General features: G+C 46.2%; 2 protein-coding genes across 2 annotated transcripts; both read left to right on the top strand.

The window, feature by feature from the left end:
- The first annotated feature begins 26391 nt into the window (after positions 1–26391).
- Positions 26392–149451, top strand: VPS51 (VPS51 subunit of GARP complex). Its single transcript, XM_086938506.1, has 10 exons — positions 26392–26630; positions 48855–48984; positions 71125–71271; positions 82980–83199; positions 83657–84443; positions 87135–87350; positions 99329–99547; positions 100277–100398; positions 145027–145114; positions 148653–149451. The coding sequence occupies exons 1-10, from the start codon at positions 26451–26453 to the stop codon at positions 148911–148913; spliced, it is 2370 nt and encodes a 789-aa protein (XP_086794632.1). The 5' UTR covers positions 26392–26450; the 3' UTR covers positions 148914–149451.
- Positions 149452–232519: 83068 nt separating this feature from the next.
- On the top strand, positions 232520–253906 carry LOC147692250 (toll-like receptor 5). The gene is made up of 2 exons (XM_086938505.1): positions 232520–232696; positions 249150–253906. The coding sequence occupies exons 1-2, from the start codon at positions 232663–232665 to the stop codon at positions 251108–251110; spliced, it is 1995 nt and encodes a 664-aa protein (XP_086794631.1). The 5' UTR covers positions 232520–232662; the 3' UTR covers positions 251111–253906.
- Positions 253907–268342: the final 14436 nt, after the last annotated feature.

Here is a 268342-nt window from a genome sequence, read left to right as displayed (position 1 = left end):
CCCGAACTTTGAGATTCAACTATGTTGTTATTGCCCCTGTTGGAGCTATTGTGTGTCTAAGTGCTATAACTGCATCTTTGGGAGGGTGCAATTTGATTTGTTTATATTGAATTTTTTGGGTCAATTTGGTCTTCTATTATTCAAGTAGATATTAGCTATTTTTCTAAACTTGTGTCGAGTACTTTGTGGTGTTTTTACTGTTTTGCTGTGTGTGTCTGTGTGTGTGTGTGTGTGTGTGAACATGTATACAAATGCTTTACACATTTCCTCAGATGATAAGCCTGACTGCTCTTGCTAAGCTATGAAGTGGATGAGCACTGGTTATTCAGAGGGAGTAACTTACTTGCCCTGACTAGAGTGAAGGTCCCTGCTTAGACAGACTGTGAACCACAGCCAACCAGAGATCCCATTTCTAACATTGGTATTCAGCAATGAGGATAAGACTTGAATTTATATGTTACATACAGTGATTGGTGTACATCACTTCCATATCGCAGATCGTTACACCCCAGCATAATCTTTTGGTTTTTCTCTCTTCGTAAGCTTTGAGTTTTTGCCACAATCATGTCTCAGTCTGGACATCCTTCAGCTGTACCTACAGATTTGGTGTTTGAGCGGGATAGTTTGGAAACCTATACAGTGCCTCAGCGTAAGGAATTATGTAGGGATTTCAAATGTTCTTTTAAATGCCTCACTTGAAAGGAGGAGCTGCAAAAGGTGCTAAGGGCCTCGTTGGCAGCCAGGGAGGCTGTGGAGCACCCAGAGGTTGAGGTTGCTTGCTGTTTCTGTCTTAGAAGTGAGAGGACTGGCCCTTGCTCTCCACATCCTGCTTTCAAAGTTTTCTCAAGAGCTTGAATTCAGCTTGCCTCCTGTTGGAAGTCTCAGGGTCATCAAAGACTTCAACTGCAGAATTTGGTGCCAAATCTAGATCCTGGGCACTTGGTAGTGAGCTTGCTGTGTTCAACAAGGTAGAAACCAGCACATCGACTTTGAGTGTGACTTTGGAGCCGGCACCGCTGTCTGACACAGCACCGCTGCCTGCACAGGAGCTGTGGTTTCTGCTCAATGCAACAACTACGAGTTGCAATTCAGGCCCCGATGCTGCTGCAGCACCTCCAAAGAACCACCACAGAGGGATTCCCAATTACCGCATTTTACAAGTCCATGGCGCCCAACTCCGACTCAGCCGCTGGACCAGTGGCCCCATGGTGTGACATCAACACTGAAAATTGACCCTGCGTGGCTTGACTCTCAACACTTCATCAACCCTGAACCGCCAATGGAACAGATGCCTCACCAACAATACCGTATCACCTCCCCTGGACCTTGCACCGTCCTGACTACTGATGTCCCCACGACCTGCACTGACAGTCAGGAACCAACGCCGTGCTGGCACCTTTGACACCTCACCTCCCTGGTGCCTCGCAACGTCTTTTTTGGCATAGTTTCCAAGGTACTGTAACTAGGGCTGTACGGCTCCATTGCCGGCCCCTGCGCCATTGTGGTTGGCTCCGAACTTTGAGATTCAACTCCGTCAAGCAAGTCGTTATAGCCCTGGTTGGAGCAATTGTGTTTGTAAGTACTGTAACTGCATTTAATCTTTGAGAGGGCGTAATTTGATTTGTGTATGTTGGATTTTTTTCATGTCATTTTTGTCTTGTTTTTTTCAGATAAATATTAGCTATTTTTCTAAACTGGTGTGTAATACTTTTGTGGTGTTTTCACAGTAGTACTATATGTGTGTACAAATACTTTACATATTTCCTCTGAGGATAAGCCTGGCTGTTCTTGTCAAGCTACTAAGGAGGTGAGCACTGGTTATTTTGAGTGTGTAACTTACTTGCCCTGACTAGAATGAGGGTCCCTGCTTGGACAGTGTGTGAACCACTGCCAACAAGAGACCCCATTTCTAACAGAGCCCTACTTCTAATTTTGAATTCTAACTTCTTCATCTTTTTCTCATTCACCATCTGCTCCCAAAGATTTAAAGTCTCAAATTGTGTAGACTCAACTTTAATTCATAAATGTTTCTTCTTAGATTCTCTATTCATGGGATGTGGAAGGCTCCACTCAGAGGAAATCGTATTTCCCCATCTTGCGCTGTATATTTGTGCCATTGCGTATGCCAAATGTACGTATGTAACCCTTACTTCGCTACCATTTCCCTGGCTGGGGTACCTTCTGGAGGAAACTTCTCCTTATTTATGTCTCGTGTTGACAGGATTCCCCATTATAATTTAGATTGGATGTACTTCTAATTCAAACTTACAACCTTTCCACACTAACAGCGTCAGTAACTCGTCCAGCAGTCCCAGCATGTCTTTGTCAAAGGTCGTCACACAATCACAGCACGGTATCACTACACACTGGACAATCACAGTGAGGCACAGCATCAACGCAACTCTCCAATCGCTACAATCACAGTGCGTCACAGCAATGACGCAATACCTCAATCGCTTCTATGTCTCCCAACTTTATTCCGTTTGCTTGCTCCGTCTACACAAAGTTTTCTATGAAGGAAGATTTTCTACTTGCTCTCACACTAAAGTGACCTCTTGACCAGAAAAAATCATAACTCGGCGTGCCCACACGTTGCGCACTCAGGAGCAAATCACTACATAGCTCTGTTAGTACACAAGAAAAAATATACTTCCAATTTGTTTTGACTGATAGCGCCTCATAGTACACCTCTTCTAACAGGCAAGGTTACCAATCAAATTCTAACTTGTGGTACATCGCGTCTAAAATTCTGATCTTGTTGCCCACTATCTGTCCGCAAATACAACACGCCAAGATTAAGAACACATTCAACCTCCTCGCTTCTTTTTCCAACCATCCCTCCCACAGGGGGTCTCTGCTCCATTGTAAGAGAAATGTTCACAGCACTAGGAGGAGCAATATTTGTCCTTCACTTAGTACATTTAGGAAGGGTTTTCTGCGCATTTATCGCAGAAAACGCAAAATCCTTAAAGTCTATTTTAGAAGCACAATCAATAATAATATCTCGTGACATAGGATGACGTCAAAACAAGATGGCAGACGATATAAACACGGTTCTGTATTAGCAGTAGCTCAAATATAGCATGCTAGTTTAATAATGGAAAATTAGCGCTCACTTGTCTGTGAAAGTTTGGGTTTGAAGGTGGGTGTTATTATAACGGGGTACTATTGAGAGCTAAGGAGTTCAGGCCGTAGGCAGAGCGAATTTCTCACAGAATCCATCAGTGAGTCATAAATGGGATCAGAATACATGGACATCTAATTATTTGCCTCTCAGCATTGCATACATAGCAATCAACAATTGTAATTCTATGCAAAAACATGTTTGCCATCTGACTGTTTTTTTATTTTGACAAGAATGGCCAGGTTCTTAATGCCATTGCTGGTACAATGTACAAAGTAAGCTAAATGACTTAAAGTTGGTCTTTGACTTTTTTCCCCTAATCAGTACATGCTTAAAACAGTAAATATAGGAAGAAATCACTTTAAATGTTATTCTAGAGTTGTCCTAATGACCCTCGACTGAAACAAAGATAAACGTGAACAATGGCCGCTATTTCTTCTTGGGAAAGATGGCAACCCTATGCAAAAGTGTGTAAAGGAGGTTCACATCTGTTGAAATATTGGCAGAGGGAAAGTTAAAAGAAAATGTATTGCTTACAGGTGAATGGATGCGTTGTGTCGGACTGGGAACCAAAACTGGCCCTGGCAAAGAGCTCGGCTGGCCCCACTGGGAGTGGCCGAGCTGTTTGCCAGGGCCGGTTTCAGCCGATTTTGTTACAGGGGTCGATTTTGCAGCTATGCTGCAAACACGGCCATGTAACAAAAACGGCCCCCAGGGGCCCAAAATTGTCCCCCACCCTAGCGGCCCACCGGGGAAACGCCCAGTGCCTGCTACGGCCAGTCCGGCCCTGTGTGTGATGATAATGAAGTGAAGGAAATGCAAGGAAACACTTTCAGGAGAGGTTCTACAATAGTGACGCCTAGATGTTTTTGTTTCCCTTGTTGAGAGGCACCATAAATTCCAAATACTCTCTGGCCCTTCTGTATTTACAGCCCCCACCCCTCACCCTCACCCCTTACCCTAAGGTCTGTCTCGGTGAGGTTACTTTCTTTAAACATGCTTAGTGCCAATATCGGCAACACTCCTCAGTTCTCATACAGCAACATACATAAATAAACCACAAGACACCTTGTTAGTGGTGAAGGACTGGGTTTATTTAGAACCCAGCGGTGCCAGGGCACAACACCTGAAACCTTCGTGGGTAACCTGCTCCGGCGTACGAATCACAGAGACACGGGACACTTCCTTCGGCGTCAAAGATTCAAGGTTTATTTACTGCAGGGAAACACAGAAATCACGGAAGTACAACCAGTGTAGTTCAGAGTGACTGCTTCAAATTGGTTCTGCGGATCACTCCTTTTATACATGGTTTTCCCATAGAGTTACATTGAACACAAAAGTTTATGACCCGGTTCCCACAATTATCCCCCAGAGGGGTCGCTTTGGTCACTTTAATACATACAAGGCCTGGAACATAAGTGCGGAAACATTTGGCGGTTCCCAACTGTAAAAACCCATCTTCCCAACATTAGTGCATTCCAATCGGCAATAAAACAGATCAGAATAGGAACAAGAACAGGTGTAGAGGAAGACGGAGACAGTGGGGAGATCGGAAAGGGGGTAAAAGGGAGGTATCGAGAAACACGAGATACAGGCATCAAAGGGACGTGCCTAATGAGATGCACGGCTAAGACAATAAACCGGCACGGCGAGATGAGCCTCGAGCGGGGCCATCTGCCTTACAGTATCATCCCCCTCATCATAAAGACACTTACAAAGGACATGTATCTTCCGCAAATATCTTGCGAGTCCCAGGGTCGCAAAGCGGACAGCGTCCGTTCGCTGGCTACTTGAGGGCAAGAGACAAAATGGATGCCGTATCTAAGATGGAACCCAAGGGTACAGATAGAAATACCCACGTAACAAACGAACGGTTTAGGTTAGCGCAGCGAAACTGCGTACACCCACTAAACTCGTCATTTGCGGTTCATAGATACCAGACTCGACCATATTCGTGCGAGTCGAAAACACCACTTACAATTGTCACGGAACCTCAGTGGAGAAAATTGCTACAGGTTTATTTGCATAACAAATATGCCAACATGGTGGGTTATCTTACGGGCGATCCAAGGGCAGGCCAGCCCCTATGCCGCCTGCCCGCCTGATGAGCCAAATTACATTGTGGCCGTCTCCAATCGGTGGTTACCAATTTTGGGAGGGGCCACCCCTCCCATCAGTGGACCGCCAGTCCACGCACTTACTCAAGCCCCAAGAAGGGGGCGGAGCGTTCCAGGCCGCCCCAGGTGCTCAGGCCTACAACCGCCCATAGGACTAACGGGGCGCCATCGTACTTCCAGGGGACACGCTAAGACATCCCTGGGTATCCTTGGCTTAGCACCCTTAATGTGTTGCTGCATGTAGTACCCTTCTGTACCTTGCAGACTCTGGAACTCCTCCTGCAACACAAAACAATAAGTTAGATTCTTCCCCTCCCCTTACCACCCTCTGGCCGTCTGCAGGGTAAGCGATAGGGCGGGAAACAGCGAGACGGGCAGCAGACAAGAGGCTGCACCGTGGGCGGGGCAAGGTATTTGTACCCTTGTCCTCCCCCACCATGGCCGGAAGTGACGTGGCCGACTGACCCCCTGGTCCCTAGACAGGGGGCACTAGTGTGCAGACCTGTGTGCTTTTCTGTGGCACTAAGGCGGCCGCCCTGTTGGAGGGTCCCCTGCGTGTCCCCCGGGCAGCCTTGGCATAGTGCCAATATCAGCAACACTCCTCAGTTCTCATACAGCAACATACATAATTAAACCACAAGACACCTTGTTAGTGGAGAAAATTGCTGCAGGCGTATTTGCATAACAAATATGCCAACATGGTGGGTTATCTTACGGGCGATCCAAGGGCAGGCCTGCCCCTATGCTGCCTGCCCGCCTGATGAGCCAAATTACACCGTGGCCAATCAGTGGTTACCCATTTTGGGAGGGGCTACCCCTCCCATCAGTGGCACGCCAGTCCACGCACTTACTCACCCTCCCATAAGGGGTGCGGAGCGTTCCAGGCAGCCCCCGGTTGCTCAGGCACACAACCGCCCGTAGGACTAACGGGGCGCCATCGAACTTCTAGGCGACACGCTAAGACATCCCTGGGTATCCTTGGCTTAGCACCCTTAATGTGCTGCTGCATGTAGTACCATTCTGTACCTTGCAGACTCTGGATCACCCTGTAACACCTCCACAGCCCTGGGGGTGGCTACCGTCACTACCAGGGCACCCCACCAAGGTAGGCATCTTTACCTACATCCTGATGATTACTGGGCCTCTCCCAGGTCCAGCCAAAACAAATCCAAACCCATACCGGACCGGAGACCAGCATGCCCCTTCTGGACAGGTGCCCCCATCCTTTCCAAACTCCCTGTGGACTTTAGACTGATAAAACCAAAACCCCTCTGTTCAGGGATGGATGCATAACTTACACCAGGAGGGAATTCAATTCTGGCAGCAGGACCCTCCTACCCTGGAAAGTCACATCATTGCTTCCTAGCTGTCAGACCCCAGTGGTGAGAAGGGAGACACACCACCCCCTGCCTGGGCCGCTGCTTCTACAGAAGCTGTTCCAGTGCCTGCACAATTACACCACCCCTCCCAGGGTGGCTTACGGCCAGCAGTCCCCTTAAATGCCTTGGGATTCCCATCGCCCCACCTGTTAGCATGTCCTGTTGAGTCTGCAACTGGGTGGGGGACCCAGTATCCGTGGTACTCGCATCGCCCAGCCCTTCATGTATATGTGCCCAGGGTGACCTAAAACCAAAAGTTTGATGTTGGTTCAATGTTAACATTGCCTGGCTGAAGAGCAATACCTGTAACAAGCCACTCCTGACAAGAAGTGGCAAGAGTTAACAAGCCTGCCTTACTTCCTCTTTCACCCAGTTATCTGTGTATAGCACTTGTCGGAGTATGTCCATCGCATTTAGCCAGTCACCACCCTGGGTGACGACTTCCCCTCCCAAAATTCTGCTAGTATACCAGGAAGCAGACAGGACAGTATGAACCAGAGGGGAACCATAAGTATAAATACCTGCCCTTTATTGAATACTGGGATGCCAAGTGTTCTTTAATACTTTGCAGCCCATTTGTGCATACCTAGGGGTTTCTCCAATCTTATGGCCCATAGCACACTCGTTGGATGACCATTTCCACTACCGTTTGGCTGCCAGCCAAGGCTAAATAACAGGAGAATTTTCACATGTTATTGTTACTCAACTAAATGGTACTCGTTTCATTGACCTCAAAAGGATGAACTGCTACGTGGACCTACCAGGATCTGAACCTGTGACCAGCGGTTGAACCCAAGCCCCTTTCAGTTTCGCTGCTCCACCTGCCTGTGAACTTGTATCCCAGGGCAGACTTCAGGCACCATAACCAATACTTGGACCTACCTGAGCTAGAAACACACATCTAAAAGGCCTGCCAACCGGCTAACCACTCAAATTGCAGTCCGAATGTTCGCTGACAACTCCCAGGGTAAATTCGCTTAACTGAAGCAACTGGTGACATGCCAACAATATAATCAATTTAACCTTAACTATGACTGCAAAATGTGTGCTCTGGTAGTTGTCCGTATAAGTGCTTCATCCCCTCCATATCAGCATTAACAAGGCAACTCGCACTCTCATGGGACTGGCAGTCACACCTCAGCTGACAGAAAGGGCCTATTCATGTGTAGCCCATGACCTTACATTTATCAATAATGGTATACTAGGATTATGTTGAAAATTAGCTGGTTCTACAGCTTAGTGCCCATTGCGCCATCACAGGTATGTCTTTTCCTAATCAGTTTCTGGCTGCAAAGTTTGATGACAGTGCCTGCTCCCATACCAGGTGAAATAAAAGTAAGCTTTACTGCTACATATGTAAGCCACTGCTGGTGCTAATGATGGTACAAAGGGCACCGCTAAACTAGATGCTGTGCTATCACATTAGAGGGTCTTTGCCGCACTTATTAAAGTCCATTGCTAACCTACTCACAATATGGCAGAGACCAGAGAGGCTGTAAATTTAAAGCCCATTAAGATGATCTTTAGATAAGCCCAACAGGGAGTGATCCTGAGAAAAGAGGTAGGGACCACCACCACCATACCCTGCATGTGAATCAGTCTAGGTTTACTTTGCCATGTGCAGTAGTGCAGCCACAATTTGCCGGCATCTAACCTGTGCAGTGTCCTGTTCTGTGCAGTCCCCCCATGCTTCCACTGGGCACCTCTGCCTGATGTGTGTGACCTAGGTACATGGTCCTCTTGCATGGCGGCTTGCCAGTGACATAATACATCACATGCCCCATAAGTACCACTCACTGCCTTTGCTTGAATCTTGCCTGTCATTCCTTCCTGCCCAGATATACCAAGCGAAATTGGCTGTACTCGGTCAATTGACCGGACCAAACATCAAACCCACTGAGACAAGATGCGGCCAGTTAACCTGTCCCAAACTTTGGGGAAACAACAAATAAGCAGGATCTGACATAAATGAGGGGATCCCCAGTTATACTTTAAAATGATGGTACTGCCCAACCCGATGTGCCCCTTGGAAAGATACCCAGCACAACCTTTCATCCTGGAAATCCCTCCGGGGGTTGTGCCTTCGCTCCTTGGCCTGAATACTAGCCAGGTTAACATAATGGATGGTGTAGAATGACCCATCCCTCTGCAACTGCTTGCATCCTTTCCACGCATCACCATAGTCAGTGCAAACATCTGCAGGGAGCATGTCAAGTAAGTCGTCCCCATTTGCTGGCCAAGGTCCCCACCCTAACTTGGAGTAGCCCAGGGCCAGACTCCAGCTGCCGTATCCAGGCAGCAGGCCTATGTGTAGAAAAGCTACTGCAGTGGAGCGAACCATACAAGCAGTAGCCTGCCCTTACAACCAATGGGAATGCCTAATCTCCAATAACTTGTAGCCTTTGCTCTTTGTGCTGCAGCCCTCCCTGTGCCAGTCTCCTCTCCCCTGCTCGAATAGCAAGCACCCACCACTGATTTCCCCCTGGGGGCTTCAATAGTGGGAGATGGTGAAAATGTCCAGCTAGCTTGGCCATAACATGCTGGCTAGCCCCTAGCTTTGGTAAGTACAACTCTGGATGCTCAGTGATGACCATGTGCGGTCCCAAGAGATTCCCAAGCTTTGGGAGTTCAAACTGCTAATCGTATACTGCCCTAGCAGTGGAAGGTTACCTGCTCCTTCTAATTAGAAGCCTGTGTGTACTATACTACCAGATACAACTTCCTGCCAACCTACGGAGTATAGGAGGTCACTGGAGGATGCGAGAAATTCCTTAGGTCATGTGCTGTGCTGTGCCTTAATTAAGCACGCATTAACACCCTGCGCTGAATACAGCAAGGAGCTCTGGCCATGTAACTGCTCACCTGCTTGGAGTCCCGTGCAGGAAAGGACATATGACATGCTGCAATGTTATGTTATAATGGATTTATACCACGCACAAATACTCATGAGTGTCCTGTCCTATCTTGACCTTGCTCCTGCCGTGCTGCATCAATTAACCACTCCGCTGCTGACCTTGACACTTGGCAACTAAGTGCCAGGACTAAAGTCAGGCGGCCACCTCAGTGTGTACCCCACATTGCTCCTGCAGTACTGCTAGCCATCGTAACATCACAACTGCGAACCCTGGCACGTGCTAGAGTGCACATCTGGCTGTTCGAGGCCCCCAAAGCTATGAGAATGGCTTGGGCAGCCGGTAATAGTAATTTCAAGTATGCTAGATAAGCAATGCTTGTTGTGGACATCTGCACACTGGACAGGACAAGTAAAGTGAGAAACACTGACTTTTGATGACAGGGTTGAAAATGTTAGTCTTTCCCCCTGTACTATTCAATATACAATATCATCACTTATACTAATCTGCAGATGGATGCAGAAATAGGCATATTGTACCTCACAATGTAATCCCTTTCCCGGACAGGCGACCAAGGTTGCATTGTATACCTTTAAATCCCTCTGAAATTTGTTTGGTCTTTCCTAAGTGTGTTACTTCACTACCCACCTTTGTGCGGACACCGACGTCAAAGTGGTTTAGGTTCTGCTCAGTTTACTACTCTATGTCAACTGTGGAAATATGACGTCATTGAATTTTGAAATTAGTGAACTCAGTGCATGAAGTAAGGCACTTGGACAGAATTGGGGCGTCTGTGGTAGGGAAGGGGACATCAGACAAAACCTACCCAGCCTATCAACTGCACACCACATAACGCACATACATATGTGTGTAGTATCCTCAGGTTGTACATATGTTCCTTTACCTCTCTGCATCTAACTGCTCAGCCAGAGTGAGTGTTTTGGTTAGAATGTCAGTGTGAGTGGAATGCGTGGGTGCCTGGTGTATGAGTGTTGTTAGTTGAGGATGGGCTGAGCAGCTAGGAGGCTGCCCTACCAGGAGCATTTATAGCAACGATCTACATGGGATTTTTCCCCAACTCAACGTGCAGAGTAACAAGAGTCAAGATAAAGCTGTTGGGACCAAGGAGCAAGGAATTTGAAACATGTAACATGAAATTCAAGTACAAGAAAACGGTCAAGCATGTATGTCTGCCCAACCAGTGTCCACTACACTGGACAGCCCAGTCAAGGCGTGCTGTGTCTTCATCATGGCATCTTATTACCTCTTCAAATACGTTAAGAAAAGCTACCTACAGCTTTCAGAGGGCCCTGTGCCACAAGATTCAACTACAGTGACAACAACTGTCGACTGTCTGAAGAAGCAAGGTAACCTTTCTCTGTCCAAGATGCTGCAAAGATCCTATGCTTCTACTAATGGCTACAGGCTGATTTGCATATAGCCAGGTTCTGAGCTGGGATGGTGCAGTGAGATAAATAACGGTGATGGATCAAGCCCTGATCTTTGGACTGGGTAAGAGTGGTCTGCTTTATTCAGACACTCTGTTCATCACCACCCCCTTTTCTGAATCGTTTTTGGCCACTATAGGTGTGGCAGAGTATACTCAGACATGAGTCCCTTTCTCACTGCACCATCAGGATTCAAGCAAGCCGGGCCGATGACGGCTGAAATGCCAGAAACCGGTCCCCGGTAGCTTGTCTCCTTTCTGGCGAAGAATTGGCTTGGTAGTTTAGTCTGCCCTGTTCCCATGATGCACTGGGCCAGGGACAGACTGATTTGCATATAGCCAGGTTCTGAGCTGGGATGGTGCAGTGAGATAAATAACGGTGAAGGATCAAGCCCTGATCTTTGGACTGGGTAAGAGTGGTCTGCTTTATTCAGACACTCTGTTCATCACCACCCCCTTTTCTGAATCGTCTACTAATGGCTACAGCACAACATCAGACGTCTACAACTCCACAACAAGAGTATACAACGCATCTACAGTGCCTCTTCAAGTAAGGTTATATGTGGCTGCCTGTTTTCTAGCTACAGTGAAGCTGACTGCACTGTGTCTGACTGTTTTGTGGATGTCATCTCATCACTAAGGGTGCCTATGTATAGCAGAAAACCCCACTCCAATTCCTAGGAAGAGATAAAAGGTGGGAATAAAACCCCCTTTGAACTGAGTGAATGGGAAAACACTGCTGCAAGTTTCTTTGATCCACTGCCAAGTGCATTGATTTGCAGTCTATTATGGCTTGTAAAAACCCCAGTTGATGGACAGACTGTAGAACAATGTCATACATTCACCCCAGTACAGAGATCTGGGCCTAAATCCATCGTTTTTTTGCACTCCACACCACCCCAGTTCAGACATGGCCATATGCAAATCAGTCTGACCCTGTGCCTCATGGGAACAGTCCAGCACGAACTGCCAAGCCATGCCTTCCCTGGACTGGAAACAAGCTTCCGAGGACCGGTTTCTGGCATGTATCCATGAGTTGTCACGTATTGTTCCACGCCTGTCTATTATTTTGGTGACAGGCACACATTCGTCAGTTCTCATCCAGCTTGATATATTGTTTTACAGTACATTTATAATGTTTGTATTTCAGCACATTCAGAAATTGCTTATTATTCTTTATTCATGTTATGTTTACGCTTTGTATTGATTTCTAATGCTGGTGTATTCACTCTCACAATTGTATTTTGGTGATGTTTTTCACTTATTTTATCTTAATTACAGATATTGTATCTCTGTTTAAGGGATGGGAGTGGGTTTTACTCCCATGTCCTCTTGTTTCAGATATTTTTATCCCTGCCTAAAGGATAGGAGTGGGCTTTAGTCCCATTTCTTTTTCAGATATTTTATCCCTGTCTAGGGATGGGAGTGGGTTTCTAGTCCCATTACCCCACGTTCACATTTGGGTGTTTTCCTATTTACTCAGTTCAAAGGGGGTTTTATTCTATTCCTGTGAGAAGTTAACCTGGCATATGATGTTCACTAGTTCTAGTGGGCACCTTGCACCAGGCTACTCGACCCTTATTGATGGTGGTTGTAAAGTCAACCTTATAGAAAGCTATCCTAGGGTTAGCTGTGATGAGCAGTCTTCAGGCTAAGACTTCAGAGAGCGAATTAAGCTAGTTGTTTTACCAATTATAATCTCTTTAGTACCAAATGAAAGCACACCACACAAGGTATATATCAAATATATATGTATTTATTTTTCAAGTCAAGTCAAAAGCACTTTATTCGATTAATACAAATCATAAAAGTATACTATACAATAATAAATAATGCCAAATTTACATCAGTTTCAGTTTACAATAAAAACAAGTTAAAAAAATGAATACCACGTTAAAATCATCAATTCATTTTTACATAAAAAAACTATAAACTATGACTTGACTTATATGTATTTATTCTAAACACAACCCCTCTGGACTATTTATGAGGTCAGAGGTAAAAATACAGTACAAGGAACCTAATTAGCATACGATAAGTTGCACAGTATACATTTTTCCCTAGGAGCCTCACAAACCATATACTAAAATAGTGGTAAAAGAACCACGTCTGAGATAGAAAGCAGGCCTAGGGTCTAGGGAATCGCAGGGGCTTCTAGGAACAACCAAGGGTTAGGAGGTAGGAGGCCCACGGGAGACGTGTGCAGTGTCTAAACACAGCCGCGGGTTACCTTCGACTTTCTATGGGAAACAAACAAGTTGTAAATTTACAATTTAAGGACACTTCTAAATGAACTACGATGAAACCCTTTTAGACTTAGACACTAGGAGGGCCAATACCCTTGAAACTACCAGAGTACTCGTGTTACCTCACCCACTGAAGCCGGGTGCATAGGTGTCTTTTGGTGTCGGGTTTCGTCATCGATATCAATGGAGAACTGCAAAGAAGTGCTGCATGCGTCCAGAGGAAAAGTGTCTGGGTGGATCCAAGGGTGGATCAAAGATCTGAAGAACCTGAAAGCAGAAGGGACAGAGTCTGGGTCACTTGCCAGTGACCAGGATGGCGATGGAAAGCGGCCAGCCAATGTTGGGTGATTTCAGGAGAAAAGTTGAAGTTTGTTTCTTCAGCCACAAGGTCCAGGAGGCATTGACGACAACCAGGAGCTAGATTCGAGCTATCCCACAAAGGATCTAGTTGACTGTGGTGTCGGTATCCGGATTGGACCCAACAAGCCTTGGCAAATGCAATCCACGCAAGATGTTGAGATCGGCTTCGGTGCAGACCAGCAAGGTCTGTTGAACTTCTCTTTTGGGTAGAAGTTGGAGAAAGCCTGGAGCAACCAGGAAAGCAAAGAAGTTCGAAAGGAAAGTCTTCAGGGGGCTCACTAGCCAACGGACTTGGAACCGCAAAGATGGTTCAAGCTGAAATGCAAAAGTGGGGCCCACAGGACACTAGTAAAGTGGGGGCCTCTGAGCTTCGGTGGAAATGGTGCTCATGGCTGGGGCTTCAAATTCCCCAATGCACAACTTCGTGATACCTCGGGAAGTCAGTGCAGGTAGCAATATGCAGGACGTCCAGGAGTTCCGGTCCCACGTCTCCCGTGTCGGCCACGGGTCTCAGCTTTGCTGTGAGCGAAGTTCAGGGTCAGACATGTCTGGAAGTTTGTGTCCTGTGTCGCAGATTCTTCGGGATCAGGTGGGAACTTTGAAAATGCAGACCGGCAAAGATGCTGTTGGTGCCTGTTTCAACAGGGTGGTCACTCCTTGACCACAAGGCAGATGTCTTCCGTCTTCCAGTCGAAATGGAATGTTGAAGGTCCAGGATTTCTGTTTCAGAGTTTCGTTCAGGGTAATCTAAAGTCCTAGGGACTAGGATCCTATACTTATACTAAGTTTAGGGGTTGGACTAACTTTAAGGTCCCTCCTATGGGTAGACCTGGGGAGGGGGTTTTGTCCAGTTTCGCGCCAGAGCTGGGGTAGAGTGCACCAGCAACCGGTTTGAACTGGGAAATGCATGGAGCACCTAGTGTGCCCGAGGCAGTGTCTGGAAAGCATTCACTGAATGCAGCCCTCCCTGCCCCAATACACAAAAGCCTGTCTGGGGAGGTGCCAGCACCTCTGTGGACGGGAAACCTATTGTCCAGGCCTCCCCTGCCGGAGTAGCAGCAGGAGGGCAGACTCGTGTCTGTGGCAGCAGCATCCATTTTGTGATGCTGAGGCTCTGTTTAACTTTAACCGGGTTTACCAGTAACTACATGTCTTCTCCCTCTAGAAGGGTGGGATGCTATCCCCACCGCCAGGACTGGCGGAAGGGGGGTAGTATTCCAAAGTGTTTGACACCTTACATGACATGTTTTGATAAAGCCAAACCAAAGTTAGCATTAACCGCGAGGATTACAATGCACTTAAGAGTATATGGTATGGCTATATCATAGGACAGCTATATGGAGATGGTTCCAAAAGCTGCAGAGGGGATCAGCTCATGCTAGGGCACCCTCTCACATAAAACCAAGCACTCTGCCTCCAGGATTGTCAAGGCCTGCCATAGGAGTTACTTATAGGTGTATATGTATCTATATAGGTACATAGATATAGGCATACTATATCTAAGTAAGGGATGATTACACCACCTTACCCAGGCTGTATGAACATATCTGTGGTGTCACTTTGGAAGGCAAAGCAGGGGTGGCACAATACATGTTGCAGCCCCTGGTAGGCCTAGGGTGCACCTATGCCCTGGGTACCTAGGGTAAACTATACAGGGGCTCACACGGGTGACCCAGTAACCAATCTGGTATGTACCTAAAGTACATGGTATCAATTTAGAGAGAGAACAGCTAGGCTGTGGGCCTGATTAGCAGGGCTACAGACAGACTAAAGTCGAAAAACCAGAGAATCACAGCAAAAAGTGGGGGTGACCATAGGAAGCAGACCCTACTCTCCTACACAAACTCTCCCCCCCCCCCCCAACGCAGGGACATTAAACTAACCTTGACCAGCTGAGTCTTCATGTTCTAAGTGGAGATATCTGGAGAGTCCATCTACATTGGCATGGTTATTCCCAGGTCTATGTTCCACTCTAAAGTCCATCCCCTGTAGGCAAATGGACCACCTGGGCAGTTTGGGATGTTCACCCTTCATCTGTATTAGCCACAAGAGGGGCTTTTGGTCTGTCTGAACTTTGAAGTGAGTACCAAACAAGTATGGTCTCCGCTTCTTCAGGGCCCAAACCACAGCAAAGGCCTCCCTCTCAATAGCTGACCAGCGTTTCTCCCTTGGGGTCAGCCTGCTGCTAATAAAAGCTACTTGCTGGTCTGGCCATCTTTATTCATTTGTGATAGCACAGCCCCTACCCCCAACTCAAAAGCATTTGTTTGAACAATGAATTCTTTAGAGTAGTCTGGACTTTGCAGAAATTGGTGCAGTGCACATGGCCTGCTTCAGATCATCAAATGCCTTTTGACAGCTGACTGTCAACTGAACTTTCTTAGGCATTCTTTTGGAAGTTAAGTCATTAAGGGGTGTCACAATGGAACCATACCTCTTGACAAATTTCCTGTTGTACCCAGTCAGGCCCAATAAAGCTCTGACCTGAGTCTGGGTGGTTGGAGCAGTCCAGTCCATTATGGTCTGGATTTTGCTTTGCAATGGTTGAACCTGGCCTCCACCTACAAGTGGCCCAGGTATACAACCTGACTCTGCCCTATCTGGCACTTGGTAGTCTTGATAGTTATGCCTGCCTTCTACAGGGCCTCCAAAACATTTTTCAGGTGGATCAGGTGATCTTTCCAGGTGGAGCTAAAGAGAGCAATATCGTCTAGATAAGCTGCACAGTAGTCATCCAGGCCTGAGAGGACTTGGTCCACCAACATTCGAAATGTGGCAGGTGCATTTTTCTGACCAAAGGGCATTACCACAAATTGATAATGTCCACCAGGGGTTGAAAATGCTGTATTTGGCTTTGCATCATCAGCTAGTCTGATCTGCCAGTAGCCAGCTGTCAGGTCAAATGTGCTCAGAAATTTGGCAGATGCCAACCTATCTATGAGCTTATCTGCCCTGGGTATTGGATGGGCATCTGTCCTAGTGACAGCATTAAGACCTCAGTAGTCCACACACAACCTCATCTCTCTCTTACCACCCTGGGTGTGAGGTTTAGGCACAAGGACTACTGGACTGGCCCAAGGGCTCTCTGAGGGTTCAATGACTCCCAATTCCAACATTTTCTGGACTTCTGTCCTGATACAGTCCCTGACATGATCAGGTTGCCTGTAAATCTTAATTTTAACGAGCAGACTGTCCCCAGTGTTCACTTCATGAGTTCACCAGGTAGTCTGACTTGGAGCCAGTGAAAACATATGTCTGTATGCTTGCAGAACTTGTCTGCAGCCATTCTGCTATTGGTCAGTGAGGCTGCATGCCAAGGCTACACCATCAACTGACCCATCATCAGGGTTCTGAGAGAGCAGGTCTGGGAGAGGGTCACTCTCTTCCTCCTGTCCTTCATCAGTAGCCATGAGCAAGCCCATGTCTGCCCTGTCAACATATGGTTTAAGTCTGTTGACATGAAGCACACTGTTGGGGCTCCTGGGAGTTCCAAGATCAACCAGATAGGTGACTTCTCCCTTCAGTTCAACAATAGTGTGGGGTCCACTCCACTTGTCCTGGAGAGCTCCTGGGGCCACAGGCTCCAACACCCATATTTGCTGTCCTGGCTGGTAAACAGTCAGTACAGCCTTTTGGTCATGCCAAGCCTTTTGCAATTCCTGACTAGCCTCAAGGTTTTTGAATGCCTTTTTCATGTACTCTGCCATGCGGGAGCGGAGACCAAGTACATAGTCCACAATGTCTTGTTTGGGAAGTTTGAGAGGTAACTCCCATCCTTCCTTCACCAGACAAAGGGGTCCTCTTACAGGATGCCCAAACAAAAGTTCAAAAGGGCTGTAGCCAACCCACTTTTGTGTGACCTCTCTGTAGGCAAATAAAAGGCAGGGCATTAGTATGTCCCATCTCCGCCTGAGCTTTTCAGGGAGCCCCTTAATCATGCCCTTTAAGGTCTTGTTGAATCTTTCAACTGGACCATTGTATTGTGGGTGATAGGTTGTGGTGAACTTATAGTTCACTCCACACTCCTTCCACATTGCAGTCAAGTAACTAGACATGAAGTTTGCACCTCTTTCTGATACAACCTCCTTAGGGAAACCCACTCTTGAGAAAACTCCCAAGAGGACTCTTGCCACAACAGGTGCTGTAGTGGTCCTAAGGGGAATAGCTTCTGGATATCTGGTGGCATGATCCACTACTACCAGAATAAACCTGTGCCCAGAGGGTGTTTGGGGATCCATTGGTCCAACAATGTCAATCCTCACTCTTTCAAAGGGAACTCCCACCACAGGTAGTGGTATAAGGGGGCCTTTGTAGTACTGCCTGCTTTGCCACTGGCTTAGCAGGTAACACAGAAGCAACAAAACTCCTTGGTGTCTTCTGACATATGGAGCCAGTGAAAGTGAGGGACATGCCTGTCCCAAGTTTTGTACTGGCCAAGATGACCTGCTAAGGGAATATCATGGGCTAGTGTTAAAAGGAAGCTCCTGAATGCCAAAGGTATGACCAACCTCTTGGAAGCACCAGACTTGGGGTCTCTAGCCTCTGAATACAGGAGCCCTTCATCCCAATAAACGTTATGGGTTCCACTAGCATTCCCTGCAGCCTCAACAGCAGCTTGCTGTCTGAGGGGTTGAAGAGAAGGGCAGTCCAACTGGGCCTGTCTCAGATCTGCCCTGGAAGGCCCCCCTATCCCAAGAAACTCAACCTAATCAGGCTCAAGTTAATCTAGTACAGTTCCTTCGTCAGGCTCACAATCAGCTTCCTCAGAAGGCTGATCCTCATCCCGAGGCAGGGGGGAAGGCACAGCCTTAACCCTACTGCTTCTTTTCCTGGTAGGCAACTGGTCCATTATTCCAGAATCCAGTGTCTGTTCAGTGTTGCAATTTTTGACCAGTGACCTAGTCACAGCAAGCACATGTGCTGAGATGCCTAACATTTCTGCATGTGTCCTGAACTCCACTTCAGACCAGGCTGAAGGCTCTAGGTCATTGCCAAGCAAACATTCTACAGGGAGGTCTAAACTAACAACAACCTTCTTAAGGCCAGTTACCCCTCCCCAGGAGAAATTAACAACTGCCAAATCACGTGTGGTAGTGACATTGCTAGCATTGGTCACTAGGTAGGTTTCACCTAGTATGATCTGTCCAGGGTCCACAAAGTCAGGTATCACCATGGTGACACTAGCCCTTGTGTCCCTGTAGGCCTGAGCCTCTTTCTTATTGACTAAAAGAGTTTGTCTGTACTTGCCCAAGTTATTGGGACTCACAGGGAAGGACATATCCATGCCTCCATCACAGATCAAAACAGCTTGAGTTGGTACTCTGACTAGGCCAGAGTCAATCTCAGTTCCCAGGGTTGACCCTACTACACCCTTCTGTTGAGAACCACCACTTGGAGCTGAACTAGGGGGAACAGTTGCCTTAGGGGCAATGGTGGTTGGAGCTGTCTCCTTCTTGGTACAATCACTGGTCCAGTGAGTATTTACTTTACAAATCTTGCACCAAGGTTTCTTTGGACCTTCTGTCTTTTTGGATTGTTTGGAACCCCCACCATTAGAAGCTTTTTGGGGACACCCTGGTTCTGAACCATTTGTCTGCCTCTTACCCAATTCTTGGGGAGAGGTCAAATCAGAGTCAACCAAGTGCTGATGCAATAACTGGTTCTGACAATTATTAAGAATCTGTTCTCTCATGATAAGGTTATACAATCCTGTATAGTCCCTTACTTTACTGCCCAGTAACCAGCCTTCCAGAGCCTTAGTAGCACAATCTACAAAGTCTGTCCAGTCCTGAGTCTGTGTCTTCTGGGTGTCTCTGAACATCAACCTGTACTGCTCAGTGGTTAGGTCAAACCCATCTATCAGAGCACTCTTCAGGACAGTGTAGTTGTCAGCATCCTCTACTCTAACTGTGAGGAGCTTGACTCTAACTTTGTCTGCAATGGAGAGCCACAAGATTGCTGCCCACTGACTCTGGGGAACCTGCTGTACTATGCTGGCCCTCTCCAAAGCAGTTATCCACTTGTGGATGTCATCTCCAATCTGATAGGGAGGGACAATCTTGTTCAGGTTTCTATGGACATGAGACCTTTTCCTACCACTAGGGCTGTTGTTGCCACCAGTGGGCTCTAGCCCACATACTTTTCTCTCTCTTTCAAGAGCCAGGGTCTCTTTGGCAAGGGCAATGTCTTGCCTCTTGAGCCTAAGCTTGACTTCTTTCATTCTAGCTTTATGCTCTCTTCTCTGAGGGGAAGTCATTCTCCTTTGAGCTGAGGCAGAGGACCCTACTGATCAGTCAGAATGTCCAGATTCATCTGAAAGAGATATGTGTCTTCTTGGCACATCATTAGGCCTACGTGGAGGGATAGATGGAGGCCTTATTATGCCCTCTCCACCCTCAGGTAGTCCTGTGTTTTCCATGTCAGGTTCATTACCCTCATCCTGGTCTACAGCCTCATCATCATCATCATCCTGGTTGGGAACACCACTAGGATCCTCTTCTGATGAAGGATGGCCGCCCTCCCTGCTACCATGTGCCTCTGGGTCTGATGCTATTTCCAAGTCATCTGTCACTAAAAGATTTACCAGGTGCTGGGTGGTCGGACTCTGTCCTTGCTTTAATTTTTTTATGACACACAACCCTCTTAACTCCTGGAAAGTGAAGGTGTCATATTTAGATGTTTGCTCTTTGCTGACATCTGGCAGAGAGGCACTAGCCTTAAAGCCATGACTAGTGTGGTGTGGTGTGCGCACCTACCTACACTACTTGTTTCCTACTAGAACCTCTCTAGAAGTTGTAGTCAAGGTGTGCTAAGCCCTTACCACCTACACCTGCTAAGTTCAGTAGAACTTATGTATTATAAAACTTGATTCATATGTGCCTACAGGTACCTTGATGTGATTATTCAAATGATATTCTCAAGATTATTTGGTAAAAGAATGCAAGCTCTTATCCCATCCGCTGCACACCAATGTGAGAAGTTAGCCTGGCATATGATGTCCACTAGTTCTAGTGGGCACCTTGCACCAGTCTAATCAACCCTTATTGATGGTGGTTGTAAAGTCAACCTTATAGAAAGCTATCCTAGGAGTAGCTGTGACGAGCAGTCCTCAGGCTAAGACTTCAGAGAGTGAATTAAGCTAGTTGTTTTACCAAATATAATCCCTGGAGTACCAAATTAAAGCACACCACACAAGGTATATATCAAATATATATGTATTTATTGTAAACACAACCCCTCTGGACTCTTTATGAGGTCAGAGGTAAAAGTAGAATACAAGGAACTTAATTAGCATACGATAAGTTGCACAGTATACATTTTGCCCTAGGGGCCTCACAAACCATATACTAAAATAGTGGTATAAGAACCACGTCTGAGATAGAAAGCAGGCCGAGGGCCTAGGGAATCGCTGGGACTTCTAGGAACAACCAAGGGTTAGGAAGTAGGAGGCCAACGGGAGACACGTGCAGTGTCTAAACACAGCTGCGGGTAACCATTGACTTTCTATGGGAAACAAACAAGTTGCAAATTTACAATTTAAGGACACTTCTAAATGAACTACGATGGAACCCTTTTAGACTTAGACACTAGGAGGACCAATACCCTTGAGACTACCAGAGTACTCGTGTTACCTCACCTACGGAAGCCGGTCTTTTGGTGTCGGGTTTCGTCGTCAATTTCAATGGAGAGCTGCAAAGAAGTGCTGCATGCATCCAGAGGAAAAGTGTCCGGGTGGATCCAAGGGTGGATCGAAGATCTGAAGAACCTGAAAGCAGAAGGGACAGTGTCTGGGTCACTTGCCAGTGACCAGGATGGCGATGGAAAGCTGTCAGCCAATGTCGGGTGATTTCAGGAGAAAAGGTGAAGTTTGTCTCTTCAGCCACGTGGTCCAGGAGGCGTCGACGACAACCAGGAGCTGGATTCAAACTGACCCATAAAGGATCTAGTTGACTGTGGTGTCAGTATCCGGATTAGACCCAACAAGTTTTGGCAAAGCAATCCACGCAAGATGTCATGATCGGCTTCGGTGCAGACCAGCAAGGTCTGTGGAACTTCTCTTTTGGGTAGAAGTTGTAGCAAGCCTGGAGCAACCATGAAAGCAAAGTAGTTTCAAAGGAAAGTCTTCGGAGGGCTCACTAGCCAATGGACTAGGAACCGCAAAGATGCGCCAAGCTGAAATGCAAAAGCGGGGCCCACAGGACACTCGTGGAGTGGGGGCCTCTGAGCTTCAATGCAAATGGTGCTCAGGCTGGGGCTTTAAATACCCCAATGCACAACTTCAGAAGACCTCGGGAAGTTGGTGCAGGTAGCAAAATGCAGGATGTCCAGGAGTTCTGGTCCCATGTCTCTCGTGTCCGCCACGGGTCTCAGATTTACTGTGAGCGAACGTCAGGGTCAGAGATGTCTGGAAGTCTATGTCCTGTGTCACAGATTCTTCGGGATCCGGCGGGAGCCTTGAAAATGCCGACCGGAAAAGATGCTGTTGGTGCCTGTTTGAACAGGATGGTCACTCCTTGACCACAAGGGAGATGTCTTCTGTCTTCCAGTCGAAATGGAATGTGGAAGGTCCAGGATTTATGTTTCAGAGTTTCGTCCAGGGTAATCTAAAGTCCTAGGGACTGGGATCCTATATTTATACTAAGTTTCGGGGTTGAACTAACTTAAACGTCCCTCCTATGGGAGGACCTGGGGAGGGGGTGGCTACACCCCTTTCCCTTTGTCCAGTTTCGCGCCAGAGCTATAGCAGAGTGCCCCAGCAACCGGTTTGAACTGGGAAATGCATGGAGCACCTTGTGTGCCCCAGGCAGTGTTTGGAAAGCATTCACTGAATGCAGCCCACATTGCCCCAATACACAAAATCCTGTCTGGGAAGGTGCCAGCACCTCCCTGGACAGGAAACCTACTGTCCAGGCCCCCCTGCCGGAGTTTCGTCCAGCAGCAGGAGGGCAGACTCATGTCTGTGGCAGCAGCATCCATTTTGTGATGCTGAGGCTCTGTTTAACTTTAACTGGGTTTACAGTAACTACATGTCTTCTCCCCCTAGAAGGGTGGAATGCTACCCCCGCCGCCAGGACTGGCGGGGGTGGGGGTAGCATTTCAAAGTGTTTGACACCTTACACAAAATGTTTTGATAAAGCCAAATCAAAGTTAGCATTAACCGCGAGGATTATAATGCACTTAAGAGTATATGGTATGGCTATATCATAGAACAGCTATAAGGAGATGGTTCTGAAAGCTGCAGAGGGGCTCAGCTCATACTAGGGCACCCTCTCACATAAAACCAAGCACTCTGCATCCAGGATTGTCAAGGCCTGCCATAGGAGTGACTTATAGGTTACTATGTGTCTATATATAAGGTAGCTATAGATATACTATATCTAAGTAAGGGGTGATTACACCACCTTACCCAGGTTGTAAGAAAAGACCTGTGGTGTCAGTTTGGAAGGCTAACCAGGGGTGGCACAATACATGCTGCAGCTCATGGTAGGCCTAGGGTGCACCTATGCCCTGGGTACACTATATAGGGGTTCACAAGGGTGACCCAGTAACAAATCTGGTATGTACCTAAAGTACATGGTATCAATTTAGAGAGAGAACAGCTAGGCTGTGGGCCTGATTAGCAGGGCCACAGCCACACTAAAGTCGAAAAACCAGAGAATCACAGCAAAATGTGGGGGTATCCATAGGAAGCAGACCCTACTCTCCTACAATTCCCACCTTTTATCTCTTCCTAGAGATGGGAGTGGGTTTTTTGTCCCATGATCCCCACGTTCACACTTGCTTACATTTGAGATGGGTTTCTGTGTTCCCATTTACTCAGTAAAGGGGTGTTAGTCCCACCTTTGTTTTCTTGGTGTTGGGTGTTAGTCCCTTCCCTGTGTTATAAGTTGTCATGTGTGTGGGCATTTATCTTTTGATGCCATACTCTGTGCTGCATTCTGTTTGTCACGCTGCACAAGTCCTTGGGTTTCAGTCCCATGCGAGGCATTCTATATTTGGGTGTCAGTCCCAAATTATTTATTTTTTTTCACTTGGGTTTTAGTCCCATAGTGCCATAGTGTCCCTTACATGAGGGGTGGCGTATTAGGTTTTCGCCACAGTCTTCTCACGTGAGAAGTACTTCCTTGGGTGTCGTTTCACCAATTGTATTCTAGTCTGGGGTTATGTTTTCCCCTCACTTCTATCATGTTTGTCTTGCTCACTAGTAGTATGTGGGCTCTTCATTCACTATTTACTTATTTTTTTGGTTCATTATTAAAGGAGGAGGATAGTGTTAGCGTGTTTCTATCTATATCGCTTTCTTCCTTCTTTCTTTTCTTGGTTGTCTGTTTTCCCTCTCGCCATGTGATTTCACCCTCATCCCTGGGTTTACAGATTTCTTGCTACGATTGTATATTTTGACTGTGTATAGTTTTTCTCTTCATTGTTATTTTCTCTTTTGTTTTTCATTTTGAGAGGAAGAGGATAATGTGGTATACTCAGGTTGTACATATGTTCCTTTACCTCTCTGCATCTAGTTGCTCAGCCAGTGGAGAAGTGTGGCTCAATGGTTAGAGCGGCAGACCCTGATGCAGAGGTCTTTGCTGGGACCAGGGTTCAATTCATCGCCTCGGCAGGTTTAGGGCTCAAAATTCCACGGACTTGATAATTTTCGCCGCGGTGCCTATTCCAATCATGGAGTCCCATGCTGCAACTCTGGGCAATAGCTTGCTTAATCTCCACAACGGCCCCCACAATGCTAAGGATGCCTGGCCTCCACCTTGGGGGTGCCCAGGAGTGGACGCCTCACAGGGAAAGCCAGGATGGGTTCCACAGCGGTATTCATACAAGCGCCTTGAGACCCTTGCGGGTGAGTAGTGCGCTATACAAGTATCAATTTACATTTTTTTACATTTACAGTGTTCCAGTTAGAATGTCAGTGTGAGTGGAATGCTTAGGTGCCTGGTGTATGAGTGTTGTCAGTTGAGGATGGGCTGAGCAGCTAGGAGGCTGCTCCTGGTGGGGCTTATTGTATCTACATCTAAGAACTTAAGAAACTACATCTACTTCTACCTGGCCACGTCTACAGCGTCTACTTGTGACTCCTGAACATGTGGGATCAGCCCACTACATTTTGCTTTATTAAATATAGCTGTAAAGCAGAGACACGTGTAGCGACAGTACCCAAGGATGAAATATACCAGTAAATAAGATCTTGACGACCCCCCCCCCGCTTGGCCTTGAACCCTGGCTTGGAGGGACTAGTCACACCAAATGCTGTAGACCTTGCCTCTGAGGCATGGTTGCTTATTACTCTAAACAGGCACAAACTGCTGCAATTTGTTAAGCCGGGTAACAGGAATACTTCCATATTGCAACAATCAACGTTTGAAAGAACACCACAGTAAAGCAGGTCCTTTGCCATCATGATGCTACTTGTCCCACCGTGCTGTATGTCTTGTGCACAATACTGTCTGTTAGTTAGGCCCCAAGTCATAATGAGATCATTGAATTGACTGTGTATCCCACCGCTTCAGTCAAATATGCCCCGTCGCTCAGCAACGTAGGAGGTATGAGAAACTATTCCCGACCTGCTTACGTGGAAATGTAGTCAATTATCACAGTAACGCTGGAGATGTTTTTACCACCATGCAGGGGATGACTAACACACGTATTTCATCATTTAACCGCAAGTGTGCAATGCTCTCACAAAATTGTGCTGTAAGTGTAACCCAGTACAAATAAAAGCAAGAAAGGTTTGGGTGCAAAGCAAATGCCCATCATTGGCCACATAAATGTAAGTGCGGTTTGAATTGCAGAATGGCAGGCCCGTCCCCAGGGACTGTAGAAATAGATTTGAGCTGCAATAAACATGCCCCAGCTCAAGCAGAGGTAAGTCACATACGGGCAAAAACATAACACCTACTAGGAGTAACAGAAATTTATAAATGGTGCCACCCTGACATCCCCTACGGCCTGAATCCAAGGATATCGCACGATATATGATATCATGGCATTACCAATGCATGCAGACAGCAGATCAGCATACTAAAACAAATCTGCGAACTAGGCATTTGAAATGTATGCACTAAGCATAGCATAATTATCATAATTAATCATGAATAGCACAGACAATATGCTAACCTCCTGGCATTACAACTATCTCAAAATGACACTGACGACACTATTGGAGAGCGCTTTGATTCTCTGTACAGTATCTGTGTGATGGAATTGTGCTTTTATGGTTTATCGTCTTAAATCAAAATAAAGTTGATGATGACGAAATTTGTAGGAGAGTGAAAAGAGTGTGGTGAAGAGGAAGGATGAAGTGTTAGTTATTTAGAATGAGGGTTTTAGAAAGATATCAGGAGGAAAGGGCATACATGTCTAACCGATAAACTGCAGAAGAAAGCTGTGTGAGGAGAACAGGAGTGACTGAGGCACTCTGAAGACCACAACCCACTCCACAGTTAATTTGCAATCTGCTTAAAATGTTTAAATTACTTTGTATGTATGTGTGTCGGTGTATATGTATACAGATCGATATGTGTACGTATATACTTACTTATTAGACACGTGACAATTTTCTGATAGCACGTTTTTGGAGGCTCCACCAGTTTTATCTGGGGCCCTCGTGCCTCCATAAAAATCTCTTAAGACACTCTATCGCGGTAATTGCAGATGAATGCCAGAGTGACATTGCCATTGTCGATGCGTGTTTCCATTTCCCAGCTCGGTTTACTGTGTGCAGTGCTGCTATCCCCAAACTTGTGAAGGAAAACGTTCTGTATTGTAACAGTTCGCCAGCCTTTGTGGGCAGGAGTTGTTTCAAATTGTTTTTGACAGAAAATTGCGCTTGTTTCCTGAGCAGCTCCTGGTACCACGGTGCAGATCCCGGAAGTAACCGCCCCCTTGCTGTCGCCAGGTGTAAGAGTGCACCGCCGGGATGGCATCGCCCGAAAGCCCACCAGGACCAGAAATGGACCCAGAAACGATTCGCCGGCGGAAAGCTCACGGGATGCTGAAGCTGTACTACGGGCTTCCGGAGGATGGGAGTGGCAGAGACCCTTTAGACCCCACTGACATCGACGGAGCGCACTTCAGCCCCGAGAGCTTCTTGGGGAAGGTGTGGTAACATATTGGGGCTGACAGGGTTGTGTCGCACTGACTGGAATGTTAAAGTAGTGTAAAAAGGGATGTACAGTATTACAAAGATATCATGAAAGCGTCCCCGGCTAGACTAGGAAACCACAGCAGCCCTGGTACAATGTGTCAGACCAGCCTGCGAGCCTGACCACTACAGGGGGTGCGGTAATGGCAGTGCCGTCGTCCCCCCCCCCACCCCAAGGAAATTTGAGAAAACCTGGTGCATTCTACTGCACAGATTTCACTATATATTCAATTGCAATCGTTTTTAAAGCACAACAGTGCCTCTCATCCCTCCATAACCCCTATCTCACAGCATTTCATTTGTCTTATAGCACCTCTCATAACAGTTTAGTGTGACAGGACATTTTATATCACTCACACATACTGAGAAAACGTCAACGTGTGTAAATCGGTGTATAGACAATTTTACATAAGACAAAGGGGACTACAAAGGTGTAGAATTCACCTGTCATCAGGGTCGGATTGGGATCACAATTCGGCCCGGGCACTGACGAAAAAAGTGGGCCACATTCAAGAGGCGTGGCCCATATTTAAGGGGCGTGGCCCACATTCAAGGGGCGTGGCCCACATTCAAGGGGCGTGGCCCACATTCAAGGGGCGTGCCCTTTCTTGAAACACCATTTGCACAGACAAGGAATGAAAGTGGGAGGATACTGTTCTTGCACACAATACAGGGCCAAGGTGACAATGGCCTACATGCTGAGCAACTAAAAAAAATAGCAAGGCCCCTTTTTGTCACAAAATTATTCCAGCCCTCCAGCACAGGAGCACCTGAAAAGCAGCAAAGCCCCTGCTAATACTAACCTACTCAGCCCTCCCCAGCCCTTCCCAGCCCTTCAGCTCAGGAGCACATGAACAGAGGTAAGGCCCCTGCAATTAGTAAATTAATCAACCCTCCAGGCCTTGGGAAAATGTCCTGGCAGGGGAGCACAAAACACAGCTTTCTGGGGTCATCCAAGGTAGCCAGGTAGCCAGGTAGCCAGGGGGGAGGCTGAGGTGAAGCTGGTTCATGGGAAGTGCCTTCCCAGTGTGTTCTGGTAGTTTGAGTATTTACCATTTACTGTAGTATTACCTTTGTACCTGTGTATGGTACCCCTTTGTAACTTGCACAAGTCACTTTTCTCTTGTAACACACTGTTTGCTACCTCTCACTTTTGTTTGCTTTAGATACTTGCAAAAGTGCCACCATTGCCTATGTAACGTTTTTTCTTGTGCTGGAGTGTCTGCCATTAATTGCAGTATTATACCTCTACTTGTATTTTGTACGCTTTTGTAACCTGCACACATATCTCTTTTTCCTCCTGTAATGTATCGTTTGGTCCTCTTGTATTTTGGTTGCTCACTATTGTCACTTTTGATTCATGTAACTTAACGTTTGCTTTTGTAATTTGTCCACTTATAATTTTCTCCTCATGTATTATTGCTGTTCCTAGTGTGAAGTGCTCTGACACCTTCGGTTAAAGTCCACGCTATATAAAATCGCATAAATAAATAAAACAAAAAAAATTCCAAACATCACCAGGCCCCCACAGTAAGACCCATTCTTCCTCGCCCACTATGCCCTGAATGTGCAGGGCTGTGGGCGAGGTGTTAAGACTAACACCGTTTCTGGGCTGCATGGGCGCCAGGGGGCCGAGGTGCAAATGGCTCAAAGGCCTGAGAAACACCTGGCCCCCAGGGAGGCCGATTATTGCAAACAATCACCCCTCCCCAGCCCAGCCTCAGCTTGATTGCTTGGCAGGGTAGGGGTGAAGGAGAGCCCACAGCTGACAATCGCTGTCTGGCTGCACAGCGAGGCTGCTTGCATTTTCTCAGTCTCTGTCTCCGTGCACTCTGTGGGCCGTTTTTTTTTTTTATCCCCTTTCCTAGTCCACTCTCTGTGGACTGGGACAGGGGAGAAAAAAAACGGCCCACAGAGGGCACTGAGGCACCGGCCCTTCGGCCCATTCCCGAATGCCCGCCTTGCCAATCCACCCCTGCCTGTCATCCATACTGGTGGGCATTATTTAAGATTTCTTGATCTAGGGAAGAACAAACACTGTATTCAGAACGTAACACAGTGATTAGGGTTGACTTTACTAATACGAATTTATTTCTCCCCAAGCAAACTTTTTTTTAGCAAAATTAGGATAATGAAAGACTGGATGGAAAAAAACATAACTTTCTAACCTAGGTTACGATTGTAACTTCTGAACTGCACAGTAACAAAAGGGTCTCCATGACAAGCTATGCACTTAAAATACTTGTTTGTGTTCCGCATAGGACACGCTGTTTGCAGCAGGCATGTTAACCCGCTATGTTACTGTAGATAAGTCAAAACTGATGTTCTTCTTTTTGATAATCGAATCTTGCGGAACAGTTTAAGTTTAATTAAAAACTGCCACTAGACAAAACTCCGATCTCTCTCCAAGAGGTACATTAATCACCAGCGTTATCTAGGCACTGTAGGATATGTAAGGAACACTGCAGTGCTTTTAAAACTGCTGCTCTGCTACGAAACCGTCCCCTAACAAAAGCAGCCCGACACTTCTATCCTCCCAAGGAAACCCCTGATACACGGTACGGCGAGTCAGACCTTGAAAGCCTCTGATAAGAGGGAGGGTGTAGGAAAAGAGAATGGGTCGTAGAAAGACAGGTGGTCAATAAGCGGGTTGCCAGGAGAGTGAGGGGCGAAGAGAAAGACAACGCGCTGGTCAAGTGCAAGCTGGTGGCAGCGGAAAGCTTGTGCTAGGACAGAGACGGGAGTGCTTAAAAGAAGCTTGGAAAAAAGGGACCTGGATGAGATTGGGCGAGGGGTAGCGTAACAACCAACGCAGGGAGATACAGGGTTCAGCGATGGTGGGAAATAGCGGTCAATGAATGAAGAATCAAGAGAAAATATGGTGCACTGAAGTTGATGAGTTAATGGGAACGCAACGGTGCAGAGAAAGATGTGTGAATTAATTGCCTTACAATATCATGCAATTGCAACTTTGCCTAGGCTCTCTCCATGTTTGGCAATTAAGGACATTGTGGTTTAGGTAGGTGATTTGCTCAGGGTCATATACTTTGGTTATGCAGGACAAACAGACTGCAGTTTCCAACTACCACACATTCTCCCTCACTATTTGAATGCTGGTAGGAAGACGAGGAAGATGGGGGCAGGGTTGTTAACGAAATTTGGGAGGTGGACGAGGTAATCCGAATATGGGGTGAGTGTATAAGGAAGGACCTCTATAGTCGGACCCACTGAATTTATGCAATGTTTCCTCATAATTATGAATTTACCCCATAACCTTCCATCTGATGCATCATTTGAAGATTTTAACAAACCAACATTGTTTCTAGCTCAAGTGGACCAAAGGGTACGAATAAATGCAGCAACATGTGTTGATGTCCTGCTCAAATATGAACTTATCTTGAAAAAAGACAAGCAGCGTTTGGCAAAGCAGGAACAATTGGTTTAATTAAACGCAGTGGCTGGGAGAACAGGTAACGGAGTGGGGTCTTAAGACTGTTTTAAAGCATGTTGCTTTCGGCCGCCTTTTTATACATCGTAAATAAATTTGTACATTCCTGTGGAAACAGAAGTCTGGGCCTAGTCATGGGGCCATAAATATTGTCATTTGATAAGAAGTGCAGGTGGGTCTCGACCGTAAGTGGACACAATGCGGGGCCAGTGGGTATGTGTCCAGATGTCCACCATGGGGAGCGCATGATTACTGTGTGTAGTGTGCATGCTGTGTTCTGATTGGCTGAGTGTTCCAAACTTGGTGTGGCATCTGACCTTATGGTATTTTGGAAATGCGCGCTCCTATGGCCAAAGGTGTTTTATTGGGGCCAATTTCCTAAGACCATTGTTATGTTGCTGACTATCTGTGGGATCGATCTGGGTTTTCCTGTTTGTGCGTTTGTCGAAGTGTTACATGTCCCCCACCAGTGATCTGTCCATCAGTTGCTTCAGGCCTATGTCGCCTGGCCTGCCTGACCACGTTTTTCTGACTCTGGGTTGATGGGGAGGTCATATCGGATGGATCCGACAACAACAATGCCAGTTCGTTGTTATACGTGCATATATCATGGCTTGCATTAATATCTTATTTATCAATATTAACATTCCCCCTCTAGTTGAATATTCAACTACATCAATTGCCCCACAGTTCATGAAAGTCACATTATTTGAGGTTTGGTGTGTTTCTGCTGTGTCTGTTACTACCTCCCTAGTTAGTTGCATTCTACCTAATTCGAGGACTGCGTTTTTACAGCAGGAAAACCCCACTAGTAGGAAACCTCACAAAACAGCTAAAAAATGCAATTGGGAGCAATGACGTGCACAGTCTGATCACCCACCGGGGAGCCAGGAAAACAAATCGATAAACCAGTCCTGCACAGGGTAACCTTCTTCCTTGTCAGCTTGTAGACGATGCAGCGCTTGGATGGCAAGAGTTAGCATTCTGTTGTCCATGTCATTTCCTGGGATATAAAATTACAGCACGAAGCACCAATCTTGGCACACACCCCACCCTCCATTGGGGTCATAGAGGCCAACACATACAGATGTTGCATCACCATGAGGAGGATGGCTCTTAGTTTTTTAGGTCTCGGCTATAACGCGCTGAAAGCGCGTTCTCGCCAGAGAACTATTGTCAGCGTCTCAGCAGTCTGAGAAGGCCGAAGTGAGACAAGACCTGGCCGCGTGCAGCGTTTTCCCATAGGATAACGTTGTGCGTGCGGCCAGGTCTTGTCTCCACTGCATTCCAGGGCTGACCGGATCGCGTCGCGCGCCTCTCTGGAATGCAGAGGGAGTCTGCAGAGGGGCGCGCGGCTGACAGGAGATAAGAAACGTGCGAGTCACGCATCGGAATCCGACACCGCTCACACAACGGCTCCCATGGACCCTTCATGCCCCTATCACGCCTCTTCTCTCATAACTTGATCAACCCCTTGCCCTCCGTCAGCTTCTGTCACATATTGGAAGGCGGGAATGTCGTTAGAAACCTCTGACCTGCCTTCTTTAGGCCTAAGGAACTGTTCCATGGCATCTTGTCATCTGCGTGTATTGATCATTTGAAAAGGCCTTGACATCTGATCAGGAGACTAATATAAGAAAAAAGTGTCCAGGAGCAGGCGCTCACCCATGTCTGAGAAGCACGATAAGCATGATTGGCAAACGATAAGAAAAAAATTGTGTCTCATTGCGGGGGCGTCTGCTGCTCCCGTTTCTGTGAGGTTGGCCTGAGAGCTCCCGGGAGGCCTGCGAATGGCCCTCTAATGGCCATCTTCAGTAATTTTATTCTGAGGTAGGGGTTCGTGCTGCAGTCACTGTGGCACGGGGGAGGGACCGGAGTCTTTCAGGGAGAGGGGGTTGCTCGTATCCTTGAATTTTGCTTATCCAAATACCTGTATATTATACTGGACCCCAAGCGAGCTGCTTCACTTATCTGTAAGAATGAATAGAAACCGGCAAAAAGCTGATCGAGAAAGCAAGTGTGATATGAGAAAACAGGCAAAAAATGTCAGAAGCTGAGAGAGCAGATGGAGCAAAGTGGGAGTGAAAGGGTGAGAGCGAAAGGAGAAGACCACAGGCAGAGGAGAGAGACCAGAGTGGCGGCCGGGAGCCTCATTGCAGTTTCACAGCAGAGTAGGTTAGAAAGAAGGGCCTGGTCGGTACAGTAAAGCAGGAAGACTTGATTCGATTCAAAATCTTTATTCGGATTGCAAGAAATCCATAAAAGCACAGTTCAAATACAATTCAACATATTTACAATTACAGTTACAGTAAATGCAATAAATGTTATAAAGTGCATATCAGTACAATTACAGAGTAACACATTTCCATTGTATAAAGTGCAAAGGAGGTCAATCATGAGGAGTGCAAATAAATCAAGGGCATTCCATAGTTTTACGTACATTAAAAATAACTTTTAAGAAAGTGCTTGTGCGGAATATAAGTTCATCATCCTCTAATTTTAGGAGCATTAAATAGGACTGATTCAAGGAGAGCGGTCTATGCTTTTTAAAATATGGGGCTAAAAACCATTTAATATATTTCATATAAAACTTACAGATAAAAAAGAAATGTAGATCATTTTGTTTACTGATTCCGTCACAAGGACACGGAATATTTCCAACTATGCTGTGTCCCAGAGGAAAACAGAGTGAAAACTTAATCGTTCCTGCTCTCATTCTGAAAAGTAAGGATCTTTCCCAATTACACATTGGCAGTATCAAATACAATGGGAGTTGTTGAATTGATGAGCCATTGTTAATATAGGACACAACAGTTTGTTTTCGCATCTCTTCTGACAGTCTTTTTCCATTATAGGTGGCATATAATTCAAGTTGGACTTCCTTTTTATCGTTACTCTTAATGTGAGATGGATTATCAAAGAGGTCACCTCTGTCTATGCTAGACAAACTTTCTTGTATACCACGAAGCCATGGGATCTTGTTCCATTTATCACAGGCTAAGCACTCCCTCAGGATGTCCTGTGTTAGGCTAGCATAGTCATTTGCCCAAATAGCCAACCAAAATAGTGCGGGCCTTGCAGCAATAAAATCACTGATATAAGGTATATTCATCTCGGAGTGGCAAATGTACCCCGATGATGAAATGGGAACCCCCAGTAGTTTCCTACAGAGCCGATTCTCTTTTTTTTGTAGTATGGGGGTTTTTACTGACCCCCAAATTTCGGCGCCGTAGGTTGCCACAGGAGTACATTGTAGCCTGTATATCTTTAGGATTGCCTTAGTTGCTCCAATTTGCTCGGTCTGGGAAGGGATAAAATTGAGTTTATAGCCTTTGAGAACTTGCCTGTGGCGTGGGCAATATGCCCACTCCACAGGTCGTTCGCAGCAAAGACTATACCTAAGTATGGGAACGTTTTAGTTGAGAGCAGCTTATCAGCTCCTATTGTAATAGAATTTAGTTGCCTGGCACCCGGCCCACAGGACATAATGAATGATTTTTTTAAATTTACTTTAAGATCCAAATTCCCCATATAGAATGAAAAATCCCTGACTAGTGCACGTAGGGCATTAGGTGTTAATCCCATGAGCACAGCGTCATCCGCATACAAAAGACAAGGTAGTGGGCCTCCTTTAATTTTGGGAACATCTGAGGTAGCCTTCTTGAGAGGGTTATTCAGGCCATTTATATAGATAATGAATAACAGGGGTGCTAAAACGCACCCCTGTCTCACACCTCTTTCAACATTAATTGGCCCGGAGACTGTACCCTCCATGTCAATCCGTACTTGTGCCTTTGTATCCTTGTGCAGGTAGGCGAGGAAATGTACCAGGGGGGGATCTAGGCCGTACGACAAAAGAGTCGACCACAATTTTGACCTATTTACCAGGCCAAATGCGGACTATAAATCCATGAATGCAAGGTAGATGGGTGATGCCTTGGCTATATTATATTTACTTATTAAAAGATTTAGATTTAGGCATTGTTCGATGGTCCCAACCTTGCATCTAAAACCCATTTGACAACGGTCTAGCAGGGAGACTCAATTTCAAAACATAGGGGTATCGATAAGCGATTCAGTTCAGATTAGGTGCTGATTCCGATAGGATTTAATAGACTGTAATGTAGATCCAGATATAATCATATATACACGCTTTAATGACTTACTCATTGTATTTGTTAGCAGATTACTTTTTCCGTAATCATTTTAAGGGTAAAGTTTAGAGAGAGCGACTTTTAAGGAATATTGGTCACCGTAGAGATTTAATATATACACCACATATATGACGTCGCAAGTTAAAATTTACAAACTGTTTCACTTTTAAATGGTCTTGTCATTTTTTGGTGCATGTTGTCTGTGGCAAGGTTGACATTGTGTTTTTCTGTGGCTCTCTTCGTACTGTGGCTCTTGGAGTGAAGCCAGGTCTGTGGCTCGACTCTGGCTCGCCCTAATAATTATAAAACCAAAGCAAGCGATTCATTGCAAGTATGCGAGCTCATGGGATCAGACAAGGCAACTCTCCTGTAGCTGTAAATCTCGGGAACCGTGGCGAGCTGCTCTACATATCGGTACATCACACGTGCCCCCTCGTCTGTCAGTGGACGCCAACGCAGTAATTTGCCATTCTTTAGAAAGGTGGGCTGCTGCTTTCATTACTGTTGCATCGGACTGGCCTTCGTAGTGTGTTAGGGTATACCAGCGAGGGGCACTATACACTTCTTCAGAACGGTGTTCTGCTGTACAGCGCATAGATGCACGTAATGCCCCACCACAGGTACCAACAAGCAGGAAAAGAAGCATTTGCAATGCAATAGGTGTCGCATTATTAAAGTTTGAGCTATTGGCAATGCTAAATAATGCAACACCAATAGCTTTTGTTGCAGTTGGTGTTGCAATATTTAGTAATGCCAATAGCTCAAACTTAATTAACCCGAGACCTATTGCATTGCAAATGCTTGTTCTTGATAGCAGTTAAGCTGAGCTCAGTATTGTTGACATTTTCAGCAATTCCCATCTGGTTATTTGAATCCAGCGGGCATTTGCCTTTGCAGATTGATGCAAATGCTTGTTCTTGATAGCAGTTAAGCTCAGCTCAGTATTGTTGACATTTTCAGCAATTCCCATCTGGTTATTTGAAACCAACGGGCATTTGCCTTTGCAGATTGATAAAGGGTACGGCCCCTCCCACGTTTATTTGAGTGTTAGAAAACAGTCAAAATTCTTCCTGAATGTCAATATAGTTCTTTTGCCTCTGAAACACAAGGAATACAGTGTAAGTTTCCATGCAAATAGGGGTTGCCCCTTCACTTCTAGCCATGTGCACCTCTCTATCTCAGTGTCCCAGATTTCCTGACATCGGGTATCCGTGTTGGCATTCTAACCTTCTGTTGTAGAATTATTTCCCCATGTATCATCGAGGTGGATGGCTCTACCCCGGGACTCCATGCCTGGGGTCTGTTAGTTTAAAGAAGACTGCCCCAGACACTCTAGGGGCCACCCTGGGACCACAACAGAGGCTGGAGCGGACATGTTTGTGCATTGGTGCAGTGGTTTTGCTACCTCCAGGAACCGCTTTTCTGGAAAATGTCTGGGCCAAACAGTGTCCTCCACAATGGTGCTCCCGGTGCATCCTGTCTAGCTCAGTTTGAATATTGCATGGCTTGGTGAGAAGGTACAGTGTGGTGGGGTTGCTCTCATACAGGGTGACATTTACTAGTACTCTATGTGGTTCTACTCTACTAGGTTGTATCTTGGCCATAATCTTACACAGGTACATGTGGATGAGACATTTTGTATTTTTGAGAGCTATTGCTGGGGATAAGTAAAGTCTGTCCGCGCACACGGTATGGAGAATCAGCGAGCCAACATAGCACAACCAAGCTGATGTCTGGGCGCCAACAGTGGTCATATGCTGATACCATGGGTTGTGAAGAGTGTGCTGTGTAGTGTGTGTGGAATACTAGTGTTCAGTTCAGTGTAAGTGTCTGGGAGGTGGCAGAGGTCCCTACGCAGGCTCTGTAGAAATGTCAAGGTAGGCTCAATGTGACTAGGCATATTTCTCGCTACGGATGGATGCGGCCACACCGATGCTAAGCAGATTGTGTACAAAGGTGCAATAATACATATGTTTTGGGACATTGCAGATCTTGGGATGGTGTCTGGAGGGGTCGTCTGCAGCTTTCTGGCATACAGGTGTGCCTTTGCTTGGCACAGTTTAGGGTGTCTTTTTGTAAAAAAAATTCCGTAAAAATTAGTCGATGGTCTTTTTTGGTTTGAACCCTTGGGCCTCCTTAGGACTTCAAAGGTTGCTACTGAAGGGGTGGCAGGCCCCAGTAAAGGTGGTGCACGTAAGACTCGATTGCAGACCTGTTGGATAAGAGCTGTGGGCTGCAGGTTAGCTTTATAACAATATACACCATTATTTGGTCTCAGAAATACTGGTGCCTGTCCTTTTCGGGCATTCTGTGCATCCATTTTGCACAATCTTTAGCAAGGTACTGGATGGAGGGCACCATTTTGGGCGTCATTTTAGGAGTCTGTGAGTTTTTGGTCACTGGGGGCCGGAGTTTTTTATTCTGTGGGTCCTTTGGACCTAACCCTTGCTGTAACAGAGGTAAGTGTTTTAGTGGGGTGATCGTCATGGGTATGTGGATGACTCTTTTTACTTAACTATTGTTTTATGAGCATTGCCGACCCTCTAAAACTCTAATTTCCCTAGCGGTGGAGTTTTATCGGTGCAGATGGTACCTCTTGACTTGCACATGCGTAATGCTCCGTGAAAGGAAGGGAGAGTGTCGCAATTTTGGGTTTGTAGGTAATTGCAACATGTCCTGAGGACACAAGTAGGCCCCTCTAGTCCCTACACGTGGTGTGTAACAAAGTTTTCTCTAATGGAGTTGGGTGTTTTGACTATATCCTTTTTCTGGAAGCCTCATTTTTGGGCTGCTTCCTGCAGGTCATTGGGCACCTTCCTAAGGTCTTATGTAGTGTTGGTTTTATTGTGGTATAGCATGGACGTTGAGAAGCTGATCTGTGACCCGTGTGATTTGAATGTTGCAAAGACTGGGATCGGGCCTATTGCTCCCTCGGACAATATTCGTGAGGTCCTGTGTTATTTGGTTCGAGAAGCCTGGTGCGATGGCGAGTGTATCTGTGCAACTTATTTGGGGACTGCAACAGTCCTCTACAGAGCTCCTTTCCCTCCCGGCGCCCCTCTCTCCCTTGGATACAGAATGCTTAGGGTGTGCCGCCCTTATTGGAGTCGGGCCTTCTTATCCTGTGAAACACTACTCCAGTGGTTTTGGAGGGACATGATCTGATGAGCAGACTTTGGATGTTTGGAAGCATTAGGGCAGAGGAGGAGGCAAAATATCTTGCTTGAGACGAGAGTCAGGTGGGCGTCTCTTATACCGGAGACTCTTTAGTTTTTTAGAAACGTATTTCGACTTGTTTTAATATATATGACTTTTACCAATGTGAATTTTTGTAATCATTTTAACTAATCAAAAACAATAAAAAAATTACTTATTTACTTACTAGGTGTGCGTCTGGGACCTGTACTGCAAGTAACGAACTGAGATTGTGATTGCCTTGGTGAATTTCTCTACTAAATTGTTGCTTATTACTGGGTGGTCTACTAATTTCTATGGGGGACACCATTATCCCAAGTGCGTGGAAAACCTGGCTTCCGGCATTGGAGTGTCGCCTCGTTTTGGAACTGAATGGGGGCTTCCATAACTGACGGCCTATATGGGGTCCTTTAGATCTCGTAATTGGAACCGTCCCAGTTGGACTTGGATGAAGGGACCTGTGTGCCATCTTTTATGCACTGGTTTGGGGCTGCCCTTCCCCTTCATCAGACTGTCCTCCACCTGGGGCATGGCGAGCCAACCCCTCCCAGGGGGGCTAGCAGCAGTGTGGGGCACCCAAATGGCATATTTTAGCGCTGATTCCCGATTGACTAAACATACGGCAGCCCTGAGTTTTTCCTGAAAGAAAGTGAAGGCTTGAGTTTTCTCCTAATGCTGCGTCACTTATCTTTATTGTTGTGGTTAATTTTCTTAAGTTAGAGTCAAACTGGGTTTCTTGGATTTATTGCGTATTTGGATTGGGGGATTGTGTAAAGGCATTGCCTCCCCAGACGGTCACCCCTCCCTGCCTTGGCTGTGGCCCTGGTGTTTGCTAGGCTAGGTTCCCTGCCTGCTGCTGTTGCCATGTGTTTGGCCAACCACCTGGTCCTTGTTGCGGGAGTGTGTTTCCTGACTGATTTCCTTATGGCTGAATAAGCTGTGCGCTTAGGTTGATCTGGGCTTGGTTTTGTGTATGGGGATTTTGCAGGGTCTGCCCCAGGCCTATCGATCCTTGCTCATGGTACACCTTCAGGCAGCAGTGGTCGGCCAAGTGGCCCATCCTGATGCAGTAGAAACATTCTCTAGGGTCTGGCTGCTGCTGGCCTTCCTGACCTGCTACCATAACCCTCTGGGTGCTGTGGTGGATTCCCTTTCAAGACTGGTGCCATGTGTACAATTGTGACCACTACAGCCTGTTTGGGATTGTTTTACTCAGTTTGTGGGGGCCCGGCTTAGTGGAGCTTTTCTGGGTTTGCACCTGGTTTTGGCCTTTTCTAGTAGGCCGTTGCGTAGGGTGTGCATGTGGTGGCCAGCCCCTCTCTGGCTCTGTGATTCTCCCCATGTGGCCAGTGGGGGCACTACCTTGGGGTGGTGTAAAATTTGCTGGGTGTGCTGAGTTCCCTCCAATGGTCACTCGCGTTGGCACCACATTCAGCAGCAGGTAGGGGGCTTCGGACACGGGGGACCTATCGCATAGTGCCAGGTAACCTTGTCTGCGCCACTTCCTCACTCAGGGAGGTGCCAGAGCGGCAACAGAGGCTGAGCTAGGTAATCCCGGGGATACGCACTGTCAGTTTGTCACCGCCATTGACCATATGCACATTGGGCTTCTCCCCACCTAGTTTTGGGAGACTCAGAAGGCATGCACAAGTTCAGGTCCTGGATCTCTTTCTCCTTGTATACTTTTCTGGCTAACAACGATTTTGTCTTTTTGGAAGTCTCTGCTAAGAGGTGGTGTGCACGGCATGCTCACTGCTAAGCTAATTCGTATAGATTGAGATTTCCCGTATACTCCAGGACCGTCCCCGTGAACGGGTTCCGACTGGCCGAGGCCACACTGGCTGGCGTCCATGTGGCTATTGAGTGTATTGCCGGTTGATGCCCTATAGGGGGGAACTCCAGGGGAGGAGCAGGCTATAGTCTCGTCCTCAGAAACCTGTATTGACATTTTCTGTTTGGTCATTAGTTCCCGACCCAAGGTATTAGTCAGGGAAGAGGGAAAGTACAGCATCTGTTCCCTCACTCTTTCCACCCTTATTTCCAACTGGAGGTGTTCTGTGAACCTGAGACCCCTTGTATGGTTGCAGTGCTTTTTGATAGGGTGACTGTGTCCCCTCCTGTAGGCACAACCTCGTGGCCCCCGTCTCCAGTAGAAAGTGGTAAGGTGTCCTGTTTACCAACATCATGACCACGGGGTCCTCCTCAGGGCAGATTGGGGCAAACAGTAGTGCATGTGTCTGTATGTGTGTGTCTTTGGGTGTCCTGTTGGTTTCTGGTGAGACTATTCCTGCATCTTCACCCTCGCTGTCGGATCCTGAGGAACTGGTGTCCTCTTCCTTGCTCTCCCTCGGCGTGTTACTGTTTATACCCCCTATGGGGTTTCCGGCTGTTCGTGGAGTGTATGTTTTTTGGGCTAAACGTGGCAGACGGGAGTTTGAGCTTCCGGGGATTCTAGCACCAAACCGGGGTGAGGCCGGAATTGTATGGTTTGCTGATCCGTCAACCCCCTGCCCTAATTTAGGGTATGCTGCCCAGTGGAGGGCTCTGCCCCCCTCGACTGGCGGATTGAGAGTACCTCTCTACCTGTGTTTGTTGCTGGGGGTGCGAACGTCTTGCTTGTGGGTTCGGTGCAGAATTGTAAGTCGGGCCACCTCGAAGTGGCTCACGGTTCAAACAGTGCCTCTCTGCTAGCCTGCTTCTGCCCTACGTACTTGGTCCAAATGTGTGCCCTCCTGTGTTCTGTAAAGTTGATGTTGAAGGTTCCCCCCTCTGGCAGGTGAACGCATGCGTCTTAGTGTGTGCGTGCAATTCACAGCAGAATTTATCTAGCTTTTTAGCCTGCGTGTGGAATCTAGTTTGCTTGTATTTTAAAGGGAACTCTTTAAGAGATTTAGTGCACTTTAAACCTCTCAAGGCTTTTTAGATAATCCTAAATTCTACTCTGGTCGTGGGTAAACTATGTACAATGGAATATGCCGGCAGCTCAGCTTTAGGACAAAAATGCATCAAACAAGCTTTCACAATACATAAAACAATGCATATCATCACCGTCATCATTCATGTGTACATTTGTAATTAAGATATGAACGCTATGAATGCTTTTTAGCTCTGGCTTGACATATCAACTGTTGTGTACCTTATGTGATCAATAGAAAAATAGCTTTAAGCAATACAACTTAGAGAGGGATTTTGTCTTTATCCACATGTTCATAACCCTGAGTACAACATTTGAATGGACAGAAGTTGTGTGCTTCCAATGAAAATAAGTGCTCATTTTGCAATGTTTGTCTTGTGGAAAGCTTGTGCAGAATACAATATGATTGCTTTTTTATCGTAAAATGCCAGTTTCTCAAACCTATAAATATGATATGTTTACTATGAAAAGTTATAACAAAAGTCAGAGGGCCTGACTTATTTATTGTGGAAAGCATATGTTAAAGCGATTAGGCTTTTAAGGGGGGTGTTATTAGACTATGTTGAGGCCAGTAGACAAGCATTCTGTTAGGTGCAATCTCACAGATTGCTGACCTAGATAATAGTTTTGTTATTGGACATCTGACTAAACCTGGTGGTTGGAGATATGCACTTTGACATTCCTTGTTAAGCCCTCTTACGTGAGGTTGTATATAGTTTTACCAACTCTAATTGTGTACATATTTGCAATTCTATGACCACAATACAGTAGGTTTTTAAGTTATACTAACAAGTCAATGATTAAAGCTGTAGCCCTGATTACTGCATTGGTTATGTCAGATGCCTTCGGTCTCAACTGCTTATTATGAAAAGTTAGGGCGAAGACATGATTGACCTATTATTGTGAAAAACATGTTAAAGCCAATAGGCGTTTTAAAAAAAAATTTCTTTATTAGATGTTTCAAGTATCATACCATTTTATAGCAAAGGCTATGAGTGTTTGCAGTCAGCAATATACAAGCATTTCCCATTCTCTTTTCTTTTTTTACTTCACCCAACTGTATAACTTACAAACCGAAACAATTCCTAAGATGACCTGTGTGCCTAATGATAACATTTCAAGTACATCCATTTAAACAATTTGATAAGAATGGCCCAACATTAACACTACTTTTCTTAGTCCACTAATTGGCTTGTGTTTTCTTACCGTGGATTAATTTATCCCTCCATATTCCCATTTTGTAATGTCGGCTAAAAACCCAAGGCAAAAAAAACCTTTTTTTATGAAACCTCTATAAAATTAGCTGGACATTTTTGTGTAGGGTCCTCATGGTAACAGTTCAACTGACTTGTTCGATTGGGCCAGTATAATGGTATCCCTGTTATTGCTGGCCGTACCCTTGCCGCATTGCCTTTGCATCCATAGCCTACTGAACTGGCATGATGGTCAAAAAAACAATAGGTGGATTGCTACCCGAGCTAGTGCCAGTGGTTAGGCTTATTGCAGGAATTCTTCCTTTCACTTTTTGTGTGTTTGATGTACTGCCATAAGTGGCAAGAGAATGCCCGGGGATGGGTCCCTTGCTCACTCTGCCACTGGATCCAAGCTACACCTGACTGACAAGCCGCAATCAGGGTGAAACAGGTCTTGAGTTGCTTTTGTTCTGGTCCAGGTAACACCTGGCCTGGCAGTTTAGACTTTACTGTTCCTATTAGAGCAGGGTCAAGCCTGATTTGCATATTGCTCTGTCCAAACTGAGGATGCATAGTCGCCAAAGAACGATGGGTTGGAATGCTACCCGGAGCATTTGCAATTGGTTAGACTTTTTGCAAGCATTCCTCCATTGCTTCTTGTGTATTTGAGGTTTAGTTGTATACAGGAACCTGCATTGAAAAAGGTCATGAAAATACACACACACACACACACACACACACACACACACATATATATATATATATATATATCACCTTAGCTTCTTCTCCTACAAGTTCGTAGATAAAGACACAGCACAGCAACAGTTGATTTTCCTCACAGTTTTATTTACACACCATGTGCAAAAGAAAGTGCATCAAATGGACGGTCTACGCGTTTCGGCTCCTGCCTTCAACTGGACCATAGAGTCTCTTGGTCTAGACCTTACTTATATATGGTGATATGTGAAAGTACCCTCTACTGTTTCCATGGTCATCTAGACCTCCAACCCTGCATAGTGAACGTATGGCCAGTACATACTCGTAGTCATTTTACGTGGGTATTTACAATTTCCGTGAAGTACAAATTTAACCCTATATCCTAAATAAAGTATTTACAATCAGATCAAGTCTTTTCTATATACAGTGAGTAAATGTCAAATCATTTTTTGAAATCATCTCAGTGAAGTACTCTCATTAAACTGTATAACGAAAATAAGACAATTTACGTAAAGTACAAATTTTAACTCTGTATCCTAAATGAAGTATTTACAATCAAATCAAGTCTCTTCTATATACAGTGACTAAATGTCATTTTTTGACTGTCATTTTTTGAGATCATTTCAGTGAAGTACTCCCACTAAACTGTATAACGAAAACAAGACAGAAGAGGGAAAGAGAGACTAATTACAATCATGTTTACCAAAATAATTTATTAGGCTTCTGCATTTTAAATCACTACTAAAGGGGAATGGTCATGGCCACGATTTAAAGTATAAGGTATAAAACACGGTGAAAATCTATTCTAGGTAGATGTATAATATATCAATTTACAATCGGTCTGTAGCCTGATATTTACAATTATATACATTTCTAGTTCATTCATCGCCATTTCCAACCATTCTATTCCCACTTATAGTATTAGAGACACCTGTTACTGTAAAGTACTTTGTATTAACAAGTCCTCTTAAATTAATGTTCTTTTGATATTTCTTAATTTGTTACTACTCATCTTGCTCAACCATTCTATGTGGTCCATTCACAAGTTTTTTGCTACTATGATCTGATTGAATTTCTATAGTTTACTGATTTCGTAATCGTTTCGGGTATGTATTCAGTCCAACATTTTATATTCCATGATGTACATATTATCACTCAATTCCATGTGCTGTTCTGGATATTGTCTATATACTTTTATAAACTCTTATAAATGTACATGTAACTCAGCATCCAAATTATGGCCAAATGGTACCTCTGTTCCCATGCTCAAAATCATTCTGGATTCCAGACGTCTCAGTTGTACCAATTGATCTCCACCCCGTTCCGGAACTTTACTCATCTTGATCCCTGAATATTTTAGAATGGTGGGGTTGCTCTGATGATATTGAGCGAAATGTGTGGCCATCGGGTAGCAAGGGTCCTTGTTTTTTATGGCCCTTAGATCTTGAAGTATCCGCAGTTTTAATTTGTTCACTGTGCTCCCGATGTAATACTTTCCACAAGGGCATTGTAGTCTGTAGACCACACATTTTGAGTCACAGGTGATGTGGTCTTGTATAGTTTCCATTCTGCCATTTTGTAATCTGTAGCTTTTGATGTTCACTCCATGCTCACAGGCCTTACATTTGTGGCATTTCCAGAAGCCTGGTGTTGTTAGCCATGTCTGTTTTTGTTTTTTCTCCTCCCGTAGTACCAGGTGGCTCTGCGTTAGTATGTCCCTCAGGGAGGAGGTTTTTCGATATGTGATGCTCGGATTCTTTGTCAAGGTTTCTCTTAAGGTGTTATCTAGGCGGAGGACTTGCCAGTGTTTTTGAAAGGCTTTCTTGATGTTCATGCTTTGATTGTTGAAGTCCACTATGAGTCTGGTTATCTCACCCCCTTGACTTTTCTCATGTTCCTGGTTGATTTTTGCTCTCTTGGTTTTTGGGGTTAGTAGATCTTCTCTCTTTTTCAGATGCATCCTATTCTGTGCAGTAGATATCACTTCCAATGGGTATCCTCTTTCAAGGAATCGGGCACTCATTTTTTCTATTTCCTCTGTTAGGTCTTTCTGTTCGGAACAATTCCTTTTCGCTCTTAACATTTGTCCATAAGGAATACTCCATTTTAGTCTAATGGGATGTCCACTGTTTGCATGTAGAATGCTATTACATGCAGTTGGCTTCCTATGGATTTTCGAACAAACTTTGTTATTTTTCACAAAAATTTCCACATCCAGGAAGATCAAAGAGTGGGAGCTGATCGTCGATGTGAACTTTAAATTGTATTTGTTGTTATTTAGAGATCCGATGAATTTTTCCAATGAGTTTTGGTTTCCGTCCCATATGACAAACAAGTCGTCTATGAAACGACACCAGAGCTTGATTTTTGGCCCCTCGGGATTCTCTTGATCTTTTTGTATCACATCGCTCTCCCAAGCCCCCATTAGGAGATTTGCATATGTGGGTGCAAATGATGTCCCCATAGCGGTCCCCTGCTTCTGGAGATATGTTCCCCCCAGAAACAGGAAAGCATTATGGGTCAAACAGTATCGGAGCATTTCCAGTAACATGTTTGAATGTTCCAAAAAATTCACAGATCGTGCTTTCAGTACTTCCTTCACTACTTCAATGCCATCCTCGTGGCGAATTGAAGTATAGAGTGATGCAACATCAATTGTTGCCATTTGATAAGATGGATTCCATTCACATGTGGTGATTTTTTGTAAAAAGTCCATTGTATCTCATAGAAAAGAGGGTAGTTTTGTCACATAATTCATAAGAAAAATGTCTATGAATCTTGATGTAGACTCCAGGAGGGATCCAATCGAACTCACAATTGGTCTCCCTGGTGGACATTCTAGTGACTTATGAATTTTCGGTAGAAAATATATAGTTGCCATGATCGGATTGTCTGTCTGTTTTTAAGTAACTATATTCGTCAAAATCTAATAGACCTCTATTTTTCCAATTTAACAGCATAGAGTGGTATTCGCTTGTCCATATTTCCATTGGATTTGTGGTAAGTTTTTCATAATGTTCTTGGACTTCCAGCTGTCTGTTTGCTTCCTCAATGTAATTTGAAACATTTTGTATAACGAGGTTACCCCCTTTATCCGAGGATTTAATGATTATTGACGCATCATTTTTCAAATCCATCATGGCCTTATGTTCTTCAGGAGAGAGATTTTGTTTCCTCATTTGTCCATTTTTTGTTGATTTGTCTGAGATTATTGTGATTTCTTCGACCATAAGCTTTTGGAATAGATCTACTTTGTTGCCTGGAGGGAGTTGTGGACAGAATTTTGAGTTTCTTTTGAGTCCGCTATTACCTCCTTGGTTTGTGGCTATTCCAATGTTTTTGCAAAAGTTGATTTCCATTTCAGGAGTGATCGTATTATCCTCTTGGCTGGTAGAGGGGGTTTCTTTGATTGATGCTAGAGTTATCATCTCTGTTAGATCTTTTTGTGCGACCGTTGATGTAATTTCATTAGTTCTTGAGACAATTGGTTTTTTGTTGTTTTGATTTTTCTCAGCGAAATGTTTTTTTAGTTTCACTTTCCTGCAAAATTTGTAAAGGTCAATGCGTGCGTTGGGTGCATTTATAGTTTTTGTTGGGCAAAAGGAGAGACCTCTATTTAAAAGTTTCAAATGAGTATCCGATAGTTGTTTACTCGATAAGTTTATCACTATGTTGTTGGATATAGATGTTCTCTTCTTTAAAGCTATTTTTGCTTTCCTTTGCCTCGCTTTGCTTTTACTTCTTTTTCCACCCCTTCTGGTTTTTGGTTTGTCGGGGGTTTCTTTGGTGGACGTTGTTCCCTTCCCCACGTATTGGATCTGCCTCTTCCTCTTTGTCGCGTGATCATGTGTGCTAGCTTGATCTCCCCCCGAAAATCCAATGGAGTTGCACTTGATTCTCCTTCAACAGAGCTCACTTCTGAACTGTCTACATCTTCTGTCAGTTCATTGGTCCTATCCATAGTCTTATCCATGGCAACATGATTTCTTAGAGTGTCGTATTTTCGTGCGAATGTGTAAATTCGTCCGTTCATATAGTCTAATCTATCCCTAGTGAACTTATTGGCCTTTCTCTTCTCCACCTCCATTTCATGTTTTGCCACCTTCTTTTCCATGTTTTCAATTGCCTCTTTACTTTCATCAGATGTTGGGATGTCGGCAAGTTCTGATTCTAAAGCCGTTATTGTGCTCGTGATTTTTTCCAATTTCCTCTCTGCATGGATGATTAGGGTCCTCATTAACTTGAAGGAGCATTCATTTGTATCTGTCTGCCATAATTTTATCAAATCCGTATCCAAGTCATTTAAGGTCGGCATGATTAGGATCCTCAAACCTCGCGGGACCCTTTTGAATTCAATATATTTTTCCAAAGATGTTTTTTCCAATTTCCTCTCTGCATGGATGATTAGGGTCCTCATTAACTTGAAGGAGCATTCATTTGTATCTGTCTGCCATAATTTTATCAAATCCGTATCCAAGTCATTTAAGGTCGGCATGATTAGGATCCTCAAACCTCGCGGGACCCTTTTGAATTCAATATATTTTTCCAAAGATGTTTTTCCCCACCATTTATTAACTTCTTGGATTCGCTGAATTTGTAGTTCTCGTACTATGGTGACAATTGTTCTTTCCTTTGTTTTTTCTCCTCCATCCCCTTTAGCATCAGAGGTCATTGTAGGTGGACTGTCGTCATTCAGAAGCTCGCTCGCCCTCAATTGGCGATTCCTTGTTTTATCCGCCATTCTATGAACTATGCAGGGTTGGTTATTAAATTCTTGTTGATACACAATTTCAATGGCCTGGTGTGTATTGTGTTTCGTAATCTTATTGAGGACAACCAGCTCCCTTATTCCTAAGGTATGCTGGACCCCAAAGAAACATATTTGTTGCTCCCTGTTGAACACCCTGTGTTCACTCGGTTTCCAGAAATGCTGCACGGCCCCTTTACGGATTACTTAGTTTCGCCGATGACGTACTCTCTTGGCTTCCTCTCCGGGTGACTTGCTAAATCTTCTTCTTGATTCGGGTGTGGCCAGACTTTGTACACAAAGGTGAGCGTTTTTTCATATATATAATTAGGACTTGAGTCTCCTATGTTTTATTTCTTATATATAAGCTACACCCCGGCTTCCCTTGCAGGGGTTTGTTTGCCGATACGCGACTGCCCCTCACCCCACCCGAACGCAGCCTCCGCCGCGCTACGGAGTTAGGCGAAACTGACATACACCATAGCGGTTCACTCACCCCCGCTCCGGTTACCTTCGTATTCTCCCGATGATGTTTTCTTGCGTCGGATTTCCCTGCAGCGTTTTTCCACGGGAGCGTCTGGTTAGCAGCAGAGGCGTTGGTCGTTTTTGTCTCTTCACACAAGGTTGCTGGATTACGATCTCCCGATCATTCACGACCGCTTCACCTCGTCCTGGAGTGCCTGTGTTGCGCGTTCCAGTGTACACGCCAAATTTCACCTTAGCTTCTTCTCCTACGAGTTCGTAGATAAAGACACGGCACAGCAACAGTTGATTTTCCTCACAGTTTTATTTACACACCATGTGCAAAAGAAAGTGCATCAAATGGACGGTCTACGCGTTTCGGCTCCTGCCTACAACTGGACCATAGAGTCTCTTGGTCTAGACCTTACTTATATATGGTGATATGTGATACCCTCTACTGTTTCCATGGTCATCTAGACCTCCAACCCTGCATAGTGAACGTATGGCCAGTACATACTCGTAGTCATTTTACGTGGGTATTTACAATTTCCGTGAAGTACAAATTTAACCCTATATCCTAAATAAAGTATTTACAATCAAATCAAGTCTTTTCTATATACAGTGAGTAAATGTCAAATCATTTTTTGAAATCATCTCAGTGAAGTACTCTCATTAAACTGTATAACGAAAATAAGACCATTTACGTAAAGTACAAATTTTAACTGTATCCTAAATGAAGTATTTACAATCAAATCAAGTCTCTTCTATATACAGTGAGTAAATGTCATTTTTTGACTGTCATTTATATATATATATATATATATATATATATATATATATATATATATATATATATATATATATATATATACATGCATCCTAATACGTACATGAAGGGCTATAGAGTTCGCCCACTTTGGTCTGTTCGAGTGTCGTTACAATTCTGCTTCTCCTCTTGACAGCATTAAGCATTGTGTGTGTACGCCCATTTCAGCCATTGGCTTTGTGCTGGATGATTGCATTTTGCCTGATAACATACATATTGCTTTTAAATGAGTGTTTGAACGCACGACTAAATGCGCAGATTTGTCCAACGGGCCTTAGGTGTAAGTGAAGGGTGAAAATGCATGCTGACCCTGCTATGATAGGGGCTGTGAGAACAGAGTTGCAGCAGACACCCCTCAGAGCAAGGAAGCTGCTCGTCTGCAGATTGGATATGCATTAGGAAACTCATTCGTTTGATATGGTAGATTGAAATGTGTCCATAGAGGTGGAAAAGTGACCAACTGGTGGGGCGGTAGTGTCTGTAAAGCCATGCACACTCATTCCTCATTCTTCCTATTTTGCAGCTGCGTAAGGAGCTTTCACTGTCTCAATTGATGGATTGTGAAACTGATATGGTGAAGCAGATCCGAGCCTTGGACAGCGATATGCAGACACTCGTATATGAAAACTACAACAAGTTTATCTCCGCCACAGGTAACATTGCAGTGTTTGGTTTTCCAAGTCTTGATTCTTACTGGGTGTTTGATCGATGTAGTTGGGCCTAAGCAGAGCTCATGAATATTTTATTTATTTATTATGTTATTAATTAAGCACACACGTAGCTGCTAGCAACATCAGTGTGTTGCCTGCTAATTAAATTTGTTTTGCAGCTGGAGAATCTCAAACACCGTGTAATGCACCTAGGACACTATACATGAGTAGAGCTCATTTGAAACCAGGTTACACCACTCAAAATGTGATGGGAAGGAGATGCAAGGAAGCAAATGGGTAATTTGAACTCCGCTAAATAGTTGCTCTTTACAACACTCATTTTTACACATACAAATGGACGTTTTGATATTACACTTCTTCTCAATGCATAATTATTTCTAAATTGCAGAAGTATGGAATAGAACACAAATTTCTGGGATGAAAGGAAAAATACACAGTATTTGCTTGTTAATCCTACAAGTTTAATTGTCGGAATATTCACTGAATTTGTAAATATTGACAATCTTTGTACAGAATCTCGGAACAAGAGAAAAATACTTTTTATGTATAAATACTTGGCAATCTAGAGTCACTTTTCTTTTATTAAATATCCAAATACACCTTTAAAAACCCTCAAGATCTTACTATTCCTTTTAATTCCAGATTGGTAGTTCGTGTTTGCACGACATACTGTTACCAATATGGGGACACGATATAGCCTTACGGCTAGAGCAGTGGACCTCGAAGCTGGGGAACTGGGTTTGAGTCTTGGCAATGATGCTGAACATCCTGTGATTCTGGGCAAATAACTTAATCTCCCGGTGCCTAACAAAAATGAATGTGTCCTTCTGTGACCAAACTGGTGCTCATGTAAAGCGCTCTGATACCCGATTTCTCAGGTCTAGTTTGCACCACATAAAACTCTAAAAAAAAAAAAAAAATAATTTCAAATGTATATAGAAGGAGTTTGGGCCCAGAAGAGTATCCTTTCTCTCCTCATGCTGTTGGTTTGGTATCATTCTTTCTCCTCTGGGGTGTTTCCTTTGTAATAAAGGGGAATTATTTTACATCTCAAAGGTACACTAAATCATAACACATTAGATTTTTTATTTCACAGAAGCGCTGTATTAAAAAGTAATCTTTTTTTATTTTGTATTTTTTCACTGTATTAGGCTTTTAGTTCGTACTCAAAATGCAAGCCAGAACTAATGCCTTATTAATGCTTGATTTCTAAAGGGAAACATGAAAAAGTGAGCACATCTTGACAGAATGAAAATCTGCACTCTCTCTTTAGGCCAGACAGGCTGACCCTCAATCTTCTAGGTAACTGTTTTAGCAGTTAAAAGGCAGCTCATTCTGAAAAGGTCTCGCTGAGTTGACCTTATAAGTGTTTAGCCATGCAGTAGAATAGGGTTGGGTGGTTTTAGCTTTCAGCAATGTTGCACCATTAAAGAAAAGTGGTAATCGGCTTAATAAAATTCCTTATGTGAGATATGACAGGCAGCACAAAACAGAAGCTTCTTGTACTCTTGATTATTAAGCGCTTCATGTGCCTCCACCAATGCAACACTAAAACGTGCAGGAAAAAAGTGAGGAGAATGGGCAGTGGGACTGTGAAACCATTTCAGAAAAACCTAAATATGTACATTCCTATAACCACCGAGAAGTATTGGAGATTCCTTGGTTGGAAGTGGGCGAAGCAAACAAAAAAAAAAAAATAGACGTGTGCACATTTGAGCGCGACTTACAAATATTTGAAAGAGTTATTTGCAACATAGAACAATGTCTGTGTTTAATAAAATTAATCAATTGTCAATTGCGCCCCCCCCGGCTGGGAGAGGATATCCTCCCCTAGAAAGTAATAAATAAATGTTGGCGGAATAAACACAACCAGCAACACAGGGTAAGTATTCGTGATTGTATTGTATTGTATTGTATATTGGATTTATATAGCGCTTATCACCCAGGGGTCTCTAAGCGCTTGCCTTGGGAACCCGTCCTGGCTTTTCCCTGTGAGATAGCCCCTACCGGGCATCCCCAAGGTGAAAGCCAGGCATCCCGCCGCGGGGGGCCGTTGTGAAGATTAAGCAAGCTTAATGCCCAGAGTTGCAGAGTGTGAACCCATGATTAGGTCAGGCACCGAAGCGAGAATTATCGAGTCCGTGGACATTTGAGCTCAAGACCCTGCCGCGTCGGGAATTGAACCCTGGTCCCGGGTCTGAACCTCTGCTTCAATTAAATTGATTAAAGTGAACTGGGTGTTTCGATGATTTAAAAATGTATGCCTATGACGTGCAGACTAGTGGTACAACCTGGTGAAGTTTAATGGATTCCAAAAGGATGAGTAAAAGCGGAGGGTGAACAAGTGAATGAAAAGTAAACAAATTAGATGTGCATCGGTCACAGCATAAAAGTTGTAACTTTAAGTAAAGAAACAAGACAATGTCTTTTCCCCAAGCGCGCAAGTGCATTGCGACAGGTAAACTGACGTAAATTACGTGAAAATATTGTATAGTAAGCACAAGCGCAACAATGAAGAGAAACTAATACATGCAGCAGCTAGTGAAATGTGTGAACTTATCAAGCTCCAAGTGTCCACATAGAAATCTGGATCTTAATCTTAGCAAAGTGAACCAGTCGTATTCCCATTTACAATGACGAGTAGACCCTGGTGACAAGCTCTCTTGTTTTCAGTGCCCTGCTCAAATAAACGGCGTGACAGTGTAATCCTTCTTACTGCACATCTTGTTAATTTTTCATGAGCAACCTGTAGTGATGGGGAAAGAATGTCTAGACAGCCATAGAGTGTAAAACAAAATGTAACTTCTTCACTACTAGGCCTCCCCCTGAGCCAATCCTTTTTTGGCTATTTGGGGTAGTTCGCGCTTAGGCCCCTGTAACGTTTTGACCACATAAGGTATCCACTCCAAATTTGCCTCCTTTTCTTCCAACATCATGGGGATTCTAAAGGTACCCAGGGTTTGTGGATTCCCCTTGAGGGGACCCAGAGATTAGCCAGAATGCAGCTAAATCTTTTTTGGGGGGGGGGGGGGAATGGGAAAAAGTGCTGCAAATGGTATCAACAAAGGGTTTGTGGGGCTGAAATCACCATTTCCCCAGCTTTAAGGGACAAGCAGACTTTTGTCAGAAAACCACCACTTGTTGCACAGTTTTGGCATTTTACTGGGACGTAGCCTATTTTTGCTGTTTTTTGTGCTTTCAACCTTCTTCCAGGTAATGTTAGAAATGGGTATGAAAGCAATAATGGATCCTGGAAAGCTATACATTTTAGAAAGGTAGACACAATTCAGAATTCAGCAAGGGGACATTTGTGTAGCTGCTTCAAGATTTCTTTATAGAAATTAACAGTTGAATATAGGAAAAATTGAAAATTAGTTGAAAAAAAACAGCTATGTGTGCCAACATTTTCACCTGTAACTTCTTCTAATTATGACAACTGTTTGAAAGCAATGTACTGTTACATCAACTGGACCTTTCTGGTTGTGGGGATATATAGGACTTGTAGGTTCACCAAGAACCATAAAACCCAGAGCCAATAACTGAGCAGCGTCTTGCAATGGTTTTTTATTATGTACCGGGTATGTAGCAATTAATTTGGGAAAATATATACCTGGAAAAATCGGTATGAAAGACACCTATGTCTTTATGAAATTGGAACAAAATATGGAGTTTAGAAACAGTAGATATTTGCACATTTCCGAAATTGTGAGTACCCATATTAGCATGAGAATTATAGGACATTTTTCAAAGTGACGTCCTTTTTACACATTGTCTTTCGTTTGGAAGGCAGAAATGCATCGAAAGTCAATATGTAATAACAGTTGTTCTATAAATCTGTGTTACCCTAAGTCTCCCGATCCAAATTGTAGGTCACTTGTGTGGGTAGACCTAGGGCCTACGACAGGAAATGGCTCAAAACGCAACGCGGACACACCACATTTTCACAGTGAAAACAGACCCTTTTTTTGCAAAGTGCCTAGCTGTAGATTTTGATCCCTAGCTCTGCCGGCACCTAGGGAAACCTAGCAAACCTATACATTGTTGAAAACAAGACACCCAGGGGAATCCAGGATGGGGTGACTTGTCTGGCTCTCACCAGGTTCTGTTACCCAGAATCCCTTGCAAACCTCAAACTTTGTCAAAAAACTACATTTTCCTCACATTTCTGTGGTGGAAAGTTCTGGAATCGACGTGGATCCACAAAATTCCACACACCCTGCATTCCCCAAAGTCTTCCGAGAAAAATGGTACCTCACTTGTGTGGGTAGACCTAGTACCCGTGACAGGCAAAGCCCCAAAATCTATTGAGGCGACATCAAAATTACCTATAACAAAACAACCTAGTTTTGCTTAGGGGGTCCTATGAGTTTTTGGCACCGGGCTCGGCGACCATCTAAGGAAACCTACCAAACCGACACATTTCTGAAAACTAGACACCCTGGGGAGTCCAATGAGGTATGGCTTATGTGGATCCCCCAACGTTTCCCTACCCAGAATCTCCTGCAAACCTCAAATTTAGCTGAAAGAAACTAATTTTCCACATATTTTTGTATGGAATCACCGTGCCAGCACAAATCTCCTACCCCACAGCGTTTTACTTAGTGTCCCGAGTAAAATGAAACCTCACTTGTGTGGGTGTTCAATGCAGAATTGGCTAAAAATGTATTTTATTTTATTAAAACAAATTTTATTTGTCTAGTTTCACATATACTTGCAGGGCTCTGCACTCAAGAGACAACTGCACATATCAAGCATTCATTGATAATTCCTTTGACTTTTTTACTGGTATTAGCTAATCATATTGTAACAAATCCCCCCCCAGCTCCCCCCCCCCCGATCGCGCCTAAGCCACCTAAATCTGCCCATCACATAATATCGCAACAGGAAATACTAGTCCCTCCGTTCCTCCCCATCCCCACAGACCAACAAAGTGCATGTGAGTTATTCCGGCAAGGGTGTCTTGACTTTCTGTGGCGGGTCCAGTAATATACCCCGATAGTCTGCCCACCGCTTCCATATCTTATAGTGTTTGCGCGGACACCCTCTAGCAAGGAAAACAGGTTTTTCTAACCCCATACAACAGTCCAGCCCATTTTTCCATGCAGCCACCGGTGGGGCCCTAGGTGCCTTCCAGGCCCTGGCTATATCCCTTTTTGCTAGTGTAAGGCCTAGTTGTAAGAGATGGCGTTTATAAATATTACCCCCTGTTGGACCCAGGGTCACCGGTCCACCTAGGGTAGCTTGGCACAAGCGGGAAGGCCTAACTCCAAGGCAATTGTGTTATACTTGCGTCACACTCAACTCAGCAACACAGCATACCTCCACTAGAAAAATGACCCCACACCGTTTTTTTAGAAAAAAGTGGAAAAGCTTTATCTTTTCTGTTTAAAATTTGATTTCAGTTGCGTTTACCTTAACAACTTATCACTCTAGATTTAATGTTCTTGACTCTGTGGATATGACACAGCAATAAATCATTTAATGCTAGTGAATCTTACTTAGCCATAGAATTAATCAATAGAATAGATGCAAAACAGATTCCATTTCAAGTACTGACTCATTTAAATATAATACTGACTAAAGAAAGGTCTTTAGATAATCAATATTACCACACATTGACAAAAATCAAGCAGTGCATTAATCATCAAGCAAAGTAATGCCTAAATTGGAGAAAGAAGCTAGTTTCCGTTAAAGCGCATCAACTTAACTTCAGTTACCAATTATTTTCACCTTGTGCAGCCTACACATACATTAGATTAGATAAGAATTTCAGATCATGCATTAAAACAGGCGAGGTCCACTTCTGACCTCATGAATAAACCTGCCTGCAGTCGATTATTCCACAATAACTTGGATAGCTGTGGAAAATTCAGCAGCTGTTCCTTAGTTCGCTGAACTCTTTTAAGGAAAAGGAAATCTCCCCGTACATTTCTGCCGATTACAGCTCCTCAGCCCAACCATACATTTCTTTCATGGGAAGGAAGTCGCGATAATCACCAGGCCCCACAGAGGGATTTGCAAGTCGTATTTCCTCCCCCAGCCCCCTCAGCCCAAATCTCTGCTTACTTTAATTCTGGGCGTTGTTTCGGCCGAACCGGCCAATGTCAGCCGGCCGAGGGGCCAAGGATTTCCTCTTGGCAATCTTAGATGTTGTTTATGTCCCAAATAAATGAAGGTAGGCCCCCGGAGGAAGGACCCACACCAGAGGCAATTCGCTCCTCAATTAGAGTTTCCTCCACTGCCTCCGCGTTACTTCCCCACACGTCCACAAGGAGGGTGAACTCCTCCCTCAGCCTCCTCTAGTCCCGCCTCACTCTTCCCGGGCGCTCTTCTCGTCAGCACCGGGGCGGGGCGGGGCTTTACTCAGTCTCCCTCCGCTTCGCGGCTATCTTCCTGATGCGGGACACCCTCGGACAACGCTGCTTCCCCCCAGGCTCTCCTACCAGGAACCGGCCCTCAAACGGGACCCGTATGTAAAGGGGGGTTTTACCCAAACATAGACACTGGGACCTGGGTCAATTAAGTACTGAGAGGGAGGGGTCCCAGCGTGAGTGTAGCAAAATATATACAATTCAAAGAAATTAATTAAAGAAACAATGTATGTGTCCACACTGTTTTATTCACAACGGGACTTGGTATATTAAATATACTAAACATTGATTGCATATCATAATTGGTTGTATAGTGCCCCAGGAGGAGAAGGAGGTGATTAAGTGAGGATATTGTGATGGAAGGGAATTAAGTGACCGTAAAATCAACCAATTTTCAAAAATGAGTTGGTCTTATTGATTTGAATGATATGAAATGATTTCAATATAGCCGGATAGAAACGCCATACCAATGTCATTTAATCCCATTTTGATAAATAATACATTCTGCTTCATTATCTGAATCTATAACGATCTCGAATTTTTTTCCCCCACATGTAATAATAATTCTTAGTTGTCACACCGATGGTTTTTTTTAGAATTATGTCGGTTCGATAAAAGTATTCTTTAATTCGAAATCAACTGATATGTTCGACATGTACACCAGGGTCTTTCATTTATGCTCATACACCGGCCCTGAATCACGTGGTGCGGTTACTATAGCAATGGTGTAACCAGGAAGCTCGGTTCGCCATTGCAAACACGAGCGGCGTTCATCGCTAGATTGACTAAGCCTACGGTGAGTTTCTCTCTGTTATCTCAGTTGCAGACAACTCGCTATATCAATTGGCACTCACGAACTTCCTCCGTGTTAATTTACAGACATCACAGATTGATTTTCTTAAAGAATATAACTGCTGACCTGACGATTATCTAAAAATACCATCCACACCGGGTAAGCTTTTTCAAATCGGCCCACTACGTGGAGCTATTGGCCATAGATAAGTTATCTTACTCACGGTCCCAATTCTGTTAGAAATGACTGGATCTCCATGTTCTTTTGCAGATACTGCCATCTGTTTTGTGCAATCATTATAACTATCGGACCTTGAGCCTATGCAATCTCCATTTCGGGTAAGCCTGTTTAAATTCTAGCTTTCTACCCCTTTAGCGTAACAAGTCCGTTTTTCATTTACAACCAGCTTTACGTGTTTCTTCACAGACACCGTGAAGTGATCCTTTGTGTCTACAAGATTTTCTGACCCAGTCCTAATCTGATTGTCGCCTCGGGTAAACTATGTCAAATTACAAGCTACGTAATATGTAGTAATCCCTCGTGGTTTAATAAATTAAATCATCTTAGGTCTAGTTTCTGCCCCGGGCCTGTTCCAAGCTTCTTCCGCTCGACATAATAACCTCACTCTTATTTGCTCATGTACATCATGATGCCAATAATTTGGAATACCATAATGGTTTGTTCTTCTCGGACCATTCGGTCCTTATTAATCCCAATGAATCTCTCTTTCCTCATTACTAACGAATCAAACAATTATACGGAGACGCTAGTCCTGTTTTTTACTTACAACACGAGCATTAACCAGTACGGTATGCTCTTTATCAATTGTTCTGTGTGCTCCGTGTGCTCTCAATTAAAATGTGATTCATCTTCACGATCAATTAATACTAATTTCCTTTATTCTATATATATTAATCAGGTTGCCTGCCCCGTACCCCGTCCTCATGAAGACCCCATAGCAAGGTCATCACTAATTCCTGCGAAGGTTCGAGGGTCGAAACGTCGACAATAGTCTTTTCTTGTTGTCAACTTCACGCCAATATTTTGACATTTAATGTATTCAGTGAAGTATGATATTTGTGTATTCATGCATTGAACCAATGGTCTTATGTTTGTGTATAATTAATTTACCAATGCATTTTTGAAAATTGGTTGATTTTACTGTCACTAAATTCCCTTCCATCACAATATCCTCACTTAATCACGTCCTTCTCCTCCTGGGGCACTATACAACCAATTATGATATGCAATCAATGTTTAGTATATTTAATATACCAAGTCCCGTTGTGAATAAAACAGTGTGGACACATACATTGTTTCTTTAATTAATTTATTTGAATTGTATATATTTTGCTACACTCACGCTGGGACCCTTCCCTCACAGTACTCAAACGGGACCCGACACCCACTCCCGCCTCCTGGTAAAGTAACCGGGGACCCGACACGAGGGCGCGGCTGGCTCCGATCTACGAACGCAGCGCCCCCGCCTACCACAGGAGTTCCCACGGACCAGCGGCGGCGAGGCCACACCAGCGCAGGGAGTTCAGGATGCCCCGGAGTCTGCGGCGGTGATTTGGTAAGTTCCTTGTCGCAGTAGGCAGACTCAGGCGGGACACATCAGGACAGCCAGGAGATTGCTTGCGCCGAGGCAAGGGGTGACAGCAAGGACAGGGGCCTTCTCTGGAAGGGTCTTGGCTTTATACAGGAGGCAGCCTCAGAGGCCCTCACCTGCCAATCTCCCACAGTCCACGACCTGACCGCCCCATCTGAGGTAGTCACACACTCCTTCCACATTAGTGGTATTGGATATAAATGTTCTTGCCAGGCCGCCAGGTCAACGGGTGAGGGATAGCATCAGTAGTAGGGATAGCAGCCCCAAGAGGCAATCAAACCCCTCACAGTGCGCCAACCTCCTCGCCCCACAGCCTGCACTCCAGCTTGGACACACTCCTCCAACAACCCTCCACACAAAATGGCTGCCCAACATTCTACCTTTTATAGCCTGTGCCCAGAGTGTCCTGAGTGGGCCAGAAGGTTCTAGCACCCCTCATGTTACCCTATGGCACCAGACTATGAGGTAAAACTTGACAGTTGGCAGGCCACCATTTTGTAAATGAACTCCTACTCTTCCTCCATTTTAAAGGAGCATCTGCGCCTTATTGTTAATTAGTAACAATGGGGTGCCCAGAGATCTAAGGTCAACACCCAAAAAAAATGTAGTGGACACAAAAAAATAGGAGGCAAAAAAAATATATATATATGGAGGGACCACCCAAAGGGCTGACAGGTCTAACATGCGTCCCCCCAGCTGAAAGTGTGGAGAGCTACCCAACCCCTTGGGAGTTCTCATCACTAAGGCGAAAGTACCTCGAGAGACCGTCTGCATTGGCGTGGTCCACTCCAGGTCAATGTTCCACCCGGAAGTCCATTCCCTGTAGGGAGATGGACCACCTTAGCAGCTTGGGATTCTCGCCCCTCATTTGCATCAGCCAACGGAGGGGCCGGTGGTCAGTTTGAACAAGGAAGAGTGAGCCAAACAAGTATGGCCGCAACTTCTTCAGAGCTCATACCACCGCAAAAGCTTCCCGTTCAATCGCACTCCACCTCTGTTCTCGGAGGAGCAGTCTCCTAGAAAGGAAAACCACAGCTTGGTCCAGACCCTCCTCATTGAGTTGCGATAGCACTGCCCCAATGCCATGCTCCGATGGGTCTGTTTGGACGATAAACTCCTTGGAGAAGTCAGGGGTCCTTAGGACAGGAGCCGCGCACATAGCTTGTTTTAGGGTGTCAAAGGCTCGTTGACACGCCTCAGTCCAGACTACCCGTCGAGGGTGTTTCTTAGATGTAAGCTCAGTCAGGGGAGCCACAAGTGTGCCATATCCCTTGACAAAGCGACGGTAGTATCCTGTGAGGCCCAGAAAAGCTCGGACCTCAGTTTGGGTCTTGGGTGGTTCCCAGGCCATGATAGTCTCAATTTTAGCCTGGAGGGGCTGCACCTTACGCCGGCCCACCAAGTGGCCTAGGTACACTACCGACCCCTGTCCGATCTGGCATTTGCTAGCCTTGATCGTCAAGCCAGCCTGCTTCAGGGCTTGTAGGACAGCCTGAAGGTGACACAAATGGTCCTCCCAGCTGCTGCTGAAGACAGCGATGTCATCAAGATAGGCAGCAGAGAAGGCCTCCATACCGGAGAGGACCTGATTCACCAACCGCTAAAAAGTGGCAGGGGCGTTCTTGAGCCCAAAGGGCATCACACAGAACTGGTAGTGGCCCTCAGGAGTGGAGAAGGCTGACCTTTCCTTTGCTCCATCTGTAAGGGAGATCTGCCAGTACCCAGATGTGAGGTCGAAGGTACTCAGATATTGGGCAGCTCCCAGCCGGTCAATGAGCTCATCCGCCCTAGGGATAGGATGGGCATCAGTCTTTGTCACAGAGTTCAGTCCCCTGTAATCCACACAGAACCTGAGTTCTGGAGTGGTGCCCGGCGGGGCACCTTTTGGTACCAGAACCACCGGACTGGACCAGGGGCTACTTGAAGGTTAAATCACTCCCAGCTCCAGCATCTTAGTGACTTCACTGTGGATGCTGGCCTTCACCTTATCTGACAGCCGGTAGGACTTGGACTTCACAGGTGGGCTGTCCCCTGTGTCCACATCATGGGTACACAGGTGGGTCCTTCCCGGGATAAGGGTGAACAGCGAGGAATACTGCTCCAGGACTTGACGGCAGTCTCTCCGCTGTTCGGGAGTCAGGGATGGTGAGAGGATCACCCCCTCTACCGACCCATCCTTCTCTTGGGACGCAAAGAGATCAGGGAGAGGCTCACTTTCCTCTTCCTCTGTCCCATCGGTCACCATCATCAAGATGACCTCGGGCCTCTCATGGTGGGGTTTGAGGCGGTTGACATGAAGCACCCGATGGGGCTGCCTGAGGGTCTTAAGATCCACCAAAAAGGTTACCTTGCCTTTCTTTTCAACCACTTCAAAGGGGCCTATTCAGCGATCCTGGAGGGCACTAAGCTCTCCAGGCTTCATGACCCACACCTTCTGTCCAGGCTCCAACTCCACTGGGTGAGCATTGTGGTTGTACCACTCCTTCATGACAGCCTGGCTGGCTTCAAGGTTGTCAGAAGCTTGCTTCCACAACTTAGCCATTTGGCTACGGAAAGCCAGCATGTAGCTCACCACATCCTGGGGAAGCTTCCTGGGAGTCTTTAACCATCCATCTTTCACCAGGCTGAGAGGTCCTCTAACAGTGTGCTCATACAGAAGCCCAAAGGGGCTAAAGCCCACTCCTTTCTGTGGCACCTCCCTGTATGAGAACAACAAACAGGGTAGGAGGATGTCCCATTTCCTCCGCAGGCTTTCAGGCAGACTCCTGATCATGCCCTTTAAGGTTTTATTAAACCTTTCTACCAGACCATTGGTCTGGGGGTGGTAAGGAGTGGAGAACCTAATATGTTGGACCCTGGGTCACCGGTCCACCTAGGGTAGCTTGGCACAAGTGGGAAGGCCTAACTCCAAGGCAATTGTGTTATACTTGCGTCACACTCAACTCAGCAACACAGCGTACCTCCACTAGAAATGACACCACACCGTTTTTTTAGAAAAAAGTGGAAAAACTTTATATTTTCTGTTTAAAATTTGATTTCAGTTGCGTTTATATTAACAACTTATTACTCTACATTTAATGTTCTTGACTGTGGATATGACACAGCAATAAATCATTTAATGCTAGTGAATCTTACTTAGCCATAGAATTAATCAATAGAATAGATGCAAAACAGATTCCATTTGAAGAACTGACTCATTTAAATATAATACTGACTAAAGAAAGGTCTTGAGATAATCAATAATACGACACATTGGCAAAAATCAAGCAGGGCATTAATCCTCAAGCAAAGTAATGCCTACATTGGAGAAAGAAGCTAGTTTCCGTTAGGCACATCAACTTAACTTCAGTTACCAATTATTTTCACCTTGTGCAGCCTACACATACATTAGATAAGATAAGAATTTCAGATTGTGCATTAAAACAGGCGAGGTCCACTTCTGACCTCATGAATAAACCTGCCTTCAGTCGATTATCCACAATAACCTGGATTTGCGAGTCGTATTCCCTCCCCAGCCCCCTCAGCCCAAATCTCTGCTTACTTTAATTCTGGGCGTTGTTTCGTCCGAACCGGCCAATGTCAGCTGGCCGAGGGGCCAAGGATTTCCACTCTGGGATCTTAGATGTTGTTTATGGCCCAAATCAATGAAGGTAGGCCCCCGGAGGCAGGACCCACACCAGAGGCAATTCGCTCCTCACTTACAGTTTCCTCCACTGCCTCCGTGTTACTTCCCCACACGCCCACAGGGAGGGTGAACCCTTCCCTCAGCCTCCTCCAGTCCCGCCTCACTCTTCCCGGGCGCTCTTCTTGTCAGCACTGGGGCGGGGCTTTACCCAGGCTTCCTTCGCTTCGCGGCTATCTTCCTGATGCGGACACCCTCGGACAACGCTGCTTCCACCCAGGCTCTCCTACCAGGAACCGGCCCTCAAACGGGGCCCAACACCCACTCCCGCCTCCTGGTAAAGTAACCGGGGACCCGATACGAGGGCGCGGGTGGCTCCGATCTATGAGCGCAGCGCCCCCGCCCACCACAGGATTTCCCACGGACCAGCGGCGGCGAGGCCACACTAGCGCAGGGAGTTCAGGATGATCTGGAGTCTGCGGCGGTGATTTGGTAAGTTCCTTGTCACAGTAGGCAGACTCAGGCGGGACACATCAGGACAGCCGGGAGATTGCTTGCGCCGAGGCAAGTGGTGACAGCAAGGGCAGGGGCCTCCTCCGCAAGGGTCTTGGCTTTATACAGGAGGCAGCCTCAGACGCCCTCACCTGTCAATCTCCCACAGTCCACGACCTGACCGCCCCACCTTAGGTAGTCACACGCTCCTTCCACGCTAGTGGTATTGGATATAAATGTTCTTGCTAGGCCAGGTCAACGGGTGAGGGATAGCATCAGTAGTAGGGATAGCAGCCTCTAGGGGCAATGAAACCCCTCACAGTGCGCTAACCTCCTCGCCCCACAGCCTGCACTCCAGCTTGGACACACTCCTCCAACAACCCTCCACACAAAATGGCCGACCTACATTCTATCTTTTATAGCCTGGGCCCAGAGTGTCTACAGTGGACCAGAAGGTTCTGGAACCCCTCATGTTACCCTATGGCACCAGACTATGAGGTAAAACTTGACAGGTGGCCGGCCACCATTTTGTAAATGAACTCCTACACTTCCTCCATTTTAAAGGAGCATCGGCGCCTTATTGTTAATTAGTAACAATGGGGCGCCCAGAGATCTAAGGTCAACACCAAAAAAAAATGTAGTGGACACAAAGAAATAGGAGGCAAAAAAAAAAAAATACGGAGGGACCACCCAAAGGGCTGACAGGTCTAACACCCCCCACTCCCTCCATTACGTGCAACAGGGCCAGCTGCGGCGTGCAGGGGAGCTCCCATCCAAATACCTCCGAGAGGCAGGAGCACACCCCACTCCAAAAGCGATTCAATGCTAGGCAGCTCCCGACCGTGTGTATAAGTGTGCCGCCTTCCTGGTTACAACGAAGGCACACGGGAGAGGTGATCAGTCCTCCACAGACGCACTCTGGTAAAGTACACCCTATGTAAGTACTTGAACTGCACCAGCCATAGGCGCATTGCTATCGCCGCGGCGCCGCTAGGGCCTCAGCCCAGTCCTCCTCCTCCAATGCACCCACGTCTTCCTCCCAAGCACTCCTAAGCCTCTGTAGTGAGGGGAGCAGAGAATGACCAGCGACTGGTATATTCTGGAAATGTTGCGATCTAGGAGATCCCCCATGAAGACCTTCGCCTCTATGAGACTAAATTCGGGTAGTGACTCCAGTCCAACTAAGCTAGGGGATAGGGCGTTCCTGAATTGTTGGTAGCGGTAAAACTGGGAGTGCGGCATCGAATATTCCTCCTGCAGGTCCTGAAAGGATTTAAGCGTCAGGTCCCTCATGACATCCCCAAGAACTGAGATGCCTATCGCATCCCATCCCCGGAAGCCCTGTAGTGCTGCCAGGTGAGGTAAAAGCCTGTTTTCCCATAGAGGGGTCTCACAGGTCAAAGTGTTCCACCATCCCATCCGGCGCAGCGCCTGCCTCCAAAATAGAAACACCACCGGCGTGATCGATGGCAACGACCTCCGGAGTGACGCTGAATATAGTATCATATGTAAGGAATGGTGCCCCATAAGCTGCTGCTCGACGGCAAATGCCGGGTCTCTCCTGTCACCGTACCACCACTCATCAAGGACTAGTAAGTGCGAAGCTTGATAGTATGAGAGGACCTCTGAGGATGCAAACCCCCACAGTAGGTGGACAGGAAGCAGGTGCACAAGGCCAACCTCACCTTCCCCCCCCTCCCGAAACTGACCCAGCACTGCATTTACTTGCCTAAACCATCGGGGTGAGATCTGGTATGGATAATTCTGCAATTGGTAGAGGAGCCGGGGAAGCGCCACCATCTTGAAAATCGCTGATGTACTGTATAGGCACAGGGGCAGGCGGGACCATGTCTTAAGATCTTACCGGGTACGTTCCCCCACCTGGGCCAGGTTGCGGTCCCATGACACTGCTGGTATATCCGACGGGAATACATCCAGATATTTTAACCCTCGCACCACCAGCTAAACCGAGGATGCCCACCCTCCCACTCTCGCCCGACCCGCCCCAGAGCCCATAGTGTAGATTTACGTGGGTTCATATATATTCCCGAGGTTTCCCCAAAGATCTGTAGGATACGCATCAGCTATCTTGTCTATAGCTGTGAGAAAGAAGAGGACATCGTCCGCATATAGTGCTAGTCTATCAGATAGGCCCGGTGCCCACTCAAATCCCCGAATCTGAGCATCAATGCGCACCCAAGCCGCCAGTGGCTTCTTGGCGAGCGCAAATAGATACGGGGAAAGGGGGAAGCCCTGCCGCGTTCCACGCTGAATAGAAAAAGGCCTAGAGAGTGCTCCCGCCACCCCCACCGATGCCGTCAGGTCTGTGTATAGCAGCATTAGGTCGGAAAGAAAGCGCAGGCCGAAGTTTAGTCTCCGCAGCAAGGCAAAGAGACACACCCAGCTCAGGGAGTCGAACGCCATGTCGGCCAACAGTAGCGCAGCCGGTTCCCCCAATTGTCCGCTGGCCGCCACGCCACGTGTGCACGCCTGATATGTCTGGTCACCCTCTTAGGCATGAACCCAGCCTGGTCGGGGTGTACCAGAGCGGAAATGTGTGGTAGAAGCCAGTTGGCCAGCGCCTTGGCCAAGGCCTTAGCCTCCATGTTCAGGAGGGAGATGGGATGGTACGACGCATGCTGCTCTGGAGGCCTGCCAGGTTTGAGGAACACCACCACCTCCGCGTGCCTCCAGTCCAGTGGCAGCGAGCCGCACTCCCACGCCTCCTCCCCCACCGGCCTAAAGTGTCGGACCAGTTGTATAAAGATTTTTTTTTTTAATTCGCTGGGGAATCCGTTTGGTCCCGGAACCTTCCCGGGATTCAGTTCCCCAAGTGCAGTGCCCAGCTCCTCATTTGTCAGCAGCTGCTCCAGTTGGTCCTGCACCTCATCCGACACGGCCTTAGGCGGTAAGTCATTAATGAATTTTTCAATTACGTCGGCTTCGAGGCATTGTTTCAGAGCGTAGAGATCTGCATAGTATACAGCAAAGCTTTCGGCGATAGCCTGGGGCTCAATAAGCAGTGCCCCTGCCAAGCCCAGGACTCCGGTAGGGCTTGGGAAAGAAAGGCACCCTGGCATAGTCGATGCATCATCTTACTGGATGTCCCCCCATTGATACACCCTGCTAAGCGTTGCCAGTTATGCTTGGTGGGCTTCGTCCATTAATAGGGCCACATAGTTTTGCTGTGCCAATATTAATCGCCTTCTGACTGGGCCGCTTTTCTGCCTCCCGGCTCCTACGCTCCAGCGCCTCCATTTCTGCCTCTCCTCGCAATAGTTCCTTCTTGCGCTCCCTACGCGCCGCCACACACCAGGAAATGTCCGCCCCTCTCAGTGTGGGTTTTAGTGCCTCCCACAGTGTCACAGCAGAGGAAAAGGACCCCACATTAACTGCCAGATAATGATCTATAGCATCAGTCAGACACTCCCTGTTGTCATCTTTCTGCAAATGCCACACAGACATACGCCATCTAAGCGGCTGCCGCCCTCGACCAATCTGAAGCGTAAGGGCCACAGGTGAATGATCTGACAAACCCCGGGGCAGAATATCAGCCGACGCCACCCTATGCACTATCACCCTGGGGACAAAAAGGTAGTCGAGTCTCGAGAACGAATCGTGTATTGTGATCAGATAAGTGTATTCTCGACGAGGTCCATTAAGGTACCTCCAAACATCTACCCAATCAAGTCCCATCACTAGGGAGTGTAACTTCGTGTGAAGTCCATTCTCTAATACGCCCCTACTCCTCCATCTATCCCGACCCCGTTCCATGATGTCATTCCTGTCCCCGCCTACACCTGAGATCGTCTCTGGCATGTCCGCCCAGACGTTCATGAGCCTCTCCGACAGATTCCATTGCAGAGGTGGGGGAGCATAGACACAACTCAATATCAAAGTATCATCCCCAGCCTTGAATAAAAATGTATCGCCCCTGTGTGTCTGACCAGTGTTTCTCATGTGTATATTGGACCCTGCGGTCAACCAATATTGCTACACCCCGCAAACCCCTTGTGAAGCCAGAGTGAAAAAAGAATTGGAACCTGTATCTCTGTAGACATAGGGCCTTAGTTCCCATTAAGTGTGTTTCCTGTAGCAGGAGCACATCGGCCCCCACCCGCTCAGCTTTGAAGAGTATGGCCCAGTGTTTGATCTTGTCCAGAGCCCCACAAACATTCCAGCTAACAATGCGCAGGGTACCAGGGGTCACCCGCATCCCATGCGATGTATCTGACATTATGAGAAGCATTTATCACCTTGACGGGTATGGGATCTCCTCGGCGTGTGTGCTAACCTGTGTGGACCCAATTGTGGACGTGCAATCTAACAACAGAAACAAACCCTTCTTCCTGCAACAAACCCCCCACCCCATACCTCAAGAACGCTGAAGTATCTGTCGCCGCCAGGCAGGAACTAAATCCCCAACCGGGGGACAGGAACCACACCACCCAATGGATCCCCAACTTACAACCCATGCCCCCCAGGCATCTCCCTCCGGGCCGTCTCGCTCGATGACGAATCCGATTCCCTACCAGGTGGTGTATGGACTCGCACCCGCACTGTCTCGTCTGTCCATTTGAAAACCTCCTCCGGGTATTGAAGAAGTGTGTACGAGAGCTGTACACCACTCTCAGGCGGGCAGGAAACAATAGGGCAGGGGGCAGTTTGAGGTCTCGCAGGCGGGCCTTCGCCGCAAGAAATGATTTTTGCTGCTGCTGCACCAATCGTGTGGAATCCGGGAATATAAGGATGCGTGCATTGTTATAGATAAGGGTTTCCTTGGCTCGAGCCTGCTTCAGGATGGTGTCACTGTCCAAGTAGTTTAGGAGTTTTGCTATGATTGGTCGCGGGCAAGCCCCTTGTGGGGGCTTCTGTATGAGTGCCCTGTGGGCCCGCACCACAACAAAGCAGCAGGAGAGTACATCCGGGGGGAGCCAGCCCTCCAGCCACTGTGTCAGGAATTGTTCCTCGCAACCCTCAGGGAATCCAACGAAGCGGAGGTTGTTGCGCCGGCACGCCCTTCGGCATCCTCCACCCGCATCGCCAGTCGCTTCTGAACTGTTTCCATGGCAGCAACTTTCTTCTTCAGTGTTGTGACATCGTCTTCAACTCCGCAGATGCGGGTTGCAATCTCTGTAATGCGTGCTACCGCATTACGCAGATCTTGTCTCAGCAGCATGACATCCGAGCTGACCGGACCAATTTTGGCGTTGAGCATATCCCTGGACTGGGCGATAGCTGCCAGGAGTGTTGCATTGTCCGGCGCCATCTCCTGCTGTCCCGATGCGCCAGCCGCCGCTCCCGCACCAGTGAATTTGTCAATAGGGCCCTGTTTGGTCTGGCCCCCACTGCCCTTATCTCACGTCATGCCTGCCAACAGGGCTCTCCACACAGGCAAAAGACGACGTCAGATGAGATGCACAAGAGCAGGCAATTGCAGTCAGAGCTCCCCGCCGCACAGCTTACACCCAGGAAAGGTCTCCCACCCCCCTCCGGCCCGACACAACCGCCGAACCCCCAACCTGCACCAGCCTTTATCGAGTGAAAAAGGGGGGGAGGGATATTTTGTGTAATGTTGCCAGGCGCCCCACACCTGCGTGGGCACACTGGCCCCCATGTCCACTCCAGGTATCTGTAGCACCCCCAGCACTACTGGGAGTCTCACTCGTGTCTGGGACCGGTAGGCTCACCTCCAACGTCGCTGCAGCCACCCAATATGGTGGCCCGCAACCCTAGCAATGTTCCACCTTCAGATCCAGCAGCCACTCGCCGACCGCTCTGTCCCTTCTAACAAGCCCCAGGAGCCTCGCCCTTATCAAAGCGGGCCCCCAGCTGCTCCTGCACTCCAGGGCACCTCCCCCCCAGCCCCCTCCCCCACGGCCCGACACAAACCTGGTTTTGCAAGGGTGGTCACCTGGGTTTTTAGCCCTGGGCTCGGCGACCATCTTGGGAAATCTACCATACCCACATACTTCTGAAAACTAGACACCCGGGGGAGTCCAGCGAGGTATGGCTTGCGTGGGTCCTTTAACGTTTTCCTACCCAAAATCCCCTGCAAACCTCAAATTTAGCTGAAAAAAAATCACTTTTTCTCACATTTCTGTGTGGGAAAGTTCTGGAAAATATGTGGATCCACAAATTTCCTACCACCCAGCATTCCCCCAGGTCTCCCGAAAAAAATGGTACCTCACTCGCGTGGATGAGTCAAGTAACCGCGACGGGCAAGGGCCCAAAACATATTGAGGAGACATCAAAATTACCAATCACAAAACAACCTGGTTTTGCAAGGGGGGTCACCTGGGTTTTAGGCCCCGGGCTTGGCGGCCATCTTGGGAAACCTACCAAATCCACACATTTCTGAAAAGTATACACCCAAGGGGGTCTAGCGAGGTATGGATGGCTTGGATCCCTCAATGTTTTCCTACCCAAAATCCCCTGCAAACCTCCAATTTAGCTGAAAAAATCACTTTTTTCTCAAATTTCTGTGTGGGAAAGTTCTGGAATCTACGTGGATCTACAAATTTCTTCACGACCAGCATTCCCCTGGTTTCTCAATAAAAATGATACCTCACTCGCGTGGGTGGATCAAGTACCCCCGACAGACAAGGGCCCAAAACGTATTGCGGAGACATCAAAATAACCTATCACAAAACAACCTGGTTTTGCAAGGGGGGGTCACCTGGGTTTTTGGCCCTGGGCTCAGTGGCCATCTTGGGAAACTACCAAACCCACACATTTCTGAAAATGAGACCTAGGGGGAGTCCGGCGAGGTATGGCTTGCCTGGGTCCCCCAACGTTTTCCTACCCAGAATCCCCTACAAACCTCACATTTAGTTGAAAAAAAAGCACCTTTTTCTCAAATTTCTATGTGGAAAAGTTCTGCAATTTGCGTGGATGCACAAATTTCCTACCACTCCGCGATCCCCCAGGTATCCCGATAAAAATGGTACCTCACTTGCGTGGGTGGGTCAAGTAACCGCGACAGGCAAGGACCCAAAACGTATGGAGGAGACATCAAAATTACCTATCACAAAACAACCTGGGTTTGCAAGGGGGCGTCACCTGGCTTTTTGGCCCCGGGCTCGGCCGCCATCTTGGGAAAGTACCAAACCCACACACTTCTGGAAACTAGACACCCGGGGGAGTCCAGCGAGGTATGGCTTGCGTAGATCCCCCAATGTTTTCCTACCAAGAATGCTCTGCAAATCTCAAATTTTGCTGAAAAAACACATTTTAGTTGTTTGCCCCTGATCTGCCCCCCGGGGGGTTGGGGCAGAGAGACTGGAATTTCTCGGGGGGGGGGTGTATTTTCATGCCCCCACCCCTACATGAATACAAAAAAACAAAAAAATCCCTGATTTCTAATGGGCTTTCAGCATCGGCATGCCCGTTTTGGGCAGCCCCCACCCCTAAATCAAATAGGCAAAAGAAATCCCTGGCGTCTAGTGGGCTTTCTGCAGATTGTACCTATATGACTGATATATGCTCTGAATTAACTACAACCTCTGATTCATCCTGTGGAGGAGCTCCAGGTAGGAAAAGTTATCGGAATCCTCGCTCTCACTACTGGGGCTTGCAAATGGTGAGGAATCCTTCTCATAAAACTTATCTGATGAAAACATGAACTCATCAGAGTTAACCCGTTCTTCCAAAAGCAACTGCTTATTGATATCGAATTTTAGCTTTATGTCATCAGGACTGAATGTGATATTCTAGACTGGCCTGCTCACAAAGTAGTTCCATCGTCTTGTTGGCTCTGAGCTTGGAAAGGTTCTGCTCATTCAAGCTTGGATGGCTGATAAATAGGATTGGAGAGTATGCTCAAACTTAGGTAGAGGTGTTCAAAGCGTAAGATCAGTCAGGTATCACAAGTATACAGTACTGGCTCCATGCCCAAAGAACTTATAAAACCATCCAGCGGTGCAAATAAATGTTAAAAAGAATTTGGCAGAGGGAAGACCCCAATGAAACTCCACACATAACATGCATTGTCTTTGACTGGAAAGAAGGATATACCAAAAGGCTGGCTTTGTACAGGTAGGAAGGAGGAGAACCAGTAGAGTTTTGCTCTTTACTGTGTAACCACCACCAAATGGTAGATTGGGATAGAATGGTTGACAGTATCGAAGGTGTGGAGAGATCTAGAGCTTTAAGGCCAGCAGGGTGCCCACTATCAATGTCTATCCTGAGATCTTCCAAAACAGTTACCATAGCGGTTTCCTTTTCCATCCCTGGAGTTATAGTAATTTGATGGACGTCTAGAATATCCCATGTATCTAGGTGGTTCAAGAGTCTGTGCCAATTAGGTTTCCCTAATACCCATATGGGGCTATAGCTGGATTTTACGACTGTGTGTGAGATAGCCTTCAGAGCAGAGAATGGGCAGAAGTTATCAGGGACCTTTCACTTAAGATAGGACAGCCAGGATTGAATCTTGCTTTCATTAAAACACTTAAAGCTTTTCTGGATGTCCACCCGTCTTCTAGTCAGAAAATCACAAGGATATTCGGTGAAACAATACTTTACTTCTTTACAATCATATCAGTAGCATTTTCTCTGAGAAGTGAGAAGGGGTGTCTCCACAACCATTGAGAAGGAAGGCTAGAACTATCACACAACCATTGTGAAAGAGGGCTAGGACTGTCAGGGCTGCAGGAGTGAATACAATCCCTAACCAGCCGAAACAATGTCTTAGCAGAGTTGGAGGCCTGAGTCTTCATTCAGATATTAGCGTCTCTTTCCATCAAGTGAATCTCATCGGCTCAAAAAGAGGGTACCTCATGGATGGGAGATTTGTAAATATTTCCTTTTTTTAAGCATCATACTTCAGACCAGTCGGCATAACCCACGATGTAGGAAGGATAGAAATACCATGTCACAAGCCACTGCACTGTTCCTGAGTTATAGGAAAAAGTAGGTCACCATGACCACTTCCCTTAACTTTGCTTTTCTTTCCATGGAGAGATCTGCAAACCAGGGCTCAATCATATCCCTGCATAAGTTCAGTGGAATTCGGGGTCTCTGAATATATATTTTAGGTAGTTGATGTATCATGAACATTGATCCTCATAGTGGAGGTTTTGCTGAGACAAACTGCTCTTTCTAGAACAGTGTGTAGGTCAAAGTTGGCGTATTTAAATTTTGAGTTATGGAGTAAAGCGATTTGCCTAAAACCTATGATTCTAAAGGGGCAATCTTTCTCCTAATTTGTCACCGCTTTGCTGTTTCACAGACACCATCCGCAAAATGAAGAATGACTTTAAGAAGATGGAGGATGAAATGGACTGCTTGGCCAATAATATGGCATCTATCACAGAATTCAGTGGACGTATCAGCAGCACCCTGCAGGACCAACACGAGCAGATCACCAAGTTGTCTGGTAAGGATACCTATGATGAAGATTCCTGGGTATAGAAGCCTCTGATAAGCACCCTAGTTGGGTCATTCAGGTGATTGCTTTCACTCTGCATCAGCACTTGCCATGGGCAGTCTCACTGTGCAAGGCACCTTCAGTACAAGCTTTCACTCAGACACTGAAAGTTCATAATGCTTCCCCCGCATCTGAATGGCATTCTGTTATCATGTTGGGAGGTGAGGCAGTCTTGTAGCCCTATTTCACAGCACAGACATATCATTAAAGCATAGCTCCCCAGTTCCCTTATCTGTTAAAAATAGTAACATTTAAAAACGTAAATACTCAATTAATGTCATACTGCTAGACCAGCTGCATTTCGTTCCCTCCATATGTTTTGACCCCATTCTTTATCACTAGATATGTATGTGTGCTCAATAAATTGAGAATTTGACAACTATGCTTTATATGCGCCACAGTTGCTAGTATCCAGTTACACAATGTTAGAGATCAGTCTCCGCCTCCTGTGTCACAATTCAAAATGTATCCTTAACACACGTGTCATGGTTGTTATATTAGTCTGTAAGGTGCCATCCACTACACAGCTCGTCCCCAACAATGTTATTAGCTTTGCGACACAAACTTTGCAGTCTTTTGCATCACAATTCCACTTATTTTTAACTGCATGAGGCAGAAGAGCTATAAGCTAGCTACAGAGCCCAACTGAAATCCCTCATCTTATTTTTAACCCCTTCGATGCGGCCGCGATTCCCCTGGTGTGCTGTAAACAGCACGAACAGGGGCGGGCCGTGACGAACCCCAGCCGGCATCAGCACACGAGCACCGTAGTGCATGACGGCTGGGGTTCGTCATCAGCATGGAAGGGGTTAAGGTTATTCATAGCCACCTTCTCCATGTTTTGCTATTATTTCACATCCTGCCCCTCTGAGTCAATGTTCATTGGTTTCGTTCATTGTTCAGCTAGCACCTCCAGAATGTCCTGAACCCTATCTGTGCTCCATCTCGCTTTCATTCACTCAGCCTTTTCAGCCCACCAGTGAAAGCCCTCCCTTCAGTCTTTGAGAAATGTTCACACTATTCAAAATGCTTCTGAAACCATACCTTCTCATTGTTGACATCCACACATGCTGCTGTGTGTTCCAGTTGAGTTAGAATCCGGAGCTAGGATTTACTCCTTATATTTGGTTAAAACCAGCCTTAGTGGCATGTTTTTCCAGTGTCACCCCTATCAAGGAAATAAGAGTTGGTTTGGGCTTCTCAACTTTCTTATAATTCGACTAGATAAGATTCAAGGTGTTCTTTAGGTAGGGGGTTTTGCCTGAGCCCAGCCTCTTTCTAATGCATGGCTCTGTACAACTTCTCATTTTCACCATAGTTTGCAATTTTGGTTGACTCTCTGCTGGGTCTTGTGCTTTTTTGGGGGATTGTGTTTTGGGCTCTTGATTGTTAAACTTACATGTTAGTCTTCCCTTCCCCGGTGCATGCCTGCTACTTTCCATTTTTGAACTCTTTGTCATTTAGAGTTCCTTTTTTTACTTGTACTTTTATATTTCTGTATTTTCTGTCCTTTCTATCTCCATATCTCTTTACCTTTTCTGGCGGGTGGCTGTTTGTTTGTTTTCATTTTCATTGTTCCCTCCTAAGCTTCTATGATTGAGAGTGTTCCATTTTCTTTACCTGAATGGGAGCAGTAAAAGACTGAACCTTTGCTGTCAGTGGGACATATTGCTTTGTGCTATCTGTTGTGCTTTTCCATCACCAACATGCTTTTGCCATAACTATCATGCGTTAGTCAATCAGAGATGACACTTGTTGGTGCCATCTCTGTATCACCAGGGTGATTTCATTGTTCACAATTATTTCAAGGCACTCTCATTGTTTGTGCATACCCACTTCTGTTACCTGCGCCATGCATTTGCTGTTTCCTTCAAGTTTTCTTAGCCGATGTAGCTATTTTAGCTCTCATGCACACACTTATCTTCTGCTCGGGTCAGATGTCTATAACGTGTAGCTATTTTAGCTCTCATGCACAAACTTTTCTTCTGCTCGGATCAGATGTCTATAACGTGGCTTATTTGAATGGTATCGCTTCTCCAGACCTCCTTTCTCCATTCCAAACCTTGATACTGTGTCTTCCATCCCAGTACACAATGCATTGACTGCTTCTAGCTGCTACACTAGGGCTCTGCATTCTGTGGCTGGACTAGTCACCCACACACCAGTGCCATTTTGTTTTCTTAAACTCTTAAGGAAGTAGGACGACAATCAGTGATCCAACTTCTGGCACATTTTGGGGTTTGTTCAAGGGATGACTTCCGCCAAGAAAGTGGGGCAGTGTTCCACAGAAGTTCCCTGATCTCATCACACCTCTGGCTCTTATAGGAAGTGTAGTTGTCGGTAGTACCACTGAGCACGTTCCTTTGAACAGGATAGGAGCTTCATGGAGAATGGCTTACTCAGTCACCCTATTAGCTGCAACTCCCTACCCCCAAATACTTGTTTGAGTGTGCACATATCACTTGTGTATTGAAGAACTGTAGGAAGCTGGCTTTTTTAATGTAGTGTACCAAAATGAGGTACACGATGTAGAAAGTCCAAATGCCCCTTATTGGCTGACAGGCCATAAACTAATAATCCCAAATGTTCTCCTTGTGGTAGTGTGGGCGAGCAGTTTAGACTTAGAGGGCAGTGTTAAGCATTTGTTAAACTCGCAGAGTTTAATAAATGAGACGCGCACACTCAAGGAGAAACTCAAGACCAATTTGGAAAAAAATAATTTTACAAACATTTTTTACACCAAGATTATCTGAATCAGCTGTCAGATTGGAGGCATGAGCCTCAAAATCTGTAATGTTATTTTATAGGAGAAACATTCACTGCAAGGGTACACTTACAGACGACTTGCAGGACTGTTCTTCCGGACTTAAGGTAAATAGGGGCCAGGGGCCAAGGTCCAACACTGCAACAAGAGTTCAAGTTTACCTGCCCTAGGGGGGGTCTCGCAGGAAGATATGCTTTCAGCCAAGGTAGCCTCGAATGCTACATGCTAAAGTCAATGGGGAAAAGCACCTGTAAGAAAAGGCTGCAAGGGAGGACTGCGGGACCAGTCCGGCAGAGCCCAGGAGGGTCGGGGGTTGCACAGTCTGTTTCCCCTGAGCCCGGGCTGGGGAGCTCGGGTGCAGAAGTTTTTTTCCAGCGGTTCGCAGGAGTAAGAGGCTCTTGCGGTTCTTGGGAGACCTGTAGAGAGGAAGAAAGCAGGGCCTCTCTTAATGAAACCCTTGTGGATCCTAAAGTCCCTCGTCAGTAGGTTGGTGGAGTCTGGACTGGACCCGCAACATGCATTGGCTGCTGCAAATGCTCCGATACAGAGGGTGTTGGTGCTGGGCGGCTCATGGAAGTCCTGGCACCTCCAAATTTGGTAGGGAAACCGATATGACCTCCTAGAGTAAGGAAGACTTCTTTCTGGAGTGCTGCTCCCACAGAGGGCTGAATGGCCAGCAACACGGTGGACAGGGCCTATGCTGGTCGGTGCCTGCCACTACAGGGGTATGGCTCCTCCACCCCAAGGGAGATGCTAACTGGTTGTCGAAGTGCTGGGCATCCTCCAAGCACTGGAGAGGGGGGCACAACTTTTAGACGAGCTGGGTCTTTGCAATTATCTAGGTTTCAGAAGTTAGGCTGCTTTTTGCTTCAAGTTCGTGATTAGTCCTCAGTTCTTATATTGACATCTCTTCTTTTATCCTCTTCAGTTCCTTGGAGTCAAATATGAATTCCTGGTGTCAGGGGCCACCTGAATAATACATTTAGGGGCGTTAAGGGGAGAGAAGGATAGAAGCTGATGGGCTACTTACCCTTGAGGTCACTACACCTCATATATGACCACTTCTTGTGGGAACTGGGCATAACTCTGTCACACAATTTTTAATTCCACCAAAAACAAGATGGTGTAACCCTTCTTTTGTGGAGCACATCAGATAGCCCACCTTAGGGGTGTGACTAGCGTGGTGGTGCAACACGCCTTCTTACATAGCTCATTTCCTGGCTGTCCTGGTGCAAAATGTCCCTAAGCAAAGGGAGTGACATCTCCCTGGTCTGGGGAAGGCCAGGGTTGCATATCAAAGGCAGCAGGGGCTGTTATGCCTCTGGCCCTGGAATGCTTAATCAATAGGCTTCCTGCTGGGGAAGATTTTAACACCTTTCTCTGGAATAGGCATTGTTTCTGGTCTCAGATAGCGAGGGCTCTTACCTGCAGGGTGTCATAAATGTGTCTGTGGTGGCAGGCTGGTTGATACCAGTCAGCCAGCAAACTAGTTACTAGTAGGTTTTTTAAAGGGCACCTCTAAGCTGCATGTCATAATAAATCAAGTACTGACAACAGAATAGATTTACAAAAGACACACAAATGATGGATGGAATTTGAAACAAATCAAACATTCACCCCCTGTCAAGAAATCCGGGTTAAATTCATTGTTCTTTTGCTCACTATGCCACCCCAGTTTAGAGCCAGCCATATGCAAATCAGTCGTGACCCTGCTACTCATGGAAACAGTCCATCCTGAACTGCCAAACCAGGTACTCCCTGGACCAGAAACCAGCATCCCAGAACCAGTTTCGGGGTATCACTTGCACTTAGGGCTAGAAAGCAAAGGCACACAAATGATGGGCGAAATGCGGAAAAAATCAAGCATTCAGCCCCAGTCATGAGATCTGGGTTAAATTCATTGCTCTTTTGCTCCCCAGGATTTATTGAGACATGGTGTTTGATACCAAGCACCATAGGTTTCAGTAAAGCCATCATGTAGTTGGGGAACTCGTAATGACCTGTACATATACTTAAGATGACTTCCCTGTTCACTTGTACCTTCTAGTAATTGAACTAGACACCACAGGGGCATAGCTACTCATGCAGATTTGCCCTCTCATGTAAAATAATGCACCATGCCTTAGGGCTACAAGGCCTGCTGTAGAAATGACTTGCATATATTACATGCAGTGACTTTGACACAGCACACAGTGAGTGTGCCATGTCGTGTTTTCAAACATGGTTTGTACCATGACACACGGTCTGCTATGGCAGACTGCATGCAATTTTTATAGGAGTCCCTTAGTGTGGCATAATACATACTACAGCCCTTAGGGACCATCTTTAGTACCAATGCCTAGATACCAGGGGTACCACTTACTAGGGACATACAGAGGTGCTAACCTGTGTGCCAATTGTGTTACAATTGGACCATAGTATTTTATTTTAGGGAAGGAGCACTTGCACTGAGGCCTTGTTAGCAGGCTTCATAGCACTGCCAAAGTCGAACACCAGCACCTCGTAGTTGTAATGGGGCCAAAAGTGGGGGAACAACTGCAACAAAATTCCAGTTTCCTACAGGAACCTTGCAGGACAGTATGGCAAAGCAAACAAAAAGTCGCTCAACTGGATTTTTATACTGCAAACTCATACTGCCCAAGTAAATAAATGTTCCCTGCTTGTAATCCTAGTTCGTTATCATCATTTAATTCAGAACACTACCTGTATATTGGATCAATGCTTTCAAGAAAGCAAAAAGTGTGATGTCATCTCAGGGTTCACAGAGAGACTTTACCCACTTGATTTTATTTGTGAAATGTCTTCATTATTTATCTACTCTCTGGTCAGAATCCAGACTGTAGTGCCTGGCAACAGTATTGACTGGTTTCCATGTGGCAGCTCTGCAACTTTCAATAATTGTCAGGGGGAGTGGCTTCTTTACCAATTAATTGTTGTACATTGTTCTTGTGAATCACTTAACATCCATGCACATGTTCTTCTATAATGCACAATTAAAGGCTTCATTCTAGTACGGTGCTTAATACAAAATGCTTCCAAGTGGTGAATATTAATTAAACAGAACCTCGTTACAAATGCATGGCCAGGGAGTGCAGGAATGCCCCTGAAAGACCCAGCTCAGAGAAGTGTGTTGTAAAAAACACGACATGACCGATCAGGGGCTTCCTTCTGTGGCACTGAGGTCTTTGAAGTCCGTGAAGAAGGTTGAAATACCAGAGTGTGACAGCAATAAAGAAGAAGGAGACTGTGTTGCCTTGCCTATCCTTTCATGTAAAGCCTAACTAAAAAGCAAGATGGGCTAGTAAATGACTTGTAAGACGCTTCCTCTGAGAACTAGTGGGTTGCCTGGGTATGGGTTTAACTGCAGCAGTCGGAGAAAATCTTGAAAAGGACATCTTTATCCATGAGATTAGAATTGAAAAGCGTTGTAAAGAGACAGCATTAGGAAGATGAATTTCTGATGCAGTGTAGATGGTACGGTCTCTGCTAGCTGTATGGTACGATCAGAGCACTTGTAGAACTGCAGTACTCCTGTCAAGCGCTTGCCACAGAGCAGTAAGTAATCTGTATAGTTAATGTGAAGTTCCCTGAAGGCAAGATGTATGTATTTACGATGAATGTGGATGAAAATTATTTTTCATCTACCCATGATTGGGGAGGGTGCTGGGCAGAAAAGCAAAAGGATATGAGACAACAAGAAGGGTTGGAGTTGGAAGGGAGGGGTTCATGCGGAAGAAGATGAGGGAGACAACTCTGTGCCAGTGCTTTTGGCTTTGCCGGTATGCTTAACTATGTTTTAAACCAGCGTGGCTAATGTTCAGAATCTCTTACCTCTTTTTCAGCCCAGTCATCCGCTCACAGTTACAACCCTTGTACGCCTCCTAGGTATGATGGCCTCCTGCATTGCTGTAGTACTCCATGCCTCGCACTGCATGCATGTACTGCAAGAATGTCATTCAGCTCTATGGTCACAAGTGTGGGGTTAATAGAATGATCTAGTGTTGGTAAAGGCCAGCACACATCGGTCTCTGTAATGATAGAACAGCAACTCAAAGCCTGCCTTCCACTCATTTGAGGCAACGTAGTCCGAATCAGAACAGGCAACATGACTTCCATGCATTATTTAAAAAAACAAGGCGGCACTCTTGCTTTTCCGATATCAGCACTAGCACAGCAGACCTTGGCATTCGGCAATCTGCCACAGCACACACCTTCAAGCACAGTACCTTCCAGGGATAGACAAAAGCTTGGCAGACCTACTCAACAGGACGCATCAAGGAGTTCACGAGTGAGAACTTCACCCACAATTCCTACTCCAGTATTTCCATCGGTATGGCACACCATACTCCTTCCCTACATGGTGTGACAAAATGCGGCAGACATCCCAAACCCTGATCCTGGAAACCCCCATGTGGGTCAGACCGCCTTGTTATTCAACCGTTCTCGAGATGTCCTTCAGCCCTCCACAAGTAGCTCCCTAGCAGAGCAAACCTTCTCAAACACAACAACGGTCAAATTAAACACCCAGACCCCAGGCAATTGAATCTAGTGAACTGGCACCTGAAGTCTTGAAGTATAGCTACCTACACCTTCCATGGGAATGTGTGGACAACTTATGTGAATACTGCAGGCCTACCACACAAATCTGCTACACAGCAAAATGGAAGAGATTTGTCCATTACTGCATCTCTAAACACTTGGACCCCCTTAAACCTACTGTCCAAAATATTTTCAGTTGCCTTCTACATTTATGAAGATCAGCCCTTCATAAACTTCTATTCTCCTTCATTTAGCAGACAAATCTGCTTTCACACAAGACCGGCAACGCTCTTCCCTCTTTGATATCCTTGTATTAAAGGTCTTCAATAGAGGGCCTCAAAAGGATCATCCCTCAGAGAATCCTTTCTTTCTAGAATCTCAGTGTGGCCCTTACCAGATTCATGGGACCCACCATGGATCCTCTGCACCTGCACTCTCTCCTGTTCCACTCCTGGAAAGTAGCTTTCCTCAAAACCATAACATATACTAACACACATCATTAAGTTGCAGACCTCGCAATACAAGAACCTGTGATCCAAGTCCTCAAGAACAGGGCCGTTTTTAGAACCAACCCAAAGTTCCTCCCCAAGGTTGCCTCCCCTTTTCACCTCCATCAAATAGATCTCAGAGTCTTCTGCCTCAGGAACTGTAGCAGAGAGAGTCCTCCACACCCTGAATGTGAAATGGACTTTCATGTATTACATTGACAGGCCCAAGCCCTTATGCAAAGCTCACCATTGTTTGTAGCTTTTGTCAAACCCAACAAGGGCCAGCCTATTTTTAAGGCCGTAATTGCTAGGTGAATTTTCAAGTGCATCAAGACTTGCTATCATAAAGCCAAAAGAGCCATCCCTATTACCCCCATGGCGCACACTTCATGCAAGAAAGAAGCCATCATGGCCTTCCTGGGCGTAATCACTCTAGCTGACATATGTAAAGCAGCCACTTTCACTAAGCACTATTGTGTGGATATCGTAGATCGCCAACATGTCATGGATTGTCAAACAGTCCTAAGGCCTTTAATTCACATATATGCATAATGCCACCACTTGTAGGGGAGTACTGCTTTATAGTCCATGCAGAGCATGCGTATCTACAGCAATACATGCTATGAAAGGAAAATGTTGCTTATCCTAAAAGCGTCTTTTCATGCTGTGTAGTTTTGTAGATTCACATGCAGTGGCGGCTGATGACTTTTGAAAGTGGTGCGACTGAAAATTTGTGGTGGTACAAAAGGGGGTGGTGATGGATGGAGCATCTGAATCAATCAAACACTCACACCCAGTCAAAAGATCTGGGTTTAATCCATCACCGTTCTTTAGCCCACAGTGTGGCAGGGTATGCTCAGACTTGAGTCCCTTGCTCACTTTGCCACTGGATTCAAGCAAGCCAGGCTGAAGACGGCTGGAATGCCAGAAACCGGTCCTCGGAAGCTTGTTTCCGGTCCAGGGAAGACATGGCTTGGCAGTTAGGGCTGGGCTGTTCCCATGAGGCACAGGGTCAGACTGATTTGCATATAGCCATGTCTGAACTGGAGTGGCAGAGTGGGCTAAAGAACGGTGATGGATTAAACCCAGATCTTTTGACTGGGTATGAGTGTTTGATTGATTCAGATGCTCCGTCCATCACCACCCCCTTTTGTACCGCTGAAAATTTGTGGTGGCATGCACTGTGGCGAGCAAGCTAAGGGGAATTTGGGGCGTTCTCCCTCCACGAAAAATTTGAAAAAAGAGTGGGCAAATGATGCTATTTCAAGCAATTTGAAAAAGCAAGAAGGTTGATAAAGCAATTGTGAAAGTGCAGTTATTACATTGAAAAAGAGATGTCGTATAATAACATAGGTAGCTAGCTGCTTATTCTGTATAACCAGAGAGCCTTCATTCAAGAAATTCTTTGAAGCCAGCAGAGGAACCACATTTCAACAAGGCGAGACCCCCTATCCACGGCATCCCATCCATGGCCATCCAATCCAGAGGATTCAAAAGAAATATGTTTCAGCAAACATCACTGCACCTTACTGCACTGCCTACATGCTTGAAGCAGGCATCTGATTTGCAGCTTCTTCCGCGTGGCTAAAGGAGCTAGAAGGACGCTGAAGCACTATAAGCCGGTGGAAGGCGCATGTGATGACAGTGACGTGTTTCAGTTCATAAGTATACTTTTCGTTCTTCCAGACAAGAACATGTCAGCCCCTAATACTTAAGAGTTTTAGAACGAGCCTGTCCATGATGAAGGGACAAAATCAAGGACAAACGTTCCATTTTTATTCGGAAAGTTTATTAATGGTTGAGCTCAGCTAGAATGGAGAGAACATGGTAATAGGGCTATTTATTTTTAAAGGAGGGGCATGGTGACGGCGTCATTGTGTGATCCACAAGCTCATATCCACCAGAACAATTATGACCTATTTAACTTCTGTCAGTCACACAGTAACAAATTACTGGAAAACGAGATCAAAGATGAGGCATGAAATTTAGATTATTATGCTGCCTTGCTTCACTGTGTTCCAATTTAGGGGAGGGACGGGGTGATATGGTGCTGCTGTAGGTGTTCTCATCGTTTGGATACGTGTAATGATAACAATAAAAAATGTAATTATTAATGTCCGCATTGTGTTCTGTGTTACCGAGTTAAAAGGAGGAATGTAATATTTTTTTTGTCGTAGAACTCTATCTAGACCGGTGGTCTTCACTTATATTGACGTCATGGCATGCACCGCTGAGAAGCATACACGCTGTCTACTGCCAATGCTTCTCTGAGGTACGTGCCAGCAGGGCCTAGCTTCTCAAACATTTATGTCTGCTTTCTGCGTTCCCGCTATATAAACACTCACACTCTTTTAAGTGCTGTAACTCTGCACTTCAAAGTGCGTGAGGGTTTATATGGCGGGAACGCAACCCGAAGGTATTATAGTGCAGCTTTTCATGAGCACATGCCAGTTAGTTACACTACACAAGGAGGAAATCCATCCCACAAGTTTTTTTGTTAAGCACCACAGGGAGATGAAGTGATTTGCACAGGATGTTGAGTCGACGCCGCCAATACTCGAACCTGGTTCCCCCAGGTGAACAGGTTCCAGTATCAGTGTAGATGACTCAACACCCCTTTGAAATTCGCCAGCTCTACTCTGCCCATTACGGCCATTACTACACATGTCGCACGATACAACTAGTTAGCCTAGAAGGCCAATATAAGCCACGCCAGTACTCCGCGGCGGCTGGCATGCTCGAGGGGGGGATCGCGGGTGGGGAATAAAACCAATCCCAATTAAAATAAAACATACCCGAGTGCCGGGATACCGCTCCGGCCTGTACTGGTGGGTCCACGTGTTCCTGCTGCAGGAAGCAGCCAGCTTCCCTCCCCTACGCATTGCAAGCGCAGCCAATCACAATTCTGGTAGGCGCAGCAGGCGAGCGCCCCAGCGGGACATTTTCTCTGCATACAAAAAAAGGGAGAGTGGGCGGTCCTGCTCGAGGGCAGGGGGGAGTGGCTTGTCCACTGTTGCGGGTACTGACTGCTTGGTCGGCTCCAGTGCCACTCCGCCCCCCCCCCCTCCCCCCCACCCCCCCCCCCCACCACCAACCTGCCCTTGAGCAGGACCGCCAACCCTCCCTCCCCGAACCAGGCACTTCTGCTTTCTCTCAATGCCAGAAGGCTGAAACATAAATGGGCGTTTTTACCGTTTATGTTTCTGCCTTCTCGCACCGCGAGAAAGCAGTGGGGCAACGCCCCCACACCCCAGTGGGGGAGCCTCCACTGTTCTCATGCATCCCCCCCTCGACTGAAGTGTGTCTCCACTGTCAGATCTCTTCCTTTTTAATTAAATTCCTTTCATAATCACCTGTGCATGTGTTGTTAAAAATCTAACATTGCGTCGGTGCCCATGCACATTGCCTACAAAGAGAGGAGTCAGAGTGCAGTCTTTGACTCAAAAGCCTTTAATTGAAGAAAAACTATTTGAAAACGTCCCAGCACAGCTCTAGATGGCAGGAGAATTCGCAGCAAGTTAATCTACAGCACTTCATGCAATAAACCGAAGCTTAGAGGGTAAGTAACATTTTCCTTTTCCTCTAATCTCTCAAGTTTTTTAAGAGAATATTTGCATTCTTAAGGTTGTCTTAGAGTCACAACTTGACTGCTTTCAAATTGTGTTTAGTAATGGTAGTGGTTTGTTTATCATGAAAATAAGATGCATGTCACCAGCCTGGGCAATAGCCATGCAGCCACTATTTGAAAGGAGGAAATCTTTGATGCTGCAAAGGATGTAAACATTTGAAGTGCATTTAACTACAAAGCAGAGTTCTAATCTGGCCTATGACTTGCTCACTCTTTCATTCTCCCTCTGCACTTCCAGGTGTCCACACTCTACTGCGGAAGTTACAGTTCCTCTTCGAACTGCCTGCCCGCCTGAACAAATGCATTGAGATGGAGGCATATGCTCAGGCAGTGCGATACCATGGCAAGGCGCGTTCCATTCTGCACCAGTATCAACACATGCCCTCCTTTCAGGGAATCCAGAACGACTGCCAGAAGATAATGGGCGAGTTGGCGCAAAAGCTGCGCGAAAAGTTCAGGTACTTGCATCTTCCCAGATCTTTAGATTAATTCCTCCATAATAAGCTCACATCCCTTTATAGAACGTCACCTGAGGTGCTTCTTTCCCAGAATTCCTCACAAATGTGACGGATATCCCGTCCGCTGTCTTACCAGTACCATAAGATATAATGCACTTGGATGATAGTATACAGGATACCGGTCACATTTGTGACGAAATATCCCATCTGCCAAAGTCCAAATCAGCCCTAAGTAGCCAACCTTTCCTGCTACTTCTGTCCTCCAACCCCAAATCCCCACTTTACTTTTTTTCTATGTTGCTTGGTGTCACCTCGTACATAAACTACTAATTTACATCTGGTTGTTACACTTGTTATTCATAGAATTATTAATTTGAAATGTCACCTACATTCCTGCCTTTTATTTCTTACCCACATTTCTTCTGCATTCATGATTTTCCACTGTATTTCTTTGCAGGGATGGTGGCACCAGTGCACATGACTTAGCAGAGTGTGTTGAGCTACTGCTGCAGCTGGATGAGCCAGCTGAGGAACTGTGTGACGAGTTTCTGTCTCATGCAGAGTCCCGACTGGCTGATGATCTGAAAAGTCTGCAGGCTGATCTGGGACTGCCTAGCTCACCCTCTGGAGCCTCTGCCGCCACTGCAGCAGCCCAGCTTGGTGACATCTTGGAGTTTGTTGACCAAGGATGTAACAGTTTTGTGAGCAACATTTGTCTGGTGATTGCTTCTTATCAAGAACTTTTTATCAACCGACTGTCCCAGGGTGGAGAGGCTAACAAGAGCATTTCTGTCATGGCCCAGGTGAAGCTGGTGTCCTTCGTGAACCAGCTCATGGGTCGTTATTTTGCTGTTGTGGACTGCCGGATCCAGCTGGAGAAAGGCATTGGCGACAACTCTCTCCTTGTCCGTGCCCTAGACCGATTTCACCGCCGGCTCCAGGCTGTGGCAAAGCTCCTTCCTGCCTCCAGTGTTGCTACAGAAGGAACAGAGATTGTTGTGAGGGCTGCCAAGGAGCGCATCTGGCAGTACCTTTTGGCACTACAGAGTTTTTTTCTGGATTGCCTGACAGACGTGCGGCAGTCATTGGCTGCCCCACGCTTGATGGGCAAGGACCACTCCAACCTGGCAGAGCTTCTGGGCAACATCTCAGCCTCCATCTTAAACCAGATCAAGTCAGTCCTGGCCTATGTCCACCTGTTTACCGCCAAGGATATCACCTTCTCCAACAAGCCCTACTTCAAGGTATTTGTATTACAGAGCTCCAGTCTTAAGAGTAGATCGTCATTAATTTACATTTGTGCTTATCCAAGGCATGCCACTGTATCATCTTAAATGTATACAGCTCTCCTTTAAATAAAATTGCTTGCTCTCAAATTACAGACCCTAAGCTGCGAGAGTTTGGTGAAAGCAGCACTTTATTATATGAACAAATGGATACTTTCTCTGCAATTACCATTTGTAAATACCACACACTGTTAAGGTAACTAGACTGATTGGGGGCAAATTAACACAGACTGCATATTTGTACACAAGGCCGTCCCTGTTCACTACATTCCAAGACAGACCATTCACCCAGTATATGAAAGTTAATTAACTGTTCACCCTTTGCTACTTTCAGAGCTCCCTTTGACATAAACAACAACAAATGGTTAGTAGAGTGACTGGTTTTGTAGGGGTGGGCAACCTTTCATCTAATCATACATTCTATTTTAAATCTCTCCTTGTCTCGACTGTCCAACATCAAGTGCCAGACTGGAATGCCTTCTTTGGCTTCCAATATCTGCAAGCATCCAATTTAATGCTTTATGCACCACCAACAAGGTAATCTGGAATGAACGCCTTATAAATAAACCTATTTCATGCTGTCAAAAGTGCTGATTAGAAAGTATTCTAAGATGCAGTCATGATAATGTCTTCTCCACTCCCCGCTAATAAATACAAAACTTAAAGGTAAATTGATGTGCTTGACCCAGGTTTCTTGAATAACCTACGTCTGCCATCAAAACCATTCATCCTACTTTCAGGAAGGCGATGATGGATCCTACTATTTTAACAGCACATCTCCGCCAAAAAATTAAACCTCTTCACATGTAAGAAAGATGTGCCTCCCTGAGGCACCTCTCATTTTGTCCTCCGTACCTCCTTCTTTTGCCCACCTGTTGTCTACCTCATCCAGTGCATTCGGATACTTGTAGTGCAATAAATAAAAGCAGTACTCGCATACATACAAATGGAGACCTCGCTTGAACATTCTTGTCACTTAATATTCTGTTTGCTGTATTCAGGACCATCTAGAAGTGGCAAATTATTTTTACCTACAAAACAATCAAAAGACAAATACAATAATCAAGTCTAGAATTAGTGATAGTGTGATGTGGACAATTCCTAATGGGGCGAAATGATTTCCCTTTGTTCACAGTGCTCCTGTTAAGGTCAAACAATTGGAATTCCATGTTGTAAAACTAGATAGTCTATACATGTCGAACAGGAGTAGGAAGCCGTTCTCTACAGTATATGTCTGAAGCTGCTTGCACAGAGCACACTCACAAACATGCATGACCCACCACTGCAACAGCACCTCACCAGCACATCAGATGCCTACAGGTTTGTGAGTGTAATATTCTATATATGTATATCAACATTTAAATCCAGACAGTCAAATGCACTGGCTCACATATGTTTTACCCCATACGTCTGCCCATGTACAGAGTAAACATTCATGTCTGTATGACATCCTATTGCACGTCCACGTACCTATGACTTCCAGTCTTGCTCGGGTATGTCCCTTCTCTTTTCTGCTGCAGTTTTCAGACTTTCTTCGAATTTCAGGGGTCACTCATGTTTTTTATAAAGTTTAGACTTTTTAAACAATCAAATATATTTTTTTATGACGTGACACAGACTGCACTTGTAAATGGTTTTAGGTAATCATACTATAAAGAATATTAAAAAAATTAAATATGTACTGAATCTCTAACAAAGAGCATCTCATAATGTCTATTCCTGATCACTGGGAGAACTGAAATACATTAGTTCAATTAAGAAAAACACCCATTGAGGGTTATTGTTAGTATGAACTGCTGCAACCGTTACTGGTAAGACGAGAGTAAAGTATTTAGCTACAGTTAGAACACTGAAAAACCTAAAACTTATCGTTTCTATGAGAGAAGGGTTAGGCTGTTTCATTTAAAGAAATCCGTATATTCACTAATAGATTGTTGGAAAAAAGTGAAGTCAAAGTTTTTATTAGGGTATAGCAAGGATGTTTACCCTGGACAGCTAGAAGGAGGGGGCAATGGAGTGATACGTCTAGGTACTGCAATGTGGAAAAAGACTACTTAATAATGGAGCTCAGCGCAGCTATTAGGTGAGTTTAGGTCTTAAACTGAAAGCGCGGGTTGTTAAATTTGGCTATGGCAGAAGTGTTCGTAAGCGTTTCACCATCATATCCAATGCCATCAGAGCTGCTGAAGAATCGCAGCAGAGGTCTTAGCTGGCATGGACAGTGGTACCCCGAGCTATCACGACCATCTCGATGCCCACTTTTGCAAACTCGTAGTAGATTACTGAAGTCACTGTTATTCTTCATTCATTCACAACATTCACAGGAGCCCTCATGTGTTGCAATTAGTTTTTCATCCTTTATGCAAAATCTTGTCATCTTCATCTAATCTTAGTATTTCTTCAAATAATTTATTTGACCCAGCTACGCTCTGTGTTTTTAAGGAAAAAAACATATTTGCTTCCTGGCATTGGGCAGTCGGAAAAGTGGTATACCTGTAGCAACATAGCTAATGAAACCTACTTATTTGTAACAATTATTTTTCACAGCAAATTTGAACTGTCCAGCGATTGCTCTCAAAATTGTCACTGTGTTATTTTCTTTCATCTGCGGCCTTAATTTCACCCCTCTGATTCTTTATTTATTCTAAGGGTGAGTTCTGCAGCCAGGGCGTGCGTGAGGGCCTCATTGTTGGCTTTATCAAATACATTTGCCTGACAGCCCGTCAGTTCTGCGAGACGACTGGCGACAAGGGCGGCTTCACCCCGCCAACTCTGCTTCTGCTCCTCTCCCGCCTCTGCCTAGACTACGAGACGTCCACCATCAGCTACATCCTGACTCTGACAGACGAGCAGTTCTTGGTTCAGGTAATGAGCCTGTGTAGCTGTTTGTGTGATAACACGGACCTGCTTATTGAGCACATATTGTGCTACAAAAAACTATTTTCATTGAATAATATTTCAACTCTATGTACACATTTCAGTTTGTTTGTTGGAAATGGTTTTATGTTTAAAATGTATTTGAGCAGCGAAATCAGTAGACGGATATTCCCCATAATACCTTCTCCATTGTCTGCAAATCACCCTAACAACTGCAAGCAGTCTAAATCAGGGTCCTTTAGAGTGAAGGCAAACGTTTTTAAGAGTTGTTCTCCAGCATGAGTTAAAATAGTAATGTGCAGTGACACTACAGAGTATGTCACCAGTCCCAGTTCCTACACTATGTGCATCAGTGATCAAAAATGCTTTGCATTAGGGAACGGTACAAAAGGGGGTGGTGATGGACGGAGCATCTGAATCAATCAAACACTCACACCCAGTCAAAAGATCTGGGTTTAATGTTAATGTTATGGGATCTTATATAGCGCGTGGCTGCCCCAGCCAAGGGGCGTCCCGGCGCTTGCAGAAAAGAAGGGGAGTAGGCAACAGCGGACGGAGAACATGGAATGCAGACCTAGAAAAATGTAGCAGAAAAGGGGGGTTTATGGCCTTTCTGAATGACAGTAAGTCGTTGAGTCCGCGAATTTGAGAAGGTAGAGCTATCCAGAGCCTGGCTGCGATGTGCCGGAAGGAGCGGCCACCCATTCGGGCCAGCTTAAAACGGGGAACAACTGCCAAATTTTGGCCTTCCAAACGGAGGGCACGACGGGGTGAGTATGCTGTTAATAGAGGGCTCAGCATAGGTGTCGATGTAGTTTTCAAGACCTTGAATGCGAGGCATAAGGTTTTAAAATGGATCCTCTTCTCCACCGGGAGCCAGTGAAGTTTAATGAGTGTGGTACTCACCGATTTGCAACGAGGGAGGCCTGTCAGTGCTCTAGCCGCTGCATTTTGAACTTGTTGAAGTCTGGATTTTTCGGCATGGTTCGCTCCTACAAGAAGAGAGTTGGCGTAGTCCAGTCGTGAAAGGATAGCTGACTGGACTACTAGCTGACGTGTCTGGGGGTCGAAAATTTGAGTATAGGCTTAAGGTTCCGAAGGATCCCATAGCACGTTGCCTTCACCTGGCTTTTAGGCTCTGGCAAGTTACCAAGTGCTTCGGGCCACCATCTGTCATCCCAGGCCGCCGTCTCTTTTCCCACCAGTAAGACCTCGGTTTTGCCAGCATTGAGCTGTAAAACGTTTGAGGTCATCCAGTTTGTAATGTCAGTAAGACCTTGTTTAAAATTCTGTGCACTCAGTCCATCATCCTTACTCAATGTTACCACTAGCTGGGTGTCGTCAGCATAAGATACTAGCGACAGCCCCCATTTCTTGGCCACCTCAGCCAGTGGTTGAACATAAACGTTGAATAAGGTCGGACTGAGTGCAGAACCCTGCGGTACTCCTTGGCTGATAAGGCGCTCTTTCGACAGGAACGGGGGAGTGGAAACCCGAAATGACCTGTCTGATAGAAATGCCTTAAACCAGTTTAGGGCTTGTCCCAATACTCCTGCCTCCTCCAGCCGGAATAAGAGCACGTCGTGAGACACCGTGTCGAAGGCAGCACTGAGATCTAAAAGTATCAGTGCTGCCGTCTTACCAGAATCCAAAATGGACCGGAGATGTTCTGTGACGCTCAGAAGTGCCGTCTCGGTGCTATGTCCTGCACGGAAGCCATGTTGGGAGTTATCTAAGATGGAATTAGATATAAGGAATTTAGTCAGAATGGTGTTGACATGGGATTCGGCTACATTGGCTGGCCAGGGGAGCAGCGAGATGGGTCTAAAGTTCTCGGGCAAAGAGGGGTCTAATGTGGGTTTTTTAATGATGGGGGATACCCAGGCTTGCTTCCATCTGGTGGGTATGATGGCAGTGGAAAAGGATAGATTTATAATGTCTTGGAGAGGACTGAGAATAGTCCAGTCCTTTGCTCTGAAAAGGTCAGGTTTTAGGGGGTCTGCAGGTGAACCTGTTTTAATCTTGTCACAGAGTTTGAGGAGGTCCTCTTGGTTCAATGGAGGAATCTCAGTGAGTTTGTGGGTAGCCCTGGTGGCTAAGGCTTTGAGACATGGCCTAGCTGGAAAGGCATTATATATCTTCTGGATCTTATCAATAAAGAAGGATGCCAGGTTTTCACAGTGTGTCGAGGGAGTATTTAGTTCCTCTGCCTTTTTTTTATACTTAGCTCCTTTAATATTTTAAAAATTGTTTAAGAGGGGTATTGGCTACAACTAATCTCCCTCGCATAGTACGAGGCTCGAGTTCTGCAAATAGTTCTATGGTAATTTTTTTGCAGCAGGACATATTGTGACTTAAGCATGGGGTCGTAAGCCTTTCTCCATTTGCGTTCGGCAATTTTACAGTTTTTTCTAAGGGAGGCAAGTTCTTCAATGTACCACGGACTTGACTCCTGGGAGCGTGCCCTGGTCCAGTTGGCTGGTATAAGGGCGTCTAGCGCCTGGGTGATCCATTTACATAAGTCTTCGTAAGCCTAATTCAACGTCTTCGTTGGTTTTAAGGGGGTCGGTTTTGAGGAGTGTGTGAAATTCTTCAAGGCGAAGTTTTCTCCAAGGTCGTTTTAGCACTCTCTGGGCAGGTTTCGACTTGGATGTGCCCCTGACAGGTACGGTCATGATCGCCAACAGGTGGTCTGTCCATGTCATAGGGATAGGAGCCTCTACTGTCACATCTTCCAAATTAGAGAAGATGGGGTCCAGGAGATGGCCACCAATGTGCGTAGAGCCACTGACTAATTGGCAGAGCTGAAACGCGGCCAGGTCTGCAAGCAGACTGCCAATCTTCTTATCTGTGGTGCGATCCAAATGTATGTTTAAGGGGGGGCGTGGCTTAACGAGCGTTGATGGCGGACGTAGCTTTCTAGAGCTCCTGCCGGCCCGATAATTATCCGACTGATCATCCTGGCCCCCGGACCCGAACAGCACACTGCTTGTGGGACAATTGTGGCGGACGGTGTTGGGAGTCATCCGGTGCTGGAGGCGGCGCTCCGGGACCGTCCAGAGCGCCGGAACCGGCCGGAGCAGCAGGCGGCCTAGTCCCGGACAGCAAAGCCGGGGCCTCAATTTTGGCACACCCGGGCCGGAGAGCTCGCGCGAGGGCCGGCAGCGCAATCCTTCTGTCCGAACCGGGGGCTGCCTGGTACCAGCGGCGCAGCGAGGGGGCCCCCTGACCGACTCTGCTGTGGCGGCGGAAGAGACTGGTGCCCAGAGGACGCCGGTGAGGAGCAGCGGCCTACCTGGCCTTGGGGGAGCCGGGGCCTCGAGTTTGGTGGTCCCCGCCCGGTGAAACCGACATCTGTTCTCGTACAGGAGTGCAGACGCAGTGGGACCCAAGGAGCAGAGGGGTCGGATATGCGTCTAGACTAGATCGCTGGGAACATCACAGCTGTGCTCACTGGGGCAGTGGACTGGAGGCCTGTCGAACGGACCGGAGTGGCTCGTGTCCGTGCCTGGAGAGGCGTGCCTTCTGGCCTGGTGTGGACCTGGGGCTGACCCTGCGGAGGTAGACGACGAACAGTGAGTGCCTCCCCCGGGGGGCCCCCCCCACATTGGTGTGATTGCTCGAGGGGTGAAGGGGAACGGTGGGACCGGCTTAACTCAAGCTGTGGTCCTGAGCACGCTGCCGGACCTGAATGCGGGCCTGGGGTACCCCTGGACGGCCGTGGAGGACCACAAGGCGGGCGCGTGCAGTCTGAAGCGGTGGAACCCATAGGGAGAGGTGTCCCTGGTGGATCTTACTCACGCTGGGGCTCGACCTGCAGGGATCTGCGGGAGCACGGCGGGAGCCTCCCCCCCCCCCCCCCCTGGAGCAGACGACGGCGGTGTGTATGAGGCGTGTGCCGGCAGTTGGGGTATCTGGCCAGTGAACTACCCTTGGCAGCTGTTGGAGGTGTGGATTGCCCCGCCAAGAGGATCCGCTGACGTTTTGAGGGCAGTGGTACCGGAGTAAGCCTTGCCCATGACCAGAGGGGGGGGTGGGCCCGCTAAGCAAGGGCCCATCGACAAGTTTACGGAACCGAGTGGCGGTCCCGGAGCACAAGGTGGCCAGGGGTCGGGGCCGGACAACGCGGCGCTAATGGCGGCGATAACCCAATCAAGGGATATGCTGGACGCCAAAATTGGGGCTGTTGGGGCAGACGTGACCCTCCTGAGACAGGATCTGCGCCCGCTGTGGCGCGAATTACGGAGGCAGAGTATAGGATTTCGGTGGTGGAAGACGATGTTGGGACCCTGAAGCAGAAAATGGCGGCGATGGAGAATATTCAAAAGGGTCTGGCGCTTCGTGTGGAGGATGCCGAAGGACGGGCGCGCAGAAACAACCTTCGCTTTGTAGGTTTTCCGGAGGGCTGTGAAAAGGGCAACATGGAACAATTTCTGTCCCAATGGCTGGAGAGCTGGCTCCCCCCGGATGTCTTGTCCCGCTGCTTTGTGATTGAGCGCGCCCACCGGGCCCTGACACAGAAGCTGCCGGTAGGAGAGCGGCCCAGGCCGGTGATCGCTAGAATCCTGAACTTTCATGACAGAGACACTATACTGCGGGAGGCGAGGGCCAAGGCCTCCCTTCTCTTTGAAAACCAAAAGATCATGATCTTCCCCGACTACACCAGAATTGTACAGCAACAGCGGCACTCCTTTCTGGCCGCCAAGGCGAAACTTCGGGGCCTGAAGATTCAATATTCCTTGCTCTACCCGGCCCGCCTACGAGTGGTCTTTCAATCCCGGACTCACTTTTTTGATACGCCAGAGGACGTCTTCAGGTGGACGGATGAAACGGTGAGAATCAGGCCCCATGCTCAACCGGGCCTTGATCCGGGACACACGAGTGATTCGTCGCAGAACCGAGGCGACCAGAACGCCCGAAGCAAAAAGAATAGGAAGTCCAGGTCTCGAAAGCGCACTGCCTCTTGCAGTGGGTCCTGGTCTGCTGCGCCTACTGACTCAGACCACTCAGGAAGAGGTAGCTGAGGGACTATGGGGGGCCATGCCCACCTACGGATACCAGATGCTCCTGCTGAGGGGAGTAGTCCACCTGTGTTCTGCTTTACAGACGACTGAACGCTGAGTAGATTGCCATGATTAATTGGTTATTCTAACGATTGATGGGGCTGTAAGAAGGGTTCGGGGTGCTCCAATATAGGGGCTACCTGCCTCCTACGTGAGTGGGAGATGTTAGGGGGAAGGGGGGAGTTCTTAGTTTAGTGGGTATTTGGGATCCATTGGTATGGTTGGCCTTGGGCGCTCTGTTTTGGGCCCGAGGTTGCCCATGCTGCAACAGATACTTCAGTGTTCTATGAGGTATTGGGGGGGGGGGGGAGTAGGAAGTTGAGGGGTATGATTGGGGGGCAGGTGGGTGTTGCTGGGTGGGGTGGGTGGTGGGGGAGGGGGAGGAGGGCGGTGGGGGGGTAGATAAGTTTGACACAGTGTCTGCGCTACTTCGGCAATTGAAATGTATGTGTGTGTGGCTCCGAGAGCCCATGCTTTTGCTTTTTCTCCCCATTGACAATGGTTGACGCCCAGAGACCAGGCCTCCCGCGGGCGTTGTTACGAGTGGTGAGTTGGAATGTCCGGGGGATGCTGGATAAAATAAAACGTGGGGCGGTGCTGCGGCTAGGGAAAAGGGAAAGGGCTGACGTCCTCCTCCTACAGGAGACACACCTCTAGGGCACCAAGACCCTCAGTTTGCAGAGGTATGGCTATCAACGATTGTTTCATGCGGGCTTTGTGAGGGGGTCCCGAGGGATGGCGGTCCTGGTACATCGCAGGCTCTCTTTTGTACACGAGACGCAATGGATTGATGCCCATGGTAGATTTGTGTTTGTTAAGAGTATGGTTGGGGATGAGCTGATGGTCTTTGGCAGTGTGTATGCCCCGCCCCCGTTGCAAGAAGCGCTCATTGAGAAGCTATTTGAGGTGTGGGCCGATATCCCGGATGTGCTGGCGATTGTGGGAGGAGACTGGAATGACGTGATGGATGGACGGATGGATCGATATAGGCCCGGAAGGGAACTCCCGGCGGCAGCACCAACGAAACTTAGTGGCCTGGCACAGGGCATGGGTTGGATTGACTCCCGGCGTCACCAGCACGCTCTGAGCCGCGAATACTCCTATGTTTCTGCAGTGCACAAGTCCTTCTCCAGATTAGATTACCTGTTCGTGCCGCTCCCCTGGCTGGCGAGGGTTACTTCTACGGCTGTGCTTCCTCGTGGTATCTCGGACCACTCCCCTGTGTCCCTAGACCTTTCGTTAGACAAGAGGCGACAGCCCTTCCGATAGCGCCAGTCTACGTGGCACCTGCAACGGGATCGCTATCGATCACATCTTCGTGAAGCCATTTCTAATTACTGGGAGGAGAACGATAGGCCTGAGGTAGACGCCGCCACCCAGTGGGAGGCACTGAAGCCGGTGCTCCGGGGGGTGGACATCGCTTGGTGTGCAGGGGCCCGCAGGACCCGTCAGAGAGAGGTGGAGGAGGCAGCGGGGTGGGTACGGGACCTGGAGAGAGAATGCAATATGGGCGACACAGACGAGGCAGTGGGGCAGCTCCTGTTGGCACAGCAATCATACACATCCCTGTTACTCAATGAGGCGCGCCAGCTGTGGCTGGCCACACAGAGCAGAATCTATCAATGAGGGGGATAAATCCAGCACCATGCTCTACAGACTGTGCCATCACACCTTCCAGGCTCAGTCTCTGCCGGGTATTCGGGATGAGCGGGGGGACCCGATGTCGGCCCCTGAGGACATAGCGGCCAGCTTCGCACAGTACTATGCGGATCTATATGCCCCCCGGGAGGTCCTCCCTGCGGAGGACGTTGACAAATTCTTGGCGGATCTCCCGCCGCGTGCGCTCTCGGATGAGGGCCGCGATCGGCTGGAACTCCACCTGTCCTTGGAGGAGCTGGGCACGGCACTGGGGGAGTTGAACTCTGGCAAAGCCCCGGGACCTAACGGGTTCCTGTGTGAATTCATGAAAACCTTTCATCTCCAACTGGGGGGGCGATATAGGTTGGCGTTGGAGGCAGCCAGGGAGTGTGGTCGCCTCCCTGCGGATTGACGACATGCCGAAATTGTTGTGTTCTGTAAACCCGGGAGGCCCCCCGAACACCACTCCTCATACAGGCCGATTTCCCTTTTAAACTTTGAGGCGAAGATATTGGCTAAGGCCCTAGCCAATCGCCTCCTCCCATATATCACCGACCTAGTTCACCCTGATCAGGCGGGGTTTATGCCCCATAGGGCGACGAGACACAATATTCGCCGCGCGCAGGTGGTGGTGGAGACAGCCCAAGCCGCTGGGATCCCGGCGGCGCTCCTTCTAGCCGACATAGATAGGGCATTCGATTCTCTCAGCTGGGTGTACCTTCGGGCGCTTCTGTCCCGCCTCAATCTTGGGACTGGCTTCCTCTCATACCTGCGCCTGCTTTATACGGACCTGACCGCGTCTGTGAGAGTGGCGGGGCGGTGTCAAAACCCTTTCCCATCGGACGGGGCACCAGACAGGGTTGCCCTCTCTCACCCTATTTATTCGCATTGGCTATGGAACCCTTGGCGGCGTGGGTGCGGATGGACGCGCAGCTATGGGGGCTAGAGTGGGAGATGAGTCCGTCCGATCGCATTGCACTGTACGCCGATGACGTCCTCTTCTTCCTTACGGCCATTAATAGATCCGGGCCCAGAGTCCTGGAGATAATGCGAATCTTCGGGGAAGTATCGGGCTTGCACTTAAACGTGCGAAATTCTAAGCTGTGGGTGCTGGAGGGTAGTGAGAGACTGGGTCCATGGGCATCAATGCTGCAGACGGCGGCAGGCGGACTTAAATACCTGGGCGTCTTCCTTACAGACGCTCCAAATGTGGCATGGGAGCGCAATGTGGTGCCCGTTTGGGATAGAGTACGGTCGGACATGAAAACTTGGTCCAGAATGCCCTTGAATATCTACGGCCGATCGGCGATCTTTAAAATGGTGGCCCTCCCGCGCCTCCTATACCGACTGCAAAACCACCCATGCCCCATAGCGCCGCAGTGGTTTCGTCAGGTGAACGCTGCGCTGAGTCAGTTTCTTTGGGTCGGGGGAGTGGCGAGGGTGGCTTTTCGCACTTGCTTCCTGTCCACGTACTGCGGGGGCCTGGCCACCTCCGACATTTTGTCATACTATCAGGCGTCACACTTACTGGTGCTTAATGACTGGTGGTACGGGAACCGGAGTGACCCGACCTATGCCCTTGAACGGTACTTGATGGATCCGGACACGGTGCATACCATTCTGTATTCGGCGACTATCAGGAAGAGGTTCCCCATGGTTACCCAGGTGGTCTTCCGAGTGTGGCGTGCAGCTCTGCGCCGCATGGGGTGGTGGAATAAGTTGACGAGGAAGACCCCGCTGTGGCGGAACGGGCGACTGCCGGCACTGGCATCCCTACAGGGGTTCAGGGGCTGGGACGACATAGGCATCTCAACACTAGGCCATGTCATGAAGGGCACTACCCTCAAGTCTTTCCAGACCTTGAGTGAGGAATATGCTATGCCCAAAACCCAATTCTTTCAATACTTGCAACTGCAACATGCATTGTCCCCCTCTCTGGTGGGCTTAGAGTCCCTGCCCGAGTTCAGCCCCCTAGAGGCTAAGGTGTTTATGGGGTAATTGGAGGAATTTTTTTTTTTTTAACATATATCAGACCCTAGTCACACACTGCTCCTCCTCCCTTGATGGGCTACGCTCCGTGTGGATAGGGAGATGTAGGAGCTCTCGAAGAGGAAGACTGGAGGGAAGCCCTGGAGGCCCGAGGGGGGCGGCCATTGCGATGCATTTACGCTTTATCCAATTTAAATACTTACATAGAGCCTACTTTACCAGAGAACGACTGTGGAGGGCAGGTTTGATTGCCTCCCCTGAGTGCTTGAGGTGCGAACGGGCGGTGGGGACGTTTATCCACACTGTGTGGTCATGTGCGAAACTGGCGAGGTACTGGATGGGTGTATGGGACTGCTTGTCTGAGGTTTTGGGATGGGACCTTCCCCGATTACCGCAGCTCGGCCTGCTGCATGTAATGGAACAGGTGGGGGGCAACATATACAAACGTCATTTATTGGTTTTGGGCCTCACTGTGGCCAAACGAGATATAGCTCGGGCCTGGAAGGACCCCAGGGCCCCCTTGCTGGAAGTGTGGAGACGGGGATTGGACTTTTGCATGGGGCTGGAGCGTCCAGTCTTTGAGGCCAGGGGCTGCCCCCGGAAACATTTTAAGATATGGAAAAGATGGGCGGACTATAGAGGGTTGTGGCTGGAGCAACCTGTGCCCCAGGACGCTGGAGAAGAACTTTAACTATTGGACCCTGGGCGACGGGGAGCACGCACTTTTCGTACTTTCTTGCTTTGTGCCTTGAGACTTTGCAGACACTGTGTGGGGGAATGGGTGGGACCCGGGGGGGGATGGTAGGGAGTTGGGGGTTGGGGGGGGGCGGGTGTATAACCTATTACTGCTTGTGCTGACTACACATCTTCTTTCATAATATGCTCGCTAGTCCTGCGATGTAATATGGGACGGTGTCCCCTTTGTATTTTGTCGGTACTGCAATAAAATTTTGTTCTGAAAAAAAAAATGTATGTTTAAGTCGCCAAAAATGTTGAAATTGGCTGTCTTAGTTACCAGGGAACTCACGGTTTCAATCCATCACCGTTCTTTAGCCCACTCTGCCACCCCAGTTCAGACATGGCTATATGCAAATCAGTCTGACCCTGTGCCTCTTGGGAACAGTCCAGTCCGAACTGCCAAGCCATGTCTTCCCTGGACCGGAAACAAGCTTCCGAGGACCGGTTTCTGGCATTCCAGCCGTCTTCAGCCCGTTTTGCTTGAATCCAGTGGCAAAGTGAGCAAGGGACTCACGTCTGAGCATACCCTGCCACACTTATGGTGGCCAAAAGCGGTACAAAAGGGGGTGGTGATGGACGGAGCATCTGAATCAATCAAACACTTGCACCCAGTCAAAAGATCTGGGTTTAATCCATCACCGTTCTTTAGCCCACTCTGCCACCCCAGTTCAGACATGGCTATATGCAAATCAGTCTGACCCTGTGCCTCATGGGAACAGTCCAACCCAAACTGCCAAGCCATGTCTTCCCTGCCACACTTATGGCGGCCAAAAGCGGTACAAAAGGGGGTGTTTGATTGATTCAGATGCTCCGTCCATCACCACCCCCTTTTGTACCGCTTTTGGCCATGTGAGTCCCTTGCATGTCTATCCTCCAAGAAGTACTCAAGCCCACTACTCACACCTGCTATGCTGCCAAGTTGAAAAGGTTTGTCCACAACTGCATTCCTAATAATATAGAACTGCTCAACTCTTCAGTACAAGAATTCATTTGTTACCTTCTTCACTAATAAAAATCATGCCTTGTTATACATCCATACACCTACACCTGGCTGCTATTGCCTTCTACATGCAAAATAGGGAACATGCTTCCTTATTAAAGATAACTGTGGTCAAGGCCTTTATAGAGGTTTTCAAACGGGTTATTCCACCCAGACTTGCCCCCACCCCAATATGGAATCCTAATATTGTCCTTACCTATGGGTCCACCCTTTGAGCCTCTACATTCATGCTTCTTACATTTCCTCCCCTTGAAAGTGGCATTCCTTGTTGCTGTCACATCTTTAAGACATGTTAGTGAATTTCATGGCTTCACTCAAGAGGGGCCTTTCTTTCAGGTTCACAAGGGCAGAGTTGTCCTTAGAACCAATACCAAATTTCTTCCAAAGTGGTAGCTCAAAACCATTGAGCTGCCAGTGTTCTCCCCACAACTTGACCCTATTGCAAAGAGGGCACTTCTCACTTTTGATGTATAGCATGCACCTGTGTACTATGTAAATTGAACAAAACCTTTTCACAAAACTTAGCGGGTATTTATCCTCTTATTCAAATCTTACGAAAGATCTTCTCTTTCATAGGCAGATATAGCTAGATGGTTTGTCAAGTGCATCCAAATTTGCGATGCCATAGCTAAAAAGAAATCTGTTTGACACTTTCCAGGATTTGCGATGCCATAGCTAAAAAGAAATCTGTTTGACACTTTCCAGGAAAGGAGCCTCTAAGGCGTTCCTAGGAAAAAACTGGTATTTGTAAAGCACCTAACTAGTGCACCCTGCGCCCATTCACTAAACACTAATGTGTGGATGTCTTGGCACGCCAAGAAGCACAAGTGTGCCAAGCTGTCTTTCGCAGCTTTCTGCAACATCCTCTGGCTAGCCACCTCTTAGAGGAGGACTTATATATAGTCTATGTAGAACATATGTATTTACAGCCATGCATACCTCAAACGGAATATGTTACCTTGGAAGCATCTGTTTGTGGCATGTAGTGCTGTAGAGTCACCTGTGCTCACCAACCTCCTAGGAAGCCTTTGGCAGTTGTAGATTCACACCGTTTTTTCTCACACTTTTATTCTCTTACCTCATGCATCGTCACTATCCTTTATACAGGACGCTCCATGTTCCTACATATCCTCTCTGCGGAAACAATCTAACGATGGAGATGGTGCCCATGCGCATTACCAAACGAAGGAGGAGTCACTACTTTGTGACTCGAAAGGCTTCTTTGACCATAAACAATTTGCACACATCTGAGCTCAACACTAGATGACATGAGTATGCAGAGCATGTGTATCTACTACACTACAAGCCACGAAGAGATTCTCACAAGGTAAGTAACATATTCCTTTTGTTACATGTTTTTAAAACACTTTATTTAAAAGTACAAATTGAAACTGAGCACACTATTCCTCTTTTTCACCTTCTAACTAACACCTCTTGTCCTACCTTCTCACCCTAAATAAAAAATGTGGGGCTGCTGAGACGCACCTTTTCAGTCCATTGTAATAAATCCGAATATAAACAATCATTTATCCTGGCAGGATCATTCGCCCGTGACTGCAGTAACCAGCCTGTGTACTGAGGCGCGGGAGGCAGCCCAGAAGTTGCTCAACCACTATGTGAAGGTGCAGGGATTGATCATCTCTCAGATGCTGCGCAAGAGCGTGGAGACCCGGGACTGGGTTAACACCATCGAACCTCGTAACGTCCGGGCAGTCATGAAGCGGGTGGTGGAAGATACCACTTCCATTGATGTGCAGGTAAACGTATATGTAAAGATGATGAGGCTTGAGGGCTGTCCTTTTCTTATGTTCACACCTCTCCCTACACTGCTGCTTCCACAAGCACATCTCTTTGGATAACTTTGATTGGATTTGAGGTAATTGTGGATCGCTGGGTGTGGGAGGTGGAGGAGGTTGTTGTTAAAGAGGGGTGAAGAGGGTTGGCTAGTGTGAAAGTAGGCGTTGCAACTGTTAAAGTATTTTGCTTTCTATTTGGAAGCATGAATCAATGGGGCTTCGGGGTGATATGGCTGATTGTTCATGCATATGATGACTTTAAGCTATTATCTGGAGAGTAGTTTCTTGCCATTTACCTTTTTCAGATCTTTCCCACGTGAACTATGCTGCCCTTATCTTCCAGCAATTTGATTGATTATCCGAATTGTGCTACCAAATGTTCATTCGTATTTCTGTACATTAGTCTGACCCATGTTATTAACAGGAGAACATTTTTTAGAGAATCAGGAGAAAAGTGTCCAGTTGGCTTCTTCATCACATGCTTGCAATCAAGAAATAACAGTGTGTCAGTAACAGGTACTTGCTTTTTGTGAAGACCCAACTAAGGTATAAACAAACTGGCTTCCAAATTCTGTTGTCGGGATGTAGTAAAGCAGAAAATGCTCACAATAGTCCTCTTTAATGTGGTGAAAGGATGTATGGGAATGTTATGTTATTTTAAAAAACATCTTTCTATTGTTTCTGCTGCAGGTTGGGCTTCTGTATGAGGAGGGTGTGCGCAAGGCACACAGCAGCGACTCCAGTAAGAGAACATTTTCTGTCTACAGCAGCTCTCGACTTCAGACCCGCTATGCCCCGAGCTACACCCCCAGGTAACATAGAATCTATCAAACCTACTCACAATGCAAGAGTTAAATAATTGCTAGTAGAAATTAATTAGCTGAGCTATCACAATGTCTCCTATCTGGAAGTTTGTTGAGAGGCAAGCCAGAACACCTTGAAATTCCTTTTGTCTCACCAGCAGTAGTGTACGCCGAGCTCAAAGGCTTTTATTCATCAGAGTTGTTGTTGGGTATGTGCAGTAATCACTGAGCATAATTTTAAATTATTAATATCAGCACTTAAGGGTATTACAGGTGTGTTTATAACTGACTTGGCAAAGCTAATCGGTCTTACTTTTGGGATCTGTTGGCTTTGCTAATACCTTTTGGCTATGCTATGCATCATAGCCAAATGTTTATAAAAAAAAGAAGGAAAGGCGAAATGATGCAGCCGTGTAATTTTGTATGAGCACACATGCTCCATTACCAGGAGGTAGGCAGGGAAAGTAAAAAGCAGCTAGTGAGGGAGAGCAACTCATTGGCAGGGGAGAAACTTATGGGCTAGAAAGCTACATGACCCATCCAGGAGGCAGGGAGGTTCATAGGGGGATCAGTAGATGAGAGAGAGCTTATTACACAAATGAGACCGCAACAGGGAACATGGGGTGGGAATTTGGCAGGGGAGAAGCAGGTAAAGATCTGGCAAACACATGCACCCTCATGGAGAGCTTAAGCAAAAAGAAACAAGCATTGGCATAGCCAATAGATCTCGCCTTTGGGACCTTATAAGTGTTTAGCCATGCAGCACATTATCCTGGGTATTGTGGGATTGAAGAGATATCAATTACTATACGCTGGGTCATGCAGTCTGATTCAAGAATACATCCTTGCCTCAGGAAACATTCATGGGAGCGGCGGGTCTGAGAGACAGAGAAGGGCAAGAAAGGTGGGACAGTGAAAGGGAGGGAGTTTGGGAAGACCAAAAGGTGAGAAAAAGGAAGTCGCAGTGGTGTAACGGAGGAGCCTAAAACACCTGCACAGGGGAGAGAAGCGGTGCACATCCTTCTGTTGGTAAAACTGTTTAGCCTAGGGCCTAATTACTCTCCAAGATACACGAGTCTCGGGGGGGACTCGCCACACTCTGCAGGTAGCCCATCATTTTGCAGGACACCACTGCAGAGTGGTTGTGAGGAGAGGTGAGACGGAAAGCTGGGGCAGGCATGTGGGAGAAGTTTTTGTCGGAGACAGGCAGGTGGGCGAGCCAGAAGAGAGGTAGAGAGCCACAGTGAAAGGAAAGAGATGTGTGGTAGAGCAGAAAATAGACTTTAAGAATGCGGAGGAAAAAAGTGGTGAGATTGAAAGAGGGAAGGGAAGTCACAGGGAGAAATGTGGAAGAGTCAGCAAAATAATTCAAGGGAGAAAATAGCCGACTGAGGAAGAAAGCTTGGAGCAAGGGGAAGAGACGGGTGGGAGACAATCCAGTGAGAGAGAGAGAGTCAATTCATGGGGAGGGGAAGACTGAGGAAGAGAGAAAGGTAGAGAAAAACAGAAAGGAAGAGAGAGAGAGAGTTTGTGGGGGAAGGATAGTCTCAAGTGGGAGAGATGAGATTGAAAGGTGATAAGTAATCCATAATGTGTGGCAACACTAATCCGGCCTGACTTTCTCCAAACACCGCTTTACAGTCTGGGACGTGTAGTCCCACTAATACACAGGGAGGTTTGCAACTACAAACCAGTCAATACAAAATTATGACAAATTAAAAAAACAAACAGGATTGGATCAGGAGTAAGTCATTGCATGGAGCCCTGGGCAGCCCCAAAGAAAGTGTTGGCAGGCTTTCTAGTTTATGGGCTGCCCTTTCTGTATTTATACTTTGGTCTTTTGCTTGGTTGATCCGACAGGGCCTGCAGCTGCCCTTTGCCTGGACTCTCACGCCAATACCACCCCAAGCTTCCGCCAGACAGCATGTGTATGCCAAGGTGGTACAGTTACAACGGTGCCAGGGTCTACTTTCAACAAGCATAATAAATACGGACTAAACATAGTTAAACTTGTGACCTCTCCTTACACACAGAATTCTGCGTTCAGCACATTAACCCTGTGCCCTGAGATACTTTACTAGAGCAGGCCCACGTGACTTCAATTTTCACACAGATTTCTGCATCGGACACTATAACCACCTTAGCCACGTTACAGGGAGTGCACCCTGCAGCAGGAAAATTACATAAACATACATGGCAATATTTTACAACAGAAAAGTGGCAGATTAAAAAAAAAAATCAGGGTCCCCATTGACTTCTATTTCAGGCTGGGGAGAGCTAAAACAAAGCCTGGTTTGCTTACAAAAATCGGGAGTCACCTGCCTAAATCGGTCTAGTGGCATATAGACACAAGAAAGAGACATAAGTGCCCAGAAACTCTTCTGGAAAAAATTAGCAGCAAACAAAACAAGCCATGACTGAGGAGGGGTGGACACGGTGGAGCATGGGTGAAGAAGCAGCGAGAGAGGGCGTGAAGATGTAAACAGCAGGGCATGGCAGCCACTGCAGTTGTGGACTGACTACAATTTAAAGTCCCTGAAATTGCTTTGGTGAGAAGCAGGCGTGTTTATTTATTTATTTCATTTGTATAGCGCAACAGCTACCCAACAAAGGGTTTCCCGGCGCTAAAGATCCAGTGATAGGTTTCGGGGCAAGGCATTTCAGATGTTGAACAGCCATGTTTTTAAGGCTTTCCTGAATTTCATATAACTCGTCTCATTACATAGTGCGTGTGGCAAAGCGTTCCAAAGTGAGGGTCCAAGAAACGAGAAGGATTTACCGCCCATGCGCGACAGTTTTATTTTGGGGATCACAAAGTGATTAGCTGTTGCTGATCGCAGGGTCCGGGAGGCATGATAGGGACGTACTAGATTTTGCAAGTACTTTGGGGCATTCTTAGTGGAGATCTTATGCATAAAGCAAAGGGATTTAAATTTGATCCGATTCTCAATTCTCAACCAATGCAACTCTCGGATATATTTGGACGTTGATGTGTTAATGGGGATTTTCCACAACAGTCTAGCTGCTGCATTTTGCACCGTCTGCAATCTGCGGATCGTGGCCTTTTTTGCCCCTAAGTATAAAACGTTGCCATAATCAAGCCTAGATGTTATTAAGGCGTTGATGACTGTTTTCTTAGTGTGTTCCGGCAGCATCCAGCATATCTTTTTGAGCCATTTTAGTATTGCGAAGCAGGTGGCCGAAGTCTTCACAACTTGCTGGTGCATATTCAGGGAATCATCAACAATGACACCCAAATTACGAGCCTGCGTGGCCGGAACCGGAAGAGTGCCCATTTCAGATGGCCAATGTTGGGGTCCCCAAAGCTCTTTATTTTTCCCCAGGACAATTAACTCGGTCTTATCACCGTTCAGTTTAAGAAAGTTTTCTTGCATCCACTCTGCAATCTTACTCAGTCCTAATTTTAAGGAGGAAGGATTGTCACGTTCCGCAGAGGAAAGAGAGAAGAGAAGCCGAGAATCATCAGCATAGGAAAACATTTGCAATCCAGTCTCTTCTACTACTTTAGCAAGTGGGCTCATGTATATGTTGAAGAGCAGCGGGCTCAGAGTGGAGCCCTGCGGTACTCCGTGTTTGAAAGTCAGGGTGTCTGAGCAAGCAGATTGTGAGAGAACTTGAAATGTACGATTTTCCAGCAGTGAATTAATCCAGTTGATGGCTGTACCACGTATGCCTATAGAGTGAAGTGTCCGCATGAGTACCGCATGAGACACCGTATCAAATGCTGCACTAAGGTCGAGCAGCACAAGGGCCACTGTTTCTCCTCTATCCAACATGGAACGGATGTTCTCTGTTACACCCAGCAAAGTCGTCTCAGTAGAGAAGCTTGACCGAAATCCTGATTGATGGGAGGGCAACAGGTCATGTGTAGTTATAAAGTCTGTAAGGGACCGATGAACATGTTTCTCTAATATTTTTGCAAAAATGGGCAAGAGGGAAATAGTGAACAACAAAATGGTGTACAGAGTTCCCCCGGGAGAGCTCAAGCAGTCTGGCTCAACCTGTAATTCTCTCTCGTGATATCTAGACAAGGGGTGAAGAAAGGGTCTCAAGTGTGCAGTGTAGACCCATATTCCAGAATGAAAAGGTACCTCACACAGGCTATCAACAGGACCACAACTGTAGCCCCAGTCGATAGTTGTCCAGCCTCATCATCGGTACCTTGCTCCTTCGGCAGGCTGGCTGGTGCAATGCCCGTCGGGCAGCGATGAAAGCTGCACTTTTAGTGGAGATCTTTAATTCTGGGCCAGCGGGTGTGTGCGTGTGAGGGGCCAAAGGGAGTGTAATAGTGAGCGTGGTGGTGAAGTTAAAAGAAGTCAGGGAAGTCCTGTTGGTGAACAATTTATTGGTCAGGCTTCCTGCTTCAGTAAAAAAGAAAGGGGTACTAAGGGGTGGCAAGTAATGGAACCAACCCGTATTCAACCCTTTGTGTGCAAGAAGTGGTCAACATGTTTCACGCCCTAAGGGCGATTCATCAGGACCTGGGTGCTCATAAATTACTTGGTTCCTTAAAAATTAGTCAGGACACCAGTATACGACCTGAAGTAGTGTCGTATCGTAATGGTTCCACAGAGGGGACCTTCTGGAACTGAAAAAGAAAAGAGAAACAACAGTATAAACACAGATAATGGCTCCTTGACTGTCAATTACAAGTGACTTATTTTCTGTGTTTTTTATGTGCGTGCTATCCAAAGCATGCGTGCCCAGTGAGTGGCTTTGTCTAGATAATAGAAGCAGCAGGTTTTTTTGTGCGGTGGAGAGAGAGAAAATCAGAATTTACTTAATTCTGATCGGTGCGTGGAAGGTGCTCGCACTAAATAGTGGTTGCGTGCTACTTTTGCAGTGAACCATGTCTTAAAAATGAACGCTACCGCCTGTATCAGGTGACCAGGCGTATGTACAATCAAACCCCTCGAGGAGATGCGGTGGTGAGTAACAATGGTCAACCAACCGTGGGAGGTTCGAATCTTAATGCTCAAAATGAGCGAGCCACACAGTGAAGACCGAAGACGAACGCGGTTTGACACTCTGTAAAGAAAAGTTGATCTGTACGCCAATCAGCGCGCTCACCCCTAATGTTTCTTCCTAGAAACCTCACGGGCCATCCAAGTGGGGCCAGCAGCGAGATGAGGGAGCCCTATGGGGGAAGAAGACAACAAGGTAAGTGCCCAGTGCGAAAGGGTATGAAAGCCGATTGAGGTTGTTGCGGATATGCAAAGCGGTCGGCAAACCGTCAAGGCAACCAGCCGATAGGGAAATAGGCCGGAAATTAGAGGACAAATTAGGGTCAGCACCCGCTTTCTTTAACAGCGGATGGATCATTGCATGCTTCCATTCATCAGGCACGTCATTTTCCTGAAGTGATGCATTTAGAAGGTCGGTGATAATGGCCATAGCGCCTCTGCTGAGTTGTTTTAGAACTGAGCATGGTACAGGATCTTTGGGCGAACCTGATTTAATAGTGTCAAGTAGCTCTCAAACGATGTCTGTACTGAGTCTAGGCCAGTTATCTAATACACCGGGAGGTGTCTCAGAGGGAGCAATCAGATCTAGTATGTCAGTATAATTGCTCGGTTTGGCAGATGGAATATTTGGCAAGGAAATATTTGCCTGATTTTGTTCATATTGTGCCTTTTCTATGCCTTGATATATTTTATCAACTTTATTGACAAAGAAGGTAGCCAGTAGATCACACTGTGTCTTATTAAGGTCTGGCGAAGGTTGTGTCGTATTTGAACCAGCCAACTCTTTAACTATTTTGAAGAGTGTTTTAGATTGATCCAGGGCCTCTGTAATTTTTGTACATACGAATTCTGCTTTGGCTTTTCCACATAACTTTTGATAGTTTGTTAGTTTTATTTTATAGTCCTTCTTTGCTTCAGAAGAATAGGTCTTCCTCCATTGACGCTCTGCGTTTTTACAGCTGGTTTTTTCCTGCTTTAGTATCTCGTTAAACCACGGAGCAGGGGGGCGATGATTATTGAGTTTTAACTTCGTTTTGGGCAAAGAAGAGTCAACGGCTGCCATGAGCCAATTTTGAACTGATGTCGAAAAATGTTGTACCGTTGACTCTGTGCAGGGAAGATGTCCTTCCAAAAAAGAGTTAAGACTATCAATATCAAGTTTTTTCCATTTCCTAACAAATTGGGTAGGTGCTGGTACTCTGTCTCTATTTGACAATTCTACCTGGAGTGAAAATTTGACAAGAAAATGGTCTGACCAGGGCAGGGGTGGGGCGGGATACGTAATGATGTCATTTATGTTGGAAAAGATAGGATCCAACAGATGACCGGCGTTATGAGGCGATCCCGAGTTCTTCAAGGTCAGATTAAGGGATGCTAAGTCTGCTAAAAGTTCCTTGGCAGTTGTGCATTCCTCTTTTTCCAAATGCAGGTTCATATCTCCAATGATCGTGAAATTAGCAGTTTTCATTACTAAAGGGCCAATGAGTTCTGACATGTTTGTCAGCCAATTTGATGCCGCCCCCGGCGGTCTATAGATAAGCGCTCCTGAGAAGGTGTAATTCGGTGCAAGTGTAAGTTTAAAAATAGCGCCTTCACAGCCAGTGCATGGGAGTCTGTTAAATTCAGTTATACAATTTTTTAAAAATAATTGCTATTCCTCCCCCTAGCTTCTTTCCGCGGTCAAGTCTTACAATGGCATATGAGTCTGGGAGCGCCATGGCTATATCCGGGCCAGGGCTTTCTTGTAGCCATGTTTCTGTTATGAACATGGCATCTGGAGCCTCATCTAGTAGTAGATTAAATATCTCTATCTTGTGCTAAGCCAGGGAACGACAATTTAGACTGAGAAAAGAAAAAGATTTTGATTTATAGATCGGATTTTTCTTGCTATCTCTATCCTGTATGGCTCTCCTCCCTACAGGGTTAATGGAGAGTGTGCAATGTTGGCAGGTAGCTTTCTCCCAACCCAACTTCAGAATACTGCAGGAGGGTTGTCTTTGGGGTCTTAAGGCCTGCAAATGTTCTGAAGTATATTTAATGCGTGCGGGTGCGGACATAGATGTTATTACATCTCCCGTAAATGGTACCTGTAATTGTTCGGTGATGGGTACTATTTATAGAGACATAGGCATAGCCCTGAGGCCCGTCCGAGGCGCAGACGGGCTTTCCTTCGGCGCTCCTTGGGCGCGCCCGCTAGACGCGTCCGCTACGCTGAGGAGAAGACCTCTAATTATATAGATTTTGCAGGCGAAGAGAGGGAGCCCGCACCACTGGTCCGCCGACCAGCGTCTTAGACACCTACTAAGATGGCCGCTATAGGTGTAGGTATAGCAGCCTACAATTCCCAGAGTCCCCCAACGGCACCTCGCAGGCCGTGCAAGTAAGGGAAAAGGAAAGAATTCAGACGCGATGTAGTTGCCCCCAAGCTGAAAGAAGCAAAGAAGATGCAAGCGGGAAATGTATAGCTTCAGAAGACACCCGGCTTTTCGCCTCAGGTGTGGAAAATAAAGGTAAATAAAAGCGAAGGAAGTGCACAAATTCACAATAAGGTTAAAAATGACAATGTCACAATTACTTATAAAGCGCTAGTATACAGCGCAAGAGTCCTAAAAGCAGCAGTAACAGTTGCGTAATCCAGGCGCTAGCAATCAGCGCTAAGTACTGTCAGTGCCACAAGCATATATTTAAGAACGCTCGCAGTCAGCAAAATACACAACAAGTTTTAAAATAGGCTATAAATCATCAGAGAATGCCTCCTCTACTCCGTACCCAGCCTCCGCCTCAGGTTCTGGCGGGAGGGTAATGAATCGACGTTGCAGCCCAGAGTCAGTAGAGTACAAGATGGACCACACAGTATGGCCTGTGTGATTGGGGGGGGGATTTACCCTTCCGTCTAGGGCGGGCGACCGACTTCAAATCTGCGGAACCAGGTTCACGTCTCGGCAATAACGCTCAACATCCTGTGATTCTGGGCAAATCACTTAATATCCCCCTGCCTCACAAAAATGAATGTATCCTCATGTAACGCAACTGGTGCTCATGTAAAGTGCTCTGATAACCGTTTTCGGGTCAAGTTCGCGCTATATAAAACTTAGGGGAAAAACATAGTTTCGGGCAATATGTGCCCCCGCCCTCCCCACTGCTGACCTTCAGTGGTTCCTGTGATTTCTTGTTTTGTTATGCACATACTTTAAGTGCAACATGGGAGAAACTAAGACAGATAATTAAATTCCAAAAGACTGGGAGGAGCGGGGCTGCCGGCGTCTAGTGAGCGTTGGCATAACCTTACGAGGTTTCAAAGACAAATATACATGAAAAGCGAAAGAACTGTAGAACCAAAGGTGCAGAGTGTCCACAGATGCACACAGGCCGGGGGTGCTGACAAAAGCATGATAGGCAGCAGCAGACGGTAAGTGGTGTAATGATGGGGAGCGAGCTGAAGCAAAAGAAAAAGTAGTCCGCTAAACATGCATAAGTGGTGAAAAGTGATCTGCTCCATGTAACTGGGTCAGTCAGCATGGCGTAATCAAACAGACAGAAGGCGTGACAAAGACAACAAAAGGGCCATAGAACCGGATGAGTTTACAAGGGGCACTACAGGGAGCCAATTAAAAGTGATGGGCTTTGTTAAAGCTGACAGAGAGAATACACCATTCCTTTCAGAGTAGGGCATGCACGCTGCTAGGCTTGACCTAAAAAAGCAAGTGACCAAGAGTGAACAGTGGAGGGATAAAAGCCAGCCAGTCAGAGAGATGGTAAAGAGGCTAAGCTCTAGCAGAGGGAAATACGCAAGAGGGACCAGGAAAACCATTGAAAAAGACAGTAAGGCCAACTTATGGTAAGCAATGGGTGGGCTGTAAGCCCCTTTAATTTCTTAGTGAGCCTACAGTAGGTCTTTTTCAATCAAACAGCTTGCGCTGTCTCTTAGGCTCACCTTTAAAGACGATATTAAAAAAAAAAACACAGAAGATTTCGATTCATCCAATATTATATAATTCACAGAGCTTAGCTGATCCCGGCCAAAATAAATAGATATTTCACACGAACTGATGCCCACTGTCCTACATGTTGTTGTTTAGTTAACTCTGACCTCCTTCACATGTTGTGGGCTTGCCCACTCCTTGCCACTTACTGGCATGTGTAACCACCCAATTTGCCAAGTGTACCAGGCGTGCATTAGCACACACATGGGAAACATGCATCCTGGTTTTTTTCCGCGGAACAAAGGGCAAAGGGCCACCTCCCACTTTATTGACCCGAGGTTATTGACGGCCAAACGTGTAATCCCTAGGAGGTGGAAGCTATCGGAACCTCCACCCCCTGCCCCCGATAGCATAGACTCATTCACTACTGACCTGGGCACAGGCTGAAAGCACTGCAATACGTAGACGGAATACTCTGGGATTTGTCAAAATCCCGATTGCTGCCAATTGGGATGCCATATTACAAGACTTTAAAATGACTGCCATACAGACGCTGAACACTCAGCTCCCACACACGAGGTAGAAACACTAGCCACAGTGCCACAGAATCATATATAGCTGAAGTGCACAGAGGGTGAGACGCCAGGCCACCCCCTTGCGATTATTCCAGGTTCAGGAAGATACCTGACAGACACCAGGAAGGACACCACACTTTGACTGTGCATAAGGAGGGAGCTAGGGGTGGGCAGGAGTGATCTGAGTTGGGCAGAGTTAGAAAACCTAGCTCACACTCTCCTTCCCCATCACTGCACTTCCATACGGCGGCTCGCCATTACCTATAAACCCTATCACATGATCTCCTTCTCAGTGTCAATACATGATTTACATCTTTTGCTGACAGCATTGCAGGCCCTACTATGGACCCCGGTGCCTTGTGACCCGGGGCCAAACAGGCAAAGTAATGGAGACTGCTTAAGCCTACTATGTCATATACTACCCCATCACGGTCCTTACTTTGTCTCACCTAAAGCACTATTAAATGCTCTTTTACATATATTGTTGAAATATGTATGACAAATACTACTGTAGTAATGTCGATCTTTACCTTGTATCTGTATTTTGTCTTATGCCATTGAAAACTAGTAAAAAAGATTTAAACAAAAATGATTTAGAAAAGGGAAGATGTAAAATAAAACATTAAATAGTCCTTAATGATCAAAATGAGTATGAGCATCTAATAATATCATAGTATACAGGAAAGATACATTGTTGTAAAGTTGGAAAATCGCAAGAGAGGCGTTTTATTATGGGCAAAGCCACTGGCAAGGCTTAGTTAACATGGTCAGCCTAAGGGTAGAGGTTGAGCACCTAAGTTACATTCTGTCTTTTATGGAGAAAAACTTCAAGTGGATGACCTTGGAAAGCATTACCTCTTGAGTGCGACTATTTGCTGTTGTCATATTGCAGCGGTGTCTTTTTCTCATGTGGTTCTTAGGTTTCAGCAACCGAGGAGCTCAGGTGGTCTTTGCAATCGTCTCAAAGGCATTTACAAGGCTAGATCGTCTCCGTTGGAATTGGCAGCAAATGGGTGCTATGTGGCTACAAAACCTTGTCAATGAAGCATTCAAGAAGCCGTGGGTGTTGTGCCTTTCCCAGATTGATGGTGCTCCTTGGCCAAGTCTTTTGGCTGGAACTTAAGAAATTTATTTTTTTCGAAATATTTATTCACTGATAGCTTGGCTTTATTAATTTCTATTCTTGCAAGATTCTGTACCTGGAGAAACCTCAGAACTGATTATCTTTTTAGCCAATTTTCACAGCACAGGCCTGTATGTGCCAGGTTACCTTATTGACAAGAATTGGAAATGAAGCTTTGCGGCACTGCAGAGCTCTATCTACTTGGCTCTTCTCATGAGGCATCTCCTCTGCCACTGAGATGCATTCTTTCCAGAAAACCTCCGGCTCTAGGCACAACAAGGACGAACCCTGGACTTTAAAGCAACAGGGTATCCATGTTACCAAAGAAACAAGGGTATAGGCTATATGTGCCAGCCCTGGTATATTGTTTCTGGTCCTTAATTGAGCAGCTCAGCTGTTAATTGCAGAGAGGCAATGTTGCAGATGGCTCCAGGCTGGTTCAATCTGAATGCCAGTTATATTTACTTAATAGAAAGTCAGACTATCGTACTGATGCAGATATTAAGACCAAAAAGGACAAAATGACCTTAAATGTTTCCATCACTTATATTGCAGTGCACCATTGCCTTAAACCTCCAATAGTTTGTGCAGTGTACTGTGTAACCTCACTGGATCTTTTGTTACGGGAGAGTTGAAAAGCCTCCCAGTCGGCTATCTTTCCCCTTGTTTTCATTGCCTGGTTTATCAGACATTTCACTGAAACCTTATTAAAGAGAAGCCAGAGATTTTATGAATGATGGAGGAATGCTTTCTGTGAAGGAGCACCAAACCCAATTTTGGTTCACTATTTTCTGGACCAGGCTGATCAATGTAGATGGAGAACTGGCTCTTTATAAAAGGTATCATAAAGCAATTTTACAAAATGAATTTCAGTATTTGTAAACATAATAATTTTTAGCTCCAGGGCAAAGTATTTTCAATGAACGCAGCATACAGAATTTAGTTTGAGACCATGAAGGCTTGTATTCCGAGGCTGCTGAAACTTTTTTCTTTTAAATATCTTTGCCATTGAGGTACCCAAGGCCATACAAAAACAACACAGCAAATTCACCCCACATCTGACAACTAGGGATACAATAAGAAGTAGAAATATCCTTTCCCAGCTAATGCATTAATTTCTTCCTCATGTCTGATCTCTTGCAGATCACATTGGACCATATCTATAGCATTGAGAGAGGAGTAAGCGTTCCTTTGTTGAAACGTTAGGTTTATAGCCTATGTGGCTGTAGATTGGCATACTCTTGCTATCTAGTGTTGGGCTTGGACATTTGTAAGTTAGTGTTATTCAACGAAGTTTGTCAATTCACTGGATTTGGTGTGGTGACTCCTCTTGGTCTACATTGCACATGGGCTCCAACTCCATGTTGGCTTGTTTTTTTCCGCCATCGAGTTTGGACGGGCACCAAGTGGGCTGTGAGTTTATTGTTTCCTGAACATGTTTTTTGTTGACCCTGTACATTTATTTCCCTGTTGTGTCAGCACCTTAGTCAGCACTGAAGACAGTTGTTGACTTCCCTGGATGTCTAGGGCTTTGCCATACCTTGGGGGCCGTGACCACCTCTGGCCCTTCTTCGCCAAAGAATGTTGCAGGGTGACAGAATGGACAGGACTGCCCTCTGCCAGTCACAATATCCATCGGTGGACCACCATGAACTGTGTAAATCGTGCCTATCTCTAACCCTAATGACACCGTCTGTCAGGCGTGCCTTTCCTTCAGATCCATAAAGACCCTCTGGTATCGAAGGCAACAGTAATGGAGCACCTCTGAGATTCAAGACATCTTCAAGGAAGAAGATACATGCTGCACCAAAGAACAGGAAGATGCTGGTCTGTCTGGTCTCTCGGCAAAGCAGGTAATACCCAGCCCAGAAACACTTGTCATTGAGCGAGTCTGAATTAAAAAAGAGGGAGGATATCAACCCGACACCGAAGACCAACCCTTGCTTTAAGACTACGCTCAGGGTGATGAATATACATTCTGTCCCTGAGGTCTAAATCACTAAACCAGGGCCCCAGAAGTCTCATGCCAAGGTAGAGCACAACTCCTGAGTGAGTAGTTCATCGAATCAAGAGTATGGATGCCCAGAAAAGGCCAATCAGGGCCTCCTGTTGCTCCGGGCTCAGGTTCACACTGTCAACATGCTTCTGAGTCGAGTAAGGCTCCACGCAAGGGTGTTGACCTCCATCAGTATTTGAGTCTGAGACACTCCAAGGGTGCGGAGCACTATCTGTCCCACCTGAAGCAAGCACCAAAGGCTCTGTGTACTCTGGTGCCCAAGACCCTGTTGCGGCTGAATCCAGCCTTGATGCCAAAGTCGAGAGACAACCCCACCTCAAAGTGTAAGTCAGTGATTTAGTCGAGGCTCCAATCAGCAAGAAACTCTAACAGAAACTGGACAACAGACAGAAGGGCCAATTTATCCATCAGGTGACAGGCAAAATCACATCAAAACCACTTCTGCCTTTAGGGCCTCTTTTTCATAAGAGGAGACTGGTCTTTTAGTGGGAACTTTTTTCCTAGCCTCTCTTCCTGAGCCGACACTGGAGAAATGCAAAGACAGAGCATCCAGTACTCTTCCTCTACCACAGAGCGCACCTCTACCTCCACCACTACCCCCCTGGCTCTCCCACCAACACCACACCCATGCACACGACCACCAACGCCTCCACTAGGGGATCCCCTCTTTCTAATTCGTAGCCCTACGGACCCTATTGCCCATTTGACCCTTATGACTAGCCCTTTGGTGAAGGCCCCTCTGATGATCCCTGGCATGACTATAATGTGGATCCCCCAGGTGACCCGGATCTAGGCCAATATCCAGTGAGGTCCTCATTCCCTGATGACACCACGAGGGCTATAGCCTTTCACAAGGTAGATATGCATATCATCCACAAAGACAACGACTTCCTTGTGGAGATGCTCTCCAAATCTGAGTGAACTGTCCATTGTTAAAATCTGCTCTTGATGAATTTAAGGACCATGCTAAGGCTTGGGGAATGACCCCCGGGGATGAAACGGCGGTCAAACCCTCTCCTACTGGCCCGTCTTACATCAAGGGAAAGGTTCCACCTGACTTTCTAGTGGTCTACTTTGCTGCCAATCGTGCCTCTGTGCAGGCCACCGGAGATGCTCCTCCTACAGGTGAGAAGAATAAACAAGTGACAAGAGGGTGGCAGTCCATGCAGCAGCCCAGTGTCTTGCAACCTTGCCTGAGCAAACTGCACTCCTACCTGAGGCAACAGGGTACCATAGAGGCTCCTACAGTGGTAAATACAGATATGGAGTCAAAGGTGGCTCCAGCAAAGGAGGTGCCATGTCCAAACAGTGACTTGCCCTGCCCGACCCATGATAACATGTCACCTGTCATGGAGAGAATATACAATTTCATCTCTAGCTGGGAGGAAATACCATCTGAAAAGTGGGTCCTAGTGGTGATCTAGCACAGCTGTTGCCCCGAACTACATAAACCCTCTCCCAGCATCCCACCCTGTATATGCTTTCAGCAAAGAACACCTCTCCTTCAGAAAGAAGTGCATGCACTCATACAGAGGGGCACTATAGAGATGGGGCTCCCAAAACACTAAGAGAGCAGTGTCTATTCTCTTTACTCTCTCATCCTCAAGAAGGACAACTTTATCATACTCTACCTGAGGCCCCTTGAATGCTACATAGTATCAGAACATTTTCAAATGACAACTCTGCAGGATGTCATCCCACTGCTTCAAGAGAGCGATTTCATGATGGCATTTGATCGCAAAGATGCCTTGATACACATACTCATCCACCCTGCTCATCGATAGTACCTTCGCTTTGTGGTACGTGGACAACACTGCCAATTCAAAGTACTTCCCTTTGGGATCACCATGGCTCTAAGGGTGATTACAGATTCTCTAATAGTGGTTGCTGCTCATCTAAAGGGAGGCCATTCACGTGTTTCCTGGCTAATCAAGAACAGCAGTAAGCAGTAGTGTCCAGCATACACACAAACAGTGGTGTCGCTGAGCCACAGCCTGGGATTCACCATAAACGCCGCCATGTCCCACCTACAACCTCTTCAAGACCAACCTTTCTTAGGGTTAGTACTGGATCTACTCAAGGGGAAAGCCTACCCCTACCAGCAGAGAGCCTTTCAACAGTTGTTTACCTTTTTTCCAGCCTCATTGTCCTCTCATGGTGTAGACTGTCATGCATCTTCTAGGAATGATGGCTTCCTTCATCACCATTGTTACACAGGCTAGGCTTCTATGCACTTCCCTCTAAGAAAGTCTTACGGTTCAGTGGTCTCAAGCGGAGGGCCATTGGTTAGATCTAGTATTAGTACTGGCTAGGGCACGCTACTCTCTGCAATGATGGAACAGCAGCAACTTGTTGCAGGTCAGGCCTTTAGCAGACCCTTGACATCCGACAATCGCCAAAAAATGACACTCTTATGGGGTGATGTGAGCATCTCAGCAACATGACTGTTCAGTAAATATGGTTCTCTTGACAACTTGGTCACCACATCAACTGGAGCTGCTGACCATTGACTTAAATCTCAAAGTCACCTTATGGTTTAAATCTGTTTTATTGATGCATTCAAGACAATACAACAAAATGTCAAGAAGAGAATAAAGGCCAAGACCACTGCCAGCAAGAAGTAAGCTATCCTCACGTGCTTCGTAGAGTCCCTGTTTCAAAACATATATACAACAGATAAAAAAGAAAAGGACAGAACCCCAACCCCTCCCTCCGCCACTCCTCCTCCAGTCCACCTTGCCTCGATTTGAGCACAAAATCAAACAGCACAACCCAAGGTTAGCCCAGTGCTTGTGGTGCCCCGTCTTCTGGTAATCGCAGCAAGCGTAGGTACTTGGGTCATGTGAGCTTGCAGAATTCCTGCGTCAGTAGAGCTAGGAAGAGGAGCCATGCTTCCTGAAAATCTGCACCCTTTCCAGCGAGTGTAAGTGTTATTTTTTCCCTGCCCAGGATGTGCCACAGGCATGTCAACCACCCGGTGTGTGTGGGGGCATGTGGGGTCCCCCAGTGCGTGAGAATGTTCTGTATGGCTGCGCCCAGTGCCAATCCTATCAGGCGACCCCTCTTGAACTTCAGTGGGTCTGGTACTCCCAGTACAATGTCTGCAGGAAAACGGAGAAGCTGCATCTCCAGATGTTTATCAATATCCGCCATTATTTGTGACCAGTAACTTTGAATGTGGGGGCAGTCCCAGAGTACGTGGAGCAATGTGCCCGTTCCCCCGCAATTCCTCCAGCAGAGTGCGCTAATGTTGGCTTAATCTTATGTACCCGTTCTGGTGTGTAGTACCAATACGTGGTCACTTTCTTGAGCATGTCAGTCAGAGCCATGTTGCTAGCCTTGTGGCGTGCCCTGTAGCATATGCCCTCCCACTCTTTGTTGCTAAGGGGTCTCCCAATATCCAAATCCCATCTACCACATCAAGCATGATATACGTGTGAGTTTTGTGCATTCAGCAGCTTGTACAAATCTGAGACTATTCCCCTGTCCGAGGACTTCGACAAGAGCCGTCATTCGTAAGTGGTAAGATGTCGACTAGCCACCTCTCTATTATGCGACTGCAAGACCCAATGCCTAAGCTGTAGGTATCGCATGCGCTCTGTCTCATGGATGCCAAAGTGTGCTTTGATTTGAGAGAACGAAAGGACCCCGTGAACATCAGAAAAGTGGCCCATAGAGCGGCATTGGGATTGACGCCATACTTGAAAGGTTGTTTCCCCTAACCCTGGCTCAAAGTCAGGGTTGCCAAACAGTGGGGTATGGGGGTATGAAAACGTCATGAGTTTGTGGCTAAGGTTGGTCTGGTCTCATGTCGACATGGTTGTCCTAGTGATGTCTGGGACTACGGGGCCGTTGGGCTTTCTTCAAAAATGGGATCTTCATCAGCGAGGTACCCTCCACAGCCCTGTCTTGAAAACCAATGCTTCCCAGATTCCGTTCGGTTCTATTCCACTAAGTGTCTTAACTGTTGCGCTTGGAAGTGCAGATGGAGGCTAGGTATGCCCAGTCCTCCCTCACCAGGTGGTAAAAAACGAAGACCCCTTTTCATTCTAGGTGGACGGCCCTGCCATATAAAGGTCATGATTTCCGCTTGCAATTTGGGGATCAAAACCGGGGGTGGGTGCAGGAGGAGTGTCTGGAACAGGTACAGAATCTTAGGGAGGATCGTTATCTTAGTGGCTGCTACCCTATCCAGCCAGGAAATCGGGTGGTGTTTCCATCTGAGTATGTCGGAGCGTACCTACATGAGTGTAATTGGTGTCGGCCGTGGCAGGCAGCATGGCAGCTAATCTCACTCCCAGGTATGGGATTGAGTTCTCCGACCATTGGAATGGGTATCCTCCCTTGAGACGTTCCACCGACTGGGGGAGAATTGAGAGGTTAAGGGCCACAGATTTTTCTACTTTGACCTTAAACCCTGATACCTTGCCGAAATCCACCCAGTTCCTGTAGGAACGACCCCAGCGAGTTCGCAGAGTCCTCAAGGGTCACTAACACATGGTCAGCATGAAGACTTATCGTGCGGCTGTCCCCCGCGAACGGAACTCCCCGGATCTGTGGGATGGTCTGAACTCTATGCGCTAGGGGTTCCATGTATAGCGCAAAGAGCAGATAACGGACACCCCTGTCGTGTGCCCTGCGCTATTGAAAGTGGGTTTGACTGAAGCCCATTGGCCCTCATAGTAGCCGTGGGAAAGTGATAGCAATTTAAGACTTGTGTGGATTGTTCCCCAAAACCGAAGTGCAACATTCTTTGTTCCAGATAGGGCCAATGGATTCCATTGAACGCCTTTCTTGGTGTCGATTGCCATGAGCATGTAGTCGCCTGGGAACCTGGAAGCCTTATCTATAATGTGGAGGACACTTCTAGTGTTGTCGCTAGTCTGCCTTTGAGGTATGAAGCCGGCCTGGTCGGGGTCAATTAAGGCTGACCTGTATGGCCCCAGCCGCCGCGCTAAGATACCTGTGTAGAGTTTTAAGTCGATATTGAGTAGCGAGATGGGCCTGCATGCACTGCAGTGCGTTGTATCCTTCCCTGGATTGGGGAGGAATGTTATTACCGCCACCAGCATGGAGGCCGGAATGGCACCAGTGACAGCAAAAGAGTGGAACAACCTGGTTAAAAGAGGAGCTAGTTCGGGTCAAAAGGCTTTGTAAAAGTCGGCCGTGAAGCCGTCTGGGCCTGGGGCTTTGGCTAACTTTAACCGAGCAATGGCCGAGAGGACTTCTTCAACGCGGATCTCCGCCTCCAGCACCGCTGCTTGCTCCGGCGTGAGCCTAGGTGCCTGCACTCCCTGGAGGTAGCTAGGGCGGTCGTCCCCATCCAGTGACTGACTTGTATAGATCCTCTCGTAAAATTCCATGGAAGTTTCTACTATTGCGTCGTCATCCAACACCAACTGCCCCTCTGCGTACCTAATCGTTCGGATACAATGCTGCTTTCGTTCTTCCCTGAGTCTGTTTGGCAGTAACCCCCGCATAGAAGGCGTGCCGCAATCAGAGAGCAGAGTATTCTACCCGATCCAGATCCAAAGCTGTTATCAGGGCACGAGCAGCTGACCGCTGCTGCCACACCCTAGGGGCTCCCGTCCTTTGATGTATGCTTTCCAATTCGCTGAACTGTAGGGAGAGGCTATCTCTTTTCCTTCCTCAGTCTCTTGTCTGCAGCCAAGATCGCTGTGAAAGCGCCACGGACACTGCCTTAAACGCCCCCCATATGCTGGATATACTAGTCTCGGGGATGTCACTATGGGAAAGATAATCCCCTATGGTTTGTTTTATTTGATCTACAACCTCCTGACGCTGGAGGAGCGTGTCCCTCAGTCTCCACTGTCTACAGGGCGGCAGCGTCACCACCGTCACCACAGCTGCATGGTCCGAGCTGGCAGCCACCAGTATTTTGGTGCTGGACGTCAATGAGTATAGCTCTGTGGTACCCAAGAAGTAGTCCAATCTGGCGAACGTTTATGGGCGTTGGAATAATAGGAATATTCCTTGTCTTGTGGCTGGGAAGCTCTCCAGAAGTCTACTTGGCCTAGGTCTCGTATTCGAGAAAGCCCAGCTTTAGACAGTGCGCCTGCCTGCCCATATCGAAGAGACAACCTGTCCATGTTATTATCAAAAACCAAGTTGAGGTCGCCACCCCCCAGGAGAAGGTATCTTTCATCTGTGGAGAGGGACTCTTCAAGTGCTTTATGTAAAAAGCCCTCCTGCCCCTCGTTAGGAGAGTAAATCATGCCTACCACTAACCCCTGGCCTGCAATGTCGAAGCGGCATGAGAGCAGTCTACCTCAAATCACTGCTTCTGTCTGGACCACCTTGCCTCGAAAGGACCGTGAAACTGAAATGGCCACCCCAGCTGTTTTGGTGGTGTTGGAAGAGAACATCTGAATGGGGAAGAACTTGGATTTGAGTCTACCCCAGTACCTGGCTAGGAGGTGAGTTTCCTGCAGCAGACAAATAACTGCCTGTGACTGTTCCAGGAACGAGAGCACGGCTAGGCTTTTAACCTGATTATTAAGACCTCTCACATTAAGTGAGGTGGGAGGACTGCATACTCGATGTCAATGTGTAACCTCTCAACTGACAGGCTCCAGTCCCACTGCGCACGTTGCTCTACGCCTCCCACCCCAGTGTCCTTGTGCATGTGTGTGATGTGACGGATGACCGAATAGCAATGTGGATGGAGGACCCCAACATTACCCCAAAAACATCTGTAAAACATAAAGACCAAACTTACAAACAGCAACTCCGGATAAATGGCAACAAGCTTGCCCAGCGTGTAATCTGAAAATAGTCCAAGGTCCCTGCGGGGCCATTTGGAAAAGTAAGTGGGGTCCATATTGTGGCAAAATTCTTACCGCCCCCTCTCCCCCGATCCGGAGCAATCAGTTGCCTTTGCCAATGTAGAAGGGATAGTTTCCAGTGCCTCTTGCTGACCTCTTGCGATTTCGGCCGAGTTGGGCTTAGTCACTTTGCAGCGTCTTCCCTGTCGCTGCCAGCTAGGCAGCTGTTCCCCGCTGGGCGGGGGTCCTTGGTGGTCGTCCTCCTGGTCTTCATGTGTCTCCAGTCCCAACAGGCGGTACATCTCTTACAGGGACCACAGCTGTCAGACCTTCCCGTCCCAGCGGAAGATAATTCTGAAAGGGTGACCTCAGGAATAGGCTATGTTCTGGTTCAACCAATATCAATAAGAGAGAAAGGGCGCTAGTAGACACTCCTGTACCCCTACAAGTATATCTTCAAACAACTAAGGAGTGACTCAGTGAAAAGTAATAAACGTGCAACAAAGTATAAATGTGTTAGACTTTACAGAACCCCCTACCCGGTTAAGGCAACTTCAAGATTGGAAAATTCCAATAATAACCAGGAGGTAGCAACCTCGTGTACTGTTGTGTTAGTACACAACTGAAAGGGCAAGTCTACCTCTTACCTCTTACCTGTATTGAAATTTACCCGCGCCGTCTTAACCCAGGAAGAGGATTTTCCTCCCTATATCTGTAACTGTGGCTGCTGTGAACCACAGTGTGCCGGCACGGGCAACATCAGTGAGTAATATCACCACGATTTTTTCTTTTTCACATTTAAGTGCCTCACGGTAGGGTGCACCTTGGCGCGTGCATACCACCGGAGCGCAATTTGTTTTTGGTCCTGACGAATGCTGTGCGATCCTGCATTTTTGACAGCAGAAACATGTTGACCTTCTATCTTATCCAAGGACACAGGTCTCCTAATCCAGAACCTAGTCTTGTCCGCTCATACACGTTTTTATCCCAATACAGGTTGGCCCACATTAAATATTTTGTTTGGGTTTCAACCTTGTATTTTTTAATTCTGCACTCACATTTGTTTAGCACATTTTGAGTTAAATCACTGTTACACTCACCACCAACCCACTCCACTGTAAATCAGGCGTTGTAGCACGCTGGGGGGGCATTCGACCTCCCCAGCGGGGACCCAATGATGAAGCATGTCACCAACTAGTGGTGAGTGAGGGTCCTTTTAACTAAGAGGTAGACTTGCCCTTTCAGTTGTGTACTAACACAACAGTACACCAGGTTGCTACCTCCTGGTTGTTATTATTGGAATTTTCCAATCTTGAAGTTACCTTAACCGGGTAGGGGCTTCTGTAAAGTCTAACACATTTATACTTTGTTGCACGTTTATTACTTTTCACGGAGTCACTCCTTAGTTGTTTGAAGATATGTTCTGGTTCCTCAGATGTGAGGTAACAGGGCATAAGCCCCTGCGTTTTTGCAGTGTTAACGCAGATAGGCCCTAGAAGATAGTGGGGGTGTGATCACGGAGTTCAGGGGGTGCATTGCTTGTGCTTTGCGTATGATTTTCTCTTTTGTTTGGAAGTCGTGCAAGCAGACTAAAATGTCTGCTGGGGGGTTCTTGTCCGAGCGCGGAGCCCCAACTCTGGGTGCTCTGTCTGTCTTGAGAGCAGTGTCTTGTGCGTTGCCTAAAATATGGTTGAAGAGCTCCCTGACAAAGCGGAATGTCACTCCCTTCGGCCATCACTGCTATTCCCCTAATGCGGACGTTGTATCTCTGAGAACGATTTTTGAGATCTTCCAGTTGGGCTTGTAAATCGACGTGTTGCTCCTATAGGCGATATTCTCCTGTCTCATGGACTCTGCCTCATCTTCACGTCCATCTCCTTTGTCTTCCAGTTCCGCTACCCTATTGCCAAGAGCATCTAATCTCCTTGATTTCTGAAGTCAAGTCTTTCCAGCTCGCCTGCAGGTCCTCCTTAAGCGGTGAAAAGAGTGATTCTAGGAACGCTCGGTTCACCGGTTCCTCCGTCGCAGCAGACGTCGGAGCAGGTGACGGGCCCTCAGCAGCTGGTTGTTCTAACATACCAACGCCCATTGGCTTTGTGAGTATATCTTTAAGGGTGCGTTCTTTCTTATCTCGTCCCGCACCCATTGTTTCTAGCTCCTGGCCAACCCCGGCTTGGGGGGACCCCGCTGCTCTGCTGTCCGGTGGCTTCTCCACTCACTCAGGCGGGTCTACCCTCGCTCCAGAGGCCCTTTCTCCGGGGCCTATAGTGGGAATTCACCTTCACCGTGGCTCCCACCTACAGGCTCCTGGCCGCGCGTCTTGTGCTGTTACACCTATGAAGCGGAGTCGCAGTGTTTGAGTGCGTATCGGGTGTAGGCCTTCGCCATCGTCTCCAGCTTTCCACGCTTCAGGGCCACTCCTTGTTCCTCCCTACAGCTGCTCTGGGCACCAACCACCAGATCCCAGGCCCGACACTGCACTGCTAGACGCAGGCTCTCCTTCACTGCCTCTACGTGCTCCCACCAGGCCTCACCCTTCACTCAGCTTCTGTGTTCCTGGGGGCAAACAGGTATTCAGGTTTCTCCCTAATGTCTCATGTTAATGTGGCATGACCGGGTCCCTGGCGCTGTGCTGCGCCCTTCTGTGTGCCTGGGAGGGCCCGCGGCCGAACTCGGCCCACCTCCTTGCTTCCCGGCCTCAGCTGTCTGTTGGAAATGGGACCGCAGGGGAATGCTCACTCGCCCCAAGTCACCACCTCACCTGCCTCGGGGATCGACAACTCCCCGGTGCTGCGCAATTGGACGCTCACCGTGGCTCCTGGGCGCTCCGGATGCTGCAGCTCCAAAATGGCGGGGCGGTCCTCCCGGCCCGTGACTCCACCCAGATCTCACTATTCCTGGGTGGGCCTCTCTGCCCCTGGTGGGGCTCACCGATTATGCCTCTGCTGTGAGGGTCCTCTGCTAAGCAGCATGGCCACTCGTCTGCCTTCCTCCACTCTCGGACACGTGTGATCACAGGACCGTTCCTACGCCGGCCGTGACCTCCGGCATTGAGACTTCCGTCTCTGGGTCGATGGCGCAGCCTCGCGGCCCTCTGCTCTTTGCTGGCTCTCACGGCGCCTGCGGACCCCACCTCTGGACTCCCCGCGCTCTCCAGGGGTTGCGCAGTGCAGGCTACCTTTCCCCTGGCAGGTCTGGGGCTCAGAAGAGCCAAAATACAGTGCTATGTATGGCGGTCAGCGAGAGAGGTAGCGAGAAGCGTCCTACCTCGCCTCCATCTTGGCCACGCCCCCTCAAAGTCACCTTAGAAGTAATTCGGAACCAAGTAGTCCTCATCAAGACCGATAACTTAAATGCTGTGTTCTTCTTGACACAGAAGCAGTGCAGCACATACTTCCCTCATCTGTCTCATTTAGCACAATGGATTTGCCATTGGGCACTCAGCCACAAAATTCACCACATGACAAATCCTCTCCGAGGGTTTTGCAGACCTGCTCAGCAGGATGCTACAATAAGTCAAGGAGTGAGAAAGAACTCCACTCCAAGGTCCTTCACAGGTCCTTTCAATGCTAGGCCACTCTACAGATTGACCTGTTCGCAACCCCAGAAAATGCAAAATGCCCTGGCTTCATTTTCCCATATACACAAACCCAGTCAATGGGCAATGCGCTATGGATGAAATGGTCAGTGATATTTGCTTACGCTTTTCCACCTCTCCCAGCTCTTCCCTAAATGGTGAGCAAACTGAAGCAAACGTCACAAACCCTTGTTCTGGTCAACTTGGGTCAGCCAACCCTGGTACTCCACTCTCCTTGAGATGCCTATCAGCCCTCACAAGAGAATCAAACTCAGGCCAGACATTCTCACTTAGATGAGAGGTTGAGTGAGGCAACTGGATCCTGGACAGCTCAACTTAAACAATTAGGCACCTGACGTGCTAGAATTCAGGTACCTCATCCTTTCCCAGGAATGTATGTCCATCTTTAAGAAATCCCAGTGCCTCACAGCATGCACAGAATGGAAAAGGTTTGTTCACTACTGCATTCTAAGCACCCGGGCCCTTTAAAGTCTACGGTACAGAATATTATTGCCGACCTTTTGCATTTTGGAAAAATAAGATTTCCCTACACGTTCATGCATGTAAACTTAGCTGCAGCTGTAATCCGCATTCAGAATAGGAACTACTGATCCCTCTTTAGAATTTTGGTGATTAAGGTCTCCATGGAGGTACTGAAGAGGGTAATACTCCTGAGAGTGCCTCCAGATCCCAGGCTAAATTTCACCAGACTTATGGGAGCACAATTTGATTTTCTTCAGTCATACCTAAATCCGTTCGTATTCTGGTAGATGGCCTTCCTTGAAGCAATTACCTTCTCCTTAGCGAGCGCCAAGCGCTTACTTTGCAGGAGCCCTTCATCCCGGTCCACAAGGGTTGTTCTTAGAACCAAACATAAGGTGGTCTCACTCTTCTACCTTAACCAAACCATAGAGCTCCCAGTTTGTTTCCTGCACCCACATTCCGGTGCGGACGAGACCAAGTCATTCCGTAAATCAGATCAGCTCATTGTCTCTTTGTAAAGACTCAGACATATTATCCCATCTCCAAGACCGGTATAGCGAGGTGGATAGTTAAAGATATTCAAACCTACTATCGTAAACCAAAGAGATTTTTCAGCAGCCATTGTCACTCCTCCACCTGCAAGAAAGGGGGTGACCATGGCCTTTCCAGGAAACATCAAACTGGCGGTTATTTGTAAGGCACCTGATAACATCACACACCTTATCTGAGCTCTACTGTATGGACATCTTTGCATCCTTACAGGTCATGGAGTGTCCAATGCTGTTAATGACCTTGTTTCAGACACCTGCATCATCTACATGCTAGTCATAGCTTCTAGAAATGCTGGCGGTTTGCCCGGGAACCTGGTAACTTATTCAGCGGAAGAACTTTATTCATTTAAACGAACGAGAGAGGGCTGTTGTTTGATTGGATTGAGGAACAACAGTAGCTGTGCAGGCTGTGGCTTTGCTTTCACTCCAAGGAAAGATCACCCTTCATTAGATCCTTTTTAGAGTCATCAGTCTCCTGATGTGCTTAACTCTCGGGATGGAACTATGCTGCATGGCGGGCTCGCCAATGTAAGATCCTTGGGGAAGCATGGATATGAAATAGCTCAACTGATAGAAAATGCGGGGCTGGACATGCTCTTCATAACGGAAACGTGGGAAGATGCTGCCTCTGACCCGGATTTCATTACTGCTACCCCGGTGGGGTATAGAGCAGTTAGAGTGGACAGGCCTTCGAACAAAAGAGGCGGAGGAGTAGTGATTATTTTTAGGGAATGTTGTTCAGTCACTATTCACCCTGTCTCTTCTCTCTCTTTCGAGGCACTTCAATTTATGTTCAGACTTAGTGCAAATTCAGCCTTCAAGAGCATTTTAGTATATTGTCCTCGAGGTACTAAACCAGTTTTCTAGCTAATCTCGATGGGATGCTAGAAACTATTCTGTCCAACAAAGATTTTACTATTTTAGGAGATTTTAATTTCTACTTAGAGGACCTAGACAATAAAGAGATGGCTATGCTTTTAGGTACACTAGGCGCAGTTGGATTAGCTCAATTGGTGTGCCTTCCCACTCATGTGGCTGGACACTCTTTGGATGGGATTTTCTCATCGGTCAAGGGGTTTAAAATCAAAAAGGTGACTCCTCTTTTATGGTCGAACCACTCTTTTATTAGTTTTTATCTTCCAAGCAGCCATTTCGGTCAGGTTAGCAATTTTATGCCACCGGCCCTTTCCTGCAAAGCATGGAGCAAAGCGGATAAAAAAGCTCTCCGGATCCAATTGGAGGGTTCATACCTGCAATGCTCAGATAATGTGGACACTGCTGTTAACAATTATAACAATTGGATGTCCGAAGCAATCAGTTTAGCGATTCCTACTAAAAAGATTTTTTCAATAGGTCTGTTCCATCGGCATCTTGGTTCTCCGATCACCTTCATAAGGAGTAACAGAATTGCCGCCTTATGGAACGTCATTGGCGACTGAACTATCTTGACTTTGACAAACAAGCGTATAAAATGGTACTTATGACCTATAAAAATGTACTGATTGCAGAAAAAAGTAATTACTTTAAGGCTCAGATCAAGTCCGCTAAAAATTCCTCTAAAGAATTATTTGCGGTTATCAACAAACTTACCGTTCCCAAAGTATTGGGTAAGTTGGGGAGCCAACAATTTGCTAATGATATTGCATCCACATTTAAAACTAAAGTTATGGACATTTTTCGCGTTTTTAAGGATAGATCAGACTCACATATGGCACCCAAGGGGTAGGATTTATATTCTGGCATGAGCAGACTACTTAATTTCTCACCAGTGCCGGCTGCAACTGTGAGCCTTTTCATATCGGATTCTAAGGCAGGTTCTCCATTGGACCCATGTCTACCGGTCTTTTTAAAAGATTTGTCAGATAAGGTGAGCCCTGTACTTTCAGAGATCTTTAACAGGATGTTTTCATCAGGCATTTTTCCCGTTAGTTGGAAGGAGACGTCTATTCTCCCATTATTAAAAAAGCCTACTTTAGATGCTACTAACACGCTTAATTACCGTCCTATTACTCGTCTCCCTTTACCGGCAAAGATTGTTGACAAAATCATGAACTGTCAATTGACACACTGTAGTAATGATAATGGGCTCCTGGATCATTCACAGTTTGTTTCCGCAAAGAACATAGTACTGCAACAGCGCTCATTAAGGCGACCAAAGAGATCAGAGCAGTCCTGGATGGAGGAGGCACAGCCGCATTGGTGCTCCTCAATTTATCTGCCGCGTTTGACACTGTTGATCATACTCTCCTGCTTCGTCGACTAAAAAACCTGGGTGTGGATGGAATGGCCTTGGCCATTTCAGCATCCTTCCTGCAGGAGAGGAGATCGACAGGGTCTCTTGATGGCTTTCACTCAGATCCCTACTTGCTGCGTGTGGAGTGCAGCAGGGCAGTTTGTTGAGTCCCTCCTTATTTAATGGTTATGTCTCCGAACTTGTCCCTTTGATCAGGGACTTTGGTTTTATGCTAACATCATACGGGGATGATTCCCAGATTGTGGTAGCAGCGTAGAAAAACCTGATCTCTCCTGCTTTGCAATTTCAAAATTGCATGATTGCGATCAAGAATTGGATGACTAGGCATTGCCTGAAATTAAATTCCGATAAGACGGAAGTTCTGATATTTGGTAATATACAGCCCACCTGGAGCAATCTTTGGTGGCCAGCAGAAATGGGTGTGCCGCCTACCCCAACGGCTAAGACAAAAAATGTTGGTGTGTTGATAAACAACAGACTTGCGTTTGGTCAACAAACTAATGCCATTGTGTCTGCCTCACACTTTCTCATAAAGAAAATTAGGAAGGTACTACCCTACATTTCAGCCCATACACAGAAAACGGTGATTACCTCCCTTATTCAGTCAAAATTGGATTACTGCAATGGGCTTTATCTTAATGCCCAAAAGCAGTGTCTGAAGAAACTCCAGGTAGTGCAAAATTTGGCGGCTTGACTATTGCTGAATCTGCCTCGGCATACGTCTGTTTCATAGGAGATTCGGAAGTTGCACTGGCTTCCAGTGGCGCAACTAATCAAATTTAAGGCCCTTTGTGTGGCCTACAAAGCTCTGATGCAGAAGGACCCAGCTTTTCTTCAGAATCTCTTTGTGTGGTATCATCCAGCTAGACAGCGCCTTTCAATGAGGGCAAAACTGCTGGTGGTGTCTAGAATTCGGATCTTGCACTGGGGTGGGCGGAGCTTTCAGTACAGTACATCTAAACTGTGGAACTCTCTTCCATTAGAGATTAGGAATGCTAGCTTCCTTTTGAGTTTTAGAAAAAAAATTGAAAACTTGGTTGTTTCAGTGAGGGGCGCATTGAAGGTTACTTGTTGTCCTCAGCGCCGAGACACCATTTTGGTATTTGTGTGCTTTATAAATCGCATTATCGGAATCATTATCATTATCTAGAGGGCACTGCTAGTCTGTCAGTGCTAAGCATGCCTATCTACAGCCTCAAATGCTACTTACCCGGTAAGCATCTGTTCGTAGTGTGTGGTGCTGTAGATTTGTATAGCATTGTGAAGGAACTCTCCAACCCCAGCTCCAACACCAACGACATCCCCCCCTTCACAGGACCTGTGCGACTCACTGGCCAACTACTTCCACCGCAAAATCGCAGACATCCACGACAGCTTCAACGCCACGACCGCCCCGCCAACCACCGAGACCTCCACGACCACCAGCCGCCTGATCGTATAGTCCGAACGTCAATGATGAGAACACCATCAAAATCATGAACTCCGTCCACTCTGGATCCCCGTCTGACCCATGCCCACACCACGTCTTCAACAAAGCCAGCACAATCATCGCTCCCCATCTCCGGAAAGCTATCAACATCTCCTTCGAGACAGCAACCTTCACGGAGAGCTGGAAGCACGCCGAGATCAACGTTTTACTCAAGAAGCCCAAGGCGGACCCCAAGGACGACCCCAAGGACCTCATGAACTTCCGTCCCATCTCCCTGCTGCCTGTGAAGGTCACCGAGAAAATCGTCAACAACTGACCCGCCACCTCGAGGACAACAACATCCTGGACCCATCCCAGTCCGGCTTCCGCAGCAACCACAGGACCGAAACCACCCTCATCGCCGCCACCAATGACATCATGACCCTGCTCGACAACAGAAAAACAGCAGCCCTCATCCTCCTGGACCTGTCAGCCTCCTTCGACACGGTCTGCCACCGCACACTACGAACGCGCCTACACTACGCCGGGATCCAAGAAAAGGCCCTGGACTGGACCAAATCCTTCCTCTCCGGCAGAACTCAGAACGTCCGCCTCCCACCCTTCTGCTCCACCGCCACCGAGATCATCTGCGGCGTACCCCAGGGATCTTCCCTCAGCCCAACGCTGTTCATCATCTACATGGCACCCCTCGCCCACGTCGCCCGACATCACGACCTCAACATCATCGCCTATGCCTACGAGACTCAGCTGATCATCTCCCTCACCAAAGACCCTCACACCGCCAAAACCAACCTTCACGAAGGAATGAAGGCTGTCGCCGAATGGATGAGGCACAGCCGACTGAAGCTGAACTCGGACAAGACGGAGGTCCTCATCCTCGGCTCCACCCCCTCAGCCTGGGGTGACTCCTGGTGGCCGACATCACTGGGAACAGCCCGACACCCACTGACCATGCACGCAACCTGGGTGTCATCCTCGACTCCACCCTCTCAATGACTAAACAGGTCAACTCCGTCTCATCATCCTGCTTCAACACCCTACGAATGCTCCGCAGGATCTTTAAGTGGATCCCCACCGAAATGAGAAGAACAGTCACCCAGGCCCTCGTCTCCAGCAGGCTGGACTACGGAAATGCCCTCTACGCAGGAACATCTACCAAGCTCCTGAGACGGCTGCAACGCATCCAGAACGCCTCGGCACGACTGATCCTCGACATCCCCCACCGCAGCCACATCACACCCCACCTGGGAGACCTACACTGGCTCCCCATCTACAAGAGGATGACCTTCAATGTCCTCATCGATGCACACAAAGCACACCACAACGCCGGCCCAGCGTACCTCAACAGACAACTCAGCTTCCACGCCACAGTCCCCCGCATCCGAAGAACGACCCCCGGCGGCAGATCCTTCTCCCACCTCGCCGCCAAGACCTGGAACACCCTCCCCATCAACCCACGGCAGACCCAAGACCTACTGGCCTTCAGAAGACTTCTCAAGATCTGGCTCTTCAATCCATAGCGGCAATCCGCCCCCCTCCCCCCCAGTGCCTTGAGACCCTCACTGGTATGTAGCGCACTTAACAAATGTCCTGATTGATTGATAGAGACACCTTCTTCCCCGGAATCCTGTACCTTTTGCATATCTTTTGCTTTCTGCATTTCACTGCTTATGACACTTTTTTCACCAAACAAACATTACTAACATTCTCGCTCCAACAATACTCGCACCCGCTGTGCGAAAACCATCTAACATAGACTCAGTGCCTATGGTCTATGCCTATGGTCAATGGTCAATGTACACTAAAAGGATTTGCATCATATTGCGTGACTTGAGAGAGGAGTTTAAACAAAAACAACTTGCAAAAGTCTGATGACAACATCTAGATGGCAAGAGTATGCTACGCATGTGAATCTACGGCACTACACATAATGAACAGATGTGTACAGTGTAAGGAGCATTTCTCTTCCTGATTATTAAGGTGATAACCTTAACATATTAACATTTTCTGAGGCCGATTGTGGTCAAGATTTTGCATAGATCTTTCCACCACAGCAAGTATCAATACTGAAGGTATTGGTACTTCTGGGTTGCAAGAATACCAGACCTTTATGAGTTGTCCCCCTGAGAAACAGGGATTAACATATGGTAATTGATGTTTAAGAAACAGTTCTCATACATTATTCCCAATTCACTGACTGTTTTTCAATGTGACTTTTCACTTGCCTTGTGTACGTGAAATTAGTTGAAAATTCTCAAGCTCGCAGTATTTCTGCATTACTTGTAATAGAAGTTACTCCCTATACCGGGGAATTTCCTGCCTTCTGTAATGAGACCCTTAATGTCAGCCATGGGAGAACAGTGGAACTGCCTAAACATCACCTTTTCGGGCTGCAATGAGAGGCGGTTTAGGTAGTCTAAGTTGGCAACTGTTCCTGCCATTATCAAGCATAATTTTGTGTGCCGGAAGGTGACCGTGTGAATGAAATCATGGTGCCTGGACCTTCTGCAGAGGTCAGACGGGTGCAGCATCGAGCTGAATGTTTCTGGGTTGCAGTGGAATCCTCACAGTATACTCCCTGTTGATGACCAGTGGCCTGACATTTCCATAGACTCTACCAGTCCGTTACATGTTCAGCTCTTATTTTAATTGCATGAGAGCTCTTTGAATTATTTTCGTGAAAGATGTGTCCTCTGCGGACTTGGAAAGGTTTTAAATCCTTTGTCATGTGATAATAGATGCAAACGGAATCAAACCAGTTAGGTCTTAAGCCCAACACTCCTGAAACGTGATGTTGACATCATTTCTTGGTTATAGTTTCTTTTAATGGTGTTGATGTATAGTTGAGAGTTATGGTGTTTGACAGTCTCTAGATGAGCAAGTAAGGAAATTGGGGGGCACATGCATCATTGTTTTTTGCAGTCGCAAACCCCTTTGCGACCGCATTTTTTGTATTTGGGATGCATCATCCCAAATGCAAAAATCTCTAATAATTGCAAATTTCGCGATTACTTAAATTCTGATTGCATTTAGGGAATCGCAAATTGTGATTCGCTAAATGCAATTCAACTCCCAATTTTTTTTTTGTGATTTCACTTTTAAGAAACTCAAATTACCATCAACTTAAAGTTGCCCTTGGGGTATGATTCGAAAGTGAGCCCATAATTCTATCAATGCCCAGGCTGCTGGCGCAAACCGCCTCTTAGTTTCCATTCCGAATAATTTACCAAATAAAGAGACGGGCGCTGGGAGCAGGAATCAAGAACAGAGTTTATTTCTCATGAGGAGAGCCAGTCATTTCGGACACGAAACACAGTGTCTTTCGGGAGGTGCTCTAACAAGTGAGCTTGAGACTCTGGCTTTTATACATTTGCAGAACATTTGATGATACAATCAGGTCAGTGTGTCGCAAAAGGAAAACATTCCTATAATCCTCGTGATGATCCTACTCCACATACGTTCACAATGGGGACCCTTGACCTGCTGATAAGAGGGAAGGGCGATCGTGCAGCTGAGTGTGTCGTAGGATGTGTGCGCCTGAGCATGGCCCAGGGGGTGGGGTGGCTAGGCATACAATAAGGGCAGTAAATGGTATCTCCTGGCTTAGGCGATGGCCTCGGACATGTGTGGTCAGCCGAACTCGGGGGAAGGGGTCATCAAAGGAGTGGTATTCATGCCTGCGTGGACAATCGAGCGCGGAGGGAGGGCTCGTCAATAGAGGGGCATTCATGGAAGGGAAGGAGGTGCTGGTCAGGCGCGGCCGTGATTCTCAAGGACAGGGCTTTGCGAAAGAAGAGGGTTTATGACTTGCTCATATGAGGAGAAGGAGGGGGGGTCAGGGTGCATGCAGGGCCAGAGTCGCGCAGAGAGAGAGAGAGAGAGAGAGAGAGATCTTATGACCTGTACATGAGAGAACAGGGGCAGTCAGATACAACTGGGGGGGCTATGTCAGCTGAGGCGAAGGATGCCTCTTCAAGAGGGAAATGGGGGGGGGGGTGCCTGGGTCAAGCAGGAGGGTTGCCTTTCATAGCAGGGTCGCGCAGAGTGCTGGGTTTCATGGTCTATGTATGTGAGAGTGGGAGAGGGGGGGGTGCTCAAATGCGCGCAGGAGGGAAGCCAGTGATTCTAATGAGTGGGCAAGAGGCCAAGGTGCCTAAAATGGCTATCATGTACACATGGGTACAGGCCTTTGCGGGCTGAGGGACGCAGTCAATGCTTTACAATATTCATGGTGCGTGCAGGGAGGGGAGTGGGAAAAGGGAAATGAACGTTGCCTATGTACATCAATACTTCTTATTTTCTACAGTCGCCCCTTTTTACATAGCAAAGTTCATTTTTTGCAGTCGATGAAGGTACATATAAACAGGTGCGATCGAAGAATTTGCATTTGTCAATACTAACATATGTCATATAATCATGAACAGTTGATGTGTTTGGCAGAACGCAGCACATAGGGGATGGCATTTGTCGAGTTCCTATCATTTCAAATCACTACATAGCATAAATGTTTCTGACTTAAAAATGTGACCAATGAACATTTTGACCAAGTAGTCAAAGGAGGAATTCAGTTCAATACGCAAGATCTCTTCGTCACAGTGTCTTTTATCAGTGAGCCATCACTGGTAGGCTCTAGTCCGTGTCCTTTCGTTGGCGCTGTTGAGCACCCGCGGTGGAGCTATAGGTCCAGCTCGGTTCTATCCTTACGCGTTGCAGGGTGCGGTCAGTCCTCTGCTGTTAGACCACAGTCCTGTTCCCTAACCAATCCTTTGAGTGGCGCCTTAAGCTTGGCACCTATATTTCCGTGGTGTAACCCCATTTCCATCTAGATGCTGTTCTTCCTTTCAGCAGAGAGTCGCATGGAAAAGAGGGTGTGCGGTTTCGTTAGTCGATGGGAGTGAGAGGGCGGAGTGGGGGCAGATTTTCCCGGGACACACCAAAGGGACCAAGGGAGCAATGGGTAACAAGCAAGCAGGCCCATCAATCGGGCTTGAAAAGAGGGACGGAGGCTCCAGGCACACGTGGGTTGGCGGACAGAGAGCTTCAGGACAGCCCTTCATTCTTTCTTTTACCGCCTTTGAGAGTGCTGCCTCGTCCCGTTTCTTGTTGTCCTGCGGCTCCACCTTTGGTTGAGGTCGCATGTGTCTCATGATCTGCAGCCACGCTGTGCGTCACGTCCGGCCCTTCTCCTCCGGTGATTGAGTATCTTTAAATGGGTAAAAACAAGTTTTAGAGAACTGGCAGGAGAAGAGATTTTTACATATGAATTCCACTCGCAATCCTAGCACCTGGCGTTATGCTCATTGGTCATAGTCAGAAGTCTATTACCATGAAGTAAGTAGGTGGGTATTTCTACTGCGTTCGCACCAAGTCTAATCGGCGTTCGTTCATGACATATATGGACAGAGGTCGGACTCTTATCACTTGCGTATTTCAACAAAAACCCCAAAGATTGACAACATTCAGGAGAGACTCGTCCTTCTAATTCGAGCCTTAACAGTCTTACATTTCCCTTTAGAGCTGGCTAACTCTTTAAAACAAGCGGGGGTGCAATCATTGAAAGACAGAGTCAAACATGTTTTTCCCGAGGGGCGGCAGTTACTCATGGTCATCAGATATATATATCGGGGACAGTAGCTGGGGTCGATCAAGTGGGGCGGGGACGCTTCGGGCATTCGTGCTTGGGTGCAAAGGGGTGGGGCAATCTGGGCATTGGGGGTCAATCTGGACCTTGGCGCTTGTCTCTAACAATAAAAATTAGGATGCCATTGGCATATAGTTCCCCTATAAAAGGCCAAATTGGGGGACCTTAGCCGTCTTACCTGTCCTTTCCTTCTCAGCCAATTCAAGTTCATTCATTTTGCAGAAAGGAGAGGCAGTAACATGGCGAGATACAGTCATTTTAGTTTCGGTCAATTTCGCTGAACACCTTCGTGTTCAATATGTATCAAATCAGACTGGTGCCGGTGGGGCACAATTTTACCAAAAAGAGGGAGAGAAAATAGGGAGACTCTCATAGAGAGTGAGAGTCGTCCGCAATCTAAACGAGCCATTCGGTACACGTATGACATGTAGAGTGAGAGAGAGAAAAAGGGTGGAGAGAGAGAGAGAGAGACGTGTACGAAAATAGGTCATTTAGTGCGCTCACAACACAGAACAGCAAAGGTCGGGTAACATGCAGATATAGACAGAGGGGAGACATATATTCGTACGTTACACACACACAAAATTGGACAGGGAAGACGGCACATGTATTACACATATACAAGACATTCACAACAACACAGGAAACAATTGTTAGTCTACAACATCTGTTTTTATATATATATCCTACGTATCTTTACTATCCTATTTATCTACGTGCTTAGCTCTTTCTGCCCTTCCCCCCTTTTCCTTCTCGTTTGTCACGCCTGCGAGCGTTCCCAATTACCAATACTCACACCTCCGTTTAGTTGATCGGAAATTAACCTGGTCGCGCTAGTTACCCATGGTTGGATCTTAAACCATTTTTTTTTCTGTTCCCTCCTTTGGTGGGAAGTTCTCCAGGCTGAGGCAACGGCAAGTATTGATCGGGAAAACAGTCGGACAGCTTGGCTATATCTGTAAGAGTGTGAGAAAGGGGGCAGTGCATTTTGAACATCGGCAACATTTCTAACTTCCTAGGCGGGTGGTGCCGTGGCAACCCTTACCCGTACAATTTTTCTTTGTCCTTTCCCTACCTAGTCAAAACGTCCAGTTACATTATTTAACGCGTCGTTTCTAGTCAAATTTTTTTCATTCGGTACTTGTCCAGTCTCTATGTCAGTCCATCCTCCCGTTGCTATGTTCTAAGGAGGAACAGTCATGTTTAAGTCTACGTCTTTTAAAAACTTTTATTTGCCCTAAGGACCATGCTCATATTCCCTTTTTCCCCCTCTCATCGGCGGTTCGGTCGTCGTCCATCCATACATCAGCCAGTGTTCCGACGTGACCTGCAGAAGGGAGGAAAAAGAAGGGGTGGGGGGCAACATTCAAAACCTCATCAACGTGCAGTAATCCGGAAACGCTTTACCTACCACATACTCGACCTATTTTCACGTAGTGCATTTCCCTACCATCACGGCGTTTAAGCCCAGATGGACCAGAAAGGTCAGACAGATAATCATTGACGATCTGTGCGACATGAGCTACTTGGTCGTAACCCCTTTTGGTCGGGTACAAGGGTGGCGGTCAGGTGGCATTTCTGTGGTGTCGTTTTTAGGGCTTCTAAAGCACCTTTCCGGCTGCCTGTCACACATAGTGTGGCTGCTAAATATCGGGTCCTTTTTAACCTTTAGCCTTCATCATACTTTCTCGTTGCTCATAGTAGTAATACATTCAAAACTCATTAATGCAATCCGCTACAACTATGCTTTCGTTTCCAAAATACCTTTAATAAAGAGGGTTGACATATAAATACAGGCCTACAACCCGGTGGGCTAGCCACGGAGCAGATTGGAACTGTACATGGGAAGAACGAAGCTGGTGGCAGTTCATTGCATAAAGTGCGGCAGTGCAATAAAATCATATTAAACTCCCCTATAGAGCAAGCATGATGCATGTCAGTAATTCATCTTTGATACATTCATAAATACATCATCCAATAATCATTCATTACCTTAAATTACACCAATTCATTTTCAACTCATAATCGGTACCCACCCTTAAGTCAATTCATTGTCCAGGCACATACTCAATATCCTTCATATCTACTTTCATTATCCAAACGTTATATATATCTCGGGGCAAAAAGCTTGCGCAATCAGGGTGCAACAAAGTTCATTAAAAACGCCTCATTTTGTGTCGGCGCCATTTTTGGTGGGGTCAGGCAAGTTCCAGCACAGTCAGAGTGTCTCTAGTCTCACATGGTTGGCTCAGAACTTTCCGTTGGCAGTTCAAAAAGTCTCGTGCTATGTGGTTAACAGTCTAACAATATGGACCATGAGTCAAAGAGTGGGAAGGGCGGCAACAATTTTTCTACCGGGTCATTCTGGTGTTCCTCCGGAACTGAACAAGCCTGTGCCGTGGCGGCATCTTAGCCATTTCCGATCCGAGTCTGGTGCCGGCAGGAGTAGCACCGATGTCGTGGTTCCCAGTGAAGGGGGCAGGGGCACCCATGCAGAGGGTCGGGGGCCCCCCGGCTCTTATAGAATCTTCAAGGTCGAGGAGAGACGATATGGAGCGTGTGCCCGTCCTGGGCAGAAGACCTCTTTTTGATGTTGACCCTCTTTAAGCGAAGAGTGTTGGGGTGTCGCTGGAAGCCTCCACCTGAAGGGAGGTGGGGGAGGGTCGTTCGCGCCACCTCCCCCTTCCAGCGACCCCGCGCCGTTCCCCGGCTCCATCGTTTTCGACATTGGCCGTGCCAGCCATTGATGATGGGGGGGGGGGGGGGGTCGGCGGCTGAGGCAAGACAGCCCCCCCCCTTCCCTTGGCGACATGTGGCGGGACTACCTTCAACTCTCCAGGGAGCGTGGAATGTGGCGGGACTGCCTGCACCTATGCAGGCAGGCGGCGAATTTGGCATCTGGCGGGACTATTTGATTTGCCGCCGTTCTTGCCTTGGCTTCGGCTCTGGACCAGCAGGCGATGGCATGCGGCGAATTTGAAATGTGGCGGGACTACTTGATTCGCCGCCGTTCTCGCCTTGGCGTCGGCCTTTGGCAAAAGCCGGATCGGGTGAGAGAGAGGGGTGGTCGGTGGCCAAGGCAAGACAGCCCCCTCTCTCCCCGCGGCCTGCAGGGCGGCAGAAGGGAGAAGACGGAGAGGTCCTTGTCATCCTTTGGACCGCCTGCCCAACGTCATCTCCTCCTGACCGTGGCCAGGCGAGTCCCTCGTGCCTCTAGGCCTCGCCTTCCGGATGGGCGTAACCGCGGACCTGTTGCACTTCGGGAGCTTCCGGAACGGGGGTAGGTACCTATTGAGTTGTTTCTATTTCATGTGACCGTTATTTGGGCGGGGCGGGCAATGAGGCAGACATGTTGGGAACAGGAACAGGCAGTGAAGCCTAGCTATCTCGTGCCTATGCTCTGATATCGAATCTTTTCGCCATTTTACATTTCTTATTACGAACTACTTCTAACGTTTCTTATTTTTGGTGAAGTCAAAAGCTCATCAGGGGGTTACTGACTTAGCCTGATTTCTTTTTATTTTTCTTTCTCTTCCTTAGCGTGTTTCGAGCTAAAGCTTTCTGTTAGTAGGGAACGGTGATCACTTCATATTTTTATGTGTCCTTTTCACTAGGGGGGTACGTCTGGACGGACCAGACGAGTCCCCTCCAATAAATGGTCCGGGGTGGAACGAGATTATCGATCAAAAGGGGAACATATATTCCTTCATTAGGGTATCATCCTGGACAGACCGAGCGATGTACTTCCACTTACTAGGGTAGCCTCCTGGACGGACCAGTCGGTCTATTTCTATTAAATGGCCCATGAGTAGAGAGCATATGTCCTCCATAAGAGTAGTCTCCTGGGCGGACCATGCGAGCTACCCCACAATAACCAACCAGTGGGGAGTGGGTAGGACTGACGAATTCACAAAGGGGCATAACCTACCCTTTTCTACTTGCAAAGACTAGACAGAGTGTTTCTATTTCACGTTGTTTGCAAATAGAAAATACCTCAAACGAAACAATTCCTGGAACAACAATGTCCAGGCAACCAACCAATCAGTGGGGAGAAAAACAGGCATGACGGATTACAACGGGGACAAATGTCTGCATTACCTGCCCTTCGCTATCCAAAAAGGAAGACAGAATATTTCTACTCGTCTCAGTTTGTAGACAGGGAAGATCTCAAAGAGCAACAATCGATTATTAATCGACTTCAAACAATCAGTGGGGAGAAAAGTAGGCATGACGGATTACAACGGGGACAAAAGTCTGCATTACCTACCCTTCTCTATCTGCAAAGAGGGACGACGTTCCTATTCGCCGCTGTTTGCAAACAGAGAATGTCTCGTTCTCAAAAGAGAACCAATATGTCAAGTAGCCCTCAAAGCTAAATGAACCAATACCAACCAATACAATATCAGTATACAAATACCGATTTCAATACAATCAATTCAATCAATCAGGTGGATAGAACCACCCTACCAATCAGGCGTAAAAACACCCTACTTAATCTTACCCGGACCGGACCATACGGACAGTTCTTCGACTCCCTCCTCCAGCGCCTGATCGTTCTCTTACTCCATGTAGCATTCCTGTGGGATTCCAGTCAGGACAATAGGTCACTCAAGAGAGGTCCGTTCAGAATTGGTGAAGTTCTGTCGATCGGCAGCCGGGCTAGGGCCCTCTCAAGGCAGGTATACTCCGATCATTTTAGACGTTCACTTCTTCGTCTGGATCTCTCTTACCGAACCCTATGTCACTGATGGGCCCCACGTGGGCGCCAATTGTTGAAAGTGAGCCCATAATTCTATCAATGCCCAGGCTGCTGGCGCAAACCGCCTCTTAGTTTCCATTCCGAATAATTTACCAAATAAAGAGACGGGCGCTGGGAGCAGGAATCAAGAACAGAGTTTATTTCTCATGAGGAGAGCCAGTCATTTCGGACACGAAACACAGTGTCTTTCGGGAGGTGCTCTAACAAGTGAGCTTGAGACTCTGGCTTTTATACATTTGCAGAACATTTGATGATACAATCAGGTCAGTGTGTCGCAAAAGGAAAACATTCCTATAATCCTCGTGATGATCCTACTCCACATACGTTCACAATGGGGACCCTTGACCTGCTGATAAGAGGGAAGGGCGATCGTGCAGCTGAGTGTGTCGTAGGATGTGTGCGCCTGAGCATGGCCCAGGGGGTGGGGTGGCTAGGCATACAATAAGGGCAGTAAATGGTATCTCCTGGCTTAGGCGATGGCCTCGGACATGTGTGGTCAGCCGAACTCGGGGGAAGGGGTCATCAAAGGAGTGGTATTCATGCCTGCGTGGACAATCGAGCGCGGAGGGAGGGCTCGTCAATAGAGGGGCATTCATGGAAGGGAAGGAGGTGCTGGTCAGGCGCGGCCGTGATTCTCAAGGACAGGGCTTTGCGAAAGAAGAGGGTTTATGACTTGCTCATATGAGGAGAAGGAGGGGGGGTCAGGGTGCATGCAGGGCCAGAGTCGCGCAGAGAGAGAGAGAGAGAGAGAGAGAGAGAGAGAGATCTTATGACCTGTACATGAGAGAACAGGGGCAGTCAGATACAACTGGGGGGGCTATGTCAGCTGAGGCGAAGGATGCCTCTTCAAGAGGGAAATGGGGGGGGGGGGGTGCCTGGGTCAAGCAGGAGGGTTGCCTTTCATAGCAGGGTCGCGCAGAGTGCTGGGTTTCATGGTCTATGTATGTGAGAGTGGGAGAGGGGGGGGTGCTCAAATGCGCGCAGGAGGGAAGCCAGTGATTCTAATGAGTGGGCAAGAGGCCAAGGTGCCTAAAATGGCTATCATGTACACATGGGTACAGGCCTTTGCGGGCTGAGGGACGCAGTCAATGCTTTACAATATTCATGGTGCGTGCAGGGAGGGGAGTGGGAAAAGGGAAATGAACGTTGCCTATGTACATCAATACTTCTTATTTTCTACATATGTGTGTCTGCAACATGTTTTTTTATTGCACTTTCAGGGGTGTATCAGGGTGTCCTTTTGGCACCCTTGCACCCTTGAAATTGCATGCACAGTTTGCGAGTACCTATTTGGCACTCGCAAATTGCGCATGCAATTCCCATTGATTCCTATGGGCCTCTAGGCCCATAGGAATGAATGGGAGGCCATTCCTTATTTGCGATTCGCAATTTGCCAGTCGCAAGTAAGGCGTAGGAATCGCAATTTTTTGGGTGATTCCTACATGCATAAGGAATTGCAAATCCTAATTTGCGATTTCATAAATATTGCAATTTAGGAATCGCAATTCCTAAGTTTGATGCATGTGGCCCTTGGTCTCTAGAGCCCTTATTGAAGTACAAGAGTCTCCACTTTTTTCATTCTGTGTCGCTTCAAGCAGTAAAGTGATCACTTCAGCAGAAGAGGAAGATACTCATTAGGTCGACCTCTGCCAATGCGCTTGCGCATTGCAGATGTCGATCTATTGAGCTGAAACAAACTCTTTGAACCAAGCGCGGATTCGGATTACATGCAGTTCATGTGCCCATGCACGCGCTTCAGACCCGCTACAGCAATGCCGAGAGCTTCACACTTCAAAAGTTCCCTCCTAACCTTCCGACTTAAGGCATTCAAGCGTGAATTTTCCCCAGCGCGCAATGCCGAGGGCTTGTTGTGTTTACCAGCATCCTTCTATGCCACATGCCTTGTTAATTCATCCATTTATTCATAAAGAATATGTGCAACACATGCTGCAAACGTCACTCAAGCCACAACAGCACAACTCGCATTATTCACACCAAGTGAAATGACAACTGTCAGTTAACCACGGTTCACTCACCCAACACACACGTATCCTAAAAAAAGTAAGAGTAATCATTCCCTTGAAACTATCCGAAAACATTCAGTACACACACTGCTGCCCCGACCCTTCATCTCACACGTAGACACCCACAATTGTGTCGTTCGCACCTCAACCCATTGACTGTCCAATGAGAAGCCCCAGTCCTTGTGTAGGGGCGCCCAGACTGCTTAAGGCGCAACGACACAACACGCACCACAGACGCTCATTAGAGAAGTGAGCATAATATAAAATAGTGTAATACACACACTGGTGCAGTACAACCAGCTTCACTGCAAGCTTCCCTCATACACAATGTGCACAACAAGCAGCAGTACGAGCGAGCTCTCACACACACACACACAGTAGCTGCAACAGTTAGGTGGATAGCAGGCTTATACTTCTGCATCGGTTCCTGCTGAGTAGAACTTTCACTCACACGCAGAAATGAGAGTGTGTACATTTCGTTGCTTGGCAACCTCCTGGCAAGCGCACCCAAATTCTTGGCCCGCTCCTCCACTCTCAGCCTCCCTCACTCCACAAGGGCCTTGACGACGCCCCCCCCCGCCTCCACCGTCCTCACCCACTCTGCACCGCATCCCACCACACTGCCTGACATCTCACAGCCCAGCTCTCCTCCCCAGGCTGTACCACTCCATCCGTTCTACAGGGTTTGCTCCATACTCTCGTCTCTGCTCTGTACGCCCCCAAGGGCATGCACTCGGGGACCTCACGAGCTGTGGCGCGGGTTCCCCCACACAAAAAAGAAACTCCCACCAGGCCGCTGCCAGCTTGAAACTGTTCACCGAAGAGGTGCGTGCACCGCCTGCCCTGAACACACAATGCCCTCGAGAGCCCGAGCAGGCCTTCGCCAAGGAGCACAGATTGGCCACGCAGGGTCCACTGTACCCCTTAATGCCTCTTCCAGAGCACGGCGGGCCTTCTGTACACCCCTCCATGCCCCCTCTTCCAGCCCCCTCGAAGCTTCTCTAATGGGCCGCGTCCAAGTGCAGCCCGCGCAGTCGCTTTAACTGCAGCAGCCGTTCCGGGTACTTGGTTTTCGACCCTTGTTGTTAAATGTTTCCCCTAAACTCTAGAAACCGCAGCCGGGGCGGGCTGCTGTGCAAGAACGAGCCCCCCAGGGGCACTTGAAGGCCTCCGAAGTGTCTCGTGAATCCAGGGGCTCGCACAGCGCCAAGAGCGGGGGAGATGGCGCTGCGCCAGGGTGGCTCAAATATATCCTCCGAGGATGGCTGCAATATTAATTATTAACAGTAACAGTAGATGTCTGCGCAGCGGGGTCAGGGGGGCAAGCAGGCACCTGGCCTCCAATGTCAGTGTTGTGGGGTTCATTTACAGACAGACCCACCCGTCTGCCGCAACTCCCTCCTCTTCCGGCTGAGAAGGTAGCAGCAGCAGACAGCCTGTCCTCCGAGGTTAAGGGGAGACTGTACACGCACTACTTTTCATACAAAGCATCAGCACTTCACAGGAAGGGAAGCGTTTCAGGCTTTTACTACTAAGGCACACGATCTTTAGAAAGCATTGCTCTGTCTGTACTTTGGTCCTGGGAGTCCCTTCTACAAGTATATAAGACGCACCAATTATTTTGTAAAAAGTTGCATGGAATTATGGCAGTACCTGTGCTAAAACATGGAAGGCTCGTCTCAAACCTAGCTTTGCAAACAATCACTTCAGTAAAGCAGATGTCAAGCTCATATCCAATTTGGCGGCGATGCAAGCCAGAACCGCTCAGTTGTAGACCAGTGAATGATGATGGATTCAACCCAGATCTGTGACTGGGGGTGAGTGTCTGCAAAGTTTCAGCTCTCCGTCCATCATCTCCTTGTGTTTGCTTTGTTTGACCAGTGAATGGCATTTGCAATGGAGAATGCTTTACTTCTAGGACACCAGACATATGCACATTTTTGTTGTTTGAAAACACATTTTGTGGGCTTACCAAGAACATACACAGGCTTGGAGCCGGTCTATTGCTTACTTTTGGTTGACTTTAAGGTCACTCATTTCCATGATTCTTATTGGTCAATCTGCTGTATGGGTCTCCCACAGAGCATTGCCTCTTTAGCCATCTCTCTGATTGGCTGGCTTCTATGCTTCCTTTGCTCGCTTTCAGGGCACTACTTTTTCCTTTTGTATAAGCACACCATGAGTTTTCCAGCTGTCTCAGTCCAGTGCTTCTCTCCCCCTCTTGCACTCTCTCCTCAGGTGCTTCTCCCTCCAAACCTGGACTAGTTGTTTTTCTTTCTCGCCCCTGTCCTTCTGTTCCCAATGCTCAGGGTGACTCTCCTGCCTGTGTTCTCGCCCTCTTGTTGCTTCTCCCGCCCATTTGCCATGCTGCTTCTCTCCTTCCCCTGTGTTGCTTCAACCACACCTTTCCAATACATCAATGCATTATTAGGTCTCGCCTAGGCAGCATGCCTGCCCTGATCTAGGAGGGCCTTTAGCCATCAGTCTTCACTTTTCAAGCACTGCACTCGTGCTTATGGTGGCATCCACCTTGGGGGAGCGAGCAGCGGCGCGCCACAAGCACAAGTGCAGTGCTTAAAAAGTGAAGACTGATTGTTTTTTAACACGGGGGATTTCCCTTTGACTCACTGCCATCTAGTGGTACCACCACAGCGCCACCCCAGCATCACTCAGCGCCACCCCAGCATCACTCAGCACCACCACAGCACCACTCAGCACCACCCCAGCATCACTCAGCGCCACCCCAGCATCACTCAGCGCCACCCCAGCATCACTCAGCGCCACCCCAGCATCACTCAGCGCCACCCCAGCATCACTCAGCGCCACCCCAGCATCACTCAGCGCCACCCCAGCATCACTCAGCGCCACCTCAGCATCACTCAGCACCACCACAGCATCACTCGGCATCACCACAGCATCACTCGGCACCACCACAGCATCACTCGGCACCACCACAGCATCACTCGGCATCACCACAGCATCACTCGGCATCACCACATTATCACTCGGCACCACCACAGTATCACTCGGCACCACCACAGTATCACTCAGCAGCACCACAGTATCACTCAGCAGCACCACAGCACCACTCAGCATCACCACAGCATCACTCGGCATCACCACATTATCACTCGGCACCACCACATTATCACTCTGCACCACCACAGTATCACTCAGCAGCACCACAGTATCACTCAGCAGCACCACTCAGCACCACCACAGCATCACTCAGCACCACCACAGCATCACTCAGCACCACCACAGCACCACTCAGCACCACCACAGCACCACTCAGCACCACCACAGCACCACTCAGCAGCACCACAGCATCACTCAGCATCACTCAGCACCACCACAGCATCACTCAGCACCACCACAGCATCACTCTGCGCCACCCCAGCATCACTCGGCGCCACCCCAGCATCACTCACTCAGGGCCTCCACAGCATCACTCACTCAGGGCCTCCACAGCATCACTCACTCAGGGCCTCCACAGCATCACTCACTCAGGGCCTCCACAGCATCACTCACTCAGGGCCTCCACAGCATCACTCACTCAGGGCCTCCACAGCATCACTCACTCACTCAGGGCCTCCACAGCATCACTCACTCACTCAGGGCCTCCACAGCATCACTCACTCACTCACGGCCTCCACAGCATCACTTACTCACTCACGGCCTCCACAGCATCACTCACTCACTCACGGCCTCCACAGCATCACTCACTCACGGCCTCCACAGCATCACTCACTCACGGCCTCCACAGCATCACTCACTCACTCACGGCCTCCACAGCATCACTCACTCACTCACGGCCTCCACAGCATCACTTAGGGGCACCACAACATCACTATGCGCTACCGCAGCATCACTGAACGCCACAGCATCACTCCGCGCCATCACAGCATCAATCTGTGCAACCATTCAACAACAACTGGTTCAAATATGTTCTCTCAATGTTTCAAGCTTTATTGCAAATGTCACAAAATGATGTTAATATTTCACTTCTGTTCTTGGATTTTCGTCACAATAAAATATACGGAACATAATCTTCACAAGAGTTATTTAGAAAAGTTTAAGCTATTGCCATTATAAATTACAATCACTTTTATTTAAGAATTAATTATTTTAAAAAATTAAAAGCCATTGTTATTTGTAATATCAATACATCTAAGTCACGTAAATACAAAACATGTTGCATTACAAATGCTATAAGTGTCACATTTGCGAAAGTTATAACTATTGGCATTGTAAATGACAAAGCTATTAATTTAGCTTTTTTCAAAACCAGCACATAAATAAAAAAATTGTCATTTACAAGACCAATAGCTCAAACTTTCCTAATGCGAGACCTATTGCATTGCAAATGCTTGTTTATGTATATGTCAACTAATGTGCATTACCTAAGCACCAGGTCATCCATCATGTGTCAGGTTCTGTGTACATCAGAGCTGAGAACATAAACAGTTTTTTTGCATGTCTATTGAACTGCATGTGCTTATTTCACACAGTGCCCCCATGGACACCAACCTCCTGAGCAACATCCAGAAGCTCTTTTCTGAGCGCATTGACATTTTCAGCCCAGTGGAGTTTAACAAGGTGAGTAGAAATGGTGAGGTTGCATGCTTGCAGGAGGCCTAAGTGGAATGTGCTCAATCTTTACACGATTTTCCTAGGACCGTAGGTTGATTCATCTCTGTGGTTAGGAGGTTTCTCCTAACACTTGGCTTTTGATATTTCCCCAATGAAGTATGCCTAGCTTCTTTCATTTACACCGGTAAATCATTCTGTGAATTGGTTCAGTGGAAGTTCAAAGTAATCAAATAGAAGAATCACTTTATCTTTCTTGGCCAAACCTTTCTTTTCATGTACTTGCAAATTATATCAGTTTCAGACATCCTTCACCATGAAGAATAGAAAACGAGCAAGAAATGTCCACTTGTATTAGGTGCTGGCCTGTCAACATTGTGCTCCATGAAGTAACATTCCCATCATTGGTTTTTAAAGAACTAAGGATGGGTGACTCCATCTTTAGTTTTTTCTTAGTCAGCATGCAGCTCCGGATATGTTTAATGGTGTTCTCAGCTGCCAGTGTAAGTCACCCGAAGGAATACTCTTTCCTCTGACAACATTGAGCTCCAGAGATGGAAGAAATAATTGTAGATCTATGGCTGAAGGAAGTTGATGTCATCTGCCAGCTTGGAGATGCAGAGATGAAATATTTAATACTATTTTATTGTGAGGCTGTCTGCAATTAAATTCATTGATAGAAGACACCAGTGTCCTTGCTGATCATGGAAGCTACCAGCATGGAGACCAAGTGATCCTCTGATAGCAGGGAGATCCAGAGATAGAAATTGCATGTCATTTTCTATCAGCATGGAGATCCTGTGATAAGACATCACCCTCTTTCATTGTGAGCCTATCATCTTGGAGAAACATTGAAGGATGGTGCCATCCTTTATCAATGTGGAGATCCAGAGATGGATCTTTTATGATCAGGAGGCTTCAAGGATTAAAAGACACAGTAGCTAGTCAGCTCATATTTCCATTGATGGACCTAGCCGTTGTTTGTCGGCCAGTTGCTCTGTCATCCACTTCCACCTTGGAAGTCGAAAAGTTAGACGAGTATGCTGTGTATCTGCAGCTCGAAGAAGTAGAGGATTCCATTCTCTGTTACCTTGCAGCTCTGTCGATCGACAGCTCTAACCTTACTTAATCTGTCAGATGTTCCATCAATGCAAGATTTAATAATTTGTCAGCTCTACTATTTGTAAGTTAGCCTATGTCAGATTAAGGGTAGGTAGCATCTTTCTGTCCTTGTACATTTCGAAATCAGAGGGAAAATTGACATTGTTGTCTAGCCATATGGAGCTTCAAAGGACTGGCTTCAAAGCCAGGTGGTACTTCAAGAATTTGGCCATTAATATACTGGGGGTTCTATTGGTTGAATGACAAAGCCTTAACATGGAAGAGTGTAACACTTCCTCTGAAAGTGCTCAGACTTACCGACATTCTTTATTAGGTCAAGGTTTAAATGCTATCTGTGCACCAGGTGGTACAGGATTGGGAAGCAATGTGTGAGCATCTAGAGCTATGGGGCGATTTCCTCCGGTCCTTGTGAAGTGCACCAGTGGTCACAGTACTTCAGAGGGATGTCTGCCCTGGTCGATCAAAATGGATTGACAGCAGTTGCAGTTGCTTTCCATCGTGTTTCAGATGCTCAGTGCCTATTGCTGAGAGAAGTGTTTTAACTGATTGGCCATGGGGAGATGTGGACTCCAAAGGTATCCCCTGTTGCACTGATTATATTGTTGATAACTTTCTATAACGCATGCAATTCTGTAATCCCCGTATATTTGTCTATCTCTGATTTCTTTATAATTGGTGACTTGTGACGCACACAGTTGCCAATTATAAAGAAAAGACATCGAACTCGACTATTATAAGTTATTACATTCGAGTTCTGACGTCGGTGCCTGCTGACAGAGCCAGCAGTCGAGGTGAAAGGCAGACCAGGTCATGGAGCAAAATTGGAGCTGCTATTTTGCAACAAAAACTGAACGTTGCTTTTCTTTCTTTTGCTCTATTTTTTTCTAGCTTACACGGACAAGCAGAGAGGACATGTTTATTTTTGGCACTCCTTAGATGGTTAGAGAAAAGCTAGAATCTCTCTACATGTTTCTACACATTCGTAGATACTGCAGCCTTTTTTTTTAAATTATTTGTATTGAACTGTTTCTAATATCTATTTGCAAAAAGTATCCAACATGTTTTTAATGTGTTTAATTGTGCATTATAGGCTTTATTTGTATTCTTCATGTTTGCAAGCATGCTCGCTCTATCATATGAAAGAGACTATGACCAAGGTTTTAAATGGCTCGTGAGAAAGGTGATGGTGTGACCATGTATTATATGGGATAAAACACCCCCTAGCATATATAATATGGATATTGCTAGTGACCTCAGAGTTCTATAACTTTATAAAGGAACTCGGCCGTCAGCCTCTTTCCTCTATATGGTTATGCAACTACTCGGTGACTTGCAACATCCTTATAATAAATGGTAGGGGGTACTTTATCCTTATATAATGGATGCTTGTAAGTGTCTATTTATTGTGGAGTCTGTTGTATATTAATAGTGTATTATAATGTGATGATTGCATGTGAAGCCAATACTGTTTCAATTATATTCCAGGTAATGGTAATAAAATGTTCATAAAAAAAATAATACTTGGTTTGGATTTTGCCGAGTATCCTAGCCTGCTCATTTTCTGCCTGCTCATAATTAAGACTATCCATGGTCTGCAGCATAACACTTCTTACGCGGCAGCATTGTTTCAATATTTTGATTTGAAACACTCTGGGAATACTTTTTAGCTAAGTGTCTTACTGTGCTCTGTTACAAAAATTCTGTATAGGATCTCTGGTGACTCTGAAGTACGATAAGAGTTGTCATCTATTCTGATTTCACCATTCTTTATTTTACACATCAACAGGGCTATCTGTGTTTTTCCCGTGTTAGTAGTGTTGTGTATGTCGTTTGTACATATCGGAGACAACTCTGTGCTTAGGCACTTAATTCGGAACATCGGCACTTATGAGAGTTTGCCACATGGTGGCGCTGGTTGTCTAAATTAGAGATGAACACAGCAGTTGTTTATTAGTTCAGTAAGCATTTAAAATGACTAATACTTGCTGCCCAAGCCATTCTTCTAGCTTTGGATGGCTGGAATAGTCTGAATTGTCACACGTGTGGGGTGTGATGGTTAGTATTTGTGTTGGTTCTGTCATTGGCAGCGCTGCCGGGGGCAATGGGTGGTGCAAGCTGCATTGGCCTCCTGACAAGGGCCTGGAAAATGTGTTTTTTTTTTAATGGAACGCTGATACAAATGTGTCAAAGAGCCATGAAGATTTGGATAAAATGATGGAAAATGTACTGCTTTTTAAAATGATCATCGTTTTGGTGTGTTGAGAGGGAAATAGAACATCTTGCTGTGCTTAATGAAATGTACATTTTGGGTCTGTAAAACCTTTCTCTAAAGAGGCCTTTGCTTTTAAACAGTAGACATGTTTCGGTTGTGTGCACTTGTGGTCTTATTCCTCCTCATGGTCTGTTCTTACCTCCTTCACCCTAGGTCTCTGTCCTCACTGGCATCATTAAGATCAGCTTGAAGACCTTCTTAGAGTGTGTGCGCCTGCGGACTTTTGGGCGCTACGGCCTTCAGCAGATCCAGGTGGATTGTTACTACCTGCAGCTTTACCTCTGGCGCTTTGTTTCTGATGAAAACCTGGTGCATTTCCTGCTGGATGAGATTGTGGCCAGCACGGCGCATCGTTGCCTCGACCTCGTGCCGATGGAACAGAGTGTCATTGAAGTCATCTGTGAACGTGGTTAGCACTGAAAGCTATTGCTGCCTTCCTTTCCAGCGTCTGTGAGCATGGCAAGCGCGAACTAGTACACCTTGCGCTCTGTATGGATATCATCTGTGTCTATGGAAGAGAGCCACATCTGTGTCTATGGAAGAGAGCCACATCTGTGGACATAATTTATAATAACCCATGGAACACAGAGTTGTCTGCTAGTGGGGCTTTTGCTACCCATCTCTGCCTTCATCCTGTCTTGAGGAGGAAAGCTTTGTCTGGAAACTGGCTTTGAAAAGGAATAAGCTGCATCCTGAGTGAACAACACTAAGGAGTAAAGTAACAAGATAAGACCAGCCCCTGTTATAGGGAGAAAGGAAATTAATTGGAACTTTTTACCTGGATCTCTGAAAATGTTACGTACACTCACCCTATTAAAATGGTTAGAGTGTCTTTAAAACACGTACTCTCCTTTTCGCCTTACCATTTATTTTTCTTCTGTTTTGTAGTAAAAATACATCAACTTGAAAGAAAAATTAAATTAAAAAATGTATTGGCCACGAAATAGAGCAATCAACAGTGCACTTTGTTTCTTTTTTGAGATGGAGAGAACAGTTTAATTTGCTCTGTGATCTATTGATAGCAGGGCAAGCTGCAGCAGTCTCCTTTTAGGGGCACACACCAAATCGAAGCTGTATAGGCTTCTGAGGTCAGCTGTTGCAAGAGTATTGAGGCACTAATGGGGGGCTGTTGTTGGGCACGTGGTTCACAATGGTGTCTGTCTCTGGTTACTCCAATGTAACGTATAGATGGTGTGTAAGTACCACTCAAGGATGTCATGATGTGTGAGGTATCTAGGCTGCGTTTGGTCTCACTGGTATGTGTTTTCTGTGGAAAGTGTAATCCATCTTTTTATGCACCATCATTTTGTGGATGAACTCACAGGAGGATCCTCCTATGGCTTAATTTACGAAACATACAAGAATCCCCTTAAAAAAGAACAACTCCTCTTCAAACACATGCTCCTTCTTTTTGGACTATTCGGAGAGTCGAAGGCTCCGTTCCTTGTTACTAGGTTATACATTGGGGCCGGTCCTGGTTCCCAAAAATCTTTGACCTGCTCCATCCACCAACCTATCTGAACTCGATTTCAAGACTGCCAACCGTCCTCCCGCATCCTTTCTGATTCCCAAGAGAGGCTATACCCTTGGGCTTGAAAAATTGAGTAGCCCCAGCCAATGCAATCCGTCTCCGCTCCTCTTCTGACTCTGGCAGTGGGACTGCTTTCACTGAATCCAACTCCATCCAAGGTGCCAGTACAATTGTCTTCGAGTTTAGTGGTTAAAAACTCTTCAGCAGAGCTAAACCGCATTGCATTCCGCAAGGCAGCACAAGACGGCGAATCCAAATGACTTGATACCATAAGATGTAAAGGTTTTGTTTCTTGTAGTCTTTGGATTGCGAACACAATGCCTCATCTTATGGTACGTCCACGCCATGTGGGAAACATCAAAGCTCGGTATTAGCCTCCCAGATTACATGAGTGGTATATTTTGTGAGTTGTTAAAAGACCACTTTGATTCCTTGAAGCAAATTCTAAAATGTGGCCTGGACTCGGCTGACATAGTGGCTTATTCTGTTGCTATTGCTTTTACCACATACAGGCTGGACTGTATGTGCTATATGGATTTTCTGGGGATATTCAGGGTGCTGGAATGGATGTTTTTTGATGGCGAGAGGCTCTACAATGGGAACTATCCGCTGCAGCCAAGCAGTTCCACCAGAAATAATGTATTGTATTGTAATTGCATTTATGTAGTGCTGAGGAGTCACTTTTGACAGATGACATGCTACTTGGAAACCCAAGGTTAGCGTGTTATCCACCAGTTATTGTTTTTTGTTGGTTATTGTTATAAGTCTTGTGCTTACAACATTCCATGCATTCACTCCAGTTTCTTTATGGTAGTTTAGTTAGAGTTAGATGTATTATTAGTGGGGGTACGTGAGTTCATGTACATTGGGATAAATAGAGAGACGATTAGGTATTTTTAAGGTATAGGTGGCTGTGATATATCAGATATGGTGTGGACAATTTGCAGAAATACAATAGAAAGTAGGCAGACAGGCATGCAACTTAGAGTAGGTTGTACTCAGAGAGAGTAAAGCTTGCGGAGGATGGAGGGTATGGAAAGAGTAATTTAATAGAAAGGAAGACGAGAGAAAAGTTGCTAGTTTTGAGTCGAGAACATTTTTCTATGTGTGGTTGTAGGGATATAGAGGAGGCTGTATGAGATAGCATGCTGTCCAAGTATGTGAAACTTCACAAAGAAACAACGTTATTTGCATGTGGGAATGCAGATTGCACTGTAGCATTTGTATAGTCCTTACTACTCCAATGTGATGAGTGGGCAAGTGCCTATCCACACAGATAGCAAGCTATACCAAGATGTGTAGAAAAAATAAATAGAATCTTTCACTAAAGCTCCGACTGATCTGGTACTCCCTTGATCTTTGTGAGGGATTAGGCTAATGTGGTTCTCCCTTGTTTATGCGAGGACAGTGTAGATACATCTGTTTGTCGACACCAAGGCCAGAATATGTGTTGGTAATCGTTTTTTGAACAAGGTGATACAGATTCTCTGATGGATTATTTTTGAATGACCTATTCTTAACCGTTCTTCTGAATTCGACAGATGATTCTTATGGGGTTCTAAACTTTGCCGGTAGGGAATGCAATAAGTTGAAGACTTTAACAGAGAAAGTAGTGTCATCAATGTTTCTCTTCCTGTAAGCTTGAATTATGAATTGGGGTGGCAGCCTGCAACCTAAGTTCCTAGGTTGGATGTATTTGGTGAAGAAGGAATATTGGTCCTTTGCCGTTACTGTTTTGTGAGTGAAGCATAACCGCTCGAAAGAAGATCTTCTTGCGATTGGTAGCCAGTGGAGAGGCTTCAGGGCAGGAGCTATGCAAGTTTTTATGTTTTAATTTAAAAGTAGTCTTGTTGCTGAATTCTCTGCCACCTTCTCCTTATTAAGAGTAGGATGCAGTGGCAGAGTCCAGTAGTGTAATCTAATTATGAGAGTATGAGTGATGTTATTGCTTGCACCTTTTGAGGAAGTATAAGATAATGAAAACTATATCCGAATCAGATGTATTTTTATTCGGTTGCCACCATGCATAAAAGTAACTCTGAAAAATAGCAATAAATACATATAATGTCACATAAAAGATAGCCAATAAAATCATGCATAATACATCAAGCTGCTCAGACAGCTAATAAATTAGTCTAAAAGCATTGTTCTCCTAGACTGGACCGCCGCTTGAAGAAATTGGATCACATAGCAACATTTCATCATCGGTCAAGGCTCATAAGCAGTGATTGGCTTGCAAACAAAACTGCAAATTCCTAGACCTCAAAATGGTACAAGAATGTTTTTGTATACATTATATCATATTCACAAAAGAAGAGATATTGTAACATTGTTTGTTTTTGCAATTTTCCTCATGGACATACTCGAGTATCGAGTTTGGGCTGATGTCCACCTGGAAAGCAAAGTAAATACTTCACAGTGCCTACGCGAAAATGGAACATTAAGGATCCTCCCCAATTTTTTCTGATGTTTCGCAAATAATCGGTGGTAATAATCCCATGATTGAGATGGAAATAAAACATAACACTTGGTTGTTTATCTTAAGCCCTCAACCTCTCTTCTTTAGCTTGTTCTAACAGTCGAGCTTGCACTTGCTTTCTGCCAGCACCCTCCCGTGGCATTCTCTTTAGAAAGATGCCTGCTAGGCCAATTGATTCCAGGGCTTTTTTTTAACATACACTATTCAAGGAATATAAAGACCTCTGTCACAGGCCAAACAATCCAGGATTATATTTCTTGTTAGTTCTGCCTTATCACAACTCCAAATAGACAGCCACAAAAGAGCTGGCCTAGTACGGATAAGATCACTCACAAATTATATGCCTAGTTCTTTGTGGCAACTAAAGCTGGATGTGGAGACAGGGGCGAACAAAGATTTCCATCAAAAGCGATTCTCTTCTCTTTGGAGAGCGATCGGGTTACCCACACCTTACTTACTCAAAGAAGGGAGCATCCCCGGGCTATAACTGTGAATAAGTCACATTGTCAGAACAGATTTTTACAAAATATGCTACCCATTCCCTCCATTTATATGGCTGCTAACTGAAGGGCTGCCATGATCAAAAGAACGTATTTGTGAGACGGCCATCCAAATTGTCTTGCTATCCTTTGTTTAAGCAGTGTCAGTTAATAGGGACCACTGCTGCAAGATTACCACATTCCTTCGCTTATTTATAGCTAGTTTATAAAGCTTACGCTGGGATGCAACTAGAGAGGGGTCACGGGCCATGCGCTGAAAGCTCTACATACAGATCGATTGGCCCATGAACATTCATGATCAAAACAGCGAGGGCACCTAGATTTAGGTTTAATGGGTTTTGAAAGAGAGTCTTATCCTATTGCTTAGGGCAACAAAAGAGATAACCAGCATACCGCTTACATCATTATCTTCTAAGCAATCCATGACTGTCTGCATATTTCCAGCTACCATCTCGTTGAGATCTTTTTTTTTTTGAAAATCTTTATTGACATGAAGTTATCATTTGTACACATTAAACAGTCAGAGGATGCAAGTAATCATCATACAGGTTACGGCAATAATAGCGAATGGCGTTTGGTGGCGAATAACTGTCTGATACGGGGATCATGTAGGTAAGAAATGTTCCATTCGTAAATAGACATCAAGGATCGTATTCTGCGTAGTAGTTATTCCCAAATTCGTTTATAACATTACCCCCTAGGCTGTCCCTGAGTACGATTCATGGTTATAATCAGACGGATTGTCACTCGTTGAGATCTTTTAACGGCTCGGGCAGCTTCCAGCATAGTCTTAATTTATCTGTAAAAGGTTTAAAGATAAGGTGCCTGTTTAAGGACTCCCCAATGGGGTACCTTCAAAGTTATCTCAATCGGGTTATGATCCCCATAATCGGACATAACAATTGTACCATGCAACAACATTTCCCACAGGTTGTGAGAAATTAAAATATAATCAATTATTGAAGATCTATTCCTTCCTCTATAGGTGGATAAACCCTTCCTATGATTACCAATCTCCTCCAAAGCGTTATACATATCAACAGAGGCAACAAAAGCCTTCAATTCTTTGCCTCGCATGTTAGAATTATTAGTGGTATCTGGTTCACCCCCTGGTGTGGTACCCTGTCATTAAAATCACCCCCTAAACAGAGATACAACTGCTGTGCCTGCTGAGATCTATCATCTGCTAATGTGGAAACATATGAAAACAGGCCAGGACATTTTTTATTAGGCACATTCACAAAATCATTATTATAAACATTTGTGAAGAATAGAGTTAAAGGCCCCCTACATAAAACAGCTTGAAAGTCTAGAACTCACGGACTCTATACATCCACCAATCGAGAGGTTAATCCAGACTCAAAGCTCTACCAAAGAGTGATGGTTTAGCAGGAAGTCTAAAATACCTACAACCATCGAAATTTATCGGATTGATTTCCCACATCTCCTGCAATAATACAATATCGTAAAATTTCACAAACCTTTTCCAATCCAGCAATAATAGTTTAGTATGAAGACCCACAATATTCTAACTCAATATTTTTAGCCCACAATTCTTAGCACTGAGAGTTGATACCGCAAGAGTTGGAACAAAACATTCAGACACTCGGTTAAGGGGACCAGGCAGAACATTATCAAAACGGTGGGTTTCATTGGGAATGCCATTTACGTTTTTAACAAAACCAGTTGTTATTACTGCCACGGTGGAGTCAGATTCCAAGAAGTAATGTTTATGAGGCCGTCTCCCAATCCAGACAGAACACATGCTCCACAATGTTTGGGGGGCAGTCATTTCACCTCATTACAGTCCATACAGTGTTTTGACATGTCACACCTCAACCACACTGCTGGAAATGACTCAAAGGGCTAGTGAGGTGCTGAGGGTATCGGGTTGTAGAAATATCCTAAAGGTAGTGTGACAATTTTGTTTTGAAGAAACACTCATTAACCTCCTCAACTGGCTGGGTGCTGAAATTGACTACAACATCGCCCCCATCTATATCTTTCCTGAATGGACCGATCCAGCTTAGTCTCTGCCCCATTAGTATGTTTTAAGTATCCACTGGATTTAAATACCTGTGTGCTGCCCCGCCCCCCCCCCCCCCCCCCCCCTGTTATCAACTCGTAAGGGCATGATTCTGGCGGTAAATTAAAAATTGTAGTGTTTGGTGCTTTACTCATAGAAAAGCCACCTCCCCTTTGCAAAACATTGGTGTCTGATGGCCTGGTGCTTCCTGTGAAGTCAACCTCACTGAGATCTCTTGCAGCATGAGACATACCCAAGGAGTTGCTTAAACACAATTTCTGGGGCCTGTGACCACAGGTGGAAGCCGGAGGTGCTGGTATTGGAGTACCAAGGACTGTGAAGTTGCGCCTTCCTGGGAGATCATAACATCTACACATTGTGCCACCCCAACACATGATGTAGGTTTGGACAATTTTGTGGTACTAGTGACTTCAACCAGCGTGCTGGATCGTGACTGACCAGCACCTGCCCTTGGTATAGCGCTGCGATGAGACTAATTACTCTCCTTTATGGGTTGTTATTGTGGCTCCAGAATTTTAGAATAATTCTTATATACCTCCTCTATAAAGGTACTATTTGAGGGAAAAAAGCATGGTGCAAGACTACCTTATTGCTAGAGGTGCTGGCCCCTTTAGTTTTACTCGTGTTGTTTGTATATTTGGTTTTTATCGTTTAGCTGGGGCTCTGTGGGAACAATGGAGCTGTTCCGAATCTGGGCCCCTGTCGAGGGAGCTACATTTAATGTGCTATTGCTGACCCCTTGTATAACCTTGGGGCAACTGGTAGGTACTACCCCCTATGTATCATCAACAGAAAGATCTTCTGCGAGGTTGCAAGTTTCAGGAGATGGTGTGGAGCTGGGAACATTTATAGTGTTTTCTGGCCTCCTCCCCGTTCCAAAGACAGTTGAACTATCGTTAGGGTGATCTCATTCGAAACCATTGCTCCAAATTTTTATCGATATTGGTGGGTTTGTACGGGGCGCTCAGCAAAGGTTCGGGCGCGGACCACCAGCCACCTTTCGCTTTCCCATATTCAATAAATATAGAAGCAATCCCCCCCAGAATAGCATCCCATCTTGTAGCCCGTAGATCCAAATGGGAAATCGCAGGAGGATGTCCCAGCCCAGCCTCGTCCGGACGCGGACGGGTGCAGAAGGGCATGTCCTTGGCCCGGGCTTAGCTCTGGTGTGGCCTGTACAGCTGGAGCCCGCGATGCGCTTTATAGCACGACATGGGGCAGCTTGGCCACCTCTTTCCCCCTTTTGTGCATTGGCGCCTCCTGGCGTGGTCTCCTGGGGCACTGAATCCCCTCAGCAGCACAGCAACTAACAATAAAGTAGAGCTCCCCAACCACTGGAGCCCAAGACTCGCTTTATAGCATGAAAGGGGAGTGGCCGCCTCTTCCCCGGTCTTGCAGTGGCGCCTTCTGGTGCAGTCTACTGGGACACTGAGTCCCCTCAGCAGCACAGCAACAAACAGTAAAGCAGAAAAGCAGAGTGTCAAAATGTTTTAATTGTGCATAAAATTGATTTACAGAGCTTGTCCAATTGAGCAGTCACATAAGGGGTGGAGTTGAATATGTTTCCAAGATTTCTTACTTTATCTATTTTCAGAGAAGATCCCTGTTCATCTGGTCAGAAAGACTGAGGATCTTACCTTTTCCATTCATCACGTTTCGGTGTTTGGAGCATTTAGCTTATAGTGGTTCAGCGCTATCCATTGATCTACAGATATAGGCAGCTGTTGATTTTTGATTTTCCTATGTTCTTCAGGGTTTTCCTTCTGGAAATTATCTGCCTGTCATTCGCTTATTTGTTACAGGTAAGTTTAAAACTTTTCCTAAGGTATGATACTGGTTTCATGCCGATGGTGGTAAGAGGAGGTGAGAAGATAGATGTAGTAAGGAGTCACTACAATTGGTGTGGTAAGAGAAACATTGAGTTTATTCACAGCAGAGACTTTGCAGCAGCCAACACAGGATCAGACAAAATTAACTGCCACTGGCCAACACAAAGGTAAGTTCTAAGTTCTACAGGGAATGCACACGCGAAGGGAACCATCAGCAGTGAGCATTCTACAAGTTACACACAACGCCTGCGCAAACCACTACATTATTTTCCTCTTTTTTTATATATATATATATAATATAAAAGCAGCAAACATAAGAAAAAACAAAATACAAAGGTAGCCCAGGAAAAGAAAAGAGGAGAAAGAGGAAAGAGAGACAAGAGAAGACAAGGAAGAAAGAGAACCTGGAGAAAAGGAAAGAGAACCTGGAGAAAAGGAAAGAGAAAGGAAAGCGCACCAACCAAAGAAAAACAAAATAATGAAACGAGGTTACGAGGGAACTAAAGCAATCTCACAAGAACTGAACGATGTCAATTGCTTCTACGTAGCTCTGTTGGAACATGGATGTCAGAGTCCTTATCATTAAGCAATTCAGCCCAATTGTCACAAGATTGTTTGCCATCAGCATGACTGCTTAATTTAACAATTCTAGACATGTTCCACAAATGTTTGTCATTTACCTTAATAGCATTCCTACAAACCTTGTCCACACCATGGGCGCAGAGAATTTCACATCACCATGCAATGGATGGGAGTCTTCACGCGTACCACGTCACCAATAGCGAATTTCTGTGGTACAGTTCCTTGTCTTGCATCAAAGTTACTCTTTTGACGTTGCTGTGCTTTACCAACATTTTCCCTGATTAGCTCATCCACACCCTCAATTGCATTTATCTTCACCCATTTTGTCATCAAACCAGGACACACCTTCGAAGAAGGCTTTTTCCTGCAGCAAGTCAAAAGGAGAAACTTTGTTTGAGGAATGCGAGCTGGTGTGGTAAAACCACAACATGGAGCGCACAGCATTCTGAACAACACGCTTGCAGTGGCCCATTGTACGCAACAGGTCAACACCCTGTGCATTTGCTCCAGCAGTCCATTTATATGTGGGTGATGAAGTGAGCTTTTACAGTGAGCAATACCTCCTGGTCCTAGGATTGCTTGAAATTCCTGACTGACCAACTGGACCCTGTTGTCAGTCACAATGGTGGTGGGGAAACCCTCCCGCAAAAATATGTCCTTCAAAAAAATCAATAACTTACTTGGAATTCGGTTCACCTACAAACCGAACCTCAGGCCACTTAGAATAGTAATAGATGGCAACCACAGCATAGCGTGAAGAGGGAGGTAACCGGTTAAATGGGTCAACAAAATCAATGCCAACTTTCTCCTAGGGCCTAGCTGAAAGTTCAATTGGTAGGAGGGGTGGTGTCCTTACCTTAAGACCTTTTTCTGCATTCAAACACACATCGCACTCTCTCACAAAAGCATCTACATCTTTATCCATAAAGGGCCATCAGAAAACTTCACGCAATCTACGTTTAGTGAGAGTTTTTCCCAAATGGCCTTTGTTAGACCTGGCATCATTGGTGTAGGGTTTCCCCTGTATTTTTTGCCTTTGCCTCCTGTGTTTTTACTGTGTGTTGGACTTCGTTTTGCTGGCCTAGATGCTTTGGCCACGTTGCCACTGCTGTTTAGTTCCAGTGATCCCTTTGTCAAATGTATGGATTGATGTTTCCATGATTGGTTTATTTGGTTTACTGTTAAGTCCCTGGTACAGTGCACTGTGTGTGCCCAGGACCTGTAAACCAAATGCTGCTATTAGGCTTGCAGCACTGATTGTACCACCTACACAAGCAGCCTTGCAACAAGGTCTCAAGCTTGCCATTGCAGTGCCTCTGTGCAGCCTAGCACTGCCATGTCGACCTGGCAAGTGCACCCACTTGCCAGACCCTAACCTTCCCTTTTTATTCACATGTTAGTCACCCCTAAGGCAGACCCAAGGTACCCCTGTGGGCAGGGTGCAGTGTATGTGAAAGGTAGGACATGCCTCAATGTGTGTGGTATGTCCTGATAGTGAAATACTGCCAATTTCGTTTGATATGCCTGAACTCAGAATGTTAAGATGCATCTTTTCGTGAGGGTAATTTTTACATTCTGGGTTTGAAAATACCCTTTTTAGAAAGTAGGTGTTTTCTTGCCGAACCATCAGGTGTTCCACTCCTGTGGTTGTGTATTGACTGTCTGGCTTTGGAGTGCAAGGGCTGGGGATGTGCATTCTGTTCAGACAGCCACTTGGGGGTTGAGGTGTGACTTGCCTTTCCAGGGTGAATCTGGGCTGGGCTGGGCTGAATAGACCTGGGCTGCATTCAGAGTAGGGGGGAGGACATTTATTTCACACCTGAATGAGCCTGGTCTGCCAAGGACAATGCTGTCTCCACCTCCTGCCAGGAAGCTGCACCAGAGAGGGCAGAACTGGTTTTGGATGGGTAAGAGCTTCACTGCCACAGATAACAAAGGATTTTGGATTATAAAAAGAGGGCCCCAGACCCCAAACTTTCTGATCACTTCTGGGAAATCAAGAGGAACCTTTGCCAAGGAGAAGAGCTGGAGAAACTGAGGAGGACTACTGCCCATGTGCTGTTTGCTGTCTGGGGTTGGCCTGCAGTGGCTACTTTCTGCCAAGGAAATGAGAAGGACTTTGCTGTTTGATGTGTCCCCTGCTTGAGGAAGATCTCCAAGGGCTTGAAATTGAGCTTGCCTCCTGTTCTGAAGTCTCATGGACACAAAGACTTCACTCCCAGTCCCCCCTGAACTCCTTTGCTGGGAGTTCTGACCTGCTGAGAGGTGCCTGCCAGTGTTCTGGGCCTCTGGGGATTGTTTTGGGACTGGAAAGTACAAGAACCGTGAAAATCGATGCATTGCCTGTTTCCGACGCATCGCATTGCATCGCATCGCAGAGGTGCAAGATGAATTTTCAGATGCATCGCCGCCGCCGAAGAATCATCGCAGCACCTGCTCGCGGCTGAAGTGTCTGCCGTGCGACAAATCCTTGCACCGATCTCCGAAGTCCGAGATCACCGCACCAATTCTGACGCAGGCCCTGTTGTGGAGAAACCGAAGCATCGAGGGGGGCACGGCTGAAATCCTTGCAGCACATCCCGGGTCTTCATGCGTTGTATTGTACCGGATTGTCATGCGTCGCATCGAGGCCTCAAGTCTGTTGCATCATTGGGGGATGCAGTAAGAAACAGACACATCACCTCCCCACGCAGTAAGAAACCGGCGCATATTCTCCTCTCCTGTAAAGAACTGATACATCACCTCCCCTGTGCTGCAGTAAGGAACCGACGCATCACCTTCCTTGAGTGTAAGGAACTGATGCATTACCTTCCCTGCAACCCGGTCTGCTTCCATTTTTCGACGCATCCAAGGTACTTTGTGTAAAAGTGTTGTATCCAACATTTTCTTGGAACAGAACTGTCTCTACATTTTAAGAATCATATTTTTAGTACTGTATTGTGGATTTTTGTTGTTTAGTCTTGTTTTGGTTTTGGTCATCGCTGAGTCCCACCCTTTTTAATCTTTATGTGAGACCGCTGGCTGCGGTCGTCAAGCGGTGGGGCCTGACGATGGTATCTTACGCAGATGACACGCAGCTGGCAGTCACACTGAGTGGGGACTCAGATTTGGAGGCTCCCAGGTTCCGCGAGGGCTTACGGGCAGTGGCTAACTGGATGAACTCCAACTGTCTCCAGTTAAACACCAAGAAGACTGAGATTATGGTAGTCGGTAAACAGGTGGCACTGTGGGGTGACAAGTGGTGGCCTTCTGAATTGGGTGTGACTCCTTCTCCAGCATCAGAGATAAAAAATGTGGGGGTCTGGCTTGATCCATCCCTCAGTTTCATCTGTCATACCAAGAAGGTGGCGGCTTCTTGCTATGGCATTATTAAAGGACTCAGACCCATCCTCAAATTCTTTGATGCGCCCACGAGACAACTGGTGGTTCAAGCATCAGTGTTGCCGCGGTTGGACTATTCCAGTTCACTACTGGCGGGGATTAATCAATCAGAACTTTCCCGGCTGCAGCGAGTCCAAAATGCCGCTGCTCGAGTGGTGACAGGTTTGCCTAGGCGGTGCTCGGTGTCTAAATCCTTGCGCTCCCTCCATTGGCTTCCGGTGCATCAGAGGATTAAATTCAAGGTCCTTTGCATTTAAAATTCTCACGGGCACCCCCCCACAAATCTTAGAGAATCTGTTGACACCTTATGTTCCCTCGCGTACTCTCAGATCTCTGGGACGGAACTTAGCAGTGGTCCCGCGTTTTAAACTGAGCAGAGTTGGCGGCCGCTCTTTTCGAGTCCTGGCGGCAAGTTGGTGGAACTCCCTTCCTCTGCAAATCCGGGCCATTGATGAGCTCCTTCAGTTTAGACGGGCCATTAAGACCTTTTTATTTGTTTAGCCTCTATGCTGTGTTTCGTCTCCCTTCTGTTCCTCTTTAGTGCTGTGTTGTGTTTGCCTTATCAAAGCGCCAGGACGCCCCTTTGCTGGGGCAGCTGTGCGCGGTATAAAAATAAATAACATAACATAACATAACATAAAGATTACTTATTTTTCTAACCTGGTGTGGTGTCCATTTGTAGTGTTTTCACTGTTTTACATTGTGTTCACAAATGCTTTACCTCTGAGAAAAGCCTGTCTGCTCGTGCCAAGCTGCTAAGAATGTGAGCAAGGGTTATTTTAGAAGTGTATCCCCCTTACCCTGTCTAGGAAGAAGGGGCCCAACTTGGACAAAGGTACCTACCTCTGCCAACTAGAGACTCCCATTTCTAACACCCTTCATGAGCGCCACAGATCAACCTTAGTCTGAATCTTTCAGGAGGAATTAATCTGCCTCCACGCATCAGTATTCCGTCTTCAAAAGAAAGTTCATGAGATACTTTTACAAAGTTTGCATGGAATACAGTGCATTTTTCTCCTTTGGCCAACCACAGTTCATACATTTCATGACTTGACCCAGTAACTCCTACTTACCCAATTCGCTTCGTCACTCTTCTTCACTCACGGCACACATTTCACACATATCAGTGGAGGCAATGAAACAATTATCCTGGTCCTCAGCCTCATCCAAAGAGGTGTCTTTGTCAGCAACAGGGAATCTTGAGAAGACATCTGCCTTACCATTCTTGTTACCAGTCAGGTAAGGTAAGAGACTTCAAAGTTATACTGCAATAACATTTTGGACAACCTGGCAATCCTAGGTGTCTGTTCTTTGATTTTGTTTCCAGATGGATGGAAACAAGGGCTGTGATCAGTGCGCAGCACAAAATGATGTCCCTAAATGTAGGAATAAAATTTCCAGATGGCCACCAACAGGCCAGCAGTTCTCCCTCAATCACAAAAGAATTCATCTATGGACCTCTCAAGACTTTCAAAGCATACCCCAAAGTACTTTCGAAACCTTCTGTGGTTTGTGTGATAATGGCCCCCAACCCTACACCACTGGCATCAGTTGTGATGGTGCACCCAACCTTTAGAACAAAAGGTTATAAAATGTTGGGGCCAATCAACTGGGATTTGATCCATTCGAACACTACCTGACCGTGATCGTCCCAGACGAAAGCCACACTTTTCTTGAACATGTTAGTGAGTGGTTGGACTTTTGTTGCATAGTCAAGATCAAATCTAGAAAAAAATTCACAGAGACCAATGAAAGATTTGAGCCCAACCTTGTCCGATGGTGTTATGCTGTCAACAATGGCCTTCGCCAGGCCTAGGTTTCACCCCTTGTTCAGACAACATGTCTCCCAAATACTCCACTTTTTTCTCTAGGAAAATGTGCTTTTCCTTCTTGAGGACAACACCTTTTTCTTTCATGATGTTTAAGACTTGGAACAAAGTTTTGTCATATTTTTCCTTGGATTCACCATAAATCAAAACATTGTTCTGAAAAACAGCAACACCCCTGACCCCCTTCAACATGTGACACATAATCCTCTGAAAAACTGCTGCTGCAGGGGTAAGTCCAAACGGCATTCTACACTATCGAAAGGTTCCAGTAGGAGACACGAATGCTGTGAGATGCCTAGAAGATGGCTCCAAAATCACCTGGTGGTAAGTCGATGCCAGATCCATGTTACTAAACCACTTCGAACTATTAATCATTGTCAGCAATTCTGAAATCTTTGGAAGGGGGTGCCCATCAATCCAAATATTTTTATTGAGACTGTGTAAGACAATGCAAACACTAAGATCCCCATTCTTCTTCATAGCGGCAACTAACTAGAAAGCCACAAAGATGACTCTATAGGCCCTATAATGCCCTTCTCACACAAAACATTTAATTCATGTTCAAGATGATCTCTCACACTAAACAGGACATTCCTAAGTCTGCTGTGCTTAACAGGAATGGCATCATCCTTAACCTTAATCTGATGTGTAAAACCCTTGATCTGTCCCAAGCGTTCCCCAAAAACTGAGGGAAAATGTTGAAACAAGTTTTCAGAATAATTGGTTGAGCAAACAATAGAGACCTGTTCCTTGGTCCCCGGCCTGAGAACCATTTGAAATGACCCTTGGTGGAACCTCCCCAGAATTGACAAGCCCTTGATGGCCACATACACTTTACTGAGAATCTTCCTTCCCTTAAACTCTAGGATGTCTTCGAAAAACCCAGCCAACTCTAGTCTGACACATGAAACGGGGGCCCTGTCCAGCAGTACCACAGGACGGTTGTCCCAAACATCTCCTGGGTGATCATGGTTATTCTTTCACTGGAATCGACCCACAGACTCACTTTCTTCTCACCAATACCAATTTCAACGTAAGGATCAACACATTCGGAAGTGTCTCCCACAATGACGGACTCTTCACTCACCAGCAAAACCATATCTCTCAGCTCATCCTGAATGTTACAAATGTCTCAGTCAGCACGTTCAACATCGGACACATTCGCAATAGAAGATTAATTGCCGGCTCGATGAACAAATCCACTGTGCTTACCACTTTGACACACTTTGGCAAAATGCCCCATCTTGCCACAATACCTACATGTAACATTCTTTGATGGACATCCTTCTACCCCCCTTGATATGAGAGGGGTTCCCACACCTGAAACACATGTTGGGTTTCTTGAAAAAACTACTTTCAAGGCGTGGAGCCATATTGGTATAAAGGTCCTTAATTCGAACCGCCTCCACCAGTTCATTAGATGTATCTTTATCAGCTCCTTAACAGATGCTATAGAAAGTTAGATGCTTATTGCAGTGCAAATTGTCTTTTCGAGGGAAAGATTCCCAATGGATAACAATTACTGGTGGCTAGTCTCATCCGAACACTTACATATATACTGAGCAATTGTTCTGTAAAAGCTTCAAATTGGCAATCTGCGCTCAGTTTCAAGAGGGCAGACACAACAGCATATACGTCCTCACCACATCTTTGCTCTCTTTTGAAAAACTTATGACTGATGACAACCAAGCTTGGCTGAACATCAAAGTTTTTGTATGTAAACATTGGATGAAAATAGGGGCTTATAAATAGGGCTCCCGGTTTTCCGTTTTTACGGATTTTTACATATAAATACAGATGGAAATCCATATTTCCTTTGTCTGAATTTATATTTAGAAACGGAAAAATACTAGAAAATGTTGCCACACTGCCCTGCTCGAATCCAGCTAAGCCCCCTTCCTGCTTCTGGAAATTCCTTCCCGGGCGCGCACTCAGCCGCACCCGAGTACTTCACAGGTCTTTTGAAAGACCATTTACTTGTAAACGAGGCTGTATTGTTGTTTCACCCCATGCCGTAGCCTCCCCCAACGCCCCTGACTCCTCCTGTCGCAGGCCCCATACAGTGCTCGTTTTAAGCCCTTCAATTCACAGTGCTGCAACAGGAGAAAAACAAGCATTTACAATGCAACGGTTTCGCCTTCGGAAAAGTTAGAGCTATTGGCATTGTAAATGACAAACTTTTTATTTATGTGTTGGTTTTGAAAACAGATAAATATATGGCATTGTCATTTACAATGCCAATAGCTTACTCTGTCGCAAATGCGAGACGTATTGCATTTGCACACACACACACCCACACAAGAGCCCCACACACACACAAGAGCCCCCCACACACACACGAGGCCCACACACACACCACACAAGAGCCCCCCCACACACCACACAAGAGCCCCCCCCACACACACACGCAAGAGCCCCCCCCACACACACACGCAAGAGCCCCCCCCACACACACGCAAGAGCCCCCCACACACACACACACACGCAAGAGCCCCCCACACACACGCAAGAGCCCCCCACACATGCAATAGACCCCCACACATGCAATAGACCCCCACACACGCAAAAGCCCCCACACACGCAAGAGCCCCCCACACACACGCAAGAGCCCCCCACACACACGCAAGAGCCCCCCACACACACACAAGAGCCCCCCACACACACACAAGAGCCCCCCACACACACACAAGAGCCCCCCACACACACACAAGAGCCCCCCACACACACACAAGAGCCCCCCACACACACACAAGAGCCCCCCACACACACAAGAGCCCCCCACACACACAAGAGCCCCCCACACACACAAGAGCCCCCCACACACACAAGAGCCCCCCACACACACAAGAGCCCCCCACACACACAAGAGCCCCCCACACACAAGAGCCCCCCACACACAAGAGCCCCCCACACACACGCAAAGAGCTCCCCAAACACACGCACAGAGCCCTCCGCTCCATTTGCATCAGGTGTGAGGCTCCTGACTGCTGACAGCCAGGAGACTCCAACAAAAGGAGGCTTATGACCTGCTATAGGCATTGTAAATGACAATGCCATTTATTTATGTTTTAAAAACAAAAGCATAAATAAAAATAATGTCATGAGCAATGCCAATAGCTCTAACTTTAAGAATGCCGAGACCATTGCATTGTAAATGCTTGTTCCCTTTTGGCGGCATCTATGTAATTGGTACACAAGCTCCTCCCGCTGCCAGTATTAGAATAAACCCTGTGGATTGAATGGGCATGAAGTCTCATCTCTCCTTTCACCTACCTGACCTTGTGTGATTTGAATGTAGGGGCGCTGTATTGTACAACGCTTAAAACCCCAATATTCCTAATCTGGCGCTTTTCAAAACCACCAGACACAATGAACGCACCTGAACGCCTTGAAGTGAACCACTTTGCAGGATGAGCTATGAAGGAACTTGATCCCGTCACCGGGAGGAGGATGTATGGTCAGTCGGGATGCCCTATGGTCCAGGTTTGGCACGTTCCAGGAATGGAAGTCCATCACTACAGCGCTGTCATCAGGGACATTTTAAGGATTTTGGGGGCTCTGGGCCAAACGTATTTTTGGGGACCATGTTTGGAACATCTTGGATTTATGATCCAGTTTCAGGTAGTTCGTGCCCTCTTTGGCCAGATCACTGACAGTGCACAGGGGCACTCGTCCAAATTCAAAATGTGTGTTTATATGTAATATTCGGAGACAGTGAGGTGTATTTAGAATATCGTAACATAGCAGCAGCTCACACATAAGAGGGTGCAGTGGGTTCGGTTTCACATCTCAGGGGGTTCAGTGGTACTGATCCCCCTCGAGCTCCAGGGAATTGTGGGTCCCAGGCTTCCTTAAGTAGTCTTCAGGCTTATGGACCGATAGCATGAGGGAGTCTCCGAGACACAGAGGGTGAAAGCGAATGAGAGCAAAAGAGTGAGGAAGAGAGGTAGGGAGAGAGGGGGTACGGAGAGTGTGAGGGAAGAAGAGAGGAAGGGAGGGGGGCAGGGGAGAGAGGGAGGGGCGGAGGGAGAGATGGAGAGAGGGGGAGAGGGGGAGAGAGAGGGAGGGAGAGAGGGAGAGCGAGAGGGAGAGAGGGGGTACAGAGAGGGGGGTGCGGAGAGTGTGAGGGAGGAAGAGAGGAAGGGAGGCAGGGGGGAGAGAGGCAGGGAGAGAGGCAGGGAGAGAGGGAAGGGGGGAGGTAGAGGGAGAGATGGAGAGAGGGAGGGAGGGAGAGAGACGAGGGAGGGAGAGAGAGAGGGACGGGGGAGAGAGGGAGGGACGGGGGAGAGAGGAAGGCAGCGAGGGGGAGAGAGGGAGGCAGCGAGGGAGAGAGAGGGAGGGACAGAGAGGGAGGGGGCGGGACAGAGAGGGAGGGAGAGAGGAAGGCAGGGAGGGAGAGAGGGATGGACGGAGGAAGGTAGAGAGACGAAGGGTGGTAGAGAGAGGGACGGACGGAGAGAGGGAGGGATGGAGAGAGGTAGTGAGGGAGTGAGGTGGGGTGGGAGGTGGAGAGGGAGGGAGGTGTTGAGAGAGGGGGACTGGAGAGAGGAATGGAAGAAAAGAGGGACGGAGGGAGGAAAGGAGGGAGGGGAGGGAGAGGGAGGGAGGAAGAAAGGGAGCGAGAGAGGAAAGGAGGGAGGGATGATGAGTAGGAGGGACAAAGAGAGTCAGGGAGGGAGAGAGGAAGGAGGGAGGGAGAGAGGGGGAGACGAAGGGAGGGAAGAAAAGAGTTAGGGAGGGAGAGGAAGGGATGGAGAGAGATTAAGAAAAAGAAAGAAGGAGAAATAGCAATGAAGTGAGAGGGGAGATAAAGTGAGAACGAAAAAAAGAACAAGAGCTAAAGAGAAAGGAGAAAAAGCAGAATGGAAAGGGGTGAGAGTAAGAGAGAGAGAGACACACATGTAGAGCAGGAGCGAGACAATGTGAGAGACCGAAAGAGAGGGAGCACGAGAGCGAGCGAGCAGGAAACAGGCAAAATAAGAGAGATGAAGAGCTAGAGAGGGAGAGAAGAGACGCAGAGAGAGGGGAGTAGACTGTGTACCTTGTGAGAGAGAGGGGCAAGTAGACGTCACCAACAGCAGAGCTGACGCTCCCCCCTGGGTCGGTAGGTACTCACACGGGTCAGCGTGAGAGGCACAGCCTTGCAAGCGCTATGTTACAGTCTAACTAACTACAAAACAAAGCGCTATGTTACAAAGTCCAACTAAATACAAAACAAAGCGCTATGTTACATGGTCTAACTAAATACAAAAGTAAGCGCTATGTTACACAATCTAATTAAATAGAAAACAAAGCGTTATGTTACACAGTCTAGCCAAATAAGAAACCAAGCGCTATGTTACAAAGTTCAACTACATACACAACAAAGCGCTATGTTACACACTCTAGCCAAAGTCAAAACAAATTGTTTAAGGAAAACGAATCTGACATTAAAATCACCCGTGAAAAAGAGAAAGGAATGCTAAGAAAGGGTCCGACCAGAAATGCAGTTTAAGCTAGACCCCCCACGAAGCACTGACATTTCACAATAGCACTGACTGTAAGAAAGGGAGCGAGAGAGGAAAGGAGGGAGGGATGATGAGTAGGAGGGACAAAGAGAGGCAGGGAGGGAGGCTGGGAGGGAGAGAGGAAGGAGGGAGGGAGAGAGAGGGGGAGACGAAGGGAGGGAAGAAAAGAGTTAGGGAGGGAGAGGAAGGGATGGAGAGAGTAAGAAAAAGAAAGAAGGAGAAATAGCAATGAAGTGAGAGGGGAGATAAAGTGAGAACGAAAAAAAGAAGAGCTAAAGAGAAAGGAGAAAAAGCAGAATGGAAAGGGGTGAGAGTAAGAGAGAGACACACATCTAGAGCAGGAGCGAGACAATGTGAAAGAGAGACCGAAAGAGAGGGAGCACGAGAGCGAGCGAGCAGGAAACAGGCAGAATAAGAGAGATGAAGAGCTAGAGAGGGAGAGAAGAGACGCAGAGAGAGGGGAGTAGACTGTGTACCTTGTGAGAGAGAGGGGCAAGTAGACGTCACCAACAGCAGAACTGACGCTCCCCCCTGGGTCGGTAGGTACTCACACGGGTCAGCGTGAGAGGCACAGCCTTGCAAGCGCTATGTTACACAGTCTAACTAACTACAAAACAAAGCGCTATGTTACAAAGTCCAACTAAATACAAAACAAAGCGCTATGTTACATGGTCTAACTAAATACAAAAGTAAGCGCTATGTTACACAATCTAATTAAATAGAAAACAAAGCGCTATGTTACACAGTCTAGCCAAATAAGAAACAAAGCGCTATGTTACAAAGTTGGGATCTCTCTGGGGGCAGTGGATAAATAGAGCTTCGGATGGGGGCATCCTTTAGAAGGGTTTCTAGCACCGGGAAGGGGCGTGAGATAGAGCCTCGAATCGAGATGCGACATGACTGGGGGGTAAGACCTGGGCCATGGGTGAGGGGAATAATACTTAAAAGAAATCTCAGCCTGTGGAGGAGAAAAACTGTAAGAGTTGGGAGGGTAGAGGAAAGGGCGCATGGCAGAGCTTGTCACTTGAGGCCGTGGTATATGGTTCCAGAAAATCGGGGTTCACCGTAGAGATTTTTGCTTTCGGCAGAAAGGGTAAGACACGCCAGGCCTGGGGTGGCCAGAAACCCTTTCTGATGTTTCATAGTTCTAGAGGGAAAGGTGCTCTGGGAGGAGCAGGGAGTGCACGGACGCAGCCCCTGGTGGCTTGGTTCCCTCGCTGGCTCTGCTGGGGGAATGGGATATGTGCAGATGTGGGTATGAAAAGGTGGCATTGTCCACGCGGCCACGGAATATACGTGCAGTGGGATTTATTGAGCTGTGTTGTGACATCTCGGGTGTTACATAGTTGTGGAGGGGGGCGGATTGTGGTTCGGGGGAGGGTGCTGCCGAGTTCCTAGACTCGGGCTTGTGCTTTCTATTAGAAACTGCAGCTTTCCAAGGGTTCCAGGTCCGTATGCTGGTGTTTTTAGCAGTGCTCGTCATACAGGGGAAAGTGCCAATTCTGAAGCCCCACACACACTCATGCCCGATGTGCCTACCTTCACTTCCAGCAGTTACCCGAGTGGGGAAGCTTGTTTTCCATGAGCAGCGCAGACTTCCAGCGCTCGCCGTGGCTCCTCTTCTCGCGCTGGGCGGCGGCGGGTGGGGGGGGGGGGGCGGGCACTTCCGGCCGGCCGCGCTGGGATTGGCCGGCCGGCTGAAGAAACCCCCGGGCGGGACGGGATACCAATATATGTTTGTGAGGACAGGGGGGGGCGGGAGAGGACGAGGGGGGCGGGCGGGAGTTCCTAGACTCCATTCCAAACGCTGTAAGGAAAAGCGTACAGTGGAGCATGGTGTATGCCTAGCAAAAAAGAAATACAACATTATATGTAGGCAGCTAAAAATATATGGGTGGAAATGCATGAACACATCTGAAACAAGGGTAATTAGCACGCAAAGTAAGACCGAGAATGGTGGATCCCGGCAGATAAGTGTACATTGAGTGAATATAAATTAAAACGGACGGCGGGAGGGGGCGGGAGAGGACACAGGGGGCGTGAGGGGGGAGGGGGGCGGGAGAGAACACGAACGGCGGGAGGCGGCAGATAAGTGTACATTGAGTGAATATAAATTAAAACGGACGGCGGGAGGGGGCGGGAGAGGACACAGGGGGCGTGAGGGGGGAGGGGGGCGGGAGAGAACACGAACGGCGGGAGGCGGCAGAAAAGTGTACATTGAGTGAATATAAATTAAAACGGACGGCGGGAGGGGGCGGGAGAGGACACAGGGGGCGTGAGGGGGGAGGGGGGCGGGAGAGAACACGAACGGCGGGAGGGAGGCGGGAAACGTGCCGGGGGAAAAGCATGCCCAGGACAGCAGCAAGCACGGCCCGGCCGGACCAGACACGGGGGCGTTCCCGGCGTCCCGTGACGTCGGCAAAAGCCAAAGAATGTCGGGAACGCCCCCGTGTCTGGTCCGGCATTGACGGACAGGCCCCTCGTCCAATGGCTAGGCTCCGTTTATGGAGCTAGCCAATCGGACGGGGGGGCGTCTTCCATAGTGCTTACTATACTCATTAGATTTCTCTGGAGGCGGAGCCTAATCGGCTCCGCTCACCAGCGAAACCTAAAAATGTTTGTTCACATCTGTCACTGTTGGTCCTGGCAGTGTGAAAACAAGATTGTTTCAAACGCATGCCGATCGCCCCTTAAAAGCCCTCTGGCTAGCAAGAGGTGGCCTCTTGTAGCCTGCACGTCTAAAGTTATGTCCTGTGCTATTCGAAGAGCCTTATGCTCTGATCCATAATTTTATCGACCTGAGCAGCATGAACTGCTGGGATCGAAACGCCCGAGGTGCGGATTGGGGTGAGATTTCGACAGTAGTCATGGCTGAACCCATTGAGCTATTTGTCAGGCCCCTGAATGTTACAACCTCCCCCGCTCTCCACAGTCTGGGCAGGAAGGTTTTCACCGATGAAAAATTGGCAGCAGTCGCTGGACTGGTTTGGTGTTTGAAGACAGTATTCGTAGCTGAATGTTTCACATGGCTCCAGGGCTAATCAATCCCCTAAATGTGAGTAAAGATGTCACGGAAGGCGGCAGCTCGTTTTGACTGTGCAGAAGTCTAAATTGATTTTTGGTTTTATTGTTCAGAGAAAACGGATTCCTGGGTGCCCTGCTCTGCGAGTGAGTGCACAAGCAGACCTGGCACACGTTGGCAGAGGTGGGCATGCATCCACCAGAGATCTCCCTCCTTTTGCTGCCAAGTGCAGTTTCCAATTTCCAGAGCGGTGCCCAGTAAATAACATTAATTTACGCACCTACCAAGGACAGAACTTTGGACCTAAGGGAAACTGAACAATCACAGACCGCATCGGCCTTCATCCCAAGCCAACAGCTCCAAGGTCACGCAGGGTGAATTTGTGCAGAGCCGGGCATCTGTAGCAGCACTGGAAATAGAAATGTCGGCTAGTGTTGATTTAGAAACACAGAGCAATACAGAGTACATTCACCTCACCAACAAGGCTGAACGTAATACCCTGCATCAGAGACCCCCTTACTGGCCAAACTATACCCAGCAGCAGCCTACCAACCCTGCACGCCAACGAAGCAGATGTGAATCGGAGCGCTTTCAGGCTTCATCAGTGGCATGAAGCTCTATATACATTCTGCAATACATTTCACAACCATAAGCTGTAGAATAAACCAACCCCCGCTCAGATGTGCACAGTGTGGTACCCTGAAAAGGGCCAGTCTGCGATGTCGCCAGCATGTGGCGCTGAATGTGGCTGCAGCTGTCACTAATTTCACCTCATGTTATTCCCACATGCTTAGTTGTTCTGGCACAAACAATTACTTTGCTTTCCACTGATGACTTGGATGGCTGTGAGAATCATATCTGGGCCTTTGTAAAATGTTAGAATGAGAACAGAAGGCTGGTATTTTTCTCGGGGTGGGAGAGATGCACAAGTGATGGGGTTCTGAGGGTAGTTTCAATACCAAGCTGGCCCATGCTATAAAATGTGCTTTTTAGGCTAGCGCGTGGTCATGAATTATCAGGTCATCTTCTGAGCAGCTGCAGTGTCTGCCTGCCCTCGGTTACTGAAAAATGCAGTCACCAGTGTATCTCTGGTTGGTGCCCTTCCACTTCAGCTGCTTTGTAGCAGTTTTAAGCTCTTCTTAGAGTTTCTCGTTGCTCAAATGGGTGTAATTTCTGATATTTATATGTTCCTCTAATCTTCATTGCTTGATTTTGCTTGTGAGAATGTGTCACTCCTAGTCGTTGAAATGTCACTCATAATTACACTGAAATAATGAAAATGTCACACATAGCAATGTGAAACCTTGGCAGCTATGAGCAGAGAAGGAGCTGACGCGCCCCTCCCGGGTTATTGAAAACAGCTTTTGGCAGCAGAGAGCTCCCAAGCTACAAGCAACGTCCTTAATCGTTACGTGTATATATATATATATATATATATCTCTCCAATCACCTCTCCTGGTGTAAAAAATTACCAAACACAGTATTCTGGGTATTGTAGTCCGCTTGCGCTGCAATTAGGCACAGCAGGTGGATCCAAGAATCCGCTGAGGGGCGGGTCTGGCAGTAACCAATGCCGCACAGACAGGACACCTGAAAACACCCACAGTGAACTACGAACTTGCTTACCTGTTCCCACAGTTTCCTGGCGCTGACGAAGGCTTAAGTGAAGCCGAAATGCATTCGACAGGCTGTGTTTTCTGAAATAAAGAGGCTTCCGACTGTTCCCCTGCTGGGTCCTTGTTTCTTATCCTCGGAGAAGAAAGCTGTGTACATACCTATTACGCGGATGCCAGTGACGCGCGTTCAAGGATCCCTGCAACATTGAAGAGGATTCAGCCCTACTGGTGTGTGTTTCACCTCGGTGGAACTGTTGTTCATTCAGGTTTCTGGATAGGCTGAAATCCCACCACACCCCAACAAAGGAAGAAGTGAGCAGTGTAGGCGCCATTCGGCTCCTCGCTGGGCGGGGTGATTTGCACACTTGTCCCTGCTAACCTGACTCTGATGCTATGGTGGTGGTTGTTGCAGTTTGGGAGTCTGAGGGGGCACCTTTTACAAGCAGAGAACGGCATTCAACATTTCCGTGGGGCCCTGTTTGAAGCAAGTCCATCTCTGAAACATTGGACCTATCCGGAATCAACACAGTATTCTGGGTATTGTAGTCCGCTTGCGCTGCAATTAGGCACAGCAGGTGGATCCAAGCATCCGCTGAGGGGCGGGTCTGGCAGTAACCAATGCCGCACAGACAGGACACCTGAAATCACCCACAGTGAACTACGAACTTGCTTACCTGTTCCCACAGTTTCCTGGCGCTGACGAAGGCTTAAGTGAAGCCGAAATGCATTCACCCAAGCTGTGTTTTCTGCAATAAAGAGGCTTCCGACTGTTCCCCTGCTGGGTCCTTGTTTCTTATCCTCGGAGAAGAAATATATATATATATATATATATATATATATATATATATATATAATGAAGCACACAAAAAGTGAGGCCCAATACTGCAGATGATGTTTATTTTCCAAGTTTAAGCAGCACCGCATTCCATAGTCTCTAACGTTTCGGCTCTACGCCTTGCTCACAGAGGGAATTCAATAACACGCAGGTGTGTTAAGGCGCGCTTTTTCAAAGGTAAGTCACATGACTGGGATTAACTTACTTCAAGTCCCATAGTGCACTGTGTGGATTGTTCATGATTCAAGTGGAAATCTTCCGAAATTTTTTCTCAATGGTACTTTCCCTCTGCACACATGCACTGATGTTATTATGGGAATTCTTGGCACAGTCAGGTGGGTTGGTACAGTATCTTCGTGTACCTCTGTCAATGCAGACTTGAAAGAAAACTCCATCTCGCAGCACGATCATGGCAGGAAATCATCCTGCCTGAATCTCTTCCTCGCGCCGTCCTTTTTCGCTGATTAGCTTTTCCTTGGTAGGTTGGGGGCACGAGTGGGTCAGGCTCCTCAATTAACACACACAACAAGTCCCCCGTTCTGGAGCCCAAGACCCTTCAGAGCGGCCTCACGCAATGGGCACGGAGCAGCCCATCCTTTCACAAAATGAAGCACACAAAAAGTGAGGCCCAATACTGCAGATGACGTTTATTTTCCAAGTTTAAGAAACACCGCATTCCATAGTCTCTAACGTTTCGGCTCTACGCCTTGCTCACAGAGGGAATTCAATAACACGCAGGTGTGTTAGGGCGCGCTTTTTCAAAGGTAAGTCACATGACTGGGATTAACTTACTTCAAGTCCCATAGTGCACTGTGTGGATTGTTCATGATTCAAGTGGAAATCTTCCGAAATTTTTTCTCAATGGTACTTTCCCTCTGCACACATGCACTGATGTTATTATGGGAATTCTTGGCACAGTCAGGTGGGTTGGTACAGTATCTTCGTGTACCTCTGTCAATGCAGACTTGAAAGAAAACTCCATCTCGCAGCACGATCATGGCAGGAAATCATCCTGCCTGAATCTCTTCCTCGCGCCGTCCTTTTTCGCTGATTAGCTTTTCCTTGGTAGGTTGGGGGCACGAGTGGGTCAGGCTCCTCAATGTTGTGTGTGTTAATTGAGGAGCCTGACCCACTCGTGCCCCCAACCTACCAAGGAAAAGCTAATCAGCGAAAAAGGACGGCGCGAGGAAGAGATTCAGGCAGGATGATTTCCTCTGCATTGACAGAGGTACACGAAGATACTGTACCAACCCACCTGACTGTGCCAAGAATTCCCATAATAACATCAGTGCATGTGTGCAGAGGGAAAGTACCATTGAGAAAAAATTTCGGAAGATTTCCACTTGAATCATGAACAATCCACACAGTGCACTATGGGACTTGAAGTAAGTTAATCCCAGTCATGTGACTTACCTTTGAAAAAGCGCGCCCTAACACACCTGCGTGTTATTGAATTCCCTCTGTGAGCAAGGCGTAGAGCCGAAACGTTAGAGACTATGGAATGCGGTGCTGCTTAAACTTGGAAAATAAACGTCATCTGCAGTATTGGGCCTCACTTTTTGTGTGCTTCATTTTGTGAAAGGATGGGCTGCTCCGTGCCCATTGCGTGAGGCCGCTCTGAAGGGTCTTGGGCTCCAGAACGGGGGACTTGTTGTGTGTGTTAATTGAGGAGCCTGACCCACTCGTGCCCCCAACCTACCAAGGAAAAGCTAATCAGCGAAAAAGGACGGCGCGAGGAAGAGATTCAGGCAGGATGATTTCCTGCCATGATCGTGCTGCGAGATGGAGTTTTCTTTCAAGTCTGCATTGACAGAGGTACACGAAGATACTGTACCAACCCACCTGACTGTGCCAAGAATTCCCATAATAATATCAGTGCATGTGTGCAGAGGGAAAGTACCATTGAGAAAAAATTTCGGAAGATTTCCACTTGAATCATGAACAATCCACACAGTGCACTATGGGACTTGAAGTATGTTAATCCCAGTCATGTGACTTACCTTTGAAAAAGCGCGCCCTAACACACCTGCGTGTTATTGAATTCCCTCTGTGAGCAAGGCGTAGAGCCGAAACGTTAGAGACTATGGAATGCGGTGCTGCTTAAACTTGGAAAATAAACGTCATCTGCAGTATTGGGCCTCACTTTTTGTGTGCTTCATTTTGTGAAAGGATGGGCTGCTCCGTGCCCATTGCGTGAGGCCGCTCTGAAGGGTCTTGGGCTCCAGAACGGGGGACTTGTTGTGTATATATATATATATATATATATATATATATTTCACCTCTCAAGTAGAAAAACTACCAGTGACGAGACTTTGTGCAGACCAAAGTGTTTATTTTATGTCGCCCTCGGACGTGAAACGCGTCCGAGGGCGACATAAAATAAACACTTTGGTCTGCACAAAGTCTCGTCACTGGTAGTTTTTCTACTTGAGAGGTGAAGTGTTGTCGGGACCTGACTTCAGAGGCCCCGTTTGAGACGAGACGCCCGCTGGTCTGGAAGGTGGCAGTTTCCTTCTGAAGTAAAGAGAAGTAGAATATATATATATATATATATATATATATATATATATATATATATATATATATATATTCACCTCTCCTGGTGTAAAAAATTACCAAACCACGAGAAAACGGACACTCAGATAAAGACCACTGCCGGCAGAAATCAGTTCGGGATATTTATTTTCTTAATCCATCAGCGCAAATGTGGAGGGCGAGATCTAGAATATATATCAAAAGGACGTGGCGTGTAGCTTAGGATCTATCTGTCTGTCTATCTACACACAAACACACCACCACCAATATAGGTAACCTTACGTACTTTCTGTGTGAAAACCATAGACATTTGAAGGCAGATTTCTAGCTGGCTTTAGATGGAAATACAGAGGCACTGGCACATTTTTGCTCCTGATAAGTGCTTGTACTCTATCCTAAAGTGTTTTTATAGCAGAACTGAGAAGCACAGGTACTCTCCTTTTCAAATTACTCAGTACAGGACCATTTAAAGCACTGGTAAAGCCACAACAAAGCGCTAGTTTAAGTGAGCGCATGTCTGCATTGTCAATTTAAATCGTCTTTTACTTGTGGCAAAAATAAATGTGGATAAATACAGAAAAAATGCCCAAAAACAAATATGGATAAATACAGACGGAAATGGCAAAAAAATAAATACCATAAAACCGGGAGCCCTACTTATAAATTAGGGTGAACTTTTTGTGTGGGTAAAAAGAAATTCAAGTAAAGCTGCTTGCCACAAGTCAGGTCATCCTGGCCCTGAACGTCAAAATTGGGTAGTGTCCCTAGGTCTACATCAGTTGATCCTTCCAAATCACAGATGTTACATCAATTTCAGTGAGGGTTCCAGCACTATCAATATGCAGTACTGCCATTCAGACATGCTATGAGTCAGCGGGGCTTAATCAAGTTGCTGGCAATAGTAGCAGCTTCCAACTTGACCTTCATATTTAGAAGATTACCTAGTGAAGGCAAGTTCACCAGAGTTGGTTTCGGACCATCTGTGCTAACACGCTTTCATCAGCATGACTTGTACATCTTTAAGCCCTGACTGAGACACTGGCTTCATTTGGAGCTTAGGAGGGCTTTTCCTCCACCTCAGAGTATCACTGACATTTGGGATATGATCCAATATTTCAGATTCTCACTCCAATCCTGGTTGAGCACGGTCTTCACCTACTGGGCTTGATGGCCTCATTCATCTCCCTGAGTGTACTGGGGTAGCTCAGACGTGGGTCCCAGAGCCTCCACACCACTGGAGTCAAGCTAGCCGGGCTGATGAGAGGTGTTACCTCGAAACCGGTCCGGTCCTCGGATGCTTGATTCCGGTCTGGGAAAGATATGGCTGTTGTAGTTCGGACTGGACTGTTCCCATGGGGCACAGGGTCAGAGCTGATTTGCATAAAGCCATTATCTGACCCAGGGTGGTGTGGAGTGCAAAAAACGATGGATTTAGGCCCAGATCCTTGTACTGGGGTGAATGTAAGACATTGATCTACATTCTGTCCATCAAATTGTTTTTTGTAATTTTCTCCCTGAGTGTACTGGGGTAGCTCAGACGTGGGTCCCAGAGCCTCCACACCACTGGAGTCAAGCTAGCCGGGCTGATGAGAGGTGTTACCTCGAAACCGGTCCGGTCCTCGGATGCTTCATTCCGGTCTGGGAAAGATATGGCTGTTGTAGTTCGGACTGGACTGTTCCCATGGGGCACAGGGTCAGAGCTGATTTGCATAAAGCCATTATCTGACCCAGGGTGGTGTGGAGTGCAAAAAACGATGGATTTAGGCCCAGATCCTTGTACTGGGGTGAATGTAAGACATTGATCTACATTCTGTCCATCAAATTGTTTTTTGTAATTTTCTCATTCATCTTAATGCAGCACACTAGGTGGTGGATGAGGCTCATTCAATCGATTCTTCAGAGGCATCAGAGGAGTCCCTTTGCTCGCATAGAGATGTTCAAGAACACAATTGGTTGAGGTACCCCTCCATCCTCATGGCTGTGCCATCAGTACTATGAGGCATAGACTACTATTGTGACATACCCTACCTTTTTGGACAGGGATGCTCTTATAATGGAGATGATGATACAATGCATCTATATTAGAGCAACGCCTGTGCGTTAGTGTGCTTTATTTTAGGGCTGCCTGCTCAGCTCTGATGAGTTCTTCACTACATCTCTGTCTGTTTTGTGCAGGTACTTTCAGACAGCACACCTCCATCCTTTTCCTCAACCAAGAGGGTGGAATGAGCTCATGAACCCTGTTTTGAAAGGCCTTGTGCTTATGGTGGGACCTTCTACTGGCTATTTTTCCAACAGTTGCTCATCTGGCGGGCATCTGACAGTGAAGGCAGATGTCCATAATCAAAGGGGATTGAGCGCTACTAAACCAATCTCTGCCACTGGTGGTGTAAGTAATCACCACTGTAGTCTGTCATTGGATAGCGTCATCATTGGGTTTCGCACATTTTGTTCTTGCTTCCATAGGTGAGTACCGCCTCCTTTTGAGGAAGAGTACTGGTGGGATCTGTCTAGTGGTCTATACAATTACCTCCTGAATCTAGAAAAGTAGCTTTAATATGGGTGAAGTTTACAGGGGTAAGTTTAAAAAGGGAAGTAGTGATATTTTTTGGACGTGTTAACTATCCACAACATCGCATGTGATTGGTCAACATGTTTCAGCATTAAGCGCCCTTAATGGTCTGGGCCTTCATCAGGACATTTTAATGATTCAACTGGTCCCTTACTGTTGATCTTTTTTGTGGACTCGTAAGTCAATTACTTAACGTGTCTTCAATCTGGATGGTTCTTTCCGGAAAGAATCGTCTGCTTCATCTAACTTAAGACTTCAAAGTAAAAAGAGTTAAGTAAAAATGGCGGGGCCCATGCGGTTGCACCCAATCACTTACATATATTGTGCATACATATCCAATTGTGAACTGGAGTAGCTTTGGGTATTTTACTCAGGTCTGTTTGAAGAAAAATGCACTCCAAGTAGTGCTCATCTCGGTACTGTGCTACCCTTTACCCTAGTATGTTGAAAAGCGAGTTTTGGTCCCCTGGACTGATAGAAACATGTGCACAAAGGAAATAAAAGGTGTAGGAAAGGAGGGAGAATGTATTACAATTAAAGAAAATCATATCACAAAATAAGGGCTAAACGTTTGTTGTGTCCTAGTTTATAAAAATCCGACAAGATTCAGATTACATTATTTAGAGAAAGAAGAATTATGTATACTGTGTAATCTTATTTTGGCCTGCCTCATAGGTATCGGAAGGGGCAGGGGCTTTGTGGCAACCTACAAAGGTAATGAGTTGTATTTTTTCACAAGGAGCAATCTCTTTTCTGCCAAAAAGGTGCCTTGCTTCGAAATATTAGTTCTATACAGAATCATTGTATCTGCTTTTTGTATGTGACTTTCTGTATTGTACGTAATAGGATTATTGCAGCTGCATGAGTATGTATCCCTCCGTATCGGTCGTTTTTATTTAAAAAAAGCTGAGTGGGCAGTAACTATTAAATGTAAAGGAGTATTGTGAAGACCTACACCCTGGTAGATAAATGGATCCCTTTTATTTTGGGTCCTTCCTTCAGACCCCCTTTATGAAGAGTACAGAATACCCAAAGAAGCAGAAATAAGAGGCCTCAGATGGGAAAACCAGAAACAGAGAGTCAGCGCAAGGAACCAAACAATAGAACCAACCCCAGGAACTAGCACAAACAGTTACTAGTGTCCCACCTGACAGGGGACGCATGACAGAAGACCAGAAAAATGTCTTTGACAAAGGACTGGGTTTTGTTCCTACAACCAATACAGACAAATATCAATGCCACAGTGTAGTAGCAAAATTCTGTCAAAAAATCTAATTGAAAGCCTTCAAGGACAAACCAGCATGTGATAACGAGAGTGATACTAACTTAAGAACGAGATCCACCTTCTGCCCCACAAATGCCACAGTTCCAGTGGAATTTGTTGATTTTGAACAAGCCCTCTTCAAGGAGATTGAGAACATTAACAACGACGATTTCTGACCTGTCCAAAACATAACAAAAATGGAAAGACAAGCTTTAAAAGAACTAAAAGACAACCAAGACCTCATAATAAAACCACTGGACAAAGCTAGCCGGATCATCTTCCTAAAAAAGAAGGATTACCATATACAATGCTTAAAATTGCTTTCAGGCGCATGTTACTACAAACCTCTAGACAGCAATCCCACACTCAGACTACAATGAAGTCATAGTGAGTATGGTAGAAGAAGCGGAAGTGAACAACTGGATCTTGCAAAGAGAAGCAGAATACCTTCTCACACAGAACCCGAAGATTCCATAATTTTACTCACTTCCTAAAATGCATAAAAGTGCTCAGCCCCTGCCAGGATGACCAATCTTGCTGAATTTTTATAACCTAGAACACAACAAATGTTTAGCCCTTTTTTGTGATATGATTTTCTTTAATTGCCTCCTTCCCTACACCCCCTCTTTCCTACGTGCACATGTTCCTATCTGTCATGAGGTGACCCAAAGCCGCTTCCCCACATACTAGGTTAAAGGACAGCACAGTACAGAGAGGAGCACTACTTGGAGTGCATTTTTCTTCAACTAGACCTGAAGAAAATACCCAAGGCTACTCCAGTTCACAATTGGGTTTGGTATGCACAATATATGCAAGTGATTGGGCGCACCGTATGGGCACCACCATTTTTAAGTCTTAGGCTAAATGAAGCCGACGATTCTTTCTGAAAAGAACCACTCTGATTGAAGACATATAAGTAATTGACTTAAGAGTCCCAAAAAAAAAGATCAACAGTAAGGGACCCGTTTTGAATTTGGTAAAAGGTCCTGACAAAGGCCAAGACCATTATGGGCGCTAAAGGCTGAAACATTTTGACCAATTTCATGTGATGTTGCGGATAGTTAACATATCAAAAACAACACTACTTCACCTTTTAACCTTACCCATGTTTACTTTACCCATATCAAAGTTTCTTTTCTAGATACAGTAGGTAATGTTATACACCACCAGAAGGATCCCAGCAGTACTTTTGCGCGAAAGAAGGCAGTACTCACCTAGTAAAGTGAGTATCTACGTGTGAAATCCAATGATAATGCCGCCCATTGGCACACTACAGTTGTGATTACTTGCACCACCAGTGGCAGAGATTGATTGAGGGTTTCGGATCAACACTGAGGATACCTAGACCCCAAGAAACCAGTAGCGCTCACTCCCCTTTGATTATGGCTGTTACAAGTGTGGAAGTAGAGTGAACTCTATCCAAAAAAGGTCTACCTCCCCCTCCTGTTTTTTGTGTGAAGGCAGATGCCCTGTGTTGCCTGTCTGTTCAGGATCACGGATGGGAGCTCCAGGGCAATGTGATCGATATGATCTTTTCCCAGCCGGAGCTTCTCTGCATTGAGCTCTTTGCCACAGCTTTAAACAGGAATTGCACTCTGTTCTGGACCATGCACTTGCTATGTGTTTCTAACTGAGTTGGTCAATCGGCCTGCTTTATGCAGTCCCTACCTCGTTCTGGTACACTCATAAGTTCTACAGAAGGTGTATTAAGATGGCGTTCATCTAATCCTAATCACTCTTGATTGGATGAGGAGGACTTGATCTGCCATTCTGCTTTCACAGCAGCCTGCTTAGGTCCTCCACCGCAATCATTGAATGGTTTGTGTGCATGCGTAGAAACTGAGAAGTGCCTGTGAGAGGCCTTCAATTTACTGCCTTAGTTAGCGGAGGTTGCAGAGACAAGCTTGCTTCTTGGTACTGGGCAGCTGCAAACACCCCAGATCACCTGTCTGACGTCCTGTGTTTTTCACTTTTCATAGCTCAATGGGGCTTCGCTTTTACTACAGTAAAGGGATATTTAGCAGCACTCTATCTGTTCAAGCCTTCCTGAACAACCTTCCTTGTTCTTGTTGCTCATAGTGGTGCATATCTTGAGAGTGTTGTTGTATATGTTCCACCCATACCTTTTAATGTTAAATCTAGATCCGACTTTTCTAATGGCATCACCAGTCGCTGATGTCCAGTTGTTCTGTTTGTCTCTTGATACTTTCGACTCCTTCCTGGTGGTGATTAATTATTTTGCTTGCAGGTTTGGAAACTGCAGGACTTAACTGAAATTGATTTTAGGAAATGTGTTATTAATATTGCTTGTATAAATTGAACATATATCGTGTAACTGTTTTTAATGCAACAGTTTTGTAGTACTATGAAAATTTTTTTTGAATAAATGTATGACAATTTTTAAACAAGTCTTTGCTTCATATATGGTCCCCTATGACACTGAAGGGTGGTTAGTTCATGTTGTAAATTTGGTAACCTAAATAAGACTGCACAACTTCTGTATACACAGAGGTGGCCACCCCCAGGGGGAGAGGCACACCGAACAAGGTATAACAATCAGGAAAAGGCACCCTGTTTTTTCTCATAGTTGTTGACCCAGTCCTTTTCCTGACAGAAAGGGTAGCTCCCTACTCATAACTTTTCTGATAACATAGTACAGTTCTTTAACTGGGGAGTTGTGTTCTCTCTTTTCCTCACATAGGAGTGAGGTGTGATTAATCACACGGTGGTTCATAATTGATGCAATGGACACCTTTAAAGTATTCAGTTTTTCAGACGACCAATTTAATAAACTAGTTAACTGTCCAGACAAAAGTGTAAACACAATAACAGCAACTAATACTGATTTAGAACAATGGAAGGAACTCTGGAACCACAAGAAAAAATAATTAGGACTGAATTACATTCAGATTTTCTAATACAATATTGTAAGAAGGGGATGATACCCAAGGGGTTGCAGGTTAAGAATGAACCGAGCCTTTTTATAAAAAATGAAAAATTTTTAGAAACTTGGACTTTTATAGCCAATAGGTGCAGCAGAGATTGGCTCCTGCTAATTATAGAGACTGCACAAGCCACCCTGATCATAGAAAAAATTGAATTGGATGAGATGGAAAAGAAATTAAAAGACAACACCTCAGTAGAGGATGCAAAACAAAAACTGGAAGAGATCCAACGGGATCTTGACGGGTATAAGGACTACCTGATCAATAAAAAGAGCAATAAGTTTAAAAAAGACCTAAATCAATATAAGCAGGAGTTAGTATATCCTTATATTCAAAAAGATTACTTTGACAGGCCCAGGGAAGATCGGTCTAATAAAGGCAACTGGCAAACCAACAAACGCCAGGGCCCTAGACGGGGGGTAACATTCTCTGACACTTCATACACGAGTAGTGACTCGGAGAATGAGACAACAACAGGGAATCAAACCGACACAGAAAGAGACCGACCTAATAAACAAACAAAAGATAGTCTAGTTTTTTTAGACAGGCACAGGGGAAATCAAAACCAAAACCCAACCCCGAGAGGACGGGGGAGAGGGAGAGGCAACTATCAGACCAACCAGGGCCAACAACGTCCCTACATGAAAACGAGAAGTCAAAAGACATGGGACTAGAACCTGATACAAAAGCCCCAATAATAAATTTAGCAAATAGGGAAATGACCAAGGAAGAAATTAGTCTATTAGAAAAAGGACTAGGCTATGCCATAGCAGGACCACCAGACAGATTTACCTTGGAAAGGGACTTACAACAGTTGATAAGAAAGATCAGATTACAAAAATATTTAGAAGGCAAAGAAAGAATGCCTACAGTCAACAAATCTGGCCTACGCCCTAAGTCAGTGTGGACCCCGTTGAGTTCCATGGTTAACAAAAATGTAGACACTTTTGAAAGGGTTATAACAAGAGGACTTGAAGAAATACTAGATCAGAGGCTATGGACGAAAAACAATCTAAGCATGGAAGAAAAAAAGGCACTAAATAGTCTAGAAAAGGATGACAGTATCACTATTAAACCCGGAGATAAGGGGGGCAGTATAGTGGTATTAGAGACAACCGACTATGAGAAGAGGATGCACCACCTCCTAGATAATCCAAACCACTACACAAAATCTAACATGACAGAATGGCAGAACCTAGGGAAACGGATAAAAAGCCTGCTCTTACTAGCCAGAGAAGACGGCGTAATCAATCAGGAGGAATTCAATTTCCTCAACAATGAAAACCCAACGATCCCAGAGATTTACGGGTTACCTAAAGTACACAAGGACATCAACAACCCACCCATGAGACCAATTGTCTCTAGTCTAAATTCCCTTACAGAACCATTAAGTAAATATGTGGATAAATTTATTCAACCTTTGGTTACAGTGCAACCAGCATACATTAAGGACACAACAGAAATGATCAAAAAAGTAGAAGGAATAACATTTAACCCCAGCACCCAGTGGATGGTGACACTTGATATAGAAGCACTCTATACAAATATCCCCCAAAATGACACCATTAAAGTAATCAAAAAGTTACTGCTAAATGGGGAGGAAGACCTATCGGAGCACTCTATATTCATACTAGATTGTCTAGAACTTATCCTCAAGAATAACATCTTTCTATTTAAAGAAAATATGTACAAACAAACAAAAGGGACCAGCATGGGAGCCACCTGTGCTCCCAGTCTGGCGTGTCTATACGTAGCGGACTTCGAGACAAAACATATTTTTAACCCCATGGCGCCATTTTTTGAAAACATCCAAAAATGGTCAAGATTCATAGATGACATTTTTTTCATCTGGCAAGGAGATAGAGAGGAACTAATGGAATTCATCACTTGGCTAAACTTGGGTGATGAAAATCTAAATTTCACCTCAACGTACAGCAACGAGGAGTGTGACTTTTTAGATATCAAAATAAAAAGCATGGAGGGGGTCCTAGGAGTGGAACTCTTCACAAAACCGACGGACCGCAACACAATGCTCCATTTTAATAGTCACCACCCGGCCACCCAAAAAAATAACATCCCGTTCGGTCAATTTTTAAGGGTCCGGCGAAACTGTACCACTATGAAAGAGTACGATACACATGCAAATGCCCTAACGAAAAAGTTTGCCGACAGAGGCTACCCAAAGAAAATGATAAAACAAGCCTACAAACGGGCAAAATATTACAACAGGGAAAGTCTATTTGAACCAAAAACTAAACCAAATAATGAAACAAAACCCATTGTATTTGTGACAAACTTCTCATGTGTATCCAATAAATTGAAGAACTGTATCAATAGCAATTGGAAGCTGCTAAATGACCTAGGCGAAACGCCAATCCCCAAACCAATATTTGCCTTTAGGAGGAACCGCACAATCAGAAACTGTCTAGTTAAAACATATCCCAATAAAATGAAAAGGAATTCCATCAGAACTCTAGATGGGTCAACTCCAACAGGCAACTATGCCTGTGGTAACTGTAAAAATTGCCCCTCTATAATAACAGGTCCAAATATAACCTTGGGCAAAACAACACACACATATAAAGAATTATTTAACTGTAGGACTAACAATGTCATATATTTGATCAGTTGCCCTTGTGGCAAAGTATACATAGGAGAAACCCAACGAGAGATCAGGACAAGAATAACGGAACACAAGTCAGCCATCCGTACTAAAAAGCTGACAGCACCCCTGGTAGCCCACTGGACAGAAATGGGCCACACAGTGGAAGATGTACGGTGGTGTGTTATGGAACAAGTCAGTATAAATAAGAGAGGAGGAGACTTAACCAGAAAACGTAAACAAAGAGAACAATATTACATGTCCAAATTCAACTCCCACAAAATAGGTCTGAATAACAAAGAGGAATGGGAAAGAATACTGTAGTGAAACGATGGACTCAAACTAAAAACCTAAATAACAGTAGTAGGCAGTATGAGAATCGTGTAATATGAAGGACTCTGGCAATTGATAAACTCTCAAGTAGCAGTGTAAACACCAATACGGACAACCACCGAGATATGGGATCAATGATCCCCTTCAGGAATAACCAGATAATAGGTTTCATAACTACAGATAATGTCCAACATTAAAATAATAACACTATAACTAAGTAGGTCGAAAAAAATTTTAAAAACATTTTTTTTTATGGTCACAATTTTTTTTAGGTCGAAAACATGCGCAGCATGATATTAATTATGAGCCTTAAATCTATAGTCATAACAAAAAGACATATGGTAACAATTTACTTGAAATAATGAAAAGGGCCCTTGCTCCCCAATCCAAGATGGTGTAGACCATCAGCAGAGAGTAAACGTAAAACAGGTAAATCTGGCACTTAAACAAACATGAGTAATCAGACAGTATAAACAATAGCATCTATAATAGTTTAGAGGTAGCCAGGGACGCAAATACGTATTTACGAATTGGTCGAGTAAATCAAAAAGTCGTCTCCCAATCCAAAATGGCGACCGCGAAACGAGCGGAATCCAATCGGGTCTGAAACCAAAACGGGTCTCAAACCCATCAAGATACAGACGTGCGAAAGAGGTTGGAGCGCTAAATCTGAATAAACATCAAGCAACGACCTAGCGTAGAGTAAACGCGGCACGAAAATAATAGAAAAATAAAATAAACATTCTACGAAAAAAACGGCCAAATAATTCAGCAGAGCCCCTCGCATCCGACAAACGAAGCACACGTTAATAAAATTAAGGAAATAAACATAGGGAGACAAAATAGAAATAATTTTTGCTCAAACTGCTAATAAGTAATAGGGTTTTAACCCACTACAAGATGGCGGCCGAAGTCGGGTCACCAAGCAATTACACCTACAAACAGCAACCAGGTGAAATTGATAAGACAAATAATGAGCCAGCCTGTGACGGTATAAATACCAGACAGGGGGTAAGTCTCAGTAGATCGAGAAGACTCAAGAGGCCAGGAGGACGCCACGCAGTTCAGCTCCCTTTACCAAGTAAGTAAAGATAGAGTAATGACTATGCTGCTAGGAGTAGAATACTTTTTTAAAAAAAAGAAACAGACTGTTCTGACCCAGCCTTAATATTTATCCTTTCTCAGAAACACAAGCCAAGTAAAAAGGCTTCAACTTAAAGACCAACATCCCCAAGAGTGAAGTAAATTAAGAGTAACTCTAAATCTCCAATGAGGTAAGAAATGTAAGAGGAAGGGGATAATTTTGATGAAATAAAGGAGTAGTAGAGATACACTAACAAAGATTATCCCATCCCTAGACGGAGCAGGGGTGTGAAGCATCCAACCCAAAAGAAAGGGAGCTCCCAGAGGCATCCTCCTGATAACTAAAGTAAAATTGGAAACAAAAACCGGTGAGGATGAGATAGACCTAATTCTTAACTATTGGACTACATAGGAGTTAGTCATAAAATAAATTACTTATAAAAGTAAAAAGTAAATATACTTATATGTTTTCCCTTTACTTTATAGTACTGAAGTGGTTAATTTCCATAGTCTCTGAGGAAAGACCAAGAATACTGGTTGCGGGAAAAAATCCCATATGAATGAAGGGAACGGAAAATATGAGCAGAGGTTAAACAGACTCATATGATTAAAAAAGATCCAGGGAATACTACCTGGGTAAGTTGAGTAATAAACTTGTTGGGACCGATACAGCCAAAGGGAAAAGAATTTTATTCCAGACCCTGGGGTCGAAATTAAGGGACCCGTCAGTAAGAACCACGTAGATACAATCAAAAGATATGTGATAGAAGGGTGGAAAAGGATTGTCCAGTAAAGTAAATAAGAACTGAGTCAGTCGTCCAAATATTGGTGCAAGGAAACACTGCCATACTACCGCTTAGCCTAGATGGCTACCAATTTATAGATAATAAAAAAAGATAGCAACAGAGTTGGAACAAATCTCGAGTTGCGATGTGCAGAAGAGACTATATAGGTTACCAAATATTAGGCTTGCCAAATGATGTATTGAATATATGCAACTGATACTAGTAGATGGGACCTAATGAAATGTATTATGATATATGTCTTTATAGATGTGACCAATCAGGGAACGAGTCCTGAAGAAGGTGCAAGAACTTAAGAGGCACCGAAACGCCGCGTCTACAGTTTTGTTCCTATTATTTGTGTTTTATTACCTTTGTACAAATATGTTTTTTGGAAATAATGCTGCATAAGGAAAAATCCTTTTTTTAAAAATAACTGAAATTGATTTTAGGAAATGTGTTATTAATATTGCTTGTATAAATTGAACATATATCGTGTAACGGTTTTTAATGCAACAGTTTTGTAGTACTATGAAAATTTTTTTTGAATAAATGTATGACAATTTTTAAACAAGTCTTTGCTTCATATATGGTCCCCTATGACACTGAAGGGTGGTTAGTTCATGTTGTAAATTTGGTAACCTAAATAAGACTGCACAACTTCTGTATACACAGAGGTGGCCACCCCCAGGGGGAGAGGCACACCGAACAAGGTATAACAATCAGGAAAAGGCACCCTGTTTTTTCTCATAGTTGTTGACCCAGTCCTTTTCCTGACAGAAAGGGTAGCTCCCTACTCATAACTTTTCGGACTTGTCTGTCTGGCCACAGTTTACTGTCTTCTATTCAAACAGTTGCGGCTGGCACGACTTGCGGGTGGGGTGTGTGTGTGTGTGTGGCGGGGGGGGGGGAATCACGCAGGGGGGGTGAATTTAATTAAAAAAAAATATATATATATATATATATATATATATATATATATATATATATATATATATATATATATATATATATATATATATATATATATATATATATATATATATAATTAAACTTACCTTTCCAACAGCCAGGTCCCGCGTCTTCTCTGCTCTCCATGAACAGGAAGCAGAAGCATGCAGCCAGGCTTCCTCCGTCCCCTAAGCCAATACAACACTGCTCAAGCAGCATTGTGATTGGCTGAGATGCCGACCAACCAGTAGCTAATGAGGAAACCATTTTCTCTATGTAGGTGCAGCCTACATGGAGAAAAGGCGGAGTGTGCATAACTGGTTTGGGCAGCCCCAGGAGGCCGACCAAACAGTCTTTGCGCACTCGGGAGGGGGCAGTCACACCACTCCTCCCCTCCCCTGCTCTCAGAGCAGCCCCGTCCACCCTCCCACACGCAGCCACACATAACATAGTAATAACGGAAAGGTATTACCATTTTATGTTTCTGCTTCTCGCACTGCAAGAAGCAGTGGGGCGACGCTCCTCCACCGTAGTGGTGGAGCCTCCCTTGTATTCAAACAAATTGTTTGTATTCACTTGTCCTTTCTTTCTGTCCAAGGTGGTGTCCGCCTTCTACGGGGGCCAGCCTATCAATTTTTCACCCTTCTTTCTTCCTCCTTATCTCTCCAACAAGTAGGAGCTACTGCGCGAGGTGGACGCTCTACAACCTGCCAACGACTACCTTGATTGGAACAGATCATAGATGGAGGATGAGCGTGTTTTTGTGGGATTTACTGGAGCTATCTGAGCCAAAGCAATGACTAAGCTTACTATTTTGCATTGGGCCGTCCTTTCAATTAATTTCTGTTGTGCCTTGGCTTACAAAAACCCACACACTCATTTGTTTTTTAAACATACTCTATTGACTTTTCAGGTACCAATAGTACATTCATACAATCTGAACAAGTTACCTAGCTGATAACAATACTCTGAAGATTGTCTCTTTATCTATGATCCATCAAAATATTAGTTCATACTGTATTAGACTACATTTCAAATATATGTTGGCACACAGATTTTAAGAAACACATAAAAGCATGAACATCTAGAGCAAAGAAAGTGAACAACCCGTCCCTCCCTCCCACCCACCATCTTTCCCTAAACCAGCTTGAGTGGTCAGTTTAGGTGTATAAATGATTTCCGGGGGGGGGGGGGGAAGCCAACCGGAGAGGACTTGGTGCAGTGGCATTGTAACATGCGACTTACTGTGCGGCAGTTAGGTGGGTAAAAGATACCATTTGCTGTATTTTTTAAGTATCAGATGTGTACATCCGGAATTGTTCTAGCAGGTGAGCCCAAACCATCAAGATTGGTTTCTTATGGAGTCCCTTGGATTCTTCTCGTTTTATTTCTGCCTTTTCTGCAGTGGTGCAGTGTAGTACTTATTATTATTATTAATTTTATGTTTCTTATATAGCGCCTGAATCGACCCCCGAAGGGGTATCTCCGCGCTTGCCTTGCGAACCCGTCCTGGCTTTTCCCTGTGAGATAGCCCCTACAGGGCATCCCCAAGGTGAAAGCCAGGCATCCCGCCGCAGGGGGGCCGTTGTGGAGATTAAGCAAGCTTAATGCCCAGAGTTGCAGAGTGTGAACCCATGATTAGGTCAGGCACCGAAGCGAGAATTATCGAGTCCATGGACATTTGAGCTCAAGACCCTGCCGCGTCGGGAATTGAACCCTGGTCCCGGGTCTGACCTCTGCTTTAGGGTCTGCCTGCTCTAACCAGTGAGCCACACTTCTCCACACTTCATCTCCCCAGGCCCTTTCCCTGGGTGGTTTGCCGGATTTCCAGCGTTGTGTCAGGATTCAAGACCCACCAACTCATATCTGTGCACATTTTACAAGGTACATGGCAGTTTCTACTTCCCTCAACAGAGGAAGCCTGGTGACTGATGTCTCTTTTTCTGTGACTTTTCAGACAATGCTCCAGCCACGGACTCTGATGGACTTTTTCGTCTCGTGAATGCAGGGAACGAGCACCTTCTCTCGAGGACCCCTTAACTTTCTGGAGGTAAAATTGTTGGAGCTACCTATTTTCTTTCCCTAGATTACTGGGTATTGGAGGTGATCACGAAGCCAGGATTGTGCTTTAAGTTTTCAAGGTTAGCAAGGATAGCATCCTGGCACTATAGACAACAAACACTGCTGTCAAGCTCTCAAATGATGTGCCTCAACTGTAGTCTTTTTGCTTATGAAGACGCTCAGACCAATCACAACGCTGCATTGCACCGTTATGATTTTCTTTATGGCGGGAGCCTGTCTGCCTGCTTCCTGTTCCAACCTTGAGTCGGAGACTGGCAAGCAGGACAGAAGACGCGGGACCTGGCGGCCGCAAGGTAATTTTTTATTTTTTTTTAAAGAGCAGCCGGCGACACCCGTGAAGGACCACCTCACCCGGGGCGCTCCTGCCATGGTGGCCTCGCACTTGAACAGAACCTTCTGAGCACCTACACAACTACATTTATTTTCTGCTATGATTTGACATCTGGTACTCATCATATCATATTTGCATTTGGCTTGGGCATTTTTGGTGTGATGTTGTGGTATTTGAGTGTGTGTTTGGGTTTAGGGGCATAGTCACAAAGATGTCTCACAACGGCAAGGCTGGAAAAGTGGAATTAGCCATTTCTCGTTATTGATAAGGGTACGAAATATGATTGGCAGGCCTCATGGCTGAGAAACGTGTGTGGGAAATGGAGGAACTTAAGAATTCCTCGTGTTCATCCCTGCTTATATTGCTCTGCCATGGCAGCACATCTTGAATGTAGATAGAAATAAGAACTAACGTCATAATCTATGACTAGATGGAGTGTAATACTTTGCAACAGAGAAACATAATATTGCACATTATATCTGGGGAAGAGAGGAACATTGCATCCCTTTTGGAAGATTGGATGAGCATTTTCGACCCTTGTCCATGAATCACTGCAGTGCGCTTCATCGCTCTCTGTAGTTTGCTCGGGAACCATTTTATTTTATGAGAACATTGAAGACATTGCTGTTTATTATGCAGGAAAAATGTTATTCTGGTTTGTGATCACCGAAAGATTAGTCTGTTACTGTTAATGCCAAGAAGTCGTCTGTCTGACAGTTGTGCATTCTAAGTGGCATACAATAATAATAGAAATAAATATCATATCCAAACTTGGTTCATGTACCTGCTATCACCCTATGCCTCTTTATCCGGCATAGATTTTAGTAAGTGCTTTTATATGGGTTCTTCCGTACAAGTCAAGTGTGGAACAGTTTTCATATTTTAGTTCCGTGTTTTCACTTGATTTCCACATCCACTTATCCTCTGTCAGTTCTACAGTAGTCTTAGCTCTGAGAAAAGATCAAGAACTCTTCTCCTCACTTATGATCCCATGTGGAGAACACATGAAAGATGGTAGACATGCACAGAGGTATGTGGCTTGCGTCATAAGGGGATTCTAGCTTAGCCTGTGGTCTACACCCAAAAGTAAACTTTTTATTCAAAGAAACTTTCCAGGCTTAGGCTTTATAAGGTGGAATAATGCCCAGCATGTGCATCTGAAAGTGGTCATGCTGCAAAACTGTTGTTAAAGGAAACGAACTTGTTTCATAAGTGTGCACATCTTACAGTCCAATTTCCACCCACCCATTGGCATTGCCGCTTTAATTGTTTTGCGTGGAGGTTTGTTCAGCATTGGGATTTTTTTCTAATTCGGGGTAGACTCTGAGTCGATCCTTACAAATCAAAGTCGTTTAAGAGCTTTGTTGCACGTGTAAGGGTCGGAGGAGGCTTGAGCACCTCTTACTGCTCCTTACTCCATCCCAGTGCAGAGAAACAGGATCCGTTGCCTAACAGATGGCCTCATAAGATCCTTCGCAACCTTGAAGAGCAGAACAAGCTGTGCACATGCAAAGTTAACCCTTTGCGGCCAACTTGCACAACACAAAGGCTTGGCAATCTGATCACACCCAAGTCAGAACTTTCAAAACATCTGAAGCTCCACGCACAGTATATTTCGCCACAAAATAAACAGGAAACACAGCACATAATGTTCTCGAATCTTCTATAGCAATTCACGTTCTAATGTAGCTCTTTTATTTACCTGGTGGTTCAAAGCTGAAGTCCTTTGAGCGCATTGGGTGTTGGGCGCCTGGAGGGAAGAAAGGTGAATAACATGAGTTGGACTAGACATCCTTGGCAGTCGTCAGTTTCTGTATTAGACACCATGAGTTGGACGCGCCCCAAAAAAATTTGGACCCGCACTTATTTTTCTAAATAATTCAGCACTGCACACTTGTTGCTTTTTTTACCCTCGCCGGTAAAGAAGAGAGGTGCAAAGAACCCTAGAATCCAACCAGCAAACTGCTAATGGCTGACCACAGGCACCACTAACGTCGGAGGCCCATGTAGGTCATGATGCTGGTGAGGAAGCATCAATGTGTAGTGGTGAGAACAACCATAGCACCATCACTGACAGTATAATGATGCCGACGTCATCTAATTACACATATCAAATGTTAAAGGCATAACTGCATTCAATGAAGCACATTTACAGGTCATCCAGCGTCTTTCCAACGCGCCATTCACAATTAATTGAATTGCTTTCAACTTTAAATATCCAGTTCCAGACCTTAAGTGTTTTGGTTTTGGGGACAAGTGCTTGCTAGTAGAGTCACATCTGAGTCATGCTTTATTTTTAGGTCGAGCCTGGGAAGCCACCACTGCTCTGTGAGGCATGCTGTATTGAGGTACTGCATAGAAGCTCCGCCCATTTCCCATCCATATTTTCAATTGGCTCCTGTTGGGGTCCTTGCGAAATCGTTGCTTTTCATTTGTGTATAGGCTTAGTAGTCGTTCCTTGGAACCGCATTGTCTGCATTTATAACCTTCCATAACGACTAAACTTTTTACTTGTGTTGTTACACGGTCTGCTTCATAAGTCGGTGAGCACTCTTTTTTTTAATGATCTTCCCTTATTCCACCCACGACATCGCAGCAGGCCGCCTGCTTTTATTTTATTTGTATTTAAAATATAGTGTGGTCCGCTTTAACTACAGTGGCCACACTTATTTAATTATTTACTTTACAGCGCGGGCCGCTTTCACTTTAGCAGTAGCGCTACACAACCTTTTAAATTAATTTTAAAAAATTTGCTTTGTGTGAAATCGCACCATACATGCTTTCACGTTAATGTTGGCCGCGCCCCTTTCTTTAGACACTGCTCGCTGTAACCTCAATATGGCTAGCAGCCTCTAAGGGCGCAGCCACCATTAGCGTGGTCTCGGATTTGCAAGAGTTTGAGCTATTGCCATTAAAAATGACAATGCATTTTATATATGTGTTGCTTTATAAAACCCATAAATAAAAGGCATTGTCATTTACAATGCCAATAGCTTAAACGCTCGCAAATGCAAGACCTATTGCAGTGCAAATGCTTGTTGGAACTTCGTAGAGCGCCTAGTCTTAAAGCCAGCGCCACCACTGAGTGTGAGACATATTTGGTCTTTAGAAAGAAGGCCTGTGCTTTTCTCTCGCATGTATTTGGATCTTACCTCATTTTCCCATAAAAATTCATTTTTCTATGGGGCCTAGAGATCATTTGCAATGGGTGAATCTTTACACTTAAGAAAATAGATAGATAGAGATGTCCCTTGAATGGACTTGTGCTGGCTTCTCCTTATTGATACAGGTATCGCCTTGCAACTCCACCAAGCTTAGTAGATGGCAGTCTGCTGTTCTTACCCTTCCCTTTTGCCAATGTCTTTGTTTCCTTATACACAGCCAGTGTATTCCTGTGCGTAAGGATGTTAACGAAGAAAATATGGTTGAGTAAATCATATAGGTAGATACGTATGCAGCAGGAGAGTATAATGTTATTAAGCTTTGTGTAATAAACGATTCCCCACTTCTTTGTGTATTTTTCCATAGTCTTGTGTCGTAACATCTTAAATGCAAGGTGGAGATTGGGCATCCTAACCATGGCATGATCTGTTGTAAGGCTGTAGGTCTCAGGCTTGTAACTAATGTAGCTGGCTTCCCTCCCCTTAACAATGATGGATATGTCAACTTAGCAAACTTTCTTTAGAAGTTGTACCCAACTTGGCATCTTTTGAAGCAGACTCTTGCTTGCCCACAGCTACCCTTTGTGCCACCCTGACTGTTGAATACACGCGAGCGCCCGATAGAGAGTTTCCTCGTGTGCTTGCTTGTGTATGTGCAGTGTTTTCATTTGACTAATGAAAGACAGTACATGGGGGACACCCGTGCATTCCATCCCATGCGCATTGGGATATTTACCTTTAAGGGGAATTGGTGGTTGTGCTCGCGGGGGTATTTTTTCAAATGTGGATGTGCATGTATATATTCTTGTCTTGGATGTCATTGGGGATCATTATTATTATACTGGACATCCCGACTGATGTTTAACGGAACCGAAGAATTATGGCCAGGTAATGCTGAATCACCTTCCCCTGGACAGACAACCCCCTTTTAACTCATCCTTCGGGCCCCTTAGAGCAGACAGATCCTCCTCCATATTACCCCAAGACAACAATGGAGATAACACACCAAAACTTGGGTTTTGGGTCATAGAACCGCGGCCGTATTTTATTCATAACCATAACAAAACATCAATTTTTATATTTACACCATTTAACAAAATACGCAGAAAGTCCTGTTCATCACATTGATATGTACAGTATGTCATGTGGCTATCCAAAACATGTTTATAACACTTAGCCATTCCTGTCATAAGCTACGGATCATTGCAAAAAGAACAATGGATTGACAGAAAGCAGAACAATGTCATACATTCACCCCAGTACAGAGATCTGGGCCTAAATCCATCGTTTTTTTTCTCACCATGCCATTCCAGTTTGGACTCAGCCGTATGCAAATCAGTCTTGACCCTGCGCCCAATGAAAACAGTCCAGCCCGAACTGCCTGGCCAGGTCCTCCCTAGACTGGAAACAAGCATCCTAGGACCAGTTTCGGGCTTTCAGCCCTCATCAGCCAGGATAGCTTGACTCCAGTGGCATGGAGAGCACGAGACCCATGTCTAGGCATACCCTTCCCACTCTGGGTGACAAATGCAAAAAGAACAATTGATGGACAGAATGCAGAACAATGTCATACATTCACCCCAGTACAGAGATCTGGGCCTAAATCCATCGTTTTTTTGCTCACCATGCCATTCCAGTTTGGACCCAGCCAGATCTTTTGACTGGGGGAGAATGTTTGCATTGTCAGCATTGCGTCCATCATTTGTTTGCTGTAAAACTTTTCGCCCTAAGTGGGATGGGTATGCCAAGACAGGGGTCCCTTGCTCACTGTGCCACTGGATTTAAGCTAGCCTGGCTGAAGAAGGGTGACATACCCTGAAACCGGTCCCAGGTTGCTTGTTTCCGGTCCAGGCAGGACCTGGCCTGGCAGTTCGGTCTGGACTGTTCCCATGGGGCACAGGGTCATGACTGATTTGCATAAGGCTGGGTCCAAACTGGGGTGGCATAGTGGGCAAAATAACGATGGATTTAACCCAGATCTTTTGACTGGGGGGAGTATGTTTGCATTTTCAGCATTCGTCCATCATTTGTTTGCTGTAACACTTTTCACCCTAAGTGGGATGGGTATGCCCAGACGTGGGTATGTTGCTCACTGTGCCACTGGATTCAAGCTAGCCTGGCTGAAGAAGGGTGACATACCCTGAAACGGGTCCCAGGATGCTTGTTTCCGGTCCAGGGAGGACTTGGCCTGGCAGTTCGGTCTGGACTGTTCCCATGGGGCACAGGGTCAAGACTGATTTGCATAAGACTGTGTCCAAACTGGGTGGCGTAGTGGGCAACAGAACGATGGATTTAACCCAGATCTTTTGACTGGGGGAGAATGTTTGGATTGTCAGCATTCCGTCCATCATTTGTTTGCTGTAAAACTTTTCGCCCTAAGTGGGATGGATATGCCAAGACAGGGGTCCCTTGCTCACTGTGCCACTGGATTCAAGCTAGCCTGGCAGAAGAAGGGTGACATACCCTGAAACCGGTCCCAGGTTGCTTGTTTCTGGTCCAGGCAGGACCTGGCCTGGCAGTTCGGTCTGGACTGTTCCCATGGGGCACAGGGTCATGACTGATTTGCATAAGGCTGGGTCCAAACTGGGGTGGCATAGTGGGCAAAAGAACAATGGATTTAACCCAGATCTTTTGACTGGGGGGAGAATGTTTGCATTTTCAGCATTCGTCCATCATTTGTTTGCTGTAACACTTTTCACCCTAAGTGGGATGGGTATGCCCAGACGTGGGTACGTTGCTCACTGTGCCACTGGATTCAAGCTAGCCTGACTGAAGAAGGGTGACATACCCTGAAATCAATCCCAGGATGCTTGTTTCCGGTCCAGGGAGGACTTGGCCTGGCAGTTCGGTCTGGACTGTTCCCATGGGGCACAGGGTCAAGACTGATTTGCATAAGACTGTGTCCAAACTAGGTGGCGTAGTGGGCAAAAGAACAATGGATTTAACCCAGATCTTTTGACTGGGGGAGAATGTTTGGATTGTCAGCATTCCATCCATCATTTGTTTGCTGTAACACTTTTCGCCCTAAGTGGGATGGGTATGCCCATACGTGAGTCCCTTGCTCACTGTGCCACTGGATTCAAGCTAGCCTGGCTGAAGAAGGGTGACATACCTTGAAACAGATCCCAGGATGTTTGTTTCCGGTCCAGGGAGGACCTGACCTGGCAGTTCATCGGTCTAGACTGTTCCCATGGGGCACAGGGTCATGACTGATTTGTATAAGGCTGGGTCCAAACTGGGGTGGCATAGTGGGCAAAAGAACGATGGATTTAACCCAGATCTTTTGACTGGGGGGAGAATGTTTGCATTTTCAGCATTCATCCATCATTTGTTTGCTGTAACACTTTTCGCCCTAAGTGGGATGGGTATGCCCAGACGTGGGTACCTTGCTCACTGTGCCACTGGGTTCAAGCTAGCCTGGCTGAAGAAGGGTGATAAGCCCTGAAACATGTCCCAGGATGCTTGTTTCAAGTCCAGGGAGGACCTGGCCTGGCAGTTCGGTCTGGACTGTTCCCATGGGGCACAGAATCAAGACTGATTTGCATAAGGCTGGGTCCAAACTGGGGTGGAGTAGTGGGCAAAAGAACGATGAATTTAACCCAGATCTTATGACTGGGGGAGAATGTTTGCATTGTCAGCATTCCATACATCATTTGTTTGCTGTAACACTTGTCGCCCTAAGTGGGATGGGTATGCCCAGACGTGGGTTCCTTACTCCCTGTGCCACTGGATTCAAGCTAGCCTGGCTGAAGAAGGGTGACATACCTTGAAACAGATCCCAGGATGTTTGTTTCCGGTCCAGGGAGGACCTGACCTGGCAGTTCATCAGTCTAGACTGTTCCCATGGGGCACAGGGTCATGACTGATTTGTATAAGGCTGGGTCCAAACTGGGGTGGCATAGTGGGCAAAAGAACGATGGATTTAACCCAGATCTTTTGACTGGGGGGAGAATGTTTGCATTTTCAGCATTCGTCCATCATTTGTTTGCTGTAACACTTTTCGCCCTAAGTGGGATGGGTATGCCCAGACGTGGGTACCTTGCTCACTGTGCCACTGGGTTCAAGCTAGCCTGGCTGAAGAAGGGTGACAAGCCCTGAAACATGTCCCAGGATGCTTGTTTCCGGTCCAGGGAGGACCTGACCTGGCAGTTCATCGGTCTAGACTGTTCCCATGGGGCACAGGGTCATGACTGATTTGTATAAGGCTGGGTCCAAACTGGGGTGGCATAGTGGGCAAAAGAACAATAGATGTAACCCAGATCTTTTGACTGGGGGGAGAATGTTTACATTTTCAGCATTCATCCATCATTTGTTTGCTGTAACACTTTTCGCCCTAAGTGGGATGGGTATGCCCAGACGTGGGTACCTTGCTCACTGTGCCACTGGGTTCAAGCTAGCCTGGCTGAAGAAGGGTGACAAGCCCTGAAACATGTCCCAGGATGCTTGTTTCTGGTCCAGGGAGGACCTGGCCTGGCAGTTCGGTCTGGACTGTTCCCATAGGACACAGGGTCAAGACTAATTTGCATAAGGCTGGGTCAAAACTGGGGTGGCGTAGTGCGCAAAAGAACAATGGATTTCACCCAGATCTTCTGACTGGGGGAGAATGTTTGCATTGTCAGCATTCCGTCCATCGTTTGTTTGCTGTAACACTTTTTGCCTCAAGTGGGATGGGTATGCCCAGACGTAGGTCCCTCGCTCACTGTGCCACTGGATTCAAGCTAGCCTGGCTGAAGAAGGGTGACATACCCTGAAACCAGTCCCAGGATGCTTGTTTCCGGTCCAGGGAGGACCTGACCTGGCAGTTCGGTCTGGACTGTTCCCATGGGCCACAGGGTCAAGACTGATTTGCATAAGGCTGGGGCCAAACTGGGATGGCGTAGTGGGCAAAAGAACAATGGATTTAACTCAGATCTTTTGACTGGGGGAGACTGTTTGCATTGTCAGCATTCCGTCCATCATTTGTTTGCTTAACACTTTTCGCCCTAAGTGGGATGGGTATGCCCAGACGTGGGCCCCTTGCTCACTGTGCCACTGGATTCAAGCTAGCCTGGCTGAAGAAGGGTGACATGCCTTCAAACCAGACCCAGGATGCTTGTTTCCGGTCCAGGAAGGACCTGACCTGGCAGTTCGGACTGGACTGTTCACATGGGGCACAGGGTCAAGACTGATATGCATAAGGCTGGGTCCAAACTGGGGTGGCGTAGTGGGCAAAAGAACAATGGATTTAACTCAGATCTTTTGACTGGGGGAGACTGTTTGCATTGTCAGCATTCCGTCCATCATTTGTTTGCTGTAACACTTTTCGCCCTAAGTGGGATGGGTATGCCCAGACGTGGGTCCCTTGCTCACTGTGCCACTGGATTAAAGCTAGCCTGGATGAAGAATGGTGACATGCCTTGAAACCAGACCCAGGATGCTTGTTTCCGGTCCAGGGAGGACCTGGCCTGGCAGTTCGGTCTGGACTGTTCCCATGGAGCACAGGGTCAAGACTGATTTGCATAAGGCTGGGTCCAAACTGGGGTGGCGTAGTGGGCAAAAGAACAATGGATTTAACCTGGATCTTTTGACTGGGGAAGAATGTTTGCATTGTCAGCATTCCTTCCATCATTTGTTTGCTGTAACTTAATCTAAGGGTCGGCAACATTATCATCCTGCGTATCCCTGTTTGAGCCTGCAGCAAGGTCAATGACTGGTCCAAGATCAAGATCATGCTAGGTCCCACTCTCCTACCATGATCTTGCGTAGGAGGCCCAAGTTCGCCGGACAGTTGTTCCACTCCGGGCACCCCCTAAGCCCTCAACATCATCTCCATAAGGGGCTGTGCAGTTATGGCCCAGTTTTCCTGTGCCCTTGCGCATGTGTGGGGTTGACCCAAAAGCCTACGGGAAGCGGATCTTCCCCTCCCCCTTCACCCTTCCAGCCTATCGGCTGTAACTGCCCCTGGAGTTCCATGAGAGACCATCTGTCCCCCCTCGGGCATCCCCATTTGACAATGGTGATGCCTGCTAAGGACCGTAAAAGACCCACCAATCATGACCTTACCGTCACAGGCCAGCACAGTTGCCTGACTATCTGCCCCCCCCTGCCTCTGGAAGGTTATGTTCTGCTCCACGTCCCTACTAACCAGGCAAGTAAATTCTCCAGGAATATCTCATTGCCTAGCCTGGAGAGATGTATGCCATCCTGTAGGATAAAAGGCTCCCCCGGATGCACCCATGCGCAATCGTCTGAAGCTTCGGGATCAGAATAGCTTGTCAACATGGTTGTTGATTCTTTTAACTATATGGTTCAAAGCCCACACAGACTCACCCCCTCTCCACTGAAATCTCGGGACCATGTGTGACCAGGCCAGCACTACCTGCGGGCATCTCCTTGCCAGCCAATGCACCTCTGTAATCAAGGCTTCCACTACACCTTTCCTACCTAGGTGCACCAGGTCATTACCTCCTATATGCAAGATAAACGCTGCAGGGGGTACACAAGTCTTGTCCAGCAACTTACCAACCTATCCCTAAGCTGGTCAAGGCGTAAAAATCCCTGTCTGTGGAAAGAGACATTGAAACCAGCCTGATGTGCTCTGTGTGCGTAGTTGCCTGAGAAGAAAAATTGTCTCAACGTGCTCACATATGAGTGCCCAGTAATCTACACATCCAGTTCCCTTTTGTCCCCAGGCGGGTACCTGGGCTGCAACAGGCGCCGACCAATGGTGAACCACTGCGAGCTTCCCCACTGCGGGACCGGATGTGGAAAGTGCAAGCCAAATCAGAAAGAGAAATCACCGTGAGTAACATGAAGCCAACTTTTTAGCACATATTCAGACACACTTAGCGCTGGTAACAGTCTGAGGACCACCTACCAATCTTCTGCACCGCGCTCTCTCAAAGGCCCTTGGCCGTTACCTCGGTGCTGGCTCCCATCTGGAACGAGTGGGTCCCAAAACTGTCTGGGTCCAAACCGGCCGCCCTGAGGGCCACCCCCTTGACCCTCCTGAATTGAAATGTAGTAAGCGGGGTTCCATCAGCATGTATGAGCAATGAACCCCCTGTGCCCCATGACCTGTGTACCAGGAACGCCTCCAGATTGGTGATGGGGCAGCAAACACTACCCCGTGCCCTTTGCAACATAACTCCATACCCCCTACCATCCTGATCGGTCTTAGACTTGGGAATAGATATGAATAGGGATTCCCCCTGTACCCTCACATGGTTGAATTCAATTCAATTCAATTTTATTAAATATGATTTTGGAACTCCGTGGAGATCCACATATTATACAATGACATACAAAATAAGAAGATAAGAACCGTATATAAACAAGTCATGCAGGCAGAAGTTATACAGAAACAGTATACCGTTCAACTAATACAGTTTTAAGAAACATTTAAAAAAGTTACAAATTTTGTTACAAAAAATTCCATTTGGGGGATTATAAATAGCGTCCAACAAGGCTGTTGAAGAAGTAATACCAAATTGGACACATGCCGGTTTTACCCAAAGGCGACGATAAGACAGTAATGCTGGACAAACTAGCAAGACATGTTTAGAATCTTGAATTGCGAGATTACAGTAATTGCACACATTGGATATGCCATGCCATTTGGCCAACAACTTATTCAAGGGGAGCGAGTCCTGCCTGAGGAGTAGCCAGAAGCGGCGTAAGCCGTGGGGTATGTTCCATGACAGATAGGGTTGTACTTGTCTAATTATACAGGAATCGACTGCTTGTATGACCCCCTTCTTATGTTTTATCAAGTTCCGATCCCTCTCATAACTTAGCTTCCATGTAGCTTGTTTTAGTTGTAATTTTAATTGGTTCATGGAAAGCTCTAGGAGAGATGCTTCCTCCAAGTCCAAGAGAGTGATGGCTCTCCTATAATTCTTTATGAGGGTCGAATATTCATTTAATGGGCCCATCAACTCTTTTGTGATAAGGGACCTGAGAGTGGTTGGCTTCCCTTTAATCAAACAAGTGACCCAACGGATAACTCCTGCGAGGCCTTGTGCCCAGCTGCTCCTTAGACCAAGTTCTAAGCGCAGGGATGCTGCACTACAGCTGTTGTTAACCGAGGTTAAGTTTCTCAGGAGGCAGCCCTCAACTGTGTCCAAAAAACCCCATTCCGCCAGGTCGATTAATTCTATGCCATAGAGCAAAGTCGGGGGGACTTTTGCCCGGAAAGCCTCCAGCAAGTGGACAAAGTGTCTTTTGCCTGTTGATTTATACAATGTTCTTAGGCCGTTTCCCTGTGACTTTGCTTTACGGGAGCTATTTTCTATGTGTAATTTGTTACCCAAGCCGCTGCTGACAACCATGCCTAGGAAAACATACGTTTTTACTTTTTCTAATTTTTGGCCTCCCAGATCCCAGCTAATGTGCTCCAACTTTAATTTGTTCCGTCCTTCCAAGCACATTATCTTACTTTTGGAGATGTTTATTTGCAGGAAGTGCTCCTCGGAGAAGGTATGGAGTGTATGTAGACGATTGTTAAGACCCTTGGGGGTAAGATCTAAAATTAAAATATCGTCCGCATACATTAGGCAAGAGATATGTCTTTCACCCAGGCATGGCGCAATTCCTACACATGTCGATAAAATAAAGGGAAGGTCGCTAACATAAAGTGAGAATAATAGGGGAGCTAGTAGGCAGCCCTGTTTGAGGCCGTTTGCCGATGGAATGAGCCGAGAGAGACCCCTTTCTCCCCCCAACAACACTTTGCACCATGTGTTGTCATGCAGATCCTGGACCAAACATAAAAGTCTATGTGGCATACCTAGGGTGTGCAGCTTTCTCCACAATACTTGGCGGTCGACCTTATCAAAGGCCGTGGAGAAGTCTATGAATGCCGCATAGACTCTCCCCTTTCTTGCTCTAATGTATTTATCAATTATTACCTGGAGGGCTGTTAAGTTGTCCATAGTCCCATGGTTTTTTCTAAAGCCTGTCTGTTCGAGAGGGAGAACATTTGAGGACTCCACCCATGCATTTATCCGTTTGAGCAGGCATCTAGTAAAAACTTTTCCGATTGCATCCAACAATGCAATCTGGCGATAGTTCTGAGGGAGAAGACGATCGCCCTTTTTGAACAGTGGGACCAGGATACTTCCCTTCCAGGAGGGTAGAACCTTTCCGTTTGATAGGCAGATATTAAAAATTGGGCATAAGAGCTTGCTCCATTTGGCCCTGTTCTGCTTTAATACATTGATGGGCACTTCATCAGGGCCCATGGCCCCTGAACGTCTCATTTCCCCAATGGCAAGATCTATGTCTTTTTCCGAAAAGGGCTCTAACGGTGGACTCGATTCTATTGGCCATACTTGTGGAGAGAGAGTGTGGTTTCTAGCATAAAGGTTTGAGACAAAATCCCTCCATATATGTTCCTCGATAGGGATGGGAAGCGGACTGGTTCTCGTTCCGCACCCCTCACCTATAAGGGACCAAAATTGTCTCATTTCCCCATTGGTTGCAGCTTCCCTTATTTTTACCCAGATGGCGTCCTCTTTTTCTTTGCGTAAGGAGAGTAAGAGTCTTCTCCTTTTCCTTCTTATCGTTGTGATTTGTCGTGTTAGGGCGTTAGTTTTATTTAAATATTGGGCCCTTATTAATGTATTCAGTTCTATGTTGAGGAGTTTCAATGGGCATGGGATTAGGTCGATGGGCTTTTTCTTATTCTGTTTTTGTGCCCCTGTTATCACCGACTTCAGAAACAAGGAAAAAAGGTCGATTTCGCGACCATACCAAGATGGAAGAGCAGATAGTGCTACATCGAGCATAGCTTCCAAGTTTCGATGTGCCCTTGCGTTCCAATAGCATCTTCCCGAACTGTTACCAAAATTTATTTGGTCACTGTTCAAGGACCATTGATCGCATTTGGGAGGGTTTACGTTCATCGAGATATATAGCATTTTGTGATCGCTGAATATGGTATCGATTACAGCGATATCCTTTAATAACTCAAATGATTGAGACCCTATTATGACATAATCGAGGATCGACTCCCCTTGATACGATTTGTGGGTAAAATTTGCTGGGGAATCCGAAGGGAGTCGCCCATTTGCGATTATCCCATCTGTTTCTGCCAACTCTTTTAATAATAATTTACCTCGTTTATTTATTTATTTATTTTTTTTTTTTTTTTGAAAACCTTTATTTATCGCAACCACAGTACACAGCGTCTGCCTACAACCACTGCGGGCCGGCCGCCATGACAATATACGATCTTCCAAGGTACCTCGTGATAAAATAGATGACAAAAATAACGACACTACAATAGACTGGCGAGGGACCAAGGGAAAAGGATAAAGAGGTTTCATTTTCTAATTTTGACGAATCGCCCTAAGGTCAGGTCGGGTAGCTGGGTGGGCGAACCACAGAAAGGGATAACCAGAAATGAACCATCATTATAAAAATACTGACGTGAATCATTACAGTAAGGATACACAAGCGCAGAAATACATGTCGCCCCAATTAGCGCCCGCCCAGTCAGTATATCACCTCAGGAGTTACATTCTAAGTTGTCCACGGTATAATAGGATATTAGAGGGATCATTGTATAGCAGCAATAAAAGGATACAATGACACATAATAAGTACATTATTACATGGGAGAATTCGCGGGAGGAAAAGCGCCCTCAAACAATCGCATTGAAGGGAAGTAAGAGCAAAAGATGTAATTATTCAGTGGCTATGCATGCAAATCAATATCTTGGTCGGAGAAACAATAAACCATATAATAAGACATAGACACAAAGCGCAAAAATCGCCCCGGAAAGAACCAAACCCAACCCCCCATCTGACCCAAGATAGACAAGAAGGAAAAAAGAAGTAAGAGATAGAAAGAGAAGAAAGGGCCATAGGAACAGAAAAAGGGAAAGAAAAAATAAAGACCCCACCCCCCCACCCTGCACGTTGAAGAGACTACGGCCCTCCCTCCCCACTAACGTGCCTGTCGCCCCAAGTGACCCACAGAAGGGAAACTCCCAAGAAAGAAGAAAAAGGAGGGGAGGAGCCCACCAAGTACTAAGTCTCCCGGACACCCCAGCCATACCACATCTACTACCCTATACATAATAAGAGGAATAGCAATACAGCACTGAATAAAGTAGGGAGGGACCACATGTATCACAACAGGACGCACTGAGTAGGTGGCCCGTCCCGAGTCCCCACCCGCCAATCAAACCCAGTCCGTCACTTCCCCACACGTATATCAGCGAAAGCAGTGAGCTACGAGCGTCATATAGATCATATAGAGACACATTTGTACACTTTATAGGAACGCTTCAGTCCGAGATATCGTTAGCCAGGAATGCATAATCTACCAAGTGCAGCCCGCTAACCCTGGCCAGACCGTTCATGTCTCCCCCGCCGGAGCCCTCGTGGGGCAACCTCCACTAGGAGAACAAAGGAACAAGATGGCCGCTCCTGGCAGGGAGCTGTTGTTACAAGACAAAATGGATGGGTCCATTCCCGACCAGATCCATAATAGTCCCGAAGTGGTACCAACCGGTGTAGCGAAATGAGAAAAGTCTGAAGAAAGGCCAGCAGAGCGTGAGCAATCAAAGCAACCAGATTCTGCGCCTGCGGCGCTATTCCCAGCGGTAGTAAAGTCAAGGCAGAGTTTACGAGTTCCGAAAGAGATGGATACAGTGTAACGCTGATGGAAAAAGCAGGCATTAGAACGCGTGCGCCAGCACTGTCAAGGCGCCAAGGTATAGGGCACTCGTGAGGTAACATTGTAGCCCGGTCTAGGCTCAGTACCGGCAGAGCATCCCGGCGAGGGAGTAAGACCAATGGTGTAAAATCCACCCCGGGCGTGACGGCATCAATTCTCTTGCCCAGCGACAGAAAGCCTTCACGCATGTCCGCCCGCAAGTTGTATAGTGCACCGAGGATAGAGTTGTAAGTGAGAGCGGCCGGGGGATTCATCTTCTCCACGAGCTCAGGCACGGCTCCAAAGTCAGTATAGTGCCCGGGGCCCCACAGAACAGTCCAGTGCGTATCCAAAGCGGTGCTGGTAGTCAGCGCAGCCGGTCCAGCCATCTTAGCAGCCTCATTGGGGGAATAGCGCATAGCAACAGGGACTCAGGTCGCCGTCCCAGAGCAAATCTTCAAGCAGTGGGCGATCAGTGATATAGCTCACGTGGATCAAGCCGGAGCGGTAGCAGGCTTATGGGGAGGCTACGGTGTTCGGATGTCCGCCATTACAGGGGTAGCGCCGCGCACCTCACCTGTAGATCTCAAAAGGAGCGGCCTCCGCGAGGACTCCCGGTCGGCTTGCACACAGTTAACGGGGTGAGGGTAGGCGCATACATTAGCAAACAGAAGCGCCAGTCAGAACGCCAGGTTCGCTCTGCATCAGCAACCCCTCGTAGCTCCGGCGGCCGCCATATCTGCATCCCATCCTGGGTCTCGGTCACGGGGGTAGGGACGGACTCCGCCAAGCACTCGGTAATATATCGGGATCCAGGCAGGCAGGGACATCGGGGGAAGCACCAGTCAGTGCCGCGCTCGCTTGCCGTCCTCTCGCTATCACACAGCGGCAGGATAGAGTTCAGGATATCGTCGCGAGGGACGAAGGACCGAGGAGCCGAGGGACTACACGTCCGCTCCCGTCGCCATCTTGGCTCCTCCTCCCTCGTTTATTTGTTGATATATTTTCGGGGAACATTGCTCGTGGAATATGGAGTGTTTCTTCTCTTATTTTATCGCTGAATAAATTTAAACTAAAATTGGAGATCTTACAATTCAAGTCCCCCGTTAGGATAATAACTGTTCTTAAATCTTTCTCCTTAATGCTCTGTATATGGAGGAAGATTTTGTTTAAAATTGCATTAAAACCTGCTTCAGGCGGTATGTAAGCGTTTATCAGAGCCAGACGAATACCAGCTAAGGGCGTGCCTGACCCGAATAAAGTTACTACCTGAAAAAGCTTACTCGGGTCCATGAAATGATCATAGTCCCAGTTTATACGGTTTGTTAGAAGACAGGCTATACCCCCGCTGGCGTGGCCTTTTTTATTTGCGGTGGCGCTACCTTCCAGTACATAATACTCTTTCCCTATTTGGATATTTTCGCTGCACCATGTCTCCTGGAGGCATATTATGTTTGCCTCTAGCGACAAGAGTAATTGTATTTTCTCTGAATTATTTTTTAAACCTGCTGTGTTCCAAGATATTATGGACAGATCTTTGCTAAAGGTACTGGTTAGATGCTGGTTTACTTGAGGATTTTTCAGCCAGTACTCTAGGCAGCCAGTTCCATTGAGCACATTCCTAGTTGTCAGTAATTTGGTAAGATGAGAGGGAGGGTTTAACATAGGAAACTACTCGAGAATCTTTAGACTTGCTTATTTTTAATTCTTTAATTTCCCCTAGTTTGTTTATATTGCCAGTTGCAGCTAGCAACAGAGAGGAGGGGGGTTTCTGTTGGTTTGTAGATTTTGGGACATTATTTTGTCTAGAATGCTTTAATACAGGGATTACATCTATTCCTCTACTCTGGAGGTCTTCTGCACGCTGTAAAATGAGATTTGCTACCAATTTGGAATGGAATTTCACCCGCGTTACTGTCCCCGCTGCAGATTTTAGTTGTTGGACTATATCTAGATCGGCTGATTGGATAAGTTTCAGATTGGCAGATTCCTGAAAATATTTCAACAAGAGAGATCTGTTCAGGATATAATCGGCTTCAAAAAGGGGAGAGAATTCTATCCATACAGTATCTATACTCTCTTCCTTAGGTTCTTTATACGAGAGACCTTTTGCAGGAGTTCCCAAAGGGGCAGTTATAAAGGGATTGAGCGATGGAACTTTTTGGGCAAGGGGATTTTGCTCATGCCCTAGGGGAGTCGGTTTATCTGCCTCAATTAAACCTTGTGGGGGAACGCCCATGGAGGATGCTCCCCGGAAAACAGATGCAAAGGGATTAAGTGATGACGCAACTTGGGTTGGGGGGATTTGCGCCTGACCTAGAGAAGTTGATTTATGTACCACTGTTGTCTCCCTGTTACTGTTACCTTGCTGACCAAAGGTGAATATGTCCGCTGATGCAACTGAAGGGGATGTATGGATGGATTCAGGGGTTGGCGTTGCCTTAGATGGAAAGGCTGTGTTTTCTGTGGTTGACCGAATGTCAAAATTTTTATTTTTTCCAACTGCCATCTGTACTTGGTGTGTCACTTTCTGTAAGGGAGAATTTAGATGGTTTCTAAAGAGGATCTTCCTCACATGGTTGAATTGCAGCCCCCGTGCCAGTCCTTTTTATTTTTTGCCCCCAGCTCCCTCACCCTGAAAACGCCATAGAACGGCAGCGCCAAAGCTGCTTTGAAGAGAAGTACTTCCCCATGTATTTTACAAACCTGACTCAGCGCACCCAGCAATGCTGACAAAGTGTTGATACCTATTGGGTGCCTCACGTCTGGTTGGGGACCTTGCCGGCGCTGCAACCCTTTTAGCGCTTTTTTCACTATAAATGTGTTGGTGGGGGTCGAACCTGCCCTGCATTTTTGCAAAAAAGGAAATTGGCGCCATGTGGCGCCGTGCTGATGCCACCGAGCGCCCTCGTCCCTCATCGCCCTCAGGAAAGAACCAACTGCTGTTGCTTCATGCTATGTCCCCTCCCATTCTTCCCTCAAGAAATTGCAGTAGGCCCCACACGCCCCTTCATATGCCCGCCTGGTCCTGGGTGCTCGGCTAGCTGCCACAAGGTCCGATAGCTGGGGCCACCAAGCTGCCAAAGCTGGTCTGGGAAAGGTGTTGGGTTCTCTGCTGCCTCTGGATGGTGGGACCTGATCACCTGCTTCTTAAAGCGAGAGAGGGCGTCAGCAGCATGATTCAACACACCAGGGACATGTTTTGCCCTAAACAGTACATTTAACCTCATGCACAAAAGTATTATTTCTTTCAACAGTCGCAGAATCATTTTACACTTTGCTGATTGGTGGTTGATGCATTCTACCACAGATATATTATCAGACCAAAAGACCACGGATTGGTTTCTCAGTTGTTCTGGCCAGATGGACAATGCCACTAGGATGGGAAATAGTTCCAAGAAACCAATGTTACCTGTGAGCCCGGATTCCACCCACCATGGTGGCCAACGCTACACCACCCATGCTGATTCTAGAATGGCGCCAAACCCCTCGCTACCTGCAGCATCGGTCACCAGACCCATCTCCGGGCTGGATCTGGGTGGGCTGGACCACACATCTTTGCCATTGAAGTCCCGCAGGAATGCCATCCAAATCTGCATGCCCTGCCTGATCTCGCTGGATATCCTGGTGTGGTGAGGTTTTTCCTTGAGACCTGGCATTGCCTGGGCAATGGTGCATGAGAAGGGCCGTGCCATGGGAATGATTTTTAGGGCAAAATTCAACTTCCGCACCGTTCGTTGGAGCTGGTGCATCTATTTGTTAGTTATGTAAATAATGTTGTAATACAGGGAAAGAACAAGAAAAAGGAAGAGCAGCTGCTTACATTGCATACAACAAACGTGACCCGTGTGGTTGAGCAATCCAGGATAGTTTCTTGTGGCCGGAGCGTACAAAGTGTCTAAAGCACATTGATATGAGCAGGATGTCAACACGCTGATACGCAATACAGGCTTTAAAATTAAGACCGAGAGGTTTGGCTGAAGTAAAGTGAACTGCGCAGACAATTCTTCTCTTTTGTGATATTTATGTTAGTACTCGCCGAAAAGTGCTTTGATGCCTCATCAGGTGTAGTAAGTACTATATAATTGCAATTTCAATTGCAATGTTGATAAGACTTGGGATAAAGTACAATCTACCGTAGGTTATAAGGGCATTGTACTGCAAGTCACTGAGGAGTTCCGCAACAACATAGCCCTAGTTCCTTTGTAAGGTGAGGAATTTGCAATATCATCTTAAAGTACGGCAGAAGATATTTTATTCCTCATGATATAGGTTCACATCATTATAATTTCTCAAAAATCTTGATCGCTTGCACTTACATATGATACAGCATGGCTGTAGCTATATGGAATCTGTTGTGTAAAGGTAAACATACCAATGTGCACCTGTTTGCTACAAAAACCCATAAGCAGTTTAATGTAAATTACTGTATAATATGATTGTAATTCAGAATGAGTTCTCAAAGGGAGAGGGATTCCCGCTTTCATGCAATGAACTCTAGCCATGCAATGAATGAAAGATAAGCATAATTCCATAAATGGCCTTATATCTGCTAATGACTTCATTTCAGTTAAACATTAGGTTTTGTAAATCATCACTGAGGTTGATATTATCGAGCTACAATGAAATCACATCTACTACTTTGGCGCCCAAACCATCATTAAGGGAATATAGTTCTTAACTTTATATTTACGTGCCAAGACTTACCTTGCGATTTAGTGGTTAGGTCGATGTAGTGGATGCAATATTTCTGCCATGTTCATTAGTTGGGGTATACCCTATACACTATCTACTGGTTCTGGCATAGCGCTTGTGGTGTCACAACTCAGATGTAATAAATTATTACCGTAGAGTAGCTATGTAATTTCCCCATTACTGGTGACTTGAGAAGTCACAACTAGAGAACTGTGCAAAGAATTTACATTTTTTACTGGTTATGATCAGCGGTACTGTGGCTCAGAATGTGGTCGCTAGTCAGGACATGACATTCTATATGCACTCATTTTAGAAGATGATGAAGGCCGCGCTGTAACTTTATAGATGCACGAAACGTGTCTGCAGCGTTTCCTCTTCAGAAGATGTATTGCTTAATGTGGTTTCATGAGCTGTTTGACAACACGTCCCTGTTGATGTTCCATTAGTGAGAGGAAGGGGTGGGTGCATCATGGATCAAACGTCATCAATTTCAAAGCAACCATTTCTGAAAGTCGCTGAGCCTGCTTTGTCCAACTTGCTTAGCATTCTGCAAAAACAGATCTTGATATAAGTGGCACGCTGAATTGCTTTTAGATTGGAGTTTATACAAATAGAGGATATTTCCACATTAACAGATCGGCCAGATAACAAGGAAAGGCAAGGTGTCTAGTCTAAACACTTTGGGCCCGATTCACAGAACTAACTTAAGACACAATCCTAAACTTACTACTGTTTGTATTCACAGAAGTTAGGATTTTGTCTTAAAACAGACTTAAGACAGACTTAAGTTAGGATTTTGTCTTAAATCTGTCTTAAGTCTGTTTTAAGAGAAATTTAAGACAAAATCCTACCTTCTGTGACTACCAAAAGTAGTAAGTTTAGGATTTTGTCCTAAGTTAGTTCTGTGAATGGGGCCCACAGATCGGTTCATTAAAATATACACCCAAATAAACTGAAGGATTGCCCAGCAAAACGCTACTCTTAATGCAGATTTTCATGTGTATGGATTATTAGTAGCGTCAATTCCTTCCGTGTTGTGTGGAAAAAAGCATTGGGGGAGTTCACAGACGGTGCAAGTGGCTCGAGGCATCCAGCCTTTTCACCCAGAAGCAAAGCCTGCCCTGTCATAACTCAGGTACACAGAGTTCTTTGAACTCTTTCACAAGCTCTACCTGCACGTCGAGCTTGCACAGCCCTGACGTCACCTGTTGTTTCTCTTGGAGCAGTTCTAGAGACGGCCATAAGGCTCTATTGTTTGGGACCGCTGTTTTATCTAAATTATATACTGATTAACGTCATTTAAGGCATTGTCTTGCAGCCAAACTGGCCTACTGGATGCCACTGGGGTGATGGGAAGGTGTCCTGAGCACGGCACAGGCAGGATGTGCCTTGCTTAATCTGTTGCTAGTGCTGTTAAAAAGTCTGGAATAAAAACAGTCATGAGGCTACCACGTAATGTTGTGTGCCTGTTAAGCTCTTCACTGAGCAGAAAGTGAGCCCCGGCCTGGTAGCTAACTGCTGGTCGCTGAATCAAATTAATTCACATTTAGCAATCAAAACAGTTCCAATAAACTACGAGTTCGCGCTATATAAAACTCGATAAATAAATAGGATGGAAAGCCTCCAGCAGTAGTAGCACAAAAGAAGAGGCACACAATCTCCCAAAATTATATGATTTATTTATTTACATATGTATATATTTTTTGTAAAGCTCTTAGCAAACAACTGGTGATTGTCTCAAAGCACTAGGTGTTAGGTGTTTATCTTAGTCAATAATATTTTTGGGTCTAAGATTTCCTAGCGAACAACGAGGTATACTAGACTAAGAGGAAAAGGTAGTGTGCCCGGAACTTTGGCAGTGTAATGGACAGAGTTTGGGTGAGCAGTATTAGGGCGATTAGTTTGGAGTAATCTGGAATAGTAAAGTACATTTTTAGTAGCATCATTATATACATAGTGGAGGATGCCACAGCACAAGTTAACAAAGGACATGCAATAATGCACTCATTCAGTGTGATGTGCCTAGCAAGGGGTCTGCAGCCCTGTACCCTTCCCGCATTGTGTATCTTCAAATTTCTAGTTTCGAGAAAATCTGGAAATTTCTTTCGCCCGAGTGGTGCCCTTGAAGGAACCATTTGGAGGTCACGTGCTACACAGCTGGACACTGACACCTTGCCACCTGACTAGACGCCTCATCAGTGAAAATAAAAGATACACCTGTTGTGTCACTTCACAAGTTGCCACTAGACAAACTAGAATTTAAAGGTGTTTCTTGCTTTCTCAAGCTTTGTAAAGGTAGTCCTTTAGGTCCTCTGCCAGGACGTCAGAGATGGCTTTCTGTGTTAATACACCAGTAATAACCATTTTTATAGCACACTGTGCAAACTGACTGATGTGGCACCTAATGATTAGTGTTTTTTACCCAATTAAATCCATTTTATAAAGCTTACATCAAAAGCCATAAACCTATACCAAAAAAGGCACTTCTGCCTTGCACTCTATATGCAGCTGTTGGCTGCAGAGCACAACACACTGAGAGATATTTTAACAGGAATGTAATTTGTAATCTGTGGGTCATACAGCATTTTATGCAAAAAAGCATTAACCAAATAAGATACTTTAAATAGGCCACAGCTCTGTGGCCTTATCTAAATTGAAACACCCTGGAGCCGACAAGCCAACCCATAAAGCTATTTTATGTTGCTTCCAACCTATATACAGGTATAACACCTAGATCCTTCCTGCACCCGCGTTACCCTGCTGAGCTATCTTCCTAGTGTCATTTTCTGAAACCTATCGGATATACATAGAGCCCATAGGCACGTGTCTTAATTATTCATATTACTGGAGGAGCAAACAGTTGCAGATTTTGCCCCTTATACTTCACGTCAGATATTTCCTTGCTGCCAATTCGTTTGAGGGCAGGGCATGCAAAGCATATAGCTGACACTATGTCTATGCCCTCGCCACCATTTTATCGGTTCCCAGGTACAGTTTCTCCATTACCTGCATAGGTGACAGTGATGTGAACCATTTCTGTAATCTGTTAAAGGAGATCAGGGGGACTCTATACTTTGTTTAGGGAGCTGCAAATTAGGCCACAAACATGGGCAATGTACTGGATGACAATGCTGGATGGGAAGCTTGAACTACTGCTAGCTTTAAAAACGTAATTATGTGGCCCTGAAAACTGAGTTAAGGGCACTGGGTATATGCCCGAGTGTAGTGCTGCAAAGCAAAACGCATGGCAGAAGTTGGAAGCAGATGTCCTTAACCCCTTCGCTGCTGGTGACGAGCTCAGCTCGTCATCAGCCACGGTTGTCGTGTGCAGATGACGAGCTGAGCTCGTCATGTAACGCAGCTTTTGGAAAAAAGCTGCACAGCGCAAAAATAACCCCCGCACGCATGTGGTTAAGAAACCAATAAGCAAAAGGGCCTTCTTCCCGAGAGCACTACTGCTATAAAAATGGGAAAAGTATCGGTATCCAGTTTGGAGCCACTGTAATTTTGAAGAAAGAAAAGGCTTTAGAGAATTTGCTCAATCAATCAGTTAATCAATCAGCATTTGTATAGCGCAGCACTGTCACCCCTAGCCGTATCTGGGCTGTGAGGGTGCCATGTCTCAGTCGAAAAGCCAGGTCTTGAGTTTCTTTTTGAGGTCTGCCAGGGAGGGTGCTGTTTGGAAGTGGAGGGGCAGGTCGTTCCAGGTCACGCAGGCGATGTAGGAGAAGGTCCGGACCCGCAGCTGCTGTGATGGATGCAGAGGGTGTGTGAAAGAGGAAGAGCGCAGGTGCCATGTAAGCATATGGAAGTTGAGTCGATGGTTGATGTGGGACGGTCCTTGATTGTGTAGAGCTTTGTAGGTGTGCATGGTGATGCTGAACAGGCATCTCTTCAGGATGGAGAGCCAATTGACGTTTCTGAGGAGGGGAGGTGACGTGGGTCCATTTGGGGAGGTCCAGGATGAATTTGACAACAGTGTTCTGTATGGTCTGGAGCATGGGTACTCACAAACTTTCTCTCGGGGGCCAAATTTACAGTGTGGTTTGTGTCCGAGGGCCGCACCGGTGGGGGCGGGGTCAGTGGGGAAGGGGCGGGGCTAGAGCAACAAAAAAAACTGTGACCATGAGGTTGATCACAGGTCCCTGCAGCAGACGCCTTCGTCTACTGAGCCACCAGACCCAGCATAGACACACATCTCTCTCCCTCTCCCCCTCTCCCTCTCACTCCCCCTCTCTCTCTCTCTCTCTCTCCTTCCCTCCCTCTCTCCCTCCCTCTCTCCCTCTCCCTCTCCCTCTGACTCTCTGTCTCCCTCTGACTCTCTGTCTCCCTCTGACTCTGTCTCCCTCTGACTCTCTGTCTCCCTCTGACTCTATCACTCCCTCTCCCTCCCTCTGTCTCCATCTCTCCATCTCTCCCTATGTCTCCATCTCTCCATCTCTCCCTCTGCCTCACTCACTCTTACTCTCTCACTCCCTCTCTTCCTGTCTCACTCACTCTGACTCCCTCCCGCCCTCCCTCCCTCTGTCTACCTCCCTCCCTCTCTCCCCCTGTCTCCGTCCCTCTGTCTCCCTCCTTCCCTCTCCCTCGCTCTCCCTCCCTTTCCCTGCCTCCCTCTCCCTCTCTTTCCCTCCCTCTCGCTCTCCCTCCCTCCATCTCCCTCTCCCTCCCCTTTCCTCCCTCTGTCTCCCTCCCTCTGTCTGCCTTCCTTTCCCTCCCTCCCTCGCTCTCCTTCCCTCCCTCGCTCTCCCTCCCTCCCTCGCTCTCCCTCCCCCCTCGCTCCCCCTCCCCCTCGCTCCCCCTCCCCCTCGCTCTCCCTCCCTCCCTCGCTCTCCCTCTCCCTCGTAATGGAATTCATTTTTCATATGGTTTTGTCTGTGTTTAATCCTTAAAACACAAGCAATCACTGGCAGTGGCGCAAGGCTAATAGCTTGTTTTTAAACTTGTTGAAAGATGCGGAAGATGCGTTCCTTCTCTCACCCTTACCTCTCCCCCAAAAACACACAAGCTGCTCTCTGGGGACCCGATGTCAGTGCTTTAGTGGATGGAAAAGGTGGTGGTGTCTCCAAAAGGGGTATTTAGGTGTAACTAGGAAATCTTGGAAAAATTATGGGTTGGGCCTAAACGGGACCTAAACTCTGCATGCCACTTGACAAGTATTCAAGGCACCTTTATGTGTGATGTCTGGTAGGGCTTATAAAACCATCATACTTCAGGTAACACAAACACCAAAAACATGCCGATCCATTACCTGTACCAATGCTTGTTAGCACAGATTTTTGTTCTATGTCACATGAAGGAGTAACTCACTTTCTTCCTGTCACATCACTTCCTGCTGCAGGCCCCATCTCTCTGTCATTCACGTACAACCTGTGCTCCACTCATCTTTTTGAAGTCTCTCCATCCACATATTTCACGCCATCTGCACCACTGTCTTTCACTCTCTCCTACACATCCTTCCTTATAACTCCTCCTCCTCAACATCGCCTCTCACACGCCCCACATTTTCTTTTCCATTGGCACTGTCCCTATTTTGACAGCTGCATACCACCATACACTTTCCCATAGAATCGCCATTACAATTGGCCCACATGTGGCCATCGTTCTGGGCGCCCAGCAGAGAGGCCAAGGATTGGATGAGCATTTAGTTAGAACACCGTTATGCGAGTCTCTGTCAGAAAGTCGAACTGCCTTCAGCCTCAGCTGCAGTTCTCAATCATGCCCAGTCATGAACAGTCACCCACACCCTGAACTCACACAGACACCTTGAGGTGACCGGGCTTGCAGTGCGGTTATGCAAGATTCGTGCAACATTACTGAAACCCATCTGAGATATGAACATATTCTAAGGAAATAGAGGCGCACACATAGTTCACCATTAAATAAAGCGAACAAACTTTAACAGGGACCAACTGGGGGCATCTGGAAGGCTGAGGACTTCTACAGCTTCACGAAGCTAGCCACGTGGTCTCTAGGCTCTGAAGTGAGGCGGGTGTAAACTCGGGACCCCCCTCCCGCACCTGCTATCACCCCATACTCCACCTTTTCTCTGACTGCCTCCTTCTCGTGACCCTGCCTGTTTGTCTCCCCCCCCCCCTGTGACAGCTTCCAGGCGCGCGCACACAGCCTCACCCAAGCATTTCACAGGTCTTCAAAAGACCATTAGCATGTTAATGAGGCTCTTTTCACCTCACAGCGCTCCTGCAGCCCCACTCTGACTACGGCGGAAATCGCCCGGCCCCCACAGGCAGCAGAGTCTCTGAGTCGAGCTCTGGTTGCAGGCAGCCTTTAAAAAAAAAAAAACTTGGGTACAATGTCTGAAAGGTCCGCGGGCCGCCAGGGAAGGCTTGCCGGGACGCCACTGGCCCGCGGGCCGTACTATGAGTACCCCTGGTCTGGAGTCTTCTGATGAGCTGGGAGGAAAGTCCCGCATAGAGAGATTTTCGCTGTAGTCGAGGCGGCTGGTGACGAGGACCTGCGTGACAGTCTTTCTAGTGTTGATTGGGATCCATCTGAAAACTCTGCGGGGCATGCGAAGGGTGGGAAAGCCGGAGGAGGTGTTGACTTGTTGTTTCATGGTGAGTTAGCTGTCAAGGATAATGCCAAAGTTGTGTGGGTGGTCTGTTGGTGTGGGTGTAGTTCAGAGTTCTACTGGGCATCAGGTGTGATCCCATACGGCGGGGTTCTTCCAGAAGATCAGAACTTCCGTTTTGTTGGAGTTGAGTTTGAGTCAGTTGTCTCTCATCCATTTGGCTATGGTGGTCATGGAGTTGCAGAAGTTAGTTTTGGTGTTGGAGGTGTCCTCGATGAGGGAGAGGATTAGTTGAGTGTCTGCGTAGCAAATTCTGTTGAGTCCATGGGATCTGACGCAACCAGCTAAGGGGGTCATGTAGACATTGAACAGGGTGGGGCTCAATGATGATCCTTGGGTTAAACCGCATATAATGTCCTTGAGTGCTGAGGTGAAGGGAGGCAGTTGGCTGCTTGAATAGCATCCTATCGGAAAAGAGACGATCCACTTGAGGGCATTTTGCTGTATGCCGATGTTGTGGAGTCTGTTGATGAGGGTGTGGCGGGAGACAGTGTCGAACACAGCAGAGAGGTCAAGGAGGATCAGGGCCACAGTTTCTCTGTGGTTGAGGAGAGTTTTGATTTTGTCTGTGGCAGCAATCAGCGCAGTCTCAGTGCTGTGGTTGGCACGCAATCCTGATTGTGAATCATTGGGTAGGTGGTTGTGTTCCAGGCGTTCTGTGAGTTGCTGGTTGATCGCTTTCTCAAGTACTTTTGTTGGGTATGGGAGCAAGGAGATCGGTGGATAATTTTTGAGATCGCTGTGGTCGGCGGAGGGTTTATTTAGGAGGGGTCTGACCTCTGCGAGTTTCCATCTGTCCGGTAAGGTTGCTGTGGAGATGGAGGTGTTGAGGATGCTGATGAGTTTTGTACTGATTGGGTTGGTTTAGAGGTTGAAGAGATGGGGGGGGAGGGTTTGGTGGGTGCCCCGGAGTGGGTGGGTGACATGATGGCGGTGGGGGTCTGAGTGGTGAGCGGAGACCTTGTGATGATCATTCACCTTGTGTTGGTTGGTTGGTTGGTTGAGGTTGTAGAGGCTGAGAGTGGTGGGTTGGGGGTCAAAGTTGTGGATGGTAGCAATCTTGCCTTGGAAGTAGTCTGAGAGTGTGTTGCAGAGTTCTTTGGAGGAGTGGATGGTATTCTCTGTGGCTGCTGTGTTGGAGAATTCCTTGACTATTTTGAAGAGTTCCATTGTGTGGTTGATCTCAATGTGGGCAGTGATGGCTGTTCTCTTGGCTTCCTTAATTCGCAGGTGATAGTTGCTGAGGGCTGCTTTGTGAGCGGCTCTGTCAGAGGGGTTCTTAGTAATGCGCCATCGCTTCTCAAGTTGGTAGCAGTTGCGCCTGGTGGTTCTGAACTCTGAGGTGTTCCAGCTGACTTGTTTTGGGGTTATGTTGGCTTGTGCTGGTCTCAGCGGGGTGACTGTTGGTTATCCAGGCGGAGAAATTAAGGAAGGCCTGGTCAAGTTCTACTGAAGCTTCGGGTTGGATGGTGCTGAAGGCCTGTGTCCACTGTGTTCTAGTTACCTTGTACCAGCTGCAGTGGGAGGAGCTCAGGTGCTTAGTGATAGTATGCTGGGCATCAGAGATGATGATGATGAATGAAGGCACGGTCAGTCAAGGTGAGTTCTATGACGTGGTTGAATTTGATTCTGTCGATGGAGGAAAAAATGTAATTGAATGTGTGTCTGGCTTTGTGCGTGGGTTCGGTGACCAGTTGGGTGAGGCCTATGTTGTTCAGATTCTCCAGGAGGGTGATGGAGTTGACGTTGTTGGGGTGGTCAACAAGGAAATTGAGATCGCCAAGTAGGACTTAGTGGTAGGAGTCGCTGGCTGGGGGGAGATGAGGTTGGAGATGGCATCGCGAAAGGCTGGTCGGGGTCCTGGGGGTATGTAAGCGTGTTCCATGAGAGGTGTAGGGTCGTCATTGGTGACAGTGCTTCGGATAGTTTTCTTGAAGATGATGGTGATGCCCCCACCTTGTTTGTTGGTGCGGTCTTGATGTATCATTTTGAAGCCATCTGGAGTGGCCGTGGGGATGCTGGGGTTCAAGTAGGGGTTGAGCCATGTTTCAGTGATGAAGGCTCAGAATGAGATATTACTAGTCAAAGAAGAAGAAATGTCATACCTAGGATGTTTTGCTGGATGATTCAGCTCCTGTCTCCCCCCCCTCCCCTGCACAGTCCTGGGGCTTTTATCCACTATCACAGCCCCTCCGGTTAGGAACCAGAGCCATTCTCTGGAACCTCAGAAAAATGTCATTTGTCAGAAATGTCTAGTCTCTGCATTCATGGAAGGAACAGCATGAGATTTTAAGATGAAAACATGAGATCCCACAAGAGGCTGAAATTGATGCCATGGGCTGCACCTTCTTTACTCTGGAAGAAAACACAGGAAACGCCATGGTAGCCGGACCGTATCCTTGCTTAAAGGCAATGTTTGGCTAGCAGCTGTATGGCTAGCAGCTGTATGCTTCTTTGTCTGGGGTATGGGTGTTGGGTGTTTTGTAGTCATGTTCTCATGTTTTATTACTCCTCTTTTTATCTGTTGTGTTTGTACTGTTAGATAGCATGTCACCTAGGAACGTCCTGGTTGCATTTGTTCCCCCTCCTGCTTTCCCCGCCCTGGCCATGCACCTGAGAGACAAAGCCCATATGGAGTCCCTTAGAAGCATGGCACCTGCCAAGAAACATTAAACAACGTGAACAAGGCAGATTATGACGCCAGTGGTGTATAATGTGACAATATGGAATGTGCAGGACATGGCGATTCCTGACAAGCGACCTAAGACGCAGACAAATAGCATGTATCCAAGAGACACACATGAATAGTATTAAACTAACAAAGTTCCACAAGAGGTGGAGGGGACAGGGTGTGGGCATCACATTCTGATACGCCAGGGGTGTACTGGTATGGCTATCACCAGACACGCCATTTTTTATTCAGACAAAACATGTGGAGGTATGTTGTAGTGGAGGGATTGCTAGGTGGGGAAATGTCGGTGCTGATTGCCGTCTATGCTCCCAGTAGTAATCAGACAGCCTTTCCGGAATCCCTTATCCCTGTCCTGATCAATAACCTGCATTCTCTGTGTTTCTGGTGTGGAGACTTTAATTGTGTTCATGTAACGTGATGGGTTCACCCTGGTGTGGATAGAACCAAGATTTGAACCTTTAAGAACCTAGGGATGATGGCCATCACTCAGATGCTGACCTAATTGAATGGAATCTGGGTAGATTGATAGCGAAAATACTTCACTCCATGATGTTCTAGCCCTTCCTGCCTCTGCCCCCAACGGGAAGGATAGTGATATCTAAAATGCTGGTTCTCTGTAGAGTACATTATTTCCTCTGAGCATGTCCAATTAAGTTGCCCACAAATGTGTTTTCTGACTTGAATAAGATCCTGTCCAATCTGATTTGGGGATTGAGCAGGAAACAGGTAGCCTTACGTAAACTGCAACGTCCAATTAATGCCTTTGGTTTGGGGGCCCCTAGTTACGAATTATACTATGCTGCAGCCCAACTTCAGTGGGTAGCTAGATGTCTGAGCCTGGAGCTGGATCCTGAAAGGGAAGGTGTCTTCAAAGACATGTAGGTCCCCGATATAATACATTGATTGAGCCCTGGAACCATCCACATACTGAGGGAGACAGCAGGAAGTTGCTGGCGACGGTACATACAATCCAAGCACCTTAGACACCCATATTCACCAGAACTCTTGCTTTGGTCCTCTACTCCTATCTGTCTCCTCACGACCACACACGGCATGCGGCTTTCGGACTAAGACAAGGATCGTTGAATTGGGTGGCCTCTACCTAAATGGTACTCTCTGTACGTTTCAGGAGCTCCAAGACAAGTTTGACAAGTGACAAGGTCAGTTCATCACCTACACTGCAGCAGTTAACACATTGAGGCAGTTATGGTAAAGGGACAGATCATAGTACCATGCAATGCCTGCCCTCAAGATGTTGCTTACTCATGGGTGCAGTTTCAGTGCAATACAGTTCACTTTTGACTCCCCATGCTGTCTCAACATTGTCTCTCAAGGCTGGTTGGGAACAAAATATTGGAATGGATTGACCGGATGACCTATGGACCCGGATGTTGAAATTCATTAGAAGAATATCCTGCAATGCTTGTCTAAAATACACCCAATTCAACAACCTGCACCAGAACTATCTCACCCCCAAACATGTTGCTGACATGTATGATGGTGCGGATTCCAGATGCCCCTGTTGCCAGTCAATTTTAAAAGTACTTTATTCGGTTTTTGTTCTGTACAAAACCATAAAAGTTCATAAAACAGAATATATTTCAAGCTTTCAGTTAAAATACATGTTACAATATACACCATTTAAAACAAGTTTTTCATAACGTTAAGATCCAGCTATTGCACATTAGGAAGAGCATCATTCGGGGATTACTTATACAGTTCTAGGTATCCAGACATTTTCTATACTTCATTGAGCTTTTTAAAAAGCCGATCACATGGGTTTAAGATAAAAAGCCCTGGGGAATTCATATTATTTACAAAAGAACATAAAGTGCAGCAAGTCCTGTGGAGACAAGATGTCGCAGTCACAGGATGCTAGCATTGTCCCTCTATGACATCCCCTTGGGACTGCTAATAAAAAGTGAAACAAATTAAACCTAAGGCAGGATTTTTCCATATGGTGTGATAATGGCTAGTTTTTTCGCAATTCTTGGGAAAGGCACTTGATGTTATTAGCAAGGTGGCTACAAAAACGATATCGCTGTAACCAACACAATGCCTGCTAGTCTTAAATTCCCGGCTGAAGGGATTCATCAATTTCGCCCTTGTGATGGTAAAAAGATGCATAACAATGGCATAGAAGTCCTCCAGAGTGCAGGAGTTCAGGAGTGCAGGAGCTCTGGTTGAGAGATCTGCTGCTATGGGAAAAAGCAGAGGTGCTTTCCACTTTAAAGATGGGTGAGGTGGTGGACAGATGACCATAGAGTGGGATATGATTGTGTTGGCAATGAAAGCCAAATCAGATGTGTTCTCCTGGTGAACACGACTGGGTATTCCTATTCTTCGAGGTTAAGTGGCTCAACTGAAGATAGCGTTTCCACTTCCCAAATGGCTGATTGGAAAGGAGTGCCATTCCAGAGTTCGATTATTTACAATATCATACACAGGTGGTCACACGGTTGGGTGATTTTGGGAGTGGGTGGATTTGCAGTCCGTGATGTGTGATCGGGAAGATATGCTGGATGACAGCCTATTGAATTTGATTTTTTGCTCAATCAGCATGTACTATGCAGAGTGGGGGTCTTCACTTATTCTTTGATGTTGTTCCTGTTAGAGCTTAACCCCTTTGATGCTGATGACGAGCTCAGCTCGTCATCAGCCACGGGTGACGTGTGCGGATGACGAGCTGAGCTCGTCATGTAACGCGGTTATTCGAAAACAGCCGCACAGCGCAAAAATAACTGCAGCAGCGATGCGGTTAAGATGATGATAAGCTAGAACTACATTATGCATCATGGTTGATATCGCTATTCATGCAAGACTGCATACCACTTTGGTTCTCCTTCTCTCTTGTATTTGCTTTGTACACAGACTTCAGGTATAACTTGCACCTAGAAGGATGATCATTCTAGTGAAAGTAGACCTTTTCGGTAACATTGAATGAACTGCACTGCCAGTTATTCTCTGAAAATGTAATATAGAACAATTTAAACAAAAAATTAAAACATGAGATCTCTGCTGCCCTTAAAGGGTCAGGATGTGGTAAATACTGTAACATCTCTGAAGTCCTGCCAGGTATGGTATAGAGCAGCAGTTCTTCGCCTTTTGATGTCTGTGGACCACTACTTAATCATGACTGGAATCCGGGAACCCCCCCTCTGATTCATTATTGCTATTCAGGGACCCCCACTGAGTAATATGAATGCGGGGACCCCAGCTAAGCATTTTCGATCATTTTTAACTGGAAAACAATACACAAAAAATACGGAAACGAGCATTCATCAAAGAAATACGAAAATGATTTATTATAATTCACATTAAAATATAAAAAAAGTAACATTTTAATTTCAAGAGGATGGTTGAAGCTTTTATAAATTCAACTGAGGCCTCTCGTCGTCCATACGATATTCTGTTTGATGCATTTGCACTGCTCCCACAAATCAAGCTGAGGATACTAGCTTAATTTTTAGCTGGCAATTTGAAATTCAATCACATTTACAGAATGTTTTCAAAAAAAATATTTTGCATTTTGCTTCTTTATTTATATACTCTTTAATAATCTGATGATTCAAATGATTCAATTTTCTAAGCAATCGAGGATTTCCATAAGAAGGCTACGCGGACCTCAAGTGTTCCACAGACCACAGGTTTAGAATCACTGGTATATATAGAGCTAATACCCGGAGATCTCTACAACTGTCCCACATGCCTTTAGCTAGTAATACCGTAGATCTCTGCAGTCGTGTCAGGTGCTGTATGTTGACAATACTTTGTGGCAGCCACAGCACGAATATATTCAGAATACGGTTTATACTATCATGAATATCTTGACAGGTACAGTAGAAGCTTATTATAAGACTACTGATGCCCTGGCAGCAGACTAAACCACTTACAATAAGCGATATTTGCAAACTTAACAGGTACAGTATAGTGTTTATACCCTGAGTTTGTTGAATCCTGAAAGCGCTGTGTTCTGTTAATTCCCTTAGAACTCTGGAATATGATTATTGATCTAGCACATCTATCAGCTGGGCACATGTGGTATAGAGTTTAAAACCAGGGCCGAACTGACCAAACAAGAGCAGCCATGGCAAAAATGCTCAAATGAGGCCCGCCCACTTCCTCGCCCCGCCCTCTCCATTAATCAAGTGGTTGAAGTGCATTAAAAAAAGTATGGGAAGTGTGATGCTGTGTGCAATGGGGTGGGGTCAGTGAGTGTGTGGGCGGGATCAAATGCTTTGCTAAAAAAACAAAATGTTCTGTAACTTTTTTCAGTCTTTTAACTTTAGGTAACTACGAGTGTAATGCACCGTGTATATATAATTTCAATAAAAAATTTAAGGAAATAAAAATTTAAAAAATGCATAGCTTAAATGAAAAATGAAAACAAGCTAAGTTAATCAGTGAGAAAGGCACTATCACACAGTATGAAACCTTTATTAGTTAATGAACTGCACAGGTCTGGGTCTGTACCCAGAGGGCCACAGAACTGAATCCTGGTTGGTGCAGTGGAGAATAGTGACTTGTGTATGTCTAGAGCTACAAGGTCGTAGTCTCTGACAAAAAGCACTATGAACATGTAAGTCATTATTTTAAACTTGTATTACACACAGTATAAAATAGGCTTCTACAAAAGGTGTAAAAAGGTTTCATCTAAGAAACAGCTTCCAAAATATAAATTGAAGTAATACCCAGACTGTAGATAGTGCATTTTTTATAACTGTCCTTTTAAAGCACACACTCCACAGCTCAGCTGGTAACTCCCTTATAATATTCTTAAAAATAATACATTTATGTCATCAGGAAGCTTGAAGTGATTCCATTAATTAAAGCAAATACCGGTTTCCAAGCACCCTTTACATTTGCAGATTAACCAGTAGCGCACATTTACAATTCTTTTAGGATGCAGGCATCCTGGCAAGAAGGCTTGTCTAGCTGTTTGCCCCTCCATCAGTTTCACAGCGCAGGAGACTCATTGCCTTGCACTTCAGCTGAAGCGTTTGGTTGCCCTTTGACTTAAAGTAGGGGAATGGTTTTACTTAAATAAAAAAAGTATGGGCACATCGTTCCGCTCAGATTCCGCCCACTTCGACCACTGTACTAATCCATTCTCCTTCTCTTCTCCCACTCTGATCTCTCACTCACTCACACCCCATCCCTCTCTCTTCAACCCCCTTGTGACTGCTACAAGTAATCTCTGGGAGCTAGGAGAGGATAGAGGTACCAGCGGCAACCTGGGCTTTCAAAACCGGCCTCCAATGGCTCCAGCCCCCCCCCCCCCCCTGGGAAATGTCTGGTGGAATAAAAGGCCAGTCAAGTCCGGTTTAATACCTGAGATTCCTAAATCCTAGTTACAGAGCTCTGTAGAGACTTGACAGTTTTGGTGTAGAGTTTATAGTGAGGTAGTGTGGCTCACTGGTTAGAGGCGGCAGACCCGAGAGCAGAGGATGGCCCGGGACCAGGGTTCGATTCCCGGCGCGGCAGGTTTCTGGACCAGGGTCAGCGGACTCGATAATTCTCTCGCCTCGGTGCCCACTCTGATCAGCGATCACACTCGGCAACTCTGGGCATTAGCTTGCCTCATCCTCACTAACGGCCCCACCAGACCGCCGGGGATGCCTGGTCTCACCCTGGAGATACCCATTAAGGGACCATCTCTCAGGGAAGCCAGGAAGGGTTTCGCAGCGGTCGAAGCGCAGAGATACTCCCCCGGGAGTGATTCTAGCGCTATATAAACACGCAAATTAATTAATTAATTAATTAGTGTGAGATCACCGCAACTCGTACAGGTACAGGTTAGGAATTGTACCCCGAGACCTCAACAGATGGGCTTACATTCCAATGTGTCTGTTTCTACAGAGCTCTTCAATTAAGCCTCTTGTATCTAGGTGATGTTGAACTCCAAATCTATTGAAGGGGGAAACAGCCTTTACAGCGAGGTTTTTACCTTGTTGTGCCTTTACCTCGCATTTTTTAGCACGCATATTTTTACCACATGCATGCCTTTGTCACGCTTGCCTCTACCACGGATTTGAGGTAAGAATCCACAAAGAGATATAAGGAAAACCAAAGCCAAGATCCCAGAAAGGAGAATGGTGTGCAGCATGAGGAGCTCATACCTGGGTGGATGCATTAGCATGGTTTGAGGAGCCCAGGACTTCAACCAATTCACAGATAAATGAATAACGTTGACTGGACTTACTGTTTCCATGTTCTTCTCAGCAGTAGACTGTGGGACTCTGAAACAACCTTTCAAAGTTTGCTGGCGCTGTATCAGTTGAGTCGTAGTTTAATAAACCTTCATTGGTGTTGCTTACATTACTTTTTCAGGTATTTTAGGAACTGTTGATATACAGTATGTGAGAACAACCTGTTGTATTTGGCCTAAGAGCTCTACCCTCCGTTTGGAGTGGTGCAGTGTCATGGCCTTGTTGAGACTGCACCACTCCTTCCTCTTGCTCCAGCCTCTTCTCATTGACACATTGTCTCCCCACCAAGTCTGTTTCCATGTTGTGAATGGTCTTGGTGACAAGTTCCATATCCCACGTTGCCCTCCAAGTCTGATCTACTCCAGCTCCTACAGCTATTTTATCCTTCCTGTACACATCAAGCCGTGGCCCCACATTAAGGCAGAAAGAGTAAAGGCGTCTTCTTGCTGCTTCTTCCCTGTTTGGAAATGTTAGGACCAGAAAATGGGCTCGGGACAGATCCTCTTGCCTTTCCTTTCAATTTGATGCTAAACTCATTCAAACCTTTTATATAACCCACTAGTTTTATTCCTTACAACATATTAACCTACTGGTAACACTATTTCTCTCCTGGGTGCCAACATTCTATTTATTTGATTCCAGCAGGTCACTACTGGGTGGACTTTGTAGGATATTTACCCTGTCAGTCTGTATCCAGTGCATGCATTGGTTTGCCTCTCTGTCATTCCTAGGATGAAAGTCTGTATCCAGTGCATGCTGTCGTTTGCTTCTCCATCACTCCTAAGATGACAGTCTGTATCCAGTGCATGCTGTGGTTTGCTTCTCTGTCACTCCTAGGATGGCAGTCTGTATCCAGTGCATGCGGTGGTTTGCTTCTCTGTCACTCCTAGGATGGCAGTCTGTATCCAGTGCATGCTGTGGTTTGCCTCTCTGTCATTCCTAGGATGACAGTCTGTATCCAGTGCATGCTGTCGTTTGTTTCTCTGTCATTCCTAGGATGGCAGTCTGTATTGAGTGCATGCTGTGGTTTGCTTCTCCGTCACTCCTAGGATGACAGTCTGTATCCAGTTCATGCTGTTGTTTGCTTCTCTGCATTTCCTAGGATCACTGTCTATATCCAGTGCATGCTGTGGTTTGCCTCTCTGTCACTCTTAGGATGACAGTCTGTATCCAGTTCATGCTGTCGTTTACCTCTCTGTCATTCCTAGGATGACAGTCTGTATCCAGTGCATGCTGTCGTTTGCTTCTCCATCACTCCTAAGATGACAGCTGTATCCAGTGCATGCTGTGGTTTGCTTCTCTGTCACTCCTAGGATGGCAGTCTGTATTGAGTGCATGCTGTGGTTTGCTTCTCCGTCACTCCTAGGATGACAGTCTGTATCCAGTTCATGCTGTCGTTTGCTTCTCTGCCTTTCCTAGGATCACTGTCTATATCCAGTGCATGCTGTGGTTTACTTCTCTGTCACTCCTAGGGTGACAGTCTGTATCCAGTGCATGCTGTGTTTTACTTCTCTGTCACTCCTAGGGTGACAGTCTGTATCCAGTGCATGCTGTGGTTTGCCTCTCCGTCACTCCTAGGGAGACAGTCTGTATCCAGTGCATGCTGTGGTTTTCTTCTCCGCCACTGCTAGGGTGACAGTCTGTATCCAGTGCATGCTGTGGTTTGCCTCTCCATCACTCCTATGATGACAGCCTGTATCCAGTGCATGCTGTGGTTTGCTTCTCTGTCAGTCCTAGGATGACAGTCTGTATCCAGTGCATGCTGTGGTTTGCCTCTCTGTCACTCCTATGATGACAGTCTGTATCCAGTGCATGCTGTGGTTTGCCACTTTGTCACTCTTAGGATGGCAGTCTGTATTGAGTGCATGCTGTGGTTTGCCTCTCCGTCACTGCTAGGATGACGGTCTGTATCCAGTGCATGCTGTAGTTTGCCTCTCTGTCACTCCTAAGATGACACACAAAAACATGATGGACGGAATGCTGAGCATTGTCAAACATTCACCCCCCAGTCACAGATCTAGGTTTAATCCATCGTTATTTTGCTTGCCACGCCATTCCAGTTTGGACCCAACTACATGCAAATCTTCCTTGACCCTGCTCCCCATGGGAACTAGTGGTAAATGTTTGACAATGCTCAGCATTCCGTCCATCGTCTTTTTGAGTTGCTATAGTCACCCTAAGTGGAAAGGGCAAGCCTCAATCCACCACAGCTCCATGTAACCAGGGGACTTATTTTCTGTTGCACTTGAGTGGACTTTTTAGAACATTCACCATGGCTGTCTGTATCCAGTGCAAGCCTGGCAGATGCTCCTGTCGCCCTTGGATGGACAATATAGAGCTTTACTCTTTATGAAAGACACTAAAACACTTCCCACAAAAGTCATGCCCATAACCCACACCTTTTTGACCAGCCACAGCAAGAAATCCTCTTTGCTCCATCGCGCGGTGACTAATGTTGGGGTCAGAGCACACTGACATCACCACACACAATCCTAAAAACACTTACCACAGGTCACAGCACATCATCATTCTCCCAGCCAAGCACTTCCCTATGGTGCAGCATCACACCATTAAGCTAATGCTCTTTGGCGCCTCAACAGTGGTGTGGAGGCCTTTATAACCCCAAATACAGTCAGTACCCTCAGTACAGTCAGTGACTTGGGACCCATGTGCTTGCTTGTAAGGTAAAGCAATAGCTGCATGCTTTTAGCTGCGTACTCCGGGGAGGAGGCACTCAGCCAGCATGCGTGTACGTGACCCTGGATTAAGGTGCTATGACGCGCGGTCGCTCAGCGGGCATTGCCTTCTCACAGGCACAACTGTAAAGAGATCCTCAGTGGTGTGTTTTACTTGGCCAAGAACCAAGGTCTCCCAGTGATATCTAGTTGAACTGGTTATCGGGTCATCAGTTAAAGGCCTTGCACTGTAACTTTTTCAGAATCGTGGAATTCCCTGCGCCCCTAATAAGAGAGCCAAAAGAGGTGCGATGCCCCCGGCTTAAAACCAGTCTCTTAAAATATGGTGCCTAGTCTCTCTCCTAACCCCCTGCTGGCCTTGATCTCTCACACAGAGCTCTTCTAATGCACCTCTAACATGTTCTTTTGCTCTTCCATCTCCAGGGCTATGCAAGAGCTCACCTGAGGCACATCAGTGTTTCACTGCTGCACTCTCAGTTGTATTGTATTGTTATTGGATTTATATAGCGCTTACTACCCCTGACGAGGTGGCGAAGCACTTTACGGAGAGTAGCATGCTACTCCGGAACCCATGGTTAATGGTTAGTCCAGTGGTTATTGTGATTAGCAATGTGCTCTCAAGAAAAATTGCATGCATTTACTCCAGTTATTTTTTTTATATTTATTACCAAGTGGGTGTGATCATTAGTGGGGGGTATGTGGCTTCAGGTTAACAATTGGTAGGATAGATAGGCTGGCGGATATTAGATAGTGTTAGGTTGAAAGGATAGGTATTTAAAGAGGAATGGTTGGGATTGATGAAATAAGGCATCAGCCAATTGCAGAATTACAATAAGAAGGATTGAGGCAGGCATGAGACTGAGAGGAGACTATACTCCAAAATAGAAGGTGTGCAGTGGATGGAAGGTAAGAGGAGGGACACTCTGAAGAAGGAATTGAGAGGAATCAAGCGAGAGTAAATCAATGCCAATTTTACCATGTAGTGTTTAGGAGTAGAGTCTTTCTGAGTTAGCAAGTAGTCAGAGAATGTAAGCTATAGAGATTAACTTTATACATAGTGTTCCAGATCCAGGGCAGACAGCTTAAACATGCAATTCCAATCGTATACATCAGTTAAACATTAAGAGCCCTAAATATTGCAAAAATGTGTGATGCTGATTTAAAACGCTCCTGTGCCGCTGAACCAGTTTGCCTTATATAAAACGGTACAAATAAAATCAGTGCGCCATGTAAAGCCCTCTTTCATTCACGCTTAGAGAGGGTGTGACACTGTGACATAAAGGTCAGAGCTGCTGTATCTGGAGTGTGATAATGTTTTCCTATCGCACCCACTTCCAAAAAGTGTTGGACCTGTGGGGCTATGTCCCTCATTTGGCCTCCCATTCCCATCCCTCTCTGCATTTTGCTCAGAAGACCTGTAGCTCAGCTCACTCTGAATTTGCTGGCTTGCTCACCTTTAAGCAAACTCCCAAATTGGACATGCAGCAGTAGAGATGTAATATTTTGCCTAACGTACAAAATCTTGTTTAGATAAGCAGTGTTTTCAAAATGTCACATTCATATTTTTATTAACGCACACACTGCATACATATATCCCTACAGAAGTCGGCATCAGAATTTTCGCCCATATTCTAGTTTAATCTACCTGCTTTTAGACAAAAAAAAATTAGACTAGAGAAACTTCTCTGGCCCATTCTTTCATTAACAAACAAGGCAGTTATAAATGGGATTTTATGGTGTCATTCCTAGGGTTTATGCTTTGGAGTGATCTACAGGAAAAGGCTGGAGTCTTTACAGTTAATGACACCTGGGTTATCCCTAACCTCTCAAGCACAGGAGATGTGCCCCATACACAGTCATTAGGAGCATTACATACATCGTATGTAATGCTCTAAGGTTTCCCATGACCATGTTTGAGCGGCTCTTTAAGCCCAGGCTTTTTCTTTGCACTATGGGACCTACAGTCTAGATTTCATAATTTGAGAATCAGAACTACAGTGCACAGAGACCCAAATGAAGTATTCCACTCCTCCCTGCAGCATGGTACTGCCCCTAGTATCATTGGCAAAGGACACATCTCACATGCTTACTTTGGAAACAATGTAGATTGATTAACTCACAGGGGTTGTTAGTAGAGTATACAAAAGTGTTTCCACTCCTGTGAAGGGTGCGACTTTGATTTTTGCCCTGAACAAAGTTTGCTAGGCTTTCAGGGTTACCTTCACTTGAGTACGGTCTCCTCAGAATAGCTATATACTTTTTTACTATTCAATGTCAGCCAACGTACAAAAAAAATGCAGATGTTTCCTCAGCAAAGCGGGTCAACGAACAATTGCACAGCGTAAGTGAACTCAGTTTCCTGCGAAGTGCACCTCATGCAGAACCATTTTGTTAGAGTTAAATAAGCACATGCAAAACTGAAGCAGAGAACTCTGGGTAGGTCTCAGGTTTAGGTAGAAGGCAGCTCCTGTATCCATTTCTACAGCAAAGTTACTTTTATTAATTTCAGGGTGGCTGGTTGGTATTTTGCAAAGTTGTAATACTGTGCCTGGAGTGGTAAAAGGCTTTTGTCATTTTCCAGCTCCGCAAGGATAACACTGTGCTAATCCTTTGCTTCAAAACTTTCCTGTAGAAATGGCAAAAGACTTTGTCCCTTTCTATCTCAGCGTGGATGGCACTGTGCTAATCCTTTGCTTCAAAACTTTGCTGTAGAAATGGCAAAGGACTTTGTCCCTTTCTATCTCTGAGTGGATGGCACTGTGCTAATCCTACGCTTAAAGACTTTAATAGAAAAGCAGACAACTGAGATGAGCAAATTTAGAGTGTCGCTGGTGTTGAAGGTGCTCTATACAGGGGCTGCTTTCCACCTAAACCTGAGAACTACCCAGGGTTCTCTGCTTCTTTTTTGCATAATTTATGCGTCCCTCTAAGCCTGAAAGGGTATTGCTTTGACTTAAATAAGCAGGTGTACAACAGATTGTGGACAAGTGACAATTCTCATACAAATGCATATTTAATTACACTGGTCCCCAAACTGCTCTGCTGATGCACCTCGACTTTAAACTGCAATACACTTTGAATGAGTTAAGGAACACTCGAGGCTGCCACTGAATGGCAGTCGTTGGTAGATAACTTACTGCAATTCTACAGCAAACACCACAAACAGTAGTGCAAGGTGGTTTATTCCTTGTTTTTTCTAGTAGTAGGACCAATGGACCACTCCCACAATGCACCTCAATGCTGGCCTGTACCACCCATGTCATTTATTGATTAAGAATCTCCTAAAGTATCTGCCAGGGTATTTCACTCATAATTTACGGTTTCCCCCGGCAGTAACCATACACAGCTCTGTCAGTGGGACTCACGCCTAGCTCCCTCAGTCTTGACCTGCCCATGAGGCCTTGACTTGCACGAACAAGAGAGGGTTATGTTAGTTTATTTATATAGCGCCCCTTATCACAAGGTGATGGTATCCAGGGTACGGTGAGATTAAGCGATGTGCCGAGAATCACAGGATGTTGCGCCGACGCCGAGACTCGAACCCGGATTCTCGGCTCACGAATCGGCAGTCCTGGCCGCTAAGCCACATGTTCCCCTCTACAGAACAGTTTACGTTGTTCGCGGCGGAGGGATTTCCCCAACCCGTCCCCTGAACGGGAGAGTTGCCAAACACGCAAAGTAAACAGCAAACTACGTCAAAGCAGAACTTCCTGCTAGCGGTGACTCCCATCCACGAAGAAGCTTAAATAAAAGCAGACACCAGTGTTCGCAAGCAAAGCTACTGAAGAGAGTTAAACCGCGGGAAGAACGCGTGGAGCAAACCCGCAAGACGAAAGAATGGCCCCTCCAGCTATCCGTATTCTCCAAAACTGTGAGTACCCCGAGTGTATTTTCACAGAACTGGTAGGCGCCCGTTGAAACGCACTTAGATTTAATTTGACCATTTCTAGAGGTCGCCTCTCTTTGCCTACACCACACGGTGTGGCTTTTGGCTATTTTTGTTGGCTAAATGTTATCTTCTGGTTGAGTGAATTGCTCTCGCTGGGTTCTCGCAAAGCATGTCCACTTATTTACTGTGCCTGCAGCTGGCCAGATTATCCGACCAGTCATCCCAGATGTTGTACCTACAAGAATATCCTCGCAAACATTTTGACAACCTCAAAAACTATCTTGGAGATAAGTAGATATTGGTCAGCATTGACTATTCGAAACACTTCATCTACGTACTTAGAAGATATATTTGTAGCGTCAAAGTACATATATGTGATATAAATTCAGTTATATCACATATATGTACCTTTGTAAAACTCTACCGTGTCAATATTTTGGACATCAGTTTTTGCCACAAGATTATTGTGGTTGGATATTTAAAACTCGATTATCTAGTACCATGAATGAAGGCGATAACAACATTAACTTAACATAGTAGGAATATACAATTTTTTAATGGGAGATCGGGGTAATCATGTACTTTTTATTTTCAGTTGTGTTTATTGATGTTTTATAAACAGTCGACATTCTCTTGAAGGATACATCAATCCATCAGAAAAACTGTGAGGACCGTGTATGTTATCGTGAGCTCAGTCCCCGATTGCCCTCAACCACAACACTATCCCACTTTAGGTCGAGATCGAGATCGAGCTGAGTACCAGACCCCTGGATATCATTCAATCCCAGGCGCCCTGTATGCTTGAAATATATAAAATAGCCGATTGACTATCGGCCTCCTGCTTGTCTCCAAGGTCACTGGTTCTTCTACTAGTCCACCAGCCAGAATCCAGTATACTTCACTGAACTGTCTAAAATATACAATGTAATGTCTTAATCAAAACAATCAAATCAAAAACATTTGTAAAGCGATGGCGTCTCAATAGAGTGTCCCAGCACGGACAAGTCGATAAGGCGAAAGGATCTACAAGTTAGAATTAAAACACTTCATTAAAAACCCAAGTCTTCAACTGATGTTTAAAAGACTCAGAATCCTTATTGGCTCTTAGAGACAAGTGCAAGGAATTCCAGCCTCTGGTAGCCATAGCAGATAAGAAAGAATCACCCCGTCTTTTCTTCTTTGTCTTGGGCACTACTGTCAGTAAGGCTCCATAGAGTGGAACGTTCTTGGAGGCGGTTAGTGCAGTGGCCTGTGGGACAAATAGCTAGGACCAGTTCATAAAAAGCTTTGTGGGCTAAGGTAAGTCCCTTAATGTTCACTCTTGCCTTGAACGGCAACCAAATACAAATCTTTAAAGTGGGCATACACCGTGCTACTCCTAGGACTCTTGAGTAAAAGCTGAGCAGCACCATTCTGCACCATCTGTAATCTTTTTAACAAGAACTCCGGGACACCCAAATCAAGAGCATTTGCATAATCCAGCCGGGACATTATCAAAGAGCGGATCCCCAACTTTTGACCGGAAGTCAAGAAACTTCCTCAACATCCTGAGGAGGCCAAAACATGTCCCAACCATCCTTTCAACTTTCAGATTTGAAGGTGAGATTATTATAAAATGTTACTCCTAGATTTTGCACTACTACTTCACTGCACTCCACCCCAACTTTTGACCGGAAGTCAAGAAACTTCCTCAACATCCTGAGGAGGCCATAACATGTCCCAACCATCCTTTCAACTTTCAGATTTGAAGGTGAGATTATTATAAAATGTTACTCCTAGATTTTGCACTACTACTTCACTGCACTCCACCCTGCACAGCTCCACTCTTCGCCACTTCACTATACTCTGAAACAATCTACTCTACGCCATTGCACTCCACTCTACGCTGCTCCACTCTACACTGTTCTTCTCTAAACCACTGCACTCTCCACCAAAGCACTCTACGCCACTGCACTCTATTTTGCACCCCGGTACTCCACGCCGCTGCTTTCTATGCCACTCCACTCAACGCCACTGCACTCTAGGCCACTGTACACCACTACACTCTACAACTCTCTACTCTACAAGAATGCACTCTCCGCCACTGAACTCTACGCCACTCTACTCCACACTACTGCACTCTATGTCAATGTACTCTATGCCTCTCTATTCTGAATCACTGCACTCTATGCCACTGTACTCTACTCTGCACCACTGTACTCAAAACCACTGCACACTACTGAACACCACTCTACGCCACTGCACTCTACACCAATGTACTTCATGCCACTCTACACCACTGCACTCTATGATACTCTACTCTGCAGAACTGCACTCTACGCCACTGAACTCTATGCTGAACTACTGCATCTATGCCAGTGCACTCTACGCCACAGCACTAGAGGCAATGAAATCTATTTTTCACTGCAGGCGTCTTTAGATTTCTTTTCTTTGTTTCTCTAAACTGTGGAAAGACTACTGAGAGTCAAATCCCCTTATCCCCCTCTATCTAAACAAGCATTGGCATAGCCAATAGGTCTCGCTCTTGGGACCTTATAAGTGTTTAACCATGCAACAGTTAATGTTGTTGCACCAAGGATATTGTGCTGCATAACTAAATACTTATAAGGTCCCAAAAGCGAGACCTAGTGGCTATGCCAATGCTTGTTGTATGTGGTGGCTGCCACTGCTAATAGGTTCAGCGTCCGGCACAGTTTGCACTCTTTTCTCCAGAGGGCAGGGCTAGGCGTGACTGCTGATATTTGTAGATAACTGCTATGAAGACGAAGAGCAAGCAGCAACTGCACACAAATTCTGATGTTTGTTGTGGTAGAATGAGAACCAGGCGGGCACAAAGCAGAGTTATGGGAACAACAGTAGCTGGTGTTTACACCCAGTTCACTTAACCGTTTTGCAGGCACACAAGCAGGAAAGAAAACGGAATATCTGGCTTACGTGTTTCTTTCCTTGCTAATCAAATGTGACTTAGCTAAATATTTAATATTGCATAAAATGATTACCTCACTACCTCTTCCAGGTTACATTGGCCACTTCAAACTACAGGGAAAAAATACATTTGTAACTGATGTTCTCCGTTAAGTGGGGCCTAAATATAGATCCTGACCTAATTCTTCCAAACCACAAAAAAATAACGTGAAAATGTCACCTCAAACTTTATCCTAAAAATAATCAACCAAGGTAAAGAAGCATACATGGTTTCTGCTGGCAAAACGGAGAAAATCTTGCACTCCCTCCACTAGTCAGTATAGGAAAAACAAGTTTTCAATTATTTGGCATTCCCCCCTGAAGTGTTCCACCTCATCGTTTGAAAAGATGTGTACAATGAGCTAATTAGGAATTACTTCAAATGTGTGATTTAATTTTGAGTTTATTTGAATTGGAATCGAAATGCCCCTAAAATATTGTAAATCGCGTGTTTTCACAGCACAAGGGCCCCAAATGGAAATACCAAAATTAATTAATCTAGTGAAGAGTATTAGAATACTGTCAACGGTAGGCTGCTGCGAGGCAAAGTAACATTGAGGGTAGAACAATTTTATCAATCCAGTTTAGGTGGTACCAAGGAAGCTACGCTCCCTTGTTGCCTTCGTTACCAAATTAAAGACAAAAAAGTTGGGTCCTCCAGTTTACACTGTGCTGCAACCAGACTCTCAAAAGCTGTGTTATGATGTTAGACTAACAATAACAAAGTTCAATGACCACCTGTGCTTTTAAGAAAACTCTGCTCCATTTGTCAGATCTCACCTTGCATAGATCCATCCTCCCAAAGGCAAATCCTTTCTATGGCACTGCTACGCAGCACACACCCAAGTGCACAGGAAGATGGCAGCTATAGGCTGCACCAAGGCAAGTGCCTTGCCTCTACAGCTGATAGTGTGCTTTGTATGTTGTTACAAAAGTTACTGTGGGAGATCAAGCACTCCCTGTGCTGTCTACGCTCGAAACACCCCACCCCACCCTGTGTGAAAAATTGGGATCCTGCTTAGAGCGTTCGTAGTGTTTTAAGGCCAGCCTATGATGTGCTCAGAACATGCTGTTAGTAGCAGCAGTGTCGCCCCTGCGGGACACTAGGAGTTAATGAAAGCACTGGGCTGTCTGTCCAAAGTTCACCGCACTAACTTCACTAATTTACTCACCTCTGGATACTTGTCGCTTGTCACAGTGTCCATCCTCATATTATTAGTGAGCGTCACCTCCAGGGTGTTCACGCTTTGCATGTTAAACGGTTGCAATGGAGCCTGTGAGCAGTGATGTGGAGGGAGCGACTGGGGGTGCGTTGGATAAGATGTCAATCGTGGAGAAGGAAATGTGATTCGAGGGGAGATTTGGCCTAGGAGGGAACAGTGGGAGTTGGTGTGCTGGACATGTTGCCAACGGGAGGCATGTCTAATGTGGAGAGAGATATGGAGCCTGGGGTGACATGGCATTTGGAAGGATGTGTGGGAGTGATACGATCTGTGGAGGGTGTGGTGACTCGAATGTGATCAATCGAAGCACGTGCGGCAAATGAAAGGGGGTCTCTGCGGGGAGGGGGTATATGTTCTAAATGCGAAACCGTGGGAGAGACTGTGTTTATGTAAGGAGGTATTGGGCGGTGTGCTTTAAGACTGGGGCCGTGGGGTGTCCTCTATTGCTTGACTTGCTCCCTGTGGACACGGCTCCCTGTGCTGCAATCTTAACACCCTCCATTTGATATCGGGGGAGTCAGTGTGCCTTACAGAAAGTGCCAGTCTATTTGGCGTTATTTAGATCACCAGGCGGGCACACTTCATCCTCAGGCTGCTCCCAGTGGAACCCTGGACAAGCTGTGACCGTCCAACAAGTGGTAAGGAAAGCCTTTCACCTGGCACACTAGTTCCTCCACACTGAAGAAACCCGGGGCACCACAAATAGTGAATGGATGTCGGGTGGGAAGTACTGGACTGAGAACCAAGTTTGAAGTGCATATCACCCAGCACCCCCTACAGAAGCAACCAGCGAGCCATCTGCTCAACCCTGGAAGCAAAAAAAATATGAACACGTTTCCTTTAAATCCAATAAGCTCACGAGCACAGCACTTCCTAGTAGGGGTCTGCCGCGCAGGAGAGGCGGATTTGGAAATTACCATTGAGTGCATAATAATATCCTGTTCAGGCTCTTCCTCTGAATCGCCAATGCCCCCCTCTCATCCTGTCCGTAGGTCACAGAAGCCTTTCCTTCCCTGTGTCAGTCTGTCTGTCACAGAAGCCGTGGAAACCAACAACAGTAGTAAAACCGTGTGCAGAAGGAATGCGTGAAATCCACGTGTGAGAAAGAAACAAGCGCTCGGCAGACAGAGACTTTTCTCTTTTTGAGACGGCCCCCTTGGACGGGCTCGTCTGACTTCCTTTTGGTGTTAAAGGTTCTTATCTTTATGGGGCCATATGTTTGGCCCCATAAAGAAACCTTTTACCTCAAAAGGAAGTCAGACGAGCCTGTCCTAGTGGGCCGTCTCAAAAAGAGAAAAGTGTACGTCACACTAACCTCTTTCCCAATGGCTGGCCACCGTTTACCATAAATGGTGACGCTGGCCAATGGGAAAGAGGGGTGGGGCTTAAAGCCAGCTAGTGAAAGCTCTTAAAAATCATAAAATCTCACTAGCGAGACTGCGCATGCGCAGCCTATGCAGGCGAGACCTAAAAAGGCAAAAACAGCCTTAAGCTCTATGCTGAGTGTATAAAAGACTGCTAAACCAGTTTTGTGGTTCGAAATTGTGTTTGTAAAGTGTGTGTAGCACTCGTTTTGACTAGAAAAACAAGGTTTTTTTTCTAAGTGTACAAAATGATGTAGTAGCTAACAGTTTTCATTTGGGCCTTACCTGCAGGTTTGGGCTGGAGCTGCAAAGTGTGAATTGGACCCGACTGTATCCAAGGAGATTGTGTGCTCGGGAGCAGCTCCCAGCCCCTCTGCACGCCAGTTTCTGCTTTACTGATTGTCCTTCAGGGCACCTGTCTAGGCCTCTGCCCACCTGGGAATCGAATCTGTATTGTATCACATGTCTGTGCTATGACTGTGGTGCCTTGATTTGTAATTAGTTTCCTAATCATAGTTGTTTCAGCTTTCACTCATCTATTTTTTTTCCATTTCCCAGATCAATACTTTAGGACACAAAGTTAACTTCCTGCTCTTGGTATTTGTCTCTTGGCTAGTAGCATTGATAGCATGCACCCAGTAAGCATGTCATAGGGTCATACAAGTTGGCCATGCCTGACACATCTGGCAATGTCCTTGTGACACCCTTGACCCACAGTTTTTGAAAAATGGCTCAAACTACCATCTCATCCTCTTTCTTCTCTCCCACAAACACACTCTCCCCACTTAAAGTTTTGTGTTTATTTGCTGCACTTGCTTATTCAGTAACATAAGGATTGTTTTAGAACCTCTATTTGTTTAGTGAGTCGATGCCCCTGGGCAGCGCTCACAGTCTGAAAATTGTTTTAGCTCCACGGTTGGATTGCCAGCATAAAGAGTTGTTTGTAGGTCCTGTTTCTGGCAGAAATGCACCTGGCTTGGGTTGAGTAAGAGGGAGGCTGTGTTTTTGTGTAGAGAGGTGGAAAGGAGTCTGTGCAGCTAAGATTGTTTCTTCTTCCAAGAGGGAGTCCTGTGGGATCCAGTGGTCAGTTTTGCTAGAGAGTTGACGGAGGTTGGCTCTGATGCAGGGAAATCGGTTAGATCTTTGAGACATTCAGTGTGTGGCTGCATGGGTGGTGATGAAGCTGAATATAGGAGTTCAATTACACGTCCGTACTCCTCGAAGAGGAGCTAGCATATCATGAATGAACACCATGCAAGTGGATAGAGTAATTTAAACAAGGGAACCCGGGATATTGATATTTATTGAAGATCTTAACAAGTGTGAATGAAGAGGAGTACAGCGTTGAATGGCTGTCATTTGGTCTAAGATTTGGGCCTGAGGTGAGAAGAGAGATGGCAACTAGGAGTAAGGAAAATCTGAAGGTGAAAATGTACTCAAGGAAATTGTATAGTTGTAGATGTGGGACGGCCTCTAGGAGCATCTGATGTAGAAAAAACAATGATTGAGGTAAGGTGAGATGAGTTCATTGCTGTGTCTATGAAATGTGGGTGGGGGTTGCTAGTATCGCTGAGTGATGGAGCATCAATGTCACAGAGAGTTTGAGGAGAAAAAAGAGAAGACATTGATGTAGGCAGATGTGATTAAGTTCAATGAATATAAGACAAGCCTCACTGAGTGGAGTTCCCAAAGGTCAGAAAGGACGGGGTTAAGAAGTCATGAGTCAAGAGATTGTGAGTGAATCAATTCAAAACTAGTTGTTTAAATTAAAAAAAATAGTTGGGAGAGGTTTGTAGTTGTGGAACCCTAAGTAACCAATCTTCCTGGACAAACCATCAAGCCACAGACATTATGAAAACGGAGGACTGGATAAGAAGAATGGAAACTATGTATCCATTCCTTTTCTCCCAGATCTTGATAACTCCTTGTGGTGGGTGAACCGAAGGGTGCCATTGTATCAAAAGGCAAAGACAAATAGGTGGGTCACTAAGTGTAATTGGGGTGATTCCAGTTACATACCAGTTTTCCCAAGTAAGCAGGGCCCAGGAGGCTTTGTTTCTGGTGGCAGACCACCCCAGTTCTTGTGGTGGAGTGCGGAAGGCGGTGTTCCCTGGAAAGCAGGAGAGATTCGCAACCCCAATTATGGGCCCAAGCAGGGAACCGAGATCCCTCCACTAGAGACTGATTTTGCAATGCAATTCCTTGCTGCCATCCAGGAGCTCTCTCTTCCTTTGATGACAACAAAATGCAAAAAGTCTCCAAATGGAGCTAAACATCTTAACCCCTCCTCTGCTGATGACGGAACCGCTCCGTCATCAGCGCTGTCCTGATGTCGGAGCGGTTCCGTCACCGCCTGCTCGGCACGCCTGCGCGGCGCAGATTCCGCGCCTGCACTGAGCGTTCTATTGAGCGGGCGGGACCGTGACGGAACCGCTCCGTCATGAGCACCGGGCAACCGACGCTGGTGACGGAGCGGTTCCGTCACCAGCATGCGCCCACCGCTCGGCCGCCCTCCCCCTTAGCACTGCGTCGAGATAGCCGCCGCAGTGAAGGGGTTAAAGAAGAAATGTTTTAATAGTCTAGGAATGGTTTATATTAGGCACAGTTTAATTAATTTGTGTGCCTCTCTAATTAGGTTCCCTACAGAGATCCTCACTCCAGCTCTAGTGTGGACCCAGCCATACAAAAACTTGGCAGCGCTGAGAATGTAACAGTGCTCTAGATGTACCAATCTTAAACTGCCAAGGCACCAGGGCCTGCAAGGTATGTCAGTGAACTCTGGCCTAGATGCAAATGTTTCAGAACTGAGTAAGTGCCCCAGAAACATGCCCAGAATGGAATCCTTCACCAAGAAATGATAAAGGGAGGACCCAAGAGTGAACAGTCTCCTGAATGGGCTTCTATGGCTAGAGACTTCTGGAAGTGGATTGCCGCCCAGAAGTTAAAGAACTGATGAAGTCTGCAGGAAATTTACAGCCACTCAGTAATCCAAGTGAAGTCTCTTGCCAGAATTCCACGGCCACCTGCTATGCCTTAGTAACTGAAATTTGCTTGAAGTTGTGGGAGTTTGTTTGGAATGAATATGAGCCTACCATCATTATAAGGCCTCCCAGTGAGAATAATTGAGGGAAGGGACCAGATTGCTCAGCACAAAGTATAATCGTTTTCCTTCTGACCTCCTGGTTTTTGTTGCACTCTGGATCTTTTTTTTGCTGGTTTAAGTGTTTCTGTGCACTTTAATACTGCTGATCAGTGTGAGTGCTCCTACTGTAAACTGTGTTTATGGATTGGTGTTTCCATGATTGGCTTATTTGATGTATTCCTAAGTCCCTAGTACAGTGCACTGTGTGTGCCCAGGGCCTGTAAATCAATCAAATGCTGCTAGTGGGCTTGCAGCACTGATTGTGCCACTCACACAAGCAGCCTTTCAGAGGGTTCTCAGACCTGCCACTGCAGTGTCTGCGTGCAGTTTCTTTTGCCATGTCGGCCTGGCAAGTGCCCCTAGTTGCCAGGCACTAACCTTCCCTTTTCTCATATATATATCTTCCCTAAGGTAGGCCCAAGGTGCCCCTGTGGGTAGGGTGCAGTGTGAGGGAAAGGTAGGGCATGCACTGGTGTTTGTTACATGTCGTGATGGTGAAATACTGTGCATTTCGTTTTCACTGTTGAAAGGCTATCTCTCCCATAGATTAACATGAGAGCTGCTTTCTAACACTTTTACAAATGCAGCTTGCCAGGGAAAGCTGATAGAAAAGTGGACTTTAGTGTGCCTGCACTCAGGATTTAAAAATGCATCTTTTAGTAAAGATGATTTTTATATTCTGCATTTGGTGATACCACTTTTAGAATGTGGGTATTTCCTTGTTTAACCATCCAAGTGCCACTGCCCGTTTGTGTATTAGCTGTCTGGGCTTTAGACTGAAAGGGGCTGGGTTCTGCATTTATACTAGAGAGGGACACAAAGCGGGCTGAGGTGTGTCCTGCCTTTCCTGGGTGACTCATAGCCAGGCTGGTGGGTCTGTTCTGCATCTAGAGTGGTGGGAGGAGTTGCCACATGCACCTGAATGGTCTGTGTCTGCCTTCCACAATGCTGTCTCCACCTCCTGTAGTGAACCTGGCCTGAGCAAGACAGAACTGGATTATGTGTGCCAGGAGAACTTTTTAGGTGCCAACACCACAGAACTTCAGAGGGAAATGCGGTGTAAATATTGGGGCTCAGACCCCAGGATTTTAGAACTCTTTTTGATCAAGGAACCTGCCAAGAAGAAGAGCTGGAAAAGCTGTGAGGAGAGACTATCACTTTGCTTTGTGCTTTGCTGTGTTGGCCCCCAGAAGCTGCTTCTGTCTTGGTCAGAGAAAGGACTGGACTGAACTTTCTGCAACTTACTTCTGAGCAGCAGCGGCTGGTGGCATTTGAAAGTGGTGAGGCATAGAAAAATGATTGTACTTCCCTGCGGCCAGTGAGCGTAGCGCGCAAGCCTGAACCACTTACAGGGGCTTCGGGGGGTTCTCCCCCCGAGAAAAGTTTGAAAAAAGAGTGGGCAAAGGGTGCATTTTCAAGCAAACGAGAAGGTGTGAAGAACAGCTCAGTCAATACTACTGTCTAGAGTTGTGGAAGTTAAGAAACCTTATAGAAGTCTAAGTAACACAAGAAGGGAGGGAAGAGGTAATGGTCAGAAGAGCAGAAGAGGTAGATACTTCCTCCTCAAGTTATGTTGTCAAAAAACAAAGGGATCAACCCTTATGGGAAAGTATAGAAGTGTTCCTCCAGACTACGTGTGTCTCCTACAATGGTGGAAAGCACACAGCTTTGTTTAAATACTCCTCACCCACCAAAAGGACCCTTGATGGCATGCTTCATCATTGGGGTCTTCCAGCCCCGCTGCGGGACGGGGCGTGCTGTGATGACCTACGACTACGTGGGAGCACTGGTTATGAAAAACAATACTATGTGTGATGTAGGAGTGTGAGTTGAAGGGTCAGAAGTGGGTGAATGGGGAAAAATTAAAAAATACCTGGCTCTGTGGAAAAAATAAATGTTAATGTTCCTTTGAGCTGGTATCATTAAAAGTGGGGAATGAGATGGAGATACTATGCTTTAATGAGCAGTGTCTCCTGTGTTGACATGTTTCAAAGCCCTCCGCTGCCTTTTCATCAGTAATCCCTTCTACACTCAAATCAAAACAACTGTGTATTTACATAAAATCCTAACTAAGTGGTGCACATACATTTAACATACACAGTATACTATACCCCAGTAGGTTTATTGCTTAATGGGTTCCTTATATCGCCCAGATAATGCCCCATGAGCCTTCAAAACGGGAGGGAAGGGGTACCTATAGTCACACAAGTATCAAGGTTACCTCCTCACCAGGACATCTCTTCCTTTGCTACAGTGGAGAGATTCCCTGTAAATAATAATACTGTGCCCTTTGTATGCTCTTTAACTCCTTAGCATCTTTGAAATATCCATGTATATGTCGCATCGCAGTTCAGAAGATGCCTCTCTCTGGTGCTACCATGTGGCATCCTAAGGATTGTTAGATCATTCCATGTATACTGAGAAGCCTGAGTTCAGTCCTGAGCTTTCCCTTTTACAAATCACTGTTACTAGGACCCAGGTTTATCATTCCTTTGCATTGTCCTTGTGTCACGCAGAGGCTTCAGTAATATTTACAAAGCCAGACAAGGTGCGATTTGCACCGCTTCCGTGGTTTTGAAAAGAAATGTAGCGCTACACAGCATTTCAACTTCGGAGGCGTTCCATGGGTGGAGCATGGGCAACACCACAAGGAGAAATATTGTAATTTCTCCTTGTTATTTCCGCTTTCCAGGTGTACTGCATTCTGCAGCACACATAGAAAGAGTAAAATGCCTCTAATGATTTGTTGTTGTTCAGGAAGGTGTCCCACTCTGCAGAAAAACAATCCTGCCAGTAACTCAGGCACGCTGGCACTACGGAGCATGCATTGGCACTAGCAGCACACAGTGCACTAGCGCAGGTAGAGAGCAAAAACGCTCATTATCTTTGTAAATATGGAACATTTTTACTCTCTCCCTTTCATGCAATGCAGCGCAGCACAGTCACTTGTGCCCTGCGTTGCATGAAAGCTTAGTAAATATGCCCCTAGGACTATTAGTTCAAGTGAGGCAAACAAGGACTACAATTCCCAGAATGCACTATTTTTTAAATGGTAGGACACAGCTAACATTTTTTTTTTATTTTTGGGAATACTGAGAGATTGAGTAAATGTTAGGGATTGTCGCCTTCATACATGAATCTTACAGGGATTCATTTTCTACATAAATCATATATTGAGTGCCTTTACGGCTGATAGTTGTGCCTGTTTTTGTTTTCTTACTTTCAAAAAGTTAGGCTCGCTTCCTTTTGACATTTTGCAGCAGCATGGATAAAAAATTAAACTTGTTACACAAATTGTTTTACTCGGCTCAGGGCTCAGTATTTATGATTAGCCACGGTTTACATTTCCCTGGTGATGTCAATGGTTCTATACAATACCTTATCTTAATAAGACACGAGGTGCAAAGACCAAGTAAACCCCTCTGAAATTGATGACTTTTTTCATTCTGGCAAATCAGTTATAAACACACCAGTTATTACACTGCATGTGTTCATCTAAAAGGTAAGTATGACTGTCGATTATCCACAAAGGTATACATAGTAGGCATACATGGTTTTACTACTGAATGATTTCATGTAACAACAGTATACAATTGCACAGTGATAAAGTCCTTGCAAGGGGTGTAGAGTGGCCAGATCAAGGAGAGGTTAGCGTTGAGAGCTGCTCAAAGCCCACAAACTTGTGAGTTTGTGCTCATTCACAAACTCCTGCCTAGCCCTATTTTACCCCGGAAATAGTTGGAAATATATTCCAGTAGCTCTTCTTTCAAAGAGTGAAGAGGAAGAGGAAATCGCCAAACTAAGTTGGGGTGTATGCGAAAAGGTGTCTCCATGAGGAACATGCTGTGGAAAAATGCTTTCATTGTGGAGAGATAAAGAAGAAAAAAAACTATTTGCACAACCCACTTCTGTACACGTGTTTATTGGAGAAACAGATATGTCACATGACAAGCGTAGTTTTCTAGGCATACTTCTGAGAATGTTTGTGATTGTTTCAAAAAGCAGACTTGCACACCCACGCATAGGAGTATGTGTACGGGTCTAAATATTTTAGTATTTTTAGTAAATTGTGCCCAAAATGTTTCTGTGTAGTCAAAATTTCTTTTGTAAAAGTAACACTCAAGATAATAACTGCAGATGCCACGTTGGAATGGTGAAACCACTAAACCTCACATTTCAGGCACTCTTGTCTCATTTCACCTCTACCAACTTCTAAAATCACTGTTACCGCCCTTTACCTCTATCCACCCCTTAAACATAAAATAACTCTGATCTTTGCTCTACCTCCCTATACCCCAAAATCACCCTTACTTCTCTTTACCTCCAACCACCCCTAAACCCTAAAATCACCATACCTCCTTTCTCTCTGCCAACCCCTAAAACCTCCTTTACCTCTACCCACCCCTAAAGCCTAAAATTAACCCTTACCTCTCTTTACCTGTAACCCCACCTTTACCCTTTTTTTAAAATAACACTAAAATAATGTTGTTTATAGTTCAAATTTGAAGAAAACTTTATTGGGTTCTTTGTATAAAAATCATAAAAACAGGAAACAGCAGCAATAACCATGATTAAAATATGCCCAGCATATACAATAAAACATCCAGCATAAAATGTATTCAAATATATACAATTGTATAAAACAAATTGTGCATAAAACGAGCACAGCGCATAAGAAAACAACCATTACCAGACAGGTTACATAGTTTTCCTCAATCTCATGGCATCTTTCATTGTCTGTGAACACTCCAAACCAGGAAGTGTTGGCAGCCATCTTGTGCTCGATAGAAAACAAATTATGTCATGAGTGATGCCACTGACCATGTCATGAGTGATGTAATATGTGACGTCATCAGCAGTGCATTGCGGGCACGCGAGTTATAGTTAGCTGAATTAACTATAACGGGGGAATTTCAATGGTTTTGTATGAGTGAAATGTTCAGCTAACTATAAGATGTGTGAAACCTATGGTTTTTACAGTGAATTTCTAAGGTTTTTTAAATGCTAATTCCTAATTATAACGTGTGTGAAACCTATGGTTTTTTCAGTGAATTTCTAAGGTTTTTTTAAATGCTAATTTTTAACTATAACATGGCTGAAACCTATGGTTTTTTCAGTGAATATATATATATATATATATATATATATATATATATATATATATATACACCCATTGCGTGGGTCCCGTAAATGCCCAATATTATCCCCCTGTTGAGGCTGTTGCAAAAAAACGGGTACAGGTCCTGTATTCTTATGTCAAAGTGGTGCCTTACAAGTCAGTGGGGCACAAGTAAATTGCACTCAGCGTTCCACTTTCAAATTGGCTTATTTTCGACAACACGTTTCAACCTCAGCAGGTCTTTATCACGGCTTCATTTGTATATTGTGCCCCATCAACCATAGAAATAGCTACAAGCATGAAAAAATACTGTCATAAGATTTTACAGAGATCTAAAGGGGATGCATAAACAAGAATAATGAAACTCCTAATTCTAGGTATGCTTAATTAATCCATGGTAAAATATATAAAAGGCATATTCAGAGTTGCCATAATATGCAAAACTGGGGATGTGAATGTCTACATACATGCAAAATGGAAAATTTTCATATGACATTCTCCAAAATTACCATCAGAGCTCCTTTACACAATAAACTGTGGAATGGATCCCTATTGTCGCAACGACAGAAACTGGGAAGGGCACAGATTATGTCCAAGTGACCTCAATATATCAAACAATCCAAATAATAATCCGAATGAAACATAATCATATAACAACCACATGGGCAAATTCAATAGGATTTTCCAATCATGTCCCCAAAATACCCAATACAATTGTGTATGGAAAAGACTCCTCTTTTCGAAGCATGAATACATTGGCACAGATGATGGCGAGTGGCCTAGGTCAATCAAACACATTGAAAGCCAAATAAGATAGTGCATATCCGATTTCACTAATGTTACAGCATCCCAAGTCTCCATCTCTCAACAAAAATATTTGTGCTCACCCCTCTGAAAAAGTACATTTCTGTGCAAGTGTACCTATGCTAGAAAAAGACTACAAAATTAAATAAAGAGCAGCACAAATTAAGCTTACGTACTCGAGCTTAGTAGGGGGGGTGGTGAACAGGATCGGCGGATCCTATAATTATATAAATACACACACACGCACACATATATATACTTTATACTTACCTGAAAAAGTACATTTCTGTGCAAGTGTACCTATGCTAGAAAAAGACTACAAAATTAAATAAAGAGCAGCACAAATTAAGCTTACGTACTCGAGCTTAGTAGGGGGGGTGGTGAACAGGATCGGCGGATCCTACAATTATATAAATACACACGCACGCACACACACATATATGTACTTTATACTTACCTGAAAAAGTACATTTCTGTGCAAGTGTACCTATGCTAGAAAAAGACTACAAAATTAAATAAAGAGCAGCACAAATTAAGCTTACGTACTCGAGCTTAGTAGGGGGGGTGGTGAACAGGATCGGCGGATCCTACAATTATATAAATATACACGCACGCACACACACATATATATGTACTTTATACTTACCTGAAAAAGTACATTTCTGTGCAAGTGTACCTATGCTAGAAAAAGACTACAAAATTAAATAAAGAGCAGCACAAATTAAGTTTACGTACTCGAGCTTAGTAGGGGGTGGTGAACAGGATCGGAGTATCCTACAATTATATAAATACACACACACATATATATACTTTATACTTACCTGCAGATTAAAGTACTGCGTGCTAAAGAATGCGTAATAAAGGCACAAAAAAATGTATACTTACCTGTATGGTACTTACCTATGTGCTAAAATCTGCGGGGTAAAAGTCATGTCATGTAATGGCTTTGAGGTGAAGCCTACATACCTCTGAGTGATCTGGCTTGAATGTAGCAAGGGCCCTTCATTAAGACATGCTAAACAGGGCAGGGCAGGGCTTTTGAGCAGGTTCGTAAAGATTTGCCTCAAAACCCGGACCATCCTTGGCATTAGCTGAGAAAGTACTCTCACCTCCAAGCCTGAACTGGCTCATCAGCCTCTAAAAGTGCAAATTTTTTATAGGCAAATGCACGATAATGTAATGCTCCGTAGTACCATGACAAACCATAAAATACAATAGAATTTCATTAATTCTTTTCAGAAATGTATGCAAAATCTGTCGCTCTTAAGCCGATTGTGTTAGCAGTATTACGCTAGAAACAGAATTGTTAGACACAAATAAAAAGAAACAACTCTTGGAAGGAAACTCCTCCTCCAACCGTTCTGGTGAGAGCTGGGCATGCGCACTACTCTAGCGCGCTCAATACATTATAGGGCAGTGTTCACATTTACAGGGTTGCTTTCAGATATCCAGGGTTTCCCGCCCAGAGATGGTAGTTCCTTCGACCGAGGGTTCAGGAGAATGATGGTGCAGCATGTTTTCCCCCTCAGTATTAAGGCAGCAGAGGTCCCACGCAACTGTACGGTGGCTCAGTGTGTGCCACATCACTGTATTCATGAAGATGTGGTGGCACACCTATGTGCTGAAGCAGCAGCACTGCCACATCTTTGCAGTGAAGCAGAGACAGGCCAGCACCTCGCGACTAAAGCTTCACCACTTATCTCAATGCGACAAACAATCCAGTGGTGAGTCCAAAGGTGTATGCCAGGCTGTTGTTTTAATACCAATGTGGAATTGATGCCAATGAGTAAAGTCTTAATAGATTTTATTTTCTTTCTAGGTACCATGTCTTGCTGGATCATCCTCCTTGCTACAGGCTCAGCCCTGGCCGCCCTGAGCAGCTGTAACATCGCGCTTGTGAAGAATACCATTGTGGCCAACTGCATGGCACAGGGTCATGTAACCATACCAGATATATCCCCATCTACACAGGTGATTCTCATGTCTTTCAACAAAATTTCATACCTTACAGAGTCTTCCTTCCCTCCCCTGGCAAGTGCCAAGACCCTGACACTGGGCATGCAGTTAGCAGGCGAACTGTACATTGGAGAGAGTGCCTTCGGCAGGCTTGGAAACTTGACCTTCCTCGATCTGGGCGGGAACAAACATCTAATGCTCCATACCAAAGCCTTTGCAGGTCTGGGCAAACTGGAGGTCCTTTTGCTCGACCATAGTGACTTGAGGGATGGTGTGCTGCAGAATGGCTACTTTCAAGAACTTCTGTCATTGAAGAAGCTGGATCTCACAGGCAATCAGATCCAAATGGTGAGGCCTGATCCTAGCTTTAGTGCCTTGAAGATGCTGCAGTCATTGCACCTGAAACGCAACAAAATTGATTCATTATGTGGAGAAGATCTCCAGCACCTCCAAGGCCACCATCTTTCTATGTTGGACCTCTCGTCTAACCAACTGTCATACAGACAGCCAAGAATAAGCCAACCAATGTGTACCAACCCCTTTCACAACATCAGCATAGACACCCTAGACATCTCCTCCAACCCTTGGAATGTGCAGGGTGCTGAGCAGTTCTTCCAGATTATTGCCGGATCCCAAGTGCGTCATGTGCAGATGCAACATTCTAGCAGCTTAGGTAGCTCCTTTGGGTTTAAAAACATACCGGATGTCAATGCAGCAACCTTCTCCGGATTGAATAAAAGCAATGTCTTGTCCCTGGATCTATCAAATGGATTTATTTCAATGTTGTCCCCCAGGGTCTTCTCAAGCCTCCCTCAACTCCAGGCCCTAAATGTGGCTTCAAACAAGATCAACAGGCTTGACAAGGAGGCCTTCTTTGGGCTCCAAAATCTACAGTCACTGAATCTGTCCTACAATCTTTTAGGCGAGCTGTATAGAGAAAGTTTTGAAGTTCTGAAATCCTCACCCCTACAGTCCCTAGATCTCAAATCCAATCACATTGGTGCCATTCAGTATAATGCTTTCAGTGATTTAAGTTCATTGCAATCTCTCAATCTGGGAGACAATTCTCTGACCACTATCCCATCTATGCAGCTCCTTAGCCTGAAATATGTGTTTTTGGGAGAAAATCGAATAAGGGATGCCTATGGCATAGGTTCGTTTGCCAGCAGTGCGACCCTCATTGACTTAGCCTATAACCGCCTGCAGGATCTAGGAGAGTTCTGGCAAATCATACGTATCAGAACACTGGAACACCTCTTTTTGTCTCACAATATGATCTCTAGATGTTCTGCCAAACCAGAGGCTTTGATTCCTGAAGACAACAATCTCCGTATTCTGGATCTGTCCCACAACTCGCTGGGTACAGTGTGGACCTCGGGGGCTTGCCTGAACATTTTCAGTAATTTGAAGAAACTGATATCATTAGACCTATCTCAAAATTATCTCTCAACCTTGCCGGAAAACCTGCTTCAGGGCCTAGTGTCTCTACAAAATCTGGATCTCTCCAGTAATTCATTGCCGTCTATTCCCAACCAGCTCCTTCAGGGTCTGGCATCACTTAAAATTCTGAGGTTGAACACTAACAGCTTCATTACCCTTTCACCCACTGCGTGGATGCATTTGCCGTCACTGAAATTCCTGGATCTTAAAGACACCACCTTCATATGTCACTGTGGTCTGTTGGATTTGGCCACATGGATGGAAACAACAAATGTGACTTTGGTTGTCCCGAAGGAAAATGTCCCCTGTCGGGTCCCTCTGGAATCATTCCAAGACACTGCCCTACTAACATACATTGAGAGAATCTGTCTGAAACAAAATTGAAGATGGAGTGGTAATGTTAAAAACTTGGTGAGAAGAGATACGCTCCTTACTATAACCTTGACAGAATGAAAAAAGACTGCAGAATGAAATCAACTGTGCTTTTTTCTGCCTTCCTTATTAAAGGGATCACCTCATACAAAGAAACTATCCCTTTAAGTTCCCTTTGGACTGAGAAGAGGCTCAGGGATGATGCACAGAGGGAAGAACTGGTTGTACTCTCGGGGTATCGCCCCTTGACCTTGGAATAAGGACAATGCTTATACATTTGCTAGTTGTGATTTTGCTTGTGGAGGCTCAGTCCTAAAATAGACTATTCTCAATATTATCAGGGTGTAACCTCTTTTCTAGTAAACTGTTTGTATTTCAAATGTGTCTAATAAGTGGTACAAAGATACCAGGCTACAAAAAACGCTGACCCAGGGATGTACCCTAAAATCCTTGCTTTCAACGTCTGTGTCTGCAGTCTGCACTGCTATGGAAGCCAAGAATATTGACAGAGATATGAATGTATTTCCTGAAGTCAGCTACTAGCTTCTGATGTTAAGCCTCCATCCAACTTCCTTTAATTACCTCACAAGACAATTCATCCAACCATTCTTTGATGTCTCTAGTCACCACCCCTTACTGTTCCTTCACATACCCACTTAGGCAGCCAGCACAGTGTTTTCATTAATTCACACTTTCATCCACATCCACGTTAATATCTATTTCTTCACATCTCCATCATCAATGCACTCCTCACACTTCAGTAAATATATATTATGAGTACATAGCATGTCTATCACCAACACAATCTTTTCTCCAATTTCTTCACACTTTTATCAACCAGCCAACATGGCCAAATCATTCCTTGACAACATTAGCGCACCAGAATTCAATGGACCAAATTATCGTTTTATAAAAATATTGTCTCTTAAATATTGTTTACAAAAATATTGTCTTAGTGGAGTTAATAGTAGAAAAAATCTACACCCAACGGAGAGATATTTTGTAAGTGATATTTAGTCCACAATATTTGTTAGACAATATTTTTGTTATAGATATTCTGACATTCAGCACTTCACAACTCCACCCAGCCTCTAGTCCATACCCCATCCCACATACCCTAATTGACAATAAAGCCCCTGATGTTATGTTAAAGAAACTTTTTAAGCATAGTGTTGCCCCCTATGATAAGCAATGGATCATTTAAAAAAATAGTAAATCGAACAACAAACCACCTATCACTAGTAAAGGACAAAGATACGTTGGCAAAAAGAAAGCACTCGTGGTCAGTAATAAATGAATACGAAAAAAAGAAAGTACAAGAATATCTGGAGATACCCTGGTATGATAAAAGCAAACAATGTCTCATAAGAGCAAGATTTGGAATACTACCAGGCCTCAGTCATTCCCCGCCGTGGAAAAAGACCAACAGCAACACATGGTGTAGACTATGTAACGGTGGAGAAGAGAATATTGTCCACCTTCTATGTATCTGCCCTGGACTCCGAAATGAAAGATGTGCACTACTGAAACCTCACTTTAATATGCGTGGAACAAGGACATCTAGGCAGGCTTTAAAAATCTGTCTTCATTCAAATGATATAGTCATGAACGCTGCCTTTGTAAAGTTCCTAAAGATAGCAACTACAAAACTGGGAGAATGATTTAGAAAAATTGTTTTTAAAATAACTTTTTATAGAAATATTTTTAGGATATAATTGTTTTTTGACTGTATTTTAAAAAAAACTATGTTTTTGTATTGGAAATATTATAAGATTTTAAATAATCAAACAATAAAGAATTATCTATCTAGTGTTGCCCACCGCAAAGACTCAATGTTGCAAGAGCATTCGACCAATCATAAACATACCTCAATAACAGCAGGTCCAACTGTAGAGAAAATGTTGTTTCAAATGGCACATAAAACGCATTAATGGCCCTTAACGCATTTTGCACTTAATTATCAAGGAACTGATCTGCAGCATAAGAGAAGCCACGCCCTTCTGTCTGGGGTTGCCTACACCTTGCCACGATGACCCTGCATGCTCTGCAAGAGTGGACATGGGCAGTAAGGCTCACAGACATTGGATCTTTGTATTAAAATGCAGGACCACTTTTATGGAGATCATAGTGGACCATAGAAAGAGACCTGACTTCACTCTATGGTGTACTGGTATTCAGTGTAAGAATTTAACAGCTGCAGTGGCAGGATTGCGTCTTTAAAGACTCAATAAGGTTACAGCGATTGTGTTTTCCAAATGTAGTAGATTTTGGGTTGTGAGCTTTGAGAGAAGCAAGATAACTGCAGTGGGGCAAAGGTAATCCAAGACAGAATCATTGCCATAACAGCTTGGATTCTACAAGGAGAGTCAAGAAGGAAACACTCTTTCTGAAGGTTTTTAGATGACTGGAACAGGGCTTAGCGCCTTGAAAATCCATACTTAGCGTCATGGCCACGTTTCCCCTTCATGCCATTGGTTTTCCCACTAGTTCAGTAGGCCATGTGTCAGAGTTCCGACTCGCTGCTGCATGCGACAAACATGTTCTGTTTTCGAGAAGGTATGGTATTGCTTGTCATCCAGTTCTCAATGGCCAGGATGCAAGAGGTAAAAAGAAATTTCTTAATCTGTAAAGGGGAGGATGTATGTAGCCAGGAAACGCAATGTAACAATATCTCTGCAAAGGTTATGTGCCTGTGTACCTTTGAATGCCCTCCGTATAAACATAGGGACAAATCTGCGACATTGCATCCTCAGAGTAATGTACACGTTAATCCTCAGATATATAAAGTTTTATATGTTTTTTGCTGTACACTGCAAGTTGCTTCACTTGTTTTTGACTCTAATTCATAGAATGTCTGCTATAGAAAATTTGCATGACTCTGTGCACTAGTTCAATAGGGTAAAGTTTCTATATGAAGACTCACCTTGTCTCTCTCTCTCTCTCTCTCTCTCTCTCTCTATATATATATATATATATATATATATATATATATATATATATATATATATATATATATATATATATATATATATATATATATATATATTCATTACCTTTTAGGGGTTCCTTTGTTTCACAATAAAAACTGGGCATTTAGAAAAGGCAAAAAGAAAGTAAATTGATTGTAGTAAGAACAATGAATTGTCCCATTTTACAGCACCCAATTGTGTTCAATACAAAGTGATTTCATTCTCACCAAGCAGTATGTGTAATTCCAAGAACAGAATAAAATCAATGTAGTTATTATATTTCCTGTATTCCATATGGCACTTGTTTCCACCCCTGGCACTTGTTTCTACCCCTGGCACTTGTTTCTACCCCTGGCACTTGTTTCCATCCCTGGCACGTGTTTCCACCCCCGGCACTTGTTTCCATTATCAGCACTTGTTTCCAGCCCTGGCACTTGTTTCCCCTGCCACTTCTTTCCATCACTGGCATTTGTTTCCATCCCTGGCACTTGTTTCCATCTTCAGCACTTGTTTCCATCCCTGGCACTTGTTTCCATCCCCGGCATTTGTTTCTATCCCTGGCACTTGTTTCCATCCCCTGCACTTGTTTCGATCCTTGCCACTTGTTTCCACCCCTGGCACTTGTTTCCATCTATGCCTCTTGTTTCCATCCTTGCCACTTGCTTCCACCCCTGGCACTTGTTTCCATCTTCAGCACTTGTTTCCATCCCTGGCACTTGTTTCCATCCCCGGCACTTGTTTCCATCCCCGGCATTTGTTTCCACCCCTGGCACTTGTTTCCATTCCCGGCACTTGTTTCCACCCCTGTCACTTGTTTCCATCCCTGTCACTTGTTTCCATCCCTGTCACTTGTTTCCATCCCCGGCACTTGTTTCCATCCCCGGCACTTGTTTCCATTCCCGGCACTTGTTTCCACCCCTGGCACTTGTTTCCACCCCTGGCACTTGTTTCCATCCCTGTCACTTGTTTCCATCCCTGTCACTTGTTTCCATCCCTGTCACTTGTTTCCATCCCCGGCACTTGTTTCCATACCCGGCATTTGTTTCCACCCCTGGCATGTGTTTCCATCCCCGGAAATTCTTTCCATCCCTGGAAATTGTTTCCATCCCCGGAAATTGTTTCCATCCCCGGAACTTGTTTCCATCCCTGGCATTTGTTTCCATCCCTGGCATGTGTTTCCATCCCCGGCATTTGTTTCCACCCCTGGCATGTGTTTCCATCCCTGGCACTTGTTTCCACCCCTACCACTTGCTTGCATCACTGCCACTTATTTGCATCACAGCCACTTGTTTCAATCCCTGCCACTTGTTCCCACCCCTGGCATGTGTTTCCATTCCTGGCACTTGTTACCACCCCTGCCACTTGTTTCCACACCTGCCACTTTTTTCCACCCCTGCCACTTTTTTCCACCCCTGCCACGTATTTGCATTCCTGACACTTGTTTCTAACCCTGGCACTTGACTCCATCCTTGCCACTTGTTTCCATCCTTGCCACCTGTTTCCATCTATGGCACTTGTTTCCATCTATGGCACTTGTTTCTATCCCTGGCACTTGTTTCCATCCTTGCCATTTGTTTCCATCCCTGGCACTTGTTTCCATCCCTGGCACTTGTTTCCATCCTTGCCACTTGTATTCATACCTGGCACTTGTTTCCATCCCACTGATTTGTTCAATCTCTACTTGACCTCAGAATCAGTGGCCGCACAAAAGAAAGTGGGAATGGTAGCACCACTTGCCAGGAAAGGAAACAATAGGAAACTCTATGTTTGAACGTTATTATCCCATCACAATCTTAGCTTTTTGGGCAAAATCCTTGAGAGAATTGTTGCTAGACTGGCCTTAGCCTTTGTTGAAGAACCCAGCTTGCTTCTGGCCCAGCGCGGGCATGGGATATAGAAAATGCACTGGACACCGCCATGGACAGCTTGATGACAGAGATGCAAGGGGCGCCATCCACATGGACGTGCCTTCTGCATTCAACAGGTTCGATGGCATTGCACTCTTGTTGGGCTCAACAATGTGGTGATCTCAGAATCATTGCAGTCTGTTCGTGTGGTGTACCCCAAGGCTCTTTCCAATCACCTTCACTGTCGAGGTTAATGGTAAAGCAGTGGTGAGACTGATTAGATCCCATAGATGGTCAGTACTGTCATAAACAGATGACACTCAGCTGATATGCCATCGTGAACAACTCCGTCCACAACCTCTATCTAATTTCCGAGACCTCCTCGAGAGGAATCGTAACAAGTGGGAGTTGCTACTCATGGGCAAAAAAACATGCTGCTGTGCCAAGTCTTCACATAGGCTCTTTCTTTAGGGCCCTCCACTGCTCCATCAGTCAATTTTAAATATAACTGATCACCTGGCTTAAAGAAAATCTTTCATTCAAGGCATAAGCGAAAGCCGCCCCCCTCTTCATGCTTTTACACACACTAGCTTTTCTGGAAAAATTCTTTATTTAGGATAGCATGTTTTAAACAGTGAAAAACAGAAAGACAAGCATTGGAATGTCAGAACTGAATGTCTACACCAGCCATTGGGCCCTGAGCCACTTTATTGTATTTAAAGAAGCTCTCAACATTCCAATGTTCTCATTTGGCCCTAGAGCCCACCGGTGCAGGCTCTACCGGCTATTGGCCCTTTAACAAGGGAGCAGGTTTTTAATGGCCGGTATAGACAGCAATGGCGGGATCTGAGGCTATTAGAACATTTGGGCCCTAGACGGCATAATGTTCTAATTTAGCATTGTAACACACTTCCAAGGCTATACCGGTTGTTAAAGAGACTGAGCCCAAGTTATAGGCTTGAGACGCAGATGAGGGCCTATAATAAGGAGGGGGACCTTTAACAACCAGTAAGCCAGAGGGCTAAAATTCTGTTAGAACTTTCCACCCACTGAGGGTAGAATGTTCTGAATAAGAAAGACAAATATAAAGGACAAACATTATTGTAGCTACTGTACCAGCCATTATTGGCACTGACCCACTTCATTGTCTTCAATGGAGCTTTCAACATCCCAGTGTTCTAATGTAGCATTATAGCCTGCTGCTAAGGGCTATAACGGCTGGTAAAGGCCCTGGTCCCACGTTATTGGCTCGAGCCACAAGCTCGAACACAAGGAATTCAAATCTTTTTGGTTGAAAGGGCCATTAGCTTTACAAAATGTGATCACAAGTCACTGGTAATGAAAAAGCTCCACCGCTGCAATGTTTCAAAGGCTCCTGCTATATGTACAAAATCTATTATGGTGCAGATAACTCTGTTTTACGGATAGACTTATTAAATGTTTTAGGGCCCGATGTAGGTGGCCATTTACCGACCGGTAACGGCCGAATTCGGCCATTACCGACCGGTAAATTAGTTTTCAGATGTAGGGGGCCTATATTTTACCGATTCTGTAAATTTACCGAATCGGTAAATTTACAGAATCGGTAAAATACCGAATCGGTATATTTACCGATTTGGTAAATCCACATGTAGGTGGCACTCCTAAGAGTGCCACAGACCCTTAAGAATCTGTATTTTACCACCCAATCCTATTGGGTGGTAAAATACCGAATTCAGGTGTGCATGCACATCTGTGCATGCACACCTGTGCAATGTGACACACAGACATGCCCTTAGGGCATGTATGTGTGCCACATGGCACACAAGTCCGGAATTGGGGTGCTAGAGGGTGTCAAAGTGACACCCCCTGCACCCTTGCTGAAATCGGTATTTACCGAATCGGTAAATACCGATTCGGTAATGCCCATTGATTCCTATGGGCTTCAATGCCCATTGGAATCAATGGGCATTACCAAATCGGTATTTACAGAATCGGTAAATACCGCATCTTAACGATTCACCGAATCTGTATTACCTACATCCCCCCCCCCCTCTATTTTACCACTTCTTAAATACCGATTCGGTATCATTCGGTATTTAAGAAGTGGTAAATTTTAATTACATACATCGGGCCCCTTGTGCCTTATCCCTCTGCCCTGACCAACTTTCTTCCATGTGTTCCTCAGTTCAAACTTGCCAGGGAAGCCCCATCAGTTCAGTTCAGTTCAGTTCATAAACTTTTATTCGATTATAAAAATTTGTATAATCATAAAAAGTACAAAATAAAAAAACCATCAGTTTTGTACAGAAATTCACATATTACAATTATAAAACAATGCCCTGTCGGGTTTTCATTACTTTTTTTAAAAAGGTCGCTATCATTTTGGCTTCGTGCGGGTATGCCGGTGACTGGAGGTAAGCGAGCGCTGGATATGTGGTTCTGTGTCCGCTTGAACGTAGAAGGGGAAGAATCCATTTTTTCCTGGCTGTAGTGTAGTATTTACAGAACAGTGTGACGTGGACCGTAGATTGCTTGGAGGCCCCGTCACACGGACAACAGATCGGGTTCCGGGACCAATTATGCTGTTCTGGAAATGAGACCAAGCGGAAGAAAAGATCGAACCGGAGTCTAGTCAGTAGAAACTTTTCATAGTTCGAAAGAAAGAACGTGAGGTAGGGCTGTATCAGTTTCTCTGTTTGCAATGGGCAGATTTTCCCATTTTGCGTTTTCACAATCTCAGCCTGATTGCGGAGTTCTCTTAAGTGGCCCATACATAGTTCTTTAAGTTGTTTCTTTGAGATATCTTCAATTGACGGTGGATCAAGAAAATATTGCTCACGGTCAAGATCTTGGAAAAATTTAAAAACATAGTTGAGCCAGGAAATTTTTCTCCAGTGAGCTAGGCTAAGGCAGTCGGTGATGAGGGAGCGTGTTACATGGCTTTCTGGATTGCACCATATGCGGTGCCATAAAAAGAGAGGCTGGCAGCGTATGGTGTCTGACACAAATTCCATCCCTAGCTCTCGATGTGATGCTAAAATCGGAGAGCTTTGGGGAAGGGCCAGAACATACTTAATGAAAGCGTTCTCCGTCACCTGTAGTTGGTTAACGCTTCCATAGCCCCAGATGCCTGCTCCGTAACTCGCCACGCTGTGGCATTTTGCATAGTATAGAGTTAGCAGTTCCGACGGAGCTGGTTTGCCGAGTTTCCTGGAGAAGGCACAGAGTGCTGATGTTGCTCGGCGGAAGTTGAGATTTCTGGCTTCAATGGCTTTACAAAACACAAAACACCTAGTCCCAAAGGCAATACTTTCTATAAATCTATGGGCATACTTGGATCTGTCAATAGATCATTCCAATCACTCTTCTAGAGATAGAAGTAGTTGTCATGCTCAAGAAACTTGCCAAAAGTAGTTTAAAATAGCCACTCTCTGATACATCTAACATTAGACAACACAGTACTAACATTCACTAGAAAGACAACATTTGAAAAAATGTGTGAATAGCTAGAGGACACCTCACGGGCGAACCACCAATGGGGCTCCTGGTTGGTACTCACCAGGTTAGCCCTGTTATCATCATCGGTGTCCACTAGCTTAACGCAAACGTGTCCGACTCCCAAAAGTAAAAAGACAGTGAATGGTGCAGTGTACACAAACTTATATGTGACAAGGACTAACAACATTCAACATATAACAAAACCATATACTGTGCATGCAAGAAACATAGACCTTTTTATTTGTATCTTCTTGTCTGCAACAGTAAACATATAAACTTAAAAGAGGAGAGAAGCGAATACTACCTATCGATTCGCTTTCAACTCACTCAATGGCTTTACGCCAGGTCATTGAGTCGTCCACAAGTATACCCAGGTAGGGATATGCTGTAGTTTTTTCCAGTTTGGTGTTATTTATGTATATGGATTTTGAAGTGCCAAGTTTGGGTCCTATAGACATTGTAAATGTTTTCTTTGTATTTACTTTTAGACCCAAAGAGTCCATGAACGTCACATATTTGTTCAGCTGTCGTTGGAGTTGGTTAGCTGTTCGGGTCAGGATGACCGAGTCGTCGGCATAGAGGAGGATGGGTATAGGGCGCCGAGCTATTTGCGGGAGGTCCTGGCTCCCTGCCAGCATAGCTTTTTCAATCCCGTTGGTATATAGATTGAATAGGAAGGGAGCCAGTACGCACCCTTGCCTTACTCCTCGCGTGATTTTAAACGGGCGTGATAGATCGCCGCCGATGCCATAACGCACTCGGCCTTCTGCGTTGGTGTATAGACCCCTGAGAAAAGCCAATATCGCTGGGTCTACTCCAAGGTTCGACATGATTTCCCACAGCTTTGCATGCTGAACGCAGTCGAAAGCCGCGCTCAGGACTACGTAGACCAGGTAGATTTTCCCTTCTTTTGCGTGAGCGTATTTCCCGGCCAGGAGGGTCAGGTTTAGGGCCTGCTCCACCGTACCGAGTCCTTTCTGGAAGCCATATTGCAGGTCTGTGAAGATGTTATTTTCCTGGGCCCAAGATTGTAGTCGGTCCAGGAGTAGTCGGCCTGCAATTTTGCCCGTGGAGTCCAGAAGGGAGATAGGCCGATAACACGCGGGATCGTTGCGGTCCCCTTTCTTGAATATTGGCAGAAGGGTGGATGATGACCATGATGGAAGGAGACCGATTTCGGCGACTGCAGTCATTACCCGGGTTATTATTAGCGACCAATAGTCACTATTGTATAAGAACAGGTCCATGGGTACCCCGTCTGGGCCGGGAGCCTTACCAGTTTTTGACGCTTTGATTGCTTTTCTGACCTCAGTGACAGTGAAGCGTAAGTTAATGGGGAGAAAATTTTTCTCTGCTTCGTCCTCTCGTTCTGTTTGAGGTATGTCAGAGGACAGGCCAAAGATTTTTTCAAAGTGGTGGACCCATTCATTCTCGGTTACTACAACGTCGAGATGGTTTGGGTCGGTGTTGTTGTCTAGAAAGGGTGATCTGATGGTCTGCCAAAATGTGATGCTGTCCTTTTTTAGTGCGCTCTCGTGTAATTGGCACCAAAGGTCTCTCTTTATCTGGCGCCTACGATTTTTCCTTGCCTCGTTGTACGCTTTCCTCCGAAATGAAATTAATTGGGCATCTCTTGGTTCCTGCCGAAGGGCTTCTTTTAAAGATGAGAGGGCCTTTCTACAGTCTGAGTTAAACCATCTTTTAGTTTGGAATGTAGGTTTATTTGCCCTGTATTTGAATAACTCCTCTCTTATTGCCCCTTGAATGTTGTGGAAAGAGGTAATATTTAGTTCGGGGGAGGCCTCTGCGGACAGACAATCTCTTAGCCAGGGCTGCGTTTTTTCAAGTATCCTTTGCGAGGTCACTTCGGGGTCGACTTTAGCCCATTTGATGGCGAACCCGTTCTTCTTCCTTAGTGTTATAGTATGTTGGTCAAGAGAACTAATTTTTGTTGCGGAAGGACCTAGTTTCTCCATTGTAATCTCCACACTCAGAGGATAGTGGTCGCTAATCGGGCTGGACCCTACTTTGTAGTTTTTCAGCGAGTTCTTACAAGTATTAGAGGCTAAAATAAAGTCGATAGTGGACGTACAACCTCGCCCATGGAAGGTGGGACAGAATTCCTGGGGCGGGTCCACTAGCTCGTTTACGAAGTCCAGGTCCAGGGTAAATAAGATTTCATTTAGCTTGTTTCCACTTTGGGTGTGTGCGAAATGGGGAATAGGATTGCCGGATTCAGATTGTAAACCACAATTCCCGGTTTTGTGGTTTGGACATAGTGGGTGGTTGAAATCGCCTCCCCAGATGAATTTTATAGTCGCGCTTAAATTCGCGTTTTGAAGTGTAGATATGTGGGCCACCAATTCATCTAGATTTGTACAGCAGTCCAGTGTGCCTATGTTATTATAATAATTTATGAGTATGTATATATTTCTCGATGCAGCGGTATGGTGTGGGAACTGGATGACTTGAAAAGTGGGAGTTTCTTTCGTTAGTTTTGTCGCGACTGCTAGGGTGTTGGAGAAATAAATCGTGAGACCACCTTTTGGCCTTCCCATTGTGCTTGGCGTTGCTTTGGTGAAGAATGTCTTGTATCCCGCTAGATGGAGGGGGGATAGACGCCAGGTCTCTTGTAAGCACAAGATTTGGTGGCTTCTTGCTATTCCCAGCCAATGAGGGCATGTTATTTTCCCGGTTAGACCTGCGACGTTCCAAAAAGCTATGCCTGGGCTCATGGCCTCATTGACTGTCAAGGTGGCAAGTGCTGTTTTGCGGTTGATAGGGATTTCAGTGGCTGAAGCTTGTTCAGTGGGTGATCTTGCGCTCATATCCAGATTCTCTAAAGGAGGGAGGGTCAAGAGATTGTTTAATTGAATCATTGGGGTCTCTGATGTTTCTGGCAGTTTTGGTGGAATTATCTGATGCTTTCCAGGGACTGGATGATGTGAAACTGCAGCTGTATGTAAGAAAGCGACTGTAGGTTGGCTAGGTTCGACCGTGGATGGTCAATCGACCATGTCGAGGCACTCGTAACGGTTTTGGGTCGGGAAACCCTGCCAACCTTCGTATGCTGGGTATGGTCTGTCCTGCCAATATGGAACATGACCATGACCATCGGTGTACCTTTCTCTTGGCCCCCCCCCTGTCTTGGTACTCGCGTGGGTAATCCCTCCGATTCCATGGTGTTTGACGCCATGGGTCCTGGTTCCGCGAGTCTTTAGGATGATGGTGCCATTCCCAGGGAGGAGGGTTGTGTTGTTGTTTCGTTGGGGGGTAAAAAAGGGAAAGGTGGTGGGCGTCTATTCCCCCTTTTTTCTCGAGTTGTGGCCAGGCACAAATATAGTCAACCGTTGCGGGATCTCTGCATGTTACAATGATGCAATCACCGCGTATTGTTTTCCTGGTTTTGCCTATCCAGGCTACCCTGCGTGCTGACGTGATTCCTCCTGATAAGTGTGATTCAAGAGGTCTATTTATGCTAAGCCACTGCATGGCCTTGTTTTTAAGTGACCATGCAGTTTCTGGGGTGTCATCTACTAACTCGGGTACTCCTGTTAGAACTATTGTGTATGGAGTAGCTCCAGGGGGCAGGTGGGCAGGACGTCTAACTGCGGGGTATTTTTTCGGGGTGGTTTCCGATGCGTTCTTGGGTGTTTTTTGGGGGGGTGGGGAATTCGTAGGCTGGGAATCAGGTTTGTCCGTGGGTATTCTGTTGGAGTCTGGGTTTTGTGCTGGGCATGGGGTGTGGACCGTGACTTTACCTTTGGTGTCTGCCTGCTGTGCTTTTCGTTGTGGTGGTTTCTGTTGTAGTGATTTCTCCTGCTGAGGGGGGAGCGTGTTTGTTATTGGATTGGGTGTGTTAGACGATGGGTTGGGGTTCTTCTGTATTGTAGAAGTTGCGTTTGTGAGATTGACTGCTTTCTGAATGTGCTTTTGGTTTTGCTTTTTTAATGGGTGTGAGGTGTTTCGCTGGCCCTTTACGTCTATCCTGGTGTTTGTATCTAGGAGAGTGGCTGATATTATTGTTAATTGGGCTTCGAGGTTTCTAATGCTCAACTGAATGGGCTTTAGATATTGATAAAGTAAGTCTTTGGTGGTAGTGAGCACTTGTGATGTGATTCTACAGGTCTTGCATTGCTCGGATGTATTAGTATTGGATATTGCCTTATGTGGGAGGGTGGAATCGGGAATGTGCAGTATGCTATTGGAGCATGGGGAGTTTGGGTGGATCGTGGATGAGCTTTGTGTTTTTTCACTGAGTGGTAGTCGGGTCTCCGACGTTGCCCTTTCCCTCTCTCCTTGCTGGGGCGAATTGTCGAAGGTTAGGATGTCTCCTTGGGTTTGACATCCAGCTAGGTCGGGGGTTGCTTCCAAGTCCTCTGATGTTATTGAGGGATCCGACTCGGAATGCGTGACTGAAAGATCGACTACTGAAGGAACAGTGTTGAGTTCTGTATTTGGTAGAGGCACTGGGAGTGAGCTGTTTTGGGAGGTCAGATTGATTGGAGATGCTGCGTTCGCTATGGCACCAAGTGATGAGCGCTTGGCGTTTGCGCTCATGAGGTCCATTGAGACTCTCTTTTCCATTAAGGCTATGCTTTGGTTTATTGTTTCGTTAACTCGCGATATGAACAGGTCGATGGGGCCTGTTACCTGTGCTACCTCCTGCGCATGTTTGGATTTTGGTTTGGAAGTACTTCTAGTTTTTGCTGGCATGCTTGTTTCTTGCTGGGTCGTCGATGAAAGAGGAAGGGCCCGGTCCGGTCTCTATCGGGCACTAACGGGCAACAACGGGCCCGCCCTTGGCCCGGGCTTCGCCCCGGGCTCCGACCCGCGCGCGTCCCGCGATGCGCGTTGGTAATGTGGTTAAATAGTTGTTGGGTGAGAGGGGGCGGGCACTGGGAGGGGGCGCGGCTCGCACGGGAAGAGGCAACAGCTGATGTAGCTGATAGCTGAGCCTCGCAGTCCCGGAGCCGCGCCTCGCGCCTCCTCTGCGGCCACGCAGGTGTTATTCCTCCTCTCCTCCTCTCCTTCTGGGCTGGAAGCGGGTTAGGCAGCAAGCTACTCCTGTAGCGTAGTGAAAAGCGAAGCAACTGGCAGGGAACCTCACTGCGAGTGGCGCCCGCGTAGCGGGAGCCGCGAGAGGTTGTAGGCGATTTGGTGGGGGCGGGCACTGGGAGGGGGCGCGGCTCGCACGGGAAGAGGCAACAGCTGATGTAGCTGATAGCTGAGCCTCGCAGTCCCGGAGCCGCGCCTCGCGCCTCCTCTGCGGCCACGCAGGTGTTATTCCTCCTCTCCTCCTCTCCTTCTGGGCTGGAAGCGGGTTAGGCAGCAAGCTACTCCTGTAGCGTAGTGAAAAGCGAAGCAACTGGCAGGGAACCTCACTGCGAGTGGCGCCCGCGTAGCGGGAGCCGCGAGAGGTTGTAGGCGATTTGGTGGGGGCGGGCACTGGGAGGGGGCGCGGCTCGCACGGGAAGAGGCAACAGCTGATGTAGCTGATAGCTGAGCCTCGCAGTCCCGGAGCCGCGCCTCGCGCCTCCTCTGCGGCCACGCAGGTGTTATTCCTCCTCTCCTCCTCTCCTTCTGGGCTGGAAGCGGGTTAGGCAGCAAGCTACTCCTGTAGCGTAGTGAAAAGCGAAGCAACTGGCAGGGAACCTCACTGCGAGTGAGTCGCAGTGAGTCAGTTATCTAGGCCTCAACTTGTGGAATGATTTAAAAAAGGGGGTGGTGATGAACAGAGTGTCTGAATTAAGCAGACCACTCTTACCCAGTCCAAAGATCAGGGCTTGATCCATCACCGTTATTTATCTCACTGCCCCATCCCAGCTCAGAACCTGGCTATATGCAAATCAGTCTGTCCCTGGCCCAGTGCATCATGGGAACAGGGCAGACTAAACTACCAAGCCAATTCTTTACCAGAAAGGAGACAAGCTACCGGGGACCGGTTTCTGGCATTTCAGCCGTCTTCGGCCCGGCTTGCTTGAATCCTGATGGAGCAGTGAGAAAGGGACTCATGTCTGAGTATACCCTGCCACACCTATAGTGGCCAAAAACGATTTAGAAAAGGGGGTGGTGATGAACAGAGTGTCTGAATTAAGCAGACCACTCTTACCCAGTCCAAAGATCAGGGCTTGATCCATCACCGTTATTTATCTCACTGCCCCATCCCAGCTCAGAACCTGGCTATATGCAAATCAGTCTGTCCCTGGCCCAGTGCATCATGGGAACAGGGCAGACTAAACTACCAAGCCAATTCTTTACCAGAAAGGAGACAAGCTACCGGGGACCGGTTTCTGGCATTTCAGCCGTCTTCGGCCCGGCTTGCTTGAATCCTGATGGAGCAGTGAGAAAGGGACTCATGTCTGAGTATACCCTGCCACACCTGTAGTGGCCAAAAACGATTTAGAAAAGGGGGTGGTGATGAACAGAGTGTCTGAATTAAGCAGACCACTCTTACCCAGTCCAAAGATCAGGGCTTGATCCATCACCGTTATTTATCTCACTGCCCCATCCCAGCTCAAAACCTGGCTATATGCAAATCAGTCTGTCCCTGGCCCAGTGCATCATGGGAACAGGGCAGACTAAACTACCAAGCCAATTCTTTACCAGAAAGGAGACAAGCTACCGGGGACCGGTTTCTGGCATTTCAGCCGTCTTCGGCCCGGCTTGCTTGAATCCTGATGGAGCAGTGAGAAAGGGACTCATGTCTGAGTATACCCTGCCACACCTATAGTGGCCAAAAATGATTTAGAAAAGGGGGTGGTGATGAACAGAGTGTCTGAATTAAGCAGACCACTCTTACCCAGTCCAAAGATCAGGGCTTGATCCATCACCGTTATTTATCTCACTGCCCCATCCCAGCTCAGAACCTGGCTATATGCAAATCAGTCTGTCCCTGGCCCAGTGCATCATGGGAACAGGGCAGACTAAACTACCAAGCCAATTCTTTACCAGGAAGGAGACAAGCTACCGGGGACCGGTTTCTGGCATTTCAGCCGTCTTCGGCCCGGCTTGCTTGAATCCTGATGGAGCAGTGAGAAAGGGACTCATGTCTGAGTATACCCTGCCACACCTATAGTGGCCAAAAACGATTTAGAAAAGGGGGTGGTGATGAACAGAGTGTCTGAATTAAGCAGACCACTCTTACCCAGTCCAAAGATCAGGGCTTGATCCATCACCGTTATTTATCTCACTGCCCCATCCCAGCTCAGAACCTGGCTATATGCAAATCAGTCTGTCCCTGGCCCAGTGCATCATGGGAACAGGGCAGACTAAACTACCAAGCCAATTCTTTACCAGAAAGGAGACAAGCTACCGGGGACCGGTTTCTGGCATTTCAGCCGTCTTCGGCCCGGCTTGCTTGAATCCTGATGGAGCAGTGAGAAAGGGACTCATGTCTGAGTATACCCTGCCACACCTATAGTGGCCAAAAACGATTTAGAAAAGGGGGTGGTGATGAACAGAGTGTCTGAATTAAGCAGACCACTCTTACCCAGTCCAAAGATCAGGGCTTGATCCATCACCGTTATTTATCTCACTGCCCCATCCCAGCTCAGAACCTGGCTATATGCAAATCAGTCTGTCCCTGGCCCAGTGCATCATGGGAACAGGGCAGACTAAACTACCAAGCCAATTCTTTACCAGAAAGGAGACAAGCTACCGGGGACCGGTTTCTGGCATTTCAGCCGTCTTCGGCCCGGCTTGCTTGAATCCTGATGGAGCAGTGAGAAAGGGACTCATGTCTGAGTATACCCTGCCACACCTATAGTGGCCAAAAACGATTTAGAAAAGGGGGTGGTGATGAACAGAGTGTCTGAATTAAGCAGACCACTCTTACCCAGTCCAAAGATCAGGGCTTGATCCATCACCGTTATTTATCTCACTGCCCCATCCCAGCTCAGAACCTGGCTATATGCAAATCAGTCTGTCCCTGGCCCAGTGCATCATGGGAACAAGGCAGACTAAACTACCAAGCCAATTCTTTACCAGAAAGGAGACAAGCTACCGGGGACCAGTTTCTGGCATTTCAGCCGTCCTCGGCCCGGCTTGCTTGAATCCTGATGGAGCAGTGAGAAAGGGACTCATGTCTGAGTATACCCTGCCACACCTGTAGTGGCCAAAAACGATTTAGAAAAGGGGGTGGTGATGAACAGAGTGTCTGAATTAAGCAGACCACTCTTACCCAGTCCAAAGATCAGGGCTTGATCCATCACCGTTATTTATCTCACTGCCCCATCCCAGCTCAGAACCTGGCTATATGCAAATCAGTCTGTCCCTGGCCCAGTGCATCATGGGAACAGGGCAGACTAAACTACCAAGCCAATTCTTTACCAGGAAGGAGACAAGCTACCGGGGACCGGTTTCTGGCATTTCAGCCGTCTTAGGCCCGGCTTGCTTGAATCCTGATGGAGCAGTGAGAAAGGGACTCATGTCTGAGTATACCCTGCCACACCTATAGTGGCCAAAAACGATTTAGAAAAGGGGGTGGTGATGAACAGAGTGTCTGAATTAAGCAGACCACTCTTACCCAGTCCAAAGATCAGGGCTTGATCCATCACCATTATTTATCTCACTGCCCCATCCCAGCTCAGAACCTGGCTATATGCAAATCAGTCTGTCCCTGGCCCAGTGCATCATGGGAACAGGGCAGACTAAACTACCAAGCCAATTCTTTACCAGCTTAATTCAGAGACTCTGTCCCTCACCACCCCTTGTTGTAAATATTTTTGTCCACCATAAGCGTGGAAGGGTATTCTCAGATGTGAGACCCTTGCTCATTGCACCATCAGGATTCAAGCAAACCGGGCCGAAGACGGCTGTAATGCCAGAAACCGGTCCCCGGGAGCTTGTTTCCTTCCCAGTGTAAGAATTGGCTTTTGTAGTTTGGTTTGCCCTGTTCCCATCATGCACTGGGACAGGAACAGACTAATTTGCATACAGCCAGGTTC

The sequence above is a fragment of the Lissotriton vulgaris genome, chromosome 9, assembly GCF_964263255.1.
Source record: "Lissotriton vulgaris chromosome 9, aLisVul1.2, whole genome shotgun sequence".
Lineage (NCBI taxonomy): Eukaryota > Metazoa > Chordata > Amphibia > Caudata > Salamandridae > Lissotriton > Lissotriton vulgaris.
Note: the sequence above shows the minus strand (reverse complement) of the source record. Positions and strands in the feature narration are given on the sequence as shown.

Bases quoted from the DNA above. Each gene is read 5' to 3' on its own strand.
- VPS51 (XM_086938506.1), top strand. From the start codon at position 26,451: ATGGCATCGCCCGAAAGCCCACCAGGACCAGAAATGGACCCAGAAACG. The intron at 83,200-83,656 runs GTACTTGCATCT...ATTTCTTTGCAG, and splicing joins AAGCTGCGCGAAAAGTTCAG to GGATGGTGGCACCAGTGCAC. The intron at 100,399-145,026 runs GTAACATAGAAT...TATTTCACACAG, and splicing joins GCCCCGAGCTACACCCCCAG to TGCCCCCATGGACACCAACC.
- LOC147692250 (XM_086938505.1), top strand. From the start codon at position 232,663: ATGGCCCCTCCAGCTATCCGTATTCTCCAAAACT. The intron at 232,697-249,149 runs GTGAGTACCCCG...TTTTCTTTCTAG, and splicing joins TATCCGTATTCTCCAAAACT to GTACCATGTCTTGCTGGATC.